At 43.5% G+C, this 288,358-nt stretch overlaps 6 protein-coding genes across 11 annotated transcripts; all 6 read right to left on the reverse strand.

The window, feature by feature from the left end:
* Positions 1 to 938: 938 nt before the first annotated feature.
* Positions 939 to 78,893, reverse strand: SERINC5 (serine incorporator 5). Of its 2 annotated transcripts, XR_004001049.1 has the most exons (13): positions 78,686 to 78,893; positions 53,526 to 53,693; positions 34,269 to 34,447; positions 33,860 to 33,942; positions 29,587 to 29,680; positions 27,762 to 27,973; positions 24,076 to 24,171; positions 21,386 to 21,512; positions 15,510 to 15,576; positions 10,347 to 10,386; positions 9,389 to 9,536; positions 8,860 to 9,061; positions 939 to 7,104 (listed from the first exon to the last, which is right to left on the reverse strand). XR_004001049.1 is itself a non-coding variant. In XM_030567776.1 (12 exons), the coding sequence occupies exons 1-12, from the start codon at positions 78,710 to 78,712 to the stop codon at positions 8,914 to 8,916; spliced, it is 1,389 nt and encodes a 462-aa protein (XP_030423636.1). In that variant the 5' UTR covers positions 78,713 to 78,893; the 3' UTR covers positions 939 to 8,913. The 2 variants fall into 2 exon arrangements, 1 of the variants encoding a protein (XP_030423636.1); XM_030567776.1 differs by having other exon boundaries at positions 939 to 9,061.
* Positions 78,894 to 102,165: 23,272 nt separating this feature from the next.
* CDK7 (cyclin dependent kinase 7) lies at positions 102,166 to 141,429 on the reverse strand. Its single transcript, XM_030565867.1, is given in 13 exon segments — positions 102,166 to 105,161; positions 107,249 to 107,396; positions 113,069 to 113,218; positions 114,591 to 114,613; positions 114,616 to 114,676; positions 116,261 to 116,354; positions 120,091 to 120,209; positions 121,449 to 121,559; positions 123,561 to 123,629; positions 125,426 to 125,493; positions 129,851 to 129,884; positions 136,901 to 136,960; positions 141,173 to 141,429. Coding segments are annotated over 13 exon segments (1,023 nt in total). The 5' UTR covers positions 141,233 to 141,429; the 3' UTR covers positions 102,166 to 105,135.
* Positions 141,430 to 146,017: 4,588 nt separating this feature from the next.
* On the reverse strand, positions 146,018 to 154,232 carry MRPS36 (mitochondrial ribosomal protein S36). Its single transcript, XM_030565868.1, has 4 exons — positions 154,130 to 154,232; positions 152,228 to 152,291; positions 148,851 to 149,053; positions 146,018 to 146,308 (listed from the first exon to the last, which is right to left on the reverse strand). The coding sequence occupies exons 1-4, from the start codon at positions 154,166 to 154,168 to the stop codon at positions 146,291 to 146,293; spliced, it is 324 nt and encodes a 107-aa protein (XP_030421728.1). The 5' UTR covers positions 154,169 to 154,232; the 3' UTR covers positions 146,018 to 146,290.
* Positions 154,233 to 164,334: 10,102 nt separating this feature from the next.
* On the reverse strand, positions 164,335 to 189,955 carry CENPH (centromere protein H). Of its 5 annotated transcripts, none has more exons than XM_030567638.1 (9): positions 189,675 to 189,955; positions 180,879 to 180,933; positions 180,285 to 180,333; positions 178,020 to 178,094; positions 174,294 to 174,350; positions 173,642 to 173,705; positions 171,851 to 171,902; positions 170,848 to 171,011; positions 164,335 to 165,603 (listed from the first exon to the last, which is right to left on the reverse strand). In XM_030567638.1, the coding sequence occupies exons 1-9, from the start codon at positions 189,891 to 189,893 to the stop codon at positions 165,511 to 165,513; spliced, it is 828 nt and encodes a 275-aa protein (XP_030423498.1). In that variant the 5' UTR covers positions 189,894 to 189,955; the 3' UTR covers positions 164,335 to 165,510. The 5 variants fall into 5 exon arrangements, with proteins under 5 accessions (XP_030423498.1, XP_030423500.1, XP_030423499.1 ...); XM_030567640.1 differs by having other exon boundaries at positions 189,809 to 189,875; XM_030567639.1 differs by lacking the exon at positions 189,675 to 189,955 and adding an exon at positions 182,112 to 182,245.
* A 3,261-nt stretch (positions 189,956 to 193,216) lies between these two features.
* CCNB1 (cyclin B1) lies at positions 193,217 to 198,058 on the reverse strand. Its single transcript, XM_030567841.1, has 9 exons — positions 197,768 to 198,058; positions 197,246 to 197,401; positions 197,054 to 197,167; positions 196,450 to 196,632; positions 195,654 to 195,812; positions 194,913 to 195,149; positions 194,344 to 194,484; positions 193,882 to 193,992; positions 193,217 to 193,518 (listed from the first exon to the last, which is right to left on the reverse strand). The coding sequence occupies exons 1-9, from the start codon at positions 197,786 to 197,788 to the stop codon at positions 193,408 to 193,410; spliced, it is 1,233 nt and encodes a 410-aa protein (XP_030423701.1). The 5' UTR covers positions 197,789 to 198,058; the 3' UTR covers positions 193,217 to 193,407.
* An 11,264-nt stretch (positions 198,059 to 209,322) lies between these two features.
* Positions 209,323 to 238,352, reverse strand: SLC30A5 (solute carrier family 30 member 5). The gene is given in 24 exon segments (XM_030566531.1): positions 209,323 to 210,274; positions 212,619 to 212,747; positions 214,378 to 214,400; positions 214,403 to 214,482; positions 214,484 to 214,582; positions 214,584 to 214,596; positions 217,520 to 217,757; positions 222,484 to 222,613; positions 223,429 to 223,500; positions 223,502 to 223,581; positions 227,200 to 227,270; positions 227,273 to 227,335; positions 227,338 to 227,405; positions 227,787 to 227,865; positions 227,868 to 228,075; positions 228,798 to 228,931; positions 228,934 to 228,967; positions 229,911 to 229,987; positions 232,135 to 232,222; positions 233,090 to 233,177; positions 234,462 to 234,547; positions 236,061 to 236,127; positions 237,745 to 237,867; positions 238,104 to 238,352. Coding segments are annotated over 24 exon segments (2,295 nt in total). The 5' UTR covers positions 238,178 to 238,352; the 3' UTR covers positions 209,323 to 210,103.
* Positions 238,353 to 288,358: the final 50,006 nt, after the last annotated feature.

The following is a 288,358-nucleotide window of genomic DNA, read 5'->3' on the forward strand; positions in this document are numbered from 1 at the left end:
AAGGTCCTGCTACAGACCGGTTCTTTTCACATTCTTCTTTGGAAGCACTCACCTGCTCAGCTTGTCCCATCACTGACTCACAGGATCTACTCAATCATGAAAAATGTTCTGCCAAGTAGCCAGGCAGAGGATGAATGGGTGAATAATAGTGCCCAGAAAAGGCAATCAGAACACACTACAAAAACAGAAGAAATCTTAGAATATCGACAGTGTTGGTGTATGGTTGTAGCTATAGCAGTTTAAAGAAGTGAGTTAAAGAAGCACAACAATCTCATGCTGACATCCCACTACGGTTTTAAATGTTTCTATATAGTCAATATAGTTAGTAGTACAAAAACTGTTCAGACCAGAAAATGTTACTAAATAGTGAGCAATGTGGTTTCTTCTCAGTTTTAGAGGTAGCCTTTAGACCTAGGAATATGGCAGTCTGGATAGAACAGTAAAGTAGAACTCTGTTTTCTAGGTTCAGTTTTATCATTGGTTTGTTGTACAGTCTTGGTTAAGTGACTCACTCTGCTTCCGCCTACCCATCTTTAAAATGATTATATCAGCACCTACTTCCCACGCATGCATAAGCTAAAAACACTGTCAAAAGAAGGGCATTGCAATCTCATCGTCACTCATTTGACCAGATTCCACTGACAAATCTGTCATGACTATCAGATCATATTCTGGTGGAAGATGAGTGAATCTCACATGTCTAACAGATAAACAGACCAGCGTATACAACTGGCAATAGGTATGAAGTCCATACATTACTGCAGGACAGACTTCAGAAATTCCTAAACACACAAAAAGATTTTAATAAAAATGAAAATTTTCCTCAGCCAGTTATGCCCTAAATATGTATCTGCCAAAGAACTAAATACAAACTTTATTAAATTACGCCATTAGATTTCTAAAAAGCTTTGTACATATAAAACAATTCATTGTAATTTCAAACAGGCAGAACTTTATTGGTCTAATAAGCATTAAAAGTACAACAGCTTACACTCAACATATAAAAAATGTTTCTTGAAAACCCATTAACATGCTTTAAAAAGACAAAACTTTACAGCTGATTTTACAATTAAGAAATTGTTTTTAAATTCTGAAATTTTTAACAGCTCAAACTTCAAAACAGTCTTAAAGTTGCTACAGATCATAATATTCACAAATAGTTAAATAAGCTTAAACTAGCAAACATCCATGTTATTGGAATACAATTTTTTTTTTAAAAAGTACACCAAGAGATAAAAAAGCTTATTTGAAATTTTATTATTAAAAAGAACTTTTAAAAAAAGACTAAACATTTTTTAAAAAAACATTTTAGAATGCTTAAGTTTTGGATATTTTGCATCCCAGTTTTGGAAATGGCATGGAAAATTAAACTTTAATTTGTGCTAACTAAAGCAGTACAATGGACCTTATTACATTTCCTGTAAATATTTTCTGGAGTTTTATATTCTAAATGTTGGTATGAGGCTCAAGCTGAAAGTATCTCTAACAAATTAATTTTCTTCACACCAGGCTCACAAATACTGCCCAGTAGCATCTACGCATCTGGATAAATTTCATTAGGAGAAAAATAAAATTAAGGTATGAGTAACATTACATGATTTCCTTATCATTTTCCAATATTCGTCTAGGCTTCAGATTGAGAATTCTTTGGCAAACACACAACTACAGGTCTGCACCCCCCCCAGCTTTGACTTATCAGAACTTCTAAAGCCTTGTTAAAATGCTGAAAAGATTTCAAGACTCGCAACAACAGTTGTTAAGAGATTTGTGCAAATGGCTTATGATCTACAGCAGTTAGAGCAGGAAAAAACAACTTGAGGAAATAAGTCAATATGTTTGAAATAACTTCAAACTATGTGTTTTATAATACACTGACAGATGTGGAACAGCTTTAAGTCACATTAAAAACCATAACTATTAGTAAGGTTAGTGGGTTTAAGATCTACTTCTAAGCTAGAAAGCCTCCTCCCATGTTAGAGATTGAATCATGACAGTCCTCACTAATCGAAACCAAGGGTTCTGGTTCCAACAGACATACCTGTGATATAGAGAGATGCCTCATTTCTGGGCATTTCCATTTCAGATGCGGGAAATACAATAATGCATATTAACAAGGGATTGGAAGGTTGGGAGTCAGAAATATTAAAAAAAAGTCAAGGCCTTTAAAATGTATGGTCCCTAGCATTCCCTTTTACAGAGGCAAGTGAAGCACCAGTGTAGATAATGTTTACACAATACTTTAAAAACCAGAATATTAAGAGAATAAAATTCCAGTGCATTCATGATTCATGTTCCTCCTTCAGGAGCACAAGGGCTAGATTCTGCTTTACAGAGATCAAAGATAATTTTAGCATGGAGGCAAAAAGTAGGTGGTTCTGCTGTTTTGAATACTAGAACTGATCCCCATTTTGCTTTCAAGTCCCAAAGAGAAAAGAGATCACCAGGTACAAATTAAGAAACTTAAAACAAGGATCCACAGACTGAGGAAGAGAGGCAAATATTTCTGGAGACCAAAAATTAAGACTACTGTGAGGACATTGTAACCACTATCAAGCCTCAGTTGCTAATAACTTTGCTAGTTTACCATATGATAGATGCATACAAGGTCTCCCAATAATTTGTTCTACAATCTTGTTTTGGAGAAAAACCAAATAGCTTAGAGTGTTAGAAATAATTAGGAAAGTGAGTGGACTGTTTTGTTACCGATCTGATTAAAGCTTCCAGTCAGTTTTTGAAATATTCTGGTAGCCCTGGTGTCCGTGCCAAGTTAGAAGCAGGGTAATTACATTCTGATTGCCTACATTCTCCTGGTGCATTGATTGGAAATAAAGTGGTGCTAGGGACTAAACTTTTGCATAACGGTGCTAATGCTTTCCTGAGCGGAGCGATCTGTCACAGTTTCAGAGTTAAATGCTCCTCCCCACCCCTAGTCTTCCTCAAGGGCACCAGCTTAGAGTCTCAAACTTCCAGCTGTCACCTTCCATGGACAATGATGTCACTTTCCATCCAGACTGGGAAGTTAGGTTTGGAGTTCTTCCCTCTGCATCACACTGATTTCCCCAGCAGATCTGACCAGTTAACCTTTCTACAAGGGCTACAACAGTGTTATCAGCCATCCTTCATAAAGCAAAGCACATTTATTCTTAGGGTAAAAGCATTACAGAGAAAACATACAAAACCAATAAACACTCCTATACACATGCTAACAACTTTCCAGAGGTCACCAGTAGTCTTGTTGGGGTCCTATTAAGACAAGATTTCTCCAACCTTTCTGCGAGGATTGGGCAGTCTTTGTTTTCTGGATTAGAAAGGCCCTGTGTCAATTTAAACTCAGATTTTTTTATGCCAAAAGCCCTGTGTCTGTTGGTCTCTGGGAACCCAGTTTGAACCAGTGCATGCAAACATCCCTAGGGGTTGGTACCTCTCCAGAGGTGTCTGCAACCGGAGTGATTCATCTTAATCGCTCTCCACTGTTTTAGTTCCTTGATGGGTATACGTGAAAATCCAGACCACCACAGTAAACCTTTAACAAAATTAAATGGGTACATAATTGACTTAATATTTTCAAAAAGCCAATCCAAATTTCAATTGAAATTATTGAAGCCTGAAGTGATTTAAAGAGTTCAAAGCTTAGCATATAAAATGGTGTGGTCCTTTCAAATGTGAGCACAATTTACATTTACATTTCCTGGCATCCACCTGCTCATGGAGCCTGAATACTTTGAGGAACTATCACACTGTGTGAAATGGAGCACAGACAAGTCCATTTGCCTTTCACTTGGTCCTTATAAGTTTTTCTGGCCTCATTTGCTAATCCAGGTATTTGGGTTCGGAGGCTTGCTCTCTCCAATGTCACCTTGGCTTCTAATTGGAGTGAATTTGGGCTCCCACAATTGTTTTCATGGTCATTCCTGACACAAAGGAATGGAAGTTTGCTGCAGGCTCAAGCAGAGGTGCGAACTCTGAAACTGTGACAGATTGCTCCGCTCAGGAAAGCATTAGCACCATTATGCAAAAGTTTAGTCCCCAGCAGCACTTTATTTCCAATCAATGCACCAGGAAGGAAGAAAAAAAATATTCAGATCCAGTATAGTATTTGAAGTAGAGGGAAACCTCAACAAAACAACACAAGCTTACTGCAAAGCAAAACCATGTTTCCTCCAATACAAGAGGCCTTCTTGAAATAAGACTTGAGCCAGCCTTTTAATTTAAATACAAATTAAACTGGAATGGACTTCTGGAAGGAGGAACAAAGGAAGAATGGGTTTTGCCCATTAACAGTAATATGCTCCCCATTCTCAGAGGTGGAGAAGCTCCTTGTGAAAGTAGGTAGCTTTCCCTTTTAAAATTTGCAAGAATCTTGAGACTAACACAACCCATTTAAGTTCCACAATAAGTCAAAAGAACAAAGATATATACAAGGCACGTGCCAGGGCAAAAGAGAGCACTGGGTGTCTACCAGATGTCAGGCAAGATCAAGTGGGTACAGTTATCTAGCTTACACAATAAATGCATGGGGAGAAAGTTCTGCTCTTATTTATTTAGCTATTGTCCTAATACATGACTAATGACAAGCATTTTATAACACTGAAGCATTAGACACTAGAGACCTCTCATTCCATCCTTTAAAAAGTCTTTCCAGAGCATCTCTTATTCCTGATCACTGCAGAGCAGTAGCCTGCATCAGAATCCTACAACAGATGTTTGACAAGTATAGATTCAAAAAACCAGGAGTCTTTCATATGCACAGTAAGTATTAGTGCATCTTAAGGTCAGAGGTGATGTATGAGGCAACACCACTGAATCATAGGCTCAGTTCAGTTCTTCCAGTTTCAGTCTCAACTGAATTATTATTTATGGCAGAGGTATGTATAATAGGCACTTCTAAAAATGCATGTTTACCTGAGCAGATAATGACCAATGAACTGGATATCCTGAATTGTGACAGACTGACAGGTGACTTTAGAAACCACACAAATAGCTGTCAACAGGAAGTTCACAGTAAAGTGTTTTTTTTTTAAAAAACTACAGAAAGGACCCTAATATTCTCCTGGCCTGCAGGAAGGAATGTATCACTGAGGAAACTCCATGGGCCTACACTCAAGGAGATGTCATCTTCTCCAGCCGGGGGAAACAGGCACAGCTTCCATCTGCACAGATGTCCAGTGAGCCAAATGGATCTTAGACATCTGTATAAAGGGACAACCCCCGCAAGTTACTCTCTGGGCCTTCTCCTGGTAACATGGCTCACACAATGTTAGTTTGGAGTGGGATAATGCAGTGTAGAGTCATCCTCCACTGCTCCCTCTGCATCCTACCCAAATTCTGCAAACCCTGTGCACATGTACTTTGTGAGATGGGCCTGGGTGGTGAACTCAGGGAAGCAAGTGCTGGAGGAGGAAGAAAGATTGGTGCCTCTTCTTTCCTTATGCGACCATCATTTCCTCCGTGCAAAATAGTTAATGCCCTATATACACTGAACTAAAATGAGCATGCAGTATGTACATAAGGATTTTTTTGTATAGAGATATTGCCTATGCATAGAGTCACTATTAGTGGATGCCTTGGCCAATAAATATTTTAAAAGATACCTGAAGGAGTAAAGCCATAACAATCTCAAAAACATTAGTATTTTAATCCACTTGTTTTTCATACCATAGATGTATATGACACCTCAATACTACACTTACAGATATTTGAAGATTAGGGAATTTCACTCAGATTTTCTGGACTGTACCTCGATTGTGGTTCAGAGTCCTAAAACCAATTCAAACCAGTTTGAAAAACCTATAACTATACAAATCAGAAATCGAAAATCCAAGTTTGCTTATTAGCTCTCTTGATTGGCTAAACACTAGCAATAATTTCTTCTCATTTGAAAAAATACATTTTTTAAAGAAAAATTACAATGAATCTGAATGTTCTATACAATTTGCCTGATGCTGTAGCTTTTCCTGTTCTTCTTACAGTAAACATTACAATTTGGCAAGATGACCCCTAGTTATCTCATGGTCCTCTTTCTTGCTTTATTTCAGATTTCAATGGGACTCTAAAACAGGTGTGAGGTCTCCATGCAGGATCACAGCCTTCCTAATGGAAGCATAATCAATCAATCAAAACCCAGAAAACTATTTGTTCACCTTCGTAACGTAATAGCAAAACTTATTTAAGCTGAAGTGGTGTTGGGGTGTGGGTGAGAGAGAATGTGGAAAGATTCGTGGCCATACCAAAGAAACCCACACATCAGTTTTTCAACAGAGGGGATTCTGATGGATATCTAAGCCCCTGGGAACAGTGGGGTTAGTAGCATAAAGTTTATAGGATTTTGCAAACTCTGCAGAGTTTGCGTGAGAAGGAGGATGTGCAGGGTTTGGGAGTAATTCAACTCTTGCAGAGCCATATCAGTTCAACTCAGACCCCAGAATGAGACAGTCGCTTCCTGCCGCTCTGGCTCCAAGGAGAAAGCCCAGAAACCTTTTACCTGAGAGGTCTTTAGGAGGCTCAGGAGCACCCATTTCCTTCCCCCAGTAGCATAGCGGAAAGGTTTATTTCTGCTCTTTATTTCAATGATGGTTCTTAGCATTAAGCAAACTGTTTTACTGAGTTGTTAAAATGCAATACTGGAAGCTAGCTTTTTGTAAGGGTTGTTTGGGAAATGACCTGGGAGAACAGAAAAGTCAAACAATAAGCTGACGAAAGAGGGTATCTATACCCTGGATATAAAAATCTGCATCTAACTCCTGTAAAGTCAGGAACCAGAATTCTCCATCTCACCCCTCAGTGCACAGATGCCAGTGATATGCATGTTAGAAGTACTAGAGATAGCATTAACAGAACAAATCTATCATAGTAATATGGGAGTAATAGAACTACCATAATTACTGCAATACAGAACAATGAAGGCATGATAATGTGTTAACAGACCATCTATTTGCATCAGGATTGTGTGGGGTTTTTTCTTTTAACACATTAGGAATTGAATTCTTGCAGATTAAAGAAAGGGTCCAAGTAAAAGGATGAAGAACATAGAAACGTCATACCGGGTCAGATCAAAGGTCCATCTTGCCCAGTATCCTGTCTTCCAATGGTGGCCAATGCCAGGTGCTTCAGAGGGAATAAACAGAACAGGTAACATCAAGTGATCCATCCCCTCTCACCCATTCCCTTCTTCTGGCCAGCAGAGATGTAAAGCTCACTAACTTTTTGTGGTTCAACAGACAGCATATCAAAAAGTGGATAGTTTTCTCTCTTTCTTTTTATTTTAATTTGACAAACTGGTATGAATAGGTTAGTTTCAAATCTACTGAAATTCAGAAGGGTTCATATTAGTTTTCTTTTTATTTACCTACTGAATAACTGATATATTTAAAGAGTAGTTCTAACCAGGAAAACTAACTAATCGTGGCAATGAAGCGTTCATGTTTATTGGCTCAGAAATCTCCTGACCATGTTTATTCCATTCATATTAAAAAATCATTTAACTTGCTTGGAAGATTTTCCACATGGATATTAACTGGCCAATCTGTTGATGTGTCACCAGAATAGAATTTCGCTCACACTCTCAAAGTACTGCTGTGCTATTATAGCTAGCTGGAGTAAAGAAGTAGAAAAATAATTATCTCCCCAAAAGTGCACAACTCTAAATACCCAAGAAGCTGACATATTGAATAAAGTGATGCCATTGTACATAGTTCCTTTCCTAGCCATATCCCAGCTTTAAAGTATTAGCAAATTAGCAGTGAAAATTTTAGGTTGAAGTCTGAGGGAAACCTCTAAATGTGGGTAAAAATGTTGAGGACAAAAATAATGCTCAGCACTCACTTTTAAGGTTAAAGACACTGAGCAATGTTTCCCTGTATTTGTTAAGAATCTCCTTTGTTGGTGTGGCACATGTAATTTTTCTTTAATAAAGAATGTACCCTGCATAATATCCCTGTATGGACTGGGCAGTTTGCATTCAGTTACTGCTTGCAAAACAAATCCCTTGAGAGTTCCATTAGGATAGTTTAAACTACACATGCAGCATTCACATTTTGCTGATAATTGGGTCTCTTCTGAATTACACAACTATTTAGCATCTGTAGAAATTTGAATTTAAAAGACAGATTATATATTAACAGCATTTCCTTATACAATATTTAGCATCTCTGAATATTTCAGATATATGTGTCCTAGCGCTTCATATGATCAATTGTACTTAAAAGGTGCCTTTTGGTTTACATAATAAATATTTATATTGCCATTGGTACATTTCTCTATCATTCCATATTTGTAATAACTTAATATATTGAGTAATTTAATATATTTAGAAACCTTTGAGCAGATACATTGCCCAACTCCCACCCCAGTCAAATGCTTACTCGTTTTCTACTACTCGAGTAGTACTTTAGGCGCATTTGTGGAGAAAGTTATCTGGAGACAGGAATCAAGACTTGTGTGCAGTATAAAAGGATAGTTTGAATTTGAATCATCATCATCATCGCTGTAAATGGCATCAGTAATGAAAAGTATAAAAACAAATACATTTCTTTTTGTTACAAGGTATCTGACATCCCACAGGAGGAAAACATACACTCTGCACTATGTTTGATTTTGCTCTTATTGCCAATAAAATCAGAGATTGTCAGTTATTCTACAACTGTTTTATTTATTCCAGTTTATGTAACATTACCCATATTTTCCCCACCCTTCTGCATCAGTGTTGCAACACTGTCTTTGAATAGATTTGTTACTTGGAGCTCCATTTTTGTTCAGATAGTTTAAAAAAAGGGCTAAAAAAAGAGGAACTCTTCAGATCTATAGTTACCTCTTGTCAGAGGAAACTAACCAGCATGTGAAGACACCTGATGATAGACTTACTTCTCCATCACAAAGTGACTGATGTATTTGTAACAGAATAGCGCTTGTGAATTCTCACACTGAGAATTCTCGGGTTGGACAGCAGAGAGGTGCTACAAGAGTCCACAGGTAGAGTAGGACACACACCCAACATGACACCATCTTAATCCAGAAGGTGGACCAGGTTCCACGGAAGAAGTTTTCAATCTCAGCACTTTCATAACTGTTAAAGAGATGAAGGGAAAAGGTGACAAGAAATGCAGTAAGCTGTTACACTCATCGTTCCTATTTCAGATTTGTTTCCCTCTACTCATTTTGAGACAATTACTGACCTCAAGCAACCTAATTTTGAACCTGGGAACAGCTCTTTGTAAACTGGGAGCTTGTTCAGGTAACAGCCAGGACAGACCTGCATATTCTCTCCCTCTCTCAACCAGGAGGCAAGATGCAACTGCTCCAGTTTTGGGTATTTCAACTGTACTCCCACACTGAGAGCCGTCCAGTAACACTACATGAATGTTAAGATTTTTCCATCTTGAAGTTTACTTACTGGAACCAGTGAGTTACTGTCATCATCACATAGAGAGAAGCCAAGAAGAAAACGAAGTGGAAGTAGGCATAGCTGTATACTGTGCCTCTCTTTTCATCATAAATTACAGTCTGACCGCCGCTTTCTTCAACATGCTCTTCGGTGTCAGCTGTACGAAACACGGAACAAGAAGTTGTTTCACGCAAAAATGGAAACAGTGGTAGAGTTTACATCCTAGAGATCTAATTAAAATGAACAATTTTAGGCCCAGTTTAGTTCAATATCCTTATCCAGCAAAAAACTTGAGCATGCCCTTGACTTCAGACACATCCTTAAGTTGCATTGAAGTGAATGGAATTTAAGCATATGTTTAAGTGCTGTCATGAATTCAGGTGTTTAACTTAATCATAGGATCCTGAGCTTCCTCACTTTATATTGGTCTCAGTCCAATACTCCCTTGCTGATACCAAAGGGAGTGTCCCAACAGCACTGGGTCTTCTGACAGGGTTGGCAGCAATTGGTACTCCATTTGTTGTTCCTACACCCAGGCAGAGAGCAAAGGCTCAATAGAGAAGAGCACACAATGCTGAGCACACAAATCTGGCAGTGACAGCAGGACATACCCATTTGAAAGTATGTTAAGAGCAGCTACTCCCCTTTCACACTTTTTTTTAAATTCATATAATGCAAGAAAAGAGATTAACCACATAAGGATGGAATGGGAAAGTATTTATATATTTTTAAATAACAAAATTGTACAGATTTTAAAATAAATATATAAAATTAAGTCTTCCAGAGTAGTCTTAGTTTTTGAATATTTTTCAATGCATTGCATGCTGCTGAAGAAGTTTCAATTTCCACAGAATTTAGGACACATGCACCTCTGTATATACAGGGCCTTGTCTTAGTTATACTCTTGTGGCTTAGGCTAAATGGCACAAGAATTGCTAAGCAAAATGTATAAGAAATGCATAGTTACCATCTCCATCGGGTGCACAGCAAAAGCAGCAACGAGCTACCTACAAGGCAGACAAAGTTAACAAAGAGGTTTCATGCAACCGCAGAGAAGTAGAACAGCAGATTAAGGCCATGTCTACATCTAAAATTTTGCAGCGCTGGTTGTTACAGCTGTATTAGTACAGCTGTATAGGGCCAGCGCTGCAGAGTGGCCACACTTACAGCAACCAGCGCTGCAAGTGGTGTTAGATGTGGCCACACTGCAGCGCTGTTGGGCGGCTTCAAGGAGGGTTCCGGGAACGCGAGAGCAAACCGGGGAAGGAGACCAGCTTCGCCGCGGTTTGCTCTCGCGTTCCCGGAGCCACCCTGCAAACCGCAGGGAAGGAGACCTGCTTGCTCGGGGTTCCGGGAACGAGAGAGCAAACTGGGAAAGGAGACCAGCTTCGCCGCGGTTTGCTCTCGCGTTCCCGGAGCCACCCTGCAAACCGCAGGGAAGGAGACTTGCTTGCTCGGGGTTCCGGGAACGAGAGAGCAAACCGGGAAAGGAGACCAGCTTGATTACCAGAGGCTTCCTCCTTCCACGGAGGTCAAGAAAAGCGCTGGTAAGTGTTTACATTGGATTACCAGCGCTGGATCACCAGCGCTGGATCCTCTACACCCGAGACAAAACGGGAGTACGGCCAGCGCTGCAAACAGGGAGTTGCAGCGCTGGTGATGCCCTGCAGATGTGTACACCTTCAAAGTTGCAGCGCTGTAACTCCCTCACCAGCGCTGCAACTTTCTGATGTAGACAAGCCCTAAGTCAGCCTATTGTGCCTACATTACAAATGCTAATTTATAAACACACTGCTTTGTATATTTGCAACAGACAACACAGCCAAAGCCTCAAATCAGGAATAACCAAGCAATTTACAGCAATAGAACTTTTGGAAGTTAGGCAGCTACACTGCAAGTCTTGGTATTAATTAACCATTTATGGAGAAATATATTGCACATATCCATTTTACATAATTGAAGACCAACATTCAAAGTACAAGAGGGCAGTGTAGCTACGGTGGAGTAATGCTGTGTACCATAGTTCCTTCTTCAGACCTAAGTCACAGGTGTTTTTTAAAGTAACATTTCTTTATAGAAATGAGGATGCAAGGAATATTAGAGATTGACTACATTCAGCAAGACTGATTATACAAATTTAAGCATCAAACTTAAATGGACATTTGCGAGGTTGAAGTCAGCAATAGTAAACAAAGTTACTTTTATCTTCATACCATTTTATGTAAGCAAGGTTTTTTTTGTTTTGTTTTTTGGTGGACAAGTCTCATTTCTCAGTCCAGAAGCTAATTCTTCACACTGACACTTCTGAAATGCATTTGGGTATTGCCAGTGTGTTTTCCTATTTCCACTGCCTTCTAATATACAACACTGGACTTTTATTGTGTGTTTTCCCAGTATTTTTCCTTCTTCTGCACAATTCCACAGTACATGTATTAACTCTGCATTTTCCATATTACATCTTCAACATCTGTTATTCTCTGATACGTTTCAGTTTCTTTTGGAGGAGAGGGTGTTTGGTTTTGAAGTATACATACCAAGAAATTGTGTTGTACTTTAAAGATGTGTGATCTTTATACTTCAGTTTAATAGCTAAAGATTTTCACACTAGCTGTGTATGATTAAATAATCTCTGGATGCAAAAGAGGACAAAAAAACTAGCAAAGTTCCTGCTTTAGAGATTGGCTGACTAAGCTGATTAAACAGGAGACTAAAGGCTCTTCCTATAGTTTGGTTTAACAAGGTTCTTTACTTTTTTAAGTTAAATTTGGACAAGAACTATTGCCTTTCGCTTCCATTATTATTTGGCTACATCAAGATCTTGAAGTTAATGCCAGGTTCCTTTAAAAAAAAAACCAGCCACTTTCTTTGGATACATGTGTCAGAAATTCAGGCCTTGCACATTAAGTAATGTAATTAGCACTGATGGCATGAATACAAATAGCCATTCAGAGCAATTAATTATCTCTAATTTAGGTACAGAAAGACTTTCTGTATAAACAGATGCAGCTGCAGAATTAGGTTTACATTTCTTGTCAAAAGACAAAGGCCCTTCATCACAGGAAAGACAATCAGAATGCAATTAATTGGTCATTGCTTTATATTCACATGCAACAGTCCCCATATAACTCTTTAAAACCAAATGATCTAGCAATAACTCTACTGTTGAGTGCTCCAGTGAAGCAGTTCAGCCTTCTCAGACAAATGGACCAGGGTTACCAGCCAGTGCCTTCCGCTTACCATTCAGCAATTTGCATTCTAACATTCTACAATAAAGCTTAAACTGCTTCAACTCTCACACTGGCAAGACAAGACTGGGGTCTGAAGCAGCCCAAGTGCTATTCTGGATCAAAGTATGCACAACTGATTAGTAAGGAGGCAAAAAATGTGCATTGAATCTAGTGCAGAGGCTCAGCGTTAAGGTTGCGTGTGCGTGTGCCTGGAGTACCAGGCACACATGCTTGAAGTATAGTGATTTTGCAAAATGGAGTGCTAATAATATCTATTTAATATTGAGCCATAAGCAATAGTTACTATTTTTCAAAGATTTATATGAGTACTACCTGTATGTTTGGGTATATAACAAAGTTAATTACTGTAGCTGTCAAACAGATAGCTAAGGGTTAATGTCTCTTACACCTGGAAAGAAGTACCTGAAACACCTGACCAGAGGACCAATCAGGAAACCAGACTTTTTCAGATCTGGGTGGAGGGAAGTTTGTGTGAGAGTCTTTTGTTCTGGGGTCTGTCTGTCTCTCTCTCGGCTATGAGAGGATTTCTGTTTCCTGCTTTCTAATCTTCTGTTTCCAAGTTGTAAGTACAAATATAGTAAGGCAGTAAGGTTTCTATTGTTTTCTTTTGTATTTACCTGGGTATAGTTGCTGGAATGTTTTAAATTGTATCCTTTTTGAATAAGGCTGTTTATTCATATTTCTTTTAAGCAAATGACCCTGTATTAGTCACCTTGATACAGAGAGACCATTTTTATGTATTTTTCTTTCTTTTTAAGACCTGTTGGAGTTTTTCTTTAGTGGGGAACTCCAGGGAATTGAGTCTGTGCTCACCAGGGAATTGGCGGGAGGAAGAAGTCAGGGGGAAATGTGTGTGTGTTAGATTTACTAGCCTGACTTTGCATTCCCTCTGGGTGAGGGGGAAAGAGAGATTAGCTCTCGGTACTTCTGTTTTCCAAGGCTGGAAACGGGGAGGGTGGAATCCCTCTGTTTAGATTCACGGAGCTTGCTTCTGTGTCTCTCTCCAGGAACACCTGGAGGGGGGAAGGTTTATTTCCCTTTGTTGTGAGACTCAAGGGATTTGGATCTTGGGGTCCCCAGGGAAGGTTTGGGGGGACCAGAGTGCCCCAAAACACTCTAAATTTTTGGGTGGTGGCAGCTTTACCAGGTCCAAGCTGGTAACTAAGCTTGGAGGTTTTCATGCTAACCCCTATATTTTGGACGCTAAGGTCCAAATCTGGGACTAGGTTATGATAGTAGCATTTTTAAATACTTATCTTTGCAACCAAGAAAGTCTAGAAACACTACTTTTTAAAGATGACAGTATGAATGCTTAGGTTCTGTACCAAGTTTCATGACACCCAGAAAGCTTTTACAATACATAGGATCAGCTCTAAGTCTGAGTCTTGATCTACGAAAAAAAAAAAGCTAAATTTGAAGTATTTAGCTTGACCCATTTAGATAGAGTGTACAAATTCTGAGTGAACATATTGAAAAAAAGCGGATTGATTTTATTTTTTAAATGCTCAGAGTTAAGTGGGTTGAGTTATTTTGCTCAAGTTTTCTCACAGAATTCACCTTTGGGGTAAGATCAAATAGGGATATTTCTACCTCAGATGGAAGCCACAGCAGCTAAAACAAGGGAACTAGAATGGAATGGGAATTCAGTCTTCCCTACTGGGAGCTGACAACAACTGTTAGACATTTGTGAAGCTAACAAATGCATGTATGCAATAGAATGGCTTACTTCTACCACATATAGCATGACAATTCAATGGTGACAGTACATTATCTTTCTCACTATAAAAATGCCAAGAAGAAAGCCACAGAAGGGGGGATAGGGGGAACAAAACAAAGTGTTAGTGGTTTTGAGTGGGAAGAGATTAAGAAACCCTGATGTGGAGCACTAATACTTTTGCTCATGTTTTGCTACCTTTGAATTTTCAAAACTGCCCCATTCTGCAATTAAAATATAGTGATCTCATCTTTGCCTATATTCCTAATATTGACTTTTCTGCCTCTAACTGAGAGGAAGTGAGCTTCTGGGGAACAGTTAAATTCCAGTTTAATGCAAGCTGTATCACAGGATGTCTGCAGAATGCTAGGGAAAAAACTGCAAAGAGAGCAGCATACCATTTAGGACACATTAGCCAAGTCCTCTGAGGGACCAGCTGGAGCTGCTGAGAAGCCAGCCCAGGCAGTAAAGAGTCAGGAAATCCCACCTTTCCTGACAGGAAGAACACGGACTGTGAATAGGCTTTTTACTTAGCTATCTGTAACAGAGTGGCTTGCCCCGGAAGGCCTGGAGCCAGCAAACCCTAGTTATTCAGAAGGCACACCTGAGCAGGGATCAGGGGGTTACCCTATAAAAAGCAGCAGGAAGCTGTAGAAGTGGGGAGTGCTTGGGGAAAAGACACCAGCATGAAGCTGGCGGGAGACATCAGCAAAGGCCTGCTAAGGCAGGGAATGGTGGCTGGGAGTGATCAGGCTCCATCAGAGAACCCTAAATTATCAAGGAGGGAGCTGGCTCCATACAGGGAAGACTTTGGGAGAACCCCCAGCAGGAAGACTGGGAGCACAGACTTTATGGGGAGTTGAGAACTTTGTTTGGGAATGATTGTATTGTTGTAATAAATCCAGCCCCAAAGAAGGGCACTGCTGAACTACAGAAGTGTTGCATGGAGTTCTTCAGGGGGCCTGAAGAGGGAAAATGCAGAGCCACTTGTGGCCACAAGGAGTTGCTCAAGAAGCAGCTGACCCTTTTATACCATCGTTCTCAGTTCCAGTTCATGTAGAATTTGCAACAATACATACAATCTGAAGTAGTACAGCTTGAAAATCAGCACCAAGATGGTATGATGGGAAGAAGCAATCTGTTACAGTTCGGGGAATAGTTAACTCACTTCAGTTTCAGGCGTTGCATATACTCCTCTCAGTGCTTCAGAGCTTGCACGAGTTGTTGAGGTCAAACTAGAATCAAAGAGAAGATAGCACCATAACATGCAATGTAAGTATATGTTTCCTGTGATGCTGAGAAGTCTCATGGGAAACAACTACAGTGCTAAAAGGGAGTGAGCCTCCCAGCCCAAGTAGTGTGCTAGCAATGGCACTGTGGATGCTGTGGCTTGAGCTGCAGCTCATGTTTTCAAGCCCCTGGCCTGAGCTTGGGTGGCTACGTCTAATGCCCGCCAGAGCCACAGCTGTGCTGCTGAGTTTAGCGTACTAAGTCAAATGAACCTAGCACAAGTCTGTGTAACCCAGGCTGGGAGTCTTGCTCCCAGCTGCAGCGTAGACATACTCTAAGGGTCCAGTCCTGCACCAACTGAAGTAAGTGATACCACAGAATGTAGGGTCAAGTGCTAAGTCTGTAAAAGGTTTATTCTGTGCAAGTAGAAACCTACAGGACAGATCACCATCACCAGACTCATTCTGTAAGCCTGAACTTAAAGATAAACTAGACGGCTTCTATTAATGTCAATGCCACCAGCCAGAAAAGCTAAACATACTGATGTGCATTTCAGAACAGGTTCTCCCTGCTATGCATGATGAGGGTTTTGCCATTCCAGACTAGTTTTACAGCAATTGCTTTGACTGATCCTGTAAATAAAGACCACAGTCACAGTCCTGCAAATGAGAAACTCATAATTAGCAGACAGACAATCAGTATGTATAAGCTAGGAAAGACTATTTATACCATCGTCCTCTGCAGCATGGGGCACGGGTTACTTGCTGGAGGATTCTCAGCAGCTTGAGGTCATCAAACCACAATTTGAGGACCTCAATAACTCAGACATAGGTTAGGGGTTTGTTACAGGAGTGGATGGGTGAGATTCTGTGGCCTGCATTGTGCAGGAGGTCAGACTAGATGATCATAATGGTCCCTTCTGACCTTAAAGTCTATGAGTCTATTCCATTTCCTGTAAAGTCTGTTTGTTTGGGGAATCCTTACCAGTTTCCACCCTACTTCTCTAGAGGAAGGATTGCTATGTTACACAAACTCTCCATGACTCTCACTGAAATGTGAACACATCTCTATTTAGGTACTTATATGGACCCCAGAACTGTAGTAAACGAGCCATTCTGAAACATTTAGCAACAGAACAACATACTCTACTCCTTGTTTCCTTCCCACCACTTAGAGGAGTGTAGATCTCATACTGAGGAGGAAGCCACAAAGAAACGAGTTTCTCATTTAGTTCTGAACATGGTGGTATTTGTGGTCTTGCTCCATAGTCTAGTTTCAACTCTTCTAAAAAGTCTGTCTTCTACACTGACAAATCTTTCCTATTGATTGAAAGATTCAAAAGTAGATGTAATAGGAGGTCATTGCAATAATCAACCGGGATCATCATGAATATATGGATTCATGGCAAGAGCTGTGTCTCGGAGTTACCAGGGTTATGCGGTTTCTCCAGATGGGAGGACTGGTTGCACCACCCTCTAAGACAACTATTTTGGGGTGGAATTGGCAGCAAAGGCCAAATTCTTGGAGGATGGAGATTTTGAACTGGACTCTTATTCAGTGCGGAGCCAATGCAAAGATCAGTGCATTGTAGTTAGTTACATGGCAACTTGTGTTGCCAAGCAATTGGGAGTTATTTCCTGGTTCATTCCCAGATATGAATTGCAATAATATAACCTAGGTACTACAAATGCACAGACTGATGTGCCTAGATTCAGGTCCAATAGGAAATACCAAGATAGCCTGGTTTCTCCAGATATTAGGACTGGATATCCCACCTTCTTGAAAGGCACTCTCAATGCCACCCCCAAGGAGGTTCTTTTAGAACATAAGACTAAATTTAGCTAAGTTAGAAAAGATGGGAGATCAATATGAAAACTGAAAGGTGGACAAGGAACTGGTTAAAGAGGAGACTACAACAGGTCATATTGAGAGGTGAACTGTCAGGCTGAGGGAAGATTACTAGTGGTGTTCCTCAGGGATAGGTTTTGGGACCAATCTTTTCATTACTGACCTTGGCACAAAAAGTGGAAATGTGCTAATAAAGTTTGCGCATGACACAAAGCTGGGAGGTATTGCCAATACAGAGAAGGACTGGGATATCATACAGGAAGATCTGGATGACCTTGTAAACTGGAGTAATAGTAATAGGATGAAATTTAATAGTGAAAAGTGCAAGGTCATGCATTTAGGGATTAACAACCAGAATTTTTGTTATTAGCTGAAGACGCATCAGTTGGATGTAACAGGAGAACAACCTCAGAGTATTGGTTGATCACAGGATGACTATGAGCCGCCAACGTGATATGGTCGTGAAAAAAGCTAATGTGGTCTTGGGATGCATCAGGCAAAGTATTTCCAGGAGAGATAAAGAGGTGTTAGTACCGTTATACAAGGCACTGGAGACCTCATCTTGAATACTGTGTGTAGTTCTGGTCTGCTGTGTTTAAGAAGGTTGAATTCAAACTGGAACAGGTACAGAGAAGGCTACTAGGATGATCTGAGGACTGAAAAACCTGTCTCATGAAAGAAGACTCAAAGAGCTTGGCTTGTTTAGCCTAACCAAAAGAAGGCTGAGGAGAGATATGATTGCTCTTTATAAATATATCAGAGGAATAAATATCAGGGAGGGACAGTGTCAAACAGATAGTAGGAGTTAATAGAACAGAAGTACTTTATATCTCCTTTGTCTGTAAAGGGTTAACAAGTTCAGTGAGCCTGGCTGTCACCTGACCAGAGGACCAATCAGGGGACAGGATACTTTCAAATCTTGAGGGAGGGAAGGTTTTTTTGTGTGTGCTGTTAGTTTCTGGTGGTTGTTCTCTCTGGGTTCTGAGAGTGACCAGACGTGCAACCAGGTTTCTCTCCAATCTCTCCGATACAGTCTCTTATATGTCCAGACTAGTAAGTACTAGGTAGATAAAGCGAGTTAGGCTTATGTTTGTTTTATTTGCAAATGTGTATTTGGCTGGAAGGATTTTACTTTGTACTTGTATACCTTAGGCTGGGAGGGTATTCCCAGTGTCTGTAGCTGAAAGACCCTGTAACATATTCCACTTACATAGATAATTTTCACTGTTTTTTCCTTCTTTAATTAAAAGCTTTTCTTGTTTAAGAACCTGATTGTTTTGTTTATTCTGGTGAGACTCCAGGGGACTGGGTCTGGATTCACCAGGGAATTGGTGGGGAGAAAGGAGAGAAGGGGTAGAGAAAGGTTAATTTCTCTCTGTGTTAGGATTACTCTCTCTCTCAGGGAGAGTCTGGGAGGGGGAGAAAGAAGGAGGGGGGGAAGGTGGATTTTCCTCTCTGTTTTGAGATTCAAGGAGTTTGAATCACAGTGATTTTCCAGGGTAGCCCAGGGAGGGGAAGTCTGGGAGAGGCAACGGTGAGGGAAAGGGTTTACTTTCCTTGAGTTGAGATCCAGAGGGTCTGGGTCTTGGGGGTCCCCGGGCAAGGTTTTGGGGGGACCAGAGTGTACTAGGCGCTGGAATTCCTGGTTGGTGGCAGCGCTACAAGTACTAAGCTGGTAATTGAGCTTAGAGGAATTCATGCTGGTACCCCATCTTTTGGATGCTAAGGTTCAGAGTGGGGAATTATACCATGACAGACAGGAATTATTTAAGATCAGTATCAATGTGGACACAAGAACGAACGGATATAAACTGGCCATCAGGAAGTTTAGACTTGAAATTGGAGGAAGGTTTCTAACCATCAGAGGAGTGAAGTTCTGGAACAGCCTGCCAAGGAGAGCAGTGGGGCAAAAGACATATCTGGCTTAAAGACTAAGCCTGAAAAGTTTATGGAGGGGATGGTATGATGGGATTTTGGCAATTAATTGGTCTTTGAGTATTAACGGTAAATATGCCCAATGGCCTGTGATGGGATGTTAGATGGGGCAGGATCTGAGTTACTATACAGAATTCTTTCCTGGGTGTCTGGCTGGTGAGTCTTGCCCACATGCCCAGGGTTTAACTGATCGCCCTGTTCGGTGTCGGGAAGGAATTTTCCTCCAGGGCAGATTGACAGAGGCCCTGGGGGGTTTTCACCTTCCTCTGCAGCGTGGGGCCCGGGTCACTTGCTGGAGGATTTTCTGCACTCTGAAGCCTTTGAGGGCTTCAATAGCTCAGACATAGGTTAGGGCGTTGATACAGGAGTGGGTGAGTGAGATTCTCTGGACTGTGTTGTGCAGGAGGTCAGACTAGATGATCATAATGGTCCCTTCTGACCAGGGCTGACTTTAGGGCGATTCCCACGATTCCCAGGAATCGGGCCCTGCGCCTAAGAGGGCACCACAGCATCTGGAAAAGGGACCACGCACCCTTCACTGAAGGGACGCCAGAAACAGCAGCAACCAATTGTGCTGCTGCCCAGTTGCCGCCGTTTTCGGCAGCATTTCGGCAGCAGCTCTTTCAACCCTGCTTCTGACCTTAAAAGTCTAAGTCTAAGACAATCTGTCACACTTCCCTCTACAGATTAAAAAGATTTTGTAAGGGATTTCTGCTTTTTAATACTACATGTATTTCAAATCATTTTTTTTAAAGGCCATGTTATTGCTGTACTAGAGCAGCTGTTCACTTGTATTTACTTTCCACATCAACATATTTATTCTTCAGCTAAGCTAAATTTTAAGAATAAATCATAAAGCGATTAGAATTTTGTTTAAAAAGACTGCTGGTAAAAGTTTCTAAACACAAAGTGTCTTTCACTAGATTATTAACACCACCCTTTCTACTAGTGAACATCAATATAAAAAATATCTAAGTTACAGTAGAACCTCAGAGTTACTAACTGACCAGTCAACCACACCCCTCATTTGGAACCAGAAGTAAACAAACTGGCAGCAGCAGAGAAAAAAAAGAGCAAATACAGTACAGTACTGTGTTAAATGTAAACTACTTTTTAAAAAAAGGGAAATCAGCATTTTTCTTCTGCATAGTAAAGTTTCAAAGCTGTATTAAGTCAATGTTCAGTTAATTTTTGAAAAAAAACAACAACACCATAACATCTTGTTCAGAGTTATGAACAACCTCCATTCCCAAGGTGTTCTTAACTCTACTGTATTTTTCACTGTTTGCATTTTTGAATTTCTCTCATGGACAACCAAATAGACTAATCAGTTTCAGGAGGGCTTCTAGTCAATTTCATATTCAGATTCTCAGACACTAGCAGTGCTTGATCACATACACATGAAAGACATCACTCAATTCATTATGCACATTACATTTAGGAAGTTTATTAGACTGGGGTCCTTTACATGGGTGGCTACAGATGGAGAGCAACACTACACTATCCTGGCAGTTTGCCACAAGGTTAAAAATCACAAACCATGTCCAAATTACTATCAGAGAAGCTACTACTTGGTGGTACTTTCTGCAGAATAAGACTTTGTGGAAAAGTGATGTTTCTCGTTTTGAAAATTAAGAAAGTTTTCTAACATAAACAAAGGCAGTGTTGTCTTCCTGCGTATGCAGTCAGACACATTAAACCAGCTATGTCTGCGAACTCAGGAAGGCAATGCTTCACTGGTTCACGTTTGGAATTTCTTCCACCAGTAGATATGGATCCTTTTCATAAAATGCTAAATCATTATTAGGATTCAGAGTTGCCTATTTCATCACTGATCATTTTAGAGAAGAATCATCCAGCCACTGTGGGAAAGTATGATTTATCAGATTAATTTCCCGCCTTTCATGTAATTCTGCCTCTAGCAATTGCTTTGCATTTGCATTGCACACATTATAAATCTTAATCTGTTTGATCCCCACATTTAATTTATAGTAGGGTAACTTAAAAAAATTCAAACCTGCAAAGACTTACCAAGAATATAAAATGCAACAAAACAGAAGGGCAGTGCCCAATCCAGTAACCAGGTTCTCATCTCTGTGCAAACCCTGACTAAAGTCAGGTACGCAGATTGTAATGTTCTTATGGTTCTCATCCAGGACTTTAAAAACAAAACAAAATAAACTTAATTAACAAGTTTGTTTGACTTCAGATTAAAGAACATAATTTGTTTCCCGAAACATCAAGAATATTGGTTTTTTAGAAAGATTATCTAGGCTGGGAGGCTGAAATTAGACTTGCCAGATGTGTTGTTTCTTGAAGGGCAGAACTACAGTAAACTTCAGCACTTAGCTGGCTCAGAGTGGAGAAATGTCAGGCCCTGGGGTAGTTCTTAAATCCCAGTGTCTCTGCTGGGCCAGTCACCAACACTTCACCTCCCCGCTATTTTGGAGGGCCAAGTGACATCTGAAGAAATTTAAAATTATACATACATTGTAAATGTGTTACTGTTTGTAAAGCTTGGGTCACATTACTCTGTACAATGTCTGTTTAAGACAGGGGTGTTTTAAGGGCAGCCCAAGTGCCAAATACAGGCTCAGTGAGGTATAAAAACATGGCCTGAGACAACTCTACTCCTAAAACGACGTACAGAGGACAAGGAATTACACTGGGTTATGGGCATATTTTATTTTAAAATGTATGCAAGTTAGCTGCTGCCCTCAGGTTCCTGGCAAACTGCCGGCATAGTCCTTGGTGTCCCAGAGTACAGATACTTTTGCTTGACAAATACATCTGCTTTGAGCCAAGGGCTGGGATATTTCTAATACCTACCTGCCCAGTGCATGCTCTTGCAAATGCAATTGCTTTCTTGCCTATAAATTGGGTGTCTCATTCAGATTTACCAGTGTGTGTCATTCTCCAACTTTCCTTCGGACAGGTGGACAAGCCCAGACAGATGAAAGCCTACACATCACTAAGTTGTTCCTCACCGTTCCTTTTCTAGTTACTGCTATTCTAGTAAAAAGGAGGCAATTCTTACCAAGACTAGCCTACATTGCAGAGGTTAGAGCAGTGGCGGGAAACATATGGACTCATTGGGGCAATCTGATTGCAGGCCGTGAGACAGTATGCTGACTGACCGTCCAAAGGAACCGCCTTCCCCCTTGTTAACTCCCAGTGGTTGCGGTTTGCTGTTCCTGGCCAATGGGAGCTACCAGAAGCGGCAGGCCGCAGGGACATGCTGGCCGCGACTTCCCGCAGCTCCCATTGGCTGGGAACAGAGAACAGAGACTACTGAGAACTGCAGGGGGCAGTGCCTGCGGATGGTCAACATCAGCATAAGGTCTCACAGCCTGCAATCAGATTACCCTGATGGGCACAGGTTGCCCACCACTAGGCTAAAGGAAAGGCTTTAGTGCAATTCATCTGAAATCACAAATCTATTTTGGAGCTTGGAAAATGGCTTGCTGTTCACTGGTTTCACCAGTCTGGATGGATTCCAAAAAGGAATTTCATAAGAGAAAAATGGAGACAAACCAAATTTTTAAGAAGAGCCTAATGTTAGAAAAACTATAGCAAGTTTTTTTGGCATCCGGAGATGCTCTGGAAATATATGAGGCACAACGTGTTCTTCACATGCATACTAATTTGAAGTACAATGACACCCATATCTGGTGAGGATTAATCTTAGTTTTTTATTCTCTGTGAACAGCAACTGTAGTACTACTCAAATGTCCTTGAAACAAAAAAGATATGAGAGTAATTTTTCATATGAAAGGAAAAATGGGGTAAAAAACTAGATAGTTTGCTTTGTTAATTGGAAGCATGGAACCAATCTAGCACATCAATTATAGGCAGGGCCCTGCCAAATTCACAGCCATGAAAAGCATGTCACTGACTGTGAAATCTGGTCTCCCACCATGAAATTTGGTCTTGTGTGTGCTTTTACCCTATACTATACAGATTTCAGAGATGACACCAGTGTGTCCCAAACTGGGGATCCTGACCCAAAATGAAGTTGCAGGGGGATCGCAAGGTTATTTTAGGGGGAATGTGGTATTGCCACCCTTACTACTGTGATGCCTTCAGAATGGTAGTTGGGTGTCCAGGCTCCCAGCTCCAAAGGCAGTGTCCCACCAGCTGCAGCGCAGAAGTAAGGGTGGCAATACCATACCATGTCATACTTACTTCTACACTGCTGCTGCTCAGCTCTGAAAGAGCCGTACCGCAACAATAACCTTGAAATCCCTTCTCTCCTCCCTCCCCCAACTCCTTTTTGGGACAGAATCCTTATTACAACACTGAAATTTCAGATTTAAATAGACAAAATCATGTAAATTTATGGTTTTTTTAATCCTAGGATTGTGAAATTGACCAAAATGGACCAGGAATTTGATAGGGCCCTAATTATAGGAGGACAGCAAGAGATCTTATTGTAATGGCAGCTAAAATAGCAATGAGGGGAGGAAATCTACTGGATGGAAGTGAAAAAAGGGCAGACAAAAGTGTCCAATCTGAAACTAAAGAAGGATCTACATCTTTCTGGTTGGTATTGCATGCACTGGCCTCCATTCTTCACCAGTCTTCTCCTGCCAAATCTAGCATCTTGCACTGAACTCATGACAACGCAGGATTTGTTTGGCATGATAATCTAAAGGCCTAAATAAATTCACTTTTGATGCAGCGTGCCTTAAAGGACTTTATTAAAGCTCAAGATAACTTACTAGTTTCTGGTGGTTTGCTTGACAGAGATGAGAAGGTGAGATACATGACATAGCAGCTGATAACTCCTGACTGCAACAAACCAGAGTGTGGCTTGCCTTTAGAGAAAAAAGGTAAGATATTGAAGCATTTTTATGGGCTTTAATAAACTGAAAAACAAACAAATTCAAATGGTCAAAGTATCTTTCACATGGAAATTATTTAATCCTTTGCCTATGCACTTTAGAAAGTTTCCAGACAGATTAGATATGTATTTTCTCTGAAGGACAAGGAAACATCCCTTTCTACACTGGCTGCTCCAGGGAGGTTAAGATCCCCAAACCAGTAAGAAATAAATGCTGTGTTCTGGCTAACTATACCAAGCTCAGAAACAATATTCACACCTGGCGTAAGTTACTGGCAGACTTAACAGATATAGTTGCCTATCATCATTTAACTCTGAAATTACTTGAAGCACTGATGCATCTCCAGTCCTAGTGCATGAAAGAAGCCACAAAAAACAAAATTTTTCTTGAAACACAAAGTGTGATGTGAAAAAACAAAAATTAAAATAGTTGTGAATTGTTTCAGCCCTAGTCTCAAAAACAGATAGATGGCAACTGTATGACGGTGAGAAATGAGCATGAAATCAGAGCTGAATGGGTTTGAATGCTATTCTCTTAACCATGTAATTACAGCCAAGGTAGCATACGTGACTCCACACCTAGAAATGGCTATATATGTGAAACCTCTGCTGTGTCCCCACCCTATCAGGGAATTGTATCAAAGATATCAGCATGCTTATCATAGAAATCACAGAAATGTAGGACTGGAAGGGACCTCGATGGGTCATCTAGCCCAGTTCCCCACATTGAGGCCTAAGTATTATCTAGACCATCCTGACAGGTGTTTGTCAAACCTGCTCTTAAAAATCCCCAATGATGGATATTCCACAACCTCCCTAGGCAATTTATTCCATTGCTTAACTACCCTGACAGTTAGCAAGTTTTTCCTGGATGTCCAACCTAAATAGCCCAAGCTGTAATTTAAGCCCCTTCTTGACCTGTCCTCAGTGGATAAGGAGAGCAATTTATAAAAAGAAGACTGACAACCTTTTACAAACTGAAGATTTATGCCCCTTTCCCCCTCCAGTCTTCTCTTCTCCAGACTAAATAAACCCAATTATTTTTATACTTCCCTCTTATGTCATGTTTTCTAGACCTTTAATCATGTTTGTTGCTCTCCTGTGGACAAACTGGAGAAAGTCCAGATCTTTTCCAAAATGTGGTGCCCAGAACAGGGCACAATATTCCATCTGAGGCCTTATCAGTGCTGAGCAGAATGGAAGAATTACATCTCATGACTTGCTCACAATACTCCTGCTAAATGAAACATACTTGCTTTCTTTGCAACACTATTACATTGTTGATTCACTTAGCTTGTGATCCACTACAGCCCCCAGATCCTTCTCTGAAGTACTCTTTTCCAGGCAGTCATGTCATGATTATTCCTTCCTAAGTACAGTACTTTGCATTTGTCCTTACTGAATTTCATCCTATTTATTTCAGACCATTTCTCCAGTTTGTCAAGGTCATTTTGATTTCTAATCCTGTCCTCAAAAGCACTTGCAAACTGTCTCACCTTGGTATCATCTGCAAACCTTTACAAGTGTACTCTCTAGTCCATTATCCAAATCATGTATGAAGATATTATCTAGAACTTGACCCACATCCCAGCAGGACCCTACTCAATATGCCCTTCCAACTTGATTGTGAACTACTGATATCTACTCTTGAGTAAGCTTGTCCAACAAGCTGCATACTCACCTTATAGTATGTTCATCTAGGCTAGTGGCTCAAACTTTTGTACTGGTGACCTCTTTCATATAACAATCTTCTGCGTCTAACCCCTTCTTATAAATTAAAAACACTTTTTAATATATTTAACATCAATATAAATGCTGGAAGCAAAGCAGGGTTTGGGATGGAGGCTGAAAGCTTATGACCCCCCATGTAATAACCTCATGACCCCCTGAGGGATCCCAACCCTCAGTTTGAGAATCCATGATCTAGGCTATATTTCCATACAGTTTGTGTCAAAAGCCTCACTAAAGTCGAGATCATCACATCTACTGCTTCTCCTCTATCAACAAGGCTTGTTACCTTGTCAAAGGAGGACACTGGGATGGTTTGACATAATTTGTTCTTGACAAATCTATGGTGACTGTTACTTATTACCTTATCTTCTAGTTGCTTACAAAGTGATTATTTGTTCCATTATTTTTCTGACTGGTCTATAAAACAGTGGATTGTCTTTATTCCCCTTTTTATAGATATAATAATACCTATTTGCCCTTTTCCTGTCCTCTGAGGGTCTCACTTCCTCCATGAGTTCTCAAAACACAAATCACTAATGGCTCAGAGATCTCTTCAGCCAGTTCCTTAAGTATTCAAGGACGTATTCTATCAGGCCCTGCTGACATGAAGATATTTAACTTGTATTTAAGTAATTCTTAACTTGTTCTTTTCCTATTTTAGCCCCAGAATCTATCCCGTTTACACTGATGTTCACTATGTCGAACATATGGATGTTAGTCATTTGATCACTGATAACCATTTTGGTGAAAAACAAACAAAAAAGGCATTGCCACTGCTGTGTTTTCTGTTATTGTCTTTCCCATCTCACTGAATAATAGGCCTATCCTGTCTTTGGCCTTCCTCTTGTTTCTCATGTATTTGTAAAATGTTTTCTTGTTATCATTTATGTCCCAAGCTAGTTTAATTTTTTTTTTTGGCCTTGGCTTTCTAAGCTTGTGTTGTAGGTTTTTATATTCGTCCTTTGTAATTTGACCTACTTTTTGTATGACACTTTTTGATTTTCAGGACATTGAAGGTCTCCTAGTTAAGCCAGGGTGGTCTCTTACATCCTTCCTATCTTTCTTATGCATTGGGGTGGTTTGCTCTTGTGCCCTTAATGGCTCTTTAGAAAACCGTCAACTCTCCTGAATGTTTTTTTCCCTTGGATTTGTTTCCCATGTGATCTTACCTACCAATTCTCCGAGTTTACTACAGTTTACCTTCTTGAAATCCATTGTCTTCATCCTGCTCTCTTCCTTCCTACCATTCCTTTCAATCATTTTCACCCAAGCTGCCTTCCACCTTCAAATTTACAACTACTTCTTCTCGGTTTTCCAGAATCAAATCTCTCTTCACATCACTTTCTCCACCTTCTCTAATAAAAAGTTGTCTTCAGTGTATTCCAATAATTTGTTGGATAATCTGTGCCCTGTGGTAATACTTCCTAACAGATGCCAGGGTAGTTGAAATCCCTCATCAACAAGTTTTGTGTTTTGAATGGTTTTGTTAGTTGTTTAAAAAAAAAGCCTAATCCACTTACTCTTCCTGGTTAAGTGGTATCATGGTAGGGGTCTACTACAGACCATCACCCTTGTTTTTTACCCTTACGCTGTCTACACTTGATGTTATACTTAGTGACATGGAGCAGAGAGGGTATGGTATGGAATTTATGGAGACAGTGACATAAAAGCTAACTCAAGAGAGAGAGAAAGAGCGCGCACGAGCACACAGGGTCAGTACCCCAATGACATCAGCCTTGTTAAGTCTGATAACCAGCAGTAGCTCCAGAGGACTCTCAAGGTGTTGCATCTCCAACAAAACAAACAGACAAAAGATTTGATAAGCAAACTTACGACTTTGGACACAGGGTGAGATGGCTACCAATGAAATAAGAATGCACAAGCCACCATTTACACCAAGCAGGATCTTGTTGTAGGTACAGCCCTCAGAGCGTGTGTAAAAGACAGCCATCAAAATCAGGGCTCCCACAGCAATGGAGTACAAGATGAGAATGCCCAGAGCTAGTAAGCCATACCACAGTTTATTACGTGTTATGCCCGCCGTCCTGTTTGTAAGAAAGAAAATATATTTAGCTATAGAAAAAAATATTCAACACTCGTCTTTTAACATATACTCCTTATCAAGGTAGCTTATATGACCATTAGAGCACCACAAAAGTCAGCATTTTGCTTTCTATAGTACATACATTGTTTTAGCAATATAGGCCGTGACTCCTGGGTATTTTAAAAATATAGTTGCCTTGCTAGATTCATTTGCTATCACTAGGATCTATAAAAAAACATTCCATAACACTAGTGTTGATCATATATCAAGATGTTACACTGATGTTTTAACGCCTGGCTATTTCCATAAATAGAGCCTGTAAGATTCTGAAAACTTGGAGCAGCTTAGACTGAGCCATCTGCAAATCTTGGACAGATTGTTGTAATCCTGGCTCCTAGTTAACGTAGGGAATTCCTTGGCTGGAGCCAAGGATGAGACCCTTCCAGGTCCCAGCTCATTAGTGAAGTTCTGGAAAGATAAGCCCTGGAAAACCACTGTTAAATACACTGCAGCTATTCTTACCCTCCTACCACTACAACGGTTTCGTCCATTCAACCATTCTCCCTTCTTTTGGCTCTCTGTATCCTACAAGTGTTATTGAGTCCTGAATTCCCCACCCCTGACTCCCACCCACACCCCAAGAACTGATCTTGGGGGAACAATGTATCAGATAATCTGATTGTACTGGGTGATGCTTCTGTGCTAAATGGTTTACAAAATCTGTAATGCAGATGGTGCCTTTGAGTTAAATGCCACTGCTGGCAGTCTCCTCTCAGTCACACTGACAGCACTGGGGTTTTGCTACAGTTAATTATTAGCAGCAGTGGTTGTGCTGTGACAAGAGAACATATTTATCCCATCCTGAGGAAAAGAGTTATCAGAGAGAAAAGGGAGAGAGCAGAGGTTTTTAAACCTTTCCTACAAGCTCATGGGATAACTGTGAAAACAAAAGAACAGAGGAAGACAGAGGAATGGATGGGCAGGGAATAGTTCAAGAGAGGGGATTTTGTGTATGATTTAAGAGTTCTAAAATATTAATGAGGCAGGGAAGGAAGGTGCCAAAACTACACAAACGGGAAATCAAGCCTGGATAAGGGGACTGATTGATCAAGAAAAGTTGTAGAGTTGGGTGGAAACAAGTGGTGCAGCTCTTATTTAAAAACTGGGCTGGGGTGCGTCTATAAGCTTGCATGAAAACAAATCAGGATCCACCAGTTTCCATCATTGTTCAAGTGCTGTGGCTATGCTGTATGGATCCACTCCATTTTATCAAAAATGGATTATGCCGATACAGAAGAAGTGAAGAGGCTTAAATGATGGGGTCCTTGCAGCACTGTTATTTATTGGAAACTATTTTAGTCAAATACAAAGCAACAAGAGGTCATAAATAAGAGGGAGAGAAATGGCATTCAAAATGGGGAAGGAGAGTGAAGAAAGAGTAGGAAGAGACTCAGAAGATTAGGAAGTACTGTACCTTATAGTTGCCTACCATCATAACATGGTGTCCGTGGTATTTTTAAACACTGTGGTTAATTTTCTATTAATAAAAACATGCATTTAAAGAAGGATTGCACTACAATACATTATACAAATGATTGCTTGTCAGACACATACCAGTTTTTATTCCATTTGTGTGCAAACTCCACAAGCAGGATAAGCTGAATGAGTATAAAAAGGATTCCTCCTGCAACACCTACATAGCGCCAGGCTGCAACGGGAGGAGGGAAAAAGGATCAAATTTCCAATTATGTTGAACTGAGAGCTTAGATAAAACTGAGCTTTGTGATATTAGGGCAAAAGTCTATGCAGTGAAACTATTATACAGCTCATAGACTCAGACTCTAGGACTGGAAGGGACCTCGAGAGGTCATCGAGTCCAGTCCCCTGCCCTCATGGCAGGACCAAATACTGTCTAGACCATCCCGCATAGACATTTATCTAACCTACTCTTAAATATCTCCAGAGATGGAGATTCCACAACCTCCCTAGGCAATCTATTCCAGTGTTTAACTACCCTGACAGTTAGGAACTTTTTCCTAATGTCCAACCTAAATCTCCCTTGCTGCAGTTTAAGCCCATTGCTTCTTGTTCTATCATTGGAGGCTAAGGTGAACAAGTTTTCTCCCTCCTCCTGATGACACCCTTTTAGATACCTGAAAACTGCTATCAGGTCCCCTCTCAGTCTTCTCTTTTCCAAACTAAACAAACCCAATTCCTTCAGCCTTCCTTCATAGGTCATGTTCTCAAGACCTTTAATCATTCTTGTTGCTCTTCTCTGGACCCTCTCCAATTTCTCCACATCTTTCTTGAAATGCGGTGCCCAGAACTGGACACAATACTCCAGTTGAGGCCTAACCAGCGCAGAGTAAAGCGGAAGAATGACTTCTCATGTCTTGTTTACAAGATACCTGTTAATACATCCCAGAATCATGTTTGCTTTTTTTGCAACAGTATCACACTGTTGACTCATATTAAGCTTGTGGTCTACTATGACCCCTAGATCTCTTTCTGCCATACTCCTTCCTAGACAGTCTCTTCCCATTCTGTATGTGTGAAACTGATTGTTCCTTCCTAGGTGGAGCACTTTGCATTTATCTTTATTGAACTTCATCCTGTTTACCTCAGACCATTTCTCCAATTTGTCCAGATCATTTTGAATTTTGACCCTGTCCTCCAAAGCAGTTGCAATCCCTCCCAGTTTGGTATCGTCCGCAAACTTAATAAGCGTACTTTCTATGCCAACATCTAAATCGTTGATGAAGATATTGAACAGAACCGGTCCCAAAACAGACCCCTGCGGAACCCCACTTGTTATACCTTTCCAGCAGGATTGGGAGCCATTAACAACTACTCTCCGAGTACGGTTATCCAGCCAGTTGTGCACCCACCTTGTAGTAGCCCCATCTAAATTGTACTTTCCTAGTTTATCTATAAGAATATCATGCGAGACTGTATCAAATGCCTTACTAAAGTCTAGGTATATCACATCCACCGCTTCTCCCTTATCCACAAGGCTCGTTATCCTATCAAAGAACGCTATCAGATTAGTTTGACACGATTTGTTCTTTACAAATCCATGCTGGCTATTCCCTATCACCTTACCACCTTCCAAGTGTTTGCAGATGATTTCTTTGATTACCTGCTCTATTATCTTCCCTGGCACAGAAGTTAAACTAACTGGTCTGTAGTTTCCTGGGTTGTTTTTATTTCCCTTTTTATAGATCATCATCAAGACACATCTCAATTAACCTTGACTAGAGACCTTCCTGAAAATGGCAGAGGTCATCTGAAAGACGAGTGCAACTTTACATGCATCCCAGCTGACTGATAGATATGATTCAGTTTATGGCACTCCATACCTTTCAGAATATCCACTACAAGTTCATTAACCAGAAGAATTTTTGTGGAAAAAGTTACTGTATATGAAGAGAAGCTACTGAAATCTTGGTATATGGTGCGAAAAAGCGGTGGCATCAGTTTACAGATGTCCTAAAACCTAAAATTGTTGAGGAACTGGAGGCTGAAAATGACTATCACTAGATTCAAAATTACACAGATTTACCATGTAAAAATAAGGGGGAGGGAAGAAAAAAAAATTATTCATATTTGTAGGAATAAAAAAAAAAGTGTTCTGAGACACTCCCACAGCTACCACAATCCTCTGCATTCACCTATGAATGGTTTAAATCAGGGGCCTCAAACTCAAATGACCACGAGGGCCACATGAAGACTAGTACATTGACCCAAGGGCCACATTACTGACATCTCCCCCACCACCGCCCTCGGCTCCGCCCCCACTCCACTCCTTCTGTGAGGCCCCATTTTGATAAGCTATTGTATTAGTTTAATGAGCATGTTGTTCTTTTGTAAAAAAGTCAGCAAAGCGGAGTACAAAACTAAAGATATGGAATGGGCTGTGCGTATGTGAGGGGGAGGGGAGAAGACCGGTAAGCTCTTCACCTCTACTCAGTGACTAGGTACTTAGATTTTCAAGTAAGAACCATACCTACCACAGAAGGTTAAATTGCAGGTAGTATATGTGCACACCACAGAGCTAATAATAGGGCCATGCAAACCATGCAGTTGCACATGATGCCTCCCCAGCCAAACTGATGGAGCACGGAGCAGTGGTAATGAGGGATAGCTCAGTGGTTTGAGCATTGGCCTGCTAAACCCAGGGTTGAGAGTTCAATCCTTGAGGGGGCCACTTGGGGAACTGGGGTAAAAATCTGGGGATTGGTCCTGCTTTGAGCAGAGGGTTGGACTAGATGACCTTCTGAGGTCCCTTCCAACCCTGATATTCTATTCTATGAAATAGAAAGAGAGGGGAGAGCTACAGAAACCTTCTGGGAGGCGGAGTGAGAAGCAGATGCCTCCTGTTTGGCAGTTTCTTCAAACCCTTCTCCAAAATACCCTCCCCAAAGAGAGAGAGAGACACAAAGTTTGCTTCCTGGAACATTGTTTTGCACAGAAAAAAAATCAAGAACTAGGACAGGGGGGAAAAAGTGTTGTTTCCTGTCTAGAATCATCAAAAGATTGTTTATGTCCTGACTCAAGAGCCACTTTTTCTCCACTTACACATGTTCATGTTACTCGAGAGAATCAGTACAGTGGAAAGGATCACTGAGGTGGACCTGGAATCATGAATGCCTCCAAATAGTAAGCATTCTAGAATTCCAGCACTTTCCAATACAGTGGGTGTTTAAAGATTAAGGAACATAGACTACGTAACTAATTTTAGCCTCAAGAAACTGGGGTGGTGCAGGGTGTGGCAGCTGTCCCCTGGTGGTGCTAGTGGGCAGGGGTGGGGGTAGTACTACCATGCCAGGGGAACTTCCTGGGCTGGGCGCATGCTGCTGCTTTTGCCACTGTGGCTCATGGTAGAGCCCTGCAGCTCTGCGGATATCAGGTGGAAATCCATATCCAGGGATATAAATTTTGTATCCATGCGGAGCTCTATTTAGGAGCACAAATCCCACTGAAATTCAGTGGGACTTTTGCTCCTAACTTCCTAAAATATTTTTTTTTAAATCTCCCCCAAAAGCTGACATCTACATATGATTGAGAAAATATTCTCAAACCACTCTCCCAGAGTTAGTAACAGTAACTGCTACCAATTTATATCCCCAATTAACAAAAATGGCTTAGAAACAGGATCAACAATAATTAATTGGCAATTCCACATCTCAGCAAGAAATCTAATTTTATACTACTAGATGTAAGCAATGTGGAAACTAAACAAATTACAAGATCCTGTCTCTCATTACAGTCAGTCACTGCTAGTTTTCAAGAGAGAGGATTCCAGTGTGCTTTATGTTGTGTGTTACTTGGCTTACTGTACCACCTTATGAACAGAACCAGCTCTCTCTGTTGCAAGTAATGACTATGACAGAGCTAATTATACAGACAGGGTGGGTGATGTAATATCTTCTATTGGATCAACTTCTGTTAACAGATAAGTATTACCTCACCCACCTCGCCTCTCTAATATCCTGGGACCAACACAGTTATAAAACCATAGCATAAAGCTAATTAGGTCAGCCAGAAATTTTTTTTTGCATACTCTTAAGCATTAATTTTTTCAGCACTTATTATGACTATCTGTAAATCCAAAAGCTTGCAAGGCAGCACAAGTTTTTTTTTTCTGTTTACATGTGCAGGGCATGTGTGTATAACGTATATATAGTTAAGAATATTTTTAACAAAACTAAGAAAGTAGTCTTAACACAACTAAGCCAACCCCATTCATTCACTCAGCTACTAGCACTATCACTGCTTTACTGTAACAAGTAATACAGAAATAACAAATCTGTCTCTACTGTTAAGAGTGTAGGCACTCATACAAATGGAATGGAAAGTGTATACACAAAGAAAGATAAAATTGTACCATTAAGGAAGGTGCCTTGATCTGGAATGAAGAAAGCTCCTGAGCACATGGCTGCCAAAACTAGAAGCTTAATGAACCAGAACCTGGAAGACAAAACCGAAGTGGAATCATCTTTTTAGAAATTAAAAGTGTTCAGCATAAGTTCTGTTTCATAGGATAGCTGTGCCTTAAGTAGTGGTTACTGCTCTCTGGTATAAAGGAATTACACTACCAGTCTGAATACAACTTATAATTCACTTATACATACTTATGTACCTAGGTCAAGCTATCAAAATTAACTCAAAGCTTTTGATAACACTATACATAAATCAAAAAAAATGCAGGATGGAAATCTAGCACTACACAGGGAATGTGATTTATTGCTTCATTTCAGAAGAGAGGAAAAATAAGCAAACAAACTAAAACCTACCCATTGTGAATGTATGCTCGGCAGCTTTTGCTGTTGTTAACTTTGATGGTGAGTAAGAAGAAGACAAAGAAGAAAGATGCCATTCCAAAAGAGACCCTATACACCGCAGAGTATCCCACTAGCTTCTCACACTTTTCACCTGCTTGAATACCTCTGCAGATGTGCTCATAAGAAGGAATCTGAAAACACACACAATAAGAAACAATTAAACATAACACAAGATTTACTATAATTAAGCAGATTGCACTTATATAGTTTACGTGTATACAGCGGACTTAAAAATAGCTAATTGGATGTATTTCACACAAGTCATGGTTCAAGGTCACTGAAACATCAGTCTGGACTGAGGGGTAAATCTACATAAAACAGGTGAGGTGATACATAGATTATAAAGGTTTGGAAGTCTGGAGCCGCAACTGACAACTCCTGTCAAATGCTTCAGTATGGGGTGAAGGGGAACAATCCCCTACTCCCCACCACTTTTAAAGGAAGACTGGCACCATAAAACTCTTTAAAAATAAATTGGCAGAAAGGTAGGAAAATTCCATCCCTTTCCCCACTTGTTAAATATTTGCCTTTGAGGCCCTGCCCTAACTGTGTGTGGTTGTGTGTTTTCTTTTTTTCTCATTCTGGTCTCAGAGGCTCACCATGCTAACGTGGAACAGAATACTCTGGAAATGTCTCCCGAAAAGCAGGTTTTTGTGACTTATCCATTTATGTGCAGTGTCTCTGTATGCAGACTAGACCTCACCCCTTCATCCCTCAGCTAGAGCAGACCCCAAAGAGAAGGGTTTAATAAATCAGTTAAACACCATTAATTTAAAGGAAACTAAAGTCTCTGTATCCTCAGAGCCACCAACCTGAATCAATGAGACTTACAGAGCAATACACCATCAAATGAGAGTGGGGATCATTAGTTCACCTTTCTTACATGAAAGAGAGGCTGACACACACAGTGTTTTGCTCTAGCAAATGTTCTCTTCAAAGATTTAGAGGAACAAGATGGAAAACAAATCCAGCAGCTGCTCAGCCTCGGATGATCTCAAGAAAGAGAAATGAGTCTGGGAAGCATACCAAGGTTGTAGACAATACCCTACATAAAGAAACTGTGCAGCTCCAAGAAAGGAAGAATGCTGGTCTCTGCTTGTCCCAGATGACAACTCGAAAAGCAAACCAGAAAGGGTGAGAGAGCAAATGGACAGAAGACTGGACGATTAGCTTCAAGCCAAACTGTAACTCTTGAAAGATTTTCACCTCCAAACACTTTCAGAACATGGCTAGTATGCCATGCAAGACATGGTTACTTGAGCAAGAAGAACATTAGTGAACAAAAATGAATGACAGGAGCATAGAAGTGAGGGGTTTATGAACTTGCTTTCTTTGGAGAGCCACACCAGTCAATCCAGATGCCAAATCAACCAAATATGTCCAAAGCCTGAATATTTTTTTTTAAAACAGTTCTGCAACAGGAAGTTAATTTATCATATGACAATGCAGAATTGAGGACAATAAGGAGTTTTTGAGGCGTATTAGGAACAAAAACAATCTTAATAGTAAAATTTGCAGATGATACAAAACTACTCAAGATAGTTAAGTACCAGGCAAACAGCAAAGAGCTACAAAAGGATCTCACAAAACTGAGTGACTGGACAACAAAAAGGCAGATGAAATTAAATGTTGCTAAATGCAAAGTAATGCACAATTGGAAAACATAATCCTAACTACATATACAATGATGGGGTCTAAATTAGCTGTTACCACTCAAGAAAGATCTTGGCGTCATTGTGGATAGTTCTCTGAAATCATCCACCCAATGTGCAGCAGCAGTCAAAAAAGCAAACAGAAATGTTGGGAATCATCAAGAAAGAGATAGATAATAAGACAGAAAATATCATACTGCCTCTATATAAATCCATAGTATGCCCACACTTTGAATACTGTGCATAGATATGGTCAGCCCATCTCAAAAAAGATCTGTTGGAATTGGAAAAGGTTCAGAAAAGGGCAACAAACATGATCAGAGGTATAAAATGGCTTCCGCATGAGGAGAGATTAATAAGTCTGGGACTTTTCAGCTTAGAAAAGAGGCAACTAAGGGGGGATATGATAGAGGTCTATAAAATCAGGAGTGGTATAGAGAAAGTAAATAAGGAAGCATTATTTACTCCTTCTCATAATACAGGAACAAGGGGCCACCAAATGAAATTAATAGGTAGCAGGTTTAAAACAAACAAGAAAGTATTTTTTCACGCAATGCACTGTCAGCCTCTGGAACTCCTTGCCAGAGGGTGTTGTGAAGACCAATACTATAATAGTGTTCAAAAGGGAGCTAGATAGATTCATGGAAGATATGTCCATCAGTGGCCATTAGCCAGGATGAGCAGGAACGGTGTCCCTAGTCTCTGTTTGCCAGAAGCTGGGATTGGGTGACAGTGCATGGATCACTTGATGATAACCTGTCTGTTCATTCCCTTTGGGGCACTTGCCATTGGCCACTGTCAAAGGCCGGGATACTGGGCTTGATGGACCTTTAGTCTGACCCAGTATTGCCGTTCTTATGGTCCATTGCTAGATAAGTATGGTAGAATCATCAACAGTAATGCAGAAAAGGCACAAGTATTCAATAAATATTTCTGTTCTGTATTTGGGAAAAAGCAGAGTAATAAAATCATATCATATGATGAAATACATTTCATTTCTACTCAAGAGGATGTTAAAGAGCAGCTACTAAAATCAGACATTTTAAAAATCAGCAAGTCCATACAGTTTGCATCAGAGTTTTTAAAGAGCTGACTAAGGAGCTTCATGGAAAATTAATGTTCATTTTCAATAGGTCTTGGAACACTGGGGAAGTTACAGAGGACTGAAAGAAAGCTAAATTTGAGTGAGTATTTCAAAAGGGTAAATGTGATGACCTGAGTAACTACAGACCAGTCAGTTGGACATCAATTTCAGGCATAATGATGCAAAAGCTGATACAGGACTCAAAGGGTATGGCTACACTTGGAGATGTGCAGCGGTGGGAGTTACAGCTGTGTTCGTACAGCTGTGTAGGGAAAGCGCTGCAGTGTGGCCACATTTGCAGCATTTGCAGCGCTGTTGGGAGTGGTGCATTGTGGGCAGCTATCCCAGCGTTCAAGTGGCTGCAACGTGCTTTTCAAAAGAGGGGGGTGGGGTAGTGTGAGACAGGGAGCGTGGGAGAGACAGAGAGTGGATTTTTGGAGCTGACACTGTTCTCAGCTCCCTGCCTTGCAAGTTCTAAGGACTGGAAGATACACAGTGCCTACCTTCAATCATTCTAAAAGTTTTGACCTTTCCCCCACCTGTCTCTTATTCACTAAATGCAAATTATGCACTCCTAAATAGTCTTTAGACCACATAAGCAGTTGCTCAACACTACGGGCTTGTCTACATCACAAAGTTGCAGCGCTGGTGAGGGGGTTACAGCGCTGCAACTTAGGAGGTGTACACATCTGCAGGGCATCACCAGCGCTGCAACTCCCTGTTTGCAGCGCTGGCCGTACTCCCGTTTTGTCTCGGGTGTAGAGGATCCAGCGCTGGTGATCCAGCGCTGGTAATCAAGTGTAGACACTTACCAGCGCTCTTCTTGACCTCCGTGGAATAAGTAGGTATCCCAGCATACCTGAGGAAGCCTCTGGTAATCAAGCAGGTCTCCTTCCCCGGTTTGCTCTCGCGTTCCCTGAACCCCCGTGCAAGCAGGTCTCCTTCCCTGCGGTTTGCTCTCGCGTTCCCCGAATCCCCGAGCAAGCAGGTCTCCTTCCCTGCGGTTTGCAGGGGGGTTCGGGGAACGCAAGAGCAAACCGCGGCGAAGCTGGTCTCCTTCCCTGGTTTGCTCTCGCGTTCCCCGAACCCCGCTTGAAGCCGCCCAACAGCGCTGCAGTGTGGCCACATCTAACACCACTTGCAGCGCTGGCCCTATACAGCTGTACTAATACAGCTGTAACAACCAGCCCTGCAAAATTGTAGATGTAGACATACCCTACCCCTCTCCTCAAGCAAACAGCTGTGAACATTCCAAAGCAATTCCCCTGCCTCTGCTCACTCGCTGGAGCAAAGAGCAGCTGTGTTTGTTTTTTAGCTAAGTAGCTATGTGGAGATCGGAGTTCAGCCATTCTTCCGGTTTGTTGTGGAAAGAAATTCTGGGATACCTCCTAATACCCTGGAGGCCAATAACAACACTTTTGGTGGCTACACTTGATGACCAGCGCTGCATCACCAGCACTGGAATCGCTACACCCCAAGCAAACTAGGTGTACAGCCAGTGCTGCAACCAGGGAGTAACTCCATCACCAGCGTTGCAACTCTCCAGTGTAGCCATGCCCAAAGAATTAAAGGAGAGTAATATATAGTAACTCCTCACTTAACATTATAGTTATGTTTCTGAAAAATGCGACTTTAAGTGAAACTATGTTAAGCGAATCCAATTTTCCCATAAGAATTCATGTAAATAAGCAACCCTCCCCTTAACCCTTCTCTCTCTAGAGACAAGTGTCACAGTCTACTGAGCCATTTTCATCATAAACCAGCAAGGGAGGTGAGGAAAAGCTATCCTCCCTTGCACAATCTCTGTTGTGTCCTAGTCTCAGTGATTAATCAGGCCAAAGGGGGAAGGGAAGGGGGGAAGCCCGGGCCCACCCTCTACTCTAGGCTCCAGCCCAGGGACCCTAATAGTATCAGCTTTGGTAGCTGACCTTTTAGGAACAGGACACATACAATTCCCTGGGCTACTTCCCCACAGCAGCCCCCCACTTCCTCAAGCTATGCTTCAGCCTTACCTCAGGGCCTCCTTCCTTGTACCTAGTATGGTGTACACAGCTCAGTCTCTCCAATAGGGCAACTTCTCACAGCTCCTGACATGCGCACCCACTTGACTAACTGGGAGGCTTTTCAACTAGTTTCAGCCAGCCCCTGACTGGCTTCAGGTGTCCCAATCAACCTAACAATCTCCACTGCCTTCTGGAAAGATATTAATTGGGCCCAGGTGTCTTAATTGACCTGGAGCAGCTGCCATTTACTTATCCTGGTACCAGGGATTTGTTTAAACTGGGGCTAATATATCTATCTCCCATTATTTTTCTATAGCCATCTGGCCTTGCCCCCTCACAAACACACACACTAAGTTTTAAACAAACAATTTAATACTGGTACACAGTGATGATGATTGTGAAGGTTGGTTGAGGTGGAGGAATCAGAGGGTGAGATATTTCCCTTACTGCTAAATGATGAACTAGCAATTGGCTGAGCCCTCAAGGGTTAACTCTCTCACTCTACAAGGCAGCAGGAATGGAGAGAGATATGCACATTTCTCCTTTAAGTACACTGCCTTGTTAATTCCATCAGCATGCTGAGACTGCAGGGGTCCTGAGCCCTGGTGTGTCCCCCCCAGCTCTAAGGAAGATGGGGTAAGCGGGGTGCAGGAGCAGGGGGCACCTTGACATTAGCTCCCCTCTTCCTTCCCTCCCCCCTGCACAGCAAGCAGAAGTCTCGAGGAGCAGCTCTAAGGCAGAGGGCAGGAGCAGCACATGGTAGTGGGGGGAAGGACAACTGCAATTGCTAGCCTGCTGGGCAGCTGCTCCGCAAGGAACTTAGGGGAGTGGGGAGCTGATGGGGGGCTGCCGATCCACCCTGGTTCCAAGCCCACACCAGCTAGCTGTAATGGATTTCTCTTCCTGCAAGCAGTAGACAAAGCAGGCGGCTGCCAAACGAAGTTAGAAGGGAGCATTACACAACTTTAAACGAGCATGTTCCCTAATTGATCAGCAACATAAACAACGAAACAATGTTAACTGGGACAACTAAGTAAGAAGTTACTGTAATTAATACTTATCAACAAGGGTTTATAGAAAGTAGATCCTGTCAAACTAACTTTTTTTAAATTTGATTACAAAGTTTGGTCAATAAAGGTAGTATTGTTGATGTAAGACTTCTCTAGGGCATTTGACTTGGTACCATATAACATTTTGATTAAAAAACAATCATCCCCCCACCCCCCAAAAAAAGTCAACATAGCACACATTAAATGGATTAAAAACTGGCTAACTGAAAGGTCTCAAAATGTAATTGTAAACAGGGAGTCATTACTGAGCAGCTGTGTTTCTAGCAGGGTCCCACAGGTATCAGTTCTTGGCCCTGCGTTATTTAACATTCTTATCAATGTCCTGGAAGAAAACATAAGACCATCGCTGACAAAGTCTGCAATTACACAAAAATTGGGGGAGCAATAAACAACAGAGGATAGATGGGTCATTGACACAGAGCTGATCTGGACCGCTTGGTAAGCTGGGCAAAAGCAAACAATATACTCTTTAATATGGCCAACTGAAAAGTCATACACAAGAACCAAGAAAGTAGGGCCCACTTTACAGGATGGAAGAGTATCCTGAGCAGTAGTAATTCTGCAAAGGACTTGGGAGTCATGATGACAGAAACCCCCTTGGCAACTGCCAACTGATGTGCCAAGATTACTTCTGCCTCTGCTTTCCCTGCCGGCTCGGGACTCCAGCACCCTGTCTTGTTGAGCCAGACATGTCAGTCTGCTCCAACTGGGGTCTGAATCACGTCCCCTAACAGTTGTAGGCTTAAACTGAAAGCAGCTTACAGAAGTGTTCCTGTCCAAAATTCAGATGCCCAACTCCCAATGGGGTCCAAAGCCCAAATAAATCCGTTTTACCCTGTATAAAGCTTATATAGGATAAACTCAAATTGTTCACCCTCTATAACACTGATAGAGAGATATGCACAGCTGTTTGCCCCCTCCCCCCCAGGTATTAATACATACTCTGGGTCAATTAATAAGTAAAAAGTGATTTTATTAAATACAGAAAGTAGGATTTAAGTGGATCCAAGTAACAGCAGACAGAACAAAGTGAATTACCAATAAAATAAAAAACACAAATCTAAGTTTAATACAGTAATAAAACTGAATACAGATAAAAGTCTCACCCTCAAAGATGTTTCAACAAGTTTCTTTCATAGACTGGATGCCTTCCTAGTTTGGGCACAATCCTTTCCCCTGGTACAGCCCTTGTTCCAGCTCAGGTGGTAGCTAGGGGATTTCTCGTGATGGCTCCTCACTCTGTTCTGTTCCACCCACTTATATATCTTTTGCATAAGGCGGGAATCCTTTGTCCCTCTGTGTTCCCATCCCTCCTTCTAAATGGAAAAGCACCAGGTTAAAGATGGATTCCAGTTCAGGTGACATGATCAAATGTCACTGTAAGACTTCATTACCCACTTGTAAGTCTTCCTGTATATGTATGTGCTGACAAGTAAAACAGAGCCATCTACAAACAATTGCCCTGGTTAATGGGAGCCATCAAGATTCCAAACCATCATTAATGGCCCACACTTTGCATACTTACAATAGACCCTCAAAGTAATATTTCATAATTCTAGTTTCAGATACAAGAATGATACATTCATACAAATAGGATGATCATGTTCAGTTGATAAGCTTTGTAATAATACCTTACAAGAGATATTTTGCATGAAGCATATTTTAGTTACCCTATATTCACACTCATCAGCATACTTTCATAAAATCATATCGAGTGCAACGTCACAGGAGTCATGGCAGATATCAATTAACATGTGTTCCTGTGTGATACTATAGCCAAAAGGGCTAATGGCATCTTTGGATATATAAACAGGGGAATCATGAGTAGGAGTAAAGAGATTATTTTACTTCTGTATTTGCACTGGTGTGACTGCTAGTGGAATACTATGTCCCGTTTTGGTGTCTACAACTCAGGAAGAATGTTCAAAGAAGAGCCATGAGAATAATCAAAGAACTGGAAAATACGTCTTATAGCGATAGACTCAAGGAGCTCAACCTATTTAGCTTAATGAAGAGAAGTTAAGGGATGACTTGATCGCTCCATAAGTACCTAAATTTGCAATAGATGGCTTTTCAACCTAGCAAACAAAGGCATAACAAGAAGATGCAATGGTAGGAAGATGAAGTTACACAAATTCAGATTGTAATTAAGGTGCAAATTTTTAACAGTGAGGTTAATTAGCCACTGGAACAACTTCCTAAAGATACAGCAAATCCCCTATACATTGGAGATTTTAAAAATCAAGACTGAACTAAGGAATGTCTTCTAGAAAAACATCCAAACAGGAATTATTCAGGGAAGAGTCTATGGCCTATGTTACAGAGGAGGTCAGACTAGATGATCACAGTTGTTCTGGCTTTAGAATCTATGAAAGCCATTCTCGTCTGGATGTACGTGGAACACTTTGTAATTCATTATTTCAACAACATTTCATTTTGGAGAGGAATAACTCTTTCTGCTACTTCCAAGTACTGCATTAAGTGATTGAAAGCTGCTGGGGGTGATTTCTGGCAAGAGTAAACAAAGCAGCAGCAGACAAGTCAACAGGGGGAGGCACTTAGCACCCACCCTATTGCCAGGTGAGGTGGGATCAGAGGGAAAGGGTAGAGTGGGGCAGGGTAGGGGCAGGGCAGAGCTGGGCAGGCTGGGGCCAGGTCATTCGCTGCTACCAGTGCCAGGCCCCCCTCGCTAACCTCCCAGGCAACTCTGGACCCCACATCTGCCTGAAATGCAGGGGGCCCCCCAAAGCACAGGGTCCAGGGCAGTTGCCGTGGTCTGTGCTATGGACAAGATGGCTCTGAAAATATAAGCCCAAACATTGGTAGAGCCAGGCCCACGTTCCTGAATATTAGTGGAGCACGGGCAACACGGGCCCACATAACTCGCTGCCTATGTCTTCAAGTGGGAGGGATAGCTCAGTGGTTTGAGCATTGGCCTGCTAAACCCAGGGTTGTGAGTTGAGGGGGTCACCTAGGGATTGGGGGCAAAATCAGTACTTGGGTCCTGCTAGTGAAAGCAGGGGGCTGGACTCGATGACCTTTCAAGATCCCTTCCAGTTCTAGGGATTGGTATATCTCCATTTATTTTTTATTTATTTTTTTAAAGTCCTTAAGACTTATCTCAGACACAATGTCCAGAGAACATTACCAGTTTAGACAGGTGGTGAACTGAGGTATCTGCTTATTGTACCATAACTTGATCGCTTTTACTGCCACTATGTCCTCCCTCTACCCCCAACGATATTTGTTTCATCCACCTGCTGAGTCTTGTCACAACCTAGATTGAAGCTCACTGGGGCAGGGATGGTTTTTACTGCAATCTTATACAGTGCCCAGAAAAATGGAGCCCCAATTGGTGTCCATACATGCTACTGCAATACGAACTCTAATAAAATAGGCAATGCTGAGATTGTTTTCCTAGACAGAACGCAAAGTAGTGAGAGTTCCCCAATGTGCATTGGGTAGAAAAACATTCTTATTAAAATGAAAATTTTAAAACTATATTTGAACGTTTTTTCCGAAAAAAACAGATAGTTTAGTTTCTCAAACATAAGTCTGCACTCTCACTTGTAGCTATCCCCTCCCAAGACAAGCGTCCTAGATATCATTGACTTAACAGATATGCTGCTACGGCAGATGATATAGAACCGCTTCAGACTTGGCAAATTTACAGCAAATGTAAAAGCTAGTTTGGCACAACATTGAAATGGCATAATCAAATCAATAAAATTTCAAAGGTGAGTTAGAAAGGGTAATATTCACTCCACATGAAAAGGGATGTTCACAATATTAACGGGAGTATTTGAGCTCTAAATTGATAGAGCAGAAACAAAGTCATGTACCAGACATACAGACCAATAAAATACTGGACTAGGTTTTAAAATTCATGAGCAAAGCTCTCTGTTTTTAAACAGATGATCAACCTATACAAATATTGGAGAATTATAGTTGTTTATGGCCTGGCTTCCAAAGTTGCTGAGCACTCAGAAGTCCCATTGAAACCACTTCTAAATATCAGCCCATAATCAATCTGGATAGAGAATTTGAAGGTGCACCCTGCTGAGGCTGGGCTGAATTAACCATTGAAGCCTTTGAACTTTAAACATCCCATAATGTGATTACTAAATTACAGATCAGACAAAGAAAGCCTAGTTTCAGACACTTCATTTTTCATTCAAAGCCATCAAGTACTCTTAAAGAGCAGTTATCTTTCCACTTTACACTAATGACTCTTGGTGCCATTTCTTCCTACTTCTGAGGCTTCAAGGCACAAGAACAGGCAGAGAAATTGGGGGCTTGGCTACACTCACACTTTACAGCGCTGCAACTGGGGTGTGAAAAAACACCCCCCTGAGCGCTGCAAGATACAGCGCTGTAAAGCGTCAGTGTAATCAGGGCAGCAGCACTGGGAGCGCGGCTCCCAGCGCTGCACGCTACACCCGTAAGGGATGTGGTTTACATGCAGCGCTGGGAGAGCTCTCTCCCAGCGCTGCCGCTCTGACTACACTCACACTTCAAAGCGCTGCCAAATGTAGCCATACCCTGGCATTACTGAAAATCATATTGTTGAGGGCTGCTTAGAAACCCTGAAACAGTTTACTGTTTTGATTAGAATACTTGTTTTGTTGGAGACACAAATTGTATTAAAACCTTACTAATGAAAAATGGATTTTTATGAATTTTTGGCATAAACATGCAAATTGTTTTCAAAAATTCAAATTTCTTGTTATATTCCACTTCTCTCCTTTCAAACTTCCCACAAATGAAAAATCTAGTTCCTGTCAAGCAATTCAATATTAAGATGGCACATGAACTCTGGCAAACTGAAGTGTCTCTAAAATAGCCAGAGGCCAAGGAGGAACAATATGCCTGTATTAGTCAGCCATACAGACTACAAGCAAGCAGAACAGAATCAATCTGGTAATTTAAATAGCTGATTAAACTGGGAAGCAGCTTTAACCATGTGTTCCACGGCACACTTTCTTTGGGAAAACAATGCAGTGAAACAGCCAGTGCAACACTGGCTGAAGACTCCTTCTGAATTTCTAAGACCACCTTACTCACAAACAGAAAGGCAGGCCTGATGTTTATTCCCTGGAGAAACTAACTAGGTTCCAGTCCTATGTTACTGAATTATTGAATATTCAATCTACCTCCTGTTTAAGTAGCAGAATCAGATTTTTGTTCTGTAACAGAAACAAAGTTTAGATCTCATGCATTAATACGTTGTGCTGTAAGGAGCTACGGCAATTTGGGGAATCTATGTACAACTTACAGCAAGTTCATAAAATCAACCAGAATTCGTATCACTGAATGCCACAGACCATGTTTATGCTACAGGAACTATAGCAGCAAAGCTACAAGGCTGTAGCTATGCCAGCACAACCCACAGTGACAGAAGGATTTTGTCACTGTAGAAACACCACTTCCTTCAGCAACATTAGCTAGGTTGATAGAAGATTTGTCTGTCGACCTAGCTGTATCTACACTTAGGCCAACATAGCTACATCACTCAGGGTGTGGATTTTTCACATCCCTGAGTGACATAGCTATGTTGACATACATTTTACACCAGGTCTCAGCGTATGTGGATTTCACCTTGTGCTGTCAGAGCTGAGTCAGGTATCTCCTAGCCCATTCAAACTGGAACACCTTGGGATAATGGGTTGGAGAAAACGGATTCTCCTAGCTTCAGCAAATTTCTCTGCAAGGGGCCGGGGGATGAAAGAGTGGAATTCCCCCAGAAACTGAACAAAGATTTGGTGTTAGTTCTGGCTCTTAAAAAAGACAGAGGGTATGGCTACACTTACAGTTTTGCAGCGCTGGTAGTTACAGCTGTGTTCGTACAGCTGTGTAGGGCCAGCGCTGCAGTGTGGCCACATTTACAGCACTTGCAGTGCTGTTGGGAGTGGTGCATTGTGGGCAGCTATCCCACAGAGCACCTCGTCCCATTTTGGCGCTGTGGCTTGTGGGAAGGGGAAGGAAGTGTGCGGGTCTTTCCGCTTCCTGTTCCAACGCCCCATGGTGCTTTGCTACACATTCCGAGCAGTTTGGCGGCATTGTGAGTCTGCAGCGCGATTTCTGAGATTTCTGTTACAAATGGAGCCTGAGCTGCTGAGGACCTTGCTGATGAATGTTGCCAGCACATCACGAATGGCAGTGGAGCTATTCTTTCAGCTGCAAAGTGACAGTGAGGAGTCAGACGATGATATTGAAACGCCTGACGCTGAAGACACTCAATTGCTTGTGGCAGTAACAGACGTGCTCAGCACCATGGAACAGCACCTCTGGGCTCGTGAAACCAGCACTCAGTGGTGGGATCACATCGTCCTGCAGGCCTGGGATGACAAGCAGTGGCTGCAGAACTTTCAGATGAGAAAAGCCACTTTCATGTCACTGTGTGCTGAGCTTGCCCCTACCCTGCGGCGCAGGGACACGAGATTGAGAGCTGCCCTGCCAGTGGAGAAGCGGGTGGTTATTGCAATCTGGAAGCTGGCAACTCCAGACAGCTACCGATCGGTGGCGAACCAGTTTGGAGTGGGAAAATCCACCGTTGGAACGGTGCTGATGCAAGTTTGCACAGCCATTAATCGCACCATTAAGAAGAACTGTGACTCTGGGGAACGTGCAGGACATTGTGGATGGCTTTGCAGAAATGGGTTTCCTTAACTGTGGAGGGGCAATAGATGGGACGCATATTCCTATTCTGTCACCACCCCACCTGGCATCAGAGTACGTTAATCGCAAGGGGTATTTCTCCGTGATTCTGCAAGCGCTTGTGGATCACCTTGGGCGTTTCACTGACATTTACTCAGGATGGCCTGGAAAGGTGCACGATGCACGCATCTTTCGGAACAGTTCCCTGTTCAGGAGGCTGAGGGCCGGGACTTTTTCCCAGACCGCAAGATCACAGTAGGGGACGTCGAAATGCCCACTGTGATCCTTGGAGACCCCGCTTACCCCTTAATGCCATGGCTCATGAAACCGTATACAGGGAAGCTTGACAGGAGCAAGGACCGGTTCAACTACAGGCTGAGCTGGTGCAGAATGACTGTGGAGTGTGCTTTTGGCCGTTTGAAAGCCCGCTGGAGGTGTCTTTATGGGAAGCTAGATTTGGGGGAAAGCAGCATCTCCGCTGTTATATCCGCGTGCTGTACCCTCCATAATATTTGTGAAGGGAAGGGTGAAAGATTCAGTGAGGAATGGACCTCCGAGGTTCGACGCCTAGAGGATGAATTTGCACAGCCAGAGAGCAGGGCTACTAGGGAGGCCCAGGAAAGGGCTTCAAGGATTAGGGATGCTTTAAGGGAGCAATTTGATGCTGAGAGCCAACAGTAATGTTTGGTGCCTTTGCTGTGCTTTGTTCTACCTTGGGGTACAATATTTACCACTTCCTGCAATAATAAAATGTATTGCAAAAGCCATAAAATCCTTTATTCAAAGTACAGTACATAAAAGGCCAGAGGGGTTAGGGTGGTGGACTGTACATTCAGAGGTTTGAATATGTCCTGTTTTGATTACTGTTCAATGTCTGCTGCACTTCAGGATTACTATGCTGCAGGGTAATGGGGGTGGAGTGCACAGGGTAAGAATTATAGTTATCAGGGCTGGTAGGTGATCGTACAGGTGTTGGGGGCAGCTGGGAGTAATAAGAAACTGGCTGTTGGAGAAAGGTGTTTTGTGCAAATACTGGGGAACAAGAAAGAGAGCTTTGGGAGGGGTGTGGGTTACCATGGTACGTATCTGCCTGCATTGCTACGAGAAACTCGAAAGACTCAGTTTGAGGAGCCAGGAGGCTTATCATCTGCTTTGAGGTTTTTTTGATAGCCAATTCCTTTCTCCTGCTTTCTGTTTGCCTCCAGTCATACATTTTCTCTCTCCATTCATACTTTTTCTCTCTCCTTTCCTGCGTCTTACTACTTTCTCTGTTGTAGTGATTCATAACTGCTTTGATCAATTCTTCTTTTGATTTTCTGGGATTTCTTCTCAAGTTCTGCAAGCGACGTGAGGCCGGTGATCCGGCTGCATTAGTCAAGGTCACTAGAAAAAACAAAGATAGAACCATGTAATACACAGAGGCTACATTGTTTATTATCACACAGTGAAGGAGTTTTTTAGACTTTTTGTAGCATCCTTCCCACATACCTCACATAACACAGAGAGGCCAGGGAAGCTAAGTCATGGGAGCAATGGGGTGAGTGTTTCTGCCCCGAGTGCACCTGGGAGGGGGAATTGACCGATGGATCACTGGGGTTTATCTGCACTGGGTGCAGGAGTTAGCTGGTGTCCTGCACAGGGGACAGTAGTGAACAGGAAGGTGGCGAGCTGCTGGCGGGGGGGGGGTACGCGTAACTGCCGGCCTGCTGGTGAGGGGGGGGGAACGCACAGCTGTGCTGGCTGCCTGCTGGGAAGGGTGGGGGAACAACGGAGCGCACCGCGGGGCTGGATGCCTGCTGAGAGGGGGGTGGGGGAGACCGGAGCGCACCGCAGGGCTAGCTACGTGCTGGGAAGGGTGCGGGGGGAAGACCGGAGTGCACCGCGGGGCTGGATGCCTGCTGGGAAGGGGGAGGGGAGACCGGAGCGCACCGCGGGGCTGGATGCCTGCTGGGAAGGGGGAGGGGAGACTGGAGCGCACCGCGGGGCTGGGGGGGGGGGGGACCGCAAACCTGGCGCCCTGCACTCAAGTATCCCTAAATTCTCAACAGGGTTTCCTACTGCCAGATATATCACTGCTGCGTGTTACCTGGGAAGAGAGGGAGGGTCTTCTACAGCAATGTGGATTCCGCCCTGGCCCCTATGCAGCTTGCCTGTGTGCAGCCATGGTCCCCCCACCCCTCACTGCACAGTGGATCGGACGAGTTAGCCTGACCGGGACAAGAACCACGGTGGCTCTCCCGATAAATTTGAGAAAGCACATTGCGCACGCTCTGGCTGCAACTTTTCAAGAGATTACCGAGGCAGATTACAGAGACGTGATAGAGCAAATCAATGGGCTATTCCACGTTTAGGCATGCATGCAGGCAGCCATAACCCAAACCCTCCTCTCCCAAAACATAAAAATCTGCTTACCCCGAGCACGCTCCTCAGTTTCTTCCTCACCTGCAACTTCCAGCTGCTGCGACTGGCTAGCCTCCTCCTGGCTTGAGAAGAGCTCCTGGCTGCATGCCTCCTGGGACTCCGGGGTGTCTCCCTCCACGCCAGTAGCCTCACTGTCGGCTTCCTCTACACCCTCCCCCACTTCTCCCTGCTCTGAACTCTCCATCGTGGTCCTCGGATTGGCAGTGGGGTCACACCCAAGTATGGCATCCAGCTCCTTGTAAAAACGGCAGGTTGTGGGGGCAGCTCCTGAGAGGCGATTTCCCTCACAGGCTTTGCAGTAAGCACTCCTCAGCTCTTTTATTTTGACTCTGCACTGCAACGCGTCCCGTTCATGGCCCCTTCTCAGCAAGGACTGCGATATCTGCCCATAGGTATCATAATTTCTCCTTCTGGAGCGCAGCTGTGCTTGCACAGCTTCCTCACCCCAAACACTGATGAGGTCCTGCAGCTTGGAATTGTTCCATGCTGGGGCTCGTTTGGGGCGTGGAGGCATGGTCACTGATTGATTGAATGATTGATTGCACTCCACACCTGGCTGAGCAAACAGGAAGGGGATTTTTAAAATTCCCGGGGCATTTAAAGGAGGGGTCAGCTGAGCCCAGGGCAGTGGAGTGTGCATGATTACCAGAGAGGCTTCTAAGGTATCTTGGGATACCTCCTTATACCATGGAGGTCAATAAAAGTGCTAGTGGGTGTCCACACTTGCTGACCAGCGCTGGACCACCAGCGCTGGAATCCCTACACCCGAGGCTCGACCGGGTGTACAGCCAGCGCTGCAACCAGGGAGTTGCAGCGCTGGCCGTGCTTTGCAAGTGTGGCCACATCCTAAGTTGCAGCGCTGTAACCCCCTCACCAGCGCTGCAACTCTGTAGTGTAGCCAAGCCTAGAGCCTGAGAAACTGAGAGGAAGAACTCCCAGGAACAACACAGGCACAGGCTCTTGAAGGGAGAGATGTCTTTGAAAGCAACTCACCAAAGTTAGAGAAAAAGAGAGCAGATCCAGAGATGCCTAGGGTTGGCCGTCCTTAAGAGTAAGAGTTACAGCCCCCAAGAGTGAGAGTCAAGGTGGTGTGTTAGGTCATTGCTTAAGACAGGAACATTCATCTCTGTTCCTTGGCGACATCCAGTAGTTCAGGTTTTTAAATCCAACCAGCACTAAATAGTTGGTTTTAAAATGCACACTGCTTAACATTGCATATGAAACACTTATGTCCTAATTCATACTAAAGTCTAGGGCACGTGAGAATTTTATATGCAATGCAAACCAGTGGATTTTAATAAAAACAATGATTTGCTGGTTGGAACAAAAACCTGGATGTTTGGAGAGCCTTGAGGACCAGAGATGTTAATCACTGGTTTAGGCACACAGTCAGTGGACAGAAAAAGAACAATAAACTTTTTATATAAATGTAACAAAACCAAAAACTTATCAGTGCAACAATATGTTTACTTTGTATATCACCTTGTTATAGTGATCAATCATTTGAAAAACCACTTACTATACAAACAAAATAGTATTTGTACTATGGTCATATTACATATACAGAAAACTAAAATAATCAGATTCCAAAATAAATAAATGGAAAATAAATTAAAATAAAATAACCAAACAATACATTAAAATATTTTAAATAAAGTAATTAAATTGAATCCTTTATCTATGGTTTGTTAGCTTCAAAATAATTAAATTCAGATTCCACATTTCTTTTAAATGTGAAACTAAATTAACTAATATGTGCTTTTTTATATTGCCATGTGGCCCTTTTTGCTGTTTTTATAACTTCTTTTGGTGGCTCAAACTTGAAACATGGCTCAAGATTTACCTGCCCCACTTGGCTATGAGGACAGTGCCCTGTCTAATCTGAATGGTATCTTGTCCTTTTAAACAAAGACTGAACACACACTCTTCTCCTGTATTTGAGTGGGGTAAAATTCAGACAAGCCTGCCAACCTTGGTTAATGGGAACTTTAGAAGACCACATTTAAAAAAAGAAGTCTTGCCTGTTACCAGGACAATGAAGGGCCATGAATTTGTCCTGTGTGGTTTACATTTTGAACTGTATTTTGCAGACCCTGCAAACTTTCAATCAAGTCCTGCCCTTTAGGCTCAGGGGACTTCCCAGCCCTTCTTGTGCCTGGACAAGGAGGAAGGGAAAATATCCTATCCAACTTCTCTCTCCTTGGCACAGGAGGCCCACAGCAACTCTAGTTGGTAACTCTGCTTGTTACCTCTGGCCAACTGGGGCTTCAAACAGGCTTGCCTGCTGCAGCTGGCCCCTTTTTCACCTTACTCCCTCTTTTCTCCCTGGACTGGTATTGCTCAGCTGGCAGCAAGCTTCCAATTTCCGGTATCTGGCTCTGTTCTGAGTGAAGAGGCAGTATATGGACAGACTTCTTTCTCAGAGCTGGTTCTGGTTGGATGAGAGAGGGGGAAATCTTGCCCCTACCTCTCTACAAGATCGCAGGTCCTTAGAGGACTGGAAGCAGAGATTTTCTTCAAATGCAGATTATTCCCAATGACCACTTCCTTTATCTGCCTTTATCTACAGTGAAACCTCCCAAAAATCTTAAAAGGCCATGCCACGTGATCAAGGGTGGGCACAACTACCTTATACACAACTCCCTTAAGAGGCCAAACCATACTGCCACAAGAACTTTTGCCAAGTTTGTGTGTGTTATGTGCCTCAGCTATCATGTGTCCCTGAAGCAGTAAACTGTAAACTAGAATACCCACAAGGCTGTAGCTCTGGAAAAGGGAACCAGCACTTGTTACAGCTAGTTACAGTGCCCAGGCAGATAGACTGCCAGATCTCCGCTCTCACAAAGGGGTACTAGATGGAAAAGCGGCACCGCAAAAGTGTGCCCAGGAATACAAAGTCAGAGGCAATGCTAGGGCTCTGCTCTGACCCAGGAAGATTAAAAGCACACAGGCCCAGCGTATAGGCCCCAAAAGCAACCTGCAGAATGTCCAGCAGTGGAGCTTGACTAGGGCTATGACAGAAGCTTGTGGTAGCTATCCCACTGTGCAACCCACCACAAGGTGCTCTGGAAAGGGTTTGCAATGCCTCATGGGGCAGGCACAGCATCACATGATGCAGGTTTCCCAATCCGATTGTTCCATGGGCATCCTACCACATTGCCAGCTGCTTTTCAACTGAAGTGGTGGGAGGGAAGGGGGGCTCTGTGCTCAGCACTCTCCCTCCCACACACATGCCTCTATGTTCAATAGCACCAGCATTCCACATTAATGGCTTGCTGTGTGTCCAGGAGCAGATCAGCATAGCAAACAAGGGCTGTCAGAAACAGTTGTTTTGAAAGGGGAGGGGCACGTCTCCAGGGCAGCTGAGTTCAAAACAATGAGCAGAGTGGTTATTTGAGGCATTATGGCATTCAGAGGCCAATTACAGCGCAGAAAGCAATCAAGTGTCTACACTGGCAAAAGAGCGCTGAAGCCTCTGCGCAAATAGCATTACGACTCCCATCAAGGGTTTTTTTTTGGCAGTACTGCAACTGAGGAGTTTCTACGCACAAAGTGGCTTGGCAGTGTGTACACGTCTGCAGTTTGAGCACAAAAAGCTGCTTTACTGCGCAGAAACTTGCCAGCGTAGACAAGCCCTAAAACACAAAACTTCAAGGATTATTCTTCCCTTTCGAATCTTCTCTGCTGCTAAAACCACTACCGCACTTAGATGCAACTTTAAACAGTACCCACAAGAGGCCCATAATAGGAATGTTTAAGGAATCAAGAGAGTTTCTCCTCAGAGACTGGAATCCGTTCTGTTTCCTCTTACAATATTCATTTTCACAATCTGACAAATTAAAAAGGGCAAAACATTCGTGTAAAGACTACAGTGAGGAAATCATGGTGAGACTCCTTCCACCCTTGAGAAGAGAATGTCCACCAAGTGTTAGCTGGCTTTAAGATCGGTCTGCTGTTCTATCATATCCCACAAGTGATCCAAATGAAGCCTGTGTCATGTTTACTGAAATAGTTTCCACATAACTAAACAGGAAGAAGGCCACTCATCATTAGATCTTTGCTCCCCTATGAAACCCAGCTGGAACCATGGACAGCTGGAGGGCAGATAGAGGCATTGGCAGAACAGCACTTCTATTTTTTTAAGGGGAAGGGGAGGGAGATGACTGGAACTGTGCTTCAGTGACCCATTGTAAGGATATACCTAGAGAAATATTTGGTATGGGGCTATGCCCTTCCAGTTCTGCCATCTATACATGAGGGTACATTAAAAGAACCCCATCATTCCCTTCAGAAATAATTTACCAAAAAACCCTGTTACTTACACGCTCTTTCATTTTGGTAGCTACTGTTCTTGACATCATGATACAGCAGATGACCGTTACCAGTATGAAGTAAAGTGCATACATGAAGCGGGTGCTCGTAGATTGCTTTATCTTGGGGCAGCATCTGCAGCACAGGGAGCAAGCAGCAGTACCACAGCAACAGGCCAACTAGAAAGGCAGAAACAGACAATGTCATTCATTCTGACTGCATCACCTCATTTTAACTGACTAATTTCACTGGGGCTGCTGGCAGACTTCCTAAACGTTCCAGAAATAGACAGTAACCAGAGGGGGATGTATTATCCTAGGTGCAATAGCCTGCTTCATTGCCAGTGAAGGGTAAAACCAAGACGAGCTCTAATAATTCCACAACTGAGAGTAAGAACAAAATGTACTTCTGACATCCTAAAAATGTTTTCTGCATTCTCAGGCAGCTCCTGGTACCGGCCTCATCCTCCCACTTGATCCAGCTGCACAAATTCACTCCAATGACAACGCCCTACCTCCCAAAACACACATATTTCCACTATCAGTGAGGAGGGGAGTGTAAGTCAAAGGACCTGCACTAAAAGGGCACCACCTCTATGGCAACTGTAATAAAAACAATGACAAGATGGCTTAATTTGCAATATGAACTGGAGATAAATTTTTACCTTACAAAGACTGTGTATAACTGTACTGACTGAATGAGAAATTGGAGTCAGTGTTTAAATCCTTTTATCAAAGGCACACTGCATTCTTCATTAACATTAACTTGTTAAAGGTGCTCTCTCTTTATTCAGATCTCTTATTTCAGTACTTTCCCTTTTGCTATAAAAATATTCAGAATGTTTTATAATGGTATTTGAGTGAATTAGGAAAATTTTGACCAGCAGGCAATCATTTATTCTCTGTGCTCAAAGCAAAACTTTATAATTTTTTACAATTAGCTTTAATGAAACATTTAGTACATAGGTTAAGAAAATGAAATGTCTCTGTACATCTGGGTATAGTGCTTAGACTCTAAGCCTTAGATTTAAAACAAACTTTGTATTTGTGGGTAAAGTCATAAGATATATATAGTGCATAATCAGCAATAACCCAAATTTAGGTGAAGAACATTATGGCTGCAAAAGGAAGCACTCAAATCAGCAAATGCCAAAGTTAAAGTTGCTCGGACAGACATAGCCAGGCTGCATTGTGTGTATGCATTTTAATAGTTTAAAGAATCACATACTACTTTTCACCAGGATCATGCCTCATTCAGTGGGCAAGACAGGGAGTGCCTAGTGAAAGACAGTTATTCAATATTTCTTTTTATCCTATTATTCGGTTTACAGCCACATGCCTTATACTATCCTATCCAATCCAACATTTGCACTGAATGATCAAGGACTTCTGCAGACTCCTGCCTCAGTCACTATTTACTGTTCAACTTTTTCAGTGAATGAAACAGAGGTACTCAAAACAATTTCCTTCACTACACATATACTGCTTCGTTCACCATCTGACCCACACAGTGAATGAGAAAAAGGTCTCATAGTATGTGATCATGTAATTAAAGACTGTATAATATTGTATATGCACAAGGGGGTCAAATTAAAATTGTGTGGTAGCCCTAACTTTGGCATTTCATGACTTAAATGTGAAGCCATTCTGTTCATTAAAAGTGCCCCATATTTTATACATATACACACACACACTTCTGAAATGGAAGACAAACTACTGCAGTTTTGATTTAGTTTTAAAAGGCTAAGCCAACATCTACAAATCAACTATAGGCCAGACAAATAATTCAACCAAGCCATAGCAAGTTACTCATTCAGCAGACAGAAACCCTGATACCTCAGAATTTACCAAAAAAGGGACAAAGTATCAGAGACATAGCCGTGCTAGTCTGTATCGAAAAAAAACGAGCAGTCTGGTGGCACCTTAAAGACTAACAGATTTATTTGGGCATAAGCTTTCGTGGGTAAAAAACCCACTTCTTCAGATGCAAGGTGCTATCCACATAAACAAGAAATCAGTCCCTGCCCCAGGAGAGTAAGATGCTGACATCAATATGTTGACCAAAGAAGTTTCGCAGATTTATATCTTGGAAGCCAGATTTCAAGTTTAGCACTAATTTGAACCCCTAACAAGAATGAAAATTTAAAAAAAAATGATCAATGCAATCTAAACTATGTATTCACTATCATGATATCGAGTAAAAGCAGCAAAGAGTCCTGTGGGACCTTATAGACTAACAGACATCTTGGAGCATGAGCTTTCGTGGGTGAATACCCACTTTGTCGGATGCATGTCACGTATGATATCGAGCATGTTCCATTCACCTCACTTCCTGGTTCCTATTACTATAGGGCACGGGTTCTCAAACTGTGGGTCAGGATCCCAAAGTGGGTCACGTTGCCAGGGCTGGTGTTAGACTTGCTAGGGTCCAGGGCCAAAGCCCAAGCCCCACCACCCGGGGTCGAAGCCAAAGCTGAAGCCTGAGCCCCGCCACTTGTGGCCGAAGCCCAAGGGCTCCAGCCCTGGACAGCGGGGCTCAGGTTACTGGCCTCGTGCCTGGGGCTGATGCCCTTGGGCATTGCCAAGGGCATTGACCCCCATCCACACAGGGTGGTAGGGCTCAAGCTTTGGCTGCGTCCCCACCACGTCTGGGGTGGCGGGGCCTGGGCGGGCTTAGGCTTCAGTCCCCCCTCCTAGGGTCATGTAATAACTTTTGTTATCAGAAAGGGGTCACGGTGCAAGGAAGTTTGAGCACTGCAGCTATAGGGTCATAACATTCTCCATAGCACCGATTGCCTGCTGTAGGGTAGCAGTGACTCCATTAACATAGTAAAGTCAAGAGACGAAAAGACGTTGGTGAAGTATTTTGTTTCTCCCCACTTTTTATGCTAGTTTGCTTTAATTATAAAGCAGTCACTGAAAATATATAGTTACAGTTCCATTTATAAAGCAAGCAGGAATTTTAGTTTACTCATTATGGATTAATATGTTTAGGCAGAGTTCTAGTTTCCATGAGTTAGGCATCAGGCTAGAGTACATACATTCACACTGACGCACTAATAAATCTTATGTCTGTACTCTATCTGCAGCTGGAATACCACAGAAAAGTCTGACAGTGATTACAAGCATAGGTTTACCATATCTGAACATTCAAAAAAGAGGACACTCCACAGGGGTCTCAACCCCGCCCCCAGTCCACCCCCGCTCCTACCACACTCCGTCCCAGGTTCCATCCCCTCCTCGCTCGGCCCCGCCACTGCACCCCTCCTCACCACTGGCTTGCTGCGTCCCTCCTCAGTCCCCCCCCCCACCACTCACCTCCTCCCACCTGCCACTCACCTCCTTACTCCCCTGCCAGAAACCCCCAAACCCATCCCAAGAACCCCTGCCTGCCACTTCTTGTCTCAATCCCCGCTGCTCCCTGCTCACCTCTTCACCCCGCCCCACTCACCGCCTGCCGCAGGTCCCTCTGGGTCCTAGGGTCAGGGGCAGCCAAGGAGTCTCCATGTGCTGCACCCACCACAAGCACAAGCTCCATGGCGCCCATTGGCTGGGAAAAGCACCAATGGGAGCTGCCAGAGCCACGGAGCGGGGATTGCAGGTGCCGGCAGCACACAGAGAGCCCTCCATCCTCCCAACCCAACCCTAAGGGCCAGAGGGGCCTGCCGGGGGGCGAGGCGGGGAGTCCCGGCAGTGCTTACCTGGGGTGGCTTCAAGAAAACATCTGGCAGGTCCCTCTGGCTCCTAGGATTGGGTGTGGGTGGGGGGAAGATGGGGGACGGAGGGCTCTCTACCCACACCTGTGAGCCCTGCCCCCGCAGCTCTGATTGGGCAGGAAGGAGCCAGTGCAGCATGCGGAGACCCCCTCCGCCTCTGTGCCTAGGGGCCACCCACACTGCAGGCTCCTGCCGGCGGACAGGTGCCAGACCTGCCCCAGGAAGCGCCGCCAGCCCCAGTACTTTGGACTTAGGGTTACCATATGTCTGTATTTTCCTAGACGTTTTTAGGAATTTAAAAATTCCTCCCAGATGGCGATTTAAGAACTAAAAAGCTGGACATGTTCGGGAAAATATGGACATAAGGTAACCCTATACAAGCTTTACATAAAAAACAAGGCCTTGGCTTTCTACAAATATTTATAACCACACCTCCATCTTTCAGACTATTATACTGAACAGTCAGGACTTCAGTTTATACAGATGAAATCTGACAAAACATTAGAAGGAATCAGCACCCATTTTGCTCAGTGTATATTCCAAAGGCAGCAGTTTTCACCAGAGAGGGAGTCAAGTATTTTTGAAAATAGAAAGTTCACTAAGATTGGCATTTTAATCTTTCCACTGATGGCAGTTAGTTTGCTGGAGAAAGACATTTGTGACAGCAATACAGAAACCCTATGTGGGCTTTTCTACACTATTAAAAAAAAAAAATGGTTAGCCAGTTGATTTAACTACCATTTTTTCCTTGCATGGACACAGCGCAATACTAGTTACCTCCACTGAGCATGATGGGGCATACCCTAGGCTCCTAACTCAGGCAAGATAAATAGCATCACGCTGCAAGTTGATGATGGTTAGATCAAGGTTCGTTAACACACCCCATCCTAACCTTGACCCATTTTTCTAGTATATGCAAACCCTGTATGACTTTGTAAATTCGCACCCTATTTCAACTCCAAAAGAGATTAAATAATCATCAATTAGTGTAACAGGTTAATGAAACAGCCTGAAAACCAAGCTACTATCTTAGGCCCCAAACCAGTAAAGACTGATACACATGCTGAACTTCAGGACAGTGAGCACCTTGATGAAATCAGTGGAACTATTCATGGTAGTAAAAATTAAGCGTGTGTGTAAGTATTTGCAGGACTGGAGTGGTACAGTGGGCTCCTTCTCCCTGCTGTTTTCAGAGGACATCACAATTTAGCAAGATATTTCTGAGATGTCTTTTGGTGGAGAAAGTACCACAAAATATTCCATTTAACCATTATGAGAAATGCTTCTGAGCAGGTGTTGAGCTTCAAGATCGCTGTGCAAAATAGCTAGTTTCTTTATGATATCTTCATATGGTTTATGTATGAAGCTCAAATCTGGACATCTACAACATACAAAGTCTATAAAAAGGTCAAACTGACAAAATCAAAAAGTATCAGACTTCTAAAAAACTGCCTATTTATGTGGAATGCAGACTTAAATATGACTTATTTTCTCCCCTCTAAATTATTGCTTACAACTTAAAATTAAGATTAAACAGGAAACTTGCAGCTATTCCACAGAGCAAAGGAATGTGTCTTGCTGAAGCATCTTTTCACTGCTTTTTCAAAACAACACTTAATTACTTCATTACTTCAGCATTATGTAGGCGATAAGATTTGCAAAGGATGTGGTCAATGACTTGTGTATACCAAATGTCTACCATACTTTAGCAACAACATCCAGCATCAACTGTCCCTAGGCCTAGACAGCTAAGTTAAGAGAGAAAATAGGCCAAACTCTTGTACTTAGTTCTTGGCCAAAGAACTTTCACTTTATAAATGAGTGTCCAGAGAATGAACTACTAACAGATGGTGCACCTAATTATTTAAGCACAAGTGACAAGTGCCGGACACATTAGCAGTTAGGTCCTATTTTATTAGTTATTGAAATTCCTGCTCTGTTATATATGCTTTGAGGAGTTTCTGTAATGGGTTACATAGACCTTACAATGATTTGTTTTAGTGGGAAATTGTGCGCATGAAGTAACTAATTTAATTGATGGGAATATTTTGTTCATTTCTTTGTCTTAGTCTCAACTGGCTTTTTAACACTTCCCCCTTTAATATTCATAGCTGACTGTGCCGCTTAAACCAACATATTTTGTGATGGGTATAAAATTAAGGTGATTTGCAATCTATTTTAATGCATAGTTGTGGATCCACCCCTCCCACCTCCCTGTGTATGAACTGGATGTATTTTTCTGAAGTCAGTTTTAAATGTGCAGCAAGTCACACATACAAACATGGCCTGGGTGTGCCCGTTCACCTACTGCTGTGGCATGCCTGACAGTAATTTGCATTTTCAAAACCAGCACCAGGTGACTGCCCTGCACACTGTCCTGGGACTGTGCTGTGGCAGACGATAGCTTTCTCCTTAAGGAAGCATATACAGCGGGAGGTAGCACCATTTCAGCAATGGGTTTAACTGAAACAGGGCTGAGGATAAACTATGTTTAGACTAAGATTGTCAGAGTTATTTTTAGTAAAAGTCATGGACAGATTGCAGGCAACAAACAAAAATTCACAGAAGCCCATGACCGGTTTGTGACTTTTATCCTTAACTATGCTTAAACTCTAGTCAAAGCAGAGGTTAGCCACAGAGCTGAACTGCTGCTGAGCATATTTTGGATTTGTTAAATCTACAGTTAAACAGTTGTGATAAGTATCTGGCACAGATTCATAGAGCTGAAGGCCAAAAAAGAACCTTAGATCAGCTAGTCTGTCACAGGTCATTAAACTTCACCCATTTACCTCTGGGTATTTCATGCCCAATAACCTGTGTGTTTAGTTAAAGCACATCTTCCAAAAAGACAATCAGTCTTGATCTGAAAACATCAAGAGAAGGAGAAGCTACCACCACCCTTGGCAGTTTATTCCAGTGGATAATCACCCTCGCTATTGAAAAAAATTGTGCCTTATTTCTAATTTGAATTTGTTGGGATTCAGCTTCCAGTCACTGGTTCTTGTTATGCCTTTCTCTGCTAAAGAACCCTTTAATACCTTGTATTTTCTCTCCTTGAAGATACTTATACACTGTAATCAAGTCACCTCTCAATCTTTTCGATAAGCTAAACAGATTGAGCTCTTTTAAGTCTCCCTGTAAGGCATTTCCTCCAGCCCTCAAATAATTTTTCTGCACCCTGTCCAGTTTTTCAACAGTCTCTTTAAAATGTTGACATCAGAACTGTACATAATATTCCAGTATCAGTCTCACTAAGACTGTATGCACAGATATAAAATTCCCTCACTATGCCTACTCCTGTTTACATGTCCAAAGGTCATATCAGCCTTTTTGCCACTGCATTTCACTGGAAGCTCATGTATTTCTTGTCCACTGTGACGCCTAAATCCTTTTCAGAGTCACTGCTTTCCAGGATACTGTTCCTCAGTTTGTTTGTATGGCCTGCATTCCTTGATGTCTAACTCAGCATTTGGCTGTATTAAAAACAAATTTTGTTGGAATGGGCCAAGCTTACCAAGTGATCCAGATTGTTCTGCATCACTGCCTTGTCCTCCGCATTATTAACAACTCCACCAATCTTTGCGTCATCTGCAAATTTTATCACCAGTGATTTTATATTTACTTTCAGATCAGTGATGAAATGTCATATAGCACTGGGCCTAATACTGATCCCTTATGGAACCCCACGGGAAACACCCACATTTGATGAGGAGCTCAGTGGTCTCCTTCCTCACCCCCTCCAGCTGATTATCTCTTAGCAGCAGCTGGCTCCAAGCAGCTCATCCCCTGCACCTCCCTCAAAACCATTGTTTTTCAAAGTTTGGGTCAGGGTCGCGGCATGTAGGCACTGGGTCGCCTTGCTCAGCACTCAGGAACCCTAGTGGCTCTGGTCAGCAGCACCAACTGGGACTTTAAAAGTCCTGCCGGCGGTGCTGCCCAGCTAAGGCATGCTAAGTACCTACCTGTTCTGACACTGCGCTGTGCCCCGGAAGAAGCCAGCAGTGGGTCCAGCTTCTATGCAGGGGGCCCTGCCACGAGCACCAGCCAATGGAAACGTGTGTGCGCGCGCGCGCGCTTGCGAGCAAGAGCCACAGGGAGCCGCTTGTGTGCCTCCGCCTAGGAGCCAGACCTGCCGCTGACCACTTATGGGGCGCAGCACGGTCCACGTTGTCAGGACAGGCAGGAAGCCTGCCTCTACACCCCATCTGCGTCACTGACCAGGAACCCCCAGAAGTCTGCACCCCAATCCCCTACCCCAGCCCTGAGACCCTCCCAAACCCAGAACCTTTCCTGAACCCTAAACCCCTCATCCCCAGCCCCACCCCAGAGCCTGCACCCCGTCCCACACCCCGCACCCCCTCCCACACCGCAAACCCGTCATCTCCAGCTCCACTGGGTTTCAGGCATCAACAATTTTCTTCAACTGGGTCCCCAGGAGAAAAAAAAGTTTGAAAATCACTGTTCTAAACTGTTCAGATCAAATGGGCTTCTGCAAAGAGAGGCAGCTGACTGGGAGAGGTAAGGGAACCACAGAGTATGTCTACACTGCAGTGTAAGCCCAGGGTTTGAACTCAAGCTAAAGCCTAATCCCCCTTTTAGCTACACAATAATTGTGCTAACCCAGAGCTTGGACCCAGGGTCCCAGGACTCCACAGGATTGGAGGGTCGGAGCTGAAATCAAGCTGGGACCTATTGCTTTGAGACTGTCTCTACATAGGACACAGGAGGAGTGAAGTAGTCATGAGGACAAACGGGAAATAGGAGGACCCATGAGGACATACGAGATGGCACTTTAGTAAAGGAAGATGTGTGTATTGTTCAAGTTTTAGATGATTTCTCTCTGCCTCCTATGCTCACTCTAAGAAAGTATCCAAAAAATTCACCATAACGTAAGAAAACTCTCTGATGGACCATACACCTGCTAAAAGAACTGTCCCTAGCATCCTGCTGCATCCAACTCCGCAGCAGTTCAGATTTCAGCATTTTTAATTCCTCACTCAGGATATTGTAAGGCAAATTTCTCCACACTTGAGTCTTTAGGGATGTCAAGTCTCACTCGATCTGTAAAACAAGCCATTTGGGATGATAAAGAACTCTTCTATTTCATTAAATTGAAAACTTTGGGATCCTTAGACACTATACAAGATGGTCATTATCTACTTTTGTCTCAAATACAAGAGTGGGGTGAATAACTGACAGGATATTCGTGAGGAGGAATTATAGTACAAACACTTTTGAAAAAATAACAGCCAACAAGTGAGGCAAAATAATTTAGTTTTTAAGCTTCAAAGCCATCGCTCCTTTCAGCGAACGTTGTCCAATTTAACCCTAATGTTCAAAATTCGGAAATGTACAAACAAGATAACAGATTAACATGCATTACGTATCAGCGGAGAAAAGAAAAATCTAAATTCTAGATTTTTCAAAAATAATTGCCTGAATAATATATAAAGCATAGGAACAAGAAAGCAGTATAAGTAAAGTCTACATACTGATTTAACCTCACAGTTAGCTGGAACAGCTGCTTTAGTTTTGAGTAAATAGACAGTATCCATCTCCAAGAATATGTTTTGTCTTTAAAAGGAATCTTTTGCATTGAGTTCACCAGGCCTTTAAAAAAAAATTTTTTTTTTTTAAAAGCTAGTGTTAAAGCTTTCATACAAACTGACAGAAGCCAGGAAACCAGAAATCCAGAGTAGAAGTTAACCCTTTCCCAACTTACGCTATTTATTTTCAAGTGCACTGTAAGTAATAGCCCAGATCAGTGAAAGGCTTTAATTTAGGTTATTGTCAATATAGCTGGTCAAAAAGCATTTAGCAAAAAAAAAAAAAAAGAAAGAAAAAAGTAGTTATTTCCATTTTTCATAAAAAATTCAATAGTGATTTCAAAAATGATTTTGGAAAAAAATTCTATAAAATGTTTATTATAACAGTAAATAATGTTCTGGAAAATTGTGATATTGTCAATCATTTTCACAAAATTTTTTGGTTTTAGGAAAAAACATTTGTGTTTAAACAAAAATTTAATGTGAAAAATTTTGACCAACTATTTATCATATTTTAGATTTATCTTGCTGCCATTTTCAGTGTGTGGAACACCTCACATATTCAAACATTATTTGTGCATGTGGAATGTCTAGTTTCTGAAAGCTTCCCTATACTGACAACACTGATGTCGCATCATAAAGTTAGTGGTCATACCAGACTATTGGTTCTAGGTGGCTCTCTTCAAAATAATGTATTTAGATCAAGTTCTTCAAAACAAATGGTGCTGTAAGAAATGCAATCCCTAAAAATCTCTCTGATTCTCTTCCAATGCATTCTTACACTTCAGTTTAAACACCTTCAGAATCCACTTACTAGTATTTTACACAGTAAAAAGTTTTAGTTCTGTTGGAACAATAAAATGGTAGGATGCTTGTGAATGGCAATATGCTTGTGATTCAGCAGTTTTATCTTAAACAAAGGATGCCTAAACGCAACAAAGTGTGCAAGTTTCTGTTAAAACCCTTCTATATGCAAGGATTCCTTCTCAAGTAAAAGTATTTTTAATCTCAGCATCAAAACTGATTTACTGTGTTGCCATGGGCAAATCATAAAGGTCATATTTTCAAAAACGTGCATGAAGTGATGATCGTAAATGCTATGGCTAATTTAGAAGCATAATTTAAGGACCCCATTTTGAGAGTCTTCGTCTAAATCCTCATATCTGTTTCCCCCATCTACAAAATCAGGACAATATTTATCTACTGTACCAGGGTGTTGAAAGTATGAGTTAACATTTGTACGGTGTTCTGATGGTATTATTACATAAGCAATTATTAGCATGTCAGAATGTTAAATTCTTGTGGTGTTTGAGCCAAATGAAAATGCCATTAATTCTTCAGATATAAAATTAACATGGAAATAATCAGAGTGTGGTGATCTTCAAATGGTTAATTACCATGTTAACCACGTGTTTCAAAGTAGTCCTAAAATTTATAAAAGATTTGCCACACATATAGTATCTCATCCAGTAAATCATAATATCTTCCCTATGCTAACACATTTTGCAGTAGTGTACCAGCACATCTCCTCCCTCCTGATGGGAGAAACTCTTCATTACTGAGACTAACCTAAGCCAGTACAAGTAAGGTTTGCACCTGCTTCCATTCCCATCAAAGGGTTTCCTTACCTTTTAATTGTACTAGCCCTGTTCTTATGCAATACTTACTCTGAAGCTGAGAAAGTGACTGTTCCAAAACTGGAATGTCACTAAGTAGCCACTTCATAACAGGGTTGGGGAAGAAGTGTAAACAGAGATTAAATAATAAAGCAGTCTAAATTGCAAGACTAGAGAGCTATAGGAATGAAGAAGAATATCTTCTGACTAGCTACATATTTCTAGAAAAAGGATAATCTTGACATCTTTGTATTAAAGGGAAACCACTAATTTAAAAATATAAACATCGATTTTTTTAACCTACTATTGTTGCAAGTAGCTCCAGTCATGATAATTGAAAGAGGTTAGAGAAAAATAAAACCTGTTTCTTTAGTTCTTTATTCTGTGCATTTAACAGCACTCCCGTGACAGATATTATAATTAAATCACAACCTTAATTATAATATAAACATGAAAACTGTGACTTCAGCCAGTGCTGGCCAGGGTACCCCCGGAGCTCCCAACCGCCGCAAGTAGCAGGGGGACTCCCCGAGCTCCTGGCTGCCAGCGGAGGGGAATCCCTGGAGCTCCAAGCCCCCATTGGTGGTGGGGGCTCCTGGAGCTCCTAGCCTGCCCACAGCTGCCCACCCTCCCCATTTAGTCATGGATATTTTTAATAAAAGTCTGGAACAGGTCATGGACTTCCGTTAATTTTTCATTATTGTCGTGACCTGTCCATGACTTTTATTAGCCTGATTTATAAACCCACGCAATATCTTTGGGACCCTATTATGTTGAGTTTCTGCAGCACTGTGGGCCAGGGATTGTATGCAATTCCAGATGGCAGGGTTATCACAGCTCCCCTGGGAACCAAAAAACAGTGGAGGTGATAAAGGTGAATAACTTTGATTTAAACACCTCCAGAGAGGTACCACCCCCTGGGGAAGCTTGCCTACACTGGTTCAAACTAGGCTGTCTAGAAACCTAAAGAAAAGGCTTTGGGCATAGAAAGTCAGAGTTTAAATTGACACTGGCTTTCTTTCTGATCCAGTAAACAGACAGGACCATCTGTTCAAGGGAGCCCAACACTTGGCAGAAGAGTTAGAAAGACTAGGCCTACTGGGGACCCATAAGACTGACGGGTGACTCCTAGTAAACTTTTAGCACATGAATAAGAATGTTTATTGTTTTTTATAAGTTCTCTGTAATGCTTTTACCTTAAGAGTATATGTCGTTGCCCAGAAGGGGCTGTGTCGTAACATGTAACTGCTGGCAATAGGGCCATAGCCCTAAGAGAAAAAGTGAAGTGCAAGTACTGGCCTTCAGGCAGACTGGCTTGCCGGGGATATTGCAGTGTAAGGCAGGGAGCTTTGGTCAGAAGGGAGTGGGATAAAGGTCCCTGCCCACAGATATCTGGAAACCTGCCTATGCACTCCTGAAGTAGACTATGAAGGCTGGAGGGGTACGGATAGAGAGAGAGGTGAAGTTATCCTGAAACTGTGACAACTGGATTTTGCCATTTGCCCTGTATAACTAGTTCCATCTCTTACTAATGACCTATATGGGGCAGAGTGAGGGGGGGAAGAGAGGAAAGGACTGGAAAGCCACAAAAATCTGTCAGGTGAAGGAGGGGATGTAAGCAGTGATGGAGGGGAAATGAATTTTCACTCCTTTTTAAACTAACTAGTTCAGGCTGGCAGTGTCTCCAAGTGCAGTCCAGCTGCGGAACAAGCATTTCTTACATGGAGACCATCTCCAAAGGACAAGATCTCTTAAATATTGTAGTAGCAGGGTTGCCAGCTCTGAAATGCAAAAAAAAAAAAAAAAAAAAAAAAAAAAAAAAGCAGCCAGCGACCTGCTCCCCAGGTCCCCACCACCAGCCTGACCTCCTTTATCCCCTCTCGTGCAGGCAGTAGTGTAGGTGGGGAGGACTTGGGGGTGGTTCATGGCCTCTTTGCCTGTTACATTCCCATAAGCTTCCACACTCACCCCCCTCCAAGGAGCCCCAGCCCTTGAGTAAGCCCCCATTACCATGCCATCCCAGCAGCCCCTGCCTTCTCCACCACCTTCTCTCCCCCTGCTGGTGAGCCTCAGGTCCGTCACGCACTGCGAGTACCTGCCACGGGTTTCACAGATTGCTGGCACCTGAGCACTGTGCCAACCACGTTCCACTTCAAGCCATGTGACTTGTGTGCACTGGAAGTTATATGCTGCTTGGCCACCGCCAAGTGTGCACGCTGCAGTTTACAGAGGGAACATTGGTGCCATGACAAAAAAGGTAAATTCCCACTGGCAACAGGCAGGCACGACAAAAACCAGCCAGACCAGTTAAAAACTGGCCAGGTAGCAGCCCTATGTAGTAAAAAGAGTTGCCAACATTCAAGGGCAAATTTGGGGAGGATCTTGTAAGACAACACAGGCAATGCAGGAATCCTGCCTGAGCTGCAAGGTTCTCCCCTCCAGCAGCTAGAGGGGACTCTACCACTTACTCAGCAGACAACCATAGCAGCTGCATGCATTATCACAGGGCATCCCAGTGGGCTCCAAGCAGCCAGAGTTCTGGAGCAGGCTCAGCATAACCCCTTCCCTGAGGTTGGCTGCAGGAGCAGCCTAACTCCCTCTGCTACCACAGCGCCAAAAGGAGGAGTTAATGAGAAGCGCCCAGTGGAAACCTCTGCAAGGGGGCAAACTACTGGAGCCTGCCTGACAATTGGGGCTGGAGGAAGTGGAGAGCTTGCTGTTGGAGTTGGGAAGGCAGACAGTGGGGAGCCAGGGAAGCCAAAAGCTGTGGGGAGAAAAAGAGATAGAGTTAGGGGTCCAGAAGAGCCAGGGTCTGCGTTTTTGTGCACACATTTTGCATGTACCCAAGGTTGGATTTTCAACCTTGGCCTGTCATCCACACATTGCAAGTAGGGAGGGGGAATTTAAAAGCCAGAAGACAATCTAAAAGCAAGATATAGATTTTTTTAAAAACCAGCACAAAAAAATTGGATTTTGAGATCTGATTCATTTTAACTGAGAGTTAAAATGAACCGGAACTGAATATAGTATAAATCTGATATAGTATGCCATATTCAGGCAGTACTGGGTATAGTATAAATCTGATATTCCATTAAGGACAGGTCTTATTGCACTTTATCACAAGATATGATTGCTAAATGCAGAGTGGTATTGAAGAAGCAAACTTACATAATTTGACAGATAGACCTGTAAAGCTGGCTTCACATGATTTTAAATATCAATAATTACATAGGATCCAAATGGAAATTTTACACAAGACATTGTATTATATTCTCACCAACTACCTAATCACTACATAATATTGTCATCTAAAAACATTTCATATTTAATTTGCATTCATTTAACACTGGAAAAACCATGTCCATTTTAATCAAGATTTTCCACAAACAGCTGCTTTTCTCAAACATGAGCTCTACTTTACTCTCATGAGACAAACTACAGAAGAAAAGCCAAATGTAAACTCCTGTTTCCTGTAAATTTAAACAGATGTTTTTATATAATCAAAAGCAACTCTCTATTGTACAGGTCTTGTATAGACTATATCCTTCATTACATTCCAGGGGGAATCTGCTAAAAAGAACTAACAAAAATCTAAAAAACAAAAAGACCATAAAAACAACACACACACACACAGACTTCATTCCTGTTATAAATGCATTACAAGAATGAGGGTTCTAACATGTTCATTTTAAACAAGTTCGGAAATTTCCTGTTTTGCATCAGTTGTAGAGATTATATTTTGTAAACTGAAATATTTTCAGAGCGGGATTCCAGTATCCACTTGGCAAGGATACATGTCAGGCAGCACAGTTAATTAATACTAGATGTCTTATTATTACTAATTTTGAGTCAGAGTTAGCAATACTATAGCATGACTGTTAAAAGTTCAGCAGTGTGCCTTTGTAATGGCTAACAGGATTTTTGTTCTGAGAAATCAGAACACAGTTATTTAGATAGGCAACACCAAGTGGATGTCTGGCATGGCTTGGTCTTGAAATAAAGTGTAATTCATATACTGTCCTAGGAGAATTTGTTCCTCATTCTTAAGGCCAACAAGTTACACAATAAAACTAATCACCGGTACTTTGAAATTAAACCCAGTAATTTTTCCCATGACTAGCACAAAGTCTTTGATATGAACCACAGACTCAATAAGGAATGTCTCTCTAGCTCAAGAGGGTGGGTGTCACTATTCTAACAGAAATATAGAAAAGCAAACAGAAACCAAGAAAAACAAAACAGGGAGACATGAGAAGCAAAGCTGCTTCTTAATAGAGAAGTACTGTTAGTATATAGGCTTGTCAGTCAGCTTGAGATAGAATTTTGGGTTTAACTTGTTGATATTAGTATGAAAAATAAGAGTATGTGTAAACAAAGGACAAAGACACTGTGTGTTGCTTCTGCCTGGCTAGATGAGTTTGTTAGCATAATGGGAAGAGATAAGGGATAGAACTAAAGTGTTACATGGTATGGTGGGAGCGAGCAGCCTTTCAGGGTACGTCTACACTACGGGATAATTCCTATTTTATAAAACAGATTGTATAAAGTCGAGTGCACGCGGCCACACTAACCACATTAATTCGGCAGTGTGCATCCATGGTCCGAGGCTAGCGTCGATTTCCGGAGCGCTGCACTGTGGGTAGCTATTCCGTAGCTATCCCATAGTTCCCGCAGTCTCCCCCGCCCTTTAGAATTCTGGGTTGAGAGCCCAGTGGCTGATGGGGCAAAAATCATTGTCGTGGGTGGTTCTGGGTAAATGTCATCAGTCATTCCTTCCTCTGGGAAAGCAACGGCAGACAATCATTTCGCGCCCTTTTTCCCTGGCTTGTCCTGGCAGATGTCATAGCACAGCAACCAGAGCCCGTTCAGCCTTTTTTTTTTTGGTTTGTTTTTTTGTTTTTTTACAGTCACCCTATGTGTACTGGATGCCGCGGACAGAGGCGATACTCCAGCGCTACACAGCAGCATTCATTTGCTTTTGCATGATAGCAGAGATGTTACCAGTCGTTCTGTACTGTCTGCTGCCAGTGTAATTTGGCAATGAGATGACGGTTATCTGTCCTATGCTGTCTGCTGCTATCATGGGTGCCCCTGGCTGAGATCGACCGAGGGCGCAAAAGCAAAACTGGGAATGACTCCCCAAGTCAATCCCTCCTTTATGGTTTCTAAAAATAGAGTCAGTTCTGCCTAGAATATGGGGCAAGTGTACTAGAGAACTAGTGTATCAGAGAGAACAGCTGCTCCGTGTCAGAACCTGCAGAAATGATGAGCTACATGCCATTCACGGGGGATGCCCCTGCAACAACCCTACCCGTTGCTTCCCTCCTCCCCCAACCTTCCTGGGCTACCGTGGCAGTGTCCCCCCCATTTGTGTCATGAAGTTATAAAGAATGCAGGAATAACAAACAGTGACTTGTTAGTGAGATAAAATGAGGGGGAGGCAGCCTCCCGGTGCTATGACAGTCCAGGCAGGACATTAAGCGGTGCGGAGGAGAGGAGCCCAGCATCCTGCTGCTATGATAGTCCAGGCAGTACAGAATCTTTTCTTTGCACAGGAAAGGGAGGGGGCTGATGGAGCTCAGCCCCTAGTTGCTATGATGAGGACGGTTACCAGCCGTTCTGTCCCATCTACTGGGAATGACCAGGAATCATTCTATTTTTACCCAGGCGCCCCTGAGGCCAGCCAGGGATATTCAGCAGTTATTAGGCACGGGCTGATGGTGACAACGGATAGCAGTCATATTGTACCGTCTGCCACCGGGGAGGGGAGAAGAGCGGATACTGCTCTTCACTGTTGCAGCATCGCATCTACCACCAGCATTCAGTAGACATAGGGTGACACTGAAAAAAGTCAAGAAACGATTTCTTTCCCTTTTATTTCACGTGGTGGGAGGAGGGAGTAAATTGACAAGCTATACCTAGAACCACGGCTCAGCCAAGAATGCAAATACTTTTCGGAGACTGCTGGGGACTGTGGGATAGCTGGAGTCCTCAGTATCCCTCCCTCCTTCCATAAGCGTCCATTTGAGCCTCTGGCTTCCCGTTACGCTTGTCACGCAGCACTGTGCAGCCTGTAGATTTTTTTTTCCAAACGCTTTGGCATTTCATCTTCTGTAACGGAGCTCTGATAGAACAGATTTGTTTCCCCATACAGCGATCAGATCCAGTATCTCCCATACGGTTCATGCCAGAGCTCTTTTTAGATTTGGGACTGCATTGCCACCCGTGCTGATCAGAGCTCCAAGCTGGGCAAACAGGAAATGAAAATAAAAATTTCACGGGGCTTTTCCTGTTTACCTGGCCACTGCATCCAAGTTCAGATTGCTGTCCAGAGCGGTCACAGTGGTGCACTGTGGGATACCGCCCGGAGGCCAATACCGTCTATTTGCGGCCACACTAACCCTAACCCAATATGGTACTACCGATTTTAGCGCTACTCCTCTCGTTGGGGAGGAGTACAGAAACCGATTTAAAGAGCCCTTTATATCGATATAAAGGGCCTCAGTGTGGACGGGTACAGCATTAAATCGGTTTAACGCTGCTAAAATCGGTTTAAATGCGTAGTGTAGACCAGGCCTCAGTGTAACTGGTTGCTTGACCTTAGCTTAAGAGGAGGGGCAAGGAGATTCGGGGGCGGGGAAGGCATAAGACACTCTAAAAGCTAAAGAAAGGCCTGACCTTGGCCAGAACACAACCTCATTCCTTACCCCTCCCATGAGATACAAAAGAGGTGGAATGAAGACCCCCCCCTCCCCCGACTCTCAACCCTCCAAAATGGAACTTGACCATAAGTTGTAAGGGGTGTGACTAGGCACGTGCACTGCAGATATATTCGGGCTTGCTAAGAAGGAGGAGGTGGGAATGGGAAACAGGGACACAGGCAAGGCTCTGCAGCATCAGAGCTGGGAAGGGGGTCACGGAATAAATGCTTTGCGGCATCAGAGCTGGGAACAGAACACTGGGAAACAGACTCTGCCGGTGTCTAGAGCTATGGATATGCTTGCTTTGAACTAACCCCAATAAACATTGCATTGCCTGCACTTTGGACTTCTAGTCTTCTGCTTTCTGTCTGTGTGACAAGAACCAGGTACCATGCCTTCAGCCTGAGTTCTTTATGCAGACATGCTTTCACCATGCTGAAGGCAGAGTTAGCTTATACTTTTGGGAATAAAAAGGCACATTATTATGGTCAATAATAAAGGATAAAAGGCAGGGGAAAGGGGTTGAGTTTGACAGTAAAAACCAACAAAGGTAAAAAAGGAACAATAGTGACAGCCAACTAGACTAAACTAAACTAAAACTACACTAAGTTATAGTAAAGGCAAGCTTCAGGAAAAACTGGAAGTAGGCATGCTAAATGCACCATCTCAGGCTGTGTGGTAGTTGTGTGAGTGAACTCCCCTCAGTTCCTTCTCATCTCTATATATCCTTGGTACAGGCAGGACCCTACTACTGAAAATCTCTGATTAAAAGCACATGGTGTACATGCACACATGAAGTGGAGCACCCATAAGGACACTACTTGAAAAACTGTGTTCCCTAGAAATCAGCCAATATCAACTGGGAGATGACCCCAAAACACTCCAAGCAAACAGTCTCACCTTGTGTTCTTCAGCTGTGGAACACTTTTCTGCATTCAAGCCATGCACACATTAATATTGAATACAGTCCTGTAGGATCATCACAGGAACTTTGAAACGGACTCGCACACTGCAGTATGCTGCCTCATGGGGACTGCATTACTATCAGCAAGGCAGGATGCATTTCAAAGAAAAGAGACAAAAACAAATGAATACTCTGAGACACCCACTGCATGGACACTTCCACAATGTGAGAGATGGAAGTCCAGAAAGAGCTTTGCCTCTGGAAATTCCTTATCCCAAAAATACCATTGTGGAAGGCTGCAGAGTAACAAAATGGAAACAAAAATGCTGATTCTTGAGAACCTGGTTCCTTCAGAACAACTCCTCTTGGGCACTGACCTTAAACAAAAAGATTGGTGAACTCTAAATCAAGCGAGAGCATGGGAGGCAAAAACTGGTGATATGACGACCAAGTGGAAGTTGAAGAATGTCTAGGCTTTCCACATTTGGAGTCAAACACTGCCTGATTCAGAGCCCTTTGTCAATATCTTACACTTGGAGCAACTATTTGAGATAAGTGATTACACCAGATCTTGGTTGCAGTTTTGGAGCAACAAGCTATGATGCTGGTTATCAATAAATCACAGAATACCAGGATTGGAAGGGACCTCAGGAGGTCATCCAGTCCAACCCCTTGCTCAAAGCAGGATCAATCCCCAGATAGATTTTTGTCCCAGATCCCTAAATGGCCTCCTCAAGGAGTGAACTCACAACCCTGGGTTTAGCAGGCCAATGCTCAAACCACTGAGCTATATCCCCCGCCCAAAGAGAGAGGCTCTTTCTTTCTCATCCACATTTTCAGCTGGTTTTACAGATAGTTAAACAACTTCAGAAAGACAGTAAGGAAGCAGGCTTTTTTAATATATACATGTATATATAGAGAGCTCTACCAAATTCATGTTCCATTTTAGTCAATTCCAGACATAGGATTTTAAAAATCGTAAATTTCATGAGTTCAGCTATTTAAATCTGAAATTTCACAGTGTTGTAATTGTAAAGGTCCTGACTCACAAAGGAGTTGTGGGGGTTAGGGGCAGGGTTTGCAAGGTTATTGTGGGGGGTTGCGGTACTGCGTCTTCAGAGATGGGCAGCAGCAGCAGCACAGAAGTAAGGATGGCATGGTATGGTATAGCCACCCTTACTTCTACGCTGCTGCTGGTGGGGCGCAGTCTACAGAACTGGGTGCCCAGCCACCAGCTGTCATTCTCCAACCACCCACCTCTGAAGGCAGTGCAGAAGTAAGGGTGGCAATATCACAAATCCTTAAAACAACCTTGTAGACCCCCGCAACTTCCTTTTGGGTCAGGGTCCCAACTTGGAGAAACTCTGGTCTCCCCCATGAAATCTGCATAGCAGGTCTGGGCCACATGCGGTCCGCGGAGGCTCACTGTGCAGCCCGTGGCGGGGAATCAAAGGGCTCTGGGCTGCCCTCAGCCATGGGGACCCCAGAGCCCTTTAAATCCCAGCCGCAGCCGGGATTCAAAAGCCTCTGAGCTGCCCGCAGCGGCAGGGAGCCCAGACCCTTTAAATCCCAGCTGTGGCCGGGATTCATAGGGCTCTGGGCTGCCCGCAGAGATTCCTGGCTGCGGCTGAGATTTAAAGGGCTCGGGGCTCCCTGCCGCCACGGGCAGACGAGTGTCCTTTGAATCCAGGCGGTGGCTGAGATTTAAAGGGCTCAGGGCTCCCCGCAGCTGCAGGCAGCCCAGAGCCCTTTGAATCCCAGCCGCGGCTCCAGCAGATAGGCTGGGGCTGGGATTTAAAGGGCTCAGGCTCCCCTCAGCAGCAGGAGCTCTGGGCTCTTTAAATCCCTGCCCCAGCCCCGCAAAGCTCCGGGTTCCCCCAGCCTCCAGAGCCCTGGCCCTTTAATTTGCATCTGACAACTCCCAGCCACCTCTTCAGCTGGGAGCCCCTGGTTGATTTAAAATCAAGTATCACCTCCCCACCCCCAACCTACCTTTTTGGCCCACAGCTGTTTTGGTGGGGCGGCGCTGGAAGAGGGTTTGTTTCTGAAGGGCTGGGCAGTGCTGGGGCGGGGTGTTTCCCTGAGGCCGGGAGGTCCTGGGGGGGCATGTTTCCGCGGGGCTGGGAGGTTTCAGCCCTCAGCTGTTTTCTTTGGAGTAATGTGGCCCTCGCTGCTTTACGAGTTGTGCAGGCCTGCTGTATAGTATAGTTTAAAAGCACACAAAGAGACCAGATTTCAGGGTCCAGACTCATTTTTCATGGCCGTGAATTTGCTTGGGCCCTACCAATAGGATAAGTTCTCTCCATTCAAAGAAGTTACAATGAGCAACATTGAAACAGTATTTAAGTTACCATCCTACTCTAGTAAATCTAACCAAGTTACCACTAACAATATCAATAGTGGCTTTAAGATGACTGACATTTAGTCTTTAGAGTCAATTGGGCACCACATGTCTTACACTAGTGGTTACTCTACCACCGTTAGAGCTGCAAGGGTGGACATGCTAATACAGACAAGATGCCAGCAGGCACCTGTTTTAGCCACCATATGGTCTAGCCCTACTCTGAACAAGGTGACCTGACAGCGGATAGAACGCTGTGAGCTGGTCCACTGTGGCACTCCCACCACTACCACTGCTGTAAAGACAGTCCTTCAGGCTCGCCAGCATGGTGCACTTAAAATCTTTGTTTCAAGATAGTTTAAGTTCTGTAAACTTTTATAGTATGAAGACAAGATATGTATTAAAAAGTCAGTGAGAACAGCAGCTTGGGGAAATCCAGTTCAGACACCACCTTTACCCTCTACACCGCTACAGGCATTCACAGCAGTTATAATAGTCGTGAACTGGAATCAGCTCACAGTCACTACACTACTGCATCAGTTTTTGTTTTTAAGACTATGGAGAGCTGACTGGAGTCATACAGGCCCACCCTGTAAGCACCAAAACAGGAAACTTTGCATGCTCTACAAAATGAGACACTACACTGCTTTAAAATCTTGATCCTATTATGGTGCCTCTGACAATGAGATGTGGGGAAGAGAGACTCAGTGCAGGTGCCTTGAGAAGATAGGAACTGCAAGGGAAAAGGAGAGAGATACAAAAATACTAAAAAATGTCCTACCTTAAATACTGTCCCATAATGAAAGGTTACTTTCAGGATTCTAGGAGTGTATCTGATCCCTTCCCAACAAATCCATTGTGTTCTCGTAAGACACATACTTTGCCTGTTGGAGCTTGTGCACATTATAGATTTTTGCACAGGTATAGCTACACTGATACAAAATCTCAGGGTATGGCTACATTTGGAATTTCAAAGCAAGGGTGAGTGTAGTCGGAGCAGCAGCGCTGGGAGAGAGCTCTCCCAGCGCTGCATGTAAACCACATCCTCCCAGCGCTGCTTCCCTGATTACACTGGCGCTTTACAGCGCTGTATCTTGCAGCGCTCAGGGGGGTGCCCCTGAGTGTGAAAGTTGCAGCGCTGTAAAGTGTGAGTGTAGCCATGGCCTCAGAGTAAATGCACTGAACCAGTGCGATTTACTTCAGCTTCAAACTCGGTAAAGTCACAACTGGTGCAACCCCAACTTTACACTGGTCAATTCCTACCATAGACAAGCCCTTTAACCCACAACAAACAAAGTGAGGGGGACACACCATTGCATGTCTGTTTATTTTTAGAATGCAGCATAGATTCTAGAGTTTTAAAAGGCCAATTTACACCTTGTATTCCTATCTCCCTGTCCGAGCAGTACTTGCTATTTTATTCTCACTACCCAGTCTACTTTTAAGTGTGCCACGCAATCCGCTACTTCTCTTGGGAGATTACTCCACAAGCCATATAGATCCATCAGGAAGCTTTTCCTAATGTTCAGTCTAAGTTTTCCATTTCTGGAGCTTCTTGCGTTTAAGTTATAAGCCATAACATTCCATCAATATAAATGTTGTGCACTCAACAGACAGAGAAGGCAATGCTGTTATCTCTGATTGCAGTGACTCAAAGTTTTAGGAAGGCAGAATGCAATTACATGGCTGACATCTAGCCAGGGACCCCAGTCAGCTGCACCCATGGAAAAAAGGCACATTATAAAAATCTTGAATATGGGGACAGTTTTACACAGTACTATATAAACAGAGACACCACTATTAAAACATACATCTATACACATTTTACAACTATGTTAATAAGGAATTTTATAACTGAACAAGATAACTTGTCAAACTTGTCCTATCAGGAGAAACGCACATTGAAGAGCAGAAATTTCAGAGAACAAATGCTGAGAATGTATGTTGATAGCTAATAAGTCATAAATGCAAGATTTTCCAACTGCACTGAAAGGAGTGAAGAAATCCAATTTAAAATCTTAAGTTAAAAGCAAAAGCCACTACGACGGTCCTATGTTTTGTTTATTATTTTCTAAAAGGTCAAAGAGGTACTGAAAGTTATTTTAAAAATTATTTAACACACCACAAGAGATTTCCCTTGAGAATCAGTTTGTCTCTTCATATTTTATAGCAAGTAGCTTGAACAGCAGAACCACAGCACTGCTCAGACTGAAAGCGTTGAATGCATTTCCTCGGGGATGACAGTAAATTTTACTTTTCATGGGGATTTCTCTTGATGTCTCCAATGCGGAGGAAAATTTTCCATAGCTATCATTTCATTCTCTGAATGCAGAACTGACTGGGGAGGGGAGGAGGCTGGGAGGAAGAGAGTTTCCAAACTCCTCCCTAATAGCATAAAAGCCACAATGAGAAACTTGAGGGGCTGTCCATTCACATACATGTATTATATACATATTAGTATTTTGGCTTTTTAACCACTTTTTTAAAATGTGGAGTTTCTTAGCAAGCCAGACACACTGTCTGATGGTGTTTATTTGTAATTCAAGCATACTGAGTGATCAGACAAAGGTGCATTCCACAGCAAATATGGCAAGACACCAACTGCAGCACCCCACACCGGATCTCTCTCAATTGCTACCGTGCTCTGGGGTGCTGCAGCAAGCTGGCTTCTCCCACAGCCCCGGGCTGCCCACACAGAAAAGCACTGGTCTCAGCACTCAGTCTGGGTTTAGAGAGCAGCAAATGCTTTCCAGTCTGGGTTTCAGAAACAGCTCATTTAATCTCATGCCACTGTACTGACTGCTCAATACTCAGCAAACAGGTGCAAGTGGCTATTTTATTGCAGATTCCTCCTCTACTGCCTCTTAAAGGAGAGCCCATGCTCTCCCTGCTTGAGCATCTGCTGGTAGGTAGTGTCTTTTATTGGACCAACTTCTGTTGTCATTTGAACAAAGTCACTCCCATCCACAAACAACTTCACTGACTTCTTGTTTATTTCAGTGTCCATCTAAAACCTCCCTCGTTTTCCAAACCCTCTGTGGATTTGACGGAGGCTTTGTTTTCACCACTAAAAAAGGTGTGGTTTTACCACTGGTTAATTAGTGCTCATTTAGTTAGCTATTGTGCTGTAAAATCCTAGTGGAGACAAGGCATCACCGGCAGAGCATAATGCTGATTTTGCAGTAAAAAACAGGGGTGCCTTTGGACAGGTCTACACTTAAAAGGTGCAACTGCCCACTGCAGTGCTTCACTATGTCCACTACCTATGTCCCCTTGAGTGACCACAGCATTGTCTACTTAGAGGGCTAGATCAGTATAACTACATCTCTCAGAGGTGTGGATTTTTCCCATCTTTTGGGCTGTGAAGACATAGCTTAGCAGGTCCACTTCACTTGCTTTGGGCTGTATTCTGGTTTCAGTCACTGTGGCATAACTGTAGAACTCCTCCCCCTAAATCTAGGAATTACTCCCGATTTACACCTGTGTAACAGATCAGAATCTGGGCAATGCATACATCTCCCCTCTTGCTTGGTCATCTAGGCACCACTGTGCTGCAGCCTTACCAGAGTTAAGGTGCAAGCCCTACTAGGGTGTGTGCACGCTAGGGGAACCTGAACCAGTGTATCATCATCATCAACAAGGAACAACATAATGCCTTCCTTTGAGGCCAAGCCCTGAGGCCACCACAGAGTAACACCTGTACGTATCGTTCTGCAGCAGCGCTCCCTCGGGCGATCCGCACCCACCTAGCTACTCCGATGCAAGTTTCCCTCCCCAGGCCAGACCCTTAGAGCCTGCACCCAGGTTCCCAGTCGGGAGTCTCAGCTGGGCAGAGCCCCACAGCATTGCCAGGACCCTCTCAGCAGCAACCCCCCACCCCATCGTAGCCTCTTGGAGGTCCTAAGGAAGAATATCCCCCCCCTTACAGAGGGTCTTATAATAAAAAGCGAATGGGGCCCCCTTGGGATGCTCGGGGCCTTAAGCAATTGCTTAGTCTGCTTGTGCCTAGCGCCGGTTCTGCCCCCACGGCCGCCCCGCAAGCCCAGGTCAGCCCCGCTTGCTTACGAGTCGCCAGCCGGGCGGGGCCGCCCCTGCTGCCCGGGGCGCTGGGGGGAGAGAGGGGTTCTGGTTTCGTCTGACGCCAGGCAGAACTCAGGGCTCTGGGCTGAGCCCTGACCGCGGGGTCACCCCGGAGCGGGGCCGAGAACGAGCGGGCGCTGCCCGCCCGACACAGGCAGCCCCAAGGGGGCAGCGACCCCTCGCCGCAGCCACGCGGAGCCGCCCCCAGAGGGCCCCCCTCGCCGTCCCCCAGGCACCCCGGGGAGCGGACTCGCCCGCCGGCGCTCACCTGGCCCGCGCAGCACCGCGCGGACATCCCGGCTCCAGGCGGCGGGGCTCAGCTCCCAGCAGCGAACGCAGCCGCCTCACAGGGCCCGGGCGAGGCTCAGCGGGAGCGGCCAGCCCGGCAGGTAGCGCTCGGTCCCCGCGTGCCTTGGCTCGGCAGGTAGCACACAGACACCCCCAGCCTCGCTTCGCTCCGGCCAGGCGGGACAGGGCTTGAGCCCAGCCCCGCCCCGCCCCTCGCTCAGAGCTTCCGCTGTCGTCAAGGGCTGCGCGGCCCTCATTGGCTTTCGCCGCAGGAGCGTCTCCAGCTCCCTCCCCGTTCCTAAGCCGGACCCGGCGCTACCCTCCTCCCCAGCCAGCGCCTTTGGGGGCGCTCCGAATCCTTCCCCAGCTGGTGTCAACCCTGCTCCGCAGGCGCTGCCGGCTGGGGCTGTGGAAGCGCCCACGTCTCCTTTGGCCGAGGAGCCCCCCAGGAAGGGCTGAGGATGCGCTTGTGCAAAAGCAGGACTGTCCAGCTCAGCGTCCGTCCCCCCCCCCGCCAGCTCCGGGAACGGGAGAGGGGCCTCCCATCCCCATGCTGCTGTAGCGGAAACTGGGGAAGAGAAAGGAGATGGGGCTGAGTCCAGTGGCTCGGAGGAGAATGAGTTTGTGGCTAAAACAAACGATCGGGGTTCAAAATAGAAGATTCTTGTCTAGGGCTGCAGCGCTGTACCTAGACTGCTGGTGTCCCTGTCAGGTAGGTCTTAATGCGCCCCTGGGGGCCAAACCAGCAGAGCACAGCTCTCACTTTTATGAGACTTAACACAGAACTGTAACTAGGCATTTTAGCACCTGGGGAGAGCAAGCAGCTTTGTGCCCCTAACTTTTTTTGGGGTCTTTTTATCCACCCAGAGGTGTTGTGTGCCCCCCCCCCAATTGGTTGCACTCCCCCCCCACCCCAAACCAGACAGTCTGGGTGGTCTGCAGAGATGAGTTGGGGTGGAGGTAGTGCTCCCCCTCCCGCCCCAGCCCCACTGCATCAGACTGGCCCTACCAAGCCCTACCATGAAGGCCTTTATGTGTTACCTCTGTTTCTGCCCCATTTTTCCACCTCTGTGGCTTTGTGCCATAGGTTGCTGCCCCTCACAGGTTAGGGCCCTGATAAAACAGCTCTCTCTGTGATGCTAAACACACACACATACTCAGTCATCCCTCACTCCTCCTGACACATGAAAGTATATTTATTTCTGGTAATATTACAGGCCATTTAAGGGAAAGAATCTGTATAGTATGTTCCTACATTGCAGTGTTTTTAGAGTCAATAATCTTGGGTGTGAGTTTGTAAAACTCCACATGAAACACACACCTGCAGAACACGTGGCCACTGGGAAGGATTTTTATCCACAACAAATCTTCCCTAAAGTCAACTCAGCTGATTCACCCCTTCTGCAAATAAAAAAAGAAATCCTGATTGCTTTCAGTTGCCTTCCAGGATGCTTTATTTCAACATCTTCTACTTCACAGTGTAAACAGGAGCCTTTGTTATATCAAGCAGATGGCTGATGAGCAATTAGGAATCACATTATTGTGTTTTTAAAATTAGCTAATTAGTTATTTGGTGCTTTTCTACGGTGCATGTCCCCTGTAGAACCTGAGGCTTCACAAACATCAATTAATTTATCCTCACATCTCTTCTGTGATTTTTCCATATGGGGAAACTGAGGTACAGAACTACTGAATAGTATGACCCAGCTCCATTCGGGCACATGCTGTGTGGACTTCCTGGATTGCTCTTGCTGACTTCAGTGAGTAACCAGCAGCTACATGCCTGATTTTGGCAGATGCGGAAAAAGCAGGATGTTGGCTCTGTCCCAAATGCCCCAGGCAGCAGCTCCAGAGAAGGACAGAGGGGTGTAAACTGCAACAGGTCAGGAAAGGTGGCAGAGTACTTCAGAGCAAGGAAGGAATTATGTCTCCTAAAACAAATTATTTCCCTCAGTTACTCCTGGAGTGGTGTATCTACACCCTATTCCTTACACAGGGCTGTGCCTAAAGCAATATGTCCAAGATCATACTCAAAATCTGTGGCAGGACTCAGAATGCAATCATATCTTCTGAGTGCCAGTCTAGTGTCTGAACCTTAAAACCATCATTCCTATCAGCTGCTTATGTGTAATGATTATTCTTCAACAAAACCCATAGACTTCAGTGCACTTGTCTTGCACAGTAAATACAGTAGAGTTACACAGCAGGCCTAGATCTTGATCTCACTTAAACTAGTGTATATAAGTAGTGATTTAAATCACTGGAATTACAATACTTGGATCAGATTAGTATGAGCTCAGAACCATGTGACAGAGACTGTAATTGAAGTTAGGCCAATAAAAGATATTACCACACCCACCTTGTCTCTGGTTCACTAACAGGCATTTTAAAAAATCCTTATTTTTACTATTTAGGCTACAATGGATTCAATGTGAAAAGTTTATAAACATAATTTTTAAAAAGGCCACACATCTGCATGATCTCTTCTTGAAAGGCTGCAAATATAAATTTACATTGTGATGAACTGACCTCTACTGGACAAAATCTGAACAGCTCAGCTGTGTCCCATAGGTGTTATAGTGCTCAGAGCTGAAGGAAAAGAATCTTTTTAAGCTCAAATGATGGAAGTCCTTGGTTCTAGAAAAGCAGGCTTTGCCCTCTAGCCTTATTGTTGCTGTTAAGTTTTCAGTGAACAATTTGTGTAGCAAACTGAGATCTGAAGTAGTAGATAACTGTCATGGATTTCTCACATTCCCATAAATAAAAGGCATGTGAAGCATTGTTTTTCTTTGCTATTGCAAACAAAGAACATGAAGCACAAGTGAAATGTAGATGATATTGCAGTAGTATGACAACTTTTTGAGAAGATGGCTGAATTTAATATGCCCTGCACAGCACTTTTTATAGACTTCTGTCAGGCCTTTGGATCCCACACATTTGCTCAATGCACTGAATCAATGAGGCAACTTGGCATGCATGGAAAGATACTGTCATTGGCAGAAGAGGTCTGTAATGGAACAGTAAGCAGTGCCAACCAATGGCAGATAAAGCATGGCTTCCTTTTTCCCCAGGAGTCCAGCAAGACTGCGTGTACCCTCAGGGTTATTCGGTTGTCTCGCCCAGTGCCTTCTTCGGCCAAACAGGCCTAGCTATCCTAAGGCTGGGGCCTCAACCTTTTATTACCCGTTCAGTCACACAACTGCAATCACACTCTTTCACTTAACATATATTCCATCACCTCTACATTTTATTACCTATTCATTCTTTAACATAACCATTCTAAAATCATTGGGGCATGACAGACTTCAATAGACCTATTCATACCACTTGTTACACATGAACAGGAAACAAGCATGATAAGAGTGCAAGGATGGAGGAGTTAACAAATCTTGTTCCTGAGTTCAGGAAAACAGCTGTAACCATATCACTTTAGAACAGACTTTGTGTCTTGGGATGTGCTTCTACAATTAACATAGACCTTGTAAACTGACAGGCATATTTCAACTATCACAGACTCAGTGTGCTTGAGAGACATATTTCTTTCTAATGGTCAGGCCAAATCTGGGGTTTGTTCTGAGCCATCTTTTCTCACATTTTCCCATAACAGAAATGTATTAATTATTACTTTAATCCAACAAGTTCAGTAATAGAAATGTTAAATAAGATTAGTACTAAAACTGATCCCTGAGGAACTCCACTAGTAATTTGCCTTCAGCCTGACAGTTCACCTTTCAGTATGACCCATTGTAGTCTCCCCTTTAACCAGTTCCTTATCCACCTTTCAATTCTTATATTAATCCCTATCTTCTCCAATTTAACTAATAATTTCCCATGTGGAACTGTATCAAATGCCTTACTGAAATCCAGGCAGATTTGATGTGCATTTCCTTTGTCTAAAAAATCAGTTATCTTCTCAAAGGAGGAGGTCAGGTTAATCTGGCATGATCTACCTTTTGTAAAACAATGTTGTATTTATCCCAATTATCCTTCACCTCTGTAGCCTTAAGTACTTTCTCTTTCAAAATTTGTTCCAAGATCTTGCATATAATTGAGGCCAAACTAAGAGGCCTGTAGTTTCCTGGATCACTTTTTTTTCCCTTTCCTAAAAATAGGAACTATATTAGCAATTCTCCAGTCATGGGATACAACCCCTGAGTCAGGGCCGGCTCCAGGCACCAGCCGACCAAGCACGTGCTTGGGGCAGCACCTTGGGGCGGGGCGGCGCTTGGGGTTTGTTTTTTTTTTGGTTCAGCAGGGCGCTGCTGGAGGGGTTTTTTTGCTTGTTTTTGTTTTAGCCAGGCAGCGCTCGTGGTGGGGGGAGTTTCGGTGGCGCGGCGCTCAGGTGGGGTGGGTGCTTTGGGTGGCGCAGCACTCGCAGGGGGGCGGGGGCTTAGGGCGGCGCGGCACTCGTGGGGGGGCAAGAAATGCTGCTATATGGTCGGTGATCACATGAGCACCAAAAGCTTTAGTAGTGCAATAACATTGCCAGTGATGGACATAAACTGAATATCGAGCATAAGGACCTAGCCAGAGATTAATCTCAGTGAGGTTTAATCTGCAAGGAGGCCCTGTCCCTGTGGGATTTGCCATGATGATGGTGACAGTAGCATGACAACAGAGGCAAGGAAAGTTTAACTTAGCTCCCCAGCTGGTGTAAATTGTCATTGTTCCATTGAAATCAATGGAGCTGTGACAAATTTGTAGTAGCTGAGGATCCGCCCCCAAATGGCTGCTTCCTTGCTTTTGTAGATTTATGCCAGAATCCTAAACTGAAAATTCTTTGCATTGATATGTGACCAAAAGCTCTGTCATAGGCTCTGTGCAAACACCAGTTAATAAAAATTCCTTTGAAAGCCTAGTGAAGTGATGTAGATTGTGGGAATATGGCCCATAGCCTTTATGAAATACTCAGGAAAATGTCGATGCAAGTCTCTAGGAAACCTGCCAAATCCTGCAATCATCCCTACCCTGCCAAGCACACAATATTCCGGAGGGATTTGAAAACATCTCCTAACTACATCATAGTGATCAGAGACATTATAGTGGAAAGGGTTGTGTAATACAAACATTTGCAAAATGACACTTTCCTGGAAGTAAAATATTTACGTCAATGCAGAGACTTCCCTTTGAGGTCTAAAAATTTACATATAAAATACTCTTACCAAAAACTTTGCAACTTTTGCTTTTGGAACTGTAGTTTTCCTCTCCATTGTAAAGTAAGGGTCTTTGAATGCACTACTTGGAATGGAACTCAGAGAGGATAATTGGTTGAGGCACTACTCTGGGTAAAAATTGATCTAGAAGAGTTAATAACACACAATCTTAGCCAAAAGCATTTAGTGCATAAAACTCTTTCCTGTAAGTTGTCTATGCAAACAAAAGTACTAACTTGGCATTGTGCTCGCAGAAGATGCAATATGATGTAGCAGTCCTAGGTGCAATACAAGTTGGTAGTCTGTCAACTATGAAGCCCAAATGCACTGGGATGGTGCAGTTTTAATAAATGTATCCAGACTTGAATTCTATTTTGTGGTTTTCTTAAATATATTCATTATTTATGGACATTTCTAGGGCACTTACCATTGGACCAGATGAGTGATCCTCTCCCAATGCTTCTGTCAGACAGATATTGTCATCTCCATTTTGCCAAAAGAGAAACAAAGCCAATAGCGATTGTACAGCAACGGACAAGGTGACTAAATAGTCTGGGGCAGAAATGGGAAGCATCTAAGATCTGCTGATTTCCTGTGATGCTTGTGCCTAGCCACAAGGCCCCTCTTCAAAAACTCAATGCAATTGCAAAGTTAAACATTGGTGTGGTGGTTGATCCCTTTGCTGGCTTTCCTCAGGTCATTTCATTCTCCCACTACTCACCTTGTCCTCAGACAGCTTCCTCACAGCACTTTTCCGGGAAGGTAATTGCAAGCTCTTGTCACCTCTGCTCCAGATTCACCCAGGGCTTGTCTTCACTACTGAAAATGGCACTTTTTCTTTTTTAACCTCAGTCTGCTAACAGGCACGAGTTACCCCAACGTCAAAACACACTGAAGATAAAGCACATTCGTTTTGCTAAGGTCAGTCTGTGGAGCGGCATGGGGCTGTTTAACTCTGCCTTAGCTCGTTTTCTTGCAGAGGGAGCCTTGAATTGGAAGGAGATTGGTACAGTTGAAAGGCACAAGCAACTGGGCTCCATTTCTGCAGCAGGAGGTGGGGAGTGGGGAAAGAACCTGACAAACTCTCCTCACCCCACACAGTGCATTGTATTTCACCAGCATCCAGAGTTGCCAGCTGAGCCAGTGGTGTAGTGATTAAAAAAAGGAGTAAACTAATTAACTCATATTCTCCTAATTTACCCTCCTGAGCTGCCCCACTGTTCAAACATAGTAAGGGACAGTCCCTGCCCAGAAAGCAACACAGAGAACATCTAGGAGGGAGAGCAGAGGCACAGAGACTTGCCCAGGGTCTCAGCAGATCAGTGGTAGAACCCAAGTCTCTGGAGTCCCAGGCCTGTGCCTTACCCAGTGGAGCACACTACCTCTCTCAGAAACTGAGCAGTTTACATTTGGCGTGTAGCCCAAAGAATTGGTTCACTCCCCTCCTGCAGAATCCTCAGACCAGCCCAATGCATAGTGATGGGGTGGTAGTGAGCAACCATGAGTTATTTGGGGGTGACGTGGGGCGCAAGAATTTTTTTATAAGTACATGCAAAAGTGCAAGCATCAGCTCTGGAATCAAAAATGTAAATGAATTAGTTTTGTATGTTAGCTCTCCAATCCCTTCCCATAAGCTCCCCGAGCACTCATTCCTGTGCACTGTCTTGCTATCTACCTATTCTCTGACCCCTGCCTGGAAGTGGCCTACCTTCATATTCCCTCTGCTCAGTGTCCTCAGGCCCAAAATGATTGCCTGCTTGCAAGCAGTTTCACTGATCTCTGGTGTTTGGTACAACAGACCAACGCCCAGTGTAAGCCTGTGTCCCAGCATGGAGCCACCTGGCTGGATCATCCTTTTTTCCCTCCACAGTATCACTGGAATAACCGGCCCAGGGGAGTTCCTATATAATCTTAGCTGCTGCTTCAGTTGTGGGTGGATGAAGCACCATTGTTTGTCCTGCCACCCCTTCCCCCATTCCCCCTCCCTGCACTTGCTACCACACTGCTTCACATGGCAGACAAGTATAGAACCTCCCCTCTCCAAACTGGCAGCTGACGAAGGTTGAATGCAGTAGCATTTTTTCCAAAAGAAAAATGCTTGCACAAAAGTAAATAGCTTTTTGGCTGTAGCTGGGACAAAAGTAACTTACTCACAAACTTTAAGGCCAGAAGGGACCATCACAATCATCTAGTCTGACCTCCCACATATCACAGGGTTACAGAACTTCCTCCACCCACTCCTGTGAGCTAAGATCCAGGCCCCACGCCAGAGCCTGGCAGCTGTGCCACAACACCGTCCAGGACCGCCTAATGAAGGCCATCACCCCACACCTGGGAGAGATCGCTGTCAACCGCACCATTCTCGACACCGACAGCCCACTGCACCCGGACATCATCGTCACGGATGAGGACCGGAAAAAGATCATCCTCGTCGCCGTGACGATCCCATTCGAGAACAGGACCCCGGCCTTCCGCGAAGCCCGAGCCCGCAAACTTGAAAAATACGGTCCCTTGGAGGACACCTGCGGACATAGGGCTATGAGGTCTACACTGACGCTCTGATCGTTGGGGCCCTGGGTGCCTGAGACCCCTGTAATGAACGCGTACTTCGCACCTGTGGGGTGGGCCGTCGCTACGCGCGGCTCATGAGATACCTAATGGTCTCGGACACTATTCGATGGTCTAGAGACATTTACACAGAGCACATCACCGGTCACCGCCAATACCAAGTGTGAGCCGGCGTGACTTTGCGAACCCACGAGGGGGAGGAAACTTGTGGACCTCCCCTGCTGGACTTTATCCCCTGAGCCCTGAACCCACCGAACCGAACTCCACCATGTGAGGGTCATCCTATCCCCATTACCCAGCCCACTTATCTTTACCCATGACTGTCTGTGACCTGTATGTATGAGCGATGTACCCCCACTGCTTCCTGATTGTATCTTGATCTCACCCACAGTACACCCCGCATTGGGAACATGGCAGACTGTATATGCTATGTGCTGTTCAATACCAAACTACTAGCATCCCCCTATACTGTGTATGCTACCCCCGATGATCAATAACTGACTTTTCAAACTCTCTGTATCGTTTGTTTTTAAACATTTTCTAATAAACTTTTAAATCTGTTCTTATCAGTTTAATTTTTTCTGATGGACAGCTGCAAACCCCTGTCCTAAGATGGAATCTCCTGCAGCTATTTTTGAAAGAATTGATGCTGCCCCACAGATCTATGCTTCTGCTGAAGCTAATTTGCATATAGATGCTGCTGATCTGCATATGCCCTGCACTGCTGAAGCCTTGGAAGAAATTTCTGTTTCTTCTTCTCTTTCAGCTACACCCTCATTGACTGCTCAAGTGCTGCTGTTCCTGTGTGCTCCACATCCCAGAAAGCCCAACGGAAGCCTGGCCCAAAGACCCGGACCACCAGCAAGGATGAAAACATCAGAAGCTGGCAGAAAAAAACCACAGCAGGCACCTCTACAGGAAGATTAAACAGCAGAAGGCCAGCTCTTTGGGATGTCACATCCAGGAGGAAGAACATCTTGACAGCTTCTCAGAAGGAGGATCCCAGAAGATCCCCACCTGCTTCCCAGGTCCAGGATGCTGAACACCGCCCTGCTGCTACCGAGATGGATGACACTGGAGGAGCCCCTCCAAGGAAGGAGGACCAGGATGCTGATGGACGCCCCACCGAGAAGGACGCCGTTGGAGGAGCCCCCCCAACGACTGAGGACCAGGATGCTGATGGCCACCTTGCCAGGAGAGGTGCCACCAGAGGAGCCCCCCCACCAACCAAGGACCGGGATGCTGATCACCGCCCTGCCAGAAGGGACTCCGCTGGAGGAGCCCCCCCAACGACTGAGGACTGGGATTCTGATCGCCGCCCCGCTGGGAAGGACGCTGCCAGAGGAGCCCCCCAGATGACCGAGGACCAAGAGGCTGATTACCACCCCTCTGGGAAGGATACCGCCGGAGGAGCCCCCCAGATGACCCAGAACCAGGATGCTGAGCACCGCCTTGCCGGGAAGGATGCCGCCGGAGGAACCCCCGACATGATCGAGGACCAAGAGGCTGATCGCCGCCCCGCTGGGAAGTATGCTGTCGGAGGAGCCCTCCAAATGACCCAGGACCAGGATGCTGAGTGCCACTCCACTGGGAAGGATGCCACCAGAGGAGCCCCTCAGAGGACTGAGGACCAGGATACTGAGCGCTGCCCTGCCAGGAAGGATGCCACCAGAGGAGCCCCCCAGATGATCCTTTAAACAATCCAAATAAAGAAAATAATAGTTAACACATACATTGAGGTCAGAGAGGGCCAAAGCTCATGCTACTCACATGAGTAGCAATCACGTGAGGCTGAAGTCAATTTCTTGTGTGAGGAAGGGTTGATCCTCTGAGCAAGTTTTGCAGTATCAAGCCAGTGTGGGTAATACCTGAGGCAACACGTTAAAGACCAAAGAGGAAAAGGTACCCAGATAACTGGTCTTGGGGTATAGCCTGGGAGTCACTGAGCAGCAAGCTAAGGGGTAGCTGAAAGCACTTTGAACTCAGGTGAACTTTTCAGAAAGCCTGCCTGATGGCAATTCCTGCCTAGAGCACGGAAGAGACATCACTGATAGATACTTTTATTAGTCTCTAGTGGTGGTTTCTAGGACCTGGTTTCCATAGTTTTTGTACCAATTTGTTTTGGTGGGGGTGCACTTACATTAGTCAGTTTTTGGGAGCAATCTATACTAATCTGAGGCTTTACACTGTTATAACTGAGTCAGACTAGGGGTTGTACCAATGTAACTATTTCAGGATAAAAATCACACCCCTAACCTAAATAGTTAAGTTCATACAAAAACTGTGCAGAAACCACCCTGAAAGTTACAACGGATTCTCTAATATGCTTACACTGCATATCAGTCAATCCTTCACAGCTATTGTCCTTCATGAGGGGTAAAAATGGAAGGTCACAAGGCTACTTGCTTTTGCATGTTATGCATCATATTAGTTCCTCTTTTAAAAATAAGCTATTTTTTGTTAAGTTAGCAAGGGCACAGGGACAAGTCACCACTGGTGAGTCAAAGCTCTTTCATTCAGCATGGAACTCTCAAAAGTTCTCTCATCCAGGGCTTCTCTTGTTTAAGTTCAGTTGTTCCTTCATATTCTTCTCCCCTTTCCCAGTTCAGCTCTGGTTTTCTCTCCCTTGCTGCAGAGATTGCTAGGATTCACGGGATGGGGAAACCATGGTTCTTTCTCATTCTGCACTCCCCCAGGCCCTTCCTTCCTCATAAGACAATTACAAGAAAACTCGGTGAGGTGGTTTGCCCTGTGCCCACCTTCCATGGGAGAAGAGGATCTAACTTAGCTGATTGTATTTTATGTTCAGTTATGGCCATAAGACATTGACCCTGCCTTACTCACAATTCCCAGACTCCCAGTAGAATCAATTTAGAATCACGTTCTCAATGTTTTATGGTGTAATGATGTTTCAATAACCAGAGGAGGGTTTGGACAAACTGACTGTCATGCTATCTGGAGTGGCTCATGAGCAAGAATACCAACCTCAGGCACACCATCAGGGGTTCATTCACGTGCACATCTACCAATGTGATATATGCCATCACGTGCCAGCAATGCCCCTCTGCCATGAACATTGACCAAACCGGACAGTCTCTATGAAAATGAATAAATGGACACAAATCTGACATGAGGAATCATAACAACCAGTAGGAGAACACTTCAATCTCTCTGGTCACTCAATAACAGACCTAAAAGTAGCAATTCTTCAACAAAAAAACTTCAAAAACAGACTCCAACGTTAAACTGCAGAACTGGAATTAATTTGCAAACTGGACACCATCAGATTAGGCCTGAATAAAGACTGGGAGTGGTTGGGTCATTACAAAACCTAAACCTAATTTCCCCAATACTAATTTCCCCCTACTGTTACTCACACCTTCTTGTCAACTGTTTGAAATGAGCCATTCTCATTACCACTACAAAAGTGATTTTTCCTCTCTTGGTATCCTGCTGTTAATTGAATTGTCTTGTTAGACTGACCTCACACGTAAGGCAACTCTCATCCTTTCATGTATTTATACCTGCTCCTGTATTTTCCACTCCATGCATCTGATGAAGAGGGTTCTAGCCCACAAAAGCTTATGCCCAAATAAATTTGTTAGTCTCTAAGGTGCCACAAGGACTCCTCGTTGTTTTTGCTGACACAGACTAACACAGCTACAACTTTGAAAGCTTAGGGCATACTGTTAAGAACCAGGGCACAAACCCCCAACTGGCTGTGAATTCTATACTTAGATTTCATCAAGCAAGTCACAAGGGTAAACTCCTCAGGCATTATACAGCCTTATCATGGAGTCTCAGACAGTTCCCTTGGCACACTGGTCTATCTTGTCACCCAGGCTTGCTTGATTCTGTGATAGATGGTCACTTTACACCAAAGATCACTAAATACTGAGGACCAGTCACTTACCGCAAGTCATCTTAGATCTCATACCAAAGGTAACACTGGTAGCCAATCCTGTAACAAACTAACTAAAGGTTTATTAACTAGGAAAAATAAATGGGAGTTATTTACAAGATTAAAACAGATCAATATACACACAAATGAGTTGCAGTCTTAGGTTTCAGATGGAGATAGAGCTGTTGAAATGTGCTACTCTGTATTTCCATTAGGGCTAACCCAGGTTAGTCCTGGGGATTTCTTGCTTATGTTAGCAAAAAGAACAGGAGTACTTGCGGCACCTTAGAGACTAACACGAAAGCTTATGCTCAAATACATTTGTTAGTCTCTAAGGTGTCACGAGTACTCCTGTTCTTTTTGCTGATACAGACTAACACCGCTGCTACTCTGAAACCTTGCTTATGTTAGGAATCAGTGCCCATTAGGGTCCAAATAACATAAAAAGACCCCAAATTCCTTCTGGTCAGGGTTTTTTTTTGAATCACCATCATCGGAGAGTGCAAGCTGATGGGAGGTGGGGTTCTGCATGTAACCTCGTCATGGGTGGGTGAGGGGAACAATTGACAAAGTCTTTGATTTACAATGGCCCATTTGGCTTCAACTATACTTCCTGCTAGGCAGGAGATAACACTTCCTCTAGGAATCCAGCAGTTTGTATTAGGTGAAAGGTTGTCCGTCCGTCCGTCCCTTCCCCCCAACCCGGCCCTTTAGTGAGTTATGGAGTTTCAGAATAAACATTTTACAGTTATAGAGCAAATACCTTATAGCATGGGACACTATAAGTAGGATTAATACATGCAGCATCCTACAAGCATTCCATAAAGTCTAAACACATTCTTATAACGCTAATACCTGTTTTAACTACAGTAACACACAGGTAAGCCATGCTGGTGGAGAAGCTTGAGGAGGTGAAGTCGCTCCTGGGGGGTGTGCTGGACTCACTAGCCATGATGTCTCTTTGCCAGGAAGGACAGCGCGTGGCATTGAGATCCAGGGCTCTGGAGTCCATTCCCCTTCGAGCGGCCCTGCTCTGGACAGGCGGGTGGTAAGAAGTTTCAGAGTCTCAGGTTGAGGAGGGTTTCCAGCTATTCTTTTGTCAGTGTTCAGCGAGGCCCAGGGCCTTGGCATGAGCTGGCACCTGGTCTGCCGGTGTCACATTGACCAGAGAAGAAAATGAAATCTGCAGAAGCAGGGAGGAAACATCTGCAGTTTTGATATTTGTCAGAGGGGAATAGAAAGGGAAAATTCTTCTAGTGTAGTTCATATTTTGAAGAAAGAAAAAACAGATTACACTGCTTCTGCAGGTTAGCCAGTTTCATCTCAACATCTCAATTTTATGGTGTATTTTACAATTTACATGCTCATTAAATTCAATATAAAAAGCCTGGAAATGATTTTAAAAATAACTATATACTTTACTTGAGTACTGACCTGACACCAGTCAAACAATGTGTGTGTATGGTGGGAGGTTGAGGGAGTGTTAATCCAACAACTCATGCCCAAATTGGACCCATCTGTCACAGCCTGTTATTTAACTGCCTTGACTGTTGCTAGAATTGCAAGTTTCCTCTGGAAGAGACATTCCAGTAATGGGGAACATCAGGGTATGCAAGACTGTGAAAAACATGGTCAAACACTCTCACTGAATGTGTCTAATGTGGGGGTTTTATCTGTGCAAGGACTGCAGGACAGTGGTGGTCTTACACATAGGTCGTCACCACAGGCCGCCAGTGAAGCCCCTTCTGCTCATGCCCCTCACTCTGCAGCCAGAGTCCAGTGAGATTACTTTTGAACCTGGGAAGCTGAATAGCACATACCACCTCCTCAGCTGCCCCAGAACCTGCATGGTACATCATAAAACAGAAACTTCCCCTGCCAAACCCCTCAACCGGGTGTCTGGTGGCAGCCTTCCCTAGGGGTCACATAGGCCTTGTCTACTCTAGAGAAAGTTGGTGTAACCAAGTGGACATGCATCAGCAAGGTGTGACTCATGGAATTTCCCTGGGAATTATGGACTACATCTCCCACCAACCTCTGATGCTATTGGTAGTTTCCGGAAAGCCTCTAGAAATCAAGAGCCACTGATTCAAGGAATCACACCAGGAATGGTGGCAGAGTAATAGCATGGTTCAGCACAGCCGTGAACACAGGAAAAAATATTAACAGAACCAGCACATTTTGAGCAGGTCCTGTCTTGCTGATACATAGCAGGTTGGTGCTGTCCTAAAGATTCAGTTCTCTAATGGAGTCCTATAGCTGGGGCCTGGCTCATTCAGAGGACAACCAGACCATCAGCTCCAATGCCACTCCAGTACTCACCAACAGCACAAACAGTTTCAGGCTGTTCTCTTATCCAGGGCTTGTCAAATTCTGTTTGTTCTCATCTGATTGTCCTCTCCCAGTTCAACTCTACTGGCAGGCCTAGCGGTTAAAATCATGAGTCAGGCTCCAAGAATTATGAGATTTAAAAAGAAGGTTGGGTTCTTTTTTATTCGCCTTCTGGGTTTTAAGCCTTTAAGAGTCACATTTTCAAACTTTTAGCTGCAGCCAGGGATGGGGGTTGGTAGTAGAGTTGCCAAGAACTTTCTAATCGCATAAAATCTAACACTGTGGCCTCACCCCAATGCCCCGCACCCAACTCACTCCACACATACTCCTCACTCTCACTTTCACTGGGCTGGGGCAGGGGGTTGGGGTGCAGAAGGGGTGAGAGCTCCGGCTGGGGGTGTGGGTTCTGGTGAGGGGTCAGAAATGAGGGGCTCAGGATGCAAAAGGGGGCTTTGGGCTGGGGCAGGGGGTTGGGGGTGAGGGCTCCGGGGTGGGGCCAGGATAAGTGATTTGGGGTGCAGGAGGAGGTTCCAGGCTTGAGCCGAGGGGTTCAGAGTGCGGGAGCAGGCTCCGAGCTGGGGCAGGGGTGTGGGCTTTAGGATGGGGCCGAGGATGCGGGTTTCAGGAAGGGGTTCTGACCTGGGGCAGGGGGTTGGGTTGCATGGGGGGATTCGAGGTGCAGGCTCCAGCCGGGCAGCGCTTACCTTAGGCAGCTCCCAGTCCATGGTGCAGAGAGGTTAAGGCAGGCTTCCTGCCTGCCCTGGCTCAGCGCAACTCCCAGAAGCAGCCAGCATGTCCAGCTCCTAGATGCAGGGGCAGTCAGGCAGCTGTGCACAGTGTGTGCTGCCTGTGCCCACAGATGCCGCCCATGTGGCTCCCAGTGGCTGTGGTTCCCAGCCAATGGGAACTGTGGAGCCAGTGCTTGGGGCGGAGGCAGTGTGCCGATCTTTCCTGATTGCCCCTGCGCCCAGAGCAGGGTTTCTCAAACTTCATTGCACCGCCACCCCCTTCTGACAACAAAAATTACTACATGACCCCAGGAAGAGGGACGGAAGCCTGAGTCCAACTGCCCCATGCAGCAAGGTCAGAGCCAAAGCCTGAGCCCTGCCACCCTGGAGGGGCAGGGGCAAAACCAAAGCTTGAGGGCTTCAGCTCTGGGTGGGGGAGTTGTAGCTTGAGCTGAATCCTGACTCCTGCCACCCAAGGATGATGCCCTTGGGCTTCGGCTTCAGCCCTTGTGGTGACGATCAGGCTTCAGGTTCAGCCCTGAGCCCCAGCAAGTCTAACACCAGCCCTGGGGATTCCATTCACAGGGTTGCATCTCACTTTGGGGGTCTTGACCCACAGTTTAAGAACCTCTGGCCTAGGGGCTGCAGGGACATGCCAGCTGCTTCCGGGAGCCACGCAGAGCCTGCCTTAGCCCCTCTGCACTGCCAACTGGACTTTTAAAGGCCCAGTCAACGGTGCTGACTGGCACCACCAGGGTCCCTTTTTGACTGGAAAACGAGATACCTGGCAACCTCATTGGTAGGACTTGGGACTTACTTTTTAAAAAAAATGAAAGCTGACATTCTTGCCAAATGTCCTTCACAGATTCTTGAATGTATTTATCACCTTCTAGCCTGTCTGAAGGGTGGAGCAGCTATCACAGACCAGAGAGCAAACGAACAAAGTGGGCATCCCAGGCAAAACAAAGGCTCCCCCACGCAATGGCTGCCAGTGATTATTGTATGTGATCTGCTCATATTGACTAGCAGAAACTGCTGCACAACCCAGAGTGGGTGGTTATTGACTCTGCCTATGGCTGGTTTACATTGGATCTTTTCCAGCCAAGAAAAGCAGAAATGTAACTGTTGCAGGGGGGCAGCAGTTGGGTTTCGTTTGCCCGGTGTGCGTATCCCCAATGACCACACCGGAGTGGAGAAGCAAGTCTCTTTATTTGAGTCAAATAAGGTGCAAGAAGATATGCAATCTCAGATCATGCACCAATCACTATCCTCTTCCCCACCTTATATACCCCACTTGTTTACAAAGATGTTCACAGGTGCTACAATTCATCATTTACAATTAATTAAAAGATCTGGTAGTTAATGAACTATATCCTTAACCCATACTACTAGCCCCCCCCTTTGATCGATTACATCTTGTACCATAAACAAAAGATGATGATAAATGATTACATGTACTCATGCTAACTTTAAAGGAACATATTGTTTAGCTCGAAAGGCAATCGTAGGCCTGAGAATGTAAACTTTTAACCCCACGCCATATTTGGGGCCTGGCCTCCCCCAACAGTAACATTTGAAAAATAAAAGCTTAGCACCTGAAGAATTGAGGGCACACACTTGTGGAGTCCCTTTTTGTCCTAATCTACTTTAGTAAAGATCAAATCTGTTAAGAGCAGGATTACAAGACACTGTTAATGCTGATAGCCCATCTAAAGTAGGGTTCCCTGGGTTGCCAACAACAGGTTGCAAATCAATGTGAGGAACAGTGAACATTTTTAGAAAGTGCCCCTGTTGTAGCTAGAGCCTACATAACTACTGGGCTGAATGTACTGAGGTTTTGCTACATTTATAGGTGAAATTAAGATATCAAGCTGTTAGGTGGGCTGAAAAAAAAAGCATGCACAAAACAGTTATGCCAGCTTGACCGAAGTCAGGCTAACAGGGGTTTCTGGGTAGTCCCTAGAATACTGAGGAGCATACTTACAAAGAGCTGGGAAAAGTAAGATAAGAAAGAGTTGCATTCTTGTACCAGATGTGCTGTGTTAAGAACAATTTGTTTAAATAACAGAGTCTTCCTGTTTTCATTCCCTGGTTCTGTTCTCTGTCTGTTCTTCACTCCCCCGTTCCTAACTTCTGGTGCTCGTCACCATGCTGATAAGAGGTTTGTTAAGATGTCATTAATCACTTAATGTTGTAGAATGTAGGTACGCAGGTATACAAAAGGTTTCTAGTTGTTAGAAGAAGGGGGTGGGTGGGGGGAATTGCATAAATGAATAATCTATGACGCAATGGAACTGTCTATATAAATTTATGCTAGTTGTAAAGAGTATGCTGGTTCTCTCTGGAGACGGGCTGCTCTCTATTGTTGTGTGCACTCCTCAATAAAGAGCTTTTGATTGGATCTTGCTGGTGTTGCCTGTCTCTCTGCTGTCAGACAACGAACCTCTCCATCTGGGTTCGAGTCCTCGACAAAGCCATTTGCTAGAGAAAAAATATATAAGATCTTAATCAAGCAGAGAGGAAACAAGATACAGTTGAAAGCAAACCTAATTACAACATCTGAACTAGAACATTCAGGTGGTTTAGGAAGATTTAGTATAATCCAAACTGGTAACTTTGTAATCTGACTCTTTTCAGACTATGGAACAAATGGAGGAGAGTAGGCAAAAATATTCGCCAGTGTGTTCTCATGCCATCTAACCGGGTGCCAGAAATGATCCATTATGGTTAGGGAACAATGAAAGTTGCAACTCTCCACACCAGCAACAAGTGCCTTCTTACCCAGCATGGATTGACTCGCTTTTGAGGCAAGACAGATGGCATTTCTGCCATCACACTGCCTCAGTGCCTTGGGATTTCTGCCAGTGAGGGGAGGATTTAATTCCCAGGAGCTCTACTGGGGGAGGCAGTGAATCAGGGAACTCTCTGGTTGCCCTGCGCAGTGCCTAGTGCTCCATTTTGTACCAAAGCAGCCTGCAGCCCCTATAGACTTTTTACTGGCTGTTAAACCTTGGAGTAAATCCATCATTTTAAGCTCCAAAAGCTAGCTCTTCAGACCATTCCTTGTGCCTTTTTATCAAAGTTAATTCAGGAATAACAAGCTACTTCAGTTAGGAGGATAATAAACAGTCGGAAATGAAATACAAAGGTGAAGCAAGAGGATTCAAATAAATCACATTAATCACTTTTCTCTTTTGTGCCCAAAAGGTTTGTGGGTGTGGTGTTTTTGTTCTTGGGTTTTTCCCATTTCATTCTCTGCAATGGAAACCTGCAATTGACTAGGAGGGAAAAGGTTCATTATACAAGGGATAATACTACAGTGCATGTAAACTACTCAAATTCAAGTGGTGATAAGAGTTATCTCAGGACTGGAGCTATTAAATTAGCAAAGAAAAGGATGTTGGCCTCCCAGCAGGGAGGAGAAATTTCTTTCAAATGCAATTTCTCTACACAAGATGCACAAAACAAAGGGAGGAATCCATTCTGCTAACCTTATGTTGGATCTCACATAAGAGGGATGGATTAACCCCTTCTACATGATAATGGTTGTCCACCAAAATCTTGGTTTATGACAAATTCTCCGCAGAGCCCCACTACAATTAATGTGGAACAAAGCTAACAAAATAATCTGGTCATGGATTCTAAGGCCAGGAAGGACCATTGTGATCACCTACTCTGACCCTTTGTATGGCACAGCCCATAGAACGTCCCCCAAATCATTCCTAGAGCAGATCTGACATCTGGCATTTTATAGGTTTTAGATGGATGGCCACATTAAATGATCCCTTAAACTATAGGCCCTCAAAGGCATGGCTATTCTTTTCACAGTATAAAAAAGGCAGTCATGAGTCAGACATCCAACCACTCCCAAGATCATGAGATTTCCCTCACCCAAGATTCAGTTGTGCTTTTTGGTCTGTCTTGATTTAACTTCCTCTGCCCTCCCCCAGTGCATGGGTGAGAGACAATGTAGGAGCTGGATACACTCAAACTCATCTCCTAGGAGGTTTACCAACTTTCCATTAGATAAGCACAACTTTGAATCCCTGCTGACAGTTGAAGTAGTGAGCTACAAGTGAAAGGCTTAGTGGCTCATTAGCAGCAATGAGAACCATTCCTTCATAAGTGCTAAACTTACACTCAGGGCTTGGCTACACTAGAGAGTTGCAGCGCTGGTGAGGGGGTTACAGCGCTGCAACTTAGGATGTGGCCACACTTGCAAAGCACGGCCAGCGCTGCAACTCCCTGGTTGCAGCGCTGGCTGTACACCCGGTCGAGCCTCGGGTGCAGGGATTCCAGCGCTGGTGATCCAGCGCTGGTCAGCAAGTGTGGACGCCCACCAGCGCTTTTATTGACCTCAGGTGTATAAGGAGGTATCCCAGAATTCCTGTCCACAACAAACCGGAAGAAAGGGAGAGCTCGGAGTTCAGCCAAACTGCTTATTTAAAAAACAAACACAGCTCCTGTTTGCTGAGCGAGCGGAGGCAGGCAGGGGAATTACTTTGGAATGTTCACAGCTGTTTGCTTGAAGAGAGAAACAGCACGCTCACACGGCGGGGGGGGGGGAGGGGGAAGTCCATGTTCAGCAGTTGCTGATCTGTTCTGACGGGTATTTAGCAGTACATAATTTGCATTTAGTGAATGAGAGAGGAGTGGGGAAAGGGAGTTAGAACTTTTAAAATGATTGAAGGTAGGCACACTCCTTAGAACTTGCAAGGCAGGGAGCTGAGAACAGTGTCAACTCCAAAAATCCATTCTGTCTGTCTCCTCCACGCTCCCTGTCACATTCCACCCCACCCCCCTCTTTTGAAAAGCACGTTGCAGCCACTTGAATGCTGGGATAGCTGCCCACAATGCACCACTCCCAACAGCGCTGCAAGTGCTGCAAATGTGGCCACACTGCAGCGCTGGTAGCTGTCAGTATGGCCACATTGCAGCGTTGGCCCTACACAGCTGTACGAACACAGCTGTAACTACCAGCGCTGCAAAACTGTAAGTGTAGCCATACCCTGAGAAAGAGGCTTGCTTTCTAAAAAGGTAAATTTATTAACTCACTTTTTGACCTTTAGGAATTTATGCCAGCAGGTCTTCTACTCTCTGGGCAGCCAACACAGACAAGAGCAGTGTGGGAGCTTTTGTCTCAGACACACTAATTCTGCCACACCTAGTTTTTAAAAGGATAACTCCCATCAGCCTACTAAAAGCAACAATGCAACAGTAAAACAAATTAGCACATCATCCAAATACCATGCTGTGCAATACAAAAAACAATCCAACAATTACTTCAAAGTCCTTACATTAACTTTTATGCACAGCTGTATGTTCTTCAGTGTTGCCAACTAATGATTTTGTCAAGTTTCATGGCAATTGTTGTTTTCCTTAAAGCCCCAACTCCTGGAGTCAAGTGGATAGGTGATGGTTTCAGCCTTCATGCTTAAAAAAAACATTTCTAGCTCTTGTGGCTGTGCAGAAAGCTTCAAAATATGACCCCAGTGCACCCTAAAAGGCAGAAGGCAAATAAAAAGAACTCCAAATCTATTACTATTACACAATCTCATGCTTTCAAAGATGCTCTCATGATTTTTGGTGAGCCTGACTCATGATTTTTGAACATTTGAGATTGGCAAAACTAATTCTTGCACCTCATATTAAACAGAAACAGGGTTTGAACCTATAGCACAGATAACACTGCTCTACAGCCAAAATGCTTCTGAAATAAATGTAGTCCAACTTTACTAATTCTGGGTCACTGAGAATGAAAATGAAGCTTAAAATTGTTGATTGGCTCTAGTTTTCAAGATATGCTATTAGGTCAGCATTTACGACCCTTGACTTGGGAATGGCGGAGGATAAGTGAGTTATAAAGGGAAGGGATCTCAATTTAAACCAGAAATGACTAAAATACATCTTTGACTGGGTCTATGAACAAATCTATGACTGGGTTTGGACAGTACTTGCTTTTTAGGCAAAACAATGAATGACGCAATCTGAAGCTGGTATTGCGTCATACATGATATGAATTGCATCATGTTATTCCTAGAAGTCATGGATGATGCAATCATAACGAAGCTTACATCACTCTGCTGAACAAATTGCCCTAGATCAGCTCTAGAAATCATACAGTGTCATGCTCTCTTATTTGTCAGTGTTTGATTTTGCAAAGGGACACATTTCTGTTTAGCCAAAGTGAGCAGAGATGCCTCGTACTTGTGTGAAGAGTGCAGATAACTTCTGCTATGCTTGTGGTGAAGTGAGACTTTTGCATCACAAAAGTGCAGTATAACCACTATGGTTAAGAAAGCCTATTACCTTTATTTTGGCTGCAAAATTGGAGATCAGGACAAGAGGTGGGCCCCACACATATGCTGCAACATTTGTGCAACAAATCTTCGCCAGTGGTTGAACAGGAAAAGGAAATCTATGCCTTTTGCAGTGTCAATGGTTTGGAGAGAGCCAACAGATCATACCAGCAATTGTTACTTCTGCATGGTGCCTCCAGTTGGGAAAGGTGTATCAAAGAAAAAAAAGTGGACTGTGCATTATCCAAACATTCCATCAGCTATACGCCCAGTACCGCACGGAGAACGACTGCCGGTTCCTGATGCACCAGAATCATTCTCACTTGAGTCAGACGAGGATGAGGAAGAGGATGAAACTTCTGGTCCTGAACCATCAATGTCAGCGGACGCACATTTTCTCCCATCCTCCTCCTCTGAACCACACCTCATAACACAAGGTGAACTGAATGACCTTGTCAGGGATTTGGAACTACCCAAGAGTAAGGCAGAGCTGTTGGGCTCCAGACTACAGCAGTGGAATCTTCTGGCAGGCTATCAGGGCAAATGGAGCCCATCAATGCTTGCAGACTATTGCTGGACAGTGACAAGAGATGCTCCATTTAATGAATACAAGAGACAAGCCAAGAAGCGCCGAGTAGACACTGAATAGGACTAAACTATGTACATAATAGTTTTTTGCCTTTTTTTCCATAATAAATTTTATTTATATAACCCTTTTGCTGATTTTTAAAGTGTTACATAAACAGGACAGGTGAAATATTATCATGTAAAGCAACCATAAACACAAGACCGACCTAGGTTTACAATTTATGATTAAAACTCTACTATCTACATAATATACATAGACATAAAATGTAAAAACTTAAGTATAATAGAAACAGTAGCCAGTTGTTTTAATTGTCATATTTGAATTCAGCACATCAAAATACATAATAAATACCACATTTTATCTCTGAAGCAGACGACTTCTCAAAAATTGTAGACCAGTGTAACTTCCACACTAGATACTGGAGTAACTGGTAGTGGGGAAAGCATATTATGTGGACAAGGCCACATAGGGAAACACCGCACATGTCAGTGGATTAGACAAGTATCTGCCTGTGCCTTTTGCAGAATAGCTATTGAGGCTGTTTTTCATAACTTCACACCAGTTTTCATTAGGCAGTATAATTAGGGACTTTGTTCAGCCACAACAAGAAATTGAGACAAGTCACATGATACTAGTCTCCACAATTGACTGTCTGAAAAGGCACTGGGAGTGCAGCAACCACACACACAAACTTTGGCACCTAAAGCATCCTGATTTGCGGAGCTGCTTCTATTAACTGAATTTTATGGGATCTACAGTTACTCAACTTAAAATATCATGCTCTGTGTGGGGAGAAATACAGAAAAGAAGAAAATGGAGTAACTATGTTAATTATGATAATCTGATGCCTAGCACTACAACAGAGAAATCAGTTTATTCATCAATTATTTACTGATCAGTGCAAGAGCTTCTGCCAGAAACTTATTCTGTACTGCAGTACAGGTTTGAATAGTCATGCTCTCATTCATTCAAACCTTCCACTTCAATTATCTTATTTTGAAACACTTTTATTGCCATGCATTTAGCCCTTACCTCTACATCTTTGTCTTCCCATTTCCATCAAACTGGCCCTTATCCCACAAGCTGACCCTGCCAGTGCCGAGGACAAACTTCCACAGGGGGAATTGAACCTGCCTTCAAGAGTTCTGACAAGGAGTATATACTCAAGGGACTCTTTCACAATGTGAGAGATCAGCCTGCTTCTCTGGAGTCCTCGACAGGATCACTAGTGGTACTGTTGTGATGGGTTCCTCTGGGTGGCATGTGGAACTGGGGTGCCATTAAGCCCTGACCTACCAGCCTGGGATCCCTCTTACACTGTGCTGCTGTAAAAAGTTGCAAAGCCCTCCAAGCTTGCACTTTCATCAGCAGTCCTACATCCAGATTCCCAGCCTAGGACCCGAGAGCAGCACTGTCCTGTGCTGGTTAAATTTGGGCACTATATGAGTATGACACCCAGTCCACTTCTCCCTCAATGTGAAGAGGACCATTCACACTTGTGGTAACCAAGCTGAGATTTTCCCTAGACACTCCAGTCAAAATGCACACAGATTTGGATTAAAACATAACATAAATTTATTAACTACAAAAGGATAGATTTTAAGTGATAGCAAACAGATCAAAGCAGATTACCACTAAATAGCAAATAAACTGCATACTGAGGTTAACATACTGGATAGGTAGGACATGAATTAGCAAATTCTCACCCCGAGCGATAAACAGGCTGGCAGATTCTTAAGGCACAAGCTGCCCTGACTTTTCAGCTTGGGTTTTCCATTTTCATATACAGGTTAGAAATCCCTCAGCCTGGGACCATCACTTCCCACAGTTCAGTCCTCCTTCCTCAGGTGTTTCCAGGCATGTATAGGGAGAATGAGGTACCATCATGATGTCATTGTCTCCCTTTTATATCATCTTCTTCCCACTTGCTGAAAAGCTCTTTTCCTGTGACCTGGGTCAAACAGTCCCCATTGCGTAGTGCTATCTGAGGTTTCTATTGTACACAGCTCCTGGGGTAATCCTTGATCTTGTGCACATTTCCTCAATAAGCCATTAACAATAAGCCCTCCCCCTGCCTTATTCCACCCTCCTTCCTTCCCCACTGCCTCTTCAACACAGCCCCTCATCCCCGCCCCTTATTCCATTCTCCTCCTTTCCTCACTGCCTCTTCCCTGATCCCCATCTTAACCCAGCCCCACCATGGACACTCACTGTTGCACAGAAAACAGGAAGGCTCGCAGCACACAGAAGGGGTGCACAACTGGCACTAGGATCCAGGAGTCAGCAGAGACATAGCCTCCTTCAGCCGGCCAGCTCTGTGCTTGCAGAAATGAAGGGGGGCAGTGGCATGTAAACCTGTGGGGGCCCCCCCATGCCTGACCTGCTTGGGAGTGCAATCCCCCCCCCAAAACTGCATCCATGGTTGTTCCTCCCCCACTCCCCCGCATGGCTTCCCTTTGCTTTTCTGCAGGGGAACACAGGACTTCTGGGGGAGTCAGGTGTTTTCTGCAGGTGTGCTGTCATGTAGAATCCCCCCAGAAGTAGCAGATGTAGCTATTCAACACCCAGGTTCTCTCCTTACCCTGTCTGCTGCTCAAAAGCAGCAGCCCTTTTCAGCAATCTTCACACCATCTACAAGGTCCAGCCCACAGCTATTAAAACACCCCCAAACAGTGTTTACCATTCTTACCCTGTCCTTCTCACCATGACGGACTGGGTTGCTCGAGGGCTTTGTCCACACTAGAAAAAAGCTTTTTAAATAAAAGAAATGAGTTTTAAAATCTTATAGAAGACCATGCTGCTGGTTAGATGAAACCCAGCAGGGAACCTAGTATTCACCTGGACTAGCTATAATGTTAAAATTACAAAAGGCCCCATCAGCACTAGGGCTAAACATGGCAGCCAACATACCTTCTACCCTATACATAGATTTACCCAAAGGAGGAAGAGAAATGGAGATCCTATTCCATTGACCTACAAGCTGGGGGAAACCCTCCCATGGAGGTACGGCAACCAGGCCCCTCCTTGAGGATTCCTGCCAGAAGCAGGCATCCCCTACCCCAGCTGACCTAAAAGTGGGGATAGAATAATTCTTCAAGTGCCTTTACCCCATGAATCCCACTCCTCTGGTTTATACACAAAGATTCCCTCAGAAGCTTGGCAAGAAGGGCAACTGCCTGCTAGAAGGAATTAAAAGTTGTCTACTCCCCTAAAGAAACCTGGAGAAGATGCTCTATATGCCAGCATTACTCTTCTCCCACTGCTACATGCAACCTGACTCTCAAATTCACTGGTGCTCATGTGAAACCTTAGTGTGCTTTAGCTAAGTAAGGTTGTTATCTCCATTCTGCACCTAAACTAACTGACAGAGCTCCATTTAAATCAATCTTTTTCCAAACAATACAAGTGCCAAGAGGCATTACTTATTTCACTAGAGAATGTTTCCTCTTGGGAAACTGACTTCCTGGTAATGGCAATGTCTTCTGGCTCCTGGGCACCTGCAGCAATTCTTCATCATGCAGTGCAAAATAATCTGGAAGTGGTTTCTATAATACTTAGCACTTCTAGTGCTCTACAAACAGTGTTTACTACACCCAAGAGCTAGGTATTATCCTCATTTTGCATCCTACTTTTGGCTAGAGATTTAAATTTCAGAACAGTATGTGGGCTCTGAAATCCAGCAAGGAGCAGTAACTACCTCAAGGAAGCTAAGTGAGTTTATTATAGAACCTCCCTTCCCACACAGTGTGATCTCAGATAAGTGCATTTGAGTATATGCCTGCTACAGATGAGAGTGCACAGCCATTTGTTCCATCAGAATCCTGCATCTGTAATTGTTCAGTTATGACACGTGTACATTGAGTTCTGTTTTCAGGCTAAAGTAACTTCTAAACAGAATTTGTCACTCAAACCAAATGTTATTAAATATGAATTTCTATCTACATATGGAGTCCATTAAGTCTTGGAGGAGATTTACAGCGAATTTAAAATTACTAGTGGTCAATACACAATACAGGAAATACAATTATTTTTTCCCTAGTGTTTTCTTGGGATGACTAATTACTGTACTCGGTTACATAACAACCATTTCATCCAAATATGAGTCATAAGCAGCACCATATAGGAGGTCTGCCACATTACTCTTCAGACATCCCTCCACTCCTTTTTAAACATACTGCAGCTCTACAGGCTGCAAAGCCTTCTTGTTTATCTCCTTAGCATTCTATTCCAAATATTTTTATTTCTTCTTTTCAATAAGTTGGTTCTTTTGGAGGATCAAATTGAGGAGTACCTCCTTGTAGTTCAAAACTCAGCATGGATACACCTTGAAGACTTTTCAAGTACGTCTGTCACAAGAACAAGTGCACACTCTGTTATTGCACTGGCAGATTTAACTGGAACGAAGTTAAAACACTATGACATCTCCTTATGTCCAGTACAGATGGGTGGAAAAAACTGTATATGGGCTAACAAACATTCATCTGCACACAGGCTCCACACCTGGGGCTCTCTTCTAGAGTAGGGTTTGCATCAGCACAGCACTTCATTCATTAAAGCCTGCATCTCAAGTTATTCTTCATCACCATAGAGTCTTCCCATAGTTACTACACAAACACATTTCAAAGTAATTATACAGCAAGGCAGTTCAAAAAATTTTGCTCTTTTTAAAAAATATATTTATTCAAAAAGGAATAGGTTTAATAAAACACTCCACGTGGTTTCAGCATTGAAATATTAAGTTTCACATTTTACACATGTAAATATATTACAAATTCACTTTTCATCAAAGTTCAGCTAACGTTGCAGCATTTTCCCATTATCTTAGTCTTTCAGGCCATTTAATCATCATCATCCACGGTAATCAAAAAATCAACTTTTTTGGTAATCCTGAAAAATCAATTTTAGAGTGTAAGTATTTCCTTTGTATCAATACTGAAATGAAATAACGGTCCCAATCCCCCAAAGTTATTTAGGGTATGTTTGAACACCAAACGCTGTGAACAGGCTAGCTTATCAGAGCTAGCTTGAATCCAGCTAGCACAGGTTAGCAGTAGCAGTGAAGACAGCACAGGCGTCAGTATGGGCTCATGAGCTGAGTATATACCCAGCCTCTGTACTCAGCTCTTGAGCCTATACTGCTCCCTACACCAGCTGGATTCAGGTGAGCTTGGATAAACATGCACAGCTTTTGCTTGTAGCTATACCCTAACTACTATCTAGGCCCTGTCTAGTCTTGGAGCAGGCTCATAGAAGAGCAGCTATAATAGTGCATGAAAAAAGTTGTCCAGAACATCTCTCTCATGTTTACATGAAACATGCAATCCAAAATTAAGCTATATGTATAGAAAGCCATTTTGTACTCCTAAAAAGTTTCCAAGCCATCTTTGTTCAAGACTGCGTGACATGAAACATTTTAGACACCATCTGTTTTTCCTTCCATTTGATATAGAAAGTTACAGGTTTAAAACAGAATTAAGCGTAGGAAAAAAAAAAGGAGGCAAGTGTCAGTGGGGTGAGTGGTGGTATTGTAATAAAGATAGTAAGTTTTTCTAGTTTCTCAGTAACTGCAACATGTTGGTACAGTGGAGTGAAATGAAAACCCTTTCAATGTCTGCTTAGGGGTTTTACTAGACTTTTATTTTAGAATCTGCCCCAGAGACTGGCAGCACTACTCCATTCCTCTTTCCTGAGGTCCACCTATACTATAAATGTGACCTACTAAAACATGGCTGTCCCCTAGCATCCTATAAATAAGCTGAGGCTTTTTGTTTAAAAATGGTTTGGTCCCATCCACGCTACAAGTCACTGACAACCATGCTCACCAACTTATTTAATGCCAAACTGCACAAGGAGTTTTAGACAAACATTTTCCCTACCACTACTTTAAAGAATTTACAATTCATTAGTTGCATCTGTAGTATAGAATAGGGCAAGATATTAGACTGCTTTCCTATCCTTTGTTAAAACTCAGAGAAAATCCACAAAAGAACTTAGATCTTGCCTACACTATCACTTAAGGTATGTCTATACTGCAGTAAAAACCCATGGCTGGCCTACGTCAACTGACTAAGGCTTGTGGGACCCAGGCTGCAGGGCTATAAAATTGCAGTGCAGATATTATTTTCCCTATGCAGGACAAATAATGGGAATGTGCTTAAATCTACCATATCCAGAACTTCAGAGGCTTGACTCAATGACTGAAAGGTGCACAGTTTAAGAAAAATACAAAGTCTGGAGACACAGGGACAAGGTCCACAGATTCTTAGCCAGGAAAAGAAAAAAAACCAAAACCAAGTGATGGAGGCCATATCATCCTTTATGGTCTTGGCTCAAAACATCAGGTACTATAATGCTTTCCTTTTGCAGCTCCAGAGGACACTGCTGCCCAGAAGATTCTCAAAGCTGAGGATCTCTGAGCAGGTATATTTTACACAGGAAAATATGTAGAGGCCAGTAGTGGGATGAAGTTTGGCTATAAAATTAAGAATGTGCAGACCAGAGAAGTAAACATTTAATGTACATCAGAGTTCTAAAATGATCAGAATTTCCAATGAATTCAATGAAATGTCTCAATTAAAATTTAAGTAATTCCCTTTATATAAGGATTTAAGAGAACATCTCAAACAGGTGATAGTCATAGGATAAAATGTATTAAATACTGTAATAGTTTTGGATATTGACAGAACTTGTGATACAGAAGTTTTTCTGCACTTTAGAATCTACATGGAATATAAGATATTGCTTTTAACAAGGTACACCTCTTGTAAAAAGATTACTACAAGTCACCAAGGGGCTTAGGTTGGTGTTATGGGCTCAGATTCGGCTAATTTAGAGAGCAATATTTCATTTGGTAAGATAGAGGACTATATATAGGTCATATTTCCTTAAACACTCGGACAGTATCATACACTTACCATGCATCTTCAGTTTAAAATTAAAAATATAAAAATGCAAAGATTTAGAAGAAAAATTACCTTGATCTATTCCTTCTGTTCTCTTCCTTTTTAAATTTAAAAGTGAATTTTGTTGTTCTTTTAAGGCTTCTGCAGGACAGTTTGGTCTTGGCAATTGACTTCCTGGTGTTGGTCCTGGTCGATTACTAAAATACTTCTGTTTCAATGCCTTAAAGATAAGAAGAGGAGAAAGCTGGTCAAGTTAATAGTGTGCACAAAATTGATCTGAAGCTATATTCTTTCTTTTTCTTAAACTCCTTACTTATAACTTCTGACAATTCTAGAGGTTCTAAGATGGCAGTTCTAAGACTGGAGTTGTACTCAAGAGTAGCTACAAAACCCAAGGTTCCAGATTCTCTCAGTGACTTCCATACAGTTTGCTCAATTTACAAGTTGAGATAATTTATCTAATCATCATCTGTATTACAGTAGGTGCCTAGAGTCCCCAACCAAGATCCTGGCCCCACTGTGGCAGATGCTGTACTTGTACACTAAGACAGGTACAGCTCTGAAGAGCTTACAGTCTAAATACTGTAGACAAGACAGAAAAGAAAAGGGGCAGAGATTGACTTTTCCAAGGTAATCAGTGACACCTCTGGCAGAGCCAGGAATTGAAGCCAGATTTCTGGAACCCCATCCTTAAGTTGATTTACAAAGTAAGTTGGGTTCTGTTCTTCTCTGCTCTAATTGCTCTGGATTCTGCAATGCCAAAAGAAAGGCAGGCTTGTTACTGAGTACACAGAGGATCTGAACACATAGAAAGCAGATATGTAAAATTGACATTTATTTTATGTAAGTTAAATTATATCCTCCTCACTCCTTCACTTTAAAGCAGATTTCAATTCCACAGCTTCTATAAACCACAGTTCAGGAAATAAATAAAATAAAGCAAACAAGCAGCTGGAATTGCCAGGAAATGTTTTTGCTTATTCTAATTACAGTGTTCAGTCTCTGCTAAATCAAGCCACATCGGGAAGAACCCAGATTAAAGCAAAAAACTTGCAATTTTAAAGTGTGTATAAATAGGGCTCTGTCTGTCACGGAGGTCGTGGATTCCATGACTTCCTATGACCTTTGACTTCTGCAGTAGCCAGTGTGGCTGACCCCATGGCTGCCACAAGCAGCTGGCCCTGGGATCAGCTGCTCAGGCCGCTCTAGGGACAGCCCCACCAGCTGCTGCTCGAGCAGCTCTGCACCCAGCCACACCAGCCACTGCTCAAGTTGCCACAGTCCTGGGGCCAGCCACACCGATCACTGCTCTGGCAGCCCCAGGACCACCTGAGCAGCAGTCCTGGGGATGCCAGGAGCAGCTACAACTGTGTGGCTCCTGGCAAGAGTCAATCAGGGAGTATTTATGGTACATTTCTACCTGGATATAATGTGACCCGATAGAACATGAATTAGAATACAACACAGTAAAGAAGTGCTCTGGGGTGGTGGCAGGGCTGCGCACTCTGGCAGATCAAAGCAAGTTCAACATAATGCTGTTTCACCTATAACACGGTAAGATTTTTTGGGTCTTGAGGACAGTGTTATATCGGGGTAGAGGTGTATAAGTCATAGACAAGTCACTGGCCATGATTTTGTTTTTTGCCTGTGACCTGTCCACAACTTACTAAAAATACCCATGTTTAAATCATAGCCTTAGTTATAAATGGTCCTCCTGCTACAGTATTTTAATTCATATTTTGCAACTTGATCCTTGAATATTAGCATATGAAAAAGGACTTAGTAAGTAGGCTCTAGTATAGCATTCTATTTTACTAGAAACCGAATGCATACTAAAACGAATATCTGATAAAGAGGCAGATAATGCTACAAAAGTGTTATTGAAAAGTCTACCTAAGGCAGTTAAACTCATCTCCTGTCCTAGACCCAAAAATGTAATTTTCCTTGAGTGGTAAGGGAAATTGCAGTGATCAGGTGATGGGACACGTTTGTTCTTTGCAGCAGTGTTCCCTCTGGCATGCAACAGTCAGCTCCATACCCTTCCAAGCTGGCATCCATCATTATTGCATCTCTGTAGTTCTGCCAAGCAGAATACAGTCTATGAATCTTGTTGTAATTGCCACCTGAGGGTCCTTTCATTGTGGAGAGAAGTCTTCCAGTGAGCTGAAATTGTGAATGTGAGCAAAGAAGCTGAGTAGGCAGTACTGCAGGCACCAGAGATGAAATTTTGCCCATGACTGTAGGTATATGCATGAAATGAACATGCCTAGACATCTTCATAGTGTAGTGTTGACTGTGAAGGATCTTTTATGTTTTCTCCAAAATCTGTACACTTGCCCATTTTTGGGGAGGAAGGTCCTGTGAAGTGTTGCGTTCAGCCAAAATCCCAGGTGTTCCATTGTCTGGGTAGGGACAAGCTGGCTTTTCTCCACATTGATTATAAATTCATGTTTCTGCAGGGTATGCATTGGTCATTTGGGCGTACTTGAGAGACTTCTGTAGGAAGGAGGCTCTTTATCAGAATGCCATTGAGAAAATGATACAGATACTGTTCAGAGATGCCTCCAGTATCTGTGACTACTCTGGGGGCAGGGGCAGTGCCAAAAATGGGCATTGTACAGCATGTGCAAACTTCAGGTACCATCTGTGTAAGGATGGAAACATGAAGATATGGTTCCATGAGGTTGACAAAGATTAGGAAATCCCTGTTGTGGCAGCTACCATGACAGACAGGAGCAGTGTCCATTTTGAACTTGTGGAAGTGGATCACCTTGTTGATTCTTTAAATCCAAGACAGCCCTGTCCTCCATGATTGCCTCACAAATCGGGAACAGTATGGACTATAAGCCCCAATACTGATCCTGGTCTAGGACAGGCTCAATCACCCTGATATGGAGAAGGCTCTCTATTTGCCTGAGCATAGCCTTCCTCTTGGATGGGCTGGGTAGCCAGAGGAGGAGAGGGTTTTTTGGAAATCCATGGCATAACGTTTGGAAAAGATGTGTCAACCATTTGTCCATGGAGGTGGCAGCAAACCAGATGGGAACAAAAACAAAAAACCTCAAACAACCAGGCTTCCACCCCCATCCTCACGGAAAAGAATGTCACTGATTGGCTCAGACCATTCCTGGAGAATGAGTCACCTTTGCATTTAATAGGACTGGTATTCTCCCATATGCTCTTAGAAAATCTGTCATATCTCCTCCCATTATCTATATGAAGCTCCATAACCTCAAAAGGGATGCCTAAAATGGTTTAAAATTTGTATTGTGCTTTAGATCTCCCTTTTTATATTGCTCCACCCCCAAACACTTTGCCCTCAAGTATAGCTTTGCTACCAAAAACCTGTCTTGAGGAAATATCCACCTTCCATACTCACAGAAGCCTTCTTGACACTATGCAAGAGTCCTCTATCTGGTGGAGGACTTAAAGCATCAAGTGAGGTGTCAAAGTAGAGCAGATGTTGGGAAATTCTTAAGTATGATCCCAACTCCTTGGCCCTTTTCACTTTTTTTGGAATGTCAGAGAGCATGGACCTCAGTAGAATGAAGTAATGCTCTGGCAAAAACACCCTGCCCATTGTCAATTGTATTCTACGTGCTGCTGAGAATCCTCAGTCTCTTCAGAGAACTGATGTCACCCCTTCTGTCAGTGAATATTTTGGGGTGGGGGGAGGATCAGGGCATGGACTTTTAAGTCACATACTCTGTCTTCACTAGGTTTATCATCTCATCTTAAACAGGGTGGCCAGGAAGGGATGCACTGGATCAGTTTTAGAGCCCTTTGATGCATTTTTAGCAACTCCACACCACTAAGAAAGTGCGGGGGGGGGGGGGGGGAGAATCAGGTTTTGGACAGCCTACAAAGGCCTTCACTCTTAGCCTGCTGCATCTTTGGAGGCAGAGAAAATTATGGAGGGGCTCTTTTTACACTTCAGGGCCAGAAGGGACCATTGTGATCATCTAGTCTGGCCTCCTGAATAGCACAGGCCATAGAACTTGCCCCAAATAATTCCTAGAGCACATCTTTTAGGAAAGCATCCAATCTTGATTTGATAAATTGTCAGTAATGGACAATCCACCACAACCCTTGGTAAACTGTTGTGTTCCAATGGTTAATTACTCTCTCTCAAAAATGTCCAGTCTGAATTTGTCTAGCTTCAACTTCCAGCCACTGGATGGTGTTCCACCTTTCTCTTCTAGATTCATTAGCCCATTATTAAATATTTCTTCCCCATATAGCTACTTATACCTAATCAAGTCACCTCTTACCTTCTCTTTGTTAAGATAAATAGATTGAGCTCCTTGAGTCTATTACTATAAGGCAGTAGTTCTCAACCAGGGGTCCAAGCCCCTGAGAGGGGCTGCAAGCAGGTTTCAGGGGGGCCACCAAGCAGCGCCAACAATAAACTCACTAGGGCCCAGGGCAGAAAGCTGAAGCCCCTGCTGCATGGGGTTGAAGCCCAGGCCTTAAGCCCTCCCACCTGAGGCTGAAGCTGAAGCCTCACCAATGTAGCTTTGTGGTGGCTCCTGTGGCATGAGATCCCAGGCAATTGCCCTGTTGCTAACCCTGGCTTTTATGGGTTTTCTACATATAAACCCATTATTGTGACAAAGGTGGGCTCTGGAGTTTTTATAGAATGTTGGGGGGAAGCAAGGGCTTCAGAAAGAAAAAGGCTGAGACCCTCTGCTACAATTAATGTTTTCTAATCTCGTCTCTAAAGTCTCTCCAATTCATGAACATCTTTCTCAAATTGTGGGCACCATAACTGTACACAGTATTCCAGCAAAGGTCACACCAGTGCCAAATACAGAAGTAAAATAACCTCTCTACTTCTACTTCTCATTCCCATTTATGCATCTCAGAATCACATTAGCTCTTTTGGCCATGGTGTCACACTGGGAGCTTATATTCATCTGTTTATCCACCACAAGCCCCAAATCTTTGAGTTGCTACTTCCCAGTGAAAGGAGTTACCTGGAGAATCAGCCCAGCCAAATCAAAACATCTGACTCTGCCTCATATAGCACAGAGACTGAAGAACCCATCAGTACTGAATATATGGATCCATCCCCCACAAAATGACAAAGAAAAGTTGTCACAGATAGACTTTCAGCAACAGATTTGAGATGAAAATTCTGGGATAGGCTCCCACTATAAAACCAAGGAGGGTCAAGAGTTTCAACAGAAACGAGAAAAATGGAATTTTAATCTGAATTTATGATTTCAACATTTATAAAATAAAGGATGGAAGGTCCTGTATGAAGAGATGTAAAGCTCAAAGCTCACCAGGTAGCTGAACAGTATATCGATACCATAGAGTACCAAGTAGACCCATACTGTCTCATTGTTTCCTGGTACTCCCTCATCTATCATATCGTCTTATACTTAGACTGTGCATTTGGGACAGGAGCCATGTTTATGTTTCTGCGTAGTGCCCACCACAATAGGGTCCTGGCCAATGACTAGGATTCCTAGGAGATATGGTAGTGGTAATGCAAATACTGTTGCAAAGGTAGGATGTAATTAATTAAAGTGTCAAAAAAGCCTAGGAGTCACAAATCTTTCATCTTCATAACTTCAACCTAGATCTGTAGGGGGAGATTTTCAAAGACAAGTGGCAGACAGACATCAAACTTCTAATTGCCATTTATGCCTTTGAAAGTCTCTTCCACAGCATGAGAAGATTTTACAGTAGTTCTATGCTCAGAGCAAGATGGGGTTCTGGTCCATTCCAGGGGCTCCTATGTGCTATAATAAAAATGTCATCTTATTTATTTGATCTCAAACCTCAACTCTCACTCCTTGTATCCAAGAGATATTGAACTGATGTTAACAAGAGGTGTTAGAATGTACACAACCTATAACATACAATACAAACATTCTACCATACCTGTGTAGCTGTGATCCTAGTACAAGGATTAAATATGAATAGACCTTGGAGGAGATCTAGCAAGTCATCACCAGCTGCACTGAAGATATGCTGAAGCGGCATTCCAGGAAAACTCTTAAATGTTACATAATCTGGAAGACTAGACATGCCCTATGAAAACAAAATGGGAATCAGATTTTAAAAACAACAAATAAAGAAAAGCTTAGACTCCAGCTGAAGGAATTGCCACGGTGCAACCTATGGATCAGAAGTAACAGTCAACTTTTAAAGCATGCTGTCAATCTGAAATTGAGTCAGTTTAATAAAAACTGATAAATTGGTTACCTAAAACTAATGTAATAACGTTGTGGTTTTATAATCACAGTCCCCTTTCTAAAGCATGTTTTCCTACTATGCAGTGTAAAGACTTCCACAAAGCAGGAAAGTAAATGACTATAGAATGGAAACAACAAAAATGACTATCCCTAAGAGGGTCAAATGCACTAACAAAATTGGGAAAAAAAATTCCCTTCTAGTCTCTCATTATTGTAATCCTAAGAGTGATTTGCAGTAAAAGAACACACAAGATTTTCAGACAAAAGCCATTTAAATTGGCCTCTCTAACATGGAAGCCATTTGCATCAACGATGTGGGAGACTATGTTCTGCATAAGTAATACTCTGCAACTGCTTCTGCTTCTGCAGCAGAAAACTGAGAACTTTGAAAAAAAATTGAGACCCACAGATTAACACCTGTTCAAGTTGCAATAATGCACATTTTACTGTTGCTTTCATTCAAGTTTGTAAGTCACCCTCCTCCTTCCCCCAATATCATACAAAGTTATATTGATAGACTTAAAATAGCCAAATGATGCTAAATATTTCTAGCAACATTATACTGCAATAAGTTTTAACTAACATGCTGTGGTGTTTCTTGAAGTGGCAGTAAACATGATGAATGAATTACATCTCTCTTGTATAGTCTATAAAAGTGAGGGAATTAGGTTCTTAATTTTGAAGAGTTTACAAGATTTGTGAATTAATTTCAGAATATATCCTCTCTTTTGGCCAAGTATCCTACAAACAAGAATTTCTTCAAGGTTAAAGTTTTCATTAAGCACCAAGAATATGATAAAATATTGCAAGATTCTTTAAACCACTTCCTTTTGAATTATAGTATGACAGCATACAACTGTTCTGAATCAGAAGGCATTTGCAAATGCCTACAACTACGTGGCTATATCAAACAAGATGAAACGAAAAAAAGCCTTAAATTATCACTCTTCTCTGTGTCCCATGATGAAAGTCTATCATGGGAAGTTCTGTTTTCACTCTTAAGTTACCTGCTACTATAATAGCACGTGGTATCGATTCAAGTAACAGTTTTGGAAACCTGATTATCTGTCCTCGCAACTTTTGTAAATTCAGCTAACAGTCTTTTGAAGTAATTTCCAAATATTTGGTACAACTTAAATTTAATTCAAACAGTGACTAATACAAAAAAAGAGAATGTTGAGATAGGTTTGTTAACTAAAAGGACTTACAGGCCACTGTTCTTCTGTTGGGTCCCTAGCGTTTCAAATATTTTTGTCAGCTGATCAAGATCAGAGTCTCCTGGCAAAAAAGGAACCTGTAAGAAGGCAAATGCAACAGTCATTCTGATTTAAAGGTTTAATCAACATCTGAACTTGAACTCCTGGGGAACAACCTTGATTTTTCTCTTTGTGAAAAGCATTCTACAGTTATAGTAACATGGCTTTGGATACCAACTATCTGTAGATGGGCACTGCTGGAATGCGTGGGCTTCACCATAATGTCTCAATAGGTTTCAAATGCCATTTACATTTAGGCATGACATCATTAACCTCATCACTAGATTTTCCATTATGAAGCTAAACAACCATTAGCTAAGTGAGATAATGCCTCTTTCTAACCTCTTTCTAACCTACTAGAAATTTAAACATACCATGTAAAGTAACCTAAATCTGTACAGTTGCATGTTTTAAATTTTCCTCAATAACTCTGATCGTTCCAATGCCCACAACTAGTGAAGAAAGAGGAAAGACTGATATTGGAAACCATCTAGGTTTTGTATTTAGAACTTCAGAATGAATTAGGTGGATGACAATACTAGGAATTAAATGATCTCCCGCCTAAGCAAAAATAATGGGGTACTGATTCACTGGGTTAGAAATTGCCTAACCAGTGCTTGTCAAGTTTAAACTACACTAGAAGGAGAAGGAGAAGGAGGAGGAAATTGGCCTAATTCAGTCTGCCATGTACTTACAATACACGAAGGTAGAAGACAGCGTTCTGGAGAGAAGTAAGAATAAGGTGACTATTAATGTGTGTAAGCATGAAGAATTAGATAATATTAACAGTGATGGTAACTGAAATCAAACTGAAAATCCAAGTGTAACTAATATTCATAAAAAAAAAAATCAAGGCAAAGGGTACACCCAATGTTTTGCGAAATTTAGTTTATATTTTCCTCTCAATGTTATCTGTTTTAAGAGACATTGGATAAAAGTCTCTTAAAATTGTCTAAAACTAGACCAAGTAACAGGAAGCGTGCTGTAGTGCAGTATCCTGCATTGCAGGATTGGATTAGATTGGCCAATAGGACTCTACCCTTTCCATCATTAACCCTCTTAAATAACATCGTTTCTCTCAAGCTGTCTACTTTAAAGAGAGTTTAGCTTTTTGAACAGAAGTGGAAAGAATTTTCACTCTCCTCCTCTACCTTTTTCCCTAATGAACTCTATTTAAGGGTCCCCTAAAGGAGTTAGTCCCTAGCGCAAAAAAAACAAACAAAAAAACAAAACAAACCCAGAAAGAGCTATGATCCATACTCAGTCTGAGAACCATCATATTAACAGTTAAGACAGATGTTTGACATTAAAAACTTTGGTTCTATACCGTCCATGGTTAGTAGGGGAAGACAACACATGGAAAGTTAGTACAACTTATAGCATTCTTAGACACTATACTTCAGTGCATATGGAATGAGTCACTAGTGATATACAGCAATTCATGACTTTGCTAATAAAGTGATGTGAGATTGAGATGTCAGATTTCGTTGACTGATTAAAATAGATATTTATAACCTCATACTGTCAAAGGTTAAAACACAAAAGATAGAAGTACATAAGAACCTATATATAAGAGTTATATTATATTATAGATAACACAAATATTTGTGTTTGAGGCTTACCCTAAGAAGCAGTTCTGCTAAGATCAGCAACAGCCCACATATCTACACCACACCTACATTCTAGCACCAACAGTAGCTCAGTGCTCGATACCATCTGAAAAGCCAGCAGGAACACTTTCAGGAAAGGATAATTTGTATAACACAGCATGCAATAAAGTATTTAACTGAGCAGAAGTGTTACAGAATGTTTATTGCTCATTCCCTGGATAGTTATCAGTTTAGTGTCTGAAAAGATCTACATCTTGGAGAGAGCTTTTTTCCCTTTAAGGATGTGGTTCAACATCCTGATGTTGCACAAAGCGCAACTGCAGAGCATATTTGCACTTAGCAAACGACTGGACTGCAAACTTGAAAGACAGAAGATATAACTGGTAGCCTTAATAAATGAAAAAACAATCACGGTTATTTGTCAGGAAACAAAACAAGTAGGCATCAAAACTCCTGCCAATATCCAGACACCTCAAAAGTGACAGTGACAGCCACTGATTATTAAGAGCTGAGATTCTTGTGTAGAATGAATCCTAGCAGTTACTATTAATGGAAAGTAGCTAGTATCACTGCTTAAAACAATTCAGTTTACCTTACACATGAAGATAACACCTTAGGCCTGGTCTATACTACGCGTTTAAACCAAATTTAGCAGCGTTAAACCAATTTAACCCTGCACCCGTCCACACAATGAGGCCCTTTGTATCAATATAAAGGGCTCTTTAAACTGGTTTCTGTACTCCTCCCTGAGAGGAGTAGCGCTAAAATCGGTATTGCCATGTCAGATCAGGGTTAGTGTGGCCGCAAATTGACGGTATTGGCCTCCGGGCGGTATCCCACAGTGCACCATTGTGACCGCTCTGGAAAGCGATCTGAACTCGGACGCACTGGCCAGGTAGACAGGAAAAACCCTGTGAACTTTAGAATTTCATTTCCTGTTTGCCCAGTGTGGAGCTCTGATCAGCACGGGTGGCAATGCAGTCCCAAATCCAAAAGGAGCTCCAGCATGGATCGTACGGGAGATACTGGATCTGATCACTGTACGGGGAGACAAATCTGTTCTATCAGAGCTCCGTTACAGAAGACGAAATGCCAAAGCATTTGAAAAAAATCTCCAGGCTATGATAGATAGAGGCCACACCACAGTGCTGTGTGATAAGCGTAACGAAAAGCCAAAGAATCAAATGGACACTCATGGAGGGAGGGAGGAAGGGGGTACTGAGGACTCCAGCTATCCCACAGTCTCCGAAAAGCATTTGCATTTTTGGCTGAGCTCCCAATGCCTGTAGGGTCAAACACACTGTACGGGGTGGTTCAGGGTATGTGTTGTCAATTTACTCTCCCATCCTACCCCCGTGAAAGAAAAGGGAAAAAAAATCGTTTGAATTTTTTCAATGTCACCGTATGTCTACTGCATGCTGCTGGTAGACGCGGTGCTGCGGCAGTGAACAGCAGCATCCTCTCCCCTCCCCTCCCCGGTGGCAGACAGTACAGTGCAGAATGACTGATAGCCGTCCTCGTCATCATCCCGTGAGTGCTCCTGGCTGGCCTCAGGTGAGGTCGGCTGGGGGTGCCTGGGTAAAAATAGGAATGACTCCCGGTCATTCCCGGCGGATGGTACAGAACGGCTGGTAACCGTCTTGATCATAGCAACTGGGGGCTGAGCTCCAACAGCCCCCCTCCCTGCTTTCATGTCTAAAGAAAAGATTCTGTACTGCTTAGACTATCATAGCAGCGGGATGCTGGGCTCCCCCCCCCTCCACCATTTAATGTCCTGCCTGGATCATTATAGCAGCTGGAGGCTGCCTCCCCCCTCATTTTATCTCACTAAAAAGTCAGTGTTTCTTATTCCTGCATTCTTTATAACTTCATGACACAAATGGAGGGACACTGCAATGGTAGCCCAGGAGGGTTGGGGGAGGAGGGAAGCAACGGGTGGGGTTGTTGCAGGGGCACCCCCTAGAATGGCATGCAGCTCATCATTTCTGCGGGATCTGACACAGAGAGGCTGTGCTCTCTGGTACACTGGTTCTCTAGTACACTTGCCCCATATTCTAGGCAGGACTGACTATTTTTAGATACAACATAAAGGAGGGAATGACCTGGGGAGTCATTCCCATTTCTGTCTTTGCGCCCCCCGGCCGACCTCAGCGAAGGTCAGCCAGGAGTACCCATGACAGCAGCAGACGGTACAGAACAACTGATAACTGTCATCTCATCGCCAATTTACAATGGCATGGCAGACAGTACAATCGGGATGGTAACCGTCTCTGCTACCTTGCAAAGGCAAATGAATGCTGCTGTGTAGCGCCGCAGTACCACCTCTGTCAGCAGCATCCAGTACACATATGGAGACAGTGACAAAAGGCAAAATGGGCTCCAGGGTTGCCATGCTATGGCATCTGCCAGGGCAATCCAGGGGCTCCAGGGTTGCCATGCTATGACATCTGCCAGGGCAATCCAGGGAAAAAGGGCATGAAATGATTGTCTGCCGTTGCTTTCATGGAGGAAGGAATGAATGACGACATTTACCCAGAATCACCCGCAACACTGTTTTTGCACCAGCATGCATTGGGATCTCAACCCAGAATTCCAATAGGCGGCGGAGACTGTGGGAACTATGGAATAGTTACGGGATAGCTACCGACAGTGCAATGCTCCAGAAATCGACACTAGCCTCGATACATGGACGCACACAGCTGAATTACTGTGCTCTGTGTGGCCGCGTGCACTCGACTTTATACAATCTGTTTTACAAAACCGGTTTATGTAATATCAGAATAATCCTGTAGTGTAGACGTACCTTAATTAGATTCCACTTGCAGTGTTGAATACACTAGCATTCGAGAACAGCTTAGTAGATGGAAGAAGTGAGATGGTTCCAAATGTTGGCAATGATGCCATTACTCAAACATCTATAACAAATCTAGCTTCATTTCTTCCATTAGAAAAAGACATTTAAGATAAATCCCAACTATTCATATTAGCGTAGACAAATGAAAAAAGTATTCTGGCAGTTCAGTTATGCCTTGCACCCCCACTCTGTTTTTAGAAATGTGTATTAAAAGTTACAAAAAAACCCAATAGATCTATCTGATGTAAATTAAGACCCTTTAGTTACCCTAAGAGACACATGAGCGAGTAGTTAGGAATACTACATTCAGGGCAAATAATTTGGTTAATATACACAAGAGATAAAGAGCCTACTAAGCCTTGTTGTTTCAGAAGTTAATTACAGCCAGACTTACAAAACTAGTGTACGTATTTCCTTATGTTTCTGGAGAAAAGGCAACACCTAGAGTTACAGAAGATCTCGTCCAGGCATGTACTCCATAATCCTTTTTACATAGACTGTAGGGGAGGCAATATCTTTTATTGGACCAAATTCTGCTGGAAAGACAAGCTTTCAAGCTTACACATGGGACCTGAACAACAACAAGGAGTCCGGTGGCACCTTAAAGACTAACAGATTTATTTGGGCATAAGCTTTCGTGAGTAAAAAACCCACTTCTTCAGATGCATCTGCATGTGACCCAAAGAAGAGCTCAGTGTAAACTTGAAAGCTTGTTTCTCTCAAGAGAATTTGGTCCAATAAAAGATATTACCTCTCTCATCTTGTCTCTCTAATATCCTGGGACCAACACAGGTTCAACAATCCTTTTTACTGGCAGTTCTGAAAAGCAATTCGATAACCTTGCAAAGCACTGAGGTCAGCTTTTATAGCAGTTATTCAGATTCCCATTGCCACATTCATATAAAGTTAGCTCTTCGGCTTGTGCAAAGAGCTGATTTTACAAGATACCCATCTATCCAACAGCCAAGCAGAGTGCTTTATTTCTTACCTTGTTACTACCTGGTGTGTATAGACTCTATTTGGACTTCCAAAAGATTTTGCCAAGCCAAAGTCAGCCAATTTTAGAACCCCATTTTCATCTAGTAACAGATTGTTTGGTTTGAGATCCTGTCAAGAAAGGGGCAAAGACAATAAAATTGATAGTATCAATAAAAGCATGACTAATAACGAGCTCCCCTGGCACTCTTATATTAAAGTTATTCTAGAAGACAAGCTTCTATCTTTATAGAAAGCCCCTTTTGCAAAAATAAATTCTGCATTACACCTGTGTGTGTCTTTGGCTGTTGTACTTCTGCTACCTGACCTGCAGATTTTCCAAATACCTTTAAAAAGCTGATTTAAGGGTGACCATATCTTTGCTGCCAAAGAGCCGCAGTTTACTTTTGTAGCATTACTTTGACAGTTACAACAAAAGTTTTAGAGATGCATTTGCTCCCTGTAGTGCAGTACACTAGTTTTATTTAACTTGATTTTTTAAATATATTAACTAGAAAGTGATAAGCAATTTAGTAGGCTTCCACTGCACATTTGAAACCAGCCCTTTTTATTAAACTCCATTTAGCCATTTATTTCACCACACTAAGTTGGTACTTCCCAGTTCAGAACAGCCAAGATAAGAGTTGCAATCAAAAGATTTAAAGTACCATAACATATATTAATGTTACTCCACAATACTCTATCACAATTTTGAAATGGAAGGCTTTCGTAAGTAAATAGGAATACTTTCCTAACTGTACGGTGGATTGGTATTGTCAGGTTGCTCAGCTATTGGGCTGCAGGCATTGGAATTGTGTCTCCATAATAAAAACCACTAAAAAAAAAAAAAAAAAAAAAAAAAAAAGCTTTTCCCCTCAGCACTCGCCCATCTTTAAAAAAAAACTATGTTACATGAACTTTACAGAGTAAGATTATTTTTGGACCTACTAAGCTCTACCAAAGTGTCACCCTTTTGTTACAGGGTGTAAAGTTTCCTTTAGCAATTCTTTTGCTGAAAGGGACTTTGTTCTTTTTAGAGCAGGGGTAGGCAACCTATAGCACACATGCCCAAGGCGGCACGCGAGCCGATTTTCAGTGGCACTCACACTGCCTGGGTCCTGGCCACCGGTCCAGAGGGCTCTGCATTTTAATTTAATTTTAAATGAAGCTTCCTAAACATTTTAAAAACCTTATTCACTTTACATACAACAATAGTTTCATTATATATTAAAGACTTGTAGAAAGAGGCCTTCTAAAAACATTAACATTTATTACTGGCACACGAAACCTTAGATTAGAGTGAATAAATGAAGACTCAGCATACCACTTCTGAAAGGTTGCCGAACCCCGTTTTAGAGTATTCTTACATACCCTGTGCAGAATCCAGTGCCGATGTAAATATTCCAATCCTTGAAGTGTCATCAACATATATGCTTTGATGTGAGATTGTGTCAGCACAAGACTACTATCCTTGATTATAACCTGGAAAAAAGCATGTTATGTTTAATTATCTTATTACAATTCTCTTTGATTAATGTTACTATTTTCCTTTAAGCAAAGTTGAATGTTACATGGTGCACTTGCTAATAAGATTCTATGCCACTGGCTTGTGTAAAGAGTGGTGGAAATTCTTAAGTTTCTTCAGAAAAAATTATAGCTATTTACACAAGAGAATAGAAATTGAAATGGAGACCACAGCTATTCCAGATACCATATTTGTGTTAAGTTTATATTTACTCCATGTTTTCTCTAGCTGCATGACTACATAAGCTTGATCTGAAATCTCAACTTCTTCCAGCTAATTATTTCAAGAGCTACAGTGCCTCTCTTAGGCAAGAGGAATATGCTTAACCATAACTCTACCACTTCAACAAAATATACCACATATGCTATTGTGGCAAGTCCTTCACAGAAATCCTCACTTATACTTTTGTGTTCTCTGCCTGAACTATTTTACCTTCCTTCAATATAGCTCCAAGACTCTAGCTCTGGAAGAACACAACAGCCCTCTGAATACACATGGAGGTATGACCTATTCCACTACCATTTTAGCAAATCCACTTGTTTCAGAATCCAGGTAAAAATGGCCTCCTCTTTTTTTGTATAGATCTTTCATGAACTTGCTCCATCCTATTTTTTAAACATTCTCTCTGCCTCAGACACTGCTCCCTCCACTGGTTTTCTATTAATAATGCTTTGCACTCCTACAAATAGCTTCCATTTCCCAACACGCTTAAAAATTCAAGTTGAAATTTGTAAAATATCTAAAATAGTTATTAGATTGCATTAAGTTTTCTATATGTTGTACAATGCTAATTACTACAGATCCTGATCCCAGCTGGGTCTTCTGGATGCTACCAAATACAAATAAATGCTTTGTTTTGCCTTGTCCTAGTTTGTCATGGCATCCTGGGTCATAAAAATAGATTTTACTTAGTTTTGAATTATATAGATAAGTAAAGTTAACATTAGGAAAACACGCAGATCAACACTAATAGTTGATATTTTACAAGTCTCAACTTGAATTCTTATGAGTATTTGCAGCACATCATCATCAAGGAGAGGATAAATATTGCTATCAGCAAAAAAAAAAACCTCATTTTGTTAGTAATCTATTAACTTTGTTTTGATCTTGTATTCCTCTAGTTTATGACAGGCATTACAGATATTAGCAAAACAGACAACTATTCTTTTAACATTTGTATATGCTTTTCTGATTGCTCACTACATTGTATACTGACAGATTACTGCCATTAAATTGAACTTTTTCCCTATAAAGCATGGACAGTCATTGCATATACACAACCATAATTGACTTAACATGCACTCTTGCTTACTACAACCTTTATTTCGAAGAACGCATAAAAACATGTTATATCAAATCCCCTGTAAAGATTTACTTATTTAGACTCCAATAGGGATCGAACACCAGCAAAACAGAAATCAGTGGATAATATGTTATCTATATTTCTTGGAATGCACCCAATTCACAAGTTAACAGAACTGATTCAAACAGGACTGCATGCCTATTACTACTAATTACAAAATACAGTAAATGTTTGTACATTGTCTAGCACAATGAGGTCCCGGTCTATGACTTGGGTCTCAAAATGTTAATTCTATACGTGTTTAATAAACTATTTCTTGACAAAAGTCTACTGACACTCTAGAGCAGTATTAAAAAGTAAAGCATTGCATCCTAATTAAGAATGCATGCATGTTAATATACTACAAAAGAGACTTCAAAAAGATACTACCTGAACTGGCAAAGTTGTATATGTCTAATCCGTGTTATAGTCTCATCTCTTACAAATACAAAGTATTTTCAAAATGCATTTACTTGGAGATACCATCTGGATATCAATATGAAAAAGTAATACATTATCATAGTTTCCAGTATTTCAATAGTTTTGTGCACAATATTGAAAGTTAAAACATTCCAAGTACTGAATCAAAAGAAGGCAACAGCTAAAGCAGTCTTACCTCTAGATCTGTTTCCATAAAATCAAAGACCAGACTAATATTGGATTTGTGTCCAAATGCATCAAGAAGCTGGAAAACCAAAATATACCACAACATGGAAAATATATTTGACTGCAGAGTACTTCTAATATTATCATTTTAATGCTGTGTCACTACAGTATGTGTTGTGATGGTTTTCAGGAAGGGGGAGCAGAGTTGTATATATTGGGAAGAGAACATACTGTGATGAGAGCGCAGTATGGGGCAATCTGACATTCAGCCTGGCCCTGCCTCAGACATATACTCATTTTAGCTTCTTTACTAGGATGACCCAAACTGTTTCGAGAACATACAAGCATCAGGCCTCGCCCCAAACTCCAGGGTACAGATGTGGCGACCCACATGAAAACCTCCTAAGCTTATATTTTACCAGTTTAGGTTAAAAATTTCCCCAAGGCACAAATTCCTTTCCTTGTCCTTGGACAGTACTGCTACCACCACCAAGTCATTTACAGAAAATGTCAGGGCAGGGTCACTTCGAATCTCTATCCCCTCAAGCCCTTTCACTCCCTTTCCTGGGGAGGCTTGACAATAATATACCAATCAATTGTCTTCAATGTAAGTACAGACCAGACCCTTTTCTTTTAGGACACTAAAATCAATCAGGTTCTTAAAAGAAGAAAATTTATAAAGAAAAGGTAACGAATCAGACCTTCAAGATCAGGATGGAAGGTAACTTTACAGGGTTAAATAAAATTTAAAAACACAGAGGATTCCCCTGTGGCTCAGCTTCACAGTTACAAAACAGGGAACAAACTACCTCTTAGCACAGGGAAAATTCACAAACCAAACCAAAAAGATAACCTAACACGTTTCCTTGCCTATAATTACAAAAATTGAAAAATTGTAAGTAAGATGGATCATTTCAGGTATGTTTTCAGGAGATGATGTACCTGGTGTCTCTCTCCATCTGGACAGGGAACAAACAAACAGAGCCACAAACAAATCCCCAGATTTGAAAGTATCTTCTTTCCTCATTGGTTCTTCTGGTCAGGTGCCAACTAGATTTGAGCTTCTTAACCCCTTACAGGTAAAGCGATTTAGTACAGCTGCCAAGGAGGGATTTTATGCTATCCTTTTTACATTTATGACACAAGCAAAAGCCTTTTTTGAATGTTTTCAGTCAAGTTAACAGCTTTTTAATTCATGTGTTTCAACTTCTCCTGGTTTCAGCTACAGGTATGGAAATGCTGTAAGAATGGGCTTGAGATCAGGCAAGAACAGTATACTTCCAGGGAAAATATTTAAATAAAGCATCTGAACTTTTGTACGTCTATGTGAACCAACCGTTCAGAGAATCAACCATCACCAGTATTTACCTTTACAAACATTTATCTGAAGCTGAAAGTAAAACTAAAAAAAAAATGCATGCTCTGAACTACAAGTATTACTGTTGCCCATTGGATTTTAAAAAGCATTAGTGAAACTGAACAGATCTTGTCGGTTTCACCTTGCAGTTGCTTAGGAAAGCTGAGCCGCAACAGAGAGGCAAGATAACAACATGCAAAAAATCAGGGAAATGCCACACTGCATTGATTCACAAGCAATTTTATTTTTAAATTTGAATTTTTCAGGATTTGACTCTCCCCACCTAAACAGCAAAAGTTTCCAACTAACACTTGGCAAAAATGCAAGTGGATTTTGAAATCTGCCTTTTTATTAAAGTTAATGTTTTATCAGGTTTGCCAACTTGCAAGATGCCCTGTATAAGAATTAAGATAAAATCTCCATAATCACAGCAGTAAGTCTTTGTGGCAGAATATATCTACAGTATTCAGGGACTGACTTACAGCATATGCCACAAGTAGTATTCATTTTATACTTACACCAATGATATTTGGATGGCTTAGCTCCTGTAACAATTTTATCTCCCTCAGGGCTGTTCTGTTGATTCCTAGATTGAAAGAAAGATTACATCAAAGGCAGGAGCAGCATATAAAAACTTCAATTTAGCTACCAATAAGAATTTCTAATTCAGCTTCTTTTGTATGTTAGTCATTTATGATTGTTTGAGAAATTATGAACTAGACTACAAAGTGAGAAAAAATGTATTTAGTTTGCAGAATGGCAACTAAGTACATCACTGTAATTCAAAGTTGGGTACACATCGTCACAGCAGCCAACAGTAAATACTTCACAACTAACAAGTAAGTGGAAATTTACACTTTAGGATGTGATTGTTTCTATAGCAGTGTATGTTCCCTTTTGGCAAAATAGAGAAGTTGTGGCATAGATCTAGAAGAGGATATTAAATCTTGACCTGTCAAACAATTTTAAGGCTTTTTAAAAAAAAATGGTTACTTACCCAGCAGTAAGTGTGGATCCCACTGTGGTTGTACACGTGCATCATCCACAAGAGAGGAGATTCTTTTGAATAGCTATGTCCATCGGGGCAGCATATGCACTCTGCCTCCTCATGCTCCCATGTGAGAGAGGGATGAAGAGTGGTATGTGCGATCCACACCAACAAGATATCAAAAGAACTAGAGTTATTGTAGTGTATGTAATAGTTCTTCCTTCAAGTACATGTTAGGGTAGATCCCACCGTAGATGATGGTCAAGTAGTATTGTCTTCAGGATGGTGGGAATAAGTTGCAGCTATATCAGTAAAACAGTGATTGAAATACTGCTCTCCCAAGCTTGGCAGCTGATCTGGCGGCTAATTCCAAGGAGTAGTGTTTGACAAAGGTCAGTGGGTTACTCAACATTAGAAATCTGTAAGGCAGCAGTTTTGGAACATTCCTAAAGCAAGTGGAGGATATTGCTTGTGCTCTGCTGGAGCAAGTCATGATGTTTAATGGGAGAGATACATCAGCCAGCAAGTAACACAGCAAGACATATTGTGTTATCCATTTCAATATTCTTTGTGAAGAGATAGACTGACCTGTAGAGTGCGCACCTATGGCTAGAAAGATGAAATGCATGGTTTGGCGATGTCAGAATAACAAAGTCAAGTCCTGGATGGGCACACACTCCCAGTGCTGAGGGTGGCTTTGAGAAAAAACAAAAGAAGTTTATTAGATAAAATTCTGAGACACTTTTAGGGATGAATTTCAAGCGAAGTTGCAACATCACTTTGTGCTTATGAATGCAGTATGGGGAGGTTCGGACATAAGTGCCTGAAGCTCACTCAGTCTCCTGACTGAAGCAACAGTCACTAGGAAGACCATCTTCAGAGATAGGTGGTGTAAGCTGCATTCTGAGAGAGGTTGGAAAGAGGCCTCCATGAGACTCAGACAGACTAAAAACGGAGATCTCAGGCAGGATTCTGTTCTCTGAACAGTGGAAAGTATACAGCAACCCTTTACAAATTTAGATATTGTGGGGGTGAGAAAAGACCAAACAATCACTGAATAGGTGAACTCCAGAGATTAAAAAAGGCCAGTCTGTTTTAAATGCAACAAGTAGTAGAGAACATTCAGTACTGAGACCTGGACCAATGCTCACATTGAGAACCTCTTCCAATCAGATGAATATATTGTGATAGATGTTTTTCTGGTATGTATCAGGATTTCCTGGACCTGTAGGTATCTGTGGTACTTAGCTAGCCAATAGCCATAGAACAGATGTAGGGGCTTCAAGTCTGGATGGAGTATCTTGTAATGGTGGTGTACGATGAGGTCTGGGCAGTCTGGGAGCTGGATCTGAGGCTGGATGGACATTTGTAGCAGGTCTGTTAGCCAAGATTGCCTCAGTCAGCATGGAGCTATGAGAATAATCATGGCTTTGTCCGTTTTGATTTTGGAAGTCATCCTGAGGGTCAGGGGAATTGACGGAAAGTCATTAAATAGGCCTTGGGACCACTGCAGAAAGGCAGCATCTGGTAGCAACCCCAATCTCATGCCTGCTCTGGATAAAAGTTCTAGCATGTGGCATGGTGGTAATAGTCTGCCTGCTTAGGAAGCCTGCCAGGTTGATGCTGACACCTGGGAGATGAAGAGCCATTGATGTTCTCCAGTATTGGTGGCACCATGTCCAGCACTTGATGGCTTCCAAGCAGAGAGGAAATGAGCATATATCGATCTTTGTTTATGTAGCATACTGCAGAGCTGTCCTACAGGAAATGTACTGTTGGATTACAGACTAACCTGATGGCTTGATGTGGAACCCCATGTCTTCTGAGGACAAAATCTCTTGAATTTGTAGATTGTCCAGGTGGGCTTCCCAATCGGTACTTGATATATCCATGATTAAAGTCTTTGTCAGGGAGGAGGCAGAAGATGGTACCACTCCATGAATGTTTCTGGGTTCCTTTCACCAACTCAGTTCTACAACAGGAGGTGGCACCACAAATTTCTGATAATCTAGTGTGGGAGGACAGGCCCCAGTAAGACCAATATGGCCAAGGTGGGACATTACATGGGTACTGGCCTTGTTAGCTGACCTGGTGTCACTCCCATGCTCTTTGGAGCAGCACTCAATGCTCTGAATGGGGGCTTCCTTATGCCCTCTTTAGGATCATTCTCCATTGGCAGGGGCAAAGGATCTCTGCTCAATGCTGACAAGAATATATAGGCAATTGCAAGGTGTGTATATTCCCTTCAAAGGGCACTGGCAAGGCACCATTCCTGGTCCAGTCCACCTCATCAGTACCAGGAACATTTGCAGATGGTGTATGGGTGCCTCTACTGAAAGTGTTAGGTCCTTGCTCAGCCCCACCACAGGTAACAGTAACAGGATTAGTGTCAGGTCTCTTGCTCTTGCCAGCTGCTAAGTGACTGTGTTCTTGGAGGACTGACATTTCATGTGCTCTAAGTGGGACTTCTCATTGGTCTCAGGGCTACGCTTATGCTCGGTACAACTATACAAGTTGGAGTCCTGTTTATGAGCAGGCATAGGTGTTATTTTATTGTCCGAGGTGTCAAGGTAGCTTGCACAGGAACCAAAGTCACTGGTTCTAGCATTGTCAGTGCTAATGTCTCACACAATGGGGACTTTACCAATGTTAAGGTGGTCAGTATCATTAGTACCAATACTACTCTCTTCGCGTTCTTTCCGTCCCCTGACCACAGAATGTGGAGTGCTCAAGGGAATGCTGGCCAATGCTGCTTTACCTAGCCCCACTCTGGCTGTAACCATCACCTCTTGGTCTGAAGTAACCAGTACGGACTGCTCAGAGAGATGCACCTTGAGCCAAGCATCCCTGTACTGGATCATGGCACAGAAAGACTTGCCCACAGAGCACCTATGTGGGATGTGGCTCCCCCTTAAACAGAAGGGGCATCATGTGTGTCTGTCGCAGGATGGCCAATGATGAAATCCTGAGGATTTGGATTCCATCATTAAAGTGTGGTGTCACTTGATTTAATCTCTCTTCTTTGGGAACATCATTTGCATGAAAGTGTGAAGATAATTTCTTCCCCCCAAAAGTTTTTAAAACCTGTTTAAAGGTCTCTGAAGAGAGTAGCGGGTTGGACACTCACTGGGTTCCATCTTGCTGCACAGACAATAAAAGTGATCGTAGGGTGGGTTGTGCCTGCCCTACTCTCTATGCACTTGTATGAGAGCACAAGGAAGCATAGTGTGTATGACAGGCCCTGCTAGACACCACTATTCAAAAAATCTGATCTTGCATGCATGAGGTACATATGCACCTATGAGATCCACACTGACACATACCTGAAGGCTAATTCTTCCTACAATCATCTTCCTTCTGCTGTGATTTAAATACATGAATGATACTAAAAACGGGGTGACATTGGGGACACCAGTGTGAAAAGAAACACAAAAGGACTAGCTTCTTACCAATCTAGTATGCCATGCACATCAACAGCACTATGATAAAACATATAACAGAAATGTGGGCAGGAAATTAAAGAAGACATTAAAAGGCACAGTAAACTCAATGTTGTAAACTAATAACTATGTGATTAGCCAAAGATTATTAAAAACTGAAAAGTTTTAAAATTCAATGTATTTGCCACTATTTATATTTCATTTACATCTATTTCTCATCTTAGATCATGGAAATCAATTGATTTGACACTCCAGGATTTTATATCATGTTCAACACTGCAAAGTATATGAAGTTTTCTATTTGTTGCTCTTTAGATCCCCCAGCAGTGTTGGGGTATTGTTACTGTGGAAAAGCTACACCAAAGAAGTAGGATTAAGTTAGTCAATATAGGTATCACTTTTCCAGCTAGGATAGATGAAATAACTAATTTACTGCTCTACCGCAACAGTAGGAAGTTCACAGTAACACACTAAAGGCAAAAAGACAAAACAAGTTATGGTGTACAAGTACTTACCATCTTTAGCTTCCGATCTATGTCCAAGTTTAATCTAAAGAAATAGTAAGCGCTGTATTATCTGTAATTAGAATCACATTCCTCAACACCTGAAGACTTCAATAAGTTTCTCAAAGATAAACTGAGTTTTAGTGTTAACAAAAAAATCTTAAATAGCTAAGAAGAAGTTTATTTTTAGAAGTGAATTTGTAGCTTTGGCATTTACAAAAGGAAAGGTGTTTATGCTTCCCAAAGCCAGACATAATGCAATCTTACCAAAGAGTTTTGTAACTGCAACCTTGGCCTGGGCCTGCAAAGCCATGACACCAGTAATGGGCTTCTCCCAAAAAGGTGAATCATACCAAGTACAAATTTTATTAAGACTGGCATCCACATGGTTGTTGCAAACCAACTCAAATTTACAGGCTATTCTGATTTTACCAGATTGATCCTATGCCAAACATTTTTCGGTCCTGAAGTTATTTTTGAACCAACAAAACTTTGTGACCTTACAGCAATTCTACAGTGCAAACAAGTTTGTTCTCCACGGCAATTTTAAACAGCAACAGCCTTATGGGAGCAATAGTAGAGATGTAGCAGTACAATATGAATACTGAACAATGTGACTGCATTATTGAAATGGCTAAACTTTGCTTATTAAGCAAAGCTGAGGGGTACTTGCTTCTTCATTATGGTAATTCCATCATAGTAAGAGTCCCTCAAAGCACATCTAAAACATTTATATTCAACATTACAATTTACTGTAACCTCATCAGGTTGTGGTGTTTCAAATCAGAAAAGAGCAATCATACTGTAAACAGATTTCTGTAATTTAGCCTTTGGAGTAAAATGACTGTCAAAAGCAAGATTTCCCCCAACACCAATAGCAGTGTTTTTGGACTTAGAGAATCTTGTGCCATGCAGCGTCCTCCAAAAATGTGTTTTTGACAGTTCCCGTTGTAAAAATTACATCATCCTTCTTCCTGTTAGTTTTACTGTGATTTCCAAGTTTTCAGTGGTCTGAATAACTAAAATCTCATTTTGCACATGGTTGATCTTCAACTACTTACATGCTTATTTTTATTCATTTCTAATTCAAGCTATTACAAAATCAATTATGCATGGATGCATTGTACAATAAAACATTTCTGGATGTTGATTAGTGTCAAAAAAAAAAATAGCCAGACCATCTAAAAGGGTTATCTGGAAACAACTTTGTCCTTCTCAGATAAACAGACACTCCTTTTAAAGAGGACACTCAAGGGTGTGGAAGACCCAGAGCTTAACACTACTAACATTATGTTTGGAAATACTTCAAAAAAACCCCAAACATGCAATAAAAAGTAACAGCCCACCAAAATGTTGTCTGCAATATTTAAAATTCCAGCTTCTGATCTGGGTGACCAGTCACAAATCTAGAAATGTAATGGCATTGAAGTCAGCGTTTTACACTAGGAAAACATTTGAGGTGGCTGATTTGGACTGGTCAACCAGTTAGTCAACCAACACACTGTTGGTGCTATAGGTGTGACGTTGTGCAGTCTATGGCCTTGTCTACACTACAGAGTTGCAGCGCTGGTGAGGGGGTTACAGCGCTGCAACTTAGGATGTGTACACACCTGCACAGCACGGCCAGCGCTGCAACTCCCTGTTTGCAGTGCTGGCCGTACACCCGGTCGAGCCTCGGGTGTAGAGGATCCAGCGCTGGATCACCAGCGCTGGTCATCAGGTGCAGACACTCACCAGCGTTTTTGTTGACCTCCGTGGCATAAGCAGGTATCCCAGCATACCTGAAGAAGTCTCTCTGGTAATCAAGCAAACTCCACTGCCCTGGGCTCACCTGATCCCTCCTTTAAATGCCCCGGGAATTTTAAAAATCCCCTTCCCTGTTTGCTCAGCCAGGTGTGGAGTGCAATTAATCTATCAATCACTCAGCGACCATACCTCCATGCACCAAACGAGCCCCAGCATGGACCAATGCAGAGCTGTAGGACCTCATTAGTGTTTGGGGAAAGGAGGCTGTGCAAGCACAGCTGCGCTCCAGAAGGAGAAATTATGATACGTATGGGCAGATATCGCAGTCCTTGATGAGAAGGGGCCATGAACGGGAAGCCTTGCAGTGCAGGGTCAAAATTAAAGAGCTGAGGAGTGCTTACTGCAAAGCCCGTGAGGGAAATCGCCGCTCAGGAGCTGCCCCCACAACCTGCCGGTTTTACAAGGAGCTGGATGCCATACTTGGGTGTGACCCCACTGCAAATCCTAGGAGCACGATGGAGAGTTCAGAGCAGGGAGAAGTGGGGGAGTTTGTAGAGGACGGAGACAGTGAGGCTACTGGCATGGAGGGAGACACCCCGGAGTCCCAGGACACATGCAGTCAGGAGCTCTTCTCAAGCCTGGAAGAGGCTAGCCAGTCGCAGCAGCTGGAAGTTGATGTTGAGGAGGAAGCTGAGGATCGTGCTCGGGGTAAGTAGATTTCTATGTTTTGGGAGAGGAGGATTTTGGTTATGGCTGCCTGCATGCATGCCTAAACGTGGAATAGCCCATTGATTTGCTCTATCACGTCTCCGTAATCTGCCTCGGTAATCTCTTGAAAAGTTGCTGCAAGAGCGTTTGCAATTTGCTTTCTCAAATTGATAGGGAGAGCCACCGTGGTCCCTGTCCCAGTCAGGCTAACTCGTCCGATCCACTGTGCAGCGAGGGGTGGGGGGACCACACAGGGAAGCTGCATAGGGGCCAGGGCGGTATCCACATTCCTGTAGAAGACCCTCCCTCTCTTCCCAGGTAACACGCAGCAATGATATGTCTGGCAGTAGGAAACCCTGTGGAGAGCTTAGGGATAATTGAGTGCAGGGCGCAAGGTTCGCATTTTCCCCAGCCCATGGCGCTCTGTTTTTAACCCCCCCCCCCCCAACACATAGGCAGCCACGCGGTGTGTTCCTGTGTTCCCGACCCCCCCCATCCAAGCAGGCATCCAGCAGCGCGGTGTGTTCCCGTGTTTCCCACCCCCCCCTCCCAGCAGGCATCCAGCCCCGCGGTGTGTTCCTGTGTTCCCCACACCCCCTCCAAGCAGGCATCCAGCCCTGCGGTGTGCTCCCGTGTTCCCCACACCCCTTCCAAGCAGGCATCCAGCCCCGCGGTGTGCTCCCGTGTTCCCCGTCCCCCCCTCCAAGCAGGCATCCAGCCCTGCATTTCTCCCCCACCCCCAGTCACCAGCAGGACGGTGTGAACACAGACCAAAGAACCCCCCCACTCCCCAAGCAGCTAGCTCACCACCTTCCAATTCACTACTGTCCCCTCTTCAGGACACCAGCTACCTCCTGTACCCATTGCTGATAAACCCCAGTGACCCACTGGTCAATTCCCACTCCTAAGGGGGAATCGGGGCAAAACCACTCACCCCATTGCTCGCCATGACTTAGCTTGCCTGCCCTCTCTGTGTTATGTGAGGTATGTGAGAAGGATGCTACCAAAAGTCTAAAAAGTCCTTCACCAAGTGATAATAAACAATGTAGCCTCTGTGTATTACATGGTTCTATCTCTCTTTTTTCTAGTGACCTTGACTACTGCAGCCGGATCACCGGCCTCACGTAGGTTGCAGAACTTGAGATGGAATCCTAGAAAATCAAAAGAGGAATTGATGAAATCTGTTATGAGTCACTACAACAGAGAAAGTAGGAAGACAGAGGAATGGAGAGAGAAGACCTATGAATGGAGAAAGAGTGTACATGAATGGAGGCAAACAGAAAGCAGGAGAAAGGAATTGTCTGCCAAAAAAAACCACAAAGCAGATGATAAGCCTCCTGGCTCGCCAAACTGAGTCTTTCGAGTCTATTGTAGCCATGCAGACAAATATGTACCGTGGTAACCCACAGCCCTCCCAAAGCCCTTTTCCTTGTTCCCCAGTATTTCCACAAAACAACTTTCTCCAGCAGCCAGTTCCTTATTATCCCCAGCTGCCCCCAACACCTGTAAGATCACCTACCAGCCCTGATAACTATAATTCTTACCCTGTTCACTCCACCCCCATTATTCTGCAGCATAGTAATCCTGAAGTGCAGCAGACATTGAATATTGATCAAAATAGGACATATTAAAACCTGTAAATGTACAGTCCACCACCCCTACCCCCTTGCCTGTTACGTACTGTATGTTGAATAAAGTTTTTTTTTTCCTATTTCTTTCACTACGTTTTATTGTTGCTGGAAGTGGTAAATATTATACACCAAGGTAAAGCAAAACACATCAAATGCATCAAACATTACTGTTGGCTCTCAGCATCAAATTGCTCCCTTAAAGCATCCCTAATCCTTGAAGCCATTTCCTGGGCCTCCCTATTAGCCCTGCTCTCTGGCTGAGCAAACTCATCCTCCAGGCGTCGAACCTCGGAGGTCCATTCCTCACTGAATCTTTCACCCTTCCCTTCACAAATATTATGGAGGGTACAGCACGCGGATATAACAGCAGTGATGCTGCTTTCCACCAAATCTAGCTTCCCATAAAGACAGCGCCAGCGAGCTTTCAAACGGCCAAAAGCACACTCCACAGTCATTCTGCACCGGCTCAGCCTGTAGTTGAACCGGTCCTTGCTCCTGTCAAGCTTCCCTGTATATGGTTTCATGTGCCATGGCATTAAGGGGTAAGCGGGGTCTCCAAGGATCACAGTGGGCATTTCGATGTCCCCTACTGTGATCTTCCGGTCTGGGAAAAAAGTCCCGGCCCTCAGCCTCCTGAACAGGGCACTGTTCCGAAAGATGCATGCATCATGCACCTTTCCAGGCCATCCTGAGTAAATGTCAGTGAAACGCCCACGGTGATCCACAAGCGCTTGCAGAATCACGGAGAAATACCCCTTGCGATTAACGTACTCTGATGCCAGGTGGGGTGGTGACAGAATAGGAATATGCATCCCATCTATTGCACCTCCACAGTTAGGGAACCCCATTTCTGCAAAGCCATCCACAATGTCCTGCACGTTCCCAAGAGTCACGGTTCTTCTTAGCAGGGTGCGATTAATGGCTGTGCAAACTTGCATCAGCACCATTCCAACGGTCGACTTTCCCACTCCAAACTGGTTCGCCACCGATCTGAAGCAGTCTGGAGTTGCCAGCTTCCAGATTGCAATAGCCACCCGCTTCTCCACTGGCAGGGCAGCTCTCAATCTCGTGTCCCTGCGCCGCAGGGTAGGGGCAAGCTCAGCACACAGTCCCATGAAAGTGGCTTTTCTCATCCGAAAGTTCTGCAGCCACTGCTCGTCATCCCAGGATTGCAGGACGATTTGATCCCACCACTGAGTGCTGGTTTCCCGAGCCCAAACGCGCCGGTCCACGGAGCTGAGCACGTCTGTTACTGCTACAAGCAATTTACTGTCTTCACAGTGAGGCGATTAAATATCATCGTCTGACTCCTCACTCTCACTGTCACTCTCACTGTCATTGTCACTCTCACTCTCATTTTGCAGCTGAAGGAATAGCTCCACTGCCAAGCGCGATGTGCTGGCAACATTCATCAATAAGGTCGTCAGCTGCTCAGGATCCATTTATAACAAAAATAGCAGAAAAAGCGCTGTACAATCACAATGCTGCCACACTGCTCGGAATGTGTACCAAAGCACCACGGGGCGTTGGAACAGGAAGCGGAAAGACAATCACACTTCCTTCCCCTTCCCACAAGCCACAGCGCCGAAATGGGACGAGGTGCTCTGTGGGATAGCTGCCCACAATGCACCACTCCCAACAGCGCTGCAAGTACTGTTAAATGTGGCCACTCTGCAACGCTGGCCCTATACAGCTGTTCTAACACAGCTGTAACTACCAGCGCTGCAAAACCGTAAGTGTAGACATACCCTATATGTTTTTATAAAAATTTAAAAAGTGACTATAATAAAACTGAGATATGCTTCATGCAAAAGGTCTCTTGTAAGGTATCATTACAAAGCTTATAATCTACCGAGTGTAATCATTCTATTTGTATAAATGTACCAATCTTGTATCTGAAACTAGAAATATGAAGTACAACTCTGAGGGCCTATTGTAATTATGTAAAGTGTGGGCCATTAATGGTGATTTGGAATATTGATGACTCCCATAAACTAGGACCATTGTCTGCAGATGGCTGTGTTTTACCTGTAAGTCTTCCTGTATACATGTGTGCTGGCAAGTGGGTAATGACGTCTTGCAGTGACATGTGATCGTAGCACCTGAACTGGAATCCATCTTTAATCTGGTGTCTTTCCATTGAGAAGTGGAGGTGGGAACTCAGAGAGGGACAAAAGGATTTCCGCTTTATGCAAGAGATATATAAAGGGGTGGAAGAGAGCAAAGGGGGAGAGAGGAGCCATCATGAAGAATCCCCTAGCTACCATCTAAGCTAGAACAAGAGCTGTACCAGGGGAAAGAATTGTGCCCAGACCTGGAAGGTGTCCAGTCTAAGAAATAATTACAGAAGTAGCTCTGAGGGTGAGATTATCTGTATTTAGTTTGATTAGACATAGATTTGCACATTTTATTTTACGTTGCTTGGTGACTTACTTTGTTCTGTCTGTTACTACTTGGAACCACTTAAATCTTCCTTTCTGTATTTAATAAAATCATTTTTTACCTATTAACTCAGAGTATGTATTAATACATGGGGGAGCAAACAACTGTGCATCTCTCTCTATCAGTGTTATAGAGGGCGAACAATTTATGAGTTTACCCTGCATAAGCTTTATATAGGGTAAAACAGATTTATTTGGGTTTAGACCCCATTGGGAGTTCGGCATCTGAGTGCTAAAGACAAGCACACTTTTGTTAGCTGCTTTCAGGTAAACCTGCAGCTTTGGGCAAGTAATTCAGACCCTGGGTCTTTCCTGGAGCAGACGGAAGTGTCTGCCTCAGCAAGACAGGGTGCTGGAGTCCTGAGCTGGCAAGGAAAACAGGAGCAGAGGGAGTCTTGGTACATCAGTTGGCAGCTCCCAATAGGAATATATAATCACAGCTTTCCTTTAAACTGATAAAGCCGTTGAACAGTTTCAAGAGCAACTAGATACCTGATTGCAGAGTACATACATAAAACAACACAGAAAGCACTTACCTTTTTAATAGCAACAATTTGATTGGTGTTCTTATCCCTTGCTTTATAAACAGTGGCAAACTAAGACAAGAAAAAACAGTAGTCCTTATTTACAATATTATTAACAACCATATAACAGGTAAGTGCAATAATGTAGTGTTCTTCATAGACACAGAAATTGCCATATTGGATCAAACCTATAGTCCAGTACCCCATCTTCAGCAGTGGCCAACATAAAAACCCCTGCCCCTCATGACTATTCTCCAACTGCTGTTGGAGATTGGCTTAAGCACAGAAGAATGAAGTTTTATACCCCTTCAAAGTCTCTTCAGCAGTAGCTATAACAATTGTGCATATTCTTATCCAATCCAGAGGTGTCTGACATATGGTTAGCAGGTCAGATCTAGCCTTTGTGATGTGTTTGTGTGATCCAAACAACACTCATTGTGCAGAAACAAAGCTTTCACATTTAAAAACTTTCTAGCTCTCATAGGAAGCAAAGAAAGCTTTCCAAACACCATAACCAGTGTTGTGGTGTCTGCCTGAGCTTGCAGACAGACTGAAATAGTGACTGAGAAAGATGAACTCCCCCTACCTCCGCCCCCATTGGTGTGTTAACTCTAAATACCAGTGAGACTTCAGTGTCAACATTAACTATTTCACTGCTGAACACTTTAGCAGAAGGAGTGGGAGTGAAGACTGGCCCAAAGGCAGAAGAGGGAAAGAAGCAGAGGAAGGGGGATGGAGAAGAAAAAAATTATGGGGCAGAAATAGCAGCCTCCTACGGAGAGCAGATCCTCACTGAGTGATGTTGAATGTGTCAATTAAAGCACTGAATAAATAGTAAATGTTTAATTACTACATAAAGGCTTTGGTTCCACCAATGACCAACTGAGTGAATTCCACTGTTGGCAAAATAAGAGGTTATGATCAGCTTCTTTTTACGTGAGTTGTGGTCTTTGACTGCTAGCTAGTTGCTTCAAGTGTCTTGGTTAGGCAACGTCTGATGAGCCCTGTGCTAGTTTTACCTAGAGAGGGGTCTTGTGTGGCAATTTTTCGCTAGTTCTAATCCAAGCAGAATATTGAAGTTTTCTGAGAAATAATAAAGGGGAATACATTATTCTAGGTGAGAGCAAACCACTGATTAATAAGAAAATATTACAAAGGCATTTTATAACTTTCCATCTCATTCCTTACACATTCTAACATTGTTTAGGTTTTCGGCCAAAAGGGCACATTGAACAGTTATGTTCATAGTCCCACTTTCCTCCCCTCCCGACTTCTGGATCCAGTTCAAGGTGCTGATCCTTATCTCTAGAGTGCTCTGTGAGCTGGACCTTTTCCGCCTCAAATTATGTTGCCCTCAGTGCCTTGCCATGACAGTCACCACACCTAGGACATAGTGCCTAATAGTCTCTTATGTGAAGCCTGACGGTTTTTTGGGGTGGGGGTAGGGGTGGGGGGAGGAAAAGGGTATTTTGGGTGGATTTTCAGCTCCAGAAAATCCAGTTAGTTATCACAATGGATCCTGCCATACTTGGGGCAAATATAGCATAGCTCATTCCTCTGCAGAAGCCCTTCTCCCAATAATGGAGTAAAAGCAGGAACCAGTGTTCTGGTAGATACCACCTACAATAAATGGATAGTGACTGGAATTGCCCACTCACAGACAGAAGCTTATATGACTCTCCATTATGTGTCTTGTATAAAGATGCCACAGATGTCAGTGGATTGCTTCAAGGTTCTGTTTAATATATTTGTTAGTGATCTGCAAAAAAGAGGTGAACAGTAAAGTGACACAGTTTATACATGATAAGCTTATTTAGGTTAATCAAGACTAGAGAGCAGTGGGGCGCTAATAAACCTAATTAACTGACCTAACAAAGCTAGCTGAATAGGATCATAAGGATGAATGGAATTAACTGCTGAGGAAGGTAAGGCTAGTCACTTTGGAAGGAGTAACTATGCATTCAGAAAACTGAGTTCTAAATTAATTGTAACTGCTCAAGAAAGGTCACAGGTGTCAGCCAGATCAGTGCACAGCAGTGGCCAAAAAACAAAATAGTAGGGTAAGTATGGGACAGAATATCCTGAAAATATTTTAATATGTCATTATACAAAGCAATGGAATGCTTTTACTTGGAACACTGTTCTGTTCAGGTCACTCTATATTAAGAGATCTATGAGAAAGGGTTCAGAAATTGGCAATTAAAGTGATTAGATTCAAGGAGAGACTCAACTAAGAGACTGAAAAAAAATGTGAGGGAAGACCAATAAGAGCAGATATGATGGAGGTTTAATACAATACTGGAGGAGATAGAGAAGGGAAGTCAGGGGCTCCAGTTTATGCTCACGATACAAAAAGGAGACATACAATATAACTGAAAGATAACATTCAAATGTGTTTTTAAAAGGGTTCCTTTTATCAGTTTGTAATTAATACGTGGAACTTGCTGTCACAAGAGATCTCAGGCCAAAATGAATAGGATTAAAAACAATTAATATATTTACATGAATAATGGAAAAATCAAAAGATATTTCTCCTGATATAAAAGGGATAAGAACTCCCAAAGTTCAGTGCAAAAGCCAACTATATAATGAAGACAGAAGTTTCCCTATGGGCTGGTCATTCTGTATTTGTCCATCACAGAATTTCTTGTATCTTCCTTTGTAGCATCTGGTATTGGCCTCTGTCAGATTGGACACTGGACTAGATGGACAAGGTATGCAAGTGTTTATATTCCTAGATGAATGCACCAGAAATCAGAAAAAAGCCTTTAGACCAGAGGAAAAGGATAAAACTTCCAAGTATGATACTCGTACCCTGTCCCAAATTACCCAAAAGAGATGCCTCTCCATCCTTAGGGCACACACACACTGACCCCATACTCCAACTACAGCTACCAACAGAAGTGATGATAGCTCCTCAAGTCAATGTGACTTTATTGGCATGACAAGTGTTGCCAGGGCATGAGAAAAACATCCCACATCTCTCATATGATCCACCTAGGATAGGATTACACACTGTGGGGGATCTAATTCCCTGTGTCTATTTGTCATTATTGTCCTTTCCTGATCTTGTGGCAGGGTACTACATAGCATAAGGCCATCTCTTATGAGCATTTTTCTCAATTTCATTCTGGGACAGGAGCTAACCAGAGTACAGACCTTAAACTGCCACCATCCTCACTTTGTGCAGCACCTCTCTGTTGCATAGGCTAGCCCAGGGCTCCACCTCTCCGTCATAGCATAAACTGAAGAAGATGTGCCTCAAGAAACTGGTATCTAGTGCAACTGGAAAGAATTTAAACCAAATCAACATAACTAAATCCCAGCCACCCAGCATAGAGCATTTCCAAGACCTATAAAGAAAGAGTCCATAAATATAACCAGACCAACTCTCTTCAATCCATACATCAATGACCTACCAACTTTAGAGGAAGAATTTCCAAATTCAGAACTGCCCCTAATGGACTCATAAGTTGACTGCTGTATGCTGGGAACCAAGCTGTACTATCATCTACTCAAGATGCTTTGCAAAGAATCTTACTCCTTCTTAGAAACCTACTATAATACAGGTCAACCTTGTCAGGGGCAGGGAGAGAATCAGTTTTTTTAAAAAGAAAAATCCCTAAACAGCTTGAACAGGGGATATTTTTCTTTGAGAGACTTGAAGACTGAACAGACTTAATTACAGATACCTAAACCTTATAAATAAATACATCAGAATGTTTCAGATGGGCTACAAGAATTAAAGAAATAACCTTCCAGGGCTTCCACTCTGATAGAAATACACAACCCCACTCTCCCCTCCCGACAACAAACTATCCACTAAAAACTATTCAACACAACACAACCCATTCTACTTATAAGAGTGAAATTGGGGGCCCAACTTAAATTACATTAACTGGGATAAGCCCTCCAACAAAAACCCTGCATCTGTAGTTCTGCAAACATACTCCATGTGCACAGGAGCAAAGCAGAATTGGGATGATTTCCTTTTATTAATCAATTACAGAAAAGAATATTCAAATTCTAATGGCACCACAAACAAAGCAGCAACCCTACCTCTACCCTACCAATTGAAACACTCCTACAGCACATGAGCGACACAAATGTAGAAGGTGGCCTTGTCTCTCTCATATCCTGGGAGCAACAAAGCACCAACACCGGCCCAGCCCCGCTGCCCCACTAGCCGAGACCCCCCGCACAGGCCCGGCCCGGCCCGGCCCGGCCCTTCTGCTCCCAACTGCACCGGCCGGGCGGGCCCCGACCCCACCGCGCAGACCTCACCTGCCCCTCGCCCAGGAAGTCGAGCTTCTCATAGCGCTTAGCCCGCGCTCGCGCGTCCATCACTAGCCGGGGAAAGGAACCGGCCGGGCCAGGGGGATTTAAAACCGTCACTGCCTGAGCCGCCCGCTGCTTCCGGCCCCGCCCCTTCCTCGAGCTACCTGCGCATGAGCTCTACTGGCGGCGGCGTTCTGTTCACGACACCATCGTCCTGCTCTAGCAACAGTCACTAAGCGACGCACATTCGTCGCCCTTGGGCGCCAGCCCCTTCCGAGGCCTCCCCGGCAGACGCCTGCCGCAGGCGGGGCAGGACGGGAGGCGCTGCGTGGCGCCGGTCAGGGTTCCTGGAAGAGCGAGGGCCGAGGCGGGGCTGCTACAGGGGAGCGCAGCAGCTCGCTGAGCCCGGCGGGGTGAGGCGGCTGCGGGCTCCACGCTACCGCCCCTAGAGCTGCCCCGGCAGAGGAGTTTGTCGGAAGCGCAGCCTGGCAGGCTAGGCCGGATCCCGTCCGACCGCACCGACCAGCCAGTAAGGCACTGGGCCCACTCCCCTGAGTGAGAGGCAGGGACACCAGCCTTTGGGCAGATGGGAGCTCCAGCCTGAACGAGAGACGTCCACCAACACTCACTCGCTGCAGCTCACCCAGAAGCGCTAACAGGTTGCGGCTGAAACAAAGCTACAGCAGGCCGCTGCAAAATGCACCGCCTTTAATTCCTAGAGAGGCGTCAGCCCTTTGAAAAGTGCATTGCAGTGATATGGGCTGGAAGTGACAGGCCCGGATCACAATAGCAAGGTCTGCATTTTACTCAGTCCCAATCTCTGGTTCAAGGCTAGATGGAGATAAAAGCATTCCTGACGCACACAGAATCACAGAAGATAAAGGTTGGGACAGACCTACACAATACTCCAGATGTGGCCTCACCAGTGCCAAATAAACAGTAGTAATCACTTCCTTCGATCTGCTGGCAATGCTCCTACTAATGTAGCCCAATATGCCGTTAGCCTTCTTGGCAACTGTTTATTCATATCCAGCTTCTTGTCCACTGTAATCCCCAGGTCCTTTTCTGCTGAACTGCTGCTTAGCCAGTCGGTCTTCATCCTGTAGCAGTGCATGGGATTTTTCTGTCCTAAGTGCAGGACTCTCCACTTGTCCTTGTTGAACCGCATCAGATTTATTTTGGCCCAATCTTCCAATTTGTCTAGGTTACTCTGGACCCTATCACTACTCTACAGCATATCTGCCTCTCCCCCCAGCTTAGTGTTATTTGCAAACTTGCTGAAAGTACAATCCATCCCATCATCCAGATCATTAATGAAGATGTTGAACAAAACCGGCCCCAGGACCGATCCCTGCCGCACTCTGCTTGATACCAGCTGCCAAGTAGACATTGAGCCGTTGATCACTACCCGTTGAGCCTGACGATCTAGCCAGCTTTCTATCCACCTTATTGTCCATTCATTCAACCCAAACTTCTTTAACAAGATTACTGTGGGAGACCATATCAAATGGTTTGCTACAGTCAAGGTATATCACGTCTACCACTTTCCCCATATCCACAGAGGCAGTTATCTCATCATAGAAGGCATTCAGGTGGATCAGGCATGACTTGACCTTGATGAATCCATGTTGACTGTTCCTGATCACCTTTCTCCTCCAAGTGCTTCAGAATGGATTCCTGGAGGACCTGCACCATGATTTTTCTGGGGACTGAAGTGAGGCTGACCAATCTGTAGTTCCCCAAATTCTCCTTCCTTTTTTAAAAAATGATCACTATAGTTACCTTTTTCCAGTTGCCTGAGACCTCCCCTTATCACCATGAGTTTTCAAAGATAATGGCCAATGGCTCTGCAATCACATCAGCCAACTCCCTCAGTACCTCGGATGCATTGCATCCAGCCCCATGGACTTGTGCATGTCCAGCTTCTCCAAATAGTCCTTAACCTGTTCTTTCACCACTGAGGACTGCTCACCTCCTCCCCATACTGTGCTGCCCAGTCCAGCAGTCTGGGAACTGACCTTGCTTGTGAAGACAGAGGCCAAAAAAGCATTGAGTACTTCAGCTTTTCCCATATCAGCTGTCATTAGATTGCCTCCCCCATCCAGTAAGGGTCCCACACTTTCCTTGACTGCCTTCTTGTTGCTAACATACCTGTAGAAACCCTTAGATTCACAGATTATCAGGATTGAAAGGGACCTCAGGAGATCATCTAGACCAACCCCCTGCTCAAAGCAGGACCAATCCCCAAATGGCCTCCTCAGGGATTGAATTTACAACCCTGGGTTTAGCAGGCCAATGCTCAAACCACTGAGCTATCCCTCCTTCTTACCCTTCATAGCCCTTGCTAGCTGCAACTCCAATTGTGCTTTGGCCTTCGTGATTACACCTCTGCATGCTCGAGTAATATCTTTATATTCCTCTCTAGTCATCTGTCCAAGTTTCCACTTCTTGTAAACTACCTTTTTGTGTTTAAGATCACTGAAGATTTCTCTGTTAAGCCATGCCAAGCCTGCCATATCTGCTATTCTTTATGCACACCGAGATGGTTTGTTCCTGCACCCTCAATAAGGCTTCTTTAAAATAAAGCCAGTTCTCCTGGATTCCTTTCCTCATTAGCCTCCTAGGGGATCCTGCCCATCAATTCCCTGAGAGAATCAAAGTCTACTTTTCTGAAATCCAAGGTCCTGCTATAGGATTATCCAACAGCAGTGGAAGTACAGTAGAAGGATAAAATTGACTTTGAATATTCAAAGTGATTTTTTTTGGCCTTATTTTCAGAACTTTGGAGGAAGATGGTGATTTGGAAGGTAGAAGAGTCTTTTTTTTTTTTTTAAATCCAGTCACTTCACTGTGCACTTTTGGGCCCTCAAACTGGTTTGTAGAACAGAACTTCATGGTTAATATTCCAGCTCTCAAGTGGAATCATTTTCAGGAAAATTTGGACAGATTATATAGCATACGCCTTAGACTCAGACCTATTTACATCCATGCTTCACATTCTGGATATGACTTCCCACCAGTGCCAGGAGTAGTGGAATGTGCAATTGATTTAACAAAACAGTTTATTAGACCCATAAAATTCAAAATGAGCTTTTGTAAGACAATGCTTTTTTTCATTGTGTCTGCATTTTAACATGGTGTTATCCTTTCTATGAAACATATTCCATTGCTTTAAAATTATTCTTTTGCTGCCATCGCTCAGTTATACTGGAAGTAGCAGCCAACCCCCAGTTAGAACTGTTCATATTGACACATTAATCTGAAATAACTTTCAAGACTAGACAAGGCCTTAGTTATTTAAAGTGTGAATTTAAAGCACAAAAGATAATCCAGAATAGCTCACTGTGTGGACATACTTATTCTGGAGTACATGTTGTTGAGGGGAAGCTATTCAAATTAATTCTCCCAGATAGACAAACCTAAGAGTTGAATTAACTTTTCTCTGTCCATGTGTAAGTAATGCATAGTAATAATATGAACAAACTTCTCTCATCTTTGTCTACTATACTCTGCAGTATGTTCTGGCACCACCATTTTGTATTTTGGGAAAATAATGGTCTTCAGCTCATGACTCAGAATCAGGAGATATGGCATCTATATTCCTTGTTCATTCAACCACTTTGTGCCTCAACTCCCCTCTTCAGTACATTTATTAGTATTTTCTGTCACAGCAATATTACCATATCACTGTGACAAAAAAGTACTGTTGTATAATGTACACAATTCATCAATATATTTAAAATTCTATGAGATAGTTGGGAGAGATGGTTCTCTAGGAGGACTTGAAGATGCACTAAAACTTGGTTGTAACTGAATATTTTATTTCCTGAACAATGTTGTCAGTGACAGTTTAAGTACTAAGCAGATTGGTAGTGAGTTGTTGGGGGTTTTTTTGATACCCAAAGAGAACTGATATAGAATTGTCCATCCCTAGCTGTAGATATGGCATATTTTAAAATGAGTCTTACTTGTCAGCAACATTTCAAGGCTTTAGTGTTTATAATTACTGTGAAACATACAGAACCAGTTAATCTGATAGAGCACTTACTGCTCTAGTTGACAACTGAACCTGAAAACTATACTTGGATACAATCCTGAAAAGATAGGAGGCAAGCCCTTCCCCTATCATGAGCCTGCAACTTTGCAACTCTGCCCCTCATGCTGCTTCTGTATCTTCTAAGAAAGGCCTGAAGTCCATTTTTAATAGGTTAAAAGGTATAAAACAAAAGCCTGATATCTGCCTTAGTAGGCATCAAGGGACTGAAGGGAAGTTCTCCACCTTACTGGGCTAGTGGTATAGTTTAACCTATTAAAATTTCTCAAGGCACAAGGCGTACTTAACAGATGTGGCACTCACGTTAATTTTTTTAGTCTCCTTTTTACCCAGATTAAGGTTAATTTGTCGAGCAAACATGAAGAGAAGTAAAGGCTACCTGTAGTTTTCTTCTTGAAACTAAACCCATCGGCCCCATGATATACCTGACTTCTAAAGCTCAAGAAAGCAAGAATCAGTTCTGAAAGGTAGTTTTCTCTAAAACTGTAGGCAAGTGAGTTTAAGAGCTGTTCCAAACACAATTTTAATTACTAAAATTAGTCCAAGAATAAGCTGATCATCTCTATCTTAATGCTGTTCTCACCCTAGGAAGCATTTAAACTGTCAGGGCAAGCAGCCACCATGCAGCAGGATGCCAGAATGAAAGCTTATTTTTATATATCTGTCTGAAGTTGAAAAGAAAGAACATTAAGATTCTTATAATAAAAAGTAGCAACTTTACAATGCTCATCTTATGGGCCTGAGAGATTTTGCACTAGATCTGGACCTTTGTTTGTGGATCAACAATGGCTATGAAAGTAGATATCCTTGACAATTTTATTGCTTAAGTTACATTTGAATAGTGTAGGTTTCTAAAGTGGATTCAGACCATTATCTTAATCAGCTTTTAACAGAAAAGCTGGCCCAGAAACATACATTAGAAGAGAAGTGGCCTAAGTGTCAACTTTCTCACTCTTTTATACAGGGTCTTTATTAAAGCAATTAAACTGTTTATAACATTCAGAGTGATGAAGGCCTTTAATGTGAATACAGTAATTCATTCAGCAGTGGTGAACAAGCATCTTCTGTAATTATTCTGGACCTCCACGCTGTAAAAGAAAAATAGACAATTACATGTCTTCTACTAAAAGAAATGGAAGCTGACATGCTGGTTTGCACTTTGTTATTACTGAACAGGGAAGTACTGTTTTCAATACTGGGTTATTTGCACATTTAAGAATTCTACCTTTTATTTATTACTTTTATGGACACAAAGTTTCTATTTGTCTTAGATGTTGTAAAAAAATCTCACAAAAATCTGAGAAATGTTTGTGTAACTTCTTATATAGGTCAATGTAAAAATGAACACTGCAGCATTACACTGGTGAATAAAAGCCTGCAAAAGAAAGAAACTGGACTAGTTATTTTCTTTGTCCAAACTCAGAAGTGCAAAAAAGACAGTAAAAAGCAAGCTTCCTATTTAAACATTCTCTGTTTTAATAATCTAAGGTGTCCAGAAGATGTTTCCACTGTTTTCCTGCTAGACTTTTACAGCTTAATACCTCTCATTGCTGGGAAACTTTTAGGCTCAATGGCAGGAAGTTTCACGCCTTCTTTAATTCCATTACTCCTAGTTATAGCCCTCTTTCCACCCTATGGGTATGTCTACATCTAAAATTTTGCAGCGCTGGTTGTTACAGCTGTATTAGTACACCTGTATAGGGCCAGCGCTGCAGAGTGGCCACACTTACAGCAACCAGCGCTGCAAGTGGTGTTAGATGTGGCCATACTGCAGCGCTGTTGGGCGGCTTCAAGGGGGGTTCGGGGAACGCGAGAGCAAACCGGGGAAGGAGACCAGCTTCGCCGCGGTTTGCTCTCGCGTTCCCCGAACCCCCCTGCAAACCGCAGGGAAGGAGACCTGCTTGCACGGAGGTTCGGGGAACGCGAGAGCAAACCGGGGAAGGAGACCAGCTTCGCCGCGGTTTGCTCTCGCGTTCCCCGAACCCCGAGCAAGCAGGTCTCCTTCCCTGCGGTTTGCAGGGTGGTTCGGGGAACGCGAGAGCAAACCGCGGCGAAGCTGGTCTCCTTCCCCGGTTTGCTCTCGCGTTCCCCGAACAAACAGGTCTCCTTCCCTGTGGTTTGCAGGGTGGTTCGGGGAACGCGAGAGCAAACCGCGGCGAAGCTGGTCTCCTTCCCCGGTTTGCTCTCGCGTTCCCCGAACCCCTGTGCAAGCAGGTCTCCTTCCCTGCGGTTTGCAGGGTAGTTCGGGGAACGCGAGAGCAAACCGCGGTGAAGCTGGTCTCCTTCCCCGGTTTGCTCTTGCGTTCCCCGAACCACCCTGCAAACCGCAGGGAAGGAGACCTGCTTGTTCGGGGAACGCGAGAGCAAACCGGGGAAGGAGACCAGCTTCGCCGCGGTTTGCTCTCGCGTTCCCCGAACCCCCCTGCAAACCGCAGGGAAGGAGACCTGCTTGCTCGGGGTTCGGGGAACGCGAGAGCAAACCGGGGAAGGAGACCAGCTTGATTACCAGAGGCTTCCTCAGGTATGCTGGGATACCTGCTTATTCCATGAAGGTCAAGAAAAGCGCTGGTAAGTGTCTACACTTGATTACCAGCGCTGGATCACCAGCGCTGGATCCTCTACACCCGAGACAAAACGGGAGTACGGCCAGCGCTGCAAACGGAATTGCAGCGCTGGTGATGCCCTGCAGATGTGTACACCTCCTAAGTTGCAGCGCTGTAACCCCCTCACCAGCGCTGCAACTTTGTGATGTAGACAAGCCCTATATAAAAATTCCTCTCTATCATCAATGTTTATATCCTTTGAATACTTGTGGACTTAATCATCACCACATCAAGTTATACAGATTTAGTTTTTTAGCCTTGCCTCAAACCCATCCCTCCAGCTCTTTAATATTTTTAATACTCTTCTCTAATCTCCCAATTTGTCACCATCTGGTGACGAAGGGCTCAAAACTCAACAAATTATAGGTACAATGCCAATTTGCAGTCAATTAAAATTTCTGCCTCTCGTGTAATTGCATAATGCTGCAATATTAGTTTGCAAACACTATAAGGGAGCATTTAAACTCAATTTGTTTTCTGTGAAATAATATTTGTTTCTGTAATTTTTATTCTTAAACACACAACCTATATTTTGGGCATAAGCTACCTGTTTAGCCTCTTCAGTCTATGAATAAACTCATAAATGAAAGGATCAGCACTTTGTGCAAAAAATAAATATACTAATTTTAATAGAAGTACATGTAGATAATTGTAAATACAAGAGGTAATGACACTGAAATAACATGGTTTAATGGATTAAATGTAGTATAGAACTTCAAAACAAATTCTAGTCCTGATTTTGTCACTGGCTTTCTGCACGACCGTGCGCAAGTCACGGCCTCTCTGTCTGTATCAGCATCCTGAACTGCCAAACAGGGATACTTTATCTACCCAGCTTGTGTGTTGCGGAATATTTAGTTTGCATTTACTGCAAATTAAGTTGTAATGCTTGATGTAAGTGCAAAGTTAACAAGAGTTAACTTGGATAAGGATATTTATCATGTTGTCCAGAAGTTGTTTTGCAAAGTATTCAACATAGTGAATAACTACAGAGGACATATGTAGTAACAAATATAACAAAACTTACTTGAATGTATTCCATCTCCTCATCTGACATCAGCTTTCTCCTGTACTTTTGAGGTAATGTTTTTACTAATTCTGTCGTGTCTGGTGTGCCTTGTACTCTACTAATGGATGAAATGTTTTGAAGGGCTGGTGGTCTGTCTCCTACAGACATCTGTGCAGCTGAAGCATGGAGTGGTGGTACCCTTGCTTGCAGAGATTCCTGCACTGAAACCCAGATTTCAAAACCATGTATAGAAGTACAGAGAATATTTTAATACCTTAATGGGCTTGAGTATAGTTATTCATTACTGCAATCAGTAAAAGTTAGAAGGTACTGGTCGTTCAGTAGAATTTTTCACTATAAAGCTACTTGCATGAATTTAAACCCCTTCCTTCTCACCATATACTTTTATTTTCAATTTTAGGGACTAATATAGCAATGAGAACATTGATACAGTCAAATTTTGAGAGTAAGAGGAAGCACAGATTGAAAGGGATAGGTACTGATGTTGCAACAGTAGTTAAACCAGTACATAGTTTTACAAATACTTACATTGGAGAGCCGTAACTGCAGATTAAGAACATAGAGTGCCTCACAGTGTATGTCATAAGCATGTGCGGTTCTTTAAGGTTTGGTCATTATATTTCTACTCAAGTAGTTTACAATACAAGTTGTCCACAGACAAAGGGATAGGTCTATGGGAGGATGACGGTTGTAACTGTGAAATATTACAAAATGTGGTTTGTATTATACTGCTTTGTTTGTATTTTTAATTAATTCATATAATATAGTTTGTAGGTTACATCCAAAATGAAGGTCACAGGGAGTGGAGGTCAGTTGCTGAATGTTGACCAAAATGGGTGAGTTTTGAAGGATTTGAGATGCACAGGGTCAGGAAGGACATTCCAGGCATAGGAGACTGAAAGAAGGCATGGAATAACTTGTAGAAAAGTACAGAAACAGCCTCAAGTATAAATAAGCACTTGGGTTATGAGCTGGGGAGTAGGAAACTAGGTGTCAGAAGGGCCTTGAAGCTGCAAGGATGGAAGATTTTGAACATGATATAAGTCAGCATTGCATAGCAATGCAAGAACTTGATGATGAGGGCTAGATGGTCAAAACAGCCAATAATGAATTTTTCTAGTGGCAATGTGTTTATATAGCATTCATCCCTCTGAACAAAAAAACACCCCCCCCCCCCCCAATCAACAAATGATTTAGACTTGACAACACAGTAGACTACACAATTACAATATCCTGTGGAAGTAAAGATTCCTAATTCAAGTCCCAAGTCCCATGGGAGCAACGTTTCCCATCCTATTACACCCCCAGCCTCAATTTGTGGACTAGAGTGAATGTAATGCAAAAGTCAAGGAAGCCAGAGATGCGGATGCTGCAGTAGCCCAGGTGAGAAATGATCAGACCTAATACAAAAATTGAAGCAGCAGTGATAAGATAGTTGCAGAATAAGCAGTAACAGGATTTAGCAATCCTAAATGAGTCAAATGTGAAACTATGCTTGCCAACCCAGGGGACCAGATGGATGATGAAGTTGCTGATAAGGTCAGAGAAAGAAGCGGAGGAAGATGAGTTTTTCAATTTTAGCCATGTGGCGTTTCAACTGATTCAAGGATATTGAGGAAGAGATGTGGGACTTAGCACTGTGGGTGACAGAGAGACATATTCAGAGTTGACAGTGAAGAAATATACCTGATACCCTCAGTACAGGTAAGGCTTCCCAGAGACTGAGGAGGGAACCAGGAACAGATCCCTCAAGGCCAACCAGTCAAGTATACAGCCAACCACAAATGCACCACATCATGGTAAAATACAGGCTATCATATTCTAAATCACTACAGGATGAATGGATTGAAAATGTACAGAATAGTCTTGAGGTGACAAAGGCATGGATCAAGGTAGGAAGGTCTATATCTACACACACACACACACCCACCCACCCCCGGGAATCCCAGCAGGGGCTCAATGAAACTGACATTCAGTGAATAGCATTCTGATTAGTTTCCAATATTTCATTCCACAAACACCATGTTTCAGTGTCTCCAAACTGAAATTTTGGATTTGTTGAAATATTTCAACAAATTTGGTTTGGTTATGATGAGAACAAATCCAACTTCTGAAAAGCTGAAATTTCTCATGAATCAAAAATTTGGAGTTTCAGCCAGCTCTAATCAGAACTTGCACATCAGATTTAGAAGAATAAGAGATGAGAAATTAGTTGTTTATTCAATCATTGAAAAAGATTTTCAATAGAGTAGAGGGTGTTAGAACTAGATACAAATTAGATGGTGTGGGCAAACGCTGCATAGAATTCTGTCCAATACACTTCATTTTTTAACAAAAATATTCAATGGGAATTCACACTCAGGTCAAAACCACCAATCAAGCCAAAAAGAAAAATATTTTTATGGAGTGCTTCCAACACCAAGGTTGAAGTCATTAGATTCCAAGAATTAAAGTTCTCATTTTTCAAAATTCTATAGTAATGTTCATTATATCTACCTCTACCACCACCAGTGAAAAACCTTAAAATAAGTGGTGAGCTCTGGGGACATAAACAGGAAGGGATCCTTTAATTTTAGGTGTGCTGAACAGGTTTGACTCCAATATTTAAGAAGATATCATAGGTACTGAATTAAAAGAGGAATGAACCAGGAATTATCACAGCCTCCAGATAAAAAGAAGTATTAGGCCAGAATTTCATAAAAAACATCTCCTATTTTTGTTTCAAATACTTTATTGAGTCAAGAGGAATGTTAGTCATAACAATACACAATCTCATTTTAATGGAGCAATATGACAACTTTGATTTCTACATATGATGGTGATTGGTACCCTGTAAGCATCAATGTAGTAATATACAGATATACAGTAAAGTCAGATTGAGTACTGTTTTTTTAAATATAACAACTTTTTTCCCTTATGCATAGTGGGAGTAAACTGCCCTTTCAGGTACCATCAGGATTTTAAATATTGCAGACAAAGCAAGGAAAAAAGACTGCCTTTCTGCTGCAAACTTCATTGAAAACTCATGCTGCTTAAAAGTGAGTTTAGCACAGCCTCTCTTAAATGGAGATTAGTGTTAGCAAAATGAGCTCATAGTATAAGATTAAAGTAGGAGGATAAAAATGGAGATCCTCAAAACTCTGCCTGGACAACAGAGGAAATAAGGTAATCTCAGTTTTATGCATTAAGTATGGTCTGTTTTCTAAAGCATAAAATCAGGCAGCTGCCACCAAACTAGGTCAATGCTCAGAAACAATTGAGCCAAAATTGAGCCATATAAGCCAAAAAGAAACAATGTGTCATGGGTCTTATGTAAATACTAAGGCAAATAAATATAATATGGTATAAATTTTATTTACAAATGAAATACTTACTTTTAGGTTTAGGACTATTTTTTCTGTCCGGGAACTTGATTAAGGGTGTATGTGGCTTGACTACCTAAAACAAGACAGCAGTGGAAAGAGGCAGGGAAGGGGGGAGAGTTTGGGTAAATAAAATATAAAAGTTCATGAGATTTTCATGGCAAGAATGCTACACACTAAGCAATTATTTTTACCTTGTTGCTTTGCGCTTTCGTTAACACCAGATTTGGGAGATTTATAATAATTTAAATTTTATTTTTAATCAAGGCTAAGACTGTCCAAGTGACATTTCAGATTCAAAGCTGTATTAGACTGTAAAGCAAATGCAATGCTTTATTAGTTTCCACACAACTAACTATGGCTTATAGAGGAGGAACTATAACTGCAGTATAAATTGGATTCTAAGGTTTTTCTAGTCTCAGAAGTAAACAGCTATATACTAGTACGTGTGGAGTTCAACCCCCATCTGCATTAAGATATTTTTTGCAGGGCTTTGGAGAGGAGCCTGGAGCTGGAGTGCGGAGCAGTAGGTTTTTGCCCGGAGCTGGAGTGGAGCAATTCAAAAATTTGATTGCTCCAAATCCCTGATTATTTGCATTGATTTTTTTCAAAAAGTTTATTTCTTTAAAATAAAAAAGGCTTTCCCTCATTCCCAAGAACAGCAGTTTATGAGTTGCAAATAAGCATTTATGGGAAGGTGATATTCTGAGGGTGCATAATCAGGGCTACTGCAAGATAGGCAATTTGCTGGCATCCCTATAGCAGTAGGAATAATACCACAAGAGAAGCAGGCAGTTGAGCACTGGGTTCAACAGACCAGATGACTAGTCAATATGGGTAGGGAAGAAACGGATGTGAGGATATCAAGACATTGGAGAACCCCTACTTGCTTGGTGCATGAAGCAGAAAAGCAAATTCCGCTACACACAAAGTGCTATCAAAGGTACAAAGGAAACAAAACTCGAAAAAACAGAAGAGAAGATTTTTTTTTCTCAAATCCCTTTCATGTATCTTAATGGTTATTTGTACTAATAGCAGGTGCTTATTTCTGATTTGCAAGCTGCTGTCCCTTTAAGGGGAAGCTGAAGACAGTTAGAGTAGGCTGTTGCCTACATAGCTAAAGCAGAATAGTTATGGAAAGAACTGGAATAGAGGCTCTTGAAGAAAGAGCAGCGAGGATTTATTCCCTCCCTCGGTTCTGCGCCCTCTCTCCACCAACTCCTCCGAGTCTCTCGAGGAAGCTCTCCCAGGGTGATCAGGCGCGGTCGTTACACCGGCATCTCCACCTACCGCACCCGCGCGAGGGCCCCCAGGCCCGGACTGCTGTAGCGCGAGCACCGCGCGCTTCCAGGCACCGAGGACGAAACGACGGGTCGTGTGAGCAGAGCCTCGGGCCCTGCACCTCAACGCAGAGCGAGGCTGCGGGGAGACGACAAGGCCCGGGGGGGCGGCAGCAGCAGCTCTGAAGGGAGCCGGGCTGTAGCCACTGGCAAGCATCGCCCATGGAAACAGGTGAGCCCGTGGGCAGCGGCAGTCTGGGTCCGTCCCTCCCGCCGTGGCGGAAGAGTCCCCGCCCCCGGGCAGGTGAGGCCCCCGCTGCTGTCACTGAGCCCCAGCGCGCCCAGCCTCACTTGTCCCCCCCGCAGTGTCCCCGCAATCCCGCAGCTCAGACCCGCTCGCCCTTTCTCCGGACTCGGGCCCAGAAGCACCTCGGCCCGCCACTGCCCAGAGCCCCCACCAGCGCCCCGGCTCCCCAACGGCACCTCCAGGCCAAGGGCATCAGCCCCAGCCGCTCTCGCTCTGCGGCTGCTCCGGCATCTCCAGCCGCCGGCAGAGGTGGGCAGATCGCACCAGGCTCCCCCCGAACGCAGAGCGCCGGGCCCGCCCCCTTCGCGGGGAAACAACCCTAGTTACCTGAACGACCCTGCTGGCGGCCGCCATCTTGCTGCCCATGGTGACCCGCAGCCAGCTACTGCATCCTCCAGTCCGCGAGCTCGGCGCCGGCGCGAGAGGCGGGGCCACGCAGGGGGCGAGGCAGAGCTAGAACTGCCTGGAAGGCGGGGTGAAGTCAGGCTCTCTGCGGGCGCCGGGCCAGCGCCCCCTGGGAGGCCGAGGTGTGAGGCCAGTCTCGTCCTGACTTGCTGGTAGACATGTGGCAGTCCCTTACCCAATATTTATGGCTGGGTTCCTTCAGTTGGCAAAATGCTATGCTGAGTACAATCTTATGCTGCACACAGAGGTGCTGGAGCAATTTCTACTGAGGGGCAGCTGAGAGCCATTAAACCAAACTGTAAACCCCGTATATGAAAGAAACCACTTCAAATCAGGGGGTGCTACAGCACCCCCCCTTCCACGCCCCTACTTCCAGCACCTGTGGCTGTCCATTCCCCATTAGACTCTGACCTAGGTGTTTAAAAACACTGCTTCAATGAGTTGTGAACTTTCTAGCCCAGCAAGCTTGGCATCCTTGTCAGAAGTATTATTAGAAGGCTAAAGAGGGATATTACCATTGCTTACACAGGGAGAGGCTATCTGGTAGAATGCTTATTAGTCTAGCAGAGTTAAAGTGACCATATTTTGCTGGGTACATAATTGGCATGTTAATATTTCCATAGCCACAATCTCCCATATTTTTGAACCGTTCCTCTATAGTTGGACTATTTTTTTCCCCAATGAGATGCTATCAATAGTTGAGCAGCTACTATCAAACAAAAGATAAAGTCTTCATTTCCTTTTGTGTGATCATTTCCAGCAGGAAGCCCTAGAAAGTTTACCAAAGGATCATTTGGTAATATATTCACCAAATAGTGATAGCTGGTTACAGAGTGTATCCTACTGCTCTCCAGTGACTGAGCAAGTCTCATAGACTCATAGACTCTAGGACTGGAAGGGACCTCGAGAGGTCATCGAGTCCAGTCCCCTGCCCTCATGGCAGGACCAAAGACTGTCTAGACCATCCCGCATAGACATTTATCTAACCTACTCTTAAATATCTCCAGCAATGGAGATTCCACAACTTCCCTAGGCAATCTATTCCAGTGTTTAACTACCCTGACAGTTAGGAACTTTTTCCTAATGTCCAACCTAAATCTCCCTTGCTGCAGTTTAAGCCCATTGCTTCTTGTTCTATCATTGGAGGCTAAGGTGAACAAGTTTTCTCCCTCCTCCTGATGACACCCTTTTAGATACCTGAAAACTGCTATCATGTCCCCTCTCAGTCTTCTCTTTTCCAAACTAAACAAACCCAATTCCTTCAGCCTTCCTTCATAGGTCATGTTCTCAAGACCTTTAATCATTCTTGTTGCTCTTCTCTGGACCCTCTCCAATTTCTCCACATCTTTCTTGAAATGCGGTGCCCAGAACTGGACACAATACTCCAGTTGAGGCCTAACCAGTGCAGAGTAAAGCGGAAGAATGACTTCTCGTGTCTTGTTTACAACACACCTGTTAATGCATCCCAGAATCATGTTTGCTTTTTTTGCAACAGTATCACACTGTTCACTCATATTAAGCTTGTGGTCCACTATGACCCCTAGATCTCTTTCTGCCATACTCCTTCCTAGACAGTCTCTTCCCATTCTGTATGTGTGAAACTGATTGTTCCTTCCTAAGTGGAGCACTTTGCATTTATCTTTATTGAACTTCATCCTGTTTACCTCAGACCATTTCTCCAATTTTTCCAGATCATTTTGAATTTTGACCCTGTCCTCCAGAGCAGTTGCAATCCCTCCCAGTTTGGTATCGTCCGCAAACTTAATAAGCGTACTCTCTATGCTAACATCTAAATCGTTGATGAAGATATTGAACAGAACCGGTCCCAAAACAGACCCCTGCGGAACCCCACTTGTTATACCTTTCCAGCAGGATTGGGAGCCATTAACAACTACTCTCTGAGTACGATTATCCAGCCAGTTATGCACCCACCTTATAGTAGCCCCATCTAAATTGTACTTTCCTAGCTTATCTATAATATCATGCGAAACTGTATCAAATGCCTTACTAAAGTCTAGGTATATCACATCCACCGCTTCTCCCTTATCCACAAGGCTCGTTATCCTATCAAAGAACGCTATCAGATTAGTTTGACATGATTTGTTCTTTACAAATCCATGCTGGCTATTCCCTATCACCTTACCACCTTCCAAGTGTTTGCAGATGATTTATTTGATTACCTGCTCCATTATCTTCCCTGGCACAGAAGTTAAACTAACTGGTCTGTAGTTTCCTGGGTTGTTTTTATTTCCCTTTTTATAGATGGGCACTATATTTGCCCCCTTCCAGTCTTCTGGAATCTCCCCTGTCTCCCATGATTTCCCAAAGATAATAGCTAGAGGCTCAGATACCTCTTCCATTAACTCCTTGAGTATTCTAGGATGCATTTCATCAGGCCCTGGTGACTTGCAGGCATCTAACTTTTCTAAGTGATTTTTTACTTGCTCTTTCCTTATTTTCTCTTCTAAACCTACCCTCTTCCCGTAAGCATTCATTATACTAGACATTCCTTCAGACTTCTCAGTGAAGACCGAAACAAAGAAGTCATTAAGCATCTCTGCCATTTCCAAGTCTCCCGTTACTGTTACCCCCTCCTCATTGAGCAGTGGGCCTACCCTGTCCTTAGTCTTCCTCTTGCTTCTAATGTATTGATAAAAGTCTTCTTGTTTCCCTTTATTCCCATAGCTAGTTTGAGTTCATTTTGTGCCTTTGCTTTTCTAATCTTGCCTCTGCATTCCTGTGTTATTTGCCTATATTCATCCTTCGTGATCTGACCTAGTTTCCATTTTTTATATGACGCCTTTTTATTTTGTAGGTCACGCAAGATCTCAAGGGTAAGCCAAGGTGGTCTTTTGCCACATTTTCTATCTTTCCTAACCATCGGAATAACTTGCTTTTGGGCCCTTAATAGTGTCCCTTTGAAAAACTGCCAACTTTCCTCAGTTGTTTTTCCCCTCAGTCTTAATTCCCATGGGACCTTGCCTATCAGCTCTCTGAGCTTACCAAAATCCGCCTTCCTGAAATCCATTGTCTCTATTCTGCTGTACTCCCTTCTACCTTTCCTTAGAATTGCAAATTCTATGATTTCATGATCACTTTCACCCAAGCTTCCTTCTACTTTTAAATTCTCAACAAGTTCCTCCCTATTAGTTAAAATCAAGTCTAGAACAGCTTCCCCCCTAGTAGCTTTTTCAACTTTCTGAAATAAAAAGTTGTCTGCAATGCAGTCCAGGAACTTATTGGATAGTCTGGTCCCTGCGGTGTTATTTTCCCAACATATATCTGGATAGTTGAAGTCCCCCATCACCACCAAATCTTGGGCTTTGGATGATTTTGTTAGTTGTTTGAAAAAAGCCTCATCCACCTCTTCCGCCTGATTAGGTGGCCTGTAGTAGACTCCCAGCACGACATTACCTGTGTGTTTTACCCCTTTTAGCCTAACCCAGAGACTCTCCACCCTTCCGTCTCCTATGTCCATCTCCACCTCAGTCCAAGTGTGTACATTTTTAATATATAAGGCAACACCTCCTCCCTTTTTCCCATCTATCCTTCCTGAGCAAACTATACCCATCCACACCAACATTCCAGTCGTGTGTATTATCCCACCAAGTTTCAGTAATGCCAATAATGTCATAGTTGTATTTATTTATTAGCACTTCCAGTTCTTCCTGCTTATTACCCATACTTCTTGCATTTGTATAAAGGCATCTAAGATACTGGTTTGATCTTGTCTCCCAGCTTTGCCCTGACCCTCCTTCCTCTCTGCCATTATAGCCCGTGCTCCCTCCTGTTTCCAACCCATCTCCCAGGTCTTGTTCCCCACTTACCTGTGGGCTTTGCTCACCTGTCCCCGTCGAACCTAGTTTAAAGTCCACCATATAGGCATAAAATCTCCTCTTTTACCACAATTTCTCCAACAGTTATTCAATCTCTCTCTACATTTTAACATGACTGGTGAGAGGTACCATTGAAACAGTATCTTAAATAAAGTGTATTTTATTGTGCTCCAAACTAAGGTTGCTGGCCCTCTTTTCCATGCCTCTGGAGTAATTTGTTTATATAGGTCCTTTCCCCGTGTCATATGTGAACTTTTATAAGAAAAGTTTTAAAGATTAGCAGTTCAATATATAAATAATAAGAACACTGTAGCTTGGCTTGATCAGACCGTATATGCCAAATAAATTGTAATGCCATCACTTCTGTTAAAGTTATCTTTCTGTATACAATATTTTTTTGCTAGAAAGTTAAGTCAGGCATTATGTCTCTTAAAAGTACTGGTGCTACAAAAAGGTGGGCTGGTTTTGATCTATAACTAGGTTAGAAAAGTTTCTTTACTGAAGAGCTAGCCAACCATATATAGTCTATGGCTCTTTGAATCTTTAAAATGCTCTAGTTTGTCACTTGGTAAAGATCTGGATTATTTTAAAGTGCCATTGGGAAGGAAACAAAACCAAGAGACAAGATGTAATATATCAAAACCATAAGAGTTTTTGCTAAAAGGTGTGTGTAAATTTCTGGAGGTTTTTGTTTTTGTTTTAATTAATCCATGGTAGCCTAATGAGATTTACACTGGCACAACTTCTTTGTTCAATAAAGACCCAGTCTTTGGCAGTGTTAGACTGCCACCAAACCACTACTGCTTTGCGCTGTCTGGTTTTCATAGTACCATAGAATATCTGGAATAGCGAGTCCATCCTGTTTAATAGGATAGTACAAAATGTCTGCACTTACTCGTGGTCTTATCTTATTCCATATACATTATAACAACATGATCTGTATTCCTGCTAGGGTTTTACCTGAGATGATTACAGGCAGATTCTGAAACAAGAAAGATACTTAGCAAAATGTTCATTTTAACTGCAGCAATTCTTCCCAACCCAGAAATTGCAGACTTTCCCCAGCACTACAGATCTTTTTTAATTTGCTGAAGTCATGGTTTGATATTTAAATCATAGAGCTCTTATAGTTTGTTTGAGATTTGAATTCCCAAGTATCTTATAGAATCTGATACCTATTTGTACCCAGATATGTTCAGGAAGAGTGACTTTTCAGAGTCTGGACAACTTATAGCTAGCATTTCAGATTTGGTATAATGTATTTTGAATCCAGACACTACCCCAATTTCCTGGATTTCTTTAGAAACTAATTTTAGGAAAATATTTGGCTTAGATAACAATGTTACATCATTCACATATAAAGCTATTTTCTGATGTGTTCCTGTCCAAGTTTTATTCTATGACACATTAACTGTTCCTTAGCACCAGTGCAAAAAGTAAAGGAGCCTGCAGGCCTAGTCCTTCTGTGTAATTCAAATAGGGGAGACAACCTGATTAACTCTCAGCTGTTTTTTGGGGTGGTGTAAAGAGCAGTTATCCATTTAAGGAACTGAGACCAATGTCCTTACAGGACAGGACTTGAAACAAAGTTCTACTCCATTCGATCAAAGGCTTTCTCTGCATCAAGTCGTAACAAAACATTTTTGTTTTGGCATTATGGATGATTGCAAGTACTTTCTGAACGTTGTCTGACATTTGTCTATCCTTTATATAAATCCAGTCTGATCTGGATTTATATAAGGCGAGAACACTGACTGCAATTGGCTAACTAGTAATTTTCCTAAAATCTTTGTCATGATGCAGCAGTGATATGGGTCAACAGGAGCTGCATCATGATAGGGTCTTTTCCAGTGTTAGGGAGAACCACTACAGTAGTTCTTTCATAGGTTGTGGAAGTTCCTCCCCTAATGAGAGGAACCTTCAGTACCATTCTAAGGGACCTACTATTACCTCCTAAAATTTAGCTAGAAAGCCATCAGATCCTGGAACTTTACCAATTTTCACACCTGCTACTATTAAAGGGAGGTGAAAATCAGTGCAGTGCTCAAAAGGATAAAAAAAATGCTTAATTTAAATTTAAATTTTAGCCACGTACCTTAGTAACATGAAGAACAGAAAGACAGACAGTTACCTTTTCCGTAACTGGTGTTCTTCGAGATGTGTTGCTCATGTCTATTCCACAATAGATGTGTATGCTTGCCACGTGCACCAGGGTCGGAAGTTTTTCCCCTAGCAGTACCCATAGGGGAGCGCCCCTAGTGACCCCTGGAGTGGGACCTGGAGTGGTATAAGGGGCGCTGCGCACTCCACCCACCCTCAGTTCCTTCTCACCAGACAACTCTGACAGAGGGGAAGGAGGGCAGGATGTGGAGCTCCTTGATGTTTATGTGGAGGGCCAGATCCTGTGCAGACCACAGACCTTGGGTTAGAACGTCCCCCACATGGGCTCCCCATGCCAGGACTGATGCACCAGATGGGGGCTTGCCTCTGAATGGGACCCCATGTAGCATGTTCCCAGGGGAGGACCACCATCGTAGGGAGGTGATCACTGGTTCGGACACAGTGAGGACTTTGTCCATCTTGTCTCTGGACTGGGAGAATGCCGAGGCCAACCACAGCTGGAGCAGCCTCATCCTGAGTTTGGTGTGGTGGACCATATACGTGCATGCCAACATGTGACCCAAGGTACGTTCTGCCTGTTGTCAATGGAAACTTTGTGACCATGTCTCTGAGCCCTTTCAGGGTCTCAAACCTGTCCTGAGGAAGGGAGGGAGGCAGGCAGGCAGGCTCTGGCCGACGTGGTGTCCAGGACCACCCTGATTAACTTCGTGTGTTGTACTGGGACTAACATGGACTTGGTGTCATTTACCAACAGGCCCAAAGTGGTGCACATAGAGAGAGAGAGAGAGAGAGAGAGAGAGAGAGAGAGATCGGGCTGGGTGGAAGTAAACTGGAGGGTGTAACCCCAAGAGATGGTATTGAGGACCCATCGGTCCTAGGTCAGCCACGACCACTCCGGGAGGAAAGCACACAACTGCTAGGGGAAGAGAAGCTTTATTGTGGGTGGATCCCTGATGAGAACTGGCAGAGCACCCCCCAGGCATCCTGTCAAAACCGCCTTTTCTCTGCTTGCTCCGGGGAAGGCGGAGACTGCCTCTGCAGGTGTTTTTTATAGTCCCATGACATTTAGAGTGGGCGGCTTGAGTAGGAGCCTGCTGTGGCTTAAACTTAGGTTTAAGTTTAGCCGGAGCCCAGAGTCTGAAGCGTCGGGCGGGAGTCTTTCAGGCCATGCAGTTTTATATCTGTTTGTTCCGCAAACACAGTTTTGCTGTCAAACGGGAGGTCCTGCAAGGAGGTGTGTACCTCACTGGACAGCCCAGAAAGCAGGAGCCATGACGCCCTTCTCATGGACACCGCGGAGGTTATGGACCACGTGGCCGTGTCCGATGCATCCAACTCTGCCTGCAGGGTTGCCCTGGCAGCCACTGTACCCTCCTCCACCAGCGCTTTGAACTCCTTCCTGTCACACTCCTGGAGGAAGTCCTCAAACTTGGGCAAAGAGTCCTACAGGTTGAACTCATACCAGCCCAGGAGAGCCTGATGGTTTGCCACCCGTAACCAGAAGCTCGAGGACAAATACATTTTCCTTCCAAATGAGTCCAGCCTCCTTGAATTTTTATATTTTGGTGTAGGGGTTGGTTGGCCCTGCTGCTCCCTGTGGTTGACCGACTCGACAACCAGGGAGTTAGGGGAAAGATGAGTGTATAGGTATTCATGCCACTTGGTAGGCACAAAATACTTGCCTTCCGCTCTTAGAGATTGAGGCCAATAAGGCCAGGGTTTGCCATAGGGCATGTGAAATTTTCGCCACCCCTTTGTGGAGAGGCAAGGCCACCCTGCCCAGTACTGAGGCGGACAGTACATTAAACAGGGAGTCCAAGGGCTCCTCCACCTCCGCTGCCTGGAGATTGAGGCTTGATGCCATCCTTTTTAATAGTTCTTGGTGCGCCTTAGAGTCCTCCTGTGGGATGGACAGAGGGGCCATAATTGCCTCATCAGGGGAGGGCGAGGAGGTCGGTGCTGTACTTTGTGTGTCCACTGGCACTGGAGGGTCCACCTCCTAGTCAGTCTCTGGGCACAGTGCCGAGGATGTACATCCCATTGATTCCTTCCTCGGAGGCCGGGAGAGGGAAGCCAATGGCCCTTCTGAGGCTCTGGCCACCGAGGGCTGCATCGGGGGACATGGTGCCTGCTGGTACCATTGCACCGGTCACAGGGCCCGGTGCCACTGCACCTGCTGTGGCACTGGGGGAGTGGGTTGTTGGGTCAGGCCAGCCAGGCCAATCGATGGACAGCTATGAAGAGAGGCTGGGCTTCCATACGACCTGCCACTGTCCCTGGACCAGGAGGAGCGGTGGTGCCGGGAGTGGTGCCGACCCCGAGACTGTGACCTCGACATGGAGGACAGGTACCATCGGTAACAGACTGCGGAGATCCTAGCGGCGGCTTGCCTCTGGAACGTGGGGCCAACATTGGCGATGCTCCTGGTACCGGCATGGACATGATGTTTCGGGCCGCCTGCAGGGCTTCCGGAGTGGAGGGCATCTGGAGAAGCCTGGGCCAGGCTACTCCACTCGACTTGAGTCGGAGGCCTACAGGCTGATGGAGATAGAGTACTGCCCAACACAAGTCTAATCTCTGCCCCAGATTTACTCCAGTGCTGCGGTGGAGAAGGCCTCTTCTTAGCCTTCTTGGCATGCCCCGTGGACGGGGAGAAGTGCTGACTAGTAGCTGGCACTGGGGGCGTCACTGTGCACCGATATTGCAGTGCCCAGTGCTGACTCAGAGCGGTGCGTCACAGTCGGGGTCAATGCCAACTCCATGAGGATAGCCTAATGTCTCTCTCTCTTGGTCAGAGGCTTAAATGACTTGTACATCTTACAGCGATAGCTGAGATGAGTTTCATCCAAACAGCGTAAACAGTCTGCATGCAGATCACTCACTGGCATCATCTGCCTACAACTGTCACACGACTTAAAACCCGGCCCGGGCGCACTAGCTAAACTAAACTAAACCTAATTGAGTACTAACTACATCACATACACTGAAAGAACAAGAATTCTGGGACAAGCTACAGCAAAGCTGGAGCAAAGCAGTTCCGAAGCACCTTCACTGGCGGCAAGAAGGAACTGAGGGTGTGGGGAACGCACCTTATACCATGCCATGGAGGTGCCACTCCAGGGGTTCCTAGGGGAAAAACTTCTGGCACTGGTGGACATGGTGAGCACGCACACCTATTGTGGACTGAATTTATTTTATGCTTGACAGATTTAACTTAATTAAACACTTCCCTCTTATGACACAGCTTGTGCATTTCTTCCAGAGAAGACCATGGCCAGAGAGTTGATGGCTTCTTCTTCTGTGAAGCAGTAGTTTCCAGAGGTCAGAGAAGTGAAGCCTTATTGCCGTGAGCATTGAGCCAATTTCCTTTCACAGGTCCTAACCAGCAGTAGAGGTACTATACTTTCTTTCAAAGAAGGGTGCCCTGTTGCCACAAATAGTGACAGCTGCATTTTCTCTCTGATTTAAGGAGGCTATTACCACTGACAAGTGTTTTCACTGAGGTGGCCTTGCTCTTGGAGGGTGAGAATGTTGCTGCTGTCCCTGCTCTGCAATAGTGCTCTTTGAAGGGGCTGAATCAGAGGAGGCAGATACCAATTTAGAGTGCACAAGCATGCTAGTACTTCAAAAAGAAGTGAACATCTGCCTATACCAGAGGCATGAACAAGGATACAGGTGTGGGATAGAGGGGAGAAAGACTGGAGCTGATGGGAGAATTAAGGACCATAAGCCAGACTTATGGTAAACAGCCTTTTCTTTCAACAGAAAAAGTTGGTGACTGAGGTAATATTTTTTTTTACTGGACCAGCTTCTGTTGGTGGAAGGTATAGGCTTTTGAGCTACACTGAGCTCTTTTTCAGGTCTGGGATCTTTCACCAGAAGACACTGGTCCAAGAAAACACATTTCCTCACTTACTGTTACTCTCTCATATCTTAGAACCAACACAACTGTAACAGTGGAAGATACTGAATTTTCTGTCAGCAGTCACTTAAACTAACATGCCTGTCCGAGTCAACAGAAGCTAGGACAGAAGGAAGTCAGTAACTTCTAAAATAGCACCAAGTCTTCCATACGTATTACTTCATATGAGATCATTAAAAAATACAGACTATTTACTATATTATCACCAATTCTGAAGAGCTGCAAGATTCATGAGAAGACAAAGGGAAGCAGTCAGCACGAGTCATTTTATTGAGGTTATTACTAAGAAAGACTTAAAACTACAGTATATAGTTTAATCTATTTTTGCATTTTGAAGCTTAACAAAAACAGAAGTCTCATTCTCATCTTAAGAGTTTTGTCCCCAACTTCAGATCACCTCTTTTGAATTTGTTACCTGCATTTTTATTTAACTAAATGCATTTCCTCTATCCAAAATGTTACTTTTTACTTAATTTTCTTTAAGTGTGGAATGAAGTCCAGATACAAATCTGTCAAATTGTAAAGAATAAGGTTAAAACTAAGTTCAATTGTATAGAAACTCAGGCACTGGCCTATATAAACATTCCACATGCCTTCTGCACAACCCCCATTTTCTCTATATTGGCTGTTGTGATTCAGGACAGACAGTTTTTATTGAAGCTGGTGTTAGAGAGCTGCAGGAGCAGATACAGCACAGACTAAATGATGATCAAAACCAATTAGTCATTTTGAAGTCATACAAAATAAAATGAGCTCAACTTTTAAAGAAGTTTTAAATCATACATAACACTTTTGGCCAAAGTGCTACACTGGTTATCAATAGTAGCCTTTGTAAATGACTATACACACCCTTTGTCCGATTACTGTTTTCACAATGTGCAGTACTGGGACATGTCCTTACGAAAGGATGCAGGGGAATTAGGGGAGTGAGATGCCGCCTTACTTTCCTGCACAGGCTATCCCACAATGAGAGTCACACTTCAGGGAGGAACAGCACCAGGAGGACTGCTACTCCCACTCCCAGGCAGGAAGATGGGGGAAGAAAGCAGAGCCTTGTTTCCAGCCTTCAATATGCCAGCCAATAACAGATCATTGTGCTCCTTGGTGTGGAGGGACAGACAGGACTTAGACAGCTGCAGTCCTTTCCTTGGACTTGAGCAACTATGCACTTACCTCAGCTCAGACTGTAATGTTACAATCTAAGTCCTTAAAATAATGATTCAGTTTTGCACCACCAACTGTGTAATTGCACATCTGAATCACCATAGCAGAGGAAATGCACTTGTAGAAAGGTCCTTTTTTCAAAGTCTCTTAAATTGTCTTGCTATTGTTACCATTACTTGTGTCAGTCTAGTTGAACTCCGGTTTATTGGTGCATATTATATAAAAACTATAGCTTAAAAAAAAAAAGTCTTGTGGCTTATTCAGATACAGTCCACATTTTTCTCAAGCTGTAGAACGATTGCCTTCAAAACTGGATCCTCTGCCCAGTTGACTTTACTTCCAATAATGATGCCCTGTAATAAGATAGTTATCATTAGGTTAAATGCCATAGGAAAACCAGTTTAAAAAAACCCCTAAAATGTTAAAACACTATTTTAACTGTCACTTAGTAAGAAATTGCCCAAGTTGTTGCCTTTTTTAAAGTTTGAATCAGTATATAAAATACATGAACTGAAAAAAATCTCTAGTTTTAGTAACTCAAAACACAGAAAATGTGTTGTTTTAACACCATGCATATGATCTTGGTGCTGAGAACAGGAAGTATTAATTTCAACCCAAAGGATATCTCCCCTCAAGAAATATTGAGATGCTTACAAAAATGAAGGTATATTCACACTTAGGGGTACTGCGCCACCTTCTGGTAGCAGATTTCAGAGTGGTAGCCGTGTTAGTCTGTATCAGCAGAAAGAACGAGGAGTGCTTGTGGCACCTTACAAGACTAATCAATTAAGGTCGGCTATTATTTCCTGCTGATAATAACCCACCTTAATTGATTAGTCCCGTTAGAGTTGGTATGGCAACACCCATTTTTTCATGTTCTGTGTGTGTGTGTACCTACCTACCTACCTACCGGATTTCCCACTGCATGCATTCGATAAAGTGGGTTTTAGACCATGAAAGCTTATACCCATATAAATCTGTTAGTCTCCAAGATGCCACAAGTACTCCTCGTACCTTGTGGTAGAACCTTCTAGCAGTGTCAGCTACAAAATTCTCATTCCATTCCCCCCCCCCACCCCTACAGTGTCACTGATGTAATGAGGGCAAGGCTATATAGGGGGTCGAGCTCCCTCTCCACCTCAGTTCCTTCCACCACAAAGCCAGAGGGACAGAATGAAACAAGGACTCCAACAAAGAGGTAAGCTGGGTGGGAAGTGTGAACATGCAGAGCCATCTTGAACTCTGGTTACAAGTAATAAATGGTTACTAACTTTTCCATAACTGTTTTACTTTAAGAGGTGTTCCACAGTAGGTGTTTGTGTGCTCCAGTGCACAGCTGGAGAGTATTTATCCTTAGCAGCACCTGCTGGGGAGGCCTGAGCACCCTCTGCTGTCTCTCACACACTGCCCAGGCATAAAGGGCTGAGCTACCCCGACCCCCTCAGTTCCTTCCTACCAGACCAGCTCCATTAGAGAGGGGACAGAGGTGGGTTGTGGAATGGACATGTGCAACACAACTCAAAGAACACGCTACAGAGAGATTAGTAACAGTTCTTTCTTCTTTGAGTGATTGCTCATGATCATTCTACTGTAGGTGACTCAAAAAGGAGTCCTATCTGGAGTTGGGTTTAGAGTCTATTTGAACAGGGACGGGAGGACCACTCATCCAAATTTAGCATAGTCTCAAGGTTGCTGAGAGATCGCATGGTAAGAGGCAAATGTGTGATGTGTGCTGACACAGAGGTGCTTGGTACCTGAACTGAGGTAGATGACTCAGACAGAGGATGTGGCACCAACGCCATCAGCAGATGGAATGGGGCTTAAAGCCCTTACAAATATATCACACCTGCCACTCACAAGCCTTCCTCAAGCACTTACAACAGTTGGGGTGAGGGTCACTATGAGGCATTGCCTAATTACAAGAGTGGCAAGGCTTGAAACCCAGAGAGTACAGCATATCTTCAGTACCCAAACTGGGTGCTGGAACCACAGAAAACAAACAACTTTAAAACAAACAAACAAAACCCCACAAAACTAACTAACCCCGCCCCCCTCTAATCTACACTAAATTATATACAGGTACTATTTACAGATTTTGACTAAAGATTTGTAGAGGCAAGGACAGGGAGCTCTAACAATTGTCATGAGCAGTAGGAAGGAACTGAGGACAGTCAGTGACAGCTTGGCCCTTTATACCTGCTCAGCGTGCATGATACAAACTGAAGTATGAAAATATGCATCTTTTAGATAGAGAATTGTGAACCAATCCATGACCGACAGTGACGGGACTATGGTGCCAGAGTCAACATACGGAACCAATACTTCCATATGTACATGTTCAAGGCCAGTCAGTTAAAACCCCCCATCCTTCTTCTGCAAACCCTGGACTCTCAGGTATTTGAGAACATCCCTGACTGCTTCTATCAGAAGAAATGTTTCCACTTCTGCAATAAGAATCATCTTGAGTGTGGGATTCCTGAAAAGAGAAGGATAGGGAAAATTGTGGGGAGGCAACCTTTGGATTGTTTGGCATAGTCTGTTTCAATAATCTCTAGGACCCACTGATCCAAGGCAATTTGCCTCCATACATTGATGAAGTAGGCTAGTCTGTTCCCAAATTAAAGGAGAGAGTGGTCTTAGTTAACTGTTTTTTGACTCTTTGCATATCTTGTCAAAACTGGGGCCTTGAGGCTTTGTGGTAAGGATGCTGATGATGCAGTGGATTGTTTAGGTTTAGACCTTGGTTTGAAAGGCCTTTTTTCATATTGACTCTGAGAAACTGCCTGCTGCTGGTATTGCTGATGTCTGATCTGTTAAAAAAATAGGACACTGAAGACTGTGGACAGGATTGCCTCTGGTACCTGAAAGAGGGAGAGGGCTTCCTTCTAGCAGGGAATTGGACCTGGATAACGAGCCATCGATCCTATATCCTTCAGTTTTCACAGTAACTCGTGTCTTTTCGCTAAACAGATTTTCCTCTTCCCCTTCAGTCTAGTGTCCATAGTTAAGGATGAGGAATGGTGCCATGCATGCCTCCTAATGGTCACGGCAGATACCAATGCGCTTGCAACAGAGTCTGCAACATCAAAGGCAGCTCAAATGGAAAGTTGAGCTACATTTTGACCCTCTACTAAGAGGGCATTAGCCAACCTTTTTCTGTCATCTGGCAGGTGAAATAAAAATAAAAAGTCATTTCCCACCCCCCACCCAATAAATGGAATTGGTAATGGGCCATGGTTGCTTGATAATTCATCACCCTAATACTGAAGAACGAGGAAGAACACTTTTCTCCCTAACGACTTGATCTTTTTGCCCTCTATCAGCTGGTATGGAGTGCTTCTGCTCAGTTCTTGCTCTATGGCGGACAGCAGCCATCACCAGAGATTGTATTCAGACAAGATTAGCATGAAAATAAGAAAAACCTTCAGAAGGCAGCTGGTATAGTTTATCTGGCTTTTTGGAGATGGGCTGATGATGCAGCAGTGGACCAAATGGATCTGGTTGACTGTAGCAGTCCATCTATGATGGGTAGGGATATCCTACTCTTAGCTGTAGCACCATAGATATTGCATACCAGGCAGGTAGTCTTTTCCAAAGATACCACAGGTAGATTCAAGATGGAAACCATGTTGTCCACCAGATTGTGGAACTGCATTGCGTCCTCAACTGGACAGGAGGCTGAAGCCACCCCTACATGTTTGTCAGGTGATGGATTTGGTTCATAATCCGTGTCCATCCGCTTCTGTTAAAAGGAGTGGAGGCTACCTCCTCCTACTCTTCTCCCTTGGACAAAACTTCAGGAATCACTGCCTATATCATCAGTGTGTCCAGAAGAGTTGGATCAAAGTATCTCTGGGCTTCTGGATCCTTTGCAGATGAGACATTACCTCTCTATCCACATGGAGAATAGCTGAAAAAAAATCCTAAGGTGGCCCCCAGTACAATCATAGGCACCAGGGCTGCCAGTCTCCCTAGCAACTAGGATGTGAGAATATGCCAGCCAGGGGAGGACCAAAGACAGGTCCCAATCACACTGTCAGTCTCTGCATTCTTCCTCTATCTCCCTCAGTAAAAATCTGGGTCTGGATCTGAGACAGAGTGGATCAGAGACAACAACAGATCCAGCAGGAGATATGGGGAATTGGCTTTTTGTGGAGAACCACAGACCACTGAGGAAGAGGGAGAATAGGAGGATCTGTGAAACGGTCCCTCCACATACCTTCTAGTATCTTCTTCCTGATGGGGAATATGGAAGAGGATCTCAGAGTTGGGGAAATAGGCCTTCTCTTAAAACACAAGTGCCTTGCATTCTTTTTCTTTAGTTCCACCGTAACATGGAACCGAAAAAGAATCACTAACCAACTAAACTAACAGCTCACGCTAACTACTGAGAAAAGATGCTCTGGCGAGAATGAAGAGGTTCACAGCAGTCTGTGGCATGCAGTTGGAAGGAACTGCGGTGGGGAGAATGCTCTGCACCTATAAAGCCTTGCCCTCAGTACATCAGTGATGCTGACGGGAGGGTCAGGGAGGAGAAGAGTGCTCTAGCTCAGTGGTTCTCAGCCTTTTTTCAATTGGCAGACCCCTAAAACATTTCAAGTGGCAGTGCAGACCCCTTTGGAAATCTATTGTCTATACATATAGTTGAATTCTGTTCAGTTTTCAGTCTAAATGGACCCTTTAGACAGTCTGCAGACCCTAGGTTAAGAACCATGGCTCTAGCAAACACTGCTGGTAGGTGCTACTGCAAGGCACCACAAGGTGGCACAGTACCCCAAATGGGCATACGCAGAGCCACCCTGCTGCCTGTGGAGTTTGGGCTGCTGCAGGGTCCCCCGCTGCCAGCAGCAGCTGGTCAGCTGTGGGGCCCCCATGATCACAGAGGTCACTGGAAGTCACAGATTCCATGACTTCCACAACCTCCGTAACATAATCTTAGCCTTACTTATGGCCTGATCCAAAGTCAACTGAAGACAATGGCAATCTCTATCTTGACTTCAGTCCCTCAGAATGGAAGTACCTTCTCATTCTTAACTATGGAGTTACAAATGCAATGTTAACATCCACACCAACCTCTCGTAAACATATGATCACTCAACAGAAATGAATGGCACTTCCTTTGAAATTTTTCCCAATGCCACTCATCTTTACAGAAGGTGATGATACAGCCATCAGCGCCTCTCCTCTTAATATCCAAAACTTTCAAAACACGCTCCTACCCCTTCTTCCACCTTAAGGTTTTAATTGGGATTTAATGGTCATTCAACTAGAAGACCCATTATATCATTTAAGTACCTTAAACGGTGTAACAAATGGATAAACATCATTTCAGAAATAGTTTAAGATTCTCAGTATCTGAAGTACCAAAATCATGATATTTACATACAGGCCAGTTTGCAGTTATAAAAATTACAATTTAAAAAGAGTAAATTAATCAGACATTTTTAGATTCTATAAAGTCTCTCTCTCAAGTAAATATCCATCACCAAAAAATAGCTGAATGCCTGCCAAAAAGTTCATAAGTTGTGTTTGGTTGAAATACGAAAGAAATGAGATTTACAAATTTATCCTATTTTCAAAGGAACAGATTAAGTTACCTGGAAGATATTTTGAATTAACGTAGTCATCTGTGTTTCTTTTTGCAAGTTTCTACATAGTCTCTTCAACATTTCACCCACTTCCATGCTCTCTAGTTCCTCTTTTTGTTTTTTCTTCAGAGTGTGTATCTGTAGCAGTTTGTGTTCTCCAGCTTGCTTTAGTGCTATTCAATTCACAGAAAAATGAAAGATTAGAACTAGACTGGATAAAATCCTAGCAAACATACTGTAGGGAACAATTCCTGGACTGACAGAACAATGTCCTATCTTACCTAATAATATATTTTGCTCTCTTTCTAATTTTTATGATTCTGTGAAGAGATCGTTCGAAGAAAAGTTTGGGCGCCCTGGATTTCTAAGCACAGACACGCACTTTCCCTATGTCAAATGGACAGTAAAAGAACAAAGCTTATTGTTTTGCCAGTAGTTTTAACTAACTATGCCATTCAAAAGGCTGGTACGATATTTGTAAAGATCTGCATATAATTTAGTTTTGAAGAATGGTTTTTAAGAAATCCAAATCCAACCCCTGGCCTAGTCATGTAGGCATGTTATAACCATTCCCTCTCCCCAAAATATTATTCTTTACGATGAGATCTTTATGAATCAGACTTTTCCACCAAAACATTACACAAAGGTACAGTATGATAAAATGGTATGTAAAGAGATATTGTAAGATAGGGGTTTGTTGAACTAAAGCACTCTAAATGATGTTTAGTAGGAAACAGTGGAATGAGACTGCATTCTTTTGAAGTTCTCCAGTCTCCTTGTTTTAAACCATAGTACCTGTCCTGTTTGACTGCAGACATTCAACATACCAGCTCACTTTCATGTACACACCGTACTTAATATTTAGAAAGTTTTACATCTAGACCAGAGCTTTACAGTTATACAAGATAACTTAGTTGTCAAAAGACACTTTTTAAGCTTGTCACAAAAGTTTGAGCTTACAATCTGAAAGATACAGAAGGTAGCAAGACAATATATGTTTCCTAGCACTTACCAAATCTCCTTTTTTTAATCTCATTCAGTTTTTCTTCCAACTCACGTGCTTGCTGTGTTAAGAAAGGGTTTGACATATTGATATTAATATATTGTCAATCTGTAGTACTGTTTAATAGGTACTAATCCTATACACAAAATAAATTAAATAGAACAATGAGGCAAAGTGCAGTTCTATGTAAAAAGCTTTACTGAGAAGACTCTCTCTTTGTATATTCAGTCACCTGTTTATTTTAGTGAAAAAATCATTTTTAAAATAATTGTATTACCGTCAATGATAACTATGGTTTTTTGGTTTGTGTATCATTAAGTTCCAAATGCAGGATCGCTTTTGCATTCCCATTGTTTTCAAATTCTGCCCTTCATTACACCTGTAGAAGATCACTGACAACAGACCTGTGCAGTTGTAACTGAGGGGACAATTTGACTTGCAGAATATTTGTTAAAGGTGATGATACATGAACCAGAAAAAATCCAGCTTGACTTTCAGCTCTCAAGATCAGTTTTGCATTTGACTTACTACTACACAATACTCTGATTAAAATAAACAGCACTATACAAAATCAGTAAGGCACATATTAGACTAAAAACTGGTGGATAGATCTCAAAAATGTAATTCTTGAGGATTCTCCATTAATGAGTGGTTTCTAGTGAGAGTCTGGAGGGTTCTTGGCCCAATGCTCTTCAATATTTGATTAATGATCTGGAACAACATAACATCACTGCTTTGCAGATGACACAAAGATTGGTGGAGTGGTGAATAATATAAAAAACAGATTATTTACTCAGAGCAATATGAATCACTTGGTAAATTGGGTGCAGTCAAATGATATTCACTTTAATACAGCCAATTGCAAAGTTATCTATCTAGGAATGCTGGTCACACTTACAGGACAAGGAATTATCCTGGAAAGCAGCAACTATGACAAAGAATAAGGGGACATGGTAGAAAGCCAGCTGAACTCCCAATGTAAAGCTGTAGCTAGAAGGGCTAGCCTGATTCTTGGATGTATAAACATGGGCATCTCAAGTAAAAGTAGGCATGCAATACTAGCTCTATAAAAGGCATTGATGAAGCCACTACTGGAATACTGCATCTAGCTTTGGTGTCTAAACACTGAGAAAGATGTTTTAAAATTTGAGGATTCAGAAAAGAGCTCCATGAAGCACCTGTCTGGAAAACTTGCAGTCTTTAAATAATGACTGAATGTCTTTCTAAATGACATGCTCTAATTCAACAAGTTATTGGGACTACAGCAGGAAGTATTGGGTGAAATTCTATGATCTGCATTATGCAGTTTAGACTAGATAGATCAGTTATCCATTCTGGCCTTAAAGTCTGTGAATCCACAACTTTCAGTCTTTTTAATTATAGACTAAATTGGATATAGACTAAATCAAAACTGTAAATGTGGAACACACACAATGCCTTTCAAAATAAAAACTTCCCTTTCTAGAATAGATTTAAATGCATCATGTTTCAGGCTCCTCACAGCAGTTATATCCCTCTGGCTAATGTCCCTTCCGCTGTATAGCTGTTGATTAAATTGCTATAGATTAACTTCCAGCAGACAGACAGTCCCAAACATAAATCGACAGCATCTATTATCCCCATCATAATAGGTTCAATATCAACATAAATCTCAAACCTAAGATGTTAACAGTATAGACAAATTAGAGTTTTCTCCTAAAAGAATCAGATCACCTCTCAGAACTATGTTTAAAAAGGTATTTTGGTAACCCACTGAAGTCTGAAAATGATTTAATAATTAGTAATACCAAGGATACTTGCCTCCTGAGATTCAAGTATTGCAGTACTAAGCATTATTATGTGTTTTATAGTTTCCAAGATCAACCTAATGAGGGAGAAAATAATTAATTAATTACCAAACCATAAATTAACACTATGAACATTTTAATCATAATGATTTGGATTAGGGAAAGATTGTTCCTTTAGCATCATTAAAAGCATAATGTGCTTCTAGCACTTGAAAAAGTATACATTTATTCCCTGGGTATATTATGCTAAATACAGTTCAAGAAATCAACTAAATAGTCTCTTTGCACCCTTATCAGATCATCAGGATTTAATTTTCAACAGTTCTAGCACTGTGCAAAAGGTACACAACTTGCTAGGCATCAAGGTGATAGTGGCAGCATCATGCAAAAGAAAATCTAGGTTAAGAAGTAACCTAGAACTTTTGCCTTCAGGCTAGCGGTGAAGGCATCATGGAGGTGGAGCATTTTTATTTCCTAGAATGGGAAGGAAGGTTGTCCAAGCCAACTGTTCAGACAACGTCCCTTAGTACCACTTTTTAGCTACCCAGTGGAACTGTGCAACAAACAGAAAGGAAAAAATGACTGAGGTAGTTTGACAGTCTCTCTACTCTGGAGTGTCAGGTCCACCTCCCTACTCACCAACCGCACACAAAAAAGCACCTTACTTTGAGTCGGCATCATTGTGTCTCAGTTTGGTTCTGAGGGCATCTATAAGCTGGATCCTACACATGGTGGGGAAAGAGGAAAAATTCTGGTTGATGAGAAAGCCAAAGGAAAAACAAAACCTTAGATAAAGCTGAAAGAAAAACTGAGTTTGAGCATCTGTTTCTTCTCATGTATTTGGTGCATATGTAAAATACACCTCTACCCCGATATAATGTGACCCGATATAACACGAATTCAGATATAACATGGTAAAGCAGTGCTCCGGAGGGCCGGGGCTGCGCACTCCAGTGGATCAAAGCAAGTTCGATATAACACAGTTTCACCTATAATGCGGTAAGATTTTTTAGCTCCCAAGGACAGTGTTATATCAAGGTAGAGGTGTACACCCAAAATGTATTATCTGAGGATTTTCTTATAAATGGTCATTTAAAAACAAAAACAAAAAACCCCTCTAATATGCTCCCTCCAGGTTCTGTGTGTGTGTTAAAGTGAGAATGTCCCCCAACCACTCTTTAATTCTTTCAGTTACTTCAGTAATCCTACTTAATCCAAGACTATGAATGGAGGAGGAGGAGGGGGAAAAGAGGTGTGCAGGGACATGGATCTCTATGGGGAAAATCAAACACCAATGCAGGAGAGCCACCACTTTCCATACATGCTGCATTTTTATATAAAATAATCTGTCCCTATGTTCCAATGAAGTTGTTGTTAATGATTAACAGTTGTAATTATTTGTATTACGATAGCACCTAGGGTGCTTAACAGATCACCGGTCCCATTGTGAAAGGCCCTGTATGTAGAATAATATTCTCTAACCCAGAGAGAATACAGTCTAAATAGATCAGACAGACAAAGATTTTGGGGAAAGGATTTAACATACAAGCAGAGTGAACAATTTGATGGTCTGTGTGGTGGCATAGAGGTCACCCCCTTTCAGTCAGGCATGGTACCACAGGTCAACCCTTCCTCACTTCCCTTCCCTGGGCTATAAACAAGAGTGCCCTTCCATCCCCGCACAGGTAGAAGCTCACTCAGATATACCCAGGGACATTCATTGCTTTAGGTTAAGCCCAACTAACAGTTTCTGTCTCCTTCCTTCTGGAGACTCTTCTTTCCTGTGCCTGAAAACCATGTGTGGGCCAGGAATGCTTCCTGGTTCCTTTGAGGGTTACCGCTTTTCAGTACTTCTGTAAGCAGGAATCCCCAGCTTTCTTCTTTGGAACTGGGCTGTATTAGTTAGTTCCATACTTTCTCCTTAGCCAGGAGTCTCCCCAGCTCTCCTCCCTGGAGCTGGGTTTTGTTAGGAATAACTAGGCAATCCAACTAAGCAGAAGCCCTCAGCTCTCCTCTCTGGAGCTGAATTGTGGATTAGCCAGGTGTGGGACATTGGGAAGCACTGCAGTATTTAAGATCTGAAGAAAGCTGTCATTTTGTGCTCAAGGAGTTTCTAAAACCGCTGAGCTCTCACTGGAGATTTGGTAGAATAGTAGACAGGGGAGGAGAAGATGTCTCTAGTGGAAATTAGGCCTGTTTGCACTAGAAAATTAGGTCGGTTGAACTATGCTAGTCAGGAGTTTGAAAAATTCACACCCCCGAGTTGCGTAGTTGAGCTGACATAAATCCTCATGTAGACAGTGCTAGGTCAATGGAAGAATTGCTGAATTGCTACAGCAACACAGCTGTGCTGCTGTAGCATTCTGTGTGTAGACAAGCCCTTAGACTCAGACAACATTTTTGCAAGTACTGCCACTTTCCTCAGCCCTCCCAAAAAAGATTCTTCTCTCTCATAAATTTGAGTCAAATCTAGTTTCTTTCTCACAAATTAATAAAGACTGTCATTTAAATCCATAGTAGGAAACCAGAGATATTTTTAAACTGATAATTCAAAAACAAATGCCTTTTTATTCAGTTCTGACCTTTCAATTATATACCTAAAAAGCTGATAATGGGAGGGAGGGGAATTTGGATTTATTATTTTATTTTGTGAACCTGTACTCCAGAACTAGTACCATATTTTATTCCGGTTAATTTCATTGATCTGTTGTATTATGAGCTTCCTATTAAATAGCTTAAAGAAGATCAACTCCTAGGTACCCAAGCTGGAAAAAGCAAAACTTTATTTTCTTAATTCCTGCTTCTCTCACTGAATTTCCTGCACAGTAAATACAGATTACTTCTGAAGTGTTAGAAATGTACAGTTTACGGGCCTATGCCTGCAAAGACTTATGCATGTAAGTAACTTCTCATGTTAACAATCCTATTAGCTTTAGTAAGACTATTTGAATATAGATGAGTAAGTTCATCTTTTCAGGATCGGGGCCCTTCCATGACGTAAGTTTGGAGCATTCTTTGTTTTAGCCTTTTATAAGGTATATTTGTCTACATTCTTTTTGGCCACCTGTGACAGAGGCACATTGGTGGTTCATTATGCTATGTCAGCAACTCTTGTCAAGCCTGACATACTCACTACACCTAACACACTGTTGTCAAGACATATACTCACAAGATGGCATCTAAGATATCACTGGAAAATTAATAACTCACTGATCATTAATGTTCTTGCGTGATGTATGTATGGGGGTGCATACAAAGTTATGAATATGTGCTAGAATTATGTTCTTAAAAGGTGTTTGGCAAGCAATGCATAAGCCCAGTCTGCCTTAGACAAAGGAATATGTATTTGTTTGTGTCACCAGCCTTGTCATCAGGCAGAGACAATGAAGTTATATTTTCATAAAGGTAACACAGCTAGTGAGTGGAGACAGCCTATTGCAGGAGTATGAACCTCAAATGATAAGCAATTGAATCAACTGACTGTATACAATATTACTGTATTATAAAAGTATATCAAGTAAAGTCTTATGAAAGCTAACACTTGTGATTAAGACATACATTTCACAAAGATATTAACACTGTATGAGGAATTATGGATACTTAATGATATAATAATTCAAAGTCTGTGACCAAACACACGAAGAAACAGGTTTTGCCCCAGAAAGGAAGGAAAGGAACTAACTACCTGTCTCCAGTAAAATTAAGCAAGGTATGGCCAAAAACAATGGAAGCCCTATTTACATACAAATCAGCAAGGAAATGGGAAGTTCACAAGAAAGGAAGAATAGCATGCAATCATCTGAGTCTGGGGAAAAAACTGAGTTTGGGTAGATATAGGGAGAGAGAAGACAGCATCCATCGCTGGGCAGACAAGGGGTCAGAGTTCTTGCAGCCAAGGTAATTGACGTCTCTGGGAACTGAATACAAGTGAAAAACTGCTGAGGCAAAGATCTTTCACCTAGGAAGACAAGGGAAACAAGCACCTTGTACTTCTGTGGAATGTCTTGACTGAAAGTCTGCCATGGCTAGAAAGAAAAAGACTGGTAAGAAATTTACCTTGAACCAAGACTGGTTGAGACCAGGGTGGGGCTGTTGTGTTCTAGCCTGGCTGGTGGGGTCAGAATGCTGAACCATTGTATACTTGTTTGCTGACTGTTGGTGTCTGGGCTGTGAGTCACAGCAGCAGAGCGTTTAAGGCACCCCAGAGTTACAGGGCAGGTACCGACACAACCTCACTAGTGTGGATTGCACCCCAAAATGTGACACCACCATTCTAACATTTCTGATGTTAATTGCAACTCTAACTTCTTGGTTCAACATTAAGAAAGTCTTATGTAGTTCTGTTACTATTTAAACAAAATTTCAGAATAAAACTTTAAGAGGAGCTTTACCTTTGTAACGCCAGTGTTTTGTTTTGAAAGGAGACTTTCACTTGTTCCGTTTCTCTTTCCAGATCTTCTGCAGCACTAAAAACAAATGCAATAGCAGAAGACTTTAGAATTCTACAAACAAAAATGACACACTTTAAATAAAACATGGTTACACTGCCTTCTTTTGGAGTAAGACACTTTTCCAATATATTATTGATGAACTTCTCCTTTAAAAAGCAGAGGATGACTGATTATGATACCATTGTGCCACTGGTACCACAACACATGTGTTCTGCTGTGCTTTGATACCAACTTGGTTTCCAGTGCTATGGCAGAAAGAATATTTGTATAATGATTTGGAAGAACAAAAGTTAAAGAGAAGCACTAAGACCTACCAACTCACAGATTCAGGTCCCCCATCCCCCAATTTACCATAGGGGGACCTAGTAGCAACCCTTTCTTGTTTAAACTCTCTATTATGAAGTATTCTTGTGAACTCTTCTTTAAGAGCCATCATCACCTCCATTGTCTGCAGCAGACCTTTAATACTCAGCAGGGAGAAATTGTCTAGTCTACAGAAGTGCCCTTTCTTTGTCCCATTCAGATCTAACTGCTTTGTAAAGTGAAATTCCATTCAGATCTAACTGCTTTGTAAAGTGTAATTGGGCTCCTCAAGAAGATGTTGGTAGCCTGCAAACCCAATGAACATTCTAAAGAGCCCAATCCTGCTGCCACCAACCTTGTAACAGCAGCCTGTCCACTAGGAATACTGTGGAGAACCTATAGCAGAGTAGGGAGAGAAAGAGAGAAGAAAGAGGCTCTCCCCACTACTCTCCTGACCCCAGCATCTGATCAAAGCTCCTTACCCCTACTCTGGAGGCACCAGATGGAACAGAAGCTCCCTCAGCTCCCAAGGTGGCAAAGGGAGTGAGTCAGATGAAGTTCCCCTCAGCCACCCCCAGGATTCAGCACATGATGCCAGCCCTCCACTATCAGAGTTAGTCTTGTAGCCCAAGTTGTAGAAGTTGGTTCTGCAGTAGTGAAAGCTGAGGATTCAAATTCTCATGATGAGACACATACCAAATCCCCACTGTGTAACTAATAGTTTTGTTGAGAAAAATTACACATGAAACAAACCCAAATCCCTAAGTTAAAAGAATGTTATTTAGCCTACAAAAATCAAGCACTTGAAATTTAAGAAGTAATTGTCCATGCAACCTTAATTCAACCACACTGAGTATATGCATTTTGATCGTTAATTACACAATCACAATCAGTTTTTTCCCAGTAGGATCTCAGTCTCATTCCATGCACAAACTGGATGCACAAAAGGACTGAATTAAGATTGCATGAGCAATCATGAATCTGGCCAATTTTGCAACCTAGATAATATTATTGACTTTTTCCTTTGTAAGGATATTTACATTGCAGAACTAACTAGCGCCACCACATGAACATGTAACTTTTTTCCTCTAGGCCATAATACGAGATGCTCCTGCTGTCTCTCAGTAATGCAAAACAGCACTCAGAACTAGTGCCAAAAACTGCAGTCATGGTTCTCCTCTGATTATGGTTGCTTAAAAATATCTAACAGAACAAAAATCGTACTATGAACAGATTTGGGGATGGAGAAAAATCAGGAAGGGGAATGCCTTCACTTTTCTATTCATAATCGGCATTTTAAAGACCAGAAAGAAAAGTAAGAACACATTATTTAGAGAAGTCTGTATCTCCCGCCGTTTGAATCATTAGGAATATTGTTTGAAAACAGAATCTGTATCTCGTTTCTGCTTCTGATGCTTATTTATCTGAACTCTTTAAGATACATTAGAAATATTCTGCTCACTACATCCAGTTACAAGAGTACATTCCCTTTTTTAAAGCATATTTATTATAAAAGTATAATTAATAAAAGAGGAACCAGTAACCTGAAAGTCCAATGTAGTTTTGGACCCTAAATGCACTTGCAATCTGAATGCCTAACATAGGCAAAATACTTAAGAGATGTACATAAGATTCTATTCTCATTTAAAGTGTAATTTAGTTTAGCACTTGGATATTTGTAGCTAAATCCCAGCCAACACTCTGAAGACTATGGGTATGAAAAAATATTTGAGAGGTGGAATAAAATTTCTCTGCTTATCCCTGCACACTCCACAAGTGAAATTAAAGCTCTGATAATTAATCCAACATTCTTATTAAAAGGAGAGCAGTAAGAATAGAACCTACGACAGCTTTCCCCTTACCCCTATTTTAAAAGTTAAAAATAGTTATCAGAAGACATACGCCTCAATTAGCTTTTCTTCTATGGCTTGGTCTGGAATGCTTTCTTCACCTGCAAATCAATAGTATTTTTAAGTTAACAAGATTGAAAAAAAAAAAAATCTGTTTACATAGAATATGTGAGATGTCAGTTGAACATTTTTCTGAAAGCCTTTATTATAGTTTTAAACTTTGTGATGATATTGAAAGGGGTCTAATTTGAAATTCCAAAAACCACACCATTGTCACAGGATTATAACTTTGCAAACAAAGAGGTTGGATGTTCAGTGCAAGAACAGGTATTTAATAAAATCTGAACAAGCATCTTGTTTGTAGAATAAAAAAAATTAAAATGTTTACCTTTATTATTGGTTTCTCATCTTTTATTAGTTTACTGCAATATCAGTCAAATTAAGATAGAGCATGCAGATACATTGTTTTCTGTTATGACAACATGGACATTTACTTGCATTGGATAGATGTGGTGAAGAATGACAGAAGAAAAGGGTTTAAAGATAATGAAGCAGGAAAAGTGATACAAATAGAAAGTGGTGGAAGACTTCATTTGGCTCCATTGCTGCTGTGGAGCTAATGACAAGAAAGAAAGAAGAAATTTACCTGCATGAACTGTTGTATTATATTCCATAAGTTGCTGTTTTATTTGTTCTCTAGTCTATAAGAGAAAGAAGAAAAGTAAAATAAAAGCATCTATTTTATTTAGATTTAAAACAATAAAAGTCACCTCATCTAAAGCTCTAAACAAATAAAATCCCAGACACTTCAAAAGGAAGTCAGACACCTAAAGAAACTCCTTTCCATTCATTTGTTATTGTGGGAAGCATACCCCTCAGCCCTCTCCTAAAAACACGATCAAGAGAGTATTTTGCAGCATACCTAGCAAAATATTTGCAAGTTCTGGGGGTGGGGAAGGTTGTTTGTTTTTTAACAGCATCTGTTGTTCTAAAGGGATCCCAAAACCAGTAGTGAATTACAATAGCACAGTCACTGTGATAACAATGACCTCGATAGACTCAGGTGACATCTTCACACAAGGGTGTGTGGTGGGGGGAGTGTATTTTCATCAGGATAGATATCTTGATGTAAATCCTAGTGGAAAATTAACCCAAGTAGTTCTTATTTGATGTAGGTAGGCGTGTCAATTCTATATCCCTCAGGTTTATTTCAATACTTCTGTTAAGATAAGAACTACAGTGCCTTGCCTCCCCTAGGATCTCTCAGTGTAAAAACACATTATTTTGTGCAACGCAGATGTAAGCAGGGGGAATAGGCCCACTATTTGGGGAACTTTCCTGGCTTACACACTACCCCAGTGAAATGGGCTAGCAAAAGGATCTAAGGTCCTCATTCCCACTTCCTTTACCCAGAGGCCTGCCTGAGTTCGAGGGCTCCCCTTCCACCCTCCTGTGTGGCAGAGTTCTTGTAACCCCAACAAGGCTGGGCCCAGGATTCCTGGAGGACTCAACCCCCAACCTTGTTGCAGTTACTTAGGACAAGGGCTACGGTGTCCTCACTCCAGGGTGCTCTCTCTGCACTGGACACTTCCGTGACCCACTGATCATTACAAACAGTTCAAGCAAATACAATTTATTAAACTGCAATCAATTTAAAAAAAAAAAAGAAAAAAATGGGAAAGGTTCAAGGAAAACACATAACCCCTCTCTGTGGCACGGGGACATCACAAACAGCATCACTGGAATGTAAGGAAAGTTCAGTCTGTTCCTCACACATCTCAGGTCTCCTTTTCAGGCCCTGACTGTGCTGCAGGAATGTCGGGGGTTGGACACTTGCACTGGTGGTGGCCACACACTCTCAGGGCATGTCTACACTTACCTCCGGAGCAATTGATCCAGCAGGGGTCGATTTATCATGTCTAGTGGAGTTGTGCAAATCGACCACCGAGCACTCTCCTGTTGACTCCACTGCAGCCAGACGCATAGGCAGAGTCGACGGGGGAGCATCAGCAGTCAACCTACCGCAGTGAAGACACTGCGGTAAGTAGCTCTAAGTAAATCAATTTCAGCTACGAAAATAGCGTCGCTGAAGTTGTGTAACTTAGACCAACTTACCATGCCAACCCCACCCTACCCTCTGCCTAGCGTAGGCCAGGCGTCAGGCTCTCGGTGGCAGGACCCTTCTTTCCAGCATCAGCCTCTTCACTCCCCCCACCCCTTGTCAGGGTGATGACCCCCCTCCAAGTCTGGCCTGCAAGGGCCTCCTGGCTGGGGGTATCGCCCTGTGCTGGGTCCACTGCCCAGGGTCCCTCTTCGCTCTCCCAACTGCTCACTGCACCCAGCTCTAGACTGATCCAGCCCCCAGCTCCACTCCGCTTCAGCACTGGTGCTGCTCTGGCTCCAGCTCCCTGGGCTGCTTTTTCTGGCTTCCCTGGCTCTGGTTGCTGCAGCTCTGCCTCCAGCACAGGACTGATCTCTGTGCTGCTTCTGTGGCTTTGCTCCCAGCACTGACCTGATCCCTTGGCTGCTTCTCTGACTGGCACAGCTCTGCTCCCCAGCTCAGCTCAGGCCCCTGCTCTCTCCTTAGCTTGGCCCTACTCCGTCTGACCCAGACAACTGCAGCTCACATAGAGCCAGGACCCCACCCCCAGCCTGCTGCCTCCCTTATTAACCTGCCCACCCTGATCTGGAGCTTAGCCTCTCCTCATTGCTCCTGGGGACTGTCAGTCTTGGTTTTGATTTCCCATCGACCCTCCCCCTTCCTTTTGGTAGTGGGAAAAGACGGTTACTCACCTTTGTAACTGTTGTTCTTCGAGATGTGTTGCTCACATCCATTCCAGTTAGGTGTGCGCGCCGCGCGTGCACGTTCGTCGGAAACTTTTTACCCTAGCAACTCCAGTGGGCCGGCAGGTCGCCCCCTAGAGTGGCGCCACCATGGCGCTCTATATATACCCCCGCCGGCCCGCCCGCTCCTCAGTTCCTTCTTGCCGGTTACTCCGACAGTGGGGAAGGAGGGCGGGTGTGGAATGGATGTGAGCAACACATCTCGAAGAACAACAGTTACAAAGGTGAGTAACCGTCTTTTCTTCTTCGAGTGATTGCTCACATCCATTCCAGTTAGGTGACTCCCAAGCCATACCTAGGCGGTGGGGTCGGAGTGAGAAGTCGCGGCCCGGAGCACTGCAGTTCCGAAGGCCGCATCCTCCCTCGACTGCTGGACCAGGGCGTAGTGGGAAGCAAAGGTGTGGACCGATGACCAGGTCGCTGCCCGACAGATTTCCTGGATGGGCACACGGGCTAGGAAGCCAGCGACGACGCCTGCGCCCTGGTAGAATGCGCAGTCACACGGCCCGCAGGGACATGGGCCAAGTCATAACAAGTCCTGATACAGGACGTAACCCAAGAGGATATCCTCTGGGAGGAGATAGGAAGACCTTCATACGATCTGCTACCGCCACGAAAAGTTGGGGGGATTTTCGGAAGGGCTTAGTCCTCTCTATGTAGAACGCGAGAGCCCTACGGACATCCAGCGAGTGGAGCTGCTGCTCCCTGCCTGAGGAGTGAGGTTTTGGGAAAAAAACCGGAAGGAAAATCTCTTGGTTGATATGAAAGGCTGAGACCACCTTGGGCAGAAAAGCAGGGTGTGGCCTCAGCTGCACCTTATCCTTGTGGAAGACCGTATATGGAGGGTCTACCACCAGAGCTCGGAGCTCCGACACCCGTCTAGCTGAGGTGATAGCCACTAGAAAGGCAGTTTTCCAAGAGAGGTAGAGCAGGGAGCAAGTAGCTAACGGCTCAAAGGGGGGGTCCCATGAGCCGGGACAACACCAGGTTAAGATCCCAGGTTGGGGCAAGGGGACGGACGTTAGGGAATAAACGTTCCAGCCCTTTGAGGAATCTCGACACCGTCGGGTGAGAAAAAACGGAGCGACCGTCCACACCCGGGTGAAAGGTGGAGATAGCTGCTAGGTGGACTCGCAATGACGATAAAGCCAGACCTTGCCCTTTGAGGGAAAAAACGTAGTCTAATATTTCGGAAACCGAAACTTCCATAGGCGGAGATTTTTCTCTACGCACCAACAGGAGAAGCGCTCCATTTCGCTGAATATGTGGCTCTTGTGGACGGTTTCCTGCTGCTCAAGAGCACCTCTATCACGGGCGTAGAGCAGCGCAGCTCTGAGCCAGTCAGCCACGCAGGAGCCAGGCCGCTAGGTGCAGCGACTGCAGGTCTGGGTGACAGAGGGTCCCGTGGTCCTGGGTAATCAGGTCCGGATGAAGGGGCAGGGAACTGGGTCGGCTATGGCCAAGTCCAGCAGCATGGTGTACCAGTGCTGCCTGGGCCACGCCGGGGCCACCATGATCACGAGCGCCCTGTCCCTGCGCACCTTCAGGAGGACCTTGTGGACCAGAGGGAACGGGGGAAATGCATAGTACAGGTGGGTCGACCACTGGATGAGGAAGGCATCCGCTATCGACCCCGGCTCCCTGCCCTGAAAGGAGCAGAACGCTCGGCACTTCCTGTTCCCCTTGGACGCGAAGAGGTCCACACCGGGGATAACCCCACCTCCGGAAAATGGAGGAGAGCGACATCCGGGCGAAGGGACCACTCGTGTGACAGGAAGGATCTGCTCAATCGATCTGCCAGAGTGTTCCGTACTCCAGGGAGGAAGGAAGCCCTGAGGTGAATGGAGTGGGCTACGCAAAAGTCCCAGAGACGTATCGCCTCGTGGCACAGGGAGGAGGACCTGGTGCCGCCCTGCTTGTTGATATAGTACATCGTCGTCGTGTTGTCCGTAAACACGGCAACACAACGACCTGAAGCTGATGACAAAACGCTGACAAGCAAGGCGGACCGCTCTCAACTCCCGTATGTTGATGTGGAGCCCACCTCCTCCTGGGACCACAGGCCCTGTGGTCCGCAGGGTCCCTAGGTGGGCCCCCAGCCCAGATCTGAGGCATCCGTTGTCAGGGATACCGATGGCTGAGAGGGGTGAAAGGGAAGACCCGCACATAATACGGACTGGTCCAACCACCAGCCGAGAGAATCTAAGACCTTCTGGGGAATTGTGACTAACATGTCTAAAGGTTGCCTTTGCGGCCTGTAACGGCTGATAAGCCACAGCTGGAGAGGCCTCATGTGTAGCCGAGCGTAGCCGGTCACAAAAGTGCACGCCGCCATGTGGCCTAACAGGGTTAGACATGTCCTCACTGACGTCAACGGGGCTGACCGCAAACGTTGAACGATCGCTGCCATGGTCTGGAACCGTTGCAGAGGGTAGCGAGGCCCTGCCCACAGTGGCATCCAAGACCGCCCGATAAATTCCACCTTCTGCGTGGGCTCAGAGTGGACTTGTCTGTGTTTATCAAGAGGCCCAGACTTGCAAATATGGCGGTGATCAGGCGGACATGGCTGCTGACCTGTGTTCCGACGTGCCCCGAATCAACCAGTCGTCCAGATAAGGGAACACGTGGATACGGTTGCGCCGAAGATGCGCCACGACAACTGCCATGCATTTTGTAAACACCCTCGGGGCCGTGGACAGGCCGAATGGGAGGACTGCACAACTGATAATGAAGAGCCCCCACAACGAAGCGGAGAAAGCGTCTGTGGCGCGGCCAAATGGCAATGTGGAAATACGCGTCCTGCATGTCGAGGGCGGCGTACCAGTCTCCCGGATCCAGGGATGGAATAATGGTCCCCAGGGATACCATGCGGAACTTCAACTTCACGAGGTATTTGTTGAGTTCTCGCATGGTCGAGGATAGGCCTGAGGCCCCCCTTGGCCTTGGGGATCAGAAAGTAGCGGGAATAAAACCCCTTGCCTTTCTCGTTCTCCGGAAACCGCCTCTATAGCTCCTTTGCTGAGGAGCGTCTGCACCTCCTGTCGAAGGAATTGCTCGTGAGAGGGGTCCCTGAAGAGGGACGAGGAAGGAGGGCGGGAAGGAGGAAACGAAACAAACTGCAGGCGGTATCCCGTCTGCACCAGGCTTAAGACCCAGCGGTCCGATGTTATTTGGGACCACGCCGGGAGGAAAAACGAAAGGCGGCTTGAAAACGGGGGGAAAGGATCCATAGGGAAACTGTTACCACGCCCTCGGGCGCACCTTCAAAATGAAGGCTTAGGACCAGGCGGGGGTTTCGAGGAGCCTTGGTTCTGCCCCCCTTGGTTCCCAGACTGCCTGCGCCTGCCGTTCCTGCCGCGGCGCCTGTAAAGGTCCTGCCGCTGGCGGAACTGGGAAAACGGCCTACGGTGCTGCTGTTGTTGCGGCCTAAAGGGTCTACGCTGTGTCACGGGGGTGTGCATCCCGAGGGACCGCGCAATGACCCGGTTGTCCTTTAGACTCTTAAGTCTGGGGTCTGTCTTATCGGAAACAGGCCCTGGCCTTCGAAAGGAAGGTCCTGTATCGTGTGCTGGAGCTCCGGCGGAAGGCCGGAAACCTGCAGCCAGGAGATGCGACGCATCGTAACTCCTGACCGCGAGGGTACGGGCAGCCGAGTCCGCAGCGTCCAAGGAGGCTTGTAAGGCCGTGCGCCGACCTTCTTGCCTTCGTCCAGGATGGCCGTAAACTCTTGGCGAGCATCCTGTGGCAGCAGCTCCTTAAATTTGTCCACTGCCACCCAGGAGTTAAAGGCGTATCTGCTCAGCAGGGCCTGCTGGTTAGAGACCCTGAGCTGCAGTGCCCCAGCCGAATACACCTTACGGCCAAGGAGGTCCATCCGCCTGGCTTCTCTGGATTTGGGGGCCGGAGCCTCCTGGCCGTGACGCTCCCTATCGTTCACCGATTGCACTACCAGTGAACCGGGAGTCGGGTGAACATGTAATATTCGTACCCCTTAGAAGGGGCCATGTACTTCCTCTCGACTCCTTTCGCTGTCGGAGGGATGGAGGCCGGGGACTGCCAGATAGTATTGGCATTGGCCTGGATGGTCCGTATGAACGGCAGGGCGACCCTGGTGGGAGCATCGGAAGAGAGGATGGTGACAATTGGGTCCTCTATCTCCGAGACCTCCTCTGCCTGCAGACTCAGGTTTTGAGCCAAACGCCTGAGGAGGTCCTGGTGCGCCCTGAGATCCAGCGGGGGGGGACTGTTGGAGGAGGTACCCGCCACCGCCTCATCCGGGGAGGAGGATGAGGAGACCCCAGGCACGATAGTGTCCACTGAGGGTCATCCTCAGCCCTCGCCTCTGCCTCCGGAGCCACAGCGGAGTCCTGCTGTTTGGACCCTTCCTCCCCTTCCGGGGAGGGAGGGGGGCGAGACAAGGAGGCTTTAGGGGCCCTACGCTCCGCAGTCGCCGGTCTGGCAGGGAGCTGCTGGGGGCCCTGGGCCTGATGGTATGCCCAGGGTGTCCAGAATCCCCACTGTTGTGGGCCTTGGTCTTGCAGCGGCGGATCCCCGAACAGCGCCGCCTGCCGGTTGGTGCCGAGCGCATACCCACTGTCCGTCTGAGAAGATACGGACGGCTGTCTCGAGGGCCACGGCGGGGCCGACCCCGGATGGTATGGGTCCGCGCGGGCCGGCACGGAGGATCGTCTCGGTGCCGGGGACCGGTGCCGGGAGTCATATCGGTGCCGGGATCGGGACCGGGATCGGGATCTATCACGGTGCCGGGATCCTGATCGGTACCGGGTGCCGCTTCGGTACGGGACCTGCCACCAGCTCGGTGCCGGGAGGTCGACCGGGACCTGCCCCCAGCTCGGCGCCGGGAGGTCGACCGGGACCTACCACCAGCTCGGCGCCGGGAGGTCGACCGAGACCGGGACCTGCCACCAGCTCGGTGCCGGGAGGTCGACCGGTGCGGCGAGTAGCGTCGGGACCTGCTCCTGGAGTCGCGGTGCCGGTGACGCCGACTGGAGCCTGACCGCGACCGTCTCGATGCCGACCGTTGCCGCGAGTGCGACCGGTATCGCTGAGGGGAGCGGTGCCGGGACTGCGAGCGGCGTCGGGATCTGGAGCGCCCAAGACGTCGGGACCTGGATGGCGAACGACTGTCTCTGGGCGGCGCCGACAGCATGGGCTTGCCTCTGGACACAACCCGCACCGGAGGTACCGGGGGTGGCAGCCGAGTGGGCTCAGTCAGGGCAATAAGGTCCCGAGCCGAGGCGAAGGTCTCCGGAGTGGATGGGACCACTATCTCAACCCCAGATCTCATGGGGGAGCTCGGCGGCACCGGACTCAACGGACCCGCCGGGCCCGGAGTCAACGGTGCTGACGGTGCCGGCGGCGCCGCGGCCGATGTCGAGGCCGGGCGCTCAAGCCGGGTCTGCCTGGCCGGAGTATCAGACTTCGACGGCCTAGGCTCTGATTCCGGTGCCGGAGAAGGTCGGTGCCGGGGAGTCTTCTCGGTGCCGGAGCGATCCGGTGCCGGTGCCGAAACCACGGTCTGCGAAGTCGACGGGTCAAGTGCCGCCTCCATTAGGAGAGTTCGGAGCCTCTGATCCCTCTCCTTTTTTGTCCTCGGCTTAAAAGCCTTACAGATGCGGCACTTGTCAGATCTGTGCGATTCCCCGAGGCACTTCAGGCACGCTTCGTGGGGATCGCTGGTAGGCATGGGCTTCTTGCAGGCCGCACACTGCTTGAAGCCTGGCGAAACAGGCATGAGCCTGGCGCCGGGTGCCGGGAAGGGCTAAGCCCCCGGCAAAGAACTACTTAACAACTATTTACTAAACTATCTACTTAACAATACTAATTAACAACTATATGGAACTAGAGATAAGCGATAGACAAGCGATAGAAACTAGGAGAGCTAGGGACGTGGAGGACAGCTATGCCGCGCTCCACAGTTCCAACGACCGACACGGCGGTAAGAAGGAACTGAGGAGCGGGCGGGCCGGGGGGTATATATAGAGCGCCATGGTGGCGCCACTCTAGGGGGCGACCTGCCGGCCCACTGGAGTTGCTAGGGTAAAAAGTTTCCGACGAACGTGCACGCGCGGCGCGCACACCTAACTGGAATGGATGTGAGCAATCACTCGAAGAAGAACTAGCCAACCAAGAAAGCCGCACTGACACAGACATAACCTGTTACACAGACCTTCACACGAGAGTGTCATGCTGAAGTTTTACTGAGCATAGACACTAAGGGCTCCAGGCTTCTCCCTTTACTCTTTCGGAAGGGGACCCCAGGACTGCACCAGCAAAGCCACCAGACATAGTTACTTTCTTCTCCTGGAATGATCAGAAACCCGGAGGGGTTCAGATCTGGGCGGGCTGCATCCCTAGCTCACGTGGGCCCATGGATCGGGGCTGGGCACGCGTCAGTCCCCCTCCAGTACACGCCCGGGCCCGGGGGTGCCAGAGAAAGGGCAGGGCCGAACCTGGCCCGGGGGTCATTTCAATCAGAGCCGGACCCAGGGCCCTGGAACTACAGGCCCGGCAGGGAGACCCGCGGGTTCGGCCGATGCTCCGGGGATGGTGGAGATCCCCCGGCCGCAGCACTGACCGGAGCAGGGTCACCAGGTCCAGCTTCTCGCCAGCCGCAGCCCCCAGCCCCGAGGCCGCCCCGGCCTCCACGGATCCACCGGCGGCAGCGCTGTGAGCCACCAGCTTCCCCAGGGCTTTGGACGCGTCCCTCACTCGCTGCAGCGGCTCCATCCCGGCAGCAGCTCAACCGCCGCCGCGTCGCGCTTTCAAACCGCCCGCCGCACGTCACCAGCGCCATCGATGAGCTCGGCCGGCGGCTACTCCTGGCTGGATACCAGAAATCCTCCCGGCACTTCCCGGGCTCGTAATTCGGCGTTCTCCTCTCAGGCCTGGTGAGGGGTGGTCCCCGCGGGAAGGGGCGGGAGAGGCAGGAAGGTGGTTGGGGGCCGGGGGAGGGTTCACGGCTTCAGCGGACACTGGAGCGAGCGGAACGGCTCCAGGGTGCCAGCCGGGCCGGGGGGGGTCACGGCTTCAGCGGACACTGGAGCGAGCGGAACGGCTCCAGGGTGCCAGCCGGGCCGGGGAGGGTTCATGGCTTCAGCGGACACTGGAGCGAGCGGAACGGCTCCAGGGTGCCAGCCGGGCCGGGGAGGGTTCATGGCTTCAGCGGACACTGGAGCGAGCGGAACGGCTCCAGGGTGCCAGTCGGGCCGGGGGAGGGGTCACGGCTCCAGCAGAAGGAAGGTTGCTCCTTAGCATGGAGTTGGCGGACGAGGCAGCTCTCTTGGGGTAGGTGCCCCCCCCCCCTGCTCCCGGGGCAGGATGGGGCAGTGTTGTGCACTAGCCCCGCCCCACACCATGGCTAATCGAACAGTGCATTGCATACTTTACCCGCCAGTATTTTGCTTTCACACTAGACTCCAGCCAGGCACAGAGCTGCTGTGTGACCTGCTCCGCCCATGTCCTTCTCTTTATGAACTTTCTTACCAGCTCGTTTCACAATTCAGTCCTGTTCTGACATTTTACTGCACTACTATCTTAAACACTCCTTTGCCTTCACTTTCCAAGCACTTGTTCCTGATTTTTAAGTGCACTTGCAACATTACAGCAAAGTGTCTTTATTTTGAACAGGCTCACTGACAGAAATTCCAGGCCCCAGGGCACAACGGTCAACTGGCCCCCACGAGCTGCGTGGATGTGATCACTTGACAGGTGGTGCTGCACTTGTGCTGGCTGGTGCCCAGTAGGTTGCCACCTATGCTTTTCCGGCACAGCAAGGGCTTCCACATGCCTGCCTGGTAGGGTTGCCAACTGTTTAATCATGTAAATCCAAAGACCCTTGGCCCACCACCTGCCCAACCCCTTTCCTAAGACCATGCCTCTGCTTTGAGGCCCTGGCTGCTGCTCACTCTAGCCCCTCTTCCCCTCCCTCATTCACTTTCACCAAGCTGGGGCCAGGGTGTGGGGTGCAACCTCAAGGAGGGAGTTCAGGTTCAGGAGGGTGTTTAGGTAGGGGCTCCAAGAGAGAGTGCAGGGTGTGGGAGGGGTGCATTCTCTGGGAGGGAGTTTGGATGAGGAGTGCAGGCTCTAGGCTGGGGTTAGCACTTACTTCTTGAAACTGATCAGCACACCCCTCTAGTAGCAGCTCCTAGGTGTGGGGCTTAGGGGAGTCTCTGCACACCACTGTGCCGTCAGAGACCCCCTCCCCAGGGATGTGCCAGTTGCTTCCACAAGCAGTGTGGAGCAAGGGTGGGTAGGAAGCCCACCTTAGCTCTGCTGTGCTGCTGGCAGCCCCTGGGTAACTGCCTCCTTTTTATCAAGCCTGCTTTTGAAGATACTGTCTGTGCAATCCCTTTTCTTGGAAGCTTGTGCAAAACCAGCCTGAGGTCTAAGAGTGATGCGTTTACATATACAGATCATTTAAGTAATTTTCTCCCTGCCTGCTTTATAAGATCTCATTGAACAGATTTTTATTAAGTGTTCCACATTTAATTTACAAATAATTTGAACATTACCACTTCATAAAGTCCGTTTTTGTGACACTGACAGACCAGCCAACCTGTGTATGACCTGTAAGAAGAGGCATTGCACTTGTATCAAGACAATTCACTTCTACATGAACTTCAGAGATGTACTAACTAGCAATTATCAAATCATTTGTAGTAATAGAAATATTTAGTATCTACACTTAATATATTTGTTTGTATTTACACTGATTAAACTTTAACAGAATATAGGTAACCAAATAGCTTGTAGATGCTAATTCCCTTTCATGTCTTAATTATGTATGGGACTGTCCAATTAAGATTAAAGGTGAAATACTGTTGGAAACTAATATCTACATATAGTTAAGCTGAAGACAATGTTATAATAGAGAATGGATTAATTGCCATATGTTAGTCAGGGTAAATGGATTATTATATATGCATGGTAAATAGAATGTTAGCATCAAAGTGATGGGATAGCATGTGCTCAAAAAAAATCTTATCATATGCTGTTCTCACACTTAACAGTTGCTTCAGGTATAAAAGCAAAACTGTGGGCCTGATCCTTTCATCTCTAGCCCGCTTAAATTTTGAAGAGCTAAAAGATGTAGGATAGAGCTCTTCCAAATAACTATTTTTAATATGCTGGAAAATGCCTGGAAGGACTAACTACATCTAAGCTGCCTTTGCATTCTGATCTGTTGACATGATTTGAGAGAGAGACTTTTACAAGTCAGCAGTTGATTCTAGCACCGCTGTGATCTTGAACACTGAACACAGAATCACTTGTATTTATATTGCTCTTTCAACCATATGCATTTTTTTTTTATACTAAATCTTAGATGTTAGCAAGGTTTGGCTGACAGCAGGATATTTAGATCTGACCTCCTTGGGAATTGGTGAGCCTCATATGGTGAATCAAGTGGTTAGTAACTTGAGAGTGCAAGTATTACAGCAGTGAACTATACAACTAATGGACATAACAAGTCTTCCACATCAGGTAGTTTACTAGTAAACTAGTTGTCAGCTATGTCCATTACAACTCTGAATGGATTTATGGTGGACAATGAGGCCACTTTTAATATTCCAAGATATGAGTAGCAGGCATAATGTAATCTCTTTGTAAGAGACACCAGTTAGACTGAGACAGGTACCTGCCAATATGGTATCTCCTGTGGAGAGATTAAACTTTTACATTACACTGTATCCCTCAGCTGGCATTGTTCACCTACCCAGGCCATCATTGCTCAAGGCTGAGACACCCACTGCACTTTAGGTTAGAGGGGAAAAATGACTAGAGAAGCTGGACACCTGTAGCAAATTATACTCTCCCAGTGTTCTTAAAGATGAACCTATAGCTTGGTGTTAGCAAAGCTGCACCACACTTTTACAGTGTGATATAACATTTCTGCAGCTATGATGGGAGAGCTGCCCTTGCTCTGGCAAATAGTTGGTACATGTGGGATCTGTTTTGCTATTGACACTGTCTCTGGCCCTATAGGGCCCCATTGATCCTCTGCTCTTAGTGCAAGAGGTTTTGTTTTAACACACACACACACACACCTGCCCCCCCTGAGCACACTAGGTAAATGTACTAGAGCTACAAGGTGGGTGAGAATAAGCAATCAGCCTCCTGTTTTAAGATTTGTCACTGGAAAGTGATCGTACCTTGGACATCATGACAGGAAACATGATTAGAGTAAGAAGCATAAAGTGCTTTATTAAAAGCTTTAGGTCAAGGACAAGATATTATATACACACAAAAACACATACAATGGCACATGGTGCCAACTTTAATCTAATTCTGCTAGTTTTAGCTAAAAAAAGTTATGCCACTTTTGACACAGGCTTAGCCAGATCTTGTATGACTGTAGAGTTTAGCTGTGGAAGAGTGCTAATCTTCACATTTTTGCTGCTGGCATATTTGTTCTTGACTGTCTGAAATGAGAAAAAAAAATGGTTAAATCTTGCATATTATAAATTCCATGTGTTTGGTGGGGGGGCTCAGTTTCCAGACATTGGACAAGAGCTGAAAATTGGTCAGCTTGTGCCATGGCAGGCCTATGAACAGCTAATATTCAAAACCCACATTTCAGCAAGCTTTTCCATGAGCTCATACCAGAGACTGTCTACACTAGGCAGGTACACCTGAGTGTCTGTATTTACCTGTTAAGCTTCATTAGCAGCCAAGTTTAACAGTGAGCAGTTTGTTGGGTTAAGTGTTGTGGCACCAAGTGTTCTGTATTACTTTGTTCCCACCTTCACCATACCCATCCTGTAAAGGAAAAACAGGTTCCTTACCATGTGCTTTGTCAGGCCCCGGTTCACTAGGATCACATTCTTTGCCATATGTTGCATGACAGGGTGAAGGGCACTCTCAGTGTAAGACATGTAGTGTTGTAAAGTTGGTGTCTAAGACAAGGAAATTAGAGTTATTCAGTAGTTTACACTAATCCTATATTAGCTATCATCTAGAGGCAAAGATCTGCTCCTTGAAGTAGTAAGGAACAGCAGCTATACACCTGTGTTCCCTTTCCGGAGTGGGAAGATGTCATGCTTTCCACAAGCCCATCTTATTTAGGTAGAACTTGCTTAGTATTATGCCCAGAGTTCCCATTTTGGGAAATGGAACCATGCACTCTAGCCAGTAACGTAGGCTGGAGTGTAGTGTAGCTTACTGCAGAATTCAATGGGGGTACTCCTTGTACATTTATTGTACCCACTTGATCAGTTTAGTCTCAAACTAGCAACCACTAAGCTTACCCACTCTCCACCATCAAGAACCTTTAGAGCCAAGCAAAAAGCAGCTGCAGCAATCTGGGATGGAGGGTAGTGTACCATTTCATAATCCACCAGGGATAACTCCATCAGATATTTGGCTAGAGTGTGCTGTTCTAGGTCCACCTAGAATGAGAATCAAGCATTAGTTGGCTCTCAGTAAACCTTGATGGGGGAAAACAAATGCATTCTACTTCTCCTCTACATCCCCTGGAATAGGATTGTCCCCAGCCGCACATCTCTCGTTACATAGCTTATGAGAGTCTTGTCCCATTATTAGTGCACCTATTTTTCTCATCTGTGGGTTCTCCTTTAGATGGTACTAGCAGCAGCTTAGTCAGGTCTGCAGGCAACTCCATTTCCCTGAATACCAGTTGTGTTTGTGCATAGCTCTAAAGTGGCAGCTAGCTACCAGCCAAGACAAGAGACTTGCATCTTGGAGAAGCTAGTACAGATGGAATTGTCCATTTATGAATACCTTCAGATCTACTTGCAGGTGTGCTAAACTGATATGTTCCCTTTAATAAGGGCTTTAAGAGCCTCATGAATTTTACCTCTCCAATCTTTGATGCCCTCCTTAGAAAGTGCAGTGGCAGAGGGCGACCCAAGGTAAAGTCTAGAGCTTGTAGAATCTTCCTTTCCATTTGTTTGATCTGGGACTTGGTGTAAGTGTGGTCTGTTACAAATGCAAAGTCCCCAATTTCAGGAGGATACATTTCCTCGTACTTGCTGGCAATAAACATGGCCGTGACACCAACCAGCTGCAACATCTTCTTCGGCACACTGTTGTCCTATAGTAGAAAGTGTTTAATACAAGAATTATACAAGCCAATAAGTATATTTGTCACAGGATAGCTGGCTACCATGCTGATGAAGTCAGGTTTAAAACTAGAGTCTTTATACTACATTTAGTTTACGGTCAGTCACTGTCACAAAACACACAAATTTCTGGCCAGTTAGGAGGTAGAGAGTTTTAATGCTCTAAAGTTAGCAATTTATGAAGGGGTTTCAGGAAAACTGAGAAGCTTCTAGATTAGATGCAAGAAGGATGATTCATTTCGAGTACAAAGTTTGTGTTCAAAACTTAGTATCATTAAAAACATGGACTGACTAGACTACTTAAGTCTGAATTTTAATTTCAAGATTATAAAAAGCAATCAGCCTTTGCTATAGTGAGTGCATAATATTAAGTAACATTCAGCATGTGCTGGGTTCAAAGTTTGTCATTTATCTGCTATATGCTGAAGAGCAATGGAATCATGGCAAAGGAACAAGGTGCCATGTCATACCCTTACCTGCAGGAAGCGATCAATGATGGCAGCAGTCATGTACATAGTTTCTGAAAGTAGTCTGAATTTCATCTGAACCTGCACAAGCCAATCAATTAGGATAGCCCGCATGTTTCCAGTAACTTCCTGGCCTGCCAGGTATTTTGGTCTGACATTTTGTTGCTTCTGCATGGAAGGAATATTTGTTACTATAGCAATTCTTGCATGTGAGGAGTATTGACACTACTACAGACCCTTTAGAAAACTGGAGGTTGCTAGTCTTGACCAACAGAAGTGCAGAGTCTACCTTCTTTGGCCGAGAGATATTTGAAGACAACAGCTAACAATTACCATGTACTACTTTGCAATAGTAGAGTAAATGCCAGTGCTGGTAGTTAGCACACTAGTTCTGTGATGACTAATGTTTTCAGAGTCTGTCAGAGCTCTTATATGCAGCGTATTTGTAGCATGTCAGTCACAAGATATTAGAGAGAAACATGGTGAGTGAAGGAACCTTTTATTGGACTAAATTCTGTTGGGGAAGGGGAAGACGGAGAGGCAGAGCAGAGCTGTGTGTCTCAGAAGCTTCTCTTACCAAGAGAAGTTGGTAAAAAAAAAAAAAAAAAATTATATAACCTCACCCACCTTGTCTCTAGAAGGTTGTTAGATTAAGAGAAATGCTTGCCTCAGGGAGTTGCTGAGACTCCTGCACCTTAGGAGTACTACAAGACAAGTCTAGGAATAGAGACCCAGTTTCTCAAATAGCCATTGCACCAAAGATGAGACATACTAGAGTCAGGGTAAAGTCATATTTCATACCAACCTCAAGGTCTCTCAGATAGCCATAGATGTCCTTTACATATTCACTGCAGAGATTTGGGTCAGCACCATCATCTACATCTACATCTTTGACTTCAAGCAAGACATCAGAAAAAGCCTGGCACAGCATCTCCTCTCCTGGCACACATCCAGAGGTCTCCATGGGGCTTGGGGATGGAGACTCCAACTGGGGAGAAAGTTTAAGATTGAGCAACTATAGCTTCTACTGAAGACTCAGGGAGGTGGATTGCCTACACCAATGGGAGAATCCCTCACATGGGTAAGGTCTACACTGAAGGGCTACAAATGCACCTGTAGCCTTTCAAGTGTAGGCAAGTCCCCATTCCTGCAGTAATTTATCTACTAATGAGTCAGATAGATAATCCACTCACAGACTGCTACTTGAATCCACCTCTGCTTTTATCCTTCCTCCAGGGAAGGGAGCTTATAGGTGATGGGAGAAGTAGGCTGCACAGGCAGAGGCTCCAAGCCATGCAGGAGTCAGTGAGGTCATGGTGTGTGGAGGTGAAGAAGCCTGTTCCTCCTCCAGGCTCAGAGCTAGCTCAGAGCAGGGCTGCATGCCCAGAGGACTGGCACCGCACAGATACCTTAGCAGGCTCAGGGATTGGCTTCTGCTCCTTAGCCGGCTCGATCACCTTCTCCGCAGCTCTCGTGGCTTTCCTGGGGAGGGGTTTCACCGCAGCGCTGGGGGGCTTCGTTTCCTGAGGCGAGAGAAGGGGGCGTGAGCGGGCCAGGCTCGGGCTGCTCAGGGCTCCGGCGGGGCAGGCGCCAGGCCTTACCTTTTTGGGAAGCGCTTTGGGTGGCTGCTCGCCCACTTTGTTGCCGATGTCGCCCAGGGCAGTTCTCGGCCTGAGGCCGGGCTTGGCAGCAGCCGCTCCCCGCTTGGCAGCAGCCACATTGCTCTTCACTTGGTTCTCGGCGTTGACTCTGGTGTTCTGCGGAGAAAAGCGCCGGTCAGCGCGGCAGGGACACTGCGGCACCTCCGAGCGGCAACTTGCTCGGGAGCAGCACAGGGCCCCCCATCCTCCCAGGCCATGGCTTAGCCCAGGGCGGGGCAACGGCGAGCCTATTGGCCGGGCTTACCCGAGCCAGCTCTAGGCGAGCTAACTGGGGCGGACGTCGCTCCCTGCAGCGGGCCCAGGGATGGAGCCGTAGCAACATCCCGCGTGGAGGCGCATAGGTCCCCGCTTATACAGTCACTATCTGCCCCCCACCTCAGAGGAGGAAGGGGCGCAGCCACCCATCCCCCCTCCACACGGGAAGCCCGGCGGGGTCCCGACTCCTTCTTCCCCACCACTTACCCTGCTGATCCGCAGCGCCATAGCCCCCCGTGCCTTCTGCACCACAGAGCCCTGAACCCCGGCTCCGCCGCTGCCGCTTTTGCTGCCTGGCCTGGGGCAAGTGACTATCCCGACAGCTGCTTAGCTCACAAATGCATGATTCCCCAGCAGCTGCCGCCGCAGGTTTAAACCACGCACCGAGCTCCGCTCATTGGCTGCCCCCTTGTCTTCTCTCGATTCTCATTGGCCGCTCCTCGTTCCACCCCGAATGCGTTTCCGTGGAGACCAGGCGCTGATTCCTCAAGACGTTCGAAAAGAGGGCGGGGCCATTGGGGTCGGGAGGGGGGTGTTGGTACCACGTGGTACCTTGTTGCCGTTATAATTTCATCTCCGAAGCGTGGGGCCGCGTAGGTTGGAGCCTGAGGGTGGGAAGTGGAGCCTTGCTATACCTGTGGCTGACAGTCTTTCAATGGTCCTGTACTGTGTCCATTCTCATTCATTAACCCAGGAATTCTTAAAAGCAAGCTTCGCCTTGGGGAAGCATGATAAAGGGGATTGCACTGTGTGAAAGGGGTCACCAGGACGAAAATTTGAGAACCAGTGAGTTAGAAATTAGCTGCATTTTACTTTTATTTTCTTGTGAATTTATGCCTCATTACTTGAGTCACTTAAAACCTATCTTTCTGTAGCTGATAAACTTTTTTACTATTTTATCTAAATCAGAGTGTTTGGATTAAAGTGTTTGGGAAAATCCATTTGAGAATTTAGGATTTATGCATATCATGTTCTATTAATAAATTGCAGATTTTATATGAGCTTGTATTGGGTCCACGAGAGGACTTGGCAATACAAGGCATACACTTCTGGGAGAAAGTCTGGGAGTAGTAACTCAGGGCACGTCTGTACTACAAACTTAAGTTGACCTATGTTAGGTCAATTTACAAGCACCACAGTAATTACTGTGTTTTTCATGCCCATGCAGCCATCCTTCTCTGGTGGTGCGCATCCTCATAAGGAGTGCTTCCCCAACTTAAGAGGGGCAGTGTGTGTGTGTGTGGGGGGGGGGGGCTAAGAGCTTGGCTACCATGGAGCTTTCAGCTCTGCAAGGAGTTCCCTGCTGGGAGCCCAGTTAGGAGTCAGGGGGCAGCAGGGTGCCCTGTGTGTGCCAAGAGTCTGGGTGGCAGCCTAGCTAGGAGCCTGGAGGGAAGTCAGGCTCTAGCTGGAGCCCCCCCCCCACACCTGGGGTGATAGATGTAGTTGTGAGCCAGGCATGGGGTTCACAGCAAGGAGCCTACTAGCCTTGAGAAGAATGTCAGTCTGCAACAGATGTAAGTAACACACTGTCTACATGGACACTGTCACCCTAACTACACCAATATAAACCCTAAGCAGTGTAAAAGGCACCTCAACCTGGAAAATTGAGGGGACACAACATCAGTCCAGATTGTACCGTGGGTAATGTCATAGTGGGCTGCAGCACCCGGGGAGTCTGTCAGTGTGTGAGCTGTGTGGGTGTGGAGTGGGAACACAGAGGGTGGCCCAAAGGAAACTACAATGGGAAATTGATGGTGGGTTGTGGAGAAGGAAGAGTGGGAAAACTGGAACAGCTCTGGAGGTTTGATGGGAATAGAGGGAGTCAGGTGGAAAAGGAGACTAGAGTAAGAGTGAACCAACGGTGATGCAGGTGAGGTGAGCTAGATGACAGAGATAAGGTGCCACCAGGCTGCAGATAACTGAGTCAGGATTGGTAAAGGTGCTGGAAGGCTGAGTGGCAGCCCCCAGACGTAGTTTAAAAAGGGGCAGAGGGCTGGATGGGCTATGGAGTCTGTTTTGCTTGCACAGTACCCTGGTCGTTAACCTATGGACAACTCTACTTGTGAGGGAGCCCGTCAATGAGCCCTCAAACTGCCTACCATCAGCAGCATCCCTTGCACTGTTCTCCCATTCCTGCAGGGGAAAGAGAACGGATAGCTTGATGATGTGCTATCCCAATACATGTAATGCTGTACATCACTATTTTCAGTTTATCTTGGTCTTACTGGTTGAACTGTTTTCTACTGTTATATTATGCACATCTGTGGAAAAATTGGCAAATTATTTTATAATTTTCTATAGAAAAAATAATGTATTTTTCTGATCAGCTCTAATAATTAACTTGTGATTCCCCAATGACAGGATAGAGAACAATGAATACAAAGTCTTACAGAAGTTGCCTGAGAGGTAAGGAGTTGGGGAATCTCTGGCCATGTCTACATCTAAAATTTTGCAGCGCTGGTTGTTACAGCTGTATTAGTACAGCTGTATAGGGCCAGCACTGCAGAGTGTCCACACTTACAGCTAGCAGCGCTGCAAGTGCTGTTAGATGTGGCCACACTGCAGCGCTGTTGGGAGTGATGCATTGTGGGCGGCTATCCCACAGAGCACCTCGTCCCACAGCGGCGCTGGGGCTTGTGGGAAGGGGAAGGAAGTGTGATTGTCCTTCTGCTTCCTGTTCCTGTTCCAACGGCCAGCGTTGCTTTGGTACACATGCGGAGCACTGTGGCAGCATTGTGACTCTACAGCGCTTTTTCTGCATTATCTTTCAAGAATGGATCCTCAGCTACTGAATACCTTACTAATGACTATTGCCAGCACATCTCGCCTGGCTGTGGATCTATTCCTTAAGCTGCTAAATGTGCGTGCGACTGACATTGAGGAGTCGGACGATGGTACTGAATCGCATCAATGTGCAGACAGTACATTGCTAGTGGCAATAACAGACGTGCTCTGCTCCGTGGACCGGCGCGTTTGGGCTCGGGAAACCAGCACTGAGTGGTGGGATCACATCGTCCTGCAATCATGGGATGACGAGCAGTGGCTGCAGAACTTTCGTATGAGGAAAGCCACTTTCATGGCACTTTGTGATGATCTCGCCCCCAACCTGCGGCGCATGAACACGAGATTTAGAGATGCCCTTTCTGTGGAGAAGCGGGTGGCTATTGCAATCTGGAAGCTGGCAACTCCAGACTGTTTCCGATCGGTGGCGAACCAGTTCGGAGTGGGAAAGTCCACCGTTGGAATGGTGCTGATGCAAGTTTGCAGGGCCATTAATCGAACACTGACAAGAAGAACTGTGACTCTTGGGAATGTGCAGGACATTTTGATGGCTTTGCAGAAATGGGGTTCCCTAACTGTGGAGGGGCAGTAGATGGGACGCATATTCCTATTATCTCTCCACCCCACCTGGCATCGGAGTATATTAATCGCAAGGGGTACTTCTCCGTGGTTCTGCAAGCGCTTGTGGATCACCGTGGGCATTTCACTGACATTTACTCTGGATGGCCTGGAAAGGTGCACGATGCACGCATATTTAGGAACAGTGCCCTGTTCAGGAGGCTTAGGGCCGGGACCTTTTTCCCAGATCACAAGATAACAGTAGGGGACGTGGAAATGCCCATCGTGATTCTGGGAGACCCTGCTTACCCATTAATGCCATGGCTCATGAAACCATACAGGGAAGCTTGACAGGAGCAAGGAACGGTTCAACTACAGGTGAGCCGCTGTAGAATGACTGTGGAGCGTGCTTTTGGCCGTTTGAAAGCTCGCTGGCGCAGTCTGTACGGGAAGCTAGATTTGATGGAAAGCAGCATCACCGCTGTTATATCCGCGTGCTGCACCCTCCATAATATTTGTGAAGGAAGGGTGAAAGGTTCAGTGAGGAATGGACCTCCGAGGTTAGACGTTTGGAGAATGAGTTTGCTCAGCCAGAGAGCAGGGCTAATAGGGAGGCCCAGGAAAGGGCTTCAAGGATTAGGGATGCTATAAGGGAGCAATTTGATGCTGAGAGCCAGCAGTAATGTTTGGTGCATGTGTTGTGCTTTGCTTTACCTTGCTGTGTATAATTTACCATTTCTATCACCAATAAAACATATGGAAAAAAATACAAACCAAAACCTTTTATTTGTCATACAGTAAAAAACATGCAAGGGGGTATGGGTGGCTCACAGTACATTCAGAGGTTTTACTATTTCCTATTTTACTCAATTGTCATTGTTGATTGCAACTCACATTTAGTTTGTTTTTTTTTTTTTTTTTTTTTTTTTTTTTTTTGTTTTTTTTTTTTTTTTTTTTTTTTTTTTTCCTGATGAACTCACAGTTACTTTGCTGCAGAATGTGTGGAGTGCCTGGGTAAGAATTATACATATCTGGTTAGTAGGTGATCTTATAGGTGTTGGGGGCAGCTGATGATAATAAGGAACTGGGTGCTGCCTAAAGCTATTTTGAGGATACATAGGGGGACAAGGAACAGTGCTTTGGGAAGGCTGTGGGCTATCACGGTATATTTGTCTGCATGGCTACAAGAGACTCAAAAGACTTGGTTTGGCGAGCAGGAGTCTCATCATCTGCCTGGCTATTCTTTTGGCAGACAATTCCTGTCTCCCGCTTTCTGTCTGCCTCCATTCATGTACAGTATTTCCTTCCTCAGTCTTCCTACTTTCCCTGTGTAGTGGTTCATAACGGTCTTGATCATTCCTCTTTGATTTCCTAGGATTGCGCCTCAAGTTCTGTAATCGACGTGAGGCCGGTGATACAGCTGCATTACTCGAGTTGCCTAGAAAAAATAGAGATAGACATGTAATACACAGGGGCATCATTGTTTATTATCAACTTTTGAAGGACATTTGAAACTGTAGGTAGCATCCCTCTCACATACCTCACATACACTGTAAGGTCAAGAAAGCTAAGTCATGTCGAGCAATGGGGTGAGTACTTTTGCTTAGATTTGTCCCATGTTAGTGGGATGCCTTGGTTCCTGCTTGGAAGGGGGGCTGGGGTAAGGACAGAGCACCACGCAGGCAGGGTTCCCGCTTGAAGGGGGAGTGGGGTAAGGACAGCACACCGCCTGGAGCCTACGTGCTGGGAAGGGCGGGGGGGGGGATGGGGCAGACGAAACAGAGCGCCTTGGGCTGGGGAGCCGTGAATCTGAGCTCCCTGCCCTCAATTATCCCTAAACTATCCACAGGCTTTCGTAATGCCAGACCTATCACTGCTGCGTGTTACCAGGAAGAGAGGGGAGGGTCTCTACAGGAATGCGGATACCGCCCTGGCCCTATGCAGCTTGCCTGTGTGCAGCCATGGTCCCCCCACCCCTCGCTGCACAGTGGATCGGACGAGTTAGCCTGACCGGGACAGGGACCACGGTGGCTCTCCCTATAAACTTGATAAAGCACATTGCCAAGATCTAGCTGCAACTTTCAAGAGATTCTCAGGTAGATTACACAGATGTCATAGATCACATCAATGGGCTATTCCACGTTTAGGCATGCATGCAGTCAGCCATAACGAAAATCCTGCATCACAAAGCATTGCAATCTACTTATCACGAGCACTCCTCAGCTTCCTCATCAACCGTCCGCTTCCAGCTGCTGCGACTGGCTAGTCTCCTCAGGGCTGGAAGAGCTCCTGGCTGCCTGTGTCCTGAGACTCCGGGGTGTCCCCTCAACGCCAGTAGCATCCCTGTATTCATCCTCTACACCATCCCCCACTTCTCCCTGCTCTGAACTCTCCATCGTGCTCTAGGATTCACGGTGGGGTCACACCCAAGAATGCATCCAGCTCCTTGTAAAACCTGCAGGTTGTGGGGGCTGCTCCTGAGCGTCGGTTTCCCTCACGGGCTTTGCAGTATGCACCCTCATCTCCTTAATTTTACTCTGCATTGCAAGGCGTCCCGTTCGTGGCCCTTCTCATCATGGACTGCGATATCTGACCATAGGTATCATAGTTTCTCCTTCTGGAGCGCAGCTGTGTTTGAACAGCCTCATCTCCCCACACACTAATTAGATCCTGCAGCTCGCATTGGTCCATGCTGGGGCTCGTTTGTTGCGTGGAGGCATGGTCGCTGAATGATTGATTGATTAATTGCACTCACGCCTGACTGAGCAAACAGGAAGGTGGTTTTTGAAATTTCCGGGGCATTTAAAGGAGGGGTCAGGTGAGCACAGGGCAGAGAGTTTTCTTGATTACCAGAGAGGTATCCTCAGGTATGCTGGATACCTGCTTATCCACGGAGGTCAAGACAAGCGCTGGTAAGTGTCTACATGGATCACCAGCGCTGGATCCTCTACACCCGAGACAAAACGGGGAGTACGGCCAGCGCTGCAAACAGGGAGTTGCAGCGCTGGTGATGCCCTGCAGATGTGTACACCTCCAAAGTTGCAGCGCTGTAACTCCCTCACCAGCGCTGCAACTTTCTGATGTAGACAGCCCTCTGACTTTCAGTTACTCCCAAAGCAAAGCTCTCCTGCAGAAGTCCTGCCCAACCACGGACAGGGCAAGTTTGCCTCTAGAGCAATACTAAAGAGGAAAAATCCTGGAGAGTAACTGATCATCATTGTGTCACAGAACTGAGGAGGAACCCACTGCACTGGCACAGGCTACCACAAACATGTAAAGATAATATACTTTACAGAAGAGGGGCACCTTCCCACCACATTAAGTTTGTGGCATACAGATATGTACAAAAAATGCAGTATTATCTTAATTTTCACATGCTACAACCAATTTAGATCAAAAAGCAATGTGCATTGTGAGTTATGATGGATTTCCATGAAAAGCTGTAAGTGTTTTAAGAAGAACGTCTCTATGTTAAGGTCAGTAAGATGGTATCAGACACCTACTAAAACAGCAAATTTTTACACTTTACAACAGGTCAGTATGTTTCTTTGAAACTTGGAGAGTTAAGTGTACATTACAAGCAGTAGTAAAGCTCATGATTAACATACCATAGTGCGTAATATTGACTAATATGAGCATAGCTCTGTGTTCATCTTCTGCACCATGAGAATGTTGCAAAAGGTAAAAATGAATCTTCTATAGTATTTAAAATCTGCTCATTTATACATCTTAGATGAAAAAAAATCTTTAAAAAAATTGCAAAATAAGAGCAGTCAATCAAGATGCAGTACACAATAAACATTCAAAAAATTCGTTTGGCTACACTATACAGATACATTACTTGCTGCCACATACAAATGAGATCCTTGCTGTTTCAAAGATGAAACTGATTTAGAACACACTATATAATACTATCTACCTGTACACAAATTAAATTACTAGACCAGGAACTTGTCTGAGCTGAAAAACTATCTTATAGTCCAGTTCTGCTTGATGGTGCAGTGAAACATGAATTCTTTGCTTAAAAATATGGTTACAGCCTGAAAAGGGTTTCTATGGAAGCAGCAGAACGTCTGACTCTATCGCGATGGGCAAAAAAGGTGGGGTTTCTAACTGTTAGCCTAAAACAACTGAAGAGCCCTCTTAATCCTTATTAAGATGCAGGGTAGTATGTCTGAAAGCCTGACAGCGGGTTCTATTGTAGGCTAGAGTGAGCCTAGGCTACACCACTGTCATGTAACATTTTAAATGCGCTTGCCTGGGTCTTAGGCCTTACCTAGACAATAAGGTGTGATGTCAGCATGTCTAGACAAGACCTTAATATGCATTAAAAGGTCTTTTCAATTGTTGATAACCTGAATGGAAAAAAATAATCATACCTTTTTGCCTAGCAGTACATGCCAGTGGCTTCCTGCTCAGGTTGGTCAGTTTACAGTCACAACTGTCAGTACTCAAGTATCAGAGGGGTAGCCATGTTAGTCTGGATCTGTAAAAGCAGCAAAGAATCCTGTGGCACCTTATAGACTAACAGACGTTTTGGAGCATGAGCTTTCGTGGGTGAATACCCACTTCCTCAGATGCATGTAATGGAAATTTCCAGGAACAGGTATATATGCTAGCAAGCAAGCTAGAGATAACGAGGTCAGTTCAATCAGGGATGAGGCTGTGTTCTAGCAGTTGAAGTGTGAAAACCAAGAGAGGAGAAACTGGTCCTGTAATTGGCAAGCCATTCCCAGTCTTTGTTCAATCCTGAGCTGATGGTGTCAAATTTGCAGATGAACTGAAGCTCAGAAGTTTCTCTTTGAAGTCTGGTCCTGAAGTTTTTTTGCTGCAGGATGGCCACCTTAAGGTCTGCTATAGTGTGGCCAGGGAGGTTGAAGTGCTCTCCTACAGGTTTTTGTATATTGCCATTCCTAATGTCTGATTTGCGTCCATTTATCCTTTTCCGTAGAGACTGTCCTGTTTGGCCGATGTACATAGCAGAGGGGCATTGCTGGCATATATTATATTTCCTGAGGAAACTACAATGCATTGGTGACCTCCCAGAAAACACCATCCTAGCCACCATGGATGTAGAGGCCCTCTACACAAACATCCCACACACAGATGGAATACAAGCTGTCAGGAACACTATCCCTGATGATGCCACAGCACAACTGGCTGCTGAGCTCTGTGCCTTTATACTTACACACAACTATTTCAAATTTGATGACAATATATATTTCCAGATCAGTGGCACTGCTATGGGCACCCGCATGGCCCCACAATATGCCAATATCTTTATGGCCGACCTGGAACAACGCTTCCTCAGCTCTCGTCCACTCACGCCTCTTCTCTACCTACGATACATTGATGACATCATCATCTGGACCCATGGGAAGGAGACTCTGGAAAAATTCCACCACGATTTCAACAGCTTCCACCCCACCATCAACCTCAGCCTGGACCAATCTACACGGGAGGTCCACTTTCTTGACACCACAGTGCAAATAAGTGGTCACATTAACACCACCCTATATCGAAAACCTACCGACCGCTATGCCTACCTTCATGCCTCCAGCTTCCATCCCGGGCACGTCACATCCATTGTCTACAGCCAAGCACTGAGGTACAACCGCATCTGCTCTAACCCCTCAGACAGAGACTAACACCTACAAAATCTCCACCAAGCGTTCTCAAAACTACAATACCCACACGAGGAAATAAGGAAACAGATCAACAGAGCCAGACGTGTACCCAGAAGCCTCCTACTGCAAGACAAACCCAAGAAAGAAACCAACAGGACTCCACTGGCCATCACATACAGCCCCCAGCTAAAACCCCTCCAACGCATCATCAAGGATCTACAACCCATCCTGGACAATGATCCCACACTTTCACAGGCCTTGGGTGGCAGGCCAGTCCTTGCCCACAGACAACCTGCCAACCTGAAACATATTCTCACCAGTAACTGCACACCGCACCATAATAACTCTAGCTCAGGAACCAATCCATGCAACAAACCTCGATGCCAACTCTGCCCACATATCTACACCAGCGACACCATCACAGGACCTAACCAGATCAGCCACACCATCACTGGTTCATTCACCTGCACATGCACCAATGTAATATACGCTATCATATGCCAGCAATGCCCCTCTGCTATGTACATCGGCCAAACTGGACAGTCTCTACGGAAAAGGATAAACGGACACAAATCAGACATTAGGAATGGCAATATACAAAAACCTGTAGGAGAGCACTTCAACCTTCCTGGCCACACTATAGCAGACCTTAAGGTGGCCATCCTGCAGCAAAAAAACTTCAGGACCAGACTTCAAAGAAAAACTGCTGAGCTTCAGTTCATCTGCAAATTTGACACCATCAGCTCAGAATTGAACAAAGACTGGGAATGGCTTGCCACTTACAGGACTAGTTTCTCCTCTCTTGGTTTTCACACCTCAACTGCTAGAACAGAGCCTCATCCTCCCTGATTGAACTGACCTCGTTATCTCTAGCTTGCTTGCTAGCATATATACCTGCTCCTGGAAATTTCCATTACATGCATCTGAGGAAGTGGGTATTCACCCACGAAAGCTCATGCTCCAAAACGTCTGTTAGTCTATAAGGTGCCACAGGATTCTTTGCTGCTTTAACTGTCAGTACTGCAACTCAAACTTGACCATGATGTGTAAAGGTGGTCCCAATCATTTTGTTTGAAAGACCTGTTCAACAGTTTGTCACCACATTACTCTCCTCCTCTGATAATCAGGCTTAAGTTGCATGATAGCTGTGAACACATAAGGCTACTAGTTCCATAGCTGGCCAGAGCCATCCAGAAAAAACTGAACGACGAAAAAATGAAGAAGCAGAAAAAAATCCCCTTTGCACACTGAATGTGTGTTAGGATCTGCAAGTTAGTGGTTTTCTTTCTAGCTCACACACCATCAATAAAATAAATGCAATCAGAACATTAGAAGTTCTGTTGATGTAGTCAGAAGACCATCCTGATCACACTTCCAGGGCTGTATTGGTTCTGTAGCGCTTACAGAAATAAAAACTTAAAGTTGCAAACACAACTGAATACAGACACAAGATTGGTTGAGTAAGGAAGATGCCATTTTTACAGACTTTTTTTCTGGCCATAACTACACTTTAAAAAAAAATCAGTCCAGTGGCCATACTAATGATTTTAATTCAGCACTAGTGGAAGAGAAGGGAATGGTGTGGAACTTCCTTGTTTAAACACATATATACTGGAAATCAATACGGAAGGCAAGCAAAATTCTGCTCACAAAAGAAGTTGCTTTACTAAATGATATTTAAATTATATTGTTAAATTTGATATGATACAGCAGTTACTAGGTCATTGTATGCTAAATTCCACCAACACTAATTCAAGTCTTTCATAATTAAGATTAAAATATAAGAATTCAGGTACCTTCCCCAAACTGTATAAAGAGGACAAGCTTTGTGCCACAATAAAAATTGTGAGCAAATATGCGGACTAATTGATGAAAAAACTACTCAGTTACATTAAGTTAACCATTGCATTATGCGACTGCTGAATTTGAAGGACACATTTAAGTGTTTTTAATATAGGAAGAGGAAAAGCAAGAGTGTCGCACAGGAAAATAAACTGAAGCTTTAAGGAAGTCTGTCTCCAACAACACAGTAAGAAACAGGTGCTCACTTAACTACTGTAGATTATTTTATCACCAGGCTTTTGCTCACAAAATAGTGAGTAAGGCTTTTCTTCTGTTGTGTGTATACATTGGCTAAAGTAAATATTTTTCACTTAAATTTACACATTTTGTATTATCTTGTAAACCCCCAGACTGTTAATATGGATTACAGGGACATTTTACTTAGTACTATATTGTACAATGGTATAGTTTACATAAATAAATCTGTTTTAACAAGACATAATATACTAAATCCAGTCTGTGGGTAAGTTTTTTGAACTAGATGACAGACTTAGGGTAGGCTCCATTACCTAGCCACAATAGAAAGCGGTGTTTTTTTGTCTAGACATGGTATGTGATCAGTTGATGGAAAGATACCATTCAGCTTCTCCTGAATAATGTGAGCTTCTTCGCACCTATTCCAAAGAGTCCTCCATGATAAACAAGGTACTGAAGAGTTCACTACCAGTTCATTCAGCTGCTCCTCCTCCCTCCTTATGAATTAACTTTGACTATGAAATAGCTCTTTGCACAATACTGAGATAGTCTACAATTTTCTATTCAATGCCACAGAACTTACATATATCAATTGCATGACATTCCACAATTAGTTACCCTGTCAAGGAGAAAGAAATCTAGGCGTCTAAAAATAACTGGATTATACCATTTTAACAGGAAGAGCATGGCCAGAGGAGAGCGTTAGGATGCTCAGGGATGACGTTCTTTACACTTCAAACAATAATATTTCACTTTCAATTATAAAAAAGTGTAAAATGTTTATTTACATAGTGGTTCAAATTGACTTTCAACCTCCTCAGTAAACAAGAACACAAAATAGTGCAAGGGCAAAACTTGCAATTCTGTTCTTCCCTGCATCCACACTGCTTGATTTTTTTCTTACAAAAATTATTTTGATATTAAATTTAAAATGACAGCATCTATTTGCCGTGGTATACTAAAATTATGGTTAGAAATCAGTTTTATACAGAGTGAATAAATATAAAACTGTATATTCCTTTTTGTATCTAACAAACTCTGCAAAAAACCTTGATTTCATATGCAGTTTAAGTTTTACTCTTTATAATAAACGTGTAAACACGCATGCACACACAGATTCCTCAAAATCATTTTGAAGGAAATGAAGTATTTTTGGAGGCAATTTTGTTTCTCTTGCAAAGCGTTTTCTTTTCCCTTTAATTTTGACATGAACATGATTCTTGATTTGACGTTCCATACTTTAGGGAAGGTATGGAATACATTTGTGCTCATCCACACACATGTAGCAAGAGTTCTGTTTAATAAACACCAAGTGCAGTATTTCAGATTTACATTATTTCCACATATACAGCAAATGTTCTAGTCCATCTTATTTCCTTTATAAAAGCACCCTAATCCAGTCTCAACATATTAAGCTTTTATAAAAAAAAATAATATATACTATATTTGTTTCTGTACATTTATGTGCAAGGTCTCCTGACAAAATAATACAAATATTGAATACTACAGTTTATATCCCAGTGGTGAATGTAACTTCACATCACATGATGTAAGTGCCATCTTTGTAGTATTTCATGGATTCCATTTTTTGTGTCATAGCAATGACTTCATGGAATCCTGTACTGAGGCCAGACATATGTTGAAAATAGGCTTCTTTCTCCACCTGGATAGTTAAATTGTTCACTCCAGCATCTTTCAGAACCGCTGTTACCTGAGCATAACAAAAATTCAATATTAAATCTCATTAATTGTAACTTGTGATTATACTCAGACACTAGAATGGTAATTAGATGAGAGCAAAAGGTCACATCAAATCTAGATACAACAACATTTATTATGGCCCGGAGAGGAGCCAGTCAGAAAATTAAAATGACTAAATTTGTAGCTAGGATTTCTGGGGAAAAAATGTCAAGCAGTCAAAGTTAGGAATCACAGGCAACCTTAATGCTTAATTGAGCAGGCTGAATTATGATATAGTCTAATATGACTACATATTTATTCTCTCAGGAATTCTGCCTCATTCAGTGCAAGAATGGACATTATGTTTTATCCTCATTGTTCAATGTGTTCTCAAGCCTTATTTATTGCACACTATTCAAATTCTGCTCTGAATACAGAATTATTATTTTCCTCAGAGGCTTTACTATGGTATCTGAGTGCTTCACAAACAAAAACTATCTTTATAACACCCCTATTTTACAGATGGAGATCTGAGGTAGAGAGATTAAGGTAAAAAGTATCCAATAATTTCAGATGCCCAATTTAAGATGTTTAGGATCTGATTTTTTTTTCCCCCAGAGTATTTGGCGTTGTATAACTTAATATGTTCAAAGCACAGCTCCCATTGACTTCAACTCCACCATCAATGCTCAGCACTTCCACAAATCAGACCCCAGGGTCTCAAGGCAAGTAGCACCCAGAAAATGAGGAACACACAATTAATAGTGACTATGAAAGTTTGGTTTAAATCAGTGGTTTTCAACCTATTTTCATTTGTGGATCCCTAATAAATTTCAAATGGAGGTTTGGGCCCCTTTAGAAATCGTAAGCATAGCATGTGGACTCCAAGCCCCAGCCTCGTACCCCAGCTCCTACTCAATTTCAGTCTTGCTCCCATGTCCTTCCCAAACACTATTTTATTCCTGGCTCCCAGTTTCCTTGCACAGTCTTACCCAGTCAAAAGCCCCACACCAAAGCTCACTCCCAGTCTTCCTCCCTGCCCCCAGCTCTATACCTAGTCCTAATCTACCCCTTCCATTATCCACACTGCCCTTCCAGGCCCAGCTCTTCTCTTCCTGAATTAGGTTGCTCCCTCCTCCATGCTGCCTGGGTGCCAGAAAAGGGAAGCAAAAAAGCAATCAAGAACACTCCTGCTCTCAATTCCTAACCCTAGTGCAACAGCAACTTCTGGCAGCTACAGGCATCAGTTGCAGGGAAAGTACAGGGAAGGGGCAAGGGCAAACCATGGGGAATCATTTTTGCTGAAACTTAATTTTTTTAAAGTTGGAGGAAAACATCCAGCATGGAAAGTTTCAGCCCTAATTGTTAAAGTTTGGTAAAGTTATAAGTAGCTAAAAACAGGGTCTTTATAATGAGAAGTGTCTGACAACATCAACTACAGGCAGAGTGGTAGCAATGTCTGTAACATAAAAAAAGATGGCCTGGAAAGGTTTCACCATTTTTAAAAAAATTATAATTCAGGTCTCATCTAACTTGGAACAGTGAAAGAGAACTAGTGAAATTGTATTTACAAGAGTAAAAAATGAGATGTTGAACAGGTAAGGGATTTTTTTCAGACTGTTTAAAACCTTGTTTCTTTTGTTAGTACACTTCTACCTCAATATTCTCGGGAGCCAAAAAATCTTACGCATTATAGGTCAAACCGTGTTATATCGAATTTGCTTTGATCTGCCAGAGTGTGCAGCCCCCTCCCAGAGCACTGCTTTACCATGTTATATCCGAATTCGTGTTTTATCGGTCGCATTATACCGAGGTAGAGGTGTACTATTTAACAGCACTAATTAATGAACATTTTGGAGATAATGTCATAAAAAACATATCACTCTTGCCCTTAATTTCAGGTGAGAGTTTCTAAAATACATCTCAGATCCCCAGGAAGTCCTCCAGCAAAGCAAAAATAAAAAATAGGCTTAACACTTCTGATATTCTAAGATTCAAAACAAGCAGAAAAAAGCCCCACACACCATCCTGAAGAACTCGTTCAGGCTTTGTTATACCATGAAAAAAAAGCTGTACAAAACTAGTTTCCCCCAAAAAATCCTTTTGGCAGGTCACCTCTAAAGCAAGACAAAAGAAACTGGCTGATTTGTTTTCAAATGTCAAAAGCCCACCACCAAACAAACTTTTTATAGGACAACAGCAGAAGGAGGAGCAGAGCAATACTGAAAAGGCTTTTCCTGGAACATCAGCTACCAGCTATGGAAATCATTACAACAGCAGCTTCAAACTTAAGCCTATGATTGAAATATTCAGAGTTAATCAACAGGGCGTAAAATATGAAGAGCCAACAGATTCTGAAAGTGTTATATAGTTACCTGCTGTATAATTCTCTGTTCCATCACATCTGACATCACCTGTACATGTAAAGTACCTGCCACAACACTAGCAGAGTGACACCAGAAATGAGGATCTCTGTAGGATATTAAACCATCTATTTTCTGGATCTGTAAAAAATTGCATTAACAGTAAGAATTACTTTTGCAGTATGCTACTTTATGCCTTCCTGCACACTTAAATAGCTCCTGGTGGCAATTATTTCATGCAGCAGATACTATTATACAGTAAAATAAACTGCCATCATTTTATTATATACAGAAATTGTTATAGTGACATTTTTGGAATTGAGACTGTTCCATCACTGCCAAAAATAGAAGGCAAAATGAAAAATTTGTGGGTGGGGGCTAAAAAGGAGGGACAAAGACACTGAAGTGGAGTCACCAACTGGTGGCCAGACTATAGTGGCATCAAATGAGAGACTAGCGGAGAGGCTGGCTTTGGGCACCCAAGCATTTCTAAGGACCTGTCCCCATGATAACCAAGATAAGCAGAGACTTCAATATCCAAGTTGGACTTAATATGTTCACGTTTCTTCTTGTCCACATGAGGTGTTTTGTTGTTTTTTTTAAGTGAACCTTATTAGGTTATTTATTGTAATATTTCTTCACTACTTTCAGACTGGTTAATTTTTTTCTCCCCACTCCTAGCATTTTGATTATTTTCTGGTTTTGTTTGTTGTTTAATTTATCCCACCTCAAGGTCACTCACACTTCAATTCCCTCTTCTGCATCACTCAGTCTCCTTTTCCATCTCCTTTCACTAAATCACGTAAGTCCACAATCCGCCTTCCTTCTCTTCTTCCTCTCCACGGATCTCCTACACAATTTAATTTCATTCTGTATTCCCTGGCAAGAATCTATATCCCATTCCCTGGTGACAGGCAGTGTTCAATACCCTTGTTGCTGAAGTCTCCTTCTACTCTTGTTGATGGAATCCTGGAAGTTCCCACACCAGTTTCCCAATGTAGAAAATTTAGCAAGCACTCCATGTACTTCAGGAGTGGGCCCATGGGGGTTCTGGGCAGGACACTCACAAGAGCTAACACCAGGAGCAACAATTAGTGGTAAGAGTTAACAATGGGAGTGGAGTGCTGCCACAGACTTCAGGCTTTGACTGATTTAGTAGGAGCAGAAAGCAGTCTAGACTGAAGGGGAAGGAAAAAATCAGCAATAGAGACTTCAAATGGGAAGAAGAGAACTAGCTTCAGTTTGCAGTCCCATTCACTACAAGTCAACCTGTCCCACAGTAGACTGGAAGACTGGCCAAAATGCAACTGCATGCCCAGGAAAGAATACTGCAGCCAAATGAAATCTGGCCATGCCAGGGTTTTAAAAAAAAGCCTGCCAGGTTTTTGAGATTTACTAGGTTTAGTAATTACAATTAAGTATTAAATAGTCCCCCACTGCTGGATAGGTTTACCGCATTACCAAGTTAGTCTATGGTTATGAGCTGTCCACAAAGCAAAAGCAACATATGGCTGCCACTGTTATTAAAGAGTCTATTCTGCAAAAACATGATTTTTAAAATTGTAAACGTTAAACTAATAAAACCAAAAAACTCATGTATCTCTATAAAAACTGATCAACTTAGACAAGCAATTTGGGATACCCAAGAGTCTTAGACAAAGATAACTGGCACAATGAGGAATGATTGCATGTAAAGTTAATAAATGCAGTCAGAAACTCAAATCTAGATTGAACAAAGAAAGTAAAACAAAATGCAAGTTTAATTTCCGACCTTTTCTAGTGCAATGTGCAGATCTTCTCACATTCTGGTGGTAGCCTCAGCAAAAGCACTTGACAGGCATCTTTGATCAGTGGGATAACACTGAGAAAAATGTAGCAATAAGAGAGAGCACAGGGGATCAGCTATCAGCCATCCAAACTGTTGAATAAATATCGTAGATATGATCACACCAACACTACCCAGGGTGTCTGCCAACATGTAAAAACACACCTGAACAAAATAAGACTTGAATGATTAGTGCCGCATTTAGTTGCCATCAGCACATGGACTATAGCATGAGTATTAAAATAAAATCTCTCAGTACACGGATCAAAATTCTCTTGGATCACTGGTCTTGGACCTATGGTAGAAAAGTTTACTGATGTGCTAAAGTGTTTCTAATGCTAGCAAGTATTAAGATAGACCATTATCATTTTGTTTTTACTCCAACTCTGGTGTGATTTACATCTCTCATAACCTGCTGCTGCTAGGATTAATGTTTTAGATCATTTGAACTCTAGTACTCCAGTTTGCACTTTAGAAGGTACAAAACATTAATCTCTTAACACTAATAGTTGAGAGATTAATCCTGGTACTTCAGCCCCACTAAAGAATATGCAAGTAGTGAGAGCTGAGCAGACTTTACAAAAAAAATTTTAAAAAATTCAGATCATAGAATAGTCATCTAAGCTATCTGATTCATTCAACTTCTCTATTAAAATAATATAGCATGGTGATAGTTAAATGCTTGAACCAATACATTTTACATACTAAAACTATGTAATAGACAATGTGACAAATATTTGGTAGATTTGCTATATCCTGTATTTTTTTTCATACTATCAGGATTTCCAGAAAGTAACCACATTATTTATTAAATAATGCTGCCACTTTGTGTTTAGGTTAGTCTGGTCTTTAGCAGAACTGACGAGAATATTTTATATTATGAATCAGTGACAAACACCGTTTACAAAGTTTTGTAGAAACTGTGTTGCACGCTGGTTCGTAAAGGGAAACTATGAACAATTATGTCAGCCTCAATGTCCCATTGGTCTATTTAGCTCACAACCATCTCTATGGCTTTGTTCAGACTACTACCAATGTTACCAACACACAGAACGACTTCCCAGTCCTGGCCCACCCAGTCACTACTCTCTTCCCTCAAATCCTCTCAAAATTCACTTCTTCCTTACTTACTACAAGTAGCAAGTTAATTATTTTTAAAAACTCAAGACTAACTGAACCAGAAGTTCAAGCGTATAGATGGTATCCCAGTGTGACAGGCTATACTATTTTGGTCACGACTTTTCATAAAATTATAACAACTCTTGTACAAAGCATGCCTTGTGAGGTGCAATTTGAAAACTTATAATCTGCTGAACATTATTGTCCTGTTGATGTGTGTAGCAGGAATGTGTATGAAATTATAAGATTCTATGTATGATTGTTACTGTAACATGCTGTACACTTCTGGGTAACATCCACAAAGAAGTTTTTCAGAGTAAAAGGCTCTCTAGCTCCAGCAAGGTGTAAAAGAGCAATCATCAGTTTAAGCAGTTGTTCTTCAGCAACAGGAATTGTAAACAAGAAATTTACAATTCACCTGAAGGACAGCTGGCAGAGCATATATACAACACAACAGTTGACTCTAGGACCCAGCAAAGACTTTTCAAATAAAAAGGGTCAGGACATATGAAGGGTAAAAACAGGCCCCTGACCACCTCTCCTCCCCCATCTCTACTCACTGCAGCAAGATTGTTTGAAAGACAAAGAATCATCACTGAGCTGGGGAGTGGTCCTAATGAAGGCTTTCCAGTTAGGACTACTGAAAGTTTTGGGTGAGAAACCCTTTTGCTTTCAAATCTTATTTAGCTTGGTAAAGGTTAGGATTTAGCTTGGTAAAGTTTCCGTGTTTATCTTTTATTTCTCTTGTAACCAATACTGACTTTTATGCCTTTACCTCTTATAAGCACTTAAAATCTTTCTTAAAAGAATAAAACGTTTATTAACTAATCTAAACCAGCGTGTTTTGACTGAAGTGCTTGGCGAAATCTCATCATTCCCTTTGATAGAATGACGGACTTTTAATGAGCTTACATAGTTCGGGGAGAAGTGGGGGGAGTCCAGAGCAATGCAAGAGACATTTCTGGGATGCAATGCTGGGACTGGGGGATTTGCGATGTCACCCTATATATAGTTCATGTGTGGCTGGGAGAGCATTCATATTTTCAGCTGGGTTTGATTTTGCATGCTGAAGGCTGCATGAGCAGGCCAGGAGTGGTTGTTCTGATAGCAAATCAGAGTAAAAGGCTGGAGAGTTAAGGGGACACAGTGGCTCCACAATCTAGACTATACCCTGGGGGATGTCATACCAAAAGTGGCAAGTTAATTATTTTTTAAAAAGATAACGCTTTAACTCAGTGGTTCTCAAACTTCTGTACTGGTGACCCCTTTCAAATAGCAAGCCTATGAGTGCAACTCCCCCTTATAAATTAAAAACACTTCCTTATACATTTAACTCCGTCATAAATGCTGGAGGCAAAGCGGAGTTTGGGGTGGAGGCTGACAGCTCACGAGCTCCCATGTAATAACCCCGTTTGAGAACCCCTGCTTTAACTGAACCAGAAGTTCAGGCCTATAGATGTTACCCCAGTACAAATAATTAAATAGGTGAATGTGTATAAATAGTGTAACTGTTTAAATGTATTGCTGTTAAACTTGGTTCTTCCACTCCCCATCCCTTTCCTAGTTATTTTAATTGACCAGCTGTCATATGCCATCTAAAATTAGGTGCATGGATGTTGGAGTTATACTTGGTCTTTAAGACATGTAGTACATTATAGGTACTGTAAAAATATTATGGATCAAATAATAAAAAAAAGAAAACAACATTAAGTGCCTCTAGGACCCATACCATCACAAATCTGAGAACATTAAGTGTGAGGGAAGAAACTAGTGGAATATCCCAAATTATGTTTATTCTTTAAAACATTTTAGTTAGAAAAAGTGTTTTCAAAAAGCTCTATCTGTGCTATATAAAAAGACTGCCAGAAAACAAATTTTAGAGAGATTAAGAAAAGTGGACAAGGGATACTTTGATTTAAAGGTTTTTTGACAGCTGGTTTACTTTTAAAATTAAACAATTTGTACTTACCTCTCATGTTGGCATTCATGCCTCCTCCTGAAAACCCATGAGAGTGATTATGTCCATGACTGTGATTGTGTCCGTGGTCACTGTGGGAATGGCCATGACAGTGTCCATGTCCATGACCATGGTGTGAATGGCTGTGATCATGTGAGTGACAGCCTCCACGAGAAGCACCATGGGAGTGGGCATGGCTAAAGGCACAGATACCAACAAGGTTTACTATCAGCCCTCCAACCGAGACTGGCTATGAGAGGGAGAAAAAAAAAAAGCACAACCTTTAAATCCAATATTTCTTCCTTAACGCTCAGATTAACTTGTTTGATAGAAAACTACATTTTTTTCTGTTAACAGCATCTAACACGGACATACTTCCGTGGCATGTCCAATTAGCTGAAGTTAACAATGACAATAGCAGGAGGATTCCCTTGCTGCTGAATGCTCACAAGTGAATCTTCTTTTCATGTGAAGGACTTCTCTTTTCCTCTTAAAAAATCTAATATCAGCAGGTACAGACATAGACAACTTTGCTTTCAACAAAGTGAGACTGAGTTCATCTACTTTTCCCACAAGAAACAAAGCTCTGAGGATACAGCAAAAGTTTTCTCTTAACTCCCCAGAATCACTTATCAAGTAGAATATACAGGAAGAGTTACAAAGGACCTGCACACTTCATTGTAAATTGTAAATATTTTGGGGTTGGGACTATGTCACCTTATGGGTTTGAGCAATACATTGTGGGTGCTACCAGAATACAAATAACTCTCCACCACTCTTGCATGAAGAGACTGGAAAACAGGAAAATACCAGTTAGGAAGGAGACAGAAAGAACCCCCACCTCCTAGCAGAGGGTGCAGGAACAGGAAGTTCTCCTTTGGAGAATGTGGCCATAGAGCTCATCCTGAAAGCAGTATGAGATACAGGATAGCAATATGTTTTTAAAACAGGACTTAACTCTAGATGAGTGTGTCTCTTAAATTACACTATTAAAATTTAGTATTTAAGTGTCTATATAAGTGTTGGAGTTCAATGCCTTCAATGGGAGGAAAGAGGTAACTTCACACTTGTTTGAAAAACAAAAAAACATAGAAGTAAAATTTATTTTTGTTTAAGAAGTGAAGGCTTAGACTTAGGGAAAAAAAGCAAAAATTGTGAAAAAACAGGATCTACAGTTTTGATTCCATGATTTAGCTGTACCAATACATACATCAAGGACCGTTTTAAGACTACCTGTGGTAATCGGCACCAGTGTTCCCTAAAATTTTTTTACATCCATGTGCACTGATATGGGGCAGAGTGTTGGGGGGAGGGGGAGAAGGAGGGCTCTGGTGGGGGTGCAGGCTCTGGGGTGGGGCCAGGAATGAGTAGTTCAGGAGGGGGCTCAGGGCTGGGGCAGAGGGTTAGGTTGCAGGGTTGAGGGCTCTAGCTGGGGGTGCAGGTTCTGGGGTGGGTAGTGAGGTGTTTGGGGGTCTGGGTTGCCCCATGGCTGCAGTGGGGAGAGGACTCCCTCCAGTCCTCTCTTGCCCCAGCATCTTGGGGCAGGGGGAGGGGTGCATCTCCCTGCTGCAGCAGGTCCACACTGGGGTGCCTCTCCTCACTGTAGCCCTGAGTCCCCTACGCAGGGCTTAATAGGCAGCTGCGTGGCTGTGCAGCTTAGAGAGCACTTAGATCAGCTCCTATTTGAACAGTAAGCTAATATGAAATCTGATCGATGTTCTTTCACATCTCGGCTGAAGCCCTGAGATTTGTTAAATCCAATTTGAGGCTTGCTTTTCTTACAGGAAAGGCACAAGGTTGAAAGATTCCCATTGAAGTAATCAGTGCTACTCTTTCTGCTCAAAGGATTGTTACTGAACATACAGCACTTTTCTCTCCAGGAACTGACCTAATACTTCTATAATCATGTCAGATACTACTGGACTGGGGTTCAAGAGACTGGAATCTGAAATTGAGAGTTAATTCAATTTCAGTGAAGGGTTGTTAAAGTGACTGGGCTGATTCTAACACAAAGAAATCACAGATATAGCCAATTACACTAACACAATTATATGGTTGACATTTTTGCAACTGAATATGAAGGGTACTAATTACCATTTCTCCAGCAATCAAAACCCTTATCTTGTAAATTATTTTGGAATCCAGCAGTATACTGTATACAGTAATGAAATAGAGCAAGAGTAAGATATGTTATTATAGCTATACAATAAACACATTATAGTTACCAAGTATGATATACTTAGATGCTTCTATTGACCAACTCCAATGACCTGCTTTGACTGACTTAAAATGCATGTTAACTACTTATGGCTCCATCATGGTTTTAACTAGAGGCATACCTACCATACCTCTAAAGTCAGCTAGGATACAGTAACTCCTCACTTAAAGTTGTCCCGGTTAACTTTGTTTCACTGTTACATTGCTGATCAATTAGAGAACATGCTTGTTTAAAGTTGAACAATTCTCCCTTATAATGTTGTTTGGCAGTTGCCTACTTTGTCCACTGCTTGCAGAAAGAGCACCCTGTTGGAGCTAGCTGGTGGGGGCTTGGAACCAGGGTGGACCAGCACCCCCCCAATCAGCTCTCCACTCTCCTAAGTTCCCTGTGCAACAGCCGCTCAGCAGGTTATCAATTGCAGGACAGTTCAGCTGTCCCTCCCTCCACTGCTGTGCGCTACTCCTGCCTCCACCTTGGAGCTGCTCCTGGAAGCCTCCTGCTTGCTGTGCAGAGGTGGGGGGAAGAGGGGTGCTAATGTCAGGGTGTCCCCCTCCCCCTGTACCTTATCTCCCCGGGGTGGGAGGGGAGGAACAAGACAGGGCTCAGGACAAAATGAGCTTGCTGGCAGCAGCTGCTGCCTCAACTTGCTGATCTACCTAAAAAGGCAGTGTACTTAGAGTGGGGTCAGTGTGCTTAAATGAACAATGCAGGACTCTCTCTCACTGCCTCTCCGGATCTCTCTGCAATGCTGTCTCCCCCCTCCCTCCATTCATGCTGCCTTGTAGAGTGTGAGACTTACATTAACAATGTGTTAACCCTTGAGGGCTCAGCCGAGTGCTAGGTCATCATTTAGCAGTAAGGCATTCCACCCTCTTCCACATTCTGACTTCACCATCTCAACCAAGCTTCACAATCATCATTGCTGTGTACATATTAAATTATTTAAAACTTATTGTGTGTGGGGTGGTGGTGTTTTTATGGCAAAAAATTTTCCCTAGAACCTAACCCTCACCCCATTTACATTAATTCTTATGGGGAAATTGGATTAGCTTAACATCGTTTCGCCTAAAGCAGTAGTAATGTTCCTGAAAAATGCAATGTTAAGTTACTGTATTCAATAGTTTATTTTGTAGATAAATGGAACTTCCTTTCATGTATGTAATAGGAGGATCAAATAATTAAAGCCTCATTCATGAAGCTAACCACACTCTATCCCCCTTTCCAACAGACAAATGCCATTCATTATAAAACTAAGACTGTAATATAAGGAATTACTTCTGTAATTTACCTACTTTTGAATAGGTTTGGAGAGAATTTCTCTCAAGGTAACATATTTAGAAGCAGGCAATATAATGACATTTTTATCTTTAGACATATGGACTTTTAAATTCTGTTAGTCACTATATCAGGGGTACGCAACCTGCGGCATGCGAGCTGATTTTCAGTGGCATTCATCAGGCCATGGCTACACTAGAGAGTTGCAGCGCTGGTGAGGGGGTTACAGCGCTGCAACTTGGGATGTGGCCACACTTGCAAAGCACAGCCAGCGCTGCAACTCCCTGGTTGCAGCGCTGGCTGTACACCCGATCGAGCCTCGGGTGTAGCGATTCCAGCGCTGGTGATCGAGCGCTGGTCAGCAAGTGTGGACCCCACCAGCGCTTTTATTGACCTCCGGGGTATAAGGAGGTATCCCAGAATTCCTGTCCACAACAAACCGGAAGAAAGGGAGAGCTAGGAGTTCAGCCAAACTGCTTATTTAAAAAACAAACACAGCTCCTGTTTGCTGAGCGAGCGGAGGCAGGCAGGGGAATTACTTTGGAATGTTCACAGCTGTTTGCTTGAAGAGACAAACAGCACTCTCACACGGCAGAGGAGGAGGGGGAAGTCCATGTTGAGCAGATGCTTATCTGGTCTGACGGCTATTTAGGAGTACATAGTTTGCATTTAGTGAATGAGAGAGGGGTGGGGGAAGGGGGTCAGAACTTTTAAAATGATTGAAGGTAGGCACTGTGTGTCTTCCAGTCCTTAGAACTTGCAAGGCAGGGAGCTGAGAACAGTGTCAACTCCAAAAATCCATTCTCTCCGTCTCCTCCACGCTCCCTGTCACATTCCACCCCATCCCCCTCTTTTGAAAAGCACGTTGCAGCCACTTGAATGCTGGGATAGCTGCCCACAATGCACCACTCCCAACAGCGCTGCAAATGCTGCAAATGTGGCCACACTGCAACGCTGGTAGCTGTCAGTGTGGCCACACTGCAGCGCTGGCCCTACACAGCTGTACGAACACAGCTGTAACTACCAGCGCTGCAGAACTGTAAGTGTAGCCATGGCCTCACACTGCCCAGGTCCTGGCCACCAGTCCAGGGGGCTCTGCATTTTAAATTTAATTTTAAATGAAGCTTCTTAAACATTCTGAAACCTTATTTACTTTACATACAACAATTGTTTAGTTATATATTATAGACTTATAGAAAGAGACCTTCTAAAAAGGTTTAAAATGTATTACTGGCACACGAAACCTTAAATTAAAGTGAATAAACTAAAACTTGGCACACCACTTCTGAAAGGTTGCTGACCCCTGCACTACATAATAGAAAGCAAAGAAACATTTTGAAGTCATACTGAAAACAAATACTTGACATTATATAATTTGAGTCCCCACTATTCAGATGAGTGGATCTTAATTTCAATTAAGGAATAAATATTCTACAGGAGTAACTAAAACTGTTTTTAAACAGAAGAAAATGACAAAACTTACAGTTAACATATTTGTATCTATGTCTGGAGGATCTACCAGTCTGGCCACAGACTCCATGAACACGAAGAAAGCTATTACCATTAGAAAAAGGCCATTAATAAATCCAGAGAGAATTTCTACACGGCCATATCTGAAAGTGAACAAGTGTAATGTACATTTAAGAAAGACTGAGGAATAGCTAGATTTAGCATATTTGAAAATATTTGGCTTATTCATGCATTTAATACAGTATTTCCTTTTCAAGTCAGTTTGATTTTTCACAATGTTAGAACAAAGTACCATAACAAATATGTTACACAATTATTTTCTGCTCTGTTCTGTGGCAGCACTCACAATGTTGTAGGTGCTCTCCTAACACAGTACAAACTCTACCCCAAAAAGCTTACAATCAAAGACAAACTAAAGAGATGGTAGGTAGACAAAAGGGATGAAAGATGGCCATGTGGTAATTGGCCTTGTCCTCATAATACAAAGTTATAGTGATACAATTAAAAAAAGTTAACTATACTACACACATTATGGCTGATAGTTGAGAAGCTGGCTAGGGAATTCTGCTAATTTCATTCTGCTAATTTCATTGGGAGTTATATGGCTAAATACCCCATTAAATTCTGAATCTCTCAATGTGTACACACACAATTCCAAATCCTTTTCTGCAATCATGCTGACATAAGTGCTTGTATTTTTCACATGTAATATCTCATTTTCTTTTTGAAAAGCTCACTGATCTAGACTAGCACAGTGGGTTCATAACACTGGCAGACACTTTTGAGGGGCAGGGAGAAAGGGGAGGTGTAATAAAGTGTTGAAATACTAAGTGCCATGAAAACATTTCATGGTAGGAACATACCCCCTAGTCGCCTGTGTTTAAGAGGAAAAAATGAGGACCTACAACTAACTAGCAGCATCTCTTCAAAATAATTATGTAAAAGTCAGTGTACATACCCATATGAAAATATGCGGGTTGCTTTCCATCTAGTCATTAGAGCTGCGAAAAGCCCCATAACTAAAGCAGAACCAAAGCATATGAAATCCATCTGAAATTAGACCAAGGCTATTGGTCCACACTCCATAGAAGAGTTCCACAAAAGTGAAAGCCTAAAATGAAAGAAAAATTGATTTTTTTCTTGTAACATGTTCTGAGATGAAATTGTGCTTTTATTTTGTATATGCAGTTAGCATGAAGCTCTGCCATAAGGGCGCTACTAATTTTAGAGTGTTTAAATACTTCTGCACCAATTTTACTCTATTCCCCTACAAAACAAAACAACGGTTTGTAATATTAGGTTTTGTATTAAAAGTCAATGTAAATGCAGACATTTTAAAACTCCCCCTCTCTTCTGCACAAACAAACGCAATTTCTATAAAAGGGACAGCATCTATATGGGAAACTAGAATTCTTTATCTATAAACAAATCAATATAAACAGTACTGAGCAGGGAGTTCCGATCTCTTGGGCTGAAAGGACAATATAATCTGCAAGTCCATCTAGTCTACAGTGTGTCTATCAAAGCAGTCAACATGGGATACAGTTCTCATCAATTATGATGGTAATTATCTGGAACCAGGCAGTTTACCAATTCATTTTGCCAAGGCAATGGTGAACAGTGAGATGAAAAATTTAGATGAAAAATTCCCCAAGAGATGAAAGCTTCTTGTAGCCATTTGTTTTGGTGGGTGCTTTTTAAAGATAATGACTGGTCCATCCTGGAGGATTATGAATATCTGAAAATTGGACAGCTGCTGTTCATAAATGATTTGTATCAAAGCTAGAGCACTCCTTACGTGGTTAGCGAGTACCTCAGAGATCTGGTATGACCAACCAGCATATATTGGTTACATTAAACTCCTTCAGAAGAAAGTACTCCTGTTAACAAGTCTTTACACAAGCCCCTTTACTCAGTAACATAATTGTCCTCAACAATGATTTTGAATTCCTCCCAAACAATCGTTATTTGTAACAAATCAAAAGGCTGTTTACCCAAAGACTGTCACCTAATGGATGGTTTCTTATTCACTGAGGTTTCAAAAAGCCATTGCTTTAAGATGTAGTTTAACAAAAGTGTTTTTCAGTCACTACAAATTTTATTTATGGAGGTTGCTTTACAGAAATTACTTCCGTTTTCTTTGCTAACTAAAGGTTTTAAGTAGTTTAGGAATTAGTCTTGAGAGGAAGATGGTACCTATCTCATATCTCTTCCTGCATAACCTGGTATCTATAAATCTGTGACTCTATAAAACCAAGCTTTGTCCCTAATCCTTCTCCAATTCCTTCTTTCTCCATTAACTTCCCCATCTTCTACATTCACACCTTTGAAGTCATCTTTGATTATATCTACACTACAATTAACAGCCTGCAGTTGGCCCATGACAGCTGACACAGGCTCATGGGGCTTTAGCTCTTGGCTGTTTTATTGCAGTGTCCAGTTCCAGACTCCTGCCTGAGCTCTGGGATCCTCTCACCTTGCAGGATCCAAGAGCCCGGGCTGCAGCCCAAGCCCAGAAGTCTACATTGCAATTAAACAGCCCGTCAGCCAGAGCCCCGTGAGCCTGAGTCAGACACAGCTGTCTAATTGCTGTGTCAACATACCCTTTGACATTTTACTCCCCTCACATCCAAACTTTCACACTCCCGGAAAATTACTAGAATCTTATTTGCTAACATTTTTGTGCATTCTTTGATCTCCCCCCTCAATTACTATAACTGAAGTCCATGCAGCTTCCCCATTTCTCACCTCTACTCCTTCTATTCCAAAATGACACTAAACTGATCTCCTTCTACTGCTGTTGTCATCCCCCTTTGAATGCCTTCAACTAACTTCCCACTTTCTATCTTATCTGCAGGAACTCAAGCTCATTGCTCATACTTCTATGTCTTATGTGATCTCCCCTGTTCCCCCACTACATCTGATTTTGTTCCTACTGCCAATTACTCATTTTGTTCTGTCATCTTTCATCTCCATCACCACACCATCATTCTGTGCCACACATTTGGAATTGCTTCCCAATACTTGTCCACCAACCACCCTCTCCACTTCTTCAAATCAATTTATTCCAGAAATCCTCTGTCTTTCAACACTCTTTCCTGAATTACTCTTGAGTGTCTTGTGTGTATTGGATTGTATGATCTTCAGGGCAGGAAACAGGGGTAATCTTTGTAAATGCATTCAGTGCTTTGTCAGGGAATATTTACATTACAGTAGGGCCGAGAAGAGTCAATAATGAGTGAGGCCCCTTGTGCTAGTCGCCATACAAATACATACAAGGTGCTATGACTATTCATATTAACCTGACAAGTACAACTGTGGCCATGGCTACACTAGAGAGTTGCAGCGCTGGTGAGGGGGTTACAGCACTGCAATTTAGGATGTGGCCACACTTGCAAAGCACGGCCAGCGCTGCAACTCCCTGGTTGCAGCGCTGGCTGTACACCCGGTCGAGCCTCGGGTGTAGCGATTCCAGCGCTGGTCAGCAAGTATAGACGTCCACCAGGACTTTTATTGACCTCCGGGGTATAAGGAGGTATCCCAGAATTCTTGTCCACAACAAACCGGAAGAAAGGGAGAGCTAGGAGTTCAGCCAAACTGCTTATTTAAAAACAAACACAGCTCCTGTTTGCTGAGCGAGCGGTAGGCAGGCAGGGGAATTTACTTTGGAATGTTCACAGCTGTTTGCTTGAAGAGAGAACAGCATTCTCACATGGCGGAGGGGGAGGGGGAAGTCCGTGTTGAGCAGTTGCTTATCTGGTCTGACGGGTATTTAGAAGTACATAATTTGCATTTAGTGAATGAGAGAGGAGTGGGGGAAGGGAGTTAGAACTTTTAAAATGGATTGAAGGTAGGCACTGTGTGTCTTCCAGTCCTTAGAACTTGCAAGCAGGGAGCTGAGAACAGTGTCAACTCCAAAAATCCATTGTCTGTCTGTCTCCTCCACGCTCTCTGTCACATTCCACCCCACCCCCCCCTCTTTTGAAAAGCACGTTGCAGCCACTTGAATGCTGGGATAGCTGCCCACAATGCACCACTCCCAACAGCGCTGCAAGTGCTGCAAATGTGGCCACACTGCAGCGCTGGTAGCTGTCAGTGTGGCCACACTGCAGCGCTGGCCCTACACAGCTGTACGAACACAGCTGTAACTACTAGCACTGCAAAACTGTAAGTGTAGACATGGCCTGTAAGTCAAACTATCCTGTCTTTAACAGAAGACCCAGCAAAAATGTATTCGATCTTAAGATTCCATTAAATTAACTATGCCAAAACTAACCAAGTTCTGGAAAAAACTTCCTAACTGTCATAGTGGTTAAGCACTGGAATAAACTGCCTAGGGAGGAGGTGGAATCTCCATCACCAGATATTTTTAAGAGCAGGTTGGACATATACCTGTCAGGGATGGTCTAGATAATACTTAGTAATAGGAGATATACCAATCTCCTATAACTGGAAGGGACCTTGAAAGGTCATTGAGTCCAGCCTCTTGCCTTCACTAGCAGGACCAAGTACTGATTTTGCCCCAGATCCCTAAGTGGCCTCCTCAAGGACTGAACTCACAACCCTGGTTTAGCAGGCCACGCTCAAACCACCGAGCTATCCCTCCATAGTCCTGCCTTCCAGTTCTATGATTCTAAGTTAAAGGTCATATTAAAAGTTGCCAGTAATTTTAAAAGAGATTGGCCCTTTTCTCTACTATGATTTGGTATTAGAGTTAAAGTGCACTTACCAGATTTAGGCACAAGAAGTAGAAAATCTGTCTAGAGTCATAATCCTCACGGATTTGTTTCAGTGACTCTTAATAAACCGGGGTAACGATTGAGAACTATGCTGCAAAGCATCACCCATAAAATTATATAGAGGAATGCTTCAGGAGAATAGCCAATAAGAGTGCCTTTCTGCCCTTTCCTGGAGGGGGCGACAGAATATTGGCAGCTGCAAAGAGAGGTACATGTTTTGTTGTTGTTTTAACCTTTATGGATGATTGATAATGCAAGTGTTTATCAGTGACTAAACTTCCACAAGGCATATCAAGGTGGTGAAAGTCACCAGCTTCATTGTCAAGGCTAACATTTATTGTATACTAGACTGGATCATCATTTCCACAAGCAGAGAAAGATTTACTGTATCCTTTTTGTAGCCAATGAATTATGAATGTTGCCGTGGGTTCTACAATACTGTGCTGTCCCCCTCACCCATGGAATCCACAGAAGCAACGATGGTGGAATTCTACAGAGAAATATTTTTGTGACCTTTCAGTAATATATAATATTTTTTAACTGGTTTATCATTAATGGGGAAAAAAGGAATACGTACATAAAATGAAGGAAAATGGCACTCACTACCACTCCTCCAGAGAGAACATGCTCTGTGATTTCATGGTGTGCTGGCTTGTCATAGCTCGAAGCTGATCTGTTATTGGATGTGTCCAGAAGCTGCCAAAGAGCAGCGCACTAATTAAAATGAGCAACGATCCATAACGGGCACACTTCGAGGCTTCCATCTTGACAGAACATATGGACTCCACATAAAAATCCAAGATCACGACAAAAAAGATAACTGTTATGAAAGGCATGATGAGAGAGGACCAGGATTCGACTTTACTCTGTGATAAGAAGAACAAATTCTTAACAGTATTGATTACAGGTTAGCAGAAGTGTCACCTACATACATAAACTGGTACTATATCTAGTATTTAGTCTATTGCACGTTTGCTATACTTTAGACACTTTAAATAAACAGGTATTCACAGATTCATAGATTATAATGCCACAAGGGACCATCATAATCATCTAGTTTGACCTCCTATATAACACAGATCACAGGACTTCCCTGAATTAATTACTGCTTCAAGTCCAATAGCTGTGGTTGAACTAGAACAAGTCTTCTAGAAAAACATCCAGTTAGGAAATTAATGAAGTTGATTTGCTATAAAAATGTTTTCTATTGATTTAATTATCTCTACATAGAAAGATAGTGGTGTAAAAGCTGCAAATTTAGAACATGTATTCCCAAGAGGAACAATATCTCATCATCACTGCCTCTGTAAGGTAGCAGAAAAACCAAACTACTGCACACAGTCCCACATATCCTCTCTTATGAGTCTTGAGAGAGCAAAACCCAGCCAAAAAAACAAACACCAAATCACACAGATGCACGTATCAGAAATACTGTGCATATAAAACCAATCTATTTTTCAAGGAAAAATCTCAAAAAAGTAAAGTTTCAATAATGTAGAATAATTCTTGTAAAGGAAAGGTATATGTTGCAGTTTACAAATGTAGAATATCAGTCACTTTTGCTGATGAACCCTTGCTATGCTGTTACCTCAGTTGTCAGAGATAGGACGATGACCCAGGGGCACAACAGAAAGACGGAAACAAGATGAGACAAAGCTTGAAGACGCTTGGCTCCTCCTACATCTACAGAGAGCTTTCGGGAAGCCATATGAAAACCAACCTGCAACACAATGCCAGTACCAGCAACAGCACTCCACCCTGCAACACAGATAAATCCTATTAACAGTAATTAAGAGTCAAGTACCCTCACTCTAATATAAGTAGTATTTACATGACCAGAATATTAATATTCTTTTCCTATTTCCTCCTTTTACTTATAAACATAAGACACAGACAAGGTATTCCCTGTCCCCTCCAAAGATAAGCTTTATTTGCTAACAGTAACATTCTATGACTTAGGTTGCAACTCCCAGTATTTTTAACAGGAACTCCAGCTTCATTTCTCTTGCCATTCTCCCTTTTTTTAACCCACAAAGCAGCACATTGGAAATGTTTGAAAATAAAATGGAATCATCTTTATATCATCCACACTCTTTGTATTTATTTATCTTCATTCAAGCCCTGTATCATTTTTCTCCCCAACCTTTCTTTAGAAATTGTTCCCTAATCTTTACAAAATATATGTACATATACAAAATTAGCTTCTCATATTTCTTAGGTCTAATCTACCCTGTGCTAGGCTAATCAATTTAACTTAAACTCATCTGCCTGATTTATTTTTAAATAATGCCAAATGTTTTCCAGTTGTGTCATAAATTCAGTATTTTCTTTTCAGCTTCTCATTTGCCAGTGCAGCAAAATTGGGGTACCACCCAACTCAAGTGAGGGTATCAGAATCTGGCTCTTAGGCTCCAAGAAGCGTGGGAAAGAGACAGACACACAAGACAATGATTGATAACACTAAGGAACAGAGGGCTTGTCTATTAAGGGCCATGAATATCTAAGTCACAGTTGAAATAAAACTACTTCAACTAAAAAGGAACTAATTTCAGAGATACTTTCAGCTTATGTATTAAAGCAAAATACTGCTAAATAAATAGTTGACAGGACATTCTGAATTAATGCAGCTCTCTCCACAGAATTTTTTATGAACACATCATTCAATAATTCAGCATATAAATTACTGAAGAAAACAACTTACCTTGTGATCTGCAACTCCTAGGAAAGCAATGATTGTATGAAGAACATGGGTAAGAGCACTGTCATGATGTCCCTCAGCTAAACAAAATGAAGTTAAGAAAGATTCTCCAAATGAACCCTCTTCCAACTGCCCAACCACATTTCAACCTCATTCTCATAAGGATCACAAAGTGTTTTACTTATGTTATTTAAAAAAATAATGAAAAACACAGCTACAGGTATACAAGAGGACCAGAAATTGTAAATACAATAGGAGATCAATAGAGGAAACCACGTACATTTAAAGAAAGTAAAATTGGAATCAAATTAAGCTTTGAAGTTTGGATAATTCTAAAATTTTAAATTACAGAAGTCCATAAGTCTATTGCTTCCTTAGGGAAAATATTTGAAATAATGTTACTCAATGAAAGAATTAGAAACATCTCACATAAGCTAGTCTTAACATTGATGTTAAATTTGGTAATTATTTGGACTTAAGAGGATGAACTGGATACCAGAAATAAAATTTTAAATGAATTTTCACTGGAAGCATTACTTTATTTATCAATGACATGTCTGAAGTATGAAATATTCTGTTAATAGACAGCTTTTGAAGAGTTTCCAAATAAAAAATTAAACTTGAGAAAATTAATGAAATTGACAAATAAAAAAAAGAGAGGTGTAATCAAGATAAAATTACTCCTTCTGAATTAGACAAAAATTATATTTTAACTCAGAAGCAAGTGAAATTGGTCTAACAGAAAATGAAGGAAGACAACTGGTAAGATTGGGTGTGGATGAGAATGCTAAATCAATCACTCAAGTACTGACAGTCCTCTAATGCCCTTCCCACAATTCCTTCCAAAGGACAGACAAGCTCTCCTGCAGCTAACACAAATGACTGACAAAGAATGAGTATCTCAGTATCCTGGACAATGATCCCACACCTTGGGTGGCAGGCCAATCCTTGCCCACAGACAACCTGCCAACCTGAAACATATTCTCACCAGTAACTGCACACCACACCATAACTACTCTTGCTCAGGAACCAATCCATGCAACAAACCTCGATGCCAACTCTGCCCACATATCTACACCAGCGACACTCTCACAGGACCTAACCAGATCAGCCACACCATCACTGGTTCATTCACCTGCACATCCACCAATATAACATACGCCATCATATGCCAGCAATGCCCCTCTGCTATGTACATCGGCCAAATTGGACAGTCTCTACGGAAAAGGATAAATGGACACAAATCAGACATTAGGAATGGCAATATACAAAAACCTGTAGGAGAGCACTTCAACCTCCCTGGCCACACTATAGCAGACCTTAAGGTGGCCATCCTGCAGCAAAAAAACTTCAGGACCAGACTTCAAAGAGAAACTGCTGAGCTTCAGTTCATCTGCAAATTTGACACCATCAGCTCAGGATTGAACAAAGACTGTGAATGGCTTGCCAATTACAGAACCAGTTCTCCTCTCTTGGTTTTCACACCTCAACTGCTAGAACAGGGCCTCATCCTCCCTGATTGAACTGACCTCGTTATCTCTAGCTTGCTTGCTAGCACACATATATATACCTGCCCCTGGATATTTCCATTACATGCATCTGAGGAAGTGGGTATTCACCCACGAAAGCTCATGCTCCAAAACGTCTGTTAGTCTATAAGGTGCCACAGGATTCTTTGCTGCTTTTACAGATCCAGACTAACACGGCTACCCTCTGATACTATCTCAGCACAAGAAACCATGGGATGTACCCTAGACACACATGGTATTGCACAAACAGTGAGGACAAAAAAAAGTGGGTACAGCTTTGCAGAGGGGAGATTCAGACCAGGCTAGGCTAACTCATATGCCAATCCACACAGGTTAACTACACAGTATAGACATACTATGAGGTGCTGAGCGTCCAGAACTCCTGGGACATAGGCCTCAAGTTCTCTCTGAGAGGGAAACTGAACAGAGAGGCTTCTAGCTAGTTGAAGGAGCCTAGTAACTAAATTGGGATTTTTCTGCCATTATGATCATTTAGATTGTAATTATTTATAGAAAATGTATAGCCAATGCTGTTATCATTAAAGTAACTAATGACATGCATTTGACTGGATTAGTTGCTCAGAATGACTGTTTCCTCTTTTCTTTCCAGTCACGAGTACAATGCTCTGGAAAGAAAAATGCAGTTGAAACAAGGCTAACTTACACTTTTTCTCCAAAGACATGGTAAGAAAGGATACGATGTTCTGCAATTTTAGCCATGAGATCATCATTATCAAAAAGCAATAAGCAGATCACAGCAATGATGAAAAACGCAGCACCTCTTGTCTGGAAAGACAACAAAAGGGCATCAATATAAAATGGCTTATTTGGATGGCAAACATAAAAAGTTGCAAAAAAATCACGCAAAGGGCTTTCCCCCTCCCACCAGGTGTGTGCATGTAAGTGTAAACACAAGAAAAACAAAATCCAAACAAAATCCTTAAAGCAAAAATTACATTTGGAGAAACTGATCTTGGTTATAAAAAAACACTATATTCAGCTTTTATCAGACTTGTTAAGTGACTTTGGGCAAGTCGCAGAAGTTCTGTGCCTCATTTCCCCCTTCTGTAAAATGGGGATAATCATATTTGCTTCCTTTGTAAAGCACATTGAGATCTATAGATGAAAGGTATTATCAGAATTATTTGCTCTGAGAATATGGCTATGGTTGCTGTATGGGACCTTGGGAATGTCACCTAATCTCTCTGTACTTCGGTTGAAACATCCATAAGATGAGGATATTTTCTTGTTTCTCTGCTCACAGAGATATGAAGCTTAATTTACTAACGTTTGTAAATCACTTTGAAGTCCTTGGGTGGAAAGTGCTATACAAATGCAAAATACTATATTTTAAGTTTCTTCTCCATACAAATGATAAACTCCTTGCATCTCTTCATCATCATGAATCTCAAACACCTTTTCATAGTGTTACTCCTTGTATGTGCGCCTATTTGCATATTTATTTCATTAAAAAAGGAAGTACAGATTGTAGTTTCACCTACATTTAAACTTAAAACATACATAATTTACCTACCCCTTTTATGAATTTGAGTTGGAAACAATTAGGTTTACCTCTTCTGTATTCCTGAATACCTGTTACGTTTTAAAGTCATACATTATAATGGTCTTTTTCAACAAAAAATATTTAAATACCTTTGCTGGTCCTCCTCCTGAACTTGTGAACAAAACACTAAGCAGAGACACAACAACAATATCACTGTGCTCAAACAGCAACAATGTCCTACAAAATAAGAGAGACACCAATTTTTATCACGTCCATTTCAATATGATGTACTAGCTTGATATACCTGGTTTCAACTAAAATTAAATGGAAGGGAGGTCAAGGATTTAATATATAGCTTCAATAGGAACACTGTGCAATTCAAAAGAACGGTAGGGAACCTGAAGTGTAGTCCAGCAATCCAGCTGTTGATGGACTCTGCCATGATGACAAATCACATAATACCTATTTTATAGCTCAAACAATAGATCATGTACAGTAATTGAGCAGTAGTAACTACCGAAACACTTTTTAAACAGTAGTGTGCTTTATTAGAGCATCAAGAATCAAATTGCTCAAGATGGAATTAATGTTCATATTACAATAATGTCTGATAAATCTGAAGTTCCCTGTTCTCTGCCTGGGAAAAGGACCTTTTCTCTTCCTGTTAACTTCTGATTACTGAGGAGCTGATTTCCTTCTTATACAATCGCCTCAATGCAGACAACGTATAGTTCTCACTTTTGGATCCTCATATACCATTCATAACTCCAGTGACTTCCTCTACTGCTGGTAGCTTTCCCAAGCAGCAGAAGTTTGAAAGTGACAGTTTCTGTCAGTTTTACAAATGTGCATACTTTTCTTAATAGCAGCAGTAAAAGTGGCTACATTTTCATTGCTTCTGCTTGGGAAAACATCTAGCATTCACAAAGGCACTGGAACTTTCAGCTGACCTGAGAAAACAGCAGTAAACTGATTCACATTTGGACATCTTTGCTATCATAAGAGCTAAACCTACCCCCACCCCCCCCTTTTTTTTTTATTTAAAAAGACAAACAAAAGCTTAACCTTTGCAGAATTAGATAGCTTTAAGCCCTATCTCCACACATTAACTATTCAGAGAAAGGCTTTCCCAAAGCTCTTCACCTCTGGAAGTCCAATGTTGCCATCTTTTTTCTAATCCTTTCTGAATCAGTCAAGATTGCCACTTAATGAACTAAAGGGACTATCACTGCGTGATGCAAGGGACTTTTTCTCTACATAGACCTAAGAGTATTACCATTACCACAGTACGCTCAGCCCCTCCATGCTAAATGGAGTAAACTAGGATGTCCTGTAGCAAACCAGGAACTGAATAATGGCTGCTCATCCGAGGATTTATTTTTATAAACAAACAGAAGTACATTTCTATCAAACACTTCATTTAAAAAGAAATTAAGTGTACAGAGTTGCTATTTCAAATAACTATAAAACAAATTAAGTTAGTGTATACAAATAAAGTATGCTTTCAGGCATGTACATTACCTGAGAGGTCCACAAAGAGTGAGGCCAAAAAACCACAAAAGTGAAATGATACAGCCAACAACAGCATGTTTAACTATTTTGATCCACTATAAAAGAAAAACATTTTATTAACATTTTTTGCCTGCTTTCCAACAAACATCTTGCATTCAGTTCACATACCAAATCACTACATTAAAGGAACATTAAAATGTATGCGTAGAGCATCTTCAGAAATTAAAACAATCTGACTAGTCTTGACTACTTCACAATGACCCATTCTGTTTACTTTTGGAAATACATTTTATGGCTGAAATTCTTTACTTTTATCATTTTCTATCACAGTGGCAAATTCTTTTGATGTAGTTTTAGTGCCTTTTTAAAAAAAATCCATGGGTTACAACAGTTAGGCTGAAGTCAAATTTACTTAGTGGTCAAAAGATGCTAACAGTCAGAGTATTACACAATAAAATACATCTGACAAACATTCACAGTGCTAGATAAAGTTGTTCAACATTATAAAACTAAGGCCTTGACTCTACAAATATTTACAAATGTACTTAATTTTAATCCCAGTCAACTGGGACTACTTACGTGCTTACAATTAAGCATGCACCTAAAATATGAAGGATTATGATTTAAGAAGTCTTTATCAGGAGATGCAGCTCATTTTTATTAAAATAAAACTACTTAGGATGTATTTTAGTGAGACAAGTGGGTGAGAAGTTCTGTTGGTCCAATAAAAGATATTACCTCACCCACCAGGTCTCTCTAATATCCTGGGACCAATATGGCTACAACAACACTGCGAACAATAGATGTATTTTCTTGTTTTAAACCAGACAAACTAGATAAAGTTAGATGCGATTTTTATATTTTAAATAATCCACTCAAGTTATTCTTATACCCAAAATCTTAAAAATCCAAAATTTGAGTTAAGACCAAATGAATACCGTTAGCAGACAGAAAGATACATTTTTCCTGATGTATGACAAAACCAAGAAATTTGGTCCCCCTCTCACTTTCTTTCAAATTCTGCCATGAGCTTTCTTAAGCCAAATTTACCTTTAGGACATTTCCTGGTTCAGATACTCTATAGTAAATACATTCCAAATGACTATGTAGTGGCACAATCAATTATTTTATATAAAGATGAATGTGGGGAAGGGGTGACAACAAAAGTTCTTCCTCTCCTTATTTCAGGCTCCTTTCTGACAACTGCTTGGACTCCTCTGCACGGTGGGATCAGCACAAAGGGGCTGAAAAGCTGGTGGCTCAGACCCTCCTGCACAATACAATCCTTTGGGCCACCCCTCTCCTCCTGGTCCCTGGTACAAGAGGCATTCCCCAGGGCGCAGCTTAGGACTGATCTCTTCATATTTACAGCTATTTGCATGTTAGTTGGTAAAGAACAGAGTGCTCAGGCAGGATGTAATTTTCCATGGGACTTGAGCTCCTAAGTCACTTAGGTCATTTTGAAAATCCCAGCCATGTTTTCCAGATGAAACCAGAAACATCCCTTTCACTTCCAGCGAACAAGTGAACATTTACTAGAGCCCTTATTCATATTGTCCCAAAGTATCTAAAAGTGAGTGTTCAAGCATTAGGTATAAGTCAACTCACCTGGCGCTTGGTCACAGTTTTTCCAGAAGAAAATGGCTTTTGAAACAAAACCATAAAAAATGCACACCTGTTAGGGGAAATATTCTCCATTAATGTACTAGTTCAAGTGCACTTTCAGTCAAAGTTCAAATGTAGCTATTTTATTATTCACACCAGTTCAAGGGAATTGTTTCTCATCCTGTAACAAGTAACTATTCTACAGTGCCACTTGTATTTTAAATGAATGTGCCTGCTTTCTGTGCCTGCCCCCATAGCCCATTTCAGCTATTCAAGTAGCCATAAGCTTCAGTAAGCTTTTTTGTAGCAAATGAATTTTAGTCCTGCCTACTTTGCCAGCCATACAAGTCTGGCAGAGGATAGCCAAATGGTTGTTAATTCACAATTAGCAGGGATCAAAATAAGTGAATGTGTAGAAGAGAATAGTGTTTTGAAGGTGAGCATGATTATATAATACTACTGTTACATTTTCATTTCTAAGGTGCCCCTACCTGAAGGTTTCTGAGTGCATAAAAACTAAATAAAGCCACTCACTCACACACACCTGTACTAGAACTGGCCTGAAACAGTATACTCAATATCCTACCTTCCCAACAACCATAAAAAATAAACTAAAAAGATTATGTTGTTTGGAAATAGTCAAGTGAAAAACCCAAAACTGGAAATAAAATGGGAACATAAGCTAATTGATATTAGTCAATGTTATCAAGTTAGTTATAGCACAGCTTTCACAACTCATTATGAGCTAAGCTTAAATTAGTATTGGTCCAGTTACCAACAAAGCTCTTAATGATGACAATAGATATAGGAAGCAAGATTCTAGAGTGGAGGGAGATTAGCTTCCTTCCAAAGAAAAAGATAGCAGAAGAAGAAACCACAGTGATCTTATCTGTAATTTTTACTTAAAATGAAATATTCTAGATACACATTTATTCTCTTTACTAAATATCTGTCATTACATCATCTGTCTAAAAGTGACAACTACAAGCATTCTAATTAATTAAAAAAATTCTCCTTCTTCCCTATAGTTTCTCAAACTACAGTAAGTATGCTTAAAAAATTAGGGTTTTAGATATTGATTCTAATGAGATATTCTTCCTCTTAAGTACAGGGACTATTACCAGAATTTGGGATGATCATTTTAAAGGCATCTACCATTGCATTTCTATTATCAATTAAATGGTTAGTTTTGTAGCATCATACAGCTGTGCATTACAACACAAATTCTTTTATCATCCATGGCAAGAGTATGCTTAGACTACCCTTTATCTAATAAGAAAGTCAAAGCACAACAGCTACACTCTAAACATCACTACATCAGTACCTACAAATTCCACATTGAAAATAAAAATCTAAAAAGGGAAAAAGAAAAGCAGGCCCAGTAGCTAGATAGGACAACAAAGCATCTCAACCTTTTTCTTGCACATCTATCAGGAGCTGTTATGCTTTTTGTCGAAATGTACATCCCATCAGAAACAAGGAAGGTTTTTCCCTTTAACAACCTGTCATGCAGCACAGAAAAGGCACAAACGCCCTTGACTTATTACGAACGAAACTTTTTTTCTTTCAGAATGAATCTTTTACTAACCCAATGGAAAGAAACCCAGGCATTCATTGCCACCAAACTAGTCTCAAATGAAAGAAGCTGCAGCTGTGTTATAAAAGGCTTAAACAACAGCACACTTACCCCAGCTGTACTACAAAGATAAACTGGACAAGGTGGACCACTTTCAGGAGATCATAGGATTCAAAAAGTCCCAGAGCCTTTAAAAACTTGGTGAAACACAGCAGCACAATGTATCTAGTCAGCCTGCAAAAGAACAAATGATCACAGGCATTTCCTAAGCAGAGGCAAGAGGGACCGAGATGCACCCGGGGACGCAGGCTGGCTCAGAGGCCCTCTGCCCGCCTGGGCACAGGGTGAAATACAGCCCGAGCGGGCAGCGCAGGGGCTCCCCTCCACTTCCCCCGACCCCCTGCTGGCAGCCTGAGACCCCGGAGAGGGGCCCAGTTCCCCCCGTTCCTCGCGCTGGGCGCTGCAGTTACCGGGCGCTGGGCACATCCACGGGCCCCAGCCCGCCTCCTCCGGCCAGGGCCTCGCCGCTGTAGACTGTCTCCATGCCGGGTCTCAGGAGCGGCGGAGGCCGCCTCCCCCGCCGCGGGGCCTCCTCATCCTCCGCCTGCTGCGAGCTGGGGCCGGGCGCGCCGGCTCGCCCGGAGGGAGGCAAGGCCCGTAGGCCGCAGCCCGCAGCGGAACTTGCGGAGGCTGAGCCGGGCCAGCCACGTCCTCAGCGGCCGGAACCCCTCACTACAGCGCGGCGGGCGGGGGAGCGCCAGCGCCCTCCCCCTCTCCGGCCCAGTGGACCCGCCCGGCTAGGGACAGGGCCCGGCTCGCGGCAACGCCACCTGCCGGTCTGGGGCGGCTGCTGAGCGCAGCAGCGACCCGCCCGCTAAGGAGCGCGGGGGCGGAGCAGGGAACGGGTCACTGGCGCCGCCCCATGCGGTGAAGGCAGTCTGCTCGGCTTCCCTGACCTGTGCCTGTACGGAACCCTGTCCCCCCCCTTGCCCTGCTCCTTCCTTCTCCTCCTGCCTGCACTGCCCCTTGCCCCCGCTGCCCTGCACCTTCCTCCTCCTCCCCCCTGCACTGGCCCTTGCCCCTGCCCCCGCACTGCCCCCCTTACCCTGCACCTTCCTCCTCTTACCCTTTCCCCCGCACTGCCCCCTTGCACTGGCCCCGTCCCCGCACTGCCCCCCTTGCCCTGCTCCTTCCTCCTCCTCCTCCCCCCTGCACTGGCCCCTTACCCTGTCCCTGCCCCCGCACTGCCCCCTTGCCCTGGCCTCGTCCCCGCACTGCCCCCCTTGCCCTGCACCTTCCTCCTCCTCCTCCCCTTTCCCCTGCACTGCCCCCTTGCCCTGGCCTCGTCCCCGCACTGCCCCCTTGCCCTGCTCCTTCCTCCTCCTCCCCTTCCCCCTGCACTGCCCCCTTGCCCTGTCCCCGTCCCCGCCCTGTCCCCGTCCCCGCACTGCCCCCCTTGCCCTGCACCTTCCTCTTCCTCTCCTTCCCCCCGCACTGCCCCCTTGCCCTGTCCCCGTCCCCGCACTGCCCCCCTTGCCCTGCACCTTCCTCCTCCTCTCCTTCCCCCTGCACTGTCCTCTTACCTTGTCCCCGCACTGCCCCTCCGTCCTGCTCCTTCCTCCTGCCCCCCCGCACTGCTCCCCTTGCCATGCATCTTCCTCCTCCTCCCCCCTGCACTGCCCCCTTGCCTGGTCCCTGCCCCCGCACTGCCCCCCCTTCCTCCTGCTCCTTTCTCCTCCGCCCCTCCTTGCCCTGTCCCTGCACTGACCCCCTTGGCCTGTCCCCTCCATCACACTGACCCCCTCTTGCCCTGCCCCTTCCTCATTCTCCCTCTCCCTCGCAGTGACCTCCCCTTGCCCTGCTTCTTCCTTTTCCTCCCCCTCACTGTCCCCCTTACCCTGTCCGTGCCCCCGCACTGATCCCCCTTGCCCTGTCCCTTCCTCATTCTCCCCTGCCACTGCCCCCCTTGCCCTGTCATCTCCCCTGCACTAACCCCCACTTGCCTTGCCTCTTCCTTTTCCTCCTCCCGCACTGCCCCCCCTTGCCCTGCCCCCTCCCCAGTGCCACCTGGGACCCCCACCCCTGCCCTAAGCCTCTTCCTGCCCTACCTTGCCTCTTCCTTCCCCCCACATCCCTTGCAGCCTGGGACCCCCCTGCCCTGTGTCTTCCACTTCATGCTCTGGATGGGAGCCTGTGCCTCCCCCACCCTGGGTGCTCCCTTCCACTGTGCAGCCTGGGCTGGCTTCTCCCCTGTGTCATTCCTCTCAGCCTGGGCCTTGTCATGCTGTCTGGTCTGTGAGTGCAAACCTCAGGGAAGACTCTCAAGACGCAGGGCAGACACCCCAAACTAGTGGTATGTTCTATAATTAGGTTCCACCAAATCAGTAACAGATGTGAAGTTCTAAAGTCCTATAGCAGTCTATGTTGCCAACTCCCATGATTTTGTCATTAGTCTCCTGGTAATTATTATTTTCCTTAATGCCCCAGCTCCTGGAGTCAAGTGGATAGGGGATGGTTTCTGCCTTCATTTATTAAAGAAAAATAAGCTTTTAGCTCTCTTGTTTGTGAAAAAAGCTTCAAAATGTGACCCCTGTGCACCCTAAAGTTTCAAAAAGCAGAAGGCAAATAAAAAGAACTCCACATCTATTATTTTTACACAATCTCTTGATTTTAAAGCCAATCTTACAATTTTTGATGAGCCTGACTCATGATTTTTGAATATTTGGGGTTGGCAATACTGCCATGGAGTTACAGACAGTCCCTTTGGGCATTCCAGTTTTTCCCACCACCTAGGCAAGCTGGATTTTGTAATAGATGGTTGCTGTATTCCAAAATTCACAGAATATTCAGGTTGCTACCAGTCATTTACCCCAAGTCAATTTGTCTCTCAGATCTTACACCAAAGACAACGCTTGTAGCAAATCCTATAGTAAAATACTAAGAGTTTATTAACTAGCTAAAAGAAATGAGAGTTATTTACAGATTAAAGCAGGTACTATATTTACATACATGGGTTACAATCGATATGGTTCCAAAAGATGACAGCTGAATGTCTTTTTAGGGCCAACCCAGGTTGACCCTGGGGATCTGTACTTTTGTTTCCTAGCTCCAACCCTGGGCTTGGCTACACTGGCACTTTACAGCGCTGCAACTTTCGTGCTCAGGAGTGTGAAAAAACACCCCCCTGAGCGCTGCAAGATACAGCGCTGCAAAGCCTCAGTGTAATCAGTGCCGCAGCGCTGGGAGCATGGCTCCCAGCGCTGCAAGCTACACCCGTAAGGGATGTGGTTTATGTGCAGCTGGTGCTCCGACCACACTCACACTTCAAAGCGCTGCCGCGGCAGTGCTTTGAAATTTCAAGTGTAGCCATACCCGCTGTGAGAGTCCAAACAGCAAAGTGAGATGAAGAATTTTCATTCCAGCTATCTTTATTTCCTTCCTTCAGAATTCAAGCTGATGCAAGGAGTTTCCTTGTAATATCTTCATGGATGTGAGGGCCATTAGCCCAGTCTTTGTATCACGGTGCTTCACAATGGCCCACTTAGTTTTGATAGTCCTTGATGGGTGGGGAAACCCTCCTGCAGCCTGGGTTCACAAGTTCAGAGCAGGCATTTTGACAGTTATAAAGTAAAACATACACATTGCATTATAGCATGGGCTACAGACAGCGACGGCTCCAGGCACCAGTGCTCCAAGCGTGTGCTGGGGCGGCAAGCCACAGGGGGCGGCCTGCTGGTCCCGCGGCTTCGGTGGCAATTCGGCGGCAGCTACGCTGAAGCCACGGGACTGGCGGACCTCCCGCAGGCAAACTGCCGAATCCACGGGACCAGGGACCTCTTGCAGGCAAGATGCCGAATCCGCGGGACCGGGGACCTCCTGCAGGCAAGACGCCGAAGGCTGCCTGACTGCCTTGCTTGGGACGGCAAAAAAGCTACAGCCGCCCCTGACTACAGACATTCCAATAAAGAGTAATGCATGCAGCAAGTTACAAACATTTTATGGTATCTAAACACATCTTTATAAGTCTAATACCTAACTGGAACAATACTAACATACAAGTGAACTGGTCTAATTTCCAGCTATGAATTTGTCAGTGCTCAGCTGATGCCTACAGCCTTCGCAAAAGCTGGCCCCTGGTCTATCAGTGTCACAGGCCTCCTCATCCTTCTCACACATGCAGCCTGAGTCTTCCCCTGCCCCGTACCCTTCCCCTCATATGCAGCCTCAGCCTCCACTTGCCTCTGTGGCCCCTCTCCCCCATGCAGCCTGGGCCTCCTGCTGCCCTTGTACCCTCTCTCCCCTGTGAGACTGGGCCTCTCCCTGCCCTGTGTCCCCTCTTTTCCATGCAGCCTGGACCTTCCCCTGTGCACTTTAAAGTCTGGGCTTCCCACTTTCCCAACAGCAGCCTACCCTATGCCCCCCAATAACAGCCTGGCCTCTGCCTCCCCTTTTCTGCCTCTCACGGCAGTCTGGCCTCCCCTTTTCATCTGCCGCCCAGTGGCAATCCAGGCTGTCCATCTCCCCTGGGGATCGCCCTATCAGTCAATCCTCTTTCAGCTTTTCCTAGCAATCTCTACCTCCCCTCCATTTCCCTGTGGGTCTGGCCTTCCTGGCGTGCCTGTCACAGAGGAAGCATGTGTAATTTGCAGGAGTGTGGTGCTCAGACCAAGGCACTACCAGGCTCAAGTTGAGCACCAAGGGCTCTCTCCTATGCACGCACGTGGTGTGCTCACAGGGCTCATTTACATTGTGCAACATAACCCCCCTCAGACACAGTTGTGGAGGTTTGAGTGAGCTGACACAATGCTGACCATGTTAGTGTAGGCCAGGGCAAAGAGTGTGCAGCATAGTATCAGCTAGTCCTGGTTAAACCCTAATCCCAGGGAACTCAGACATGTTGGGAGAGGGATGTGTATGTGGGACAAAGCTGCGATGAGCAGCTGGTGGGCTGGCCAATGTATGATTATGTCTTGGCCTTACTCATGCTAGGATTGACTACTCTTCTGATTGTGTTTTGATTTAAGGCCTGATTCAGTGAGGTGATTAATTCTAATGCCTGTTCAAATGTCTTTGTAATTTGATATTACATTACGTCACAAATCAAAGAAGCCAGCATATAGTTTTCTCACGCAGGGATGATACTTTGTCTGAGTATTCAAAATCATAGTCCACAAGTATTAAATTATTTTCTGTCTTTATAAATAAGGTTACAGTTTTCAAAAATTAATAGAAAGGAAAAGCTGTGGGGTCAAACACTTAATTGAAATAAGATTAATGAAGATAAAAAAAGAATAACTACACAGTGATTTATATTTGGTTAATCTGCTAGCACAGAAAAATCTCCTGTTATGTTAGGCCTTTTCACCTTTTCAGATGGGTATTTGTTGTTTACTTCCATTTACTGCTTATTATATTGATCTATTTCTGTTGTATATGCAGGTGCTTATTTCTCAAGGCTGCCCATTGATGCTCTGTATCATTGTGTTTGCTGACATTTCAGACATGCTGTTAGACTCACAATCCAGAGATTTGAAATAACTGCCAGGAGTGTGGCAACAGCTACTTGTTTGTTGGAAAAGGAGGTGTACCGGTACATTTTACCAAACTTTTAATTAGTGCCACCTACAGTCTGGTACCCACTGCCATATTTTACAAAGCTCCCTTTCACTTACAGCCTACTGTTGATGTACAGTGGTCCTGTGTCCTACTGTCTCAGACTAGTAGGAGAGCTGTGCCTGCACTGACTGATTCTTTCTCTTTCAACCAGTAAGCATAGGACTAGCCAGAATAGTGATTTTTCTCAGTGACCTGATTGATATCACCCTGCTTCTTGTCAGCTTGGCAACTGCTGTAAATGAGCAAACTTTCCAATGGTTTTGATACCATTCTTCATGTTTATTTATACCATGCTACCACTAACTGTACCCACTGCAGCCTATGCACATGGGGTAGGACTGTAATTTGATCAATGGTACAGCGTAGCAAGAGCAACCCTCCTGCAGTGCAGTTTTGTGCATATCTTACATTTTTGGGGAGCACTTTTATTTTATTTAAAAGGAATGATCTGGCCCTGTGTTTGTCTCTGTCCTCTTGTCTCCTGGAATGAATAGAAATTGACAAGAATCATAAATAAGGCACTGGAGATGGCACTGCAGACAAATTGATTTTAGTAATTTTCCATTGCTGCAGCCACTTCACCTCACCTAATGCTACTAAGAAACAATCAACCTGCATGTGGAACAGGCCAGAAGGAAAAAATCACTTGAGATATTGGGGCTTGTGTGTCTCTTTTGTGTTTTCTAAAAGGATGTAACAACATTGAAGGGGAAGCTTCCAAGAAGCACTTGTGAAGCATCTGTGCATGTTTAATCAGAAGGCAGTTGACCTGATAAACATGTAGATAAGTCAAACTAATGCATTTATTATGCATCAGATTATAAATTCTCCTTTTCTTTGTCTACAAGATTATTTCAAGTAAATGTTTTTCTAATTAGGATACCTCATAATTAGGCTTTACAGAATTTAATTTTTTAAAATGATTTTGACCTATAATATTGATATTTTATTTGTATCTTAAAAATTTTACAGTTGCACAAAATTATGGTGTTTATGCATTTTTGATTTTTATCAATTTAAATTTTCACAATTGCAGGAAAATTTTGTGGAGAGTGGGGAAGTCAGTCCATTATTTAATGACAGCAGACACTGAGATTCAAAAAGTTAAAGGTTTATAACTGTTAAAACACAAATTGTCGACATCATATGTCAAAATATAAAAAGGAAATAGCCTTAAATCAACAAATCATACCTGCTTTTAATGTTCATTTGCTAGTAGTCCATTTGTAACAAGCCTAATTTAAAAGTCTAAATCACTGGATTTTGACTCTAAAATGTTCTCAGGCAGCATTTTTCTTTCTTTGCCTATCTGTAAATTTTGATGATTATTGCTAGATATATTTTTGATTGGTTTGTGTGCATACAGTGACAACAACATTTAGCGACATTTAGTGATAAAAATCAAAACCTTCCAACCTTACTCATAATATAAACATTTCATTTTCATGAGGATCCCAAAAGGGGTGGTAGAAATATAGTCTGTTGCCAGCATTATAGTACAGATGATATTAGGAAGACACTAGGGTTGCCAAGTGTCCGATTTTCAACTGGAGTCTGGTCTAAAAGGGCATCTGGCAGTGTCCAGTCAGATGTGCTGATCAGACATCAAAAGTCCAGTTACCGCAGGGCCAGGGGAGGCACCAGGTCATTAATTTGTCCCAGCTCTGGAGAGAGGAGCCCAGCTGGGGGAAAGTGGAGATGATCCAGCAAGCAAAGGAGGACTCTTGGGGGAAGAGTTGGGGTCTTGAGGGTCTGGTTACCAGCAATTGGAAAGGTGGCAACCCTACAAGACACCCAGTCTAAAATAGCAGACAATACTGAATTGTCACATTTACAGTCATAATGGAGAATACTTATGCAAATCTTAGGGCAGTAAAAGGAGTAGACTGAAAGTTATTTGGGGCAGGGACTTTCTTTTCATTGTTTTTGTGTAGAGTGCCAAGCCCCTGACTGGGGCTTCCTAAGTGCTACTGCAATGCTAATTAACCACAATAATAATTAATAATGCATTTTTGCAGCACCATATTATCTTGTTTGGATCATGACAAATTGTACCCCGGTGCCCGCTCTGGGACATTTAGAGAAATTGCAGCTTACAGGTCAAAAACATCAGCCCTTGTCTCTTGACATTTAACGCTTTAGAAAATCTGTTTGAGATTTTCAACACCGTAACTTGCTTGGTGTTAAAAAGAAACATCAAGATTTCCAGTTGTACTGTTTTCTGATATGTGACTTTTTCATTCAGTGAATTGCACTTTTAAAACTTTTCATTGTTCCTGGCATTTTATACACAGCACCATACAGCAGAGGATTTAAGTCACAAGCTGTTCTTGCAGCAAGACTGAGAGTGAAACTGTGATTCACTATATTTTAAAAATGGTAAAAGTATGCAGCATTTAGGATGAAAAAATTTTTACAGAATTCTTTTACGCTTTCACTACTTAATTAGATCTTCTGTTCTTGCTTTTGAGTATAAACTTATTTGACTTTAAACTTGAACATGATACATACAGCTTTCCTTATGAAGTTTTAATGCATTATGTGATGTGGTCTAAGTTACAAGTCCCCCCAGTGCTCAGCTGGCTTTAGACTTTTTGATGTACTAAACAAGACTAGAATTTAGTTCACCCTATGAGACCAAAGGGATTTTCTATCTGTTTCTGTGGTGTATCTGTTGCTTGTCTCTCTTGCACACATCTCCATCAAACAGGCAGCCAGCCCCTGGGTTTGAATTCAGCCTCCAGTCAACTGTCTCCACCCACACAGCTCAGATTCCTGGCATGTGACTTGTGATATGAGTAGTGGTATCTATAGTTTCAACTATCTTATTACTTAAAGGAGTTTAATTGTTATTTACATTTATCCTGAATGAAGCACAGCTGTTATTCCCATCAGCTTCACCAAGGTTTTACTCTCAGCATAACAATTAAATCTTCTCACAGGGAGTACTTCATCCACTAATGAAAAGTAGCTACATCTTGGATAAGAAACAAAGTGTTTATTAGATTACAGCAGTGGTGGTTCTCAACTTATTTACCATTGTGGGACACATATGTGTCCCACAATGTGTTATGTGGGCCACATCCAATACTACCTCTATGGTCCTGAGGATGTCACATGGGCCACAGCTCTGTGCTGATTGGACTGCAAGTGTCCTGCAGGACGCAGGTTGAGAACCACTGGTTTACAGAAATACTACAGAAGAGTTTAGGACAAGAAGGGAAGATTACAATAACCAAATGAAACTTCAGGTGGAATTTAGTGAGTAGAGGGTAACTACCCAAATTAGATTTGGGCTAACGCCCTGCATTAACAGAAGAGAGTCCTGTGGCACCTTATATACTAACAGACGTATAGGAGCATGAGCTTTTGTGGGTGAACACCCATTTCGTCGAATGCATTCATTAACAATGCTAACTCTTCCAAGAAGTGATGTGGAATTTTTAATGATTACAAGAGGTGAGGATCTTGGTTTTAGCTCGTCCATATTGCATCTCCAGCAGCGTAGGACCTTCTAACACCATTTTGTGGCACTGAGTCAGTACTGATTCTGGGAAAAGCATCCAAGAATAAATTTAAGATCAATTGATAAATGAACTGGGAGAGGGGCAATAGTAGGGATATAGATTAAATATCTCTCAGGACTCTTCAACAGGTGAGGCATGTGGAAAGGTCAGAAAAAGAGAATTTCCAGTCTGCATTTGTTTATCTTACCCACCCTTAATTCTATTCCTGTGCGTACCACCTGCTGAATCATACTCAGCAATGTCCAGTTGTTTCTTGGAGGTCTTCTACCAAAGCAGCAACCCAGCATAATACCGTTTAGCTTATGAGGCATGATGAAGGTATCAGAGCACATAGCAGTATGGCTGCTGGAAAATAAAAGCATTAGGGTTTTGCTTTACAGAAATAATAGCAATAAAACCTGATCATCTTGTTGCATTCATAAACAGGGACATTATTAAAATATATGTTACTTATGCAAGGTGCAATTGACATGTCACAAGTCCTATGTCCAGAAGGGGGAGATGTTAACAAACAGCACAAAGTTTAGTTAGAGAATTATAAATTAGACAGTTGGAAGACAGCAGCTGGAGAGTTAAAAAAATTGGGGAATGATTGGGGAATTGAGGAAAGACTTGCTGTGCAAAGGTGGGGGAAATGGGAAAAAGGAAAAACAAACATTCTGTTTCAAAAAAGTGAAAATGGGGAAAGGAAATTGAAAGGAAGTAGATAGGTACAGGGAGTATTTTAAAAGGACCAAAAATAGAAGAAAAATCCATACCAGCAATAAAGACAGAAATATTGAAAATAAAAGCTTTTAAAACAGTGAAACAACATCATTACAAAGACAATGGAATACAGGAATTCATTCACTACATTCCAGAAGGATTATAATAGATGTATTCCAAGTATAAGTTGTTCAGTCAATGCAATCATTAAGTATTTTGTTCAGAAAATACCTTGATAGTTTTGTGTTTATTGAATAATGGCAATTTGGACATGCATTCCACAAAAACTTGTTGGGATTAACTGAATAACCAGAGTGGCAGAGGATGTGTCTCTCTTCCCTGTGATTCAGTATGAGGTGACACAGAGTTTGCTTTGACTTCACTTCTTATTTTTCTTCCCATTCTAATGCAACCACCCACACTTGCCTTTTTCAAGTATGAAAGCACAATAAGCCACTGCAGAGAAGCATGCAAAGGACTACATTCCAGGGACCTTGGTTCAGTTCTTATTGCCTGCATTCAGTAATGAGATCTACAGCAAGTGGTGGAGAATTCCAGGACTGGCATCTGTTCTGGGGTGGAAACGGGGAGGGGAGTCTGTTTTTGAAAAAGGATTATAATGACTTGATTTACTATGCATCCGATTCTCCTCTCACTTACACTGTTCTAAATAGGAGTAACTCTGTTGAAGCTGGTGGAGTTATACTATAAGTGAGAGAAAAATCAGGCCCTATATATTTAATTTGTTTAGATAAAGGAAACCCTTTAATAAGAAAGCTTTACTGTTTCTTTAAAATCTGACATTTTCTGTTTTGTAAAGCTCCAGTATTGACTCAGAAGCAATAGCAGATTGAGAAGGCAAAAGATTTGATGCAAAATCAGGAAAGCTCCTGAAAATCAGTCACTTGAGAGGCTTTTGTGATTTCCTGTAATGTGACATAATCCATTTATTGTGGTTTTACTGGAAATTATCAGTTGAGGTCAATGTAGCAGAAAATAAAACAGTAGAGAAAACATGCTCAGACTTGCTCAGATGGTGTGTGAGCTCTGTTCCTTATCAAATCAGTAGCAGACTATAGCGCCAGATCTAGTTTACATAAAGCAAATCCTGCAGCATCTATCATCCCACATTTTAACATGTGTGTTATTTCCTGTCAGTTTAATTTCATATTATCAGAAAACTTTTGTTTAACAATAAACCAGGCTTGGTACTTGATTGTATAAATACAGGAATATACCACTGATTTTGCTTTCTATCCTGCCTGCTCATATACAGCGTGATGCTGAGCAGTACTAAGCAACTACAACAGTCTTTGGCCCAAATCCTGCCTTCCTTGCCTAGGGGAACTCTGATAATGAGTGGGCCTAGTGGAAGGCACAGAGAAAATCCTCAGCTACTCTGCAGTCTGGACCTGCTGCATGCCGGAAGGGGGGAAGATTACCTCTCTGCCCCTTCACCTACCTTTTGAGGATCCTGCTGCTCTCTCTGGGTACGTCTTCACTACCCGCCGTATCAGGGGGTAGCAATCGATTGCTTGGGGATCGATATATTGCGTCTCATCTAGACGCGATATATCGATCCCCGAACGTGCTTATATCGATTCCATAACTCCTCCAACTCGAATGGAGTTGCGGAATCGACAGGGGGAGCCGTGGACATTGATCCCGCGCCGTGAGGACGGTGAGTAATTCAGTCTTAGATACTTCGACTTCAGCTACGTTATTCACGTAGCTGAAGTTGCCTATCTAAGATCGATTTTCCCCCGTAGTGTAGACCAGCCCTCTGTTATAAAGGAGCCAAGAGAGTCCTGGGGTTGCATGCAGTGTAGGCTCCACAGGGAAGGCAGAGGGATGAGGAGGGGCTCAGACACAGCATCCTCCCCAAAACTGGTAACTATGAGTGAGGATTTGGTGGTCCCTAGAGGCACTGCTGCTCTCCGTTATAGCTGTAGTGTTCTGCGAAAGTGGGTTCCCTTAGTTTCAATGGGCAAATTCCAAGGAGAAACTTCAGAATTGGAATTAATTTGGAAACTGAACACCATTAAATTAGGCTTGAATAAAAACTGGGAGCGGATGGGTCATTACACAAAGTAAAAACTCTTTTCCCATGCTAATTTTCCCCCCTACTGTTACACCTTCTTGTCAACTGTTGGAAATGGGCCATGCTGATTATCACTACAAAAGTCTTTTTTCTCTTACTGACAATAGCCCACCTTAATTGATTACTCTCATTATAGTTAGTATGGCAACACCCATTTTTTCATGTACTCTGTGTATATATATCTTCCTACTGTATTTTCCACTGCATGCATCCGATGAAGTGGGTTTTAGCCCATGAAAGCTTATGCTCAAATAAATTTGTTAGTCTCTAAGGTGTCACAAGTACTCCTGTTCTTTTTGCTGATACAGACTAACTTGGCTACCACTCTGAAATCTATTCCCGGCTGACAGCTCTGGTTTGGAGCTGCCAGATGGCTTTGCTGGCAAAGAGCAGCAGTATTTTCCTGATTCATAGTCATTTGGAGAGAGCCTGAACCCTATGCAGAGCCATCAGAAGAGGTATTGACTCTGTTAATTCACTCCTTAGCAACCTCCATGTACATATAGGGACAGAGGATGGGGCTGAGCAGCTTTGAATCAGCTTTGCTGCTGAGGAAACCTGCCCTCTCAGGATGGAAACTTGCAGACATGCAGGGCCCTTGCCACCAGCCTGCACACCTGCTCAGCAACTGCTTCTGGATTTGACTTCTGATGTCAATGTGAGATGTAGGAGCTCAGCACCTCTCAGGATCAAGTGCTCAGTTTATTAAGAAAACATTAATAATTGTCTTTAGCCAAGGCAGGAACTCATGAGCTTGTGCTAATAAAACACAGAGCAATTAAGTGACTTTCCAGAGGTCACATGGAAATTTGTGGCTGAGCTGGCAATTGAATCCAAACCCCAGTCCAGTGCCTTAACCGTGACACCAACTTTCCACTATGTACCAGTTTTTGATTTGATGTATAAAGTCTAATAACTAATTGAAATCACCTCAAGTATTTTTGTAACTTTGCACTGTAAACTAACTGCGTTCTGAGACCAAAACTCCTACTCCTTTTCTCTCTGAGTACACCTGAACCATTAGAAATGTTTTACTTCTGCCCTGAGAATTTACAATATACATGTTTTATAATACCCCTTTTTGCTGACAGAGCTGAGTTCTGCTCTAGGAAACCTATGAAGCAAGATCAGTGTCAGCAAAGACAAATGACACTACTCTGAGTATTAAGGCTGTAGCTTTGCTTTAGTTATATCTTATATCATCTCTCCATTGTGATATTTATAATTCCAAAATAATGAGGAGCACATGCTGTCTAGAAACTGAGCCCATGTGCCTGTCTACACTAGCTTTTTACTTCAAATTTCCCACTCTTCCAGTATCACTGGCTGTAGCAATGATGGGAACATTAGAGTAGGACAGCCACTAGCATTGTATATATCAGCTTCTCTAGACCTACTCTGAGCAGGGTTCGATGACTTGGTAGTTAAAATGCCAGGGGTCAGACTACACTAGTTCTCCCACAGTTACTACGCCTGGTTGCACTGCACTGGTGGGAAATTTGAAGGAAACTAACAGGGTAGACATGGCCGCACAGAGTCTATTGTCAGGACACAGAAATAAATGAAAGCTGTAGAAAAGAGATAGAAAGCAGAGCTCAGACTACAATCTATTTATGATATTTCTGTTCATATTTTATTTCCAATTATTTTAATATTAAGCTATAAAATGAAGTCAGAGTCCATGTTACACATTCTTCTTCCGTTCCGCAGACCTCAAAGGGATCAATGCTGCTTTATTATGATACATAGAAAATAGACGACCATTATCCATCACATTCATTCTCTCTCTCCCTCTCTCTTTATATATATTGGGTCCAGCTTGGGTCCAGATCCTCAAAGGTATGTAAGTGCCTAGCGTCCACCTAAATGCCTTTGAGGATCTTGACTGTGGTTTCAGTGTAAGCAGGACATATACTGAGGCCACACTTCTGTCCCTGGCAGAACATGTTCATTGGCCTTTGGAAATATCTTCATGAAAGCACTTAAAGTGAGAAGAAGGAGAAGGGAGGAGAGAAATATTGAGCCATTGAAAATAAGGGAACATTTTAGTATCAAAGGAAGAAATAATTATTAATAATACTTCGGCTGTCGAGAATGACTTTGAGATCCTCAAAGTCTTTCCAAGCAATTAATCAATCAATTAATTAAGCCCACAAGCCTCCGAGGAATGCAAGGGATATAGGGATCACTTTACCTGCCACTGAATGCAGCCCCCTCTGTGGTGGAGTATGGCAGCTCTTTAATAGTAAAAAGCAGCACTTCACAATAGGGTAGCATGTGAACTGCATACAACTGACACTCCCAGGCAGATTATAATGACCAGAAAGGGATCCTGAGAAGGACATCCCAGCTCTTCTAAAAAGTGCCATGGGATCAAAGTGGTCAGGACATGGGTTACCTCTCATTTTAAAATTACACGTCCAGCAGCTGTGTGCTCCCTAATACCATTCTGGGATGTTCGTTTGGTTCTGATGCAGAAGGGAAAGTGATACATAAGAACATACCAGCACCACTTCCTCCGGCACTTCCGTATTCCTTGGAGGTCTCCCATCTCATTGCTGAGGCCAACCGTACTTAGCTTGTGAGATTTAATGGGATCAAAGTAGGATGAAATGGAAAGCTTGCTTAAGAAAATTGAATTGTTTAGGGAGAAATGGGAATAACGAAATATAGGGGTTGTTAGGAGAAGCAATTATAGGGAACTGAGGCTGTGGTTGAAGAAGGAAGCAATGCCAATGAAATCTGAGGGAAGAGATGCTGAAACATGGAAGGAAACAAGAGAAGAGAAGAAATGTTAAGGAAGACATGGATATATTGTGCTAAACTCCATCTCCTCTACCTCTTTTCCCTTCAAAGCCCGATGTGCGTCTCTGATATCATTTTCTCCTACTCCTAACTAGTGCTATATGCTCCTATTTTCTCAATGGTACTGTATTAGAGAGGTAGCATTTTTGTGCTTGGGCCTTCAGAATCTATGCCACAGACAGTGGCTGGGATTGAGCTTTCATTACATTTTTGCTTGACAGACTATTTCCCCCTCAGTTCAAATAATTTTTCCTTTTGCCATCGAGTATCTATCCAGACAGGTGACAGCCTCTCTCTATTAGACCAATGCTGCAGCAGTATCCTACAGCCAACGAGCCAGACCTTGATGAAACACAGCTTCTCACTCAAATTTGCTAATAGACGAGTGTGGGAATGGCCAGAAGCATTCCTTTTTTACATGACAAAAAAAGCCCTAGTAAAACTTGCTTGAATTTATGTGTGTAGGTGTGTGAGTGTGTGTGTGTGTAAAGTGCCAGTGTCCATTTTGCATAACTATCTATGGTTTTGTATTTGTTACATACTGTAAAAACAAGAGAGGACATAGCCAGCAAGATGCCCCAGATAATTGTACAAATGTGTTAAATCATATGTCCCTGTAAAACAGTTTGTTTCTTGCTAGTGGTCAGGACATTTATCATAACTACTCTATATTGTCTCAGCATGTCATGATACTAAACATGGTGAGCATCTCGCCTTGAAGCGACTTTTCTTGCAGTAGGTGAATTTTTTAAACAAACGATTTAGTCAAGGATATTAGAGCAGTTCAGAAATCACTGAGATCAGAAGCACCACATACACTACTAGGTAGATAGTTACTTTTTACATAACTCATATGCAATGAGACAATAACAGTGTAGGTGCCACAGGTGTTTGTTTTTAAGAGTGCTAAAAGTGAAAAGCAAATTTCACTGCTGGCATAAGCATGTGCAACTCCTTTGAAGGTTGATAGGATTTACTTGTTTATGCCAGAGCTGAATTTGACCCAAAGTGTTAACAAAGATGGGAATGGGAGAGAAGGGGATTGATAGAATTTAGAAAATGCCTGCAAGCTGCAAAGAAACTATTTAAAAACACCATAATTGAGGTTTAAACTAAATGTATACCCAAAAGGACCAAACATGCCACAACAGCTAAACAATGGAGTGAGAGAGGCAGTTAGAGACAAAAAAGGCATAATTTAAAAATTGGAACTGAAATCTTACTAAGGAAAATAGACAGGCACATAAACTCTGGCAAGTCACATATACAAGTATAATTGCGCAGGCCAAAAGAAAATTTTTTTTGAATAGTAAGTAGCAAAAGAGACAAAAACGAACAGTCCATTTTTGGAAGTATAGTACATCTTAAGCAGGAAGCCTCCCAAATAATCAGTGAGGCCACTGGATGATCAAGGTGCTAAAGAGGCACTCAGGAAAGACAAGGCCATGGCAGAGAAGGTAAATGAATCCTTTGCATCAGTGTTCACTGCAGAGGATGTGAGAGAGAATCCCACATCAGAGCCATTTTTTTAGGTGACAAATCTGAGGAACTGTTTATTAGCTATTACCATTCAAGAAATATCTTGGCGTCATTGTGGATAGTTCTTGGAAAACATCTTCTCAATGTGCAGCAGCAGTCAAAAAAGATAACAGAGTAGTAGGAACCATTAGGAAAGGGATAAATAAAACAGAAAAAAGCACATCTACACCTGGTACTGAATGCAGTTCTGGTCATCCCATCTCAAAAAAGATATGCTAGAATAGGAAAAAGTACAGGGAAGGGCAACAAAACTGATCTGGGGTATGGAACAGCTTCTGTATGAGGAGAGATTGAAAAGACTGGGACTGTTCAGCTTAGAAAAGAGATAAATAAAGGGCAATATGACTGAGGTCTATAAAATCATGAATAATGTGGAGAAAATGCATAATACAAGAACCAGGGATCACCCAATGAAATTAATAGGCAGGAAGTTTAAAAGAAACCTAAGCAAGTACTTATTCATCTAGGGTGACCAGATGAGAGGAGTGCTGCAAAATATCGGGACAAATTGTGTCCCAACCAAACATTGGGGATGCGGGATAAATGCCTGTCAGCACGTGTGGTCACCCTATATTCACCCAACACACAGCCAACTTGTGAAACTCTTTGCCTGGGGATTTTGTGAAAACCAAATGCATAAAAGGATTAAAAAAATAATTAGATAAGCTCATGGAGGACAGGTCCATCAATGGCTATTCGCCAAGATGTGATTGGAGTAACAGAGACTTGGTGGGATAACTCACATGACTGGAGTACTGTCATGGATGGACATAAACTGTTCAGGAAGGACAGGCAGGGAAGAAAAGGTGGGGGAGTTGCATTGTATGTAAGAGAGCAGTATGACTTCTCAGAGCTCCAGTATGAAACTGCAGAAAAACCTGAGAGTCTCTGGATTAAGTTTAGAAGTGTCAGCAACAAGGGTGATGTTGTGGTGGGAGTCTGCTATAGAACAACGGACCAGGGGGATGAGATGGATGAGGCTTTCTTCCGGCAGCTAACAGAAGTTACTAGATCGCAGGCCCGGATTCTCATGGGAGACTTTAATCACCCTGATATCTGCTAGGAGTGCAATACAGCAGTGCACAGACAAAGAGATGGTTGATTTCGGATCCTGACACAAGGAAGAAAGAAGAGCAGCAGTATACGGACCCTGGACTTCAGAAAAGCAGACTTTGACTCTCTCAGGGGACTGATGGGCAGGATCCCCTGAGAGAATAATATGAGGGGCAAAGGAGTCCAGGAGAGCTGGCTATATTTTAAAGAATCCTTATTGAGGTTGTAGGAACAAACCATCCCGATGTGTAGAAAGAATAGTAAGTATGGCAGGTGACCATCTTGGCTTAACAGTGAAATCCTTGCTGATCTTAAACGCAAAAAAGAAGCTTACAAGAAGTAGAAGATTGGACAAATAACCAGGGAGGAGTATAAAAATATTGCTCAGCCATGCAGAAGTGAAATCAGGAAGGCCAAATCACACTTGGAGTTGCAACTAGCAAGAGATGTTAAGAGTAACAAAAAGTTTCTTCAGGTATGTTAGCAACAAGAAGAAAGTCAAGGAAAGTGTGGGTCCCTTGCTGAATGAGAGAGGCAGTGTAGTGACAGAGGATGTGGAAAAAGCTAATGTACTCAAAGATTTTTTTGCCTCTGTCTTCATGAACAAGGTCAGTTCCCAGGCTGCTGCACTGGGCAACACAGCATGGGGAGGAGATGACCAGCCCTCTGTGGAGAAAGAAGTGATTTGGGATTATTTAGAAAAGCTGGATGAGCACAGATCCATGGGGCCAGATGCACTGCATCCAAGGGTGCTAAAGGAGTTGGCAGATGTGATTGCAGAGCCATTGGCCATTATCTTTGAAAAATCATGGTGTTTGGAGGAGGTCCCGGAAGACTGGAAAGAGGCTAATGTAGTGCCCATCTTTAAAAAAGGGAAGAAGGAGGATCCAGGGAACTACAGGCCAGTCAGCCTCACCTCAGTCCCTGGAAAAATCATGGAGCAGGTCCTCAAGGAATCAATTCTGAAGCACTTAGAGGAGAGGAAGGTGATCAGGAACAGTCAGCATGGATTCACCAAGGGCAAGTCATGCCTGACTAACCTAATTGCCTTCTATGATGAGATAACTGGCTCCTTGGATGAGGGGAAAACAGTGGATGTGTTATACCTTGACTTTAGCAAAGCTTTTGATATGGTCTCCCACAGTATTCTTGCCGGCAAGTTAAAGTTTAGTCTGCAGAAGAGAAGAATGAGGGGGGATTTGATAGCTGCTTTCAACTACCTGAAAGGAGGTTCCAAAGAGGATGGAACTAAACTGTTTTCAGTGGTACCAGATGACAGAACAAGGATTAATGGTCTCAAGTTGCAGTGGGGGAGGTTTAGGTTGGATATTAGGAAAATCTTTTTCACTCAGAGAGTGGTGAAGCACTGGAATGGGTTACCTAGGGAGGTGGTGGAATCTCCTTCCTTAGCGGTTTTTAAGGTTAGGCTTGACAAAGCCCTGGCTGGGATGATTTAGTTGGGGTAGTTGGTCCTGCTTTGAGCAGGGGGTTGGACTAGATGACCTCCTGAGGTCCCTTCCAACCCAGATATTCTATGATTCTAAGATAGTCCATGATACAACCCCATGCTTTTATGTTCTTAAATGCATTGAGAATAAAGCTAGCGTTTCCAAACCTCAGATAATCAATTTGTTCCCTGACTCCTGAGGCAGTTATCAGCAATCAATCTGGTATCAGATTATTTTTTATGGAGAGATGCGCTGTGTGTCATAGATTCATAGATTCCCAGGCCAGAAGGGACCATTGTTGTCAAGGTTCCTTCCTCAGTCTGAACTTTAGGGTACAAATGTGGGGACCTGCATGGACACTTCTAAGCTTAATTACTAGCTTAGATCTGGTAACTCTGCCACCATCATAAATTTCAGTGTCTGGATCACTTCTTGTCCCCCTCAAAACCTTCCCCTCCCTGGGCAGCCTTGAGAGGCTTCACCAGTTCCCTGGTGAACACAGATCCAAACCCCTTGGATCTTAAAACAAGGAAAAATTAACCATCCCTCCTCCTTTCCCCCCACCAATCCCTGGTGAGTCCAGATCCAGTTCCCTTGGATCTTAAAACAAGGAAAAATCAATCAGGTTCTTAAAAAGAAAGCTTTTAATTAAAGAAAGAAAAGTAAAAAAATCATCTTTGTAAAATTAGGATGGAAAATATTTTACAGGGTAATCAGATTCATATAGCCCAGCGGAACCCCCTCTAGCTTTAGGTTCAAAGTTACAGCAAGCAGAAGTAAAATCCTCTCAGCAGAAAAGGGACATTTAGAAGTTGAGAAAACAAAAATAAAACTAATCCGTCTTGCCTGGCTGTTACTTACAATTTTGAAACATGAGAGACTGATTCAGAAAGATTTGGAGAGCCTGAATTGACGTCTGGTCCCTCTTAGTCCCAAGAGCGAACAACACCCAAAACAAAGAGCACAAACAAAGACTTCCCTCCACCACAATTTGAAAGTATCTTGTCCCCTTATTGGTCCTCTGGTCAGGTGTCAGCCAAGTTTACTGAGCTTCTTAACCCTTTACAGGTAAAAGAGACATTAACCCTTAACTATCTGTTTATGACAACTTTGGTATCAGATTATTTTTATGGAGAGATGCGCTTTGTGTCATAGATTCATAGATTCCCAGGCCAGAAGGGACCATTGTTGATCATTTAGTTTGACCTGCTGTATAACACAGGCAATAGGACTTCTCCATATAATACCTAGAGTATATAAAATGCTAGAGTAGATATTTTAGAAAAAAATCTAATCTTGATTTAGAAATTGTCAGTGATGGAGAACCCACTACAACCCTTGGTAAATTGTTCCAATGGTTAATTACTCTCACTGTTAAAAATTACACCTTATTTCCAGTCTGAATTTGTCTAGCTTCAGCTTCCAGCCATTGGATCATGTTATAGTTTGTCTGCTATACTGAAGAGCCCATTTGTTCCCCATGTATATACTTACAGGCTCTAATCAAGTCAACCCTTAATCTTCTCTGCGTTAAGCTAAATAGATTGAGCTTTTTGTGTCTATCACTCTAAGGCATATTTCCTAATCCTTTAATCATTCTTTTGATCTTTCTCTGAACCCTCTCCAGTTTATCAAGATCCTTCTTGAATTGTGGGTATCAGAACTAGACACAATCTTCCAGCAGCAGTTGTTCCAGTACCAAATATAGAGGTAAAATAAACTCTGTGACAAAGTTCCTCCTCTACCTTGGTGGGTCCTGAGTTTATAGGTGGATTTTGCTAGCCTCAGAGATCTTCCTATATAGGATCAGGAGTTGGGAGGTTTTGGGGGGAACCCGGGCCCGCCCTCTACTCTGGGTTCCAACCCAGGGCCCTGTTGATTGCAGCTGTCTATAGTGCCTCCTGTAACAGCTGCATGATAGCTACAACTCCCTGGGCTACTTCCCCATGGCCTCCTTCAAACACCTTCTTTATCCTCACCACAGGAGCTTCCTCCTAGTGTTTGATAAACTTGTACTCCTCAGTTCTCCAGCAGCACTCCCACTCCCACTCCCACTCCCACTCCCACTCCCACTCCCACTCCCACTCCTTGCACCTCTTGCTCCTAGCTCCTCACACACACACCACAAACTGAAGTGAGCTCTTTTAAACTCAGGTGTCCTGATTAGCCTGCCTTAATTGATTCTAGCAGCTTCTTGATTGGCTGCAGGTTTTTTAATCAGCTGTCTGCCTTAACTGTTTTCAGAAAGTTCCTGATTGTTCTGGAACCTTCCCTGTTAACTTACCCAGGAAAAGGGGACCTACTTAACCTGGGGCTAATATATCTGCCTTCTATCACTCTCCTGTAGCCATCTGGCCTGACCCTGTCACACCTCTCTACTCCTACTTGAGATTCCCCTGTTTATGCATCCAAGGATTGCATTAGCTCTTTTGGCCACAGCATCACACATTTTGAGACTTATCCGTTAGCCAGCTTTTATCCATTTTGTCTCAATAGTTCTGGCTGAGCCTGTCATGAGGCTTATTTTCTCACATCTCTAGCTTTTGGACACAAACCAGAAACCACTTGACATCCACAAAGCCACATCTTAACATGACATAAAAAGTTTGATTCTCATGTCCACTAAGTCTGCTTTGTGCCACCCCCTGTGCAAAGCAGTCACAAGTTTGGCATACCCAACTCCCTGAGCATTCTTCTGGTGTAGGGGAATCTTTGGGTGGTCTAGTCCTACATCTCCCCCTGTCTACATGGGACTAGGGGGCATAGCCAAGGCATTCCTGGGCTCCACTGATCCCTGGATGTAGGAGGAGCCCCTGGGAGTTATGACAGCTGGGCACAAAGTAGGCTTGTAGAGTAATAGATGAGATGAGCAAAGTTAGGTAATGAAACATTTAATTGGTTGTATTGCAGAGATAGGGAACGTTTCAACTAGGAAGACAATTACAGTGCCCAAGGAAAGCTCCATTATGAACGGTGTCTTATGGTGCATGGAGGAGCATGGAGACGCATGTGTGCTTATAATAAAGGGGAGTACTCTGGGCCTCATCTGCCATTCTTACATTCAATTGCACCTTACGAGGTGAATAGCCCCCTTGAAATTGAGATGGTCTTGTTCTTTTCATTCCCATTCCAAAAGCTTTAATGGCATATTGCTACCCCATTGCATTTTGCCCTAGTACTTGCTCCTACATCCTACAGTCATGGACAAGCCCTTTACCTGGATGTTTCTGCTAAAAGGATCAGAAGTGAAATACTGAAATTTAAATTGTCATAGCTGGGCTTCAGAGTTAAAAACCCAGAGCTATGCCTGAAGCAGTTCAGACCTCTCTTACAACTATTATTAGAAGCTGTTTGCAGAATCGGGAAGCCAGCAATGCACAGGTTTGCAGAGAATCCCTATTGGGAAGATTAGATCTGCCACAACATTGAATAGAAACCATATTTTTTTAAATGAAAGCTTAGATTCTGCAGCATAATTCTGTGGCAAGTGGTAGATTGTGCATTCAAGGAATCACTGAACACATGAGGTCTTGGATACTGGTGTTTGGCAACTACTGTTCTAAAACGTAGGGTCAGAGTCTCTGTTCTGGTCTGACCTCTTTAATATAGACAGCACAAATGGGATGGATTCTGGCTGTAAAAAACTACCAGAAAATTCCTCTGGCAAGGGGAATTCCCTTGTCAGGGTCTCTTTCCCACTTTGAACTTTAGCGTCCAGAAAGTGGGGACCTGCCTGTTCCCTTCTAAGTTTAATTCCTAGCTTAGATCTTATCAAGCTGCCACCAACCCAAAGTATAGTGTTTGGGTACACTCCTGGTCCCCCAAAATCTTCCCTGGGGGACTCAAGACCCAAACTCCCTGCGTCTCAAAACAAAGGGAAATAACCCATTCCCCTCCTCCTTTCTTCCTCCCAGATTTTCCCCTCTCTGGGTTACACTGGGAGATCACTGTGATTCAACCTCCTTGAATCTTAAAACAGAGAGGAAATTCACCTTCCCCCCCTTTCTCTCCCTCTCTCAGACTCCCCTGAGAGAGAGACTGTGATCCTAACACAGAGAGAAATTAACCTTTCCCTCCCACTTCTCTCTTTTCCCCCCACCAATCGCTGGTGAGTCCAGACCCCGTCCCCTGGGGTCTCACACAAGAATTTAAAAAAATCATTCAGGTTCTTAAAAGAAAAGCTTTTAATTAAAGAAAGAAAAAGTAAAAAATTATCTCTGTAAAATCAAGATGGGAAAATGTTTACAGGGTCTCAGCTTCACCTAGACCAGAGGGATTCCCCCTCCCAGCCTAAGTATAAGTTGCAGCAAACAGAAGTGAAATATCCTTCCAGTAAAATACACATTTGCAAATAAAGAAAACAAACAAATCTAATCCGCTTTCTATCTATTACTTACTATCTGGAACCTGAAAGTCTGTTTCAATAAGATTGGAGAAATCTTATTATGACTGGCTTCTCTTAATCCCAAGAGGGAACAAAGAAAAACCCAAAAAGCACAAAACAAAGACTTCCCTCCACCAAGATTTGAAAGTATCTTGTCTCCCGATTGGTCCTTGGGTCAGGTGTCAGCCAGGTTCACTGAGCTTGTTAACCCTTTACAGGTAAAAGAGACATTAACCCTTAACTATCTGTTTATGACATCCCTATTGGCACAAAGCCAGTAGAACCACCTCCTAATGCCTGCTGTCCCATCTCCCTCTAGGCATAGGGATATGGGTGGGTGGGTTTTGGGAATGGAGAGAGGGAATCATAGTTGAGCTCAGCTCTGCTAATCCCCCACTGATATAACTCAGAGCAGTCCTACAACTGCTTTATATCATGCTGGTACTAGGCCAATACAGAATCAGGGAACTCTATAACCAGCTCAATGAAAGTAATCCTCTCCTCCGTGTGCTGAGCAGATGTCCGAGATGTTCTAAAGGCGAAGTAGGTTTTGCTTTCTAAAAAACACCACCCCAGACTTGGAATCATCCTACTGACAGGCTTCATCCTTCAGGGACTCTTCTATAAAACACAGTTCACTGAAGGGCACCATCACATTTACCTGGGTTGACACTGTTATATAGTATCATTTTTTATTTACACAATTCAGAGTTTTATTGTGTTACAGAGACTAAGGTTTCTGGGCATAGGGAAGGGATATGAGTTGGAAAAACAAGCAGCACCACAGTGCAAGTCACGTTTCTTTACTGTAAACACGAAAATTCTTTGCTTACAACATAATATGGTAAAAGCAAACTTTGATAAAACCAGAACTCAGGGATGGTTGATCTATTGTAGATAAAATAAAAGCTATGCTGAATCTTCAAACCATATTCAAACCAGACAAAACCCAAAGCTTTCTTGGCTGTTCTGCAGGGATCAGGTACATTGCAACCATGAAGGCAATTATATCTTCCTATTTACTTGAGCTGTGAAAAAGATCTGGTCAGCATTTTTTTTTCATTTTTGTATCCCTATGCACTTCTTGATTTCAGACATTACCAAAGAGGATCAAAAGTTCTATGAGAAAGACTGTTAAAGTGGTATTTCCAGCACAGCTGAAACATGGCAGTGTTGGCAAACTCCTGAGAAAATCTGATCATGTGAAGGTCTCAGTCTCATTTCCAGGCCAGAGAGGCTTGGATAAGTTCAACAATGTTATAATTCCCCCCCCCCCAAGTTAATGGCAGCTCCATGAATACAAACATGGATCTTCTGTACTAGACTATTGAGTTAATAGGTTTATTGAATGTATCTACATTACATGGGTATCTAAACAGCAGTGATTAAAAACCTATGGTCTCATTTACATGAAGACCCCTTTTTTATCACTCTGGCAGTGTAAACAGGTTCTTAAAGTGGGAGTAAATTACATTTATATAAGGGCTAAACATTATTACATACAGATCAGTATGGTTAATGCAATATTTCTGTTTTACAAATGATAATCAATATAACATTTTTAATTTCCTAGTGAAGTCAATGGAAGTTTTGGGTGTGCAAAGAATGCAGGATCAGGCCCTTCTTTTGTGATATCTATATTGTAAATTCAGGTTCAGCTGGTACCTGAGGGCCAAATTCTGATTACATGGAAGTCAATGGTAGTTTTCTCATTTACTTCAGTGCAACAAGGATTCAGCTCTCAATCTCAACATGCACTGTGTCTTTAATAGTTTTGTTTCTTGCATATGTTTAAAATACCAGAGATCATAAGATAGGCACCGGGGGAGGGAAAACATAATAGGGATGGTTTAATTCATTTCTGGGTCTACCAAACATTTGTGTTGATAGTATTTTTATGTTCTTAGTTTTCATTATAAAATAAACAATAACACTGTGATGGGAGATTTTCTAATTTCCTGTTAATAGAATTTAAATTGAAATGCATTTTTCAATGGGAATGCTGCCCATTTAAATTATAGATGGCAATTTTGTTGCATTTTTTTTTTTTAGCTCTTCTCTTCTGGCTGGAATCTGGAGTCATAAGGCATTTATAGCTTCTCATAGACTCATAGACTCTAGGACTGGAAGGGACCTCGAGAGATCATCGAGTCCAGTCCCCTGCCCTCATGGCAGGACCAAAGACTGTCTAGACCATCCCAAATGGACATTTATCTAACCTACTCTTAAATATCTCCAGAGATGGAGATTCCACAACTTCCCTAGGCAATCTATTCCAGTGTTTAACTACCCTGACAGTTAGGAACTTTTTCTTAATGTCCAACCTAAATCTCCCTTGCTGCAGTTTAAGCCCATTGCTTCTTGTTCTATCATTGGAGGCTAAGGTGAATAAATTTTCTCCCTCCTCCTGATGACACCCTTTTAGATACTTGAAAACTGCTATCATGTCCCCTCTCAGTCTTCTCTTTTCCAAACTAAACAAACCCAGTTCCTTCAGCCTTCCTTCATAGGTCATGTTCTCAAGACCTTTAATCATTCTTGTTGCTCTTCTCTGGACCCTCTCCAATTTCTCCACATCTTTCTTGAAATGCGGTGCCCAGAACTGGACACAATACTCCAGTTGAGGCCTAACCAGTGCAGAGTAAAGCGGAAGAATGACTTCTTGTGTCTTGTTTACAACACACCTGTTAATGCATCCCAGAATCACGTTTGCTTTTTTTGCAACAGTATCACACTGTTGACTCATATTAAGCTTGTGGTCCACTATGACCCCTAGATCTCTTTCTGCCATACTCCTTCCTAGACAGTCTCTTCCCATTCTGTATGTGTGAAACTGATTGTTCCTTCCTAGGTGGAGCACTTTGCATTTATCTTTATTGAACTTCATCCTGTTTACCTCAGACCATTTCTCCAATTTGTCCAGATCATTTTGAATTTTGACCCTGTCCTCCAAAGCAGTTGCAATCCCTCCCAGTTTGGTATCGTCCGCAAACTTAATAAGCATACCTTCTATGCCAGCATCTAAATCGTTGATGAAGATATTGAACAGAACCGGTCCCAAAACAGACCCCTGCGGAACCCCACTTGTTATATCTTTCCAGCAGGATTGGGAGGCATTAACAACTACTCTCTGAGTACGGTTATCCAGCCAGTTGTGCACCCACCTTATAGTAGCCCCATCTAAATTGTACTTTCCTAGTTTATCTATAAGAATATTATGTGAGACCGTATCAAATGCCTTACTAAAGTCTAGGTATATCACATCCACCGCTTCTCCCTTATCCACAAGGCTCTTTATCCTATCAAAGAACGCTATCAGATTAGTTTGACACGATTTGTTCTTTACAAATCCATGCTGGCTATTCCCTATCACCTTACTACCTTCCAAGTGTTTGCAGATGATTTCTTTGATTACCTGCTCCATTATCTTCCCTGGCACAGAAGTTAAACTAACTGGTCTGTAGTTTCCTGGGTTGTTTTTATTTCCCTTTTTATAGATGGGCACTATATTTGCCCCCTTCCAGTCTTCTGGAATCTCCCCCGTCTCCCATGATTTCCCAAAGATAATAGCTAGAGGCTCAGATACCTCTTCCATTAACTCCTTGAGTATTCTAGGATGCATTTCATCAGGCCCTGGTGACTTGCAGGCATCTAACTTTTCTAAGTGATTTTTTACTTGCTCTTTTTTTATTTTATCTTCTAAACCTACCCTCTTCCCGTAAGCATTCACTATACTAGACATTCCTTCAGACTTCTCAGTGAAGACCGAAACGAAGAAGTCATTAAGCATCTCTGCCATTTCCAAGTCTCCTGTTACTGTTTCCCCCTCCTCATTGAGCAGTGGGCCTACCCTGTCCTTAGTCTTCCTCTTGCTTCTAATGTATTGATAAAAAGTCTTCTTGTTTCCCTTTATTCCCATAGCTAGTTTGAGTTCATTCTGTGCCTTTGCTTTTCTAATCTTGTCTCTGCATTCCTGTATTATTTGCCTATATTCATCCTTCGTGATCTGACCTAGTTTCCATTTTTTATATGACGCCTTTTTATTTTGTAGTCACGCAAGATCTCAAGGGTAAGCCAAGGTGGTCTTTTGACACATTTTCTATCTTTCCTAACCATCGGAATAACTTGCTTTTGGGCCCTTAATAGTGTCACTTTGAAAAACTGCCAACTTTCCTCAGTTGTTTTTCCCCTCAGTCTTAATTCCCATGGAACCTTACCTATCAGCTCTCTGAGCTTACCAAAATCCGCCTTCCTGAAATCCATTGTCTCTATTCTGCTGTACTCCCTTCTACCCTTCCTTAGAATTGCAAATTCTATGATTTCATGATCACTTTCACCCAAGCTTCCTTCTACTTTCAAATTCTCAACAAGTTCCTCCCTATTTGTTAAAATCAAGTCTAGAACAGCTTCCCCCCTAGTAGCTTTTTCAACTTTCTGAAATAAAAAGTTGTCTGCTATGCAGTCCAGGAACTTATTGGATAGTCTGTGCCCCGCGGTGTTATTTTCCCAACATATATCTGGATAGTTGAAGTCCCCCAGCACCACCAAATCTTGGGCTTTGGATGATTTTGTTAGTTGTTTGAAAAAAGCCTCATCCACCTCTTCCACCTGATTAGGTGGCCTGTAGTAGACTCCCAGCACGACATCACCTGTGTTTTTTACCCCTTTTAGCCTAACCCAGAGACTCTCCACACTTCCGTCTCCTATGTCCATCTCCACCTCAGTCCAAGTGTGTACATTTTTAATATATAAGGCAACACCTCCTCCCTTTTTCCCCTGTCTATCCTTCCTGAGCAAACTATACCCATCCACACCAACATTCCAGTCGTGTGTATTATCCCACCAAGTTTCAGTAATGCCAATAATGTCATAGTTGTATTTATTTATTAGCACTTCCAGTTCCTCCTGCTTATTACCCATACTTCTTGCACTTGTATATAGGCATCTAAGATACTGGTTTGATCTTGCCTCCCAGCTTTGCCCTGACCCTCCTTCCTCTCTGCCATTATAGCCCATGCTCCCTCTTGTTTCCAACCCATCTCCCAGGTCTTGTTCCCCACTTACCTGTGGGCTTTGCTCACCTGTCCCCGTCGAACCTAGTTTAAAGCCCTCCTTACTAGGTTAGCCAGTCTGTGCGCAAATAAGGCCTTTCCCCTCTTCGAAAGGTGAACGCCATCTGTTCCTAGCAGTCCTTCCTCGAATAGCATCCTGTGGTCGAGGAAGCCAAAGCCCTCCTGGCGAGACCATCTTCGCAGCCAGGCATTCACCTCCACGATGCATCTGTCTCTGCCCGGACCCCTACCTTCAACAGGAAGAATCGAAGAGAATACCACCTGCGCTCCAAACTCCTTAACCTGTACTCCCAGAGCCCTGTAGTCACTCTTCTGTAACAATATATAGCAGTGATAGGGCTGCCAATTTTGCATAATATTGTATATATATATAAAGATGTTAACAGTATGTTCTGATTATAGCAAAATAACTCTGCAACAGTGCAGAGGAGGCAGTGCAACACACTTCATGGAGAGTTGTGTCTACAATGCAAAACACAACTTTTATGGGGAAATCCTAGCCCAACTGAAGTCAATGGCAAAACTCTTATTGACTTCAACAGGGCCAGGAACTCCCCAAGTACAAAAAGACAAGGAGAAGAAGCTGATTAGAAAGAAGAAAACCTAATGAGCAATGTCCATAGGAAAGAAAACAGGAAAAGTACATGAGAGCTTAATAAGGCTTTAGTTTAACAGCACATTTTATTCTGTTCAGGTTTGATGTAGTGTGGAGTGATTTTTCAAATCTGAATTTATTTGCTTGTATTGGTTTTGTGTCACTGTCATAATGTTATTGATTTTTTTAAACAGTAGTATCATTAAAGGCCTCCAAAGGCAAAAAATCTAGAAAGTAAACTTTTATTATTCCTTTTACTTTGTGAGTCAGACGCCTGTGTTTTAGTGCTGCTGTGATGCTTCAAGGCGTGCTCCTGTAACACTGACAGACCCTAGTCGTCGGCGAGCGGGATCGAACCTAGGATCTCAGTGCATGAGCCTCTACAGCATGAACTAAAAGCCAACTGCCTATTAGCTAAGGCTTTAGAGCAAGCTCATTTTTTCTCTCTCTCTATGTGGTCTCAGTGCCACTAGATGGGACAGAACCCGCACCCAGGAGATGTGTTGGTTACACTATGAAGCTTGATGCAACTTAATAAATGTTCAGCACCCTAGGGGTGACAGAAAATGGGATAATCTGGATAGTCCTGTATTGGTTCATTTTTGGTATAAAGGATTCCTTAGATAACTGATGCATTATAATTATTGATAATGTATCCTAATTGCTCATATGGAGGTGGATATACAGTAAATTACCAAACTTGTTAGGGTGCCATTAAGCAACAAATCATTGACAAGGTAAATATTAATGTCTCTTCTTGTGCCTTTGGATATGAAGGAAAAAGGATGAACATTATAGAACTGTTATAGGGGGAATAAACCAGCATTGCTGACTTCCTGGAGAGTTTATATATTTTATTTGTGATGGGGCCAGATTTTCTTTAATTTGCTCATAAAGTTTAATAGGCATGCATCAGAGAACAAGCAAAGCAATTCACAAGATGCACATTCAAGATTTTATGGAAAGAAAAAAAAATTGTTTGGGACAGTCTGGGTGGATCCTGGGTTTGGATTGCAAATGGAATCCCAAACTTGCCTGGAGAGCAGACTTAAAGATTCATTCTTCTCTCCTAGGACAGAAGTAGCAGCTATGCAGCACATTTGACTGCTGAGGCTATCAAGGGTTAACACATCTTCCATTCTCAAGACAGAAACTGGGGTAAAAGAAACCTATTTTATCATTTTACACAGGGATATGGTTATCATTTCTAATCCAACATACTTGTAATTTGGCATTCTAATGCAGTATGCACTGAAGTGTTGGCTGTTTGAGTGATTTTCTTAGTTACATTTTCAAGCTTGGTTCAATCTTCCTTTCCCATAGGGATATTTAGCCTTTTGATAGAGTTAGAGACTTTTAAATAAATGTTCTTTTTCTATATATTTCCTCCCACTTTGTGAGACAGCTTTGTTTGAGCTAATAGAAGCAATAGACCAAAAAAGGGTAGGGGGCAGGAGAGAAAAATGAACCTAATGGTCACATTTAAAGCATGGTACTCAATATTATAGAGTGATGCAGTGATTTGTGCTTAGCCCTGGCAAATTTAAACACTGACTCAGGGACAAAGCCTTAGCTGCAATATATTGGGTCAGCTCCATGTACTTCAAATTTACACTACTAGAACATTTTATCCTAAAATCTGCTCATTCCTGGTGAACTTCAAGCAATCACCTGGTCAGCACATCCCAAATCCTTTTGTCTCTATTACTTTACACTGTTACCAGAGCCACTCATATTCTGTGTCCATTTGCTCACAACAGCATACAGTGCAATACTGTAGAGCCACAAAAGCCCTAAGGCACAAAACTTAAAGGCACTAAAACTCTTTACCCTACTGCCACTCATGTACGTGCGCTAACTTTAAAGGTGACAGACTTGTCTCATTGATATTAATGACTACACAAGGGTTTAAAGGTAAGCAAATGCATAAATGTTTGGAAGACTAGGACCTAGGAACCTCACAGCTTTGGACCTTAAATGAAGAAGGAAAATGCGTCATGAGCTGTAGTTTATTCTTTTGACAAATGTATTTTAGTTTTAATTATTTATAACATTTCAGAGGTTATTAGTACAGAAGTTGGGTGCTGCACAAAGGCATAGTAAAACATCCCTGCCCCACAAGCCTATAGTCTAACTGGGCAGGTAGTAGTAAAATCATGTTTTGTCATCCCTGTTTTACAGCTGGGAAACTGTAGCACAGTGGCTACTTACTGCTAGGCACACTCTCAAGGCCAGCTCTGCTGTTACAGCTCTCTTGCTGGGCTAGCGCCCTCTGACAATGGTCCCTCCTGCCTGGTGGCAGTTTCTCTGCCTGCTAACTCCACCCTCTGGCCAGGTCACCAACTTGAATCCACCTCTTCTGGGGTCATAATTGTCCCAAATTAAAAGTCCAAAAATACTTTAACAGAAACAAAAGACTCTTTCTGTCTTCTCTGGGACTCTTTCCTAGCCAGTCTCCAGTTCAGCCTGCTGCCCCCTTGCAGGACTTGACAGGCCTGACAATGGGTATGTATGCCCCCTTCCATGGGAGGGTAGGGGAGTCAGTCTCATTCCCCAGCCCAGGGCCTTATATAAAGGGCTAGGTCTGCTCCTTTACCCGTGGTTGTGATTTTCCCTCGGCCACTTCCTACCTCTCTTCTCAAATTCTCCTCTGGGTCTGCCAGTCACTTCTGTGGTTCATCAGGGTCTCCCTCAGGCCTCTCAGCCTAGAGAGCTTTCTTCCCCTCACTCTCTTCTGTGCAGTTTCCTTTCTTGCTTTGAGCTTTTTCTCCTGTGGGCTCAGGGCTCTGCAGGAGCCTTCTTGCTCCCTTCAGTCTCTATAGACACCTCTGCTGCAGTATCCTTTTATACAGAAATCACCTGAACCCTCACAGGTGGGGCTCCCCCGTAACTAGGATTGGTTTAGGCTCAGGCTCTCCAGCCCACAGGGCAAATAGGAACCAAGGCACAGAGAGATGAAGTGACAAGACCATTGCCAGTTACAGGACTAAATGGACCAGAGGTGGCTCCAGGAACCAGCGCTCCAAGTGCATGTCTGGGGCAGCAAGCTGTGGGCGGTGGCCTGCCGGTCCCTGCGAGGGCGGCAGTCAGGCAGCCTTCAGCGGCTTGCCTGCGGGAGGTCTGCCAGTCCCACGGGTTCGGCAGCAATTCAGTGGCGGGTATGCCGAAGCTGCGGGACTGGCGGACCTCCTGCAGGCAAGCCGCCGAATCCGTGGGACTGGGGACCTCCCACAGGTGCGCTGCCAAAGGCAGCCTGACTGCCGTGCTTGGGGCGGCAAAATAGCTAGAGCCGCCCCTGAAATGAACCATAGGGACGCAGTACAGCAGTTCCGATGTTCTAACTGAGCTCAGCTCAGTTCAGTGCCTTAGCCACAAAACCGTCCTTCCTTTTGGCTTCAGTTAAATTCAGTGGAGTTACTCTAATTCACACCAGCGCAAATGAAAGCAGACTCAGGCCCTTTGTACCTGGCCCCACTCTCTATAACAGGCGGCATCAACACTCTGGATCCAAATTGCCCTAATCTTTAGGAAAATTCAGATTCAGAACCAGACCCATCTTTAATGTGCACCAAGAAAACAGGTATTTTGAAGTCAGGATGGGGGCTTGCTATGTCATTCTATAATAATTGCTACATACACCTCTACCTCTACATACACCTCTACCTAGGGGGGCAAAAATCTTACTGCATTATAGGTGAAACTGTGTTATATCGAACTTGCCTTGATCCACTGGAGTGCGCAGCCCCTCCCGGAGCACTGCTTTACCACATTGTATCCGAATTCATGTTATATCAGGTCGCATTATAGCGGGGTAGAGGTGGATTTCTTCTCTCTATACTGCCTAATGGATGGAAACATACAGCTATCTGTGGGTACTGCAGTGAAGCTGAAGGCCAGAGTTGATGCTGTCTACCAGTAAGTTTTTAAAAGGGGTCTTATTAATGAGTTAGGGTTCCCCATGAGCTAGAAAATTTTCATTGCTACCACATTAGGTAAATATCTGGGGGGTCATCACCAGGGTGATGTAGATGCCAGAAGTGGTGCAGTTTTCTGTATCACATAAACATTACTGAACACCTAATCTGAAAAAAAAAATTAAAAAGTCAAAGAAAGGGCCATAACTTGAAGAAACATAGTCTAATTGTGACCAAAATTGGCCGATCGGTTCTAGATATAATTGATAATACAACTATGTACTCAAAATAGTACAGTTTTGGAAAGTTTTGGAGCTATTTAGCTTCAGGTGATATATTTTATGCATTTTCCCATACTATAGCCACATGACAGTATGAACTTGTTTGTACCATGTAACACATGAAAATATTTGTCGTTTTTTGTAGAATGGACTGATTTGAGAAAAGGTTTTCTGTCTACTATTTTTACAAAATTATGCAGATAAAAAGACCCCTACCTCCTAATTGTAAAATTATAAAATGGCAGAATTTCTGACCCAATCACTCCACCAGCTCAAGGTCATTTATGTTATCCAAAGAAAAAGCTGTTCAGATACATAGTCTTCCCAGAACAGAAATGTAACAGATTTCTCCCAACTACTGATGGATGACATAGTGGAAAGAGAGACAATAACAAGTTGCTGGAGCTTGAGACATTTGCAAAGGTGATTTCACTAGACTTCCAGGGTGGTCATGTGAATTGTGCTAGATGGGGTTATGTAAATGTAGCAGAAGCCAGACTTCTGGAAGAGGAGAAGCTAGATATATATCAGACCCTAGATGATAGTCAGGGAGCAGTGGATCAGAATGCCGGGCCCTTCAGTGATGTACAGCATGATATGTTCATCAAGCAATCTCTCATCAAGGACTGTGGGAAGCATGAGCACTTTTGCACAAAAGATAAGGCTCTGACTAAGTATTACCTGACTGCACATATTAAGGTAGCTGTAACAGCTGTGACAAAACAAATGTGTGGAATGTTGCTTTCAGCAACACTCTCCACAAAGAAGCTACTGCCAAGTGCATAACTGAAGAAGATATGATAAAAGTTGTGACTGAAAGAATAACAAATCCTTTTAGCATCGAACCTGGAACAAGCCTAGACAATACAGCCACTTGCACACATTGCAACATCTACTGCAGTCCTACCTGAAACTGCAGAAAGTTTGTGTATGATAAGAGAGAATGACACACAGAAGTTTGCAACCAGTAGGCTACAAAGGGGAGAAATGCAATTTTTCCCCTGGAATTTCAGTTTGTGGGAAATTTAGAATTTTTTTTGTTTCATTCTGTTCCAGAATGGAAGAAATGTTGAAATTGTGAAACTCCTCCAGAACTAAAAATCTAGTTCCTTCACAGCTTTAGAATTAAGTCTCATATAATCCTTGAGTAGTAAATATTGCTATCTCATTTTACAGATGGAGAAATTGAGGCATGGAGAGGTTAAGCCCTACTTTTTTAGTATCCACTAACTTTGGGTGCCTAAATTGGTCCTGAATTTCAGAGGGGCTCAGCACCCACAATTCCTATTGAAGTCAGAAGGAGCTGTGGGTTTTCCAGGCCTCTTAAAATCAGGCTCTATGTGTCTCAGACTGTGTACCAAAAAATTGAGGCATTTAAAACTAGTGGAAAACTTTGAAATTTTAGACCTAAATTGCTTGTGCACATAACCCAGGAAATCTATGGAGAACTTCAAAGTAGAACCCAGGCCTCCTAATGGCCAATGCGTGGGCTGTACCCACATGACTGCATGTTCCATAACCCTCACTGACCTTCCATCTGCACTGATCATGTTCCTCCATTTTCACAGACCATACATTCCAGATAGGACATCCATGCAGCCACTTTAGATTAGGAGAAGATTTTTGGAGTGGGATGCCACTAAGAGTTCTAGTCTCATATCTTCTGCTGGCTGTTGTTAATAATGCTGTGCTCTTCACAGAACTTCTTACTGAGCATGGCCTCCTACTCCTACCTTAGGAGAAACCCAACTAAGGGATATTTCCCTAACTGAAAGGTTGAACAAGATCACTTCTGGTTGTTCAAGCCTCTAGAAAAGAGTCTTTTTCATCCCCCTTTAGTGGTTGGTCAACAGATGATGACACCCTACTACTTCTAACAGTTAATTTAGTTCAAGTGGTAGAGGACACAAAGGGCCATAGTTCATACTCTGGTGCTGACCCTTGCAGGGGGTACAATACGTTCCATATGATGGAATTTCTGTCCTCTTTTTCAAAAAATGAGGAAATTACATAAAACAAGAAAAAGTTATGTTAAAAGAATGTTGAAGTTGCAAAATCAAGCACTTGAAAGCTAAGAAATGCCAAGATTTACAGTGAGTGAGAGTAATGGGGAGAGAGAGGATGTTCTCTCATGGCTAAGGGACTAGACTGGGACTCAGGAGAGTTGGGTTTAATTCATAACACACACACACATAATTCTTATTTAATGGGTAAGATTGTAGCAAAATGCATTTTACAAGGGTGGCAAATGAAGGTTGCAAGGGTAATATTAATTCTGACATTTCCTATCTTTTCAGGGTTTGACGTTGCTATCTTAATATTCTCTTAACACTAGTGTTAAATATGATATTATATATAGTAACTCCTCGCTTAACGTTGTTGTTATGTTCCTGAAAAATGCGACTTTAAGAGAAACGATGTTAAGTGAATCTAATTTCCCCATAAGAATTAATATAAATAGGGATGGTTAGGTTCCTGGGAAATTTATCTATCTATCTATCTACAGTATACGTTTTAAATAAACAATTTAATACTGTACACAGCAATGCTGATTGTAAAGCGTGGTTGAGGTGATGAAGTCAGAGGGTGGGGTATTTCCCAGGGAATGTCTTACTGCTAAATAATGAACTAGTACTCTGCTGGGCCCTCAAGGGTTAACACATTGTTGTTAATGTAGCCTCACACTCTACAAGGCACCACGCATGGAGGGAGGGGAGACAGCATGGCAGACAGAGACACACACCCTGTGTGTGTGTGTTAGAGAGATGAGCATTGCCCCTTTAAGTACACTGACCCCACTCTAAGTACATTGCCTTTTTAAGTAGATCAGCAAGTTGAGACAGCAGCTGCTGTCAGCAAACTCCCTCTGTTCCTGAACCCTGTCATGTCCCACCCCTGCTTTATGGAGTTGGGGTAAGTGGGGGGCAGGAGCAGGGGGGAGGAGGACACCCTGACGTTAGCCTCTCTCTTCCTCGCCCCTGCACAGCAAGCAGGAGGCTTGGGGAGCAGCTCCGAGGCAGAGGGCAGGAGCAATACATGAGAGTGGGGGGAGGGACAACAGAACTGCTGGCAATTGATAGCCTGCTGGGCAGCTGCCGCACAGAGAACTTAGGGGAGCAGGAAGCTGATGGGGGGCTGCCAGTCCACCCTGGTTCCAAGCCCCCACCAGCTATCTCCAATGGGCTGCTCTTTCTGCAACCAGTGGACAAAGCAGGCAGCTTCCAAACAACGTTATAAGGGAGCATCGCACAACTTTAAATGAGCATGTTCCCTAACTGATCAGCAACGTAACAACAAAACGACGTTAACTGGGATGACTTTAAGTGAGAAGTTACTGTATTGTTAAAAAAAGTATATGGGCCAGATTATGTTCCCCTGTTCTGGTTCCTTTGCATTGTGGCTCTGTTTTAACCCAATTTAATTGAGTGCCAATTAACTCAAGTTAACTAACACGAGTGTAAATGTTAGTCTGGATCTCCACTAAAGTTTGTGGCAGAACACAAACATTTGATGTTTACCATCAGCAGTTTGCTGGCAGCCAAAGTCTATGAAGTTCCACCTGATGTGGCCAGCATGATGAAAGCTGTGACAGAAAGGCTTTAGAATCATCAAAGAAACAAAAGGTTTTTTTTTAAAAAGGCTACTCTCCCTGATAGTTTTTTCCTACCTGGTTATCCGATTACCAACACGATGGAAGTAGGTAATGTGGCTAAGCAGCTTTGAACCCTGACAGTCACTCATACATTTTTATGCACAGTCTGGAACTGCTGTAACAATTAGATCACCTGACACCTCCCAGTCTTGCCTATTTTGTAATGCTATTTTCACCTCCTTTTTAATATTCTGATAGAGTAATCACCAATATGTACAAATTATAAACAGATCAATATGCCATAAAAGATGACCATTAAGAAGATAAGACCTCCCTAGCTTGTTGGCAATTATTTTATGATATTTCTGATTAATGATTTCATTTTTGCCATTACAGTGTTCAGCTGTCTTCATTTGTTAGTGTTGATTATGGGACTTAATGCCTTGCCTGAATCTGAATAATTTCGACCAACAAATGTGAATTAAAATCAATAGGAATGTCATTAGCATCCCAGTACCATGAAAGATAATGCAACCATTTCTCATGCATTCAGTTTATTAAAATCTGCTAAAGTGTGAAGTATGTAGGACAAGTAATGATATTTTAATCTTTCACCAAGGTAACAATTTCAAGCTGATTGATTCCATTCAGTAATTATAAAATCAAAATGATGGAAGATTGTAATCAAGATGGATTCTGTTTCACACTTTGTGATGCCTCCATGCAAGACAAAATTCTCATTTGCATCATTTCTTTTATCTGAAAAGAAATCAAACTCCTATTTGCTCCAGTTTAAATCTGATGAATGGGTAGATAATAGCTTTTTTTGACTCCAATGAGAAAAAAAAAGCAGCCTGTCCCCATTGACTGAAAGATTGCATCCCCATGTGTGCCAGAGTTTCCTAAAAACAGCTCATTTCTATTTTCACTAAGTACAGGGTTGCACATCTCCTCCTACAGGAAAGGTTGGCAGGGCCATCACTTCATTTTCCTTCTTAAGTGCTAGACTGACCTAGCCCTAATGCATCCTTGCCTTGGAGTAGGGGCTGCCCACGCTGTGTGGCCGAGTTAGGGCTACCTACATTGCAGCTCTGCAGTGGTGAGCTCAAGGGCTGTGGTACTCCTCTAGTACTACCCCACCCCTACAGCAAGTGGTGGGGAATGGGTGGAGCCAGGATTCTGCTCCACCCCTTCCATGTGCCAGCCAATGGGGCTAGCAAGGAGAAAGGCGAGGGAGTAAGTGGTTCCCTGAGAAGGGATGAAGTAACATATTCCTCCCCAGAACCAAAGTTGTTTGGTTTCTTAATCACTGTGTAAGGTCTCCTCCAAAAAGGGGTAAATCTGTGATTTTTTCCAAGATGCTTTTTCCATTTGCGTTGCCACACCTTCTCTCTTTCCTGGATGGGCATGTAATTTTCCTTTTTTCCTGCGGTCTTGTGCCTGGCATGCTCACTGCTGGCTCATCGGTTCCTCTGTCTTCTGGAATGCTGTCCTCAGGTCACTAATATAAGACTTTGCCACATCACCCACCTGTGTAGGTGCAGGGAGCCTTGCCAGTTCTTTCTGCCTGAACATCAAGGCACAGGGAAGCATGGGTTTGTGGGGTCCCAAAATAATCTCTTAAGGAAAGTAAAGGATAGTTGAGTGCTGGCTGGTATTACAGGCAAACATGAAAAGAGGTGAATTTGTATCTGAGTCTCATTAGTCTTCACTGACTAAGATTCTAAGCATAGAACCAATAGTGCAGTTTACTCTCTCCAGTCCCACACCCAGGGTGGGCAACACTGGTCCTCGCCTTGGTTATCTGGAGAGGCTGTTAAACTTTGAGTAAAAACTGTGATTTAGATTCCTTCCCCTTCTCCATTCCTTCCCACAGTAGATGCAGCTTGGTGGGCTGAACAGCAACGCTACAAGTTTCATCAATACATCCATAACTGTCTCAGTCCTTTTATCCTTCAGTGGTTGAGATACCACATATTTGGAGAAGATGTCATATACTAGCAGCAAACACCAATTTCCAGCTGGTGTTTCTGGTAGTGGGCCTTTTAAGTCAATCTGTGTGAACTACTAGGGCTTACTAAATTGGGGAATTTATCCTAAAGGAATTATGCCTCTCCTTGATGGTGCTTTTCTTTCTTGATGGGTAAGACATTATGGACTGGGTACTTTCCTACCTGCGGTTATACCTAGCCAAAAAAATCAGTTAGATACCTGGCTCAGTATCTTTTCATACCTCGGGTAGCCAGGTGTGTTGTTATCATGAAGACACTACAATACCATTCTCTGTAAACTTGCTGGTGAGACAATCCTGTTACCTTCATACACCAGGAAGTTGGCAGCCGGATCAATGCATAATCATTCCTGAACTGCATTGAACCTCCCCAGTCTGGCTCTCCTTCAGTAAATTTATTGGCTCACTGAACACTTCTCTGGGTCCTTAGGCTGTTTTTGACAGATGTCCTCACAAGACCAGGCTAGTCTATTCTCACTGCCCTCTCTCAATTAAGAGCATTTGCCACCACATTTTGATTTCCAGGTTATGGTGCACTGTGAATGTATATTCAGTTAGTTTGTGAATTCCTCTCCGCAAGCGTCCTTCTAGGTTGTGCTCTGTAAGCAGTCACTGCAGGGCACTGTGGTCTGTGTACACTGTGAATTCCATACCCACTATATAGAGATTACAGGCTGTAATGGATGCCTGCTACACACTGCTTGGTAGCGCCTCCTTGTGGCTCATCTGGGGAATCAGCTCCTCACTGTTTGCGCCTCATCCTGCAGTCACTCAGTCTGTTGCCTCAGTCACTCACTCTATGGCCCCTTTATCACTAATCAGGAACTGCAGTGCCTCACCTCTGTGGCTTAGCCCTCAGGCCAAGTCACTACTGTTCTCTCCTTCAGGTGTATTATCAGTATCCTTCCTCAAAGTCTCAGGCAGTCTCCATCTCCACTGTGCTGACTGCACTGCTCTTGCAGTGGCTGTTGGGGAACCCAGTCCTGCCCTCTACACCAGGTTCCAATCTAGGGACCCTTGAACCAGCAGTTCAGGTCTATTCCTCTCAGACTGTACTGCTTCCTCCCTGTACTGCTTTCTACCCTGCCCTTTTCAGGCTCCTCATCTCCCCCTTGTATAGGGAACATGACTCCAGGCTCAACTCACTGAAGCCCCCTTCCATCCTTAAATCCTAGACCTTATAGAAGACCTGCCTATTCCTGCCCAGCTGAGCTTTGTTCTCAGTCAGTCTCATTTCCCCTTACATCCCGAGCAGGTGCTAATTGGCCTCTCTTGCCACTTTCACCCCCCCACATGCTGGTGTGGGGTTAACGCCTGTTCACATAGGTCATGAGGGCCTCCACAATAGCCTTATATTCCCATTCTGTAGCTGAATACTTGGTTTCCCTTTCATTTAACTTGTGACCTCCAAAAGACACTGGTCTGCAGCAACCAAACTCACAAATTTGTTCAAGTGCAAATCTGACAGTACCCTTTCAGTAAGGTTGCCGGATAGCAACTGTGAAAAAATGGAAGAGGGAGTGTGTGTGTGTGTGTGTGTGTGTAACAGGCACCTATATAAGAAAAAGTCCCCAAAAATGGGACTGTTCCTTTAAGAACGGGACATCTGGTCACCCTACCTTTGAGGCATCAGTGATTACTATGAATGGATGGGATGGATCTGGGAATTTAAGCACAGCATGGTTTTAAAGTCCTTTCTTAGGTGACTCAAATGCTTTTTGGTGTTCCTCCATTCAAAGTTACTCTTAGTGAGTTGGTATAATGTTGTTCTGCAAAAGTTATTACAAATCTCCTGTAAAATCTGCATAGATTTACAAATCACTATATCTCTTCCAGGTATGTAGGAACCTTTTTTGCCTTTATAACATTCAGTTTCTGGGGTTGGAGCTCCAACCCATTTATACTGACTGTATGTCCTATGAAGATGATGTGGCTTCTAGCAAACTGAAATTTGTTTTCTGCAAGTTTCAATTCTGACTCCTTAAAAAGCTTTAGAATCCTTTTCATTCCTTCCCGACATTCGTCCCATGTTGTGTGGAAACAAATGAAGTACACAAGAATGTCTTCAATTCTCAAAGCTTGGGTTAGATCATTTATTGCCCTCTGAAATGTTCCTGGTACGTTTATGAATCTGAAAGGCATTCTGCAGAACTGAAACAGTCCATAAGACGTCACAACGGCAGTTTTTTCTTGATCTTCAGGGCCACTTTAATCTGATGGTGTCCAGGTACCAAATAAAAATTAGAAACATATGTTGCTCCTGACGTTTTATCCAGGATGTCTGCTTTATGGAGGAGTGAGTAGCCAGCTTGAATTGTCTGTGAATTAACTCTCCTATAACTGATGCATATCATCAAGTCTAAACTGAGCTTTTTCACAACTATAGTTGGTGTTGCCTCAAGGTGATGCAAACTCATCAATCAAGCCATTCTCCAACATACTATTAATTTTCTCTTTCACTGCAAGCTGATAACCAGGAGAATCCAACTTGGGGGCTATCTCATAGGAACTCTCTTTGGCTTAACCATAACCTGATGTTGCACCTGATCATATCTCCCAAGCTGTTCATTATTCCTGGAGAATGTTTTAGTATATCATACAAGCAGCTGTTCTGATTGCTTCCTTTCATTGCCTTCTACAGTGGCTTCTCTCAAGTCAACCCCTAACTCTTTTATTGATTGGGCTGCTTCACAGCTTCTCTTCTCTGTCCCATGAGAGGCTTTGAGACACCAGCTACACTGGACACTGTCCCCTGGTCTGATTTTTCACTAGCTGCACTTCCTGGTCAGAGATATTAATTGCTGTTATCCAGAACACCCCCTTTGGTCCAGTTGGAAATAGAGTTCTGCATATAGATCAGTGGTTCTCAAACTTCTGTACTGGTGATCCCTTTCACATAGCAAGCCTCTGAGTGCAACCCCCCCATATAAATTAAAAATACTTTTTAATATATTTGACACCATTATAAATGCTGGAGGCAAAGCAGCATTTGGGGTGGAGGCTGACAGCTCGCAACCCCTTCATGTAATAACCTTGAGACCCCCTGAGGGGTCCTGCCCCCAGTTTGAGAACCACTGATATAGGTAGCGCCAAACACCCCTACAGGTTCACTGCAGCAGTGTTTTATCCTTAGTGGTGTTATTGCTTGATGACCTGGCTTCACCACCACTTTCTTTTGAGCCACCACAGGGAGTAGTGTTATCCTGTAGGCATGGTAGATGCACCTCTAAGGTCCAAGAGTTGCTCCCCAGTATCCACACTTCCTCCTACCCACATTCAGCAGGGGTATATAGATATTGTGCAGGGACAAGTGTGTTCTATTAACACCCAGAAGTTCTTGTGAAGCCCTTGGCTGAAATCCACTCCCAATGCAACAGCATTAGAAATACTGGTCGCCACAACAAAAGTTCCATTTAGTACATAAAGAACCCCAAGTTCAGAGGAAGCTGGATTTCTCTTGTTTTCTGCAATGACTGATGATTAATAGTCACCAGCTGAACTCCTGCAATACAAATTTTCTTCCTCTTCATCCCCATGGATCAGACTTATTTCAGATCATGAGTCCACAGGATAGTGGTTTTCCAGCCATCAGCATCTCCAGACACATAATAACAGGTGTCTGGGCAGCTCTTCAGTGTTCTTCAGTTGCCAACTTTGTAATATTTAAATACCAGACACTTCAGCAGGGGTGCTGGAACCTCCCCTGCCCCAGCTCTTCCCCCGCCTCAAGGCTCCACCCCTGTCCTGCCCTGCCCCTTCGCCCCGATGCCCCACCCGGGCAGCCCCACCTCTTCCCCCAAGGCTCTGCCCCCCATTCATTCCTCTTCCCTCCCACCCCCCTATCGCTTGCTGCTTTTCTCTCTTCCCCACCCCACTCGCCTCTGCCTGGGTCAAGAGGGACTCACCTGTGGAGCCGGGATTGGGACTTACAGCTGCTCAACTCATTCAAAGACAGCATTCAAATCCACTCATTCAAAGACAGCAACAGCTCAAAGTTTGTCAAGTATTCACAGGTTCTAGACTCATCAGCATGACCAGTACATTTCTACTTAGGCAAAAGTGCTTTTGTCATCTTAAAGCTGCTGCCACCAAATATAATACTCGCTTATAGAATCACAGAAATTTGTTATGACACTTCAAGTACCAACCCAGCACATGCAGGCAGGATTGAACTTCCTGCTAATCTCCCAGGTCAGATCAACAACATAATAACATACCAGAGAACAGCTTACCACTACACTAAAGATATAGCACCAGTGGAGGTGCTGCCTACACTAATGATTGCACTATTTATGCTATGGTGAATACTTAGAGGAGTAGAGTGGTCTAGTGGATAGCGCATGGGATTGGTGGCCAGGGAATCTGGGATCTTTTACAGGCTCTGTGACTGATGTGTTTCATGACCTTGGGCAAGTTACTTAACCTCGCTATACCTCTGTTTCCACATACAGAAAATAAGAGCTAATGATACTTAGCAGTGCTAAGTGAATATTGCAATTTCCCACAAGTATTAGTTTGAATTTAAAACTCGGACTACATTTATTTTCTGTGAACATGTCCCCTCTCTTACATTGGTATAACTCCAGGCTCTCGGTGGAGCTCGGTGGAGCTCTTCTTTTATATTAGAGTCAATGAGAGAAGAATTAGGCACATTACCTCTGAAATCCCTTGCCAGATTCCTGTACAGTAGGCAATGAAAAGCTCAGTCTTGCCAGGGGCTGAACACTCTCCCCATCCCTTGAGGTCACTTGGGAGTTGAGGGTGCTCAACATCCTTTGGGTTTGAGCCCTACATGAACCAAACAAGGATCTGCACTCTTCACAGCTAGGACAATTATTTTGGTTGAACATGATGAGACAAATTAAACCCTGCCACCAGGAGTATTCCATGCACTAGCAAGAACCAATGATTAGATTGGTACTCAGGACACCTGGGTGTGACACTGTAACTCAGAATAGCACCTTGGAATCCCCATATCCAGCACTGTCATATAGTTATGATATTTTTTTACAAAGCATGTAAGATATCATATGAAATGTCATGATCTGCTGAAACCCTTTGTTCTTTCCAAATATGTATATTGTTAGTGTGTATGAAGTTATGAGATTTTGCTGTATGGTTGTTATTGAAATATGTTGTAAATTTGGGAGTCGTCCACTGCTAGTTCTCCAGTGACAACATCGGAGGTGATCCACCCTCACAGGTGAGTGTAAACAAACCATGAATCAGCAGGGAGTTGTAAATAAGGATTTACAGTTCTGTAAGAGAAGCACCACACAATGGGGATAGCTCAACCCTGTGACTCAGCAAGGCCTACCAGGCATGCTATGGATTAAGAATATAAAATGAGGGACAATTGCATCACAAGGGCACCTTTCTTCTCCCCCATCTATACTGGAAGCAACAAGAATCCTGGGAAGACAAAGAATTGAACTGAGGAGAATGGTTCCAGGCTTAAAGGCAAATTAAGGATATTAATATTGTATATTTAGGACTGGAACCTACCTACAACATCCAGTGGGGTGAGAAAAACTGCTTGATACAAATATTGCCTAGTCTAATAAGGTTCAAGATTTAGACTATGTGTTTACCTTTTATTTTCTTTGGTAGCTATCTCTGACCTTTTATGTCTACCATTTATAATCACTTAAAATCTATCTTTCTGTAGTTAATAAAACTGTTTTATACATAGGTGCTGACTCCCTGGAGCACCCACAGAAAAAAATTAGTGAGTGCTTAGCACCCATTGGCAGCTCTGTCCCTGCCTGGGCTGGTGTCCCGCCGGTGCAGCCAGGGCTGGGGCCACTCTGACCCAGCTGGGGCTGGGGTCTGGCCGGCAGGCACAGCATGGCCAAAACTGGGGTCCTGCCTGCTGACTCTGCGTGGCCAGGGCTGGGGTCCCTCCTGCCAGGCTAGGGTCCTTCCAGCCGGCATGGGGCCACTGGGGTTAAAGGTTAAGTTTAGCTAACCATAAAGCCTAATGCTTACTGGTTAATTGGTTAACCTTTTACATCCCTAGCTCTGATCTTGGTTTAGGTTTCTATGTGCTGCTGTTATATATGTAATCCTTTTGCCAACAGGGTCAGAAGCAACAAGGGCTAGTTTACACTGGCAACCGTAGGTGCCGACTCCGTGGGTGCTCCAGAGCTGGAGCACCTACCGGAAAAAATTAGCAGGTGTTTAGCACCCACCGGCAGCCAAGTTTCCTCTGACCCCTCCTTGTCTCCTCCTTCCCTGAGCTCACTGCATCCCTACTCCTCCCCCTCTATCCCAGCACTTCCCACTGCCTAACAGCTGTTTGGTGGCACGTAGGACTTTACTGGAGGGAGGGGAGGAGTGGAGATGTGGCACGCTTGGGGAGGAGGCAGAGAAGAGGCTGGACAAGGGAAGGGCTTTGGGGGAAGGCGGTGGAATGAGGGCGGGGAAGGGTCAGGGTCAGGGATGGTTGGGGGTCGAGCACCCACCATGCAAAGGGGAAGTTGGCGCCTATGCTGGAAATGCCAAAGCACTGCCGCAGGAGTACTTTAACGTGGCTTGTGTAGTCACAACCACCTCCACAAGAGGCGTAGCTACCAGAACTGGGAGTGTGGTGGCATTTTTTACACTGGCACTTTACAGCGCTGACACTTGCTGCACTCAGGGGGGTGTTTTTTCACACCCTTGAGCAAGAAAGTTGCAGCACTGTAAATTACCAGTGTAGACAAGCCCTATAGTCAGTTTACCTTAATTTACTTTGGCTATGGCTTGGTCTACACTAGGAATTTACATCAGTATAGTTATGTGCCATTGTAGTGTTTTAAAGTGTACTAAGCCCTGTGTGTACACTTAAAATGCTAAATCTGTGCTGCTGTAGTGCTTCAATGTAGACTCTCACTAGAGTGAGGGGAAGAGTTCTCTGTCATTGTAGTTAATTCACCTCCCTGAGAGGTGGAGCTAGGTTGTTGACTAATTCTTCCATTGACCTAGTGCTATCTACACTGGCAATTAGGTCGTCTTAATTACATCGCTCAAGGGTGTGGATTTTTCACACCCCTGAGACATAGCTATGCTGATGTAAATTTCCAGTGTAGACCAACCCTTCAGAAACGGCCAAATTAAAACCACTTTAATTCTGAATGAGAAAGTCCACACACAGATTTATGCAGTTTAACTAATTCACTTTAAATTCAGACCATTGGTTAATTCAGATTAACTTTACTGAGGGCTTGGCTACACTGGAGAGTTGCAGCTCTGGTGGTAGCTTTACAGTGCTGCAACTAACACACCGTCCACACTTGCAAGGCATATACAGCTCTGTATCTCCCTGGATACAGCGCTGGCTGTACTCTACCTCTGCCTGGGGAATAATGACTGCAGCGCTGGTGATGCAGCACTGCTCTGCCAGTGTGGCCACCAAAAGCGCTGTTATTGGCCTCCAGAGGTATTCGGAAGTATCTCAGAATGCCTGTTCAGCCACTCTGCTCATCAGTTCGAACTCTACTGCCCTGGCCTCAGGTGACCCGCACTTTAAATATCCTGGGAATTTTAAAAATCCCCATCCTGTTTGCTCAGCCAGGTGTGGAGTGCAATCAGTGAATCTTTCCAGGTGACCATGCCTCCACGCGCCAAACAAGCCCCAGCATGGAGCAATGGCGAGTTGCTGGACCTCATCAGTGTTTGGGGGGAGGAAGCTGTGCAGTCCCAGTTGTGCTCCAGCTGTAGGAATTATGATATCTATGGGCAGATATCAAGGGATATGATGGAAAGGGGCCATGACCGGGACGTGGTGCAGTGCAGGGTTAAAGTGAAGGAGCTGCGGAGTGCCTATTGCAAAGCCCGCGAGGGAAACCGCTGCTCTGGTGCTGCCCCCACGACCTGCTGCTTTTACAAAGAGCTGGATGAGATACTTGGGGGTGACCAATCTGAGGACCACGATAGACACTTCAGAGCGGGGGGGGAGGCGGAGGAGGAGGAGGAGTGGGGAGAGGAGGAAACCGAGAGTGAGGGTACTGGGATTGGGGGAGATACCCCGGAGTCCCAGGGAAGCATGCAGCCAGGAGCTCTTCTCAAGCCAGGAGGAAGGTAGCCAGTCGCAGCAGCCGGTACTTGGTGAAGGACAAGCAGAGGAGCAGGTTCCCGGTAAGCAGCTTGTATTTTCAGGATGGAAATGTTTCGGGAGAGGAGGAGGGGTTAGGGCTGCATGCATGCATGCCTAGATGTGGAATAGCCCACTGATGTGGTCTATCATGTTGTGGTAATTGGCATCGGTAATCTCTTCAAAAGTTTCAGCCAGAGCGTGGGCAATGTGCTTGCTCAAGTTTATTGGGAGAGCCACTGTGGTCCTTGTCCCAGTCAGGCTAACGCGTCCACGCCACTGTGCCACGAGGGGTGAGGGGACCATTGCTGCAACCAGGGAAGCTGCATAGGGGCCAGGGCGGAATCTGCATTGTTGTAGAAGACCCTCCCACTCTTCCCAGGTGACCTGCAGCAGCGAGATATCTTGCAGCATCAACTCCTGTGGAAAATGTTGGGATACTGTTCAGTGTAGGTGCCCCCTGCAGCTGTTTGCTTTCCCCAACACACAGAAACCCCAGCACAGTCCTGAAGCAATCATTCCCCCTTCCCAAGTGACCCGCAGCAGCGAGATATCTTGCAGGATCAACTCCTGTGGAAAATGTTGGGAGACTGTTCAGTGTAGGTGCCCCCTGCTGCTGTTTGCTTTCCCCAATGCACAAAAACCCCAGTACAGCCCAGAAGCAATCAGTCCCCCTTACTCACCATTTCGGGGCTCCTGTGGGTTATGTGCGCTCTCTTTGGCATGGGAAAATTATGCTATTGTGAAGACTGTAAACTCCTTCACTGTGTGGGAATAACTGTCTGAGATATAAACAATGCTGCCTCTGTTAACTGTTGCCTTTTTTGCCTTTCTACAAGCAACCTTGACTTCTCGGATGCCCGTATTATCAACAGTTGAAAGACTCCAAAACCTCCGGAAGAAGCCGTGAAAAAGCAAAGACGACCTGCTGCAAGCAGTTATGGATCACTCTGCCAGAGAGAATCAAAAACTGCAGGACTGGAGGGAAAAGGAAAGCAGGATCCTCCAGAGAAACGCAGCGGCCAGGAAGAAAAGCATAAAGCAGCTAATAAGCATCCTGGCACGCCAAGCGGACTCTATCCAGGCGCTCGTAGACATTCAGGCAGAGCACTACCGTGCTGCCCCCACCCTGTGCCAAAGCTCTTTCACTTGTGCCCAAATGTCAGCTCAAAATCTTCTTCCCCAGCATCCAGGTTCTTCCCACCACCATCAGCTGCCTCCAACACTTGTACGTTCACCAACCAGCCCTGAGAACTACGACCCTTACCCTCTGCACTCAACTCCCATCACCATGCAGTATAGGCATCCTGAAGTGCAGCAGTCATTGCACATGTCCAGACATGACATATTCAAACCTGTGACTGTACAGTTCCCCACCACACCCCTCTGCCCTTTTAGGTTCCCAAAATGTTGTGTGTCTGTCAATAAAGTTATTTTCTTTTCAATAAATGAATTCTTGGCTTTGAAAACAGTCTTTATTATTGCAGAAAGTAAAAAGATACCTTAGCCCAGGAAAGAAACAGGCACTGCAAATCAGCTTAGGAAAAACAGATTCCTACTAACATTGTAACCACTGCACTTCACTCCTGTGCAAGGCACCAAACATTACTGTTGGTTTTCAGCCTCAAATTCCTCCCTCAAGACATCCCTAATCCTTGAAGCCCTGTGCTGGGCCTCTCTAGCAGCCCTGCTCTCTGGCTGTGCAAATTCAGCCTCCAGGCGTTGAACCTCAGAGGTCCATGCCTCACTGAATGTTTCACCCTTCCCTTCACAAATATTATGGAGGGTACAGCATGCGGATATAACCGCAGGGATGCTGCTTTCCCCCAAGTCTAGCTTCCCATACAGAGATCTCCAGCGCCCTAGTAAATGGCCAAAAGCACACTTCACAATCATTCGGCACCGGCTCAGCCTGTAGTTGAACCGGTCCTTGCTCCTGTCAAGCTTCCCTGTATACGGTTTCATGAGCCAAGGCATTAAAAAGTAAGTTGGGTCTCCAAGGATCACAGTGGGCATTTCAACATCCCCTACTGTGATCTTCCGGTCTGGGAAAAAAGTCCCTACCTGCAGCTTCCTGAACAAGTCAGTGTTCTGAAAGATGCATGCATCACGCACCTTTCCAGGCCAGCCCGTGTTAATGTCAATGAAATGCCCACGGTGATCCACAAGTGCCTGGAGAACCATAGAGAAATACCCCTTCCAATTAAAGTACTCGGATGCTAGGTGGGGTGGTGCCAGAATAGGAATATGCGTCCCATCTATCCCCCTCCACAGTTAGGGAAACCCATTTGTGCAAAGCCATCCACAATGTCCTGCACGTTCCCCAGAGTCACAGTTCTTCTTAGCAGGATGCGATTAATGGCCCTGCAAACTTGCATCAAAACGACTCCAACGGTCGACTTTCCCACTCCAAACTGATTCGCGACCGATCGGTAGCTGTCTGGAGTTGCCAGCTTCCAAATTGCAATAGTCACCCGCTTCTCTACTGGCAGGGCAGCTCTCAATCTCGTGTCCTTGGCCTTAGGATGGGGGCGAGCTCAACACACAGTCCCATGGAAGTGGCTTTTCTCATCCGAAAGTTCTGCAGCCACTGCTCGTCATCCCAGACTTCCATGACGATGTAATCCCACCACTCAGTGCTTGTTTTCCGAGCCCAAAAGCGGCGTTCCACAGTGCTGAGCATTTCCGTGAATGCCAGCAGCAATTTCGTGTTGTAAGCGTCAGGAGACTCGCTATCTTCGTCGGATTCCTCATACCTTTGAATCATAAGGAATAGCTCAACTGCCAAATGTGATGTGCTGATGAGACTCATCAGCATACTCCTCAGCAGTTCGGACTCCATTTCCCACAGAAATCGCACTGCAGAGAAACTGTTAAGAGAGTCAAGATGGCGCCAATCGTGGACAGAAAAACAGGGATTGCTGGGATGTGAAACGATGCATCACGGGGCGTTGAGACCAGAAGCAGAATGACCCCCCCCGCCCCCTTCCCTCAACCCACGGTGCCAAAATGGGATGAGGTGCTCTGTGGGATAGCTGCCCATAATGCACCACTCCCAACAGCGCAGCAAATGCTGCAAATGTGGCCACACTGCAGCGCTGGTAGCTGTTAGTGTGGACACACTGCAGCGCTTTCCCTACACAGCTGTACGAAGACAGCTGTAACTCCCAGTGCTGCACACCTGCAAGCGTAGCCAAGGCCTGAGTGTCCATGTGAAGACAAGCTCAGAAATCTACTCATGGATGTCTGTGAGTAGAAAATGAGGTTCCAGATTTGTGAAGTTTACTGAGATTGACAAGTGGCAAATGCTGTTCTTATATGTTAAGTATATTTTGGGGAAGGATAAATACTCTGAGGGCTCAATCTAAAACCTATTGAAGACAGTGGAATCACTACCATTGCATGGAAGGGTTTTAGATTAGGACTTCAGTGTATTGTGAAGATCTAGTTCTTGGGGGTTTATCAACTTTAAGCACATTCTTAAATTCCATTGAAGTTAATGGGACTTAAGCACATACTTTACTGCTTTGCTGAATCAGGGCCTTAAATATGATGGGCCAAATTCTGCTGTAAGTTACAGTAGTGTAAAAGTGGGGTGAATCCACTTAAGACAATGGAATTACTCTGGATTTACAGTACCATAATCAGAGCAGGATTCACCCCTATATTTCTTGGAAAAGGGAAATTTTGTTTTATCATCACCTGCAGCTACTCAGTGCAACATCTTTCATAATAAAAGTTCATACAATCATAGAATCATAGCATATCAGGGTTGGAAGTAGGGTGACCAGATGTCCCTATTTTATAGGGACAGTCCTGATTTTTGAGTCTTTTTCTTATATAACTCCTATTATCCCCCACCCCTTGTCCCGATTTTTCACATTTGTTATCTGGTCACCCTAGTTGGAAGGGACCTCAGGAGGACATCTAGTCCAACCCCCTGCTCAAAGCAGGGCCAATTCCAACTAAATCATCCCAGTCAGGGCTTTGTCAAGTCTGATCTTAAAA

Source organism: Gopherus evgoodei, chromosome 6 (assembly GCF_007399415.2).
Source record: "Gopherus evgoodei ecotype Sinaloan lineage chromosome 6, rGopEvg1_v1.p, whole genome shotgun sequence".
Classification (NCBI taxonomy): Eukaryota; Metazoa; Chordata; order Testudines; family Testudinidae; genus Gopherus; species Gopherus evgoodei.

What these genes read in the sequence shown, in the direction of transcription:
- CCNB1 (XM_030567841.1), bottom strand. Translation starts at nt 197,788, where the DNA reads ATGGCGCTGCGGATCAGCAGG. An exon ending in TCATTGATCGCTTCCTGCAG is followed by an intron (nt 195,150 to 195,653) that starts GTAAGGGTATGA and finishes TTTCTACTATAG; the next exon opens with GACAACAGTGTGCCGAAGAA. An exon ending in TTCTTGATGGTGGAGAGTGG is followed by an intron (nt 193,993 to 194,343) that starts GTAAGCTTAGTG and finishes TCCTTGTCTTAG; the next exon opens with ACACCAACTTTACAACACTA.
- MRPS36 (XM_030565868.1), bottom strand. Translation starts at nt 154,168, where the DNA reads ATGGGCAGCAAGATGGCGGCCGCCAGCAGGGTCGTTCAG. An exon ending in CCGCCAGCAGGGTCGTTCAG is followed by an intron (nt 152,292 to 154,129) that starts GTAACTAGGGTT and finishes GTCTTGTTTTAG; the next exon opens with GTAGTCAAGCCACATACACC. An exon ending in AAATAGTCCTAAACCTAAAA is followed by an intron (nt 149,054 to 152,227) that starts GTAAGTATTTCA and finishes TCTGGGTTTCAG; the next exon opens with TGCAGGAATCTCTGCAAGCA.
- CENPH (XM_030567638.1), bottom strand. Translation starts at nt 189,893, where the DNA reads ATGGCGCTGGTGACGTGCGGCGGGCGGTTTGAAAGCGCGACGCGGCGG. An exon ending in GACCTGGTGACCCTGCTCCG is followed by an intron (nt 180,934 to 189,674) that starts GTCAGTGCTGCG and finishes TTTCTCTTATAG; the next exon opens with ACTAGAGAACAAATAAAACA. An exon ending in GAAGAAAAGCTAATTGAGGC is followed by an intron (nt 178,095 to 180,284) that starts GTATGTCTTCTG and finishes ATTTGTTTTTAG; the next exon opens with TGCTGCAGAAGATCTGGAAA.
- SERINC5 (XM_030567776.1), bottom strand. Translation starts at nt 78,712, where the DNA reads ATGTCCGCGCGGTGCTGCGCGGGCCAG. An exon ending in CACAAATGGAATAAAAACTG is followed by an intron (nt 27,974 to 29,586) that starts GTATGTGTCTGA and finishes TCTTACAAACAG; the next exon opens with GACGGCGGGCATAACACGTA. An exon ending in ATGCAACGCCTGAAACTGAA is followed by an intron (nt 10,387 to 15,509) that starts GTGAGTTAACTA and finishes TCTGCCTTGTAG; the next exon opens with GTAGCTCGTTGCTGCTTTTG.